The 261,941-nt window shown below is 40.0% G+C and overlaps 1 protein-coding gene across 16 annotated transcripts; it reads right to left on the reverse strand.

Annotated features, from left to right (window-relative positions):
- Positions 1-116,834: 116,834 nt before the first annotated feature.
- On the reverse strand, positions 116,835-243,219 carry Kif21a (kinesin family member 21A). Of its 16 annotated transcripts, XM_052748676.1 has the most exons (38): positions 243,046-243,219; positions 181,972-182,194; positions 181,674-181,856; positions 179,669-179,818; positions 178,623-178,757; positions 178,011-178,178; positions 176,871-176,986; positions 170,761-170,956; positions 170,231-170,420; positions 169,790-169,853; positions 165,724-165,927; positions 161,303-161,341; positions 157,478-157,568; positions 156,648-156,774; positions 156,069-156,257; positions 155,645-155,844; positions 154,786-154,893; positions 152,423-152,491; positions 151,984-152,198; positions 151,685-151,838; positions 151,307-151,501; positions 150,646-150,747; positions 149,754-149,919; positions 149,250-149,270; positions 143,687-143,747; positions 143,021-143,075; positions 140,817-141,031; positions 137,349-137,456; positions 135,885-136,013; positions 133,684-133,722; positions 133,027-133,041; positions 129,266-129,402; positions 128,102-128,282; positions 126,332-126,496; positions 125,086-125,203; positions 123,228-123,398; positions 121,473-121,672; positions 116,835-118,064 (listed from the first exon to the last, which is right to left on the reverse strand). In XM_052748676.1, exons 1-38 carry the CDS (start codon positions 243,087-243,089, stop codon positions 117,971-117,973), a joined length of 5,037 nt encoding a protein of 1,678 aa, XP_052604636.1. In that variant the 5' UTR covers positions 243,090-243,219; the 3' UTR covers positions 116,835-117,970. The 16 variants fall into 16 exon arrangements, with proteins under 16 accessions (XP_052604636.1, XP_052604638.1, XP_052604637.1 ...); XM_052748678.1 differs by lacking the exon at positions 161,303-161,341; XM_052748677.1 differs by lacking the exon at positions 149,250-149,270.
- Positions 243,220-261,941: the final 18,722 nt, after the last annotated feature.

Here is a 261,941-nt window from a genome sequence, read left to right on the forward strand (position 1 = left end):
GAGAGAGAGAGGGAGGGAGGGAGGGAGGGAGGGAGGGAAAGAAACACAGTGTGTAGGCAGGTGAAGAGCCAACGGTCCTGGAAACCAGCTTCCATTCAGCCTCATCATTCAGCAGATCCCTCTGGATCTCAGGATTCTGGCTTGAACACCTTTCATTGTTTTCTCCTTTGAAATGAGCATCCCAAACATATGAAGAAAAGCAGTACCAGGTGATTCTCTGGTCGCCATCTCGCAGTTCCAGCAAGAGCTGGAATTCTGTTCTCTGGGCAGCTGATTTTCTCCCCACCCTCTCACTGTGTCTTGCATCCGAGCCAAACATTCACACAGGTGATAGCAATGTCAGTTAAAGCAGGTGTTGCGTCACTGGCGGAATGCTGTTTGGACACATGTTTGTGAGATGAAACACTTATGGTGAATCTCCACCTCTGAGTCCTGACTAAACTGGCGGGCAGCACTCTACAGATGCTAATCTTGTGGATTTGTAAAGTTAGCCTGGTAGCATGACACCCCCAGAATCCGTGTCAGACAAATCTCTACCTGAAGTATTGAGAAACAGGTTAGGCAGATGGCACAGCACCCCAGAATGCTTTCAGGTGGATTTGTGCTGGGCCTTGCCCTCCCCCATTGTCTGCGAGCTTTCTAGCTAATTATCTGCAACCACTTCAGGCCTCAGACATCCAGCCCAAACCTGGTCTCTGAGTCAAAGGAACATTCAGCCAGCAAAGTGTCACAGGCATCTCTGGCTTCTGGGACCTGAGCATGTCTTAGAGGCCTCAGCTTTTTTGAGGTCAGTGCCATTTTAAATGAACTGATGAGTACAGATTCGCCAACAGAAATGCTGTCTTTATAAACTACGTGTGAATCAAGTTAAATTCTTCTACAAACCTTGAAATCCAAGGCTGTAAAGTGCATGGCTGCATTTTGAAATGTAGCATGTTAAAGAAGCCGAGGAGACAGAAAGGTTAAGTGACTCCGACCATGACACACAGCTAACTAGAGCATCAGGAAGAGGACTGGGAAGCAGTTCTCCCTGTGCTGACCCATTGACCTTGCCACCAACAAACTGCCCATCTTTAAGATCCAATTCCTTCCTTTATATATTAATTGCAAATGGAAACTGATAATGTTTCACAGCATTTATTTGAGGAGAGACTATTAGAAGTAGCTGTCAAAACTGTAAATAGATACAGTCTGGAATTGCTCCTTGACCCATGCCTTTCACCTATTAGAAATGATCCTGCAGACACAAATACATACTCAAAGATTTGTGAACAAAGGTATGTGTGATGGCATTTGTGATATTCAAATCATCCTAAATGTCACTCAAGACAGATTTTGAAAGAATTATGTGGATCCATGCACACGGGGATCTCCAACCCAGAGGCTAAATTAAAAACTGAAGGCACAGAAAAGAATTCTAATATGACTCCATTCATATAGAAGAGGCGGATGCAAACATATATGCACAAATCCATAGGCTATGCCTGAAAGGATGTTAACTTAAAAGGAAACTTAAAAGTGAGCCTTTGAAATAGCTCATCACGTGCTTACTGAGAATGAGGACTGGAGTCCCATCAGCAGAACACACATGTGCAAGAAGAGAACCGACTTCCGCCAGTAGACTTCCAACCTCCATAGGCATGCCATAGCAGCCAGGACTCTTTTGCACATACATGTACACATAAAATAAGAGGACAAATTGCCAGCACACAAGAAGTAACAATGAGCAAACTAGAACATTGCCAAACACTCAGTGCAAACAACTCACATTTTTCTTAAAAAAAAAAAAAAAGAAAAAAAGAAAAAAGAATGAGTCAAATGTATTCTGTATTCACACACAAACTTGAGTTAGCTGGGTCAAAGCCAGGCACACAATAAGAGAAGTCACTGCAGAGTGAATACATTCCAAATGTTTCTAGACAAATTTGACGCTGAAGATTGACCTTGGCAAAGTCTGTGTGGCTAAGAGGCACAAGATGACCAGAGATTGCATTAACATGACATTTTTAGGAGTCTTTGTTCAAATGGTTTCTGATTTTCAAATTCTATGCTTTTAGTATTAGGTGCTTCAATATTACTTTGTAATATTTTGGCAAGACTATGTTAATTTAAATAATTTGGTGTTGGGGAGGGGCTAGTGAGATGACCCAGTGGTAAAACCACCTGCTGAGCAAAAAGGGTTTTTCCTTTCCTGGGACCCATAGAAAAGTAGAAGGAGAGAGACAACTCCACAAATTGTCCCCTGACCTCTTGTGCATGAGGTGGCATGTGCCAAGCCCCAAGACACAATAATAATAAATAAAATTACTTTTTTTCCATTTTGAAACAAAATACTACATTGTAGACACTCCCTAACTCTCTTTTAGTTCTAATTAATAAGTATTTAAAAGGAAAATGGCCAAATTAGCATTTTAATTGTGTATTTGCTCCTTTATAATTCAAGCAATCAAATTAGTTGAGCATGGAGGTTCTGGAGGATACCCAGAACACTAGGATCTGTCTCTGTGTGAAGGGGATGAGCTCCGTAAAGATTGCTATGTAGCTGCAACAGCAAGAAGGGATATTACGGGTTTTGACGGTTCATTGTCATTTTACAATCTTACCCCCATAGAGACCCGTAGCAATTCATAGCATCTTAAAAAAAAAACTGATTAGTATTGTAAGGTGAATACAAACTGGTAAAATACAGTGGGTTAAAACTTTGGACTTGTCTTTATGGTAAGCATAATCAATATGCATGCTTTCTGTGATTAATCTCTAGGACTTCTCTATATTTCATTACCTACTTGTCTGTCAATGAGCATCCTCCTAGTATTGAGAACACACGTTCAGCTGTGACTGCTACGAGTCACTTAAGTCCATATCCACCATCTTAATTTCTGTAGAACTCCAAAGAAAAGAGGAAGCAGAAATTAGTAAAGGAAAGTAGGTTTATGCAATGGGAGGGAGGCACAGACTATTCCCCGACCACCACTACCTCCCACCCCTGCTCTCAGGACCTGTGGCAGTCTTGCAATTTATAGAAAGCCATGAGAGAAAGACCAGAAGACACAACAGATTTAGCTGTGAGATTTCAAGGTTCCCTTTCTGGGGGAAAACACTGGGCTGCAGGTTCCTTCCATCTTTTTGCTCTCTTTTAGCAACTACTCATGTCTGGGACAAACAGGTAGAGCTTTGGTCTTAAGGATCCCCAGTTACTGAATGAGAAAAGCGTCTCCATGGTGATGCAGATGATGGATAGAAGGCTTGCATCCTGTTCTGGGCCTGGCATAGTAATTCGTTCCCAGGCCCATTGCTTTGATAGGTGTGGACTGGAAGCCCATTTAATCTTTTCTTTGGAGGTTGTTTTCAAGCTCCTCCCTACCTGTTAAGTACATTAATTTTATAAGTGAAAAAAAATGGTAGCTTGGTAGCCAAGGACAGGGCACAAGTGTCTGTCTCTAGAATGTGGAGTGTCGCCTCCATCCTGCAGGGCTGCAGACCTTTCTCACCATGGCTCACACTCATTCTTACTGGCAGCTGACTTCTGGAAGCACTCCATATTTGAAAGAATTCATGACATACTCAAAGAATGGATATGCCGATCATGAAATCCACACTTTGGATGAATAAGATAGTAATCATCATTTTCATAATTGTAAAGGCAATATGAAGGCCTAGATTTGACTTTACAATCTCCATCTTAGGGAAGGGCCGCCATCTTAGACCACCTGGTAACTGGGGGCCATACTCAGCTCCAGGAAGAACCTCCGGAATGTGCCGTGACAACTCGAACAGATGCTGTAGAAGCAGCCAATTAAGAAACAGGGCAGTAAAGTTTAACAAGATCAGGATGCTTCTGCAGACATTCTGTCTGCGGTTTATGGACCTTGCAGATATCTAGATAATCTTGTCAGCAGGTTGTGGTTCTGTGCCAAAAGTCTAACCCATAGTTTCAAATGTGGTTGCACTCCAAAAGTCTAGACCAATAGTTTCAAAAGGTTACCTTGCCCCATATCCTTTCACCCAATCCCAAGATGCCAAGGAATGTAATTCCCAGCTTGTGGTTTTTCCCTCTAAAAACTCTCCTGCTCCTGAGCCAGCTGCTGCCACCACGTTTCCTTCTATCTGCTGGGTGGCAGCTCAGGTTCAATCCTGACAATAAAAAGACCCTTGTGTGCTTGCATTGGACACCGGCTCCTTGGTGGTCTCTGGGGGTTTCACAACACGGGCACAAGATAATAAACTGGCCAGGAATAGTCAAGCTCCCAGAGACAGTCCCTTCGGCACAAGACAAGAAGCCTGGAGAGTGAAGTGACTGCAAATTCTGATTTGAAAAATCCTTCAAACTCAGCTTTAAAAAAGGGATAGCAAATGGAGTATAAAGACATGTGATGGAACCAAGGAAGCATAAGTACCATTCCCACACTGTTTCATTTAATCTTTACAAGAGCCCGAAGAGGGAGACATTATCATTCCCATTTATGGAGGAAGGAATTGAAAATCAGAAAGGATAAAGCTGCATAACTTGTCTAATAGCACATAAATATTAGTGCCAGGAATTAGTCAATTTTACCTGCTCAAAGTTTATCAAAGTAGTTAATCTGTGGAGAGAGCTGTAGGTGTTAAAGACAATGATAATAATATAATAATAATAATTATTATTTTATTATTATAAGATAATATGGCAACAGTAGTCGGTTGTCTCAGGAAAGGAAGCTGACACTTAATTCCCTTAATCAGAAAGTTCTGATTATTAGGAGACAGAGTTTCTTCAAGGTAGGAGGGTAAGCATTAAACAGAAAACAAGATGGGGCCTTAAAGGGAAGGAGAGCTTTCCCTTTAAAATCTAGAGAGGAGCTTTATTAAGACAGAGAGGGAGGGAGGGAGGGAGGGAGGGAGATAGCTATCATGCCCCGGGGTGGGGGTGGGGGGGGGGGATAGGGAGGGTAAGGGGAGACCAGAACAATCCCCAGCACAAAGGAAATAGTAGTAGTTTATAAATATCAGAGGGTAGGAAAGACATTCAACATCATGTGATTTAGTTCAACACATCATATGGTGACCACAAGCAAGTTTGATGCAGCCAGGTTGCAGTAAATCTGTGACCCCTGGTTGCTAGTGGCAGTTCAGTGGAACTGGAGTCCCTGATATCTCTGGTGTCCAGCTGTCTCTCCTGCTGCTGCTTCCAACTTCCACCATGCCAAAAAAGGATGTACCACAGCAGGACCCACAGCCGTTGAAGCTGTCATCTATGCTAGCAAATATTCTATTTTTATTTCTTATTTGGCCTTATGAGCATTGAGTATAAAAGTACTAAAAATAGTGAAGGAAATATAAACCTTGAATAAAAGGCCAAATTTCATTGCTTAGTACAAAATTAACTATATTAAACATTAAAAGGAAATACTATACTATCTTTTTATCAAATTTTATCTTCATATCTTGAATTGCTTTCATTATTTCATTCAACCTTTGGTGGTCTTAATTCTGGAATTTATTCATAACCTTTTTGAGTTCCTTGAACATGTTTATAGTTCTTACTTTGATTCATTGTTTTGTGCATTAAGTTATTTTCTCAGGGCGTGTTACAATGGGCATCCTGGTATTTTGTTGGTGGTGGTGGTGTATGTATGTATGTGTGTGTGTGTGTGTGTGTGTGTGTGTGTGTGTGTGTGTGTGCTGTCAAGTTGACAGAAGCTAGAGTTACCTGGGAAGAGGAACTTCAGCTCAGAAAATGCTTCCAGCAGATTGCCTGTAGGCAAGTCCATAGGGCATTTTCTTGATTAGTGAGTGGTGTGGGAGGGCCAGAGCTCTAAAATAGCTTCCATACTTGGACAGGCAGTCCTGCGTTGTACAAAAAGGCAAGCTGAGCAATCTACAAGGAGCAAGCCAATAAGCATCATTTCTTCTTCTCTGGCTTTTACTTCAGTTCCTGCCTTCAGGTTCCTGCCTTGACTCTCCTGTCTCAGGATATGTGAACCAGTCTGACCTAGACGGTCTATCTGTTGAGATTCCCTTGGGTTATTCTAGGCTATGTCAAGGTTACAGATTAAGGTAACTAAGATAGGCACAAATGAATGTTCAAGGAAAACTAAAACAATTCTAAAGCAGTTAAAACAACAGTAGTTTTGAGCTAGGCATAATGGTGCAGACCTGTAATCTCAGCAGTTGTGAGGTTGAGGCAGGAGGATCAAGTTCATAGACAGCCTGGGCTCTGAGACTCTGTCTGAAAAGGGCAACAAATAAATAATAAACTAATTAAATGACACAAGATAAAAGTAAAATACCATATTACTTTCAAGTATTTTATAAACTAAATACAACTAAACAGTTCAGATAAAAATCAAAGTTCATTTAAAAGTGAAGTAAACCTGCTTTTGTAATTTATATGTTTCAAAAAAAATACAGTTGTTAAAGAAACAGTAAAAAGACAGACTACAGCATAGAAGGAGAGTTAGTCAGCCATCCTTCAGACAAGCAGTTCACGTTTAGCATATGTAAAGAAATACAAGCATCAAACATCAGAAAACAGAAAAGCAAATCTGTCCGTCAGCATATAGAACAGCAAGTCAGACAGACAGTTCTCAAAAGAAGAAACACAAATAGCCAATAATTCTTTTTTTTTTAAATCTTCAACATCCTTAGCCATTGGAGAAATGCAAATTAAGATTATTTTTGAGATTCTATCTTACTCTGTCAGAATGGCTCTCATGAAGAAGTTGATATCAACAAATGTTGGTGATGATGTGGGAACTACTGAGGATACAGCTGGGATGAGGACCAGGGAAGCTGGACAGAGGAGACATGGGTAGGGAGTAGAAAAGAATCAACCAAAATTAAGTATGTAATAAAGTGCCATATGGGATCCTGCATTTTGTATGCTGGTTTAAAATTCGAGACAAAAACGCAGCTCTTTCCAGTGCCATAATTATTTTTAACACTTCATATTTAGCTACCTTTCTTATTGAATCTTGCTGAACAATTAACCAGAGATAATTATATTATACTTTCATGTGAGAAAATACCATTTGTCGTAAGTGGAGTCCATCATGGTGGGAAAGTCACAGCAGCAGGGGTGTGAGGCGGCTGGTCATATTGTGTCTTACTTGCTTTTCTATTGATGTGAAGAGACCCCCCATGACCAAGAAAACTTACAAAAGAAAGCATTTAGTTGTGGGGTTCCCTTAAAGTTTTAGAGGGTGAGTCTATGACCACCATGGCCAAGCACAGGAGCAGGCAGCCAGGCTGAGAGCTTACATCCAACCCACAAACAGGAAGCAGCAAGAGAGACAGCTCAGCTCACTTTCTGCTTTTTTATTCAGCCTGGGATCCAAGCCCATGAACAGTACCACTCATTTTTAGGGTGACTCTTCCCACCTCAACTCACCCAATCCAAATAATCTCTTGCAGACATGCCAAGAATTTGTTTCCATGGTGATTCAAAATCTTTTCAAATTGACAATCAATATGAACCATCATACTTGCTAAGAGCGGAAACACTTAGCAGATATTAAATATTGAAATAGTAAGTACAATCAATGAAGTTCCTTCCTGATATGCCTCTAAGAACAGGGGAGGGGGGAATGAGTTAATGAAAGAACGGCCATCTGACTCTGAACTGGTTATAAAACAATCTTAATCTTCTTGTTAGTGGAACAGAATGATTAACCAGAGGTCTTCCTCCATCTATGCTCAGTCAGTCCCCAGTGACTTCTGAAACCCACACCTAGACGGATGCAGCATTGGTACTGAATGGTGTTCATGGGTGATCATTGAGACTGCAGCTCAGCCCTCCTCACCCACCGCAGGCAGGTCTTTCTCTCCCTGCACTTCTGTGTGTGACAGACAGTCCAGCTCCCAGAACCTCAGTTCAGAATGACACTGCTAACACCATCAATGTCAAGTCCAGGCAGAGAGAATCACTTCCTCTGGTCATTCTTTGTTAGATTCACTGTTTTGTTTTGTTTTTAAATAGGAAAGTATCTGTTGCATTATTTGACCTAAAATGTTCTTCCCAAAGACTTCACTTGCAAAGAATCCTTTAAGATTTAGGAGCTGTCTGAATTTAGCCAGCAAGATGATCTGGTGGTCAAATTGAGGCAAAAGAAGGTCCTTGAGCCCAGAGTTAAGCCCAGGGTTAGGTGCACATTGCAAGCAACCAGAGTGACTTGGGCGATGAGGCCGGGACTCTAGAGTCAGGACACCTCATACTCTCCCGTTTCTCAGCCATTCATTTCATGCTAACCTCCGCTTCCCGTCACAGACTAATTGGGTTACACTTGGATTTACATTATTTACTTTTTTCATTTGATTTTTATGGTTCAGGGCTCTGACTCACCCTGAACTCTTTTTATTTAACTTCAGATTTTAATCTATGGTCATACCATTTCCCAAGATGGGCTCCACTAAAATCCATAAGAGCTCAAGCCATGAGCAAATTTGGAATACCAGAAAACAGCATGTAAGTTAGCTCAATCAAGTTCTATTTCTGAACCTATGAAGTAAGCTGATTTCTTCAAAGCAGAGAAATTTCAAGGTCCGGAGCAATACAAACAAAATGCAATGCAATGCTATTTTTGTTCTTTTCTTTTGAGTTCGAGTACACTTGTTTTTGGGCTGCCTCATTCTAGATGGTTGTGAGCCAGCTCTTCAGCCCAGATCCTGCCCTCCGCTTCTGCAAGTGTCTCTACCAGTCATCATCTGCTGCTGCTGCTGCTGCTGTCCTTAAAGAGAGCGGTCTTCTAAATCTCTACTCCAAAGCATCATCATTAAATACAACTTTACAGTGAGAAATGTGACTGTAAAGTAGATTCTGACAGATTCCAAGCCCCAGGGGTGAATATAAAGCGTGCATACAGCGTAATGTCTCACAGATCCCCAGTGGAGTGTGAGGTAAAAGCCACCTCATCACACCTTGTGAGGCCCAGACTCAGTGTGTGCCATCATTTTACACATTCTGGGCATTTGCCCAAACTATTCAGTATTTCACAGTCAAGAATTTCATCCAAATAGTAGCAGATAAATACGTTTAAATTTTTAAGTGATATTTGTCTCGTTATATCTGTTTATTCTGTCTAGAAAAAAAACTAGTACTGGAGTCTCTAGAATCTTTTAAAATTATTTATTTGTTTGTTTGTTTGTTTATGTCAGTGTCTTGCATGCAGATATGTCTGTGCACCATGTGCATGCAGTACCTGTAGAGGCCAAAAGAAAGCATCAGACCCCTAGAACTGGTGTTACAGATGGTTGTGAGCCATCATGTGGTTGCTGGAAATTGAACTGAAGTCCTCTGGAAGAGCAGTCAGAGTGCTTAGCTGCTGTGCCATCTCTCCAGGCCCTCTAGAATCTTGATTAAAAGAATGTGAATATTTATCATTGTTATCTCATATGATTTAAGCATATCATGTATAATTGATTTGATTTTCTACCTGTTAGGATAAGTACCTTGATTTTAGATGCAATATGGTGTCATCATGAAACCTTTAAAGACAGTTTATTATTTGTAGTTTATGTCATTCCACTGAAAACTGGGTGCTATCTCATGCTTTACAAAAGCTATTCCAGAAAAGGAAAAGCTTTTTAAAAAGATTTGTGAATGATAAGCAAAAACACAAGAGTTTTACCTTAGTCCAGATGATCTGCAATGGATCCCTTATCTACACGAACTGTGTTTCCAGCCACTGGTTGGGGCTGCATCCTGATTTAGAAACAAGAACACGGAGTGTAATCTCTTCCTCAACAGGAGATCTGTGACTGCAATTTAGAAGTGACAGCGGTTAGGAAGCTAAGAGCCACCGTATTTGTGACCTTTGATTCACCATGAAAAGCTGAGCTCTCAGGGTATAGCAAATAAAAATAGAATGTCACCTGTAGGGCAACATGCACAGATAAACCCACAGGCTGGGTGGGAAAGGTTTGCTAGAAGTGCTTATTATGAGTTCTAGGAATGATATTGTGTGTATCCTAGAGCTAGTCTGAAAAATCACAAAGGGAGCTTGAAAACTGCGGAAGGACCCCAGACAGGTCTGTCAGTCTTAAACTTTTCTTAGACACGCCCTTTCTCACCTGCAATTATTCCTGTAGCAACCCTTAGCTGATCAATAGCTGGGACTGGTTCATTTGAGACTTTTCAGCTAAAATATCCAGGTTAGGTAGGACAATTGAGATTCTCTTTCCCCAAGAACAATCAATGGGTGGTTAAAAGAAACTGGATTAGACTAAAGGCTTCAACTCTTTCCTCTGATATAATCTGTCATGTTTTAATCTCAGAAACTGCCTCTTCCACTGTTTCCTACTGTGCTTCAATTTCTCCTTGAGAGTTGTAGACCAAAAATCTTTTTATGTGGTGCACAAGGGTGATGGTGAAACCAAATTCCCCGCTAATGATGGCTAGACCCTGCCTAAAAAGGATAATGGAAATCTCTCCTTATTTTGTCCATTGGTCAGAAGGGAGGCTCCATCTCAGGCTCAAGTTATTCTGGGTCAGCAGCTGGTTGGTAGCCTTGAATGTCATCATTTTTACACACATTAATTGTTGCACTCTAAAAGACACAAATAGAGTAATTATGTTTGGGATATAGAGACCAAAAGCACAAGCTAGAATAAAAAAGTTGAGTCCTGGGCTATTATTACCCTTGTGGATGGATCCCAAAAGGGAGCCTTGCTATGACCACTGATAGATGTTAGAGTTTGGAGCTGAATATACCCTAATCATCTCCTTTAATTATATAAAACTTGTTTAACTTTTGAATGAATTATTTATCCCCAAATGGTATATTTCGTTAAACATTACACAAACTCCTCCTTGAACTGCCAAGATACCTAAGGCCCCATGGCACTGTGGGACAGTGTTTGTAAGAGTCAAGGCTTTCAAGCTGTGGCTTGACAGCAACCACAGTGGCCTGACATGTCCACTGTGATGCTGAGGATAGGTTTCTCGTTGAATTTTCTATGTTAAAAACTTCTATAGTTAAGAAACTCCTCAGTACAGCAAACTCACTCCTGATTGTTATGGTGCCTCAGTTTGTAGATGTAACCGTCTTATTAAATAAGAAACACAGAGCCAAATTCAGAGTTAAAAGCCCAAGAGGTCAGAGCGGTAGTTAAGAGCTAGAAAACCCTTTCTTACCCTTCGCTGCCGCTGCTGTCGTACCTCTCCACAAGAGAGCTACTTCCTGTGTGTTTGTCCTTTTTATTGACTTTTTGTTCTGCCTTCTCATTGGTTGTAAATCCAACCACATGACCTCCTCGTTACTGCCTGTCTATACAGACCTCCAGGTCTTCTATGGTTGGTATTGAGATTAAAGGCGTGTGTCTCCATGCTGGTGGTATCCTTGAACACACAGAGATCTGCCTGTCATGTGATTGGGATTAAGGGCGTGTGCTACCACTGCCAGACCTCTGCTGTGGCTTGCTATTAGCTCTGACCCCCAGGCAACTTTATTTATTAACATAAAAATAAAATCACATTTCAGTACAAATAAAATATCACCATATCAGTTTTTAGGCCACTAAACTCAAGAATATTTGGTAGCACTGAGGTTATGTCTCTCCTTTTTCAGTAAGGAGGTCTTGAGAAAAGACACCAACTTGGTATTGTACCAAGAAGCTTGGATATTCCCTTTAATAGACTTCAGTAGCCAACGAAGGTGGACACAATCATACATTAAACTCATCAGCTCTGGACAGAACAGAATATATCCTTGTTGCACATAAGAAGTATTCAGAGTCCTATAAGCTCACAGTAGTGGTTGGCCCTTGGAAACAAACTGCAGTGGATTTAATGCATTAGAGGTTTCCTCACACGAAGCACCAAAATGTGTCAGTTCAAACACATGAACAACAGATTCAGTCACCAATAATGTGTTGGTATCTCACCAAGGACAGAAATCAAGGCACATCACCTTGGTGTCATTTAACCAAGAGCCATCCCAGATTGCAGGTCTGTACTTCCCTCTCCCCGTGTCTTGCATCATCCTCTGTCTGTCTGCTGTATCCCTCTGAATCTGTACCTGCCTGAATGCTGGCCTACGAATCTGACTGTCCCTGGCTCTGTGTGTGTATGTGTGTGCCTGTCCCTCACAGAGAGTTTTTAACTCTCTTTTATTAAACCGTGCAGAAAGCATCACATGGGGAAGGAACGAGGTATCTTGCAGAAATCTTTGATGGAGTTTTACAAGGGATTAAGTCACTAACTCCAACCAACCCCCACTGACCCAGATATCAAACAAACAAACACTATTACACAACATCCAAATGCCGCTTCGAGGATTTATGATGGTTATTCATTTTATAAGGCTGATTTCAGCCTATTTGCTACTTTCATCAAATTACTGTCATAGCACACATGCAAATACACACAAATTACTTTTGGGTCAGGGGCATGGAAGAGAGCATAACTTAATATTATAGTTATACATTAGCTTAGGTTGTAAAAGTTGATTACTTGAGAAATCCAAGGCAAGTAGCGTTGGTTGTTACACTGTTCTCTTTAAGGCAGATTAAACCAACAGGCTGAGTACACAGTAGGATAGCAGTCTTAAGTCTTAAGTGACCTCAAGGTATATTATTAATTCTGGCAGTGAGATCCAGCAGAAGTTCCAGGCTCTTAGAATGTAAGAGATATTTTCATAATAATGCACTGCTACACCAAATGTATTTATAAGATGTAGCTATGGAAAAGTTCTCAGGTGAGCTAGCAGGGCTACATGCTCCCTTAGGACCCAAAAGAGAGTTACAGGTCCCTAGGAAATTATTACCTATATACACAGGTAGAGAAGAAGTGCTAATGTGGGGGGTCTTATAGCATGTGGCCAGTTGACAAAGGTGAAAATATTTAATTATGAGAAATGATCTGGATTGCCTTTGCTATGACTGTATGTTAAAAAGAAGATGTTTTTCCGATGGCACAGTGGCTGCACCAGAATCTACTGCTGTTACTAGGCTGCTTACCAGGCAGTGGCTTGGTGGAATTTTTACATTCCACCATATCTATCTCCTGCTGCTGCCACCAATTGCAGTTTTTAACTAAATTTCTATTGTTCTATTTACCAATAAGACTTGGGAGTCAGAGACTGGGGTGAAAACCTACTAGCTCAGAGAGGTCAACTAGCTGACCTTCTCTCTTTGCTGGCATCTCAGATAGAGAGCATCCTTCCTCTCTGCCAAACCCAAAGTGACTGGCACACTCAAAGTCCCTCCTATACATCTCCCTATCCATCTTTCAGACTCCCTCTGAATCTCTATGACTACTTTCTGTCAACTAGTTGCTGGCTCTGCCTCCTGACCCAAGGTTGATATTACTTAATTAACACAGACACAAACTAGGGGTTCACAGTGTGATCAAATATCCTGCAACAGGAAGGCATTATTTTGCAGAGGTATGCAAAAGGTTCTTTCCTAGTTGAATTGGTTACTAAGGCAGATTCGAAATGGTTACTAAGAAAACAGTTAAACATCCTGTAATTCCAAGAATTATATAATAGGATTTTAGTCTGAGTTTCTATCACCCTCTGATTCCCAGTGTGGTTCTTCCTCTCCATTTGAACTGTACACTGAAATCACATGGGGAGACATTTAGCATCGCTGTGAATAGACCAGTTCCATCAAAATGAGAAAAACAGAAACTCAACTTTTTCTCAAGGAAATGTATATGATCCACTGGCTCAAAGATATGTTCCAAGGGTGAAGCCTTCCAGTTTGAATATTTAAGTCTGGGGCTGCCTCCCACCACATTGTTTCATTATAAAGGGTATACTTAAAACCTTTGTATAAGACCTCAGTGTGGGCTGTTCCCTCCATACTGATTGAGTGGCCTCTAAGGGATAGTTGCTTCTGATGTAGTTATTGCAGGTTAGGACAAACCCAGCAATCAGAGAAGGTGATGTCAGTCACCTTGTTTAAAATAGAAAGCACAAGATCTCTTAGTACTGTATAAGGGAGAAGAAAAAAAATAAAAACAGAAGAAATGGTTTTACCTTGTTGAAGGCATGTGTGTACTTCTGTACTGGATTAGGAAAGGATTCCTAGAGAGAATCCAGAGTCAGAGTAGGGATGCTTCCGAACATGAGTCCATAGTCATCAGAGTATCATTTAACTCTGTAACAGGTTGAGGGCTTCTATCAGCTCACAGGCAGGCATAGGCATTTGCCTCTGGATCAAAGTTAGATCTGGCTTGAGGTTCCTAGTTATGGTCTAAACATAAGAACCTAATTGATTATTCTCAGCAGCCATAGGATACTTAGAACCACCTAGTAAAGTCACTTCCATCAAAGATACAGCAATTTTACGGCCAACTTTCCCAGTCTTAAGGAGGATTCAGTCCCCAGAATCCACAACCCTTGTGGCCCCATCCTTTGGGATGGACATAACCTTCTTCCCAAATCCCAGGGCTTGTGGACTTGCCCTAGGTTTGTTATGTCCTTATGTGCAGAAGGATCTTCTACTTGTCCACAGAGTCCAAGACCAGAAACTGTGAAGCAAAGCCTTCCATGCAGTAGTTTTGCATGCCTGAGCTTGGCGTTAGAGCTGCTCTAATTCTCCTGAGGGCAATGGGTAATAGTTTTAGTCATATTTCAGAGGTTTCCTGGCAAAGTTTTGGTAGGATCTGCTTAATAGTTTGGCTATTTCTTTCAGCTTTGCCTGATGACTATGGCCTCCAAACAGTATAGATGATATCTTATTCAAAAGTTTCTCAGTGCAGACTTGGTCACCTGTGAAGTAAAGGAAATTCAATTATTGCTCTGTAGTAAGTGAAGGAGGCCAGACTTTCGGATAATTTCCTTTAGGACAGCTTTTGCCACTTCAGTGACCTTTGAAGTCTTAGGAGGGAAAGCTTCTATCCAGCTGGTGTAGGTGTCTATAAACTCTAACAACTATTTCAAACTGGCCCAAGGAGGCATCTGAGTAAATTCTATTTGCTAAGCCTCAACCATATAAATGTCTCTCCTCAGATTAGCTCAAGAGTAGAGGAGGAGGAGGGCCAGAGTTGTTATGTATGCAAAGAGTGAGGCATGACATGCCTTCTTTATGATAGTTAGTCCCTGCCTTAGTTAGGGTTTCTATGGCTGTGATGAAACACCATGACCAAAAGCAACATGGAGAGGAAAGGGTTTGTTTCATATCACACTTGCAGGTAACAGTCCATCATTGAGGGAAGTCAGAGCAGGAACTCAAGCAGGGCAGGATCCAGTTGCCAAGCCATGGAGGAATGCTGCTTAACTGTTTTGCCCCTTCCCTGTGACTTACTCAGCTTGTTTTCTTATATATCCCCCGGGCCAGGTACCTACACATTGTTGGTACCACCTACAATGGGCTGGGCCCCCCCATATCAATCACTGATTAAGAAGACGTCCTTCCCTGCATGCAATCTGATGGGGGCATTTTCTCAATTCATGTTCTCTCTTCCCAAATGACTCTAACCTATATTGATTGACATAATACACTAATCAGCACAGTTATGGGGCTCTAAATAGTTGTCTTAGCATTTCTAGGGGGTATCTCTCCCCAGGTGGGAAGAGTTGTTATGCATTTTCTTAATTATTTTCCTCTGTAGTGCCTGGGATATTAGTATTTTAATCCCCAAGTAGATCCACAGTCCTCTTCAGTTGCCATAATGTTCTAAAGCTCATTTTTCCTCTTTGGACATACACTTTGGTAATTTATCTTTGAATGGAATAGTGCTAATTCTAGGGAGATCGATAAAGCTGCATTTTTTTTGGGGGGGACGGGGGGGACCTCACTGCCAGCCTATTTCTTTGGATGCCATCACAATGTCCTAACTGATACTCTTTGCAATGGATAACTACCACTTGTTTAGGGAGTTGGATGATTCATTGCAGATCTAGAATCTCTTATTTATGTTTTATGGGCAACTTGTTGGTTGTTAATATGATATTTTCTAGATGGCAGTATAGCATGTAAGATCATGCAGGCATACTTCAAATCAGTGCAAATGCTAGTCCTTTTTCCTTGCTCTCAAATATGTACCCTTGTCAGGGCCCTGAGTTTAGCATTGTGGGCCAGAGTAGGAGGGGATAACGGGGAAGACTCTGTTACTGACATTGGCTGACCACTGCATGTGTCTTACCTTGTGTCCCCCACTTGGAAAATAACTGCTCCTGTCAGCAAATCGCATCTCTGCTAAACTGTCCAGAGGCTGGTCACTTGAGTCAGCACAGCTGGCGCGGGTGGAGAAGACTGTCTCAGTATGCAAATGTGCCAGATTGGAAGAACTCTCCCTGGCCAGAAGTAAGGCAAGATTTAGAGTGTCATGAGATTTGGTAACTATTTCTGGATCATCTAGGAGGACTGCCTGATATTTTATTAATCTGCTTCTGGTTAACTGAACATGCCTCTTAATTCTATATTGGTCTTTGCTTGGTGAGGTATGAGGACTTCTAGTTGTTCTTTGAAAAATAGACTAGATACCCAGACTCTGAGTCCCTTTTACTGGGATGGTCAATTGGAACAATATTTTAATAAAAAAAGTGGGGTCCCACAGAAACTCTAGCACTGGTCAGTCCCAGTCTCCAAAAGCCCTTCTTGTTATTTATGGATAAAAAACAAATCTTGCTCTTGGGGCATTGTCTCAATTATTAAATTGATCAGATTAAGAAATATCAAATTGAGAAATATCTATATATTTGGGGAGTTGGATAATTCCTAATAGGTCTGGAATTCTTTTTATGCTTTATGAGCAAGTTTTGGGTTGTTAATAGTCTCCATGTTTTTCCAGATGGTAGTATAGGCACATAAGATATAGAAGGAAAGACAATGAAAATTAAAATTTTAGTATGTTTGAAAAGTCAATCTTCATAATAGCATAGTTCTAGAGGAATAAAAGTTGAAATTGAGAGGTTCTTTCTACCCCTACTATCTCTGTAAACTGTAAGGAAGGAGTTACAGAAAAAAAGATAAGGACTGAATAAATGTTCTTAGTATCTATAAGCAAATTACTTTTCTTGGCCAAACAAATTACATGTCTAGGGCACCCAAGGTTCTTGGTCAGAGATCAAAATGTCAGGAAGTGGGACACAACTATTCCCTGGGCATGCCCAGCCCTGTAAGGTTGCCAGAGTGTTGAGTTTTGGTTGAGTTTTGTTGAGCTTTGAGAGTGGAAACAATCCACCCTTTAACACTAGGCCCTTGGGCCGTTACACATGGGATGTGGCAGGGGGCGAATTAAAATCAGGTCTGACCTGGAACTTTTGATCTCTGAGACCTAATATAGGATTCCTGTGGTAGATAGTTCTGACTAATGGCATCTTCAAGGGCAAGCACCATCTTTCGGACTCCTTTCTCTACTCTCCTTTTTTCCTAGTGTCTTCCTTCAGATTTGAATTGCTGACCACTGAGAAGGTAGCATTCAGTACCTGAGCCTAAGAGGTCTGAGGTCCCATATGTCCATTTTGGAACTTTCTAAGGATGTCAGGTAAGGGAGGCAGAACTGCTGCACATTTCAGATAAGCTAGAGCATGTGCTATACTGCTCCCTCAGTGACTAGGCATCCTGCAAAAATAGCCAAGAGGGGGGCCTTGAGGCCAGCAATGACCAGCAGATTCCAGAACCTATCAGAAAGCACCAACTTTGCAACGAGCGCTAAGGCAGACCTTTCTTCAGGATGGGGTAGAGGATATATAAGGCTTACCCTTTCCTAAAAATAAATGAGAGCTTGCTTGCAACCTCCCAGAGTCTGTGTCCTTGCCTCCACATCTCCTCCCCACTTCCCCCAGGGTCTAGAGACCTCACCAGCAACAGTCAGGGACTGACTGGCTATTAAGATGCTTGTCTTAAAAGTCTTGTTCTCTGGGAGATAAAAGATTCAGGTTTGTGAATTTCCTGAAAGACTCTAGTTTCACCCTGGACATGGTGGCCAAGAAAGTTAAGCTGCTTATTATCCTATTGAAAAATAAGACAGGATTTTCTTCCCTTCCTTGAGTGGTCACTCTGATTTTGTCATTGTAAAGAGGTTTCTTTAGGAAGTTTTTCATTCCTACACTAAAGCTTTCCAGCATGATTCTAAAGGTATATGTCTCTGCTGGACTATTGGAATTCCAATCAGTGGGTTCTTGATCTGGGGTAACCTGTACACTAGGCAGGTGGACTTTAGGATTTCTGCTAAGTAATTCATTTTGCATGCTCTTTAGCTTCCTCCAAGATCTTCTTGTTCTTACCAGGAGTATGGTAAATAGATTAAATACAGGTCTTTCTATGTAAACTGATAAGCTAAGGCCAAGGTCTGGGAGTTATTGATACATCTGCATGAGGGCTCAAAGAATTGTCTGAGCTGCTTGGATTGTTGGAGGTCTGTGACTAAGAAGAAGCTGGAGAGTTGAATTGTCCCCATGGAGTTAGCATGTCTCCTAAGGGAAGTGCTGTGAGCATAGGGGAGAATGGTTAATAAGAATCTCCATGCCTGGTGTGCCTTGCAAGATTGGGCTCTCTCTCTCTCTCTTTCTTCTCTCTCTCTCTCTCTCTCTCTCTCTCTCTCTCTCTCTCTCTCTCTCTCGTGACTTGGGGGTGAATGTGAAAATGCAGGGGTGGGGTGGAGCTCTATGGAGAGGAAGGGGATACTTTCTGTGGTCTCCATCATCTGATGATTCTAGTCTGAAAAGTAGGTTTGGACACAGCGTCATCTAAGGTATCACACATGTCACTATTTTTTTTTTATTTCTCTTTGTTTAGTCTCCTTTCCTGGTAGACAGTCATGATGTCCTGAACATAAGGCACATTAGACCTTTCCCTTCTTTCCTACACAACAGATCCAGCTGTATTAAGCTTCCATCCTTTGGCCAAATTTCCCCCATCACCCAGTTTGTACTGATACCAGACAGTTGCTGTAGTGAAACATTAGCCTCCTTTTCTTTGGGGTCTCAGGATGTAACTCATCTTGACTCTTGAGGATGCATTGTAGCAGGGAGTCCACAGAAAGAGAAGGCCGATTTCTACGATAATCCTGTCTTAGTTAGGTGTTTATTGCTGCGAAGAAACACCATGACCACAGCAACTCTTATAAATGAAAACATTTAATGGGGATGGCTTGCTTACAGTTTCAGATGCTCAGTCCATTATCATCATGATGGGGAGCATGGCAGTGTGCAGACAGACGTGGTGCTGGAGCTGAGAGTGCTACATCTTGACTCTGAGGCAACAGAAAGTCAACTGACGGTCACACTGAGGGAAGCTTAAGAAAAAGGGACCTCAAAGCTGCCCCCCCCCGCCCGCAGTGACACACTTCCTCCAACAAGGCCACACCTCCTAATCATGCCATTTTCTTTCAAATCACCACAAATCCCAAGGAGGGAAATAGAGGCAAGAACTGGAGCCTCTAGAGGAGAGAAAGTTACCCCTATCTGCCTACTTCGACCTTCAAAGCATCTTTCACAGTCTTCAGGTTTATACCCTAAGCTTCTCTGGGGTTGCATCTCAACACAGTCACAAAGAGATTAGTAACACTGATTGGTGCTTCGGATGTTCTTGGGGTGATTCTTTCACTGGCCAGAGTGTAAGTGGTTGTTGAATCAGACTATGCCCCGCTGAGGGAAAGTTAAATGGGTAGAGGCAGTCAGGGAGAGGCAGGTTGGGCTCCCTAAGACACCTACTCCCTTTCTCGTGGAAAAAAATGGCGGTGAGAAAAAGCCTCACTCGGGGACAAACATTTGGGTAAGACAATAAGGAAATGGAAGGACACAGGGCCTTCCAAAAACACTTAACCCAAAGCCGGTCAATGGACTCTCAACCCTGGGTTTCCCCTCCTCTCATGGCAGGAGCTGTCAACCGCCTCAGTAAGGCCTCCCCCACTTTCAGTCTCTGAATTTAGGTCTGTTGCTTTCCCAAACAGCCATTTCTTTATCTGTGTCAGGGAAGGAGCATGGCTAGCACCCGCAGCATGGTTTCGGTACTCTAAAGTTACTTGCTATTTCAGGATGCACGCTCTCCCAAGAGACTCCGTTCTGCAGGCAGCCTCAGTCCATTTCGAGGCAGAAAGATGACAGAAGCCTGTGGGTGGACCCAGAAACTGCACTGTCTGTCAGGCACCACCTGTGCATCACAGATGTATGAGTGACTTATCCCTGGGAATAGAAAGGGAGCCACTCCATAGGTTTCTTTGGGAGAAATGAAAATACGAAGCACATGGGTCTATTACCATTATATCAGGAAAACTAGGACTAAGAACATATCAGGTACACCAGATTGAAGAAAAGGTATAAGTTCCTCCCCTGGACCCCATAAAGGGACAGACATCTAACACTGCTATGGCATCATATCAATCCATCATCTGATACCTGGTGTGTGCACTAGGACTTGAGGACCTCCAGGCTCAGCTCAGTCCCCTGCTATTGACATAACCTACTTGAATACCTGTTCATCACTTATTCCCCTGTCTGGCCCTGGACCTCACCTGCCAATTCCCTGCTGCTGCCTTGCTTCCTGCCCCCAGAGTATTTGGCCTCACTGCTGAATTTTGCACCAGTTCTCTTTCTGATTAAATCCCAAGACACTGAATTCACATCTGTTTTATTTCCCTCACATCATAGGCATACAATCTCTATCCTAAGAAGCTTTTAAAAGTCAACAAAAGTGAAGAGAAGAAACCAATAAAAATAAACACACACACACACACACACACACACACACACACACACACACACACACACACACGAGTCCTGGAAAGATTGCTCTGCAAATCGAGCCCTTCCCACTCAATCATAAAAACCAGAGTCCAGATCCTTAGAATCACTAAAAGCTGGTCAAGCATCATGGCCTCTGTATTTCTAGTACTTAGGAGATAAAGAGAGACAAAAGGCTGGAATTGGGAAGCTTTGGGTTCAGCAAGAGACTCTGACTCCATAGAGTGCATGTTGGAGGACACTTGATGTCAACTTCAGGCTTCCATTCATGATATATGCACATGCACTCAAGCATTCATGTGCATATACATATATACTACACACATACGTGTATACATTAAATAAATAGTATTTTAAAGAGCAATGCCTAAACTTTGAGATTGTCAGCATTAGACCACAAATAACTTGCTTGTGTGAATAGCATTGGCCCTTTTTGTAGGCAGAATATTCTGTCCTGCCAGCCAGCTCTCAAATAACCACATGGAGACTTCTTATTAATTATGAATGATCTGCCAATTCCTTAGGCTTGTTTCTAACTAGCTCTTAAAAGTTAACTTAATCCATTTCTCTTAATCGATGTGTTGTCCTGAGGCTCATGGCTTGGTACCTCATCTCCTACATGTCCTGCTTCCTCTGCATCTGGCTGGTGGCGCTCCATGTCTCTGCCCTTATTCCCAGCATCCTCTCTGCCCCGAAAATCCTGCCTAACTATTGGCCATTCGGCTTTTTAGTAAACCAATCCAAGTAAGAAATCTTTACAGTGTACAAAAAGATTATTCCACAACACTTTTTGTTTTAAATAATCACTGAATTAAAAGTAAAAGTGCATGAGGTTATTGGATCTAATGTTCAAAGGAAATTTTTTATTTCTTGAGGATTTATTTCCACAGCCACAAGGATAGGATAGATGAACAGCAAAGAATTGAAAACAGTGGAAGTAAATAAAGTACGTAGGAGAATTAATCATGAGTCCTGAGGAGGAGGGGGTGGTGTTTTAGCCTGACTAGAATCCTTCATTACACAGACAAGAGAGATTAGCCTTCTGTCAGGGAGGCAACAAGATAGCATTCCATCTGGCATTTTGTCTTTAACCTTTGAGTTCACAGGAATAGGACCCAGACTTCAAACCCTTATCGCCATTAGAGACTGTCTCTATAGAGAAAAGAAATGTAAACTGAGAGGGACTGGAAAGCACCAACATTCAAAGCCATGAACAGTAAGATCCTGCAGGGAATGGAACCAACATTCAATTTACAAACTTCCTTCTTTCTCCACCTGGGCAGCCTCAACATGGGCTGCCTCAGCATGGGCGAGTCTCCAGAAAGGTGTTCTCTAAGAAAAGGTGAAGAGTTGCTTTAGTGGCCATATTGGAGTCCCATCTGGGTCTCCCATTTGCATGATCCCTGTAGGCACTCAGGAAGGTTAAAGCAAGAAGGAATGGAACCAAGAAGGAACCAGGGCAAGGGAAATGAAAAGAGATCTAAAATACAACTGTAACGGTGAGGAACGTAAATGAAATGTGCTGTCTTTTCTTTCAAATGGAGTCCTGCCTTTAAAGTGTGAAGTCCAGGCTTAAAGGGTTAAGACAATCTGAATCTCTTGTCTCTCGTTTATTCTTTCCCAAAGTGCACTGTCAGCTCTGGGGACTATGGATTCTGGACAAGTTCAGGAATCAACACTTGTCTAAGAGGCACTCAAGGTTACATCTCGTTCTAAAAAAATTTTACCTTGCTAATCAATTGCCCTATATTTATGCCTTTGTTTTTTTTTAATCAGTTTCATAAGAATGCAAGGCTACCCTCTGACCACCCAGAGTGAGACACAGAACTCCCTTTGCACTAGGAATAAACACCCAGTGGGGCTTCTAGTAGGTGTGCCAGTCACCCTTCAGAATCTCTATTAGGGCACAGCACTCTTCTCCACAAGTACATCTGCTTTGCTTAAGTACTTCGGATTGTGTGGTCATTTCCCTGAGACCCCAGGCCCATTTCTAACATAATTAAAACCCTTTAGACATTTTTTTTAAAAAGTCTCTATTACAGTATATCCCCCACCCTGGGCATAACAAAATCATCCTGTCACAGTTTTGGAGTACAGATCTTCTTGGCCCAGCAGCCCTAGCAATTGATCAAGAAAACAGTACAAGTATCTAGGTCTGCGATAATAGTAATGGAGCTATTGACATTTTCCCAGTAGAAGAAGGAAGAGGGGGTTTACAGGGGTCTCCTCAGAGGTTGTAGCCATATTCATCCATGCCCTCCTCTAGCTTCAAGTGCCCTTAGGAGGAACTATTGTTGACACAAGACAAGAATTAACTGAAAGAGGAATAACATTATGCAGCTTCCATGACGAAGTGGGATTTCATAGTAGCTGTTTTGGGGCCACCCATGTTCCTGTAATAACCTCTGAGCCATGCTTTGTAAATAAACCAATAAACTCCATAGGTTGTACTGAGCTGGAATCATTGCTTTAGTTTGCCATTGGTACCTTATTTGGGCTTAATAAATATTGGTTCATATCATCTAAGGGAACAGATAAAACAGGAGTCTTTTCCATAATTCTTGGACCATGAATAGCTGGATATAAAACAGTGTTATAAATCTGTCAGCCTAGGAGAAATGAAGCAAAGCAAAAATGTATCCCTTAGGAAGGCAGAATTACACGTTTAAATCTTTATGGTCTTAGCATGCATGTTGTTTCTTGTCTTTCAATCTTAAGTATGTAGTCATTATAACCTAAATGCTTCCAAATGGACACAAAAGTCAATGTAAATATTTCCTTTCTTTGTGTTATCCTATCTTTCATGTATCAACTAACTAGCAGTTTTCTGACTTCCAAAAGCACTACCACAGAAAGGGTTATGGGTGGTCCCTCTAACGCAAGGTTCTCAAACAGTCGACCAGGACCCCTTGGGGGGGGGTGTTCAAACAACCCTTTCACGGGGGTCACCTAAGGCCATCAGAAAACACAGATATTTACATTACAATTCATAACAGTAGCAAAATGACAGTTATGAAGTAGCAATGAGAATAATTGTATGGTTGAGGTCACCATGACATGAGGAACTGTGTTAAAGGGTCACAGCATTAGGAAGGTTGAGAACCACTGCTCTAAAGGAGGGGTCTTTGAAGTGCTGTCTGTGATGCTGGCACTCTCTGCTTTCTTTTGTGGCTTCTAGGTTTGGAAAAGTCCCAGGTCCACACTGCAGCTTTCCTTGCCCTCAGCGTGTGGTAGCTCATTGGTTTAATGTAACCAATTTCATGCATGGCTGAGCTTCCTCTTCCATAAATTGGATCAAACACTGGAATGCAGATGTAATTCACTCCAATTCCAAGCCACAATTGGAACAGCCATGGTTTAATCAGCTTTTAAATAGAGGTTATGAGTAACATTTAGGTTTTTCTTTAGGTCTATCATTTAAAAAAAAAAAAATGTCTGAATTATATTCCCCTAAGTGACACCCATGAAGCGCTTGCTCAAGCTCATAAACACGTCATTTGGGGAAAGGGTGTTCTTATGTGTACAGTGCCAATGGAGTGTGAAATCACATAATCACAGTTAAAGAGAATCAATAATATCTACAAAGCCTCATATGCTTCTGCTCTTTAATCAAAAATATCAATCGTAGGAGTTTATCACAATACAGTAAGATCGATGTAAAACACTATTTGCCCTTCATGAAAGGACTAATTAAATAAATTGCACAGTAGGAAGTCATTTAAAAAGAGAATTGTGATCAGGTTATGCCCTACTGATGCCATTATGGTGGGGTCATCTATGGGTGCAGGGACAGATTCCTTTTCTCTACCAATATAAAGAATAAAAAGGCAGGAAAACCAAGATTTCAGCACTCAGCCAAATTTTACTAAAAGCAGACATGTAGGTGCACACACACCCACAGCAGAGGGTGGGGGCTGGGGTGGAGTGGATGGGTGGGAAGGAAGGGAGGGAGGGAGGGAGGGAGGGAAGGAGGGAGAGAGAGAGAGAGAGAGAGAGAGAGAGAGAGAGAGAGAGAGAGAGAGAAGCACACAAAGAGACAGACTCCCCAGTGAAGAGGGGATCTGGAATCCAGAATCCATGTTTGTTGAGCAAAGGCAAAACTTTTATGTGTTTAAGGGAAAGATGGATTCTCTTTCTCACTCAGAACTGGCTGGTTTGGGCTGTTGTGATAGTGACTAATCCAAATAAAGAAGGGAAAGTGATTGGTTGCCGGCACAGGAGGCCCCTCCTCGTAGGAGAGATTTGAAAGTCCCACCAAACAGTTTTCTCTGGGAGGAAAAAAAACAAAAAACAAAAAACAAAAAACAGACAGGGAAAACACTAAGTTATCTTGGACAGGGAAAACAATCAATTAGGAAAACAGCTATCTTAAATGTTTAAGTAGATTAATCTACCTGGAACCTCCTTTTCCCATCTAATTCCTAGTCTCTCACTACTCTAAATTACTCTAGAGTTTAGGAAACCATGGTTTTTAGGTTGTACACTGCCCTAAAAGACTCCAATTTTCTTTTATTCATTCATCTGTTTACTTTACATCCCAGACATAGCCTCCCCCCATCCTCCCCTCCCACTCCCTCTCCCATATTCTCCCCTCTTACTCCCAACCCCCTCCTCTAAGAGGAGACAGGAGACTCCATTTTACAAGTAGTTTTGAGCCCATTTTTGGTAGAAGAATGGCTACCCCTGGGTGGACCCCAAAACTGAACCATCTGTCTGGCACAGACTGATAGATGAGTTGTTCCTGTGAATAGAAAGGGGGTCACACTATAGATTTGTTGAGGGGAACTGAAAAGATGGGGGGGCACACAGGCATATTAAAACCACATCAAAGAAACCAGGCCCAAGCACTTACTGGACACACCAGACTAAGAAGATGTAACTCCCTTACCTGGATCCCTTAAAGTGATAGACACCTAACACTGTGGTGGCACAGTCCAAGCCCAGTTAACCATCTAACATCTGATATATATGAGTCAAGGACTGTGGACTTCACAGCTGGCTTGGTCTACTGCTTTTGACAGAGCCTGCTCAACTGCCTGCCTACCCATTTGCCTGTCCCCTCATCAGACTACAGACCTGATCCATTGTTTTCTGCTCCTGACTTAACTTCCTGCCCAGCACTGGTTCAGCCTTTACCCTCACAGATGAATTCTGCAACTTTGCTCTCAAACCTGACTCCAGCAACCACAGCAACAGCTCCTTCCAGGCACTGGTCTAGTTCATTATCTTATTAGTAAGATAATCATTACTTATCATTATCTTATTAGTTAATATTATTATCTCATTAGTAAGGCTCTTTCTCCGTCCACTTCTGAAATCTCTTGAACTCTGCTGCAGCTTCTTTAACCTCTATTCATTCTGTAACTCATTAGATGATAGATAGATAGATGATAGATAGATAGATAGATGATAGGTAGATAGATAGAGAGATGATAGATACATAGATAGATGATAGATACATAGATAGATAGATAGATAGATAGATAGATAGATAGATAGATAGATAGATAGATAGATAGGAATAGATAAGAGAGAGAGAGAGATAGGGATAGATGATAAATAGATAGATAGATAGATAGATAGATAGATAGATAGATAGATAGATAGATATAGATTCTGTGTGCTGTGTGATATGGAAGCTAATGTGAATAATTAAGACTGGAATAAAGAATTTGCATTTGCCTCAGCCAGGCTACTAAGACAGGTGGATTTTGTGATACATTGTTGTCATCCAAACTGCTAAATCTTGCAAACTCATTGTTATCCAATTAATTCTGACATTGTAGAAAGACACAAGCATGTTCATTTATGTTTCAGGCATAGTACACTCAGGACAATAGGGATGAATAATCCCTTTCACATTCTGCAATGTTCTCTCCAAAACTAATAAAAATCATTACACATTCAGGGACAGAGAGAACCCTAGAAGGCTAGTAATGATCTTTTCTGTATCTCTTATGGTTATTACATTGAAATCATTATGTTTATCTAATTAAAAACAATTAATTTCAAGGGAATATTAAAAACCAATTAGCTGTTAATTTAATGCATATTGAAATAATTTTTTTTGTCATATTATTGTGTATGCATATTGTCTTAGTTAGGATTTCTATTGCTGTAAAGAGACACCATGACCACTGCAACTCTTATAAAAGAAATCATTTAATTGGGGCTGGCTTACAGTTTCAAGAGGTTTAGTCTATTATTGTCATGGTAGGAAGCAAGGCAACTTGCAGGTAGACATAGTGCTGGAGTAGAAGAGAGTTTTATATCCAGATTGACAGGCAACAGGAATCAAATGTGAGTCATTAGGCCTGACCTGAGCTTCTGAAAAAGCTCGCCCTCATTGATACATTTCCTCCAACAAGCCACACCTACTCCAGCAAGGCCACACCTCTTAACTGTGCCACTCCCTACGGACCTATGGGGGCCATTTTTTCAAACCAACAATAACATAATGAAAATAGCAAACATTTCAAGAAATTGTAAAGTAAATATTTGTCCACGTCTCTCTAATGGTATTTAATCAAAGGGCAAACCCCAAAGAAATCTGAATCTAGATCCAGTGATCTTATTGTTACTAATATTGGCATCCTAAATTTGCAACAGATGGTAGTATTCAAATAGCTTAAAGACAAATGATTGACTTTAGCAGACTGACTGATAACTGTGTGTTTATAGTTGTCAAGGCAAATGCTGAGAATCAATTACACCAAAAACTATATCAGATGGGAAAAGACTGCATATTGACTCTCTCCTTTTTACAGACAGATTACAGGATTACTAAATTGAATAGAAAGAGCTAATGTGTAAAAAAAAATCTAGTAAATGCACAGTAAGTTAACAAATTAGATTCTGTTCTGATTTAAATGATTGCCCTCCCGCCCAGTTCACACATTTAAACTTAACCCATTGTAAGGTTAAAAGACAGGTTTAGGGAGGAGATGAGGTTGACAAAGCTGAGCCTTTATGATTGGGATTATTGCCTTCTGAAAGACGGTTTAGGGAGCACATCTGTACTTTAATACATGAAGACATATAGAAGGCGTCCTCTCTGAAAACAAGCCAACTAGAAACTACCTGTGGGGATTTTTATCATGGGCTTTTCAGTCTCCGGAATTGTGTGATAACTTTCTATTGTTTATAAATTATTCAGTCTAAGGTACTTTATTACAGCAGCCTGGAAAGACTCTAACAGACACCATGTTGCAACTCCTAATAAAATAATTTATACAGTATTGATTACCGATAGGTAGGAAAACAGTCCTGTAAGAACTGATGGGGAATTTTACAGTGAGAGAACCAACTTGCCGCCCTATGATCACTTCCAGCAATTGATCTTAGCCCCGATGAATCAAACCTCAGACAACACTGAATCTTTGGCTGAAATATGAGTGAAGGTGAATTTTTAATCCCTGTGAAACATGAGGCCATGAAGGAAGCTCTCTCCAGTGCATCAACACTGCATGGCATGCATGGGCATGTGTCATAGATCTACCCAACACTCTTCATGTGTTTAAGATTATTTTTTACATGTATTTATTCTGGTCCTTGGTGTGCTTGTAGAGATTAAGAAACAACCATGGGAGCCAGTTCTTCTCTTACACTATCTGAGTTGTGGAGACTCAACTCCAGTCATCAGGCCTGGGAGCAACTGAACCAAGTCAGCAATGCTTTAAAAGAGTTTTTGAAAATTTATATTATTTGTTTATATTTAGAAATACACTTATAATCTTCATATTATGCCTGTTTTAACTAAAGATATTTTTATCAGAATAATGGATAGCTTATCACAGAAGTAGGCTTATCACAGAAGTTTTCAGATTTCCTGCAATGAGCTTAAATTTTTCATAAATATTTATGTGTTCACAGATGGAACAATTATTTGTGGATATATTAGTTTATTGTTATTCTAGAAATGTGCTTAAGCTTAAGCTTCTCCATTGTATTTGCATATTTTCATTATTTATTTCTATTTGCTTGGTACATTTAAAGGAAGAAACCAATGTGTGAAAAGAAAATTATCCTGTAGTCATTGGCATCTGAAGAAATAACCCAGCTCCTCGGGAAGGGAATTATAGGGCCCTTCCACCATTGTAGGCTGAGTTAAATCACTGGATAGAGTACAAAAGCCTATAGACAAGGCAGATTATTCCTCAAAGGCACTTATGCATTTGAAATTTCAATACTATCTTTGGTAAAGAATATTTGGTAATGCAAGTTATGTGGGGGTTTGGCAATAAAGGGAAAACCACACCTGGTATGAATCCATAGTTTATAGGAATTATAGTTTTTGCAAAAACTAGTACAGTAGATTGAGAATATGGTTCCGCTCTTCAAAGTTAATACTGAAGAAATGCTACAGTTGAGGAAGAAGCTCATATTTCAAACACTTAGAAAATAAGCCAAGAGAAACATTAAAAAAATGCAATAACCTCTGAGGACATTTGAAGCTGATCTTGAGTGGTAAATTTTTAGTTCCTTTTCTCCTCTGGAGAAGTTTCTTACTAACACCTCACTGGAGAAGTTAGCCCAATGGAAAAAATATATCAGGGTTGTACAAATGCCTTAAGATTTCAGAAATTAATAATGCTTTAGAGGGGCGAGCTCCCTCCATGACTTTTCCTCCAAACACCCAGGGCTGATGCTTGATAAACTATGAAAACCCTTTTCTCTTAATGATGCTTCTGTCTAGAATATTATTGGGAAAAAGGATAAATCCTAGGTCTGAGATGATTGTGACTAGAACTCTTCCATCTCGTCAGTACCCTAGTCATGAAATTCTCGGCTTCTCCCTTGTATGCACATCCTAGGCAGAGGACCCCACAGCAGAGTCCTAAGTACTGCTCTCCCTGCTCAAGGTCTGTGAATGGGTTGTGGCCAATGAGATTCACAAAGAAAACATGATGTCAGTCTCTGGCTTATCTCTGAAGAATGACACCTTATAGATAGAGATAGAAAAAACATTAGTATGGAGAGTTTCACTAAGTGAAACGATGCCTAGAGGATTAAGTTTATGTGTATCACATCTTTTTTCCAGAAGCAGCCTTGGTACATCCTGGCTCCTCAGCTCCTTGGTAATCTCCTAGAGAAACTCCTCACAGGTGCTTTAAAAGTACTCTCACATACTTCCAATTAAAAGAAATTCAAAATAATCAATATTTACTGTGGTACATATTTACTAGGTTGGTGACAACGTATTATGCTGATTATTTACAATGACATATTCTTATACATATTTACTGTAGATTTCTATTTTAAGTTTATGTAAACAGAATTCCAAATATGCCATCTCTCACTTTTCACACCTGTACATAAATAACAAACATCCTTCAGTTTCTAGGGTTCATCTTATTTAAATAAAAACACCTGCTGGTGAGAGCATCCTGGATATTACATCTAAATAAGAAAGACATTGAAATGGAAAGTCAGCAGACAGTCTAACTTGGAAAATAACTGAGTCCCAGAATGCTATGGATACAGGGAAAGGCCAGTGATTTTGTGAGGAAAGAATGAGAAAGCAGACTGATGACAGCTTTTCATTTATGTGCATTTAAATAATGCTGTGGTTCAAATGTGAGACACTCTTCATGGGCTTGTGTGTTTGAACACTTGGTACCTAGCTGATAGTGCTGTTTGAGAGGTTGAGAAAGCTTTAGGAGGTGCCTCCCAGGAGGGAGGGAGTTGCTGGGGCAGGTACCATGGGCTGTAGCTCAGCCTTAGATCCAGTTGGAGTTTCTTCTGCTTCCAGTTGACCCCATGAAGTAGCAGGAAGCCTCATCCTCTTGCCACCACAGACAGGAACTAGTCCCTTCACCCTGCCGTCCCACGATGGACCATGTACCCTTTAGACCTTCCTCTTCATAGCTGCTTCTAGTTAGGTATGTGGCCACAGTGACTAGAAATTATCTAATGCAATATAATTGTGTATCTAAAATGCCTGCATAAATGTGCATGTATATATATGTGTGTGTGTGTGTGTGTGTGTGTGTGTGTGTGTGTGTGTGTGTGTGTGTGTTTCTCTTTTATAGACAAAAACCATGTTTATCACATGTATATAATATTATATGTAATATGTATATATTTACCTGGAGTATGACTTCTTCCTGAATAATAGCTTTCTGAACGGTAAGAAGTTATTTAGCAGCAGGTCTTACTGAGCATGTACTAGGCCATATGCTGCTCAGATACAGGGGCTGCAACTATGAACAGGACAGAGACCAGGCATGGTGATAAACATCACCAACAGGGAACCCTCCTAGGTGAGGATGCAGGGTTCCACCCCAGCCCCAAGCTGCAGCTCTTCCCATTAACAACCAGGAGATTTAATCGTCTCAGAGGAGCATGAGATAAGTATATTTCTAAGAGACTCAAATCTGTACTCTTTACTCTGGGCTTTCCTGTTCTCTTGTATTAATGGATTGATCGTGTTGGCATTATTTGTATGCTGGTTAAATCATCCTAAAAAGAATTAGCAAGGTTTAGCAAATGAAGAAAATGGATGGAATGAAAGCAAACCAAGTCATCTTTTGTCAGTTCTAAACAAAGGAAGGGGCTATATTTCTAACATAAATTATACAGCCTACCTCCAATTTCCAATATGTGGGGGAGGGAAGAGGGGAGATAGAAATGGCACAGCTACATCCAAGAACCACTCATGTTTGTTTTCTGCTGATATAAGCAAGAGGTACTGGTGAACAGAAGAGACAAAAGACAAAATATAATCAAAGAACCCACTACAACCTTTGCTCTGTTTGATAAAAACACAAAGAAACAAGCAAACCCCTTTCCCGTGGAATATCCCATCAGTCTCTCATACCCACCAACAAGAGAGCTTCACTAAAGTGCACGGAACCAAGAGCCAATAATCACAGAGCAACCTCACCAGGAAGGGATGCCAATTGCCTTAATCACAACAGGTTCCATGTGAGACTGGGTAAGCAAGGCCCTACTGAACACACTTAACATCACTTTGGTTAATTTTCAGTTTCCGTATTTCAACATATGAATGAATGAGAATTCATGGAAAGAAGCTGCATTGGCAAAGGATGACTGACTGATTAGCACTGCTGTGATGTGGAGAGGTGGAATGTGGCAGGTCCAGAGCCTAATTCCAATTTGTCTTGAGTTATCTTTAGCCCATTCATTGCTCACCTCTGTGTCAGGCCATATAGACAAAAACCTTTTGATGTATTGACTTAGATGGCTAAATCCCACGAACCCAAGCCTGTCATCAAAGGGCATCCAAGGGCTATAGGTGAGGCTCCCCTGCTTTGCCATAACCCTCCTCTCTGATATTTTTCAATGTATTTTGAAATATGTTTTGATCTATGACTTTCTTTATTCTGTTACTACAAAAACTTCATAAAACTGCTTCCAGAGTAGAACATGTAACTTTGGGTACCCTAAATCTATGTTCCTGGGCCATGGACACTCATATCTGGCCCCAGTAAATTCTCTCTTATCCTCCCTAAGGTGAGAGTTAGGTTTTTGCATTGACAAGTATAACCCTGTGCTTCATGGCCCTGTAGGTTTTTCTTGGTCTTTACTTCTGTTTGCCAGACACTAATATACACAGTAACCTTTGCTGAACCTTGTCAGTTATGGTGTCCTTGTCCTCTCATTTTCTGAGTTAAATCATTCCTTGAGCTCATTATGATCATCATCCCAAAGGTAGCTTATGTAACAAAGACTCAACTAACAACACAGCACAAACCAGACAAATGTGTACTTCCCTCTCTAAGGTGACACCCTGAATAGGAATCAGACTGTGCATCTCGTGGGATTATGACACTAGTTTCTGATGGTCAGATGGAATGTCTCCTTGGCTTCCCAGTCATTCACAACATAGTTGTTATGGGTGACTACTAAAATAAATGTATTTTCCAATATTATCTTTAAATTTTCTAGTTTCTCATCTTACATCTCCCCAGATTCTCAAATTGAAGACTTCATTGTTCTACCTTGAGTCTATCAATGGTTCCAGGATTTTCTCACAATCAAAATTGCTAGGTCCAAGTCCTGCTTCCTTGGTCTTGCACGGTCATAATAAGAGAGTGATAAAAAGAATTCTTTAAAATCATAAACAGATTTGAATAGGTGTTTGTAGTATGTCTCTCAATAATTTCTACCTTAAACAAAGGAAATTATAGCCTAACTCCGCTGACACTGGAGCCCAAGCACCTTGTCCATTCTTACTAGTACCACACACTACACATGTTCTCTTAACAGCCTTAAGATACTTGCTTCTACTCTTTATTACTCTAGTCTGGAGTGGGGAAAAATGGAATCTTCAAATACACAAAAATAGAACAGTTATAGTGGATGTGTGAGATGAAAGGCCATTACTTTCCCATTGCAATCACCTTTATACACTTCCAAGCAGTATAGAAAAAATGTGCATGAGAAACTTTATAAAAATCAGGCTGTGAAACATTATATAACAACCGATATATACAAACTGATATGTGGTTTTCTCTGAATGCATATTTTTGATATATTAATTAACCTCAATGTCTGGTTCCTGATAAGACAAGAAGGAATGCTTTATATTGAGAAAATTGCTTCGGCTTTAGGTGTCTTATACAACCTTTGGTTAGAAATCTTAGAATCAATAAAATTGTCAGTCTACATGAGCCTTAATCAAAAGCAGAAAGGACCTGATAAAAGCTTTTCTCTTTCAAAGGCCTTTGTTCAGAAGTTCTAAAGGCAAATACCTTTCGAAGGTGGACTCATTACTCCAGAAGAAAATTCCAGGAAAAAAAAAAAATCCAAACTGTTTCCTAGCCTGATTTAAGTCCTAACAATTGTACAGTGTTTTGCAAAAAGAAACTACCATTAGCAGCTTGATTAATTAAGTACTTAATTAGATTAAGTGAGAAGTTGATGCTCCAGGGAACTTACTCAGTGAACTTTCCAGCTTGCCTCAGCCCTTGTTAGCAAATCACAACTGTGACAATTCACATCTACATGCGGAAGGCAAGTTTGTCACTGCTTAATGGAATGGAAACGTTAAACAATGATTTGAAGAGACCTGCAGTTCAAACAGAAGACTTCATTAGGTGATCCAAGGAATGAGGACACCATAGGATCAGATTCCTGAGGTCAGAATAGCCCTGCCGCTGCGGCTCATGGGTGTTCACGAAAGATGACAGGTGATATAGCAAGGTAGTGTTTTCTCCTTCCCATAACGTCTAACAAATCACACCAGAAAGTCTCTAGTGACTTTGCTTTCTTAAAATACTCTTTACAGATCTCAGAGGCTATTTGTTCCAAACTAAAGCACATTGCTAAATTTTGCTATTTATGTATGTGTGAAGAAACGAAGAATGTACAAAAGGTTGTCAGAAAAAAACAGTAACCCAAGAGGGCAAGCTTCTGTGTCCCTTGTTCAAATGAGGTTGTCTATGCATGAATCCTATTTTTATTCTTCCATGTGAATTTCAATAATCCTATGAGAAGTCTGACCACATTTAATATAGAGGTCAATTTGGAAAGACAGGACATTTTATAAATATTCAGTAATTTCATTTAAATGATGGAATGTCACTCTATTTATCCAGATCATCTTCTACTTCCTGGATTTGAACTTTAGTCCACTCAGCCATAGTTGTGTATTCTTCATTATTAGTGCCTGAATATATTATGACTATTTCTATTATAATAGCAAAATTAAATTTTATGTCTTGTCTTTATGTTTTTATTACTTCTACTTATTTATCTACCTATTTCTTTATTATTTTGTGAGGAGGCATGTACCCACCATAGTGTACATGTGGATGTCAGAAGATGACTGCGGGAATTTGTTCTCTCTTTCCACCATGTGAGACCCAAGGATAGAATTCAGATAGTCAGGTTTGGTGGCAAGTGTCTTTACCCACCCAGCCATCTCACTGACCGACTTTTAAAACACATCTTTAAAATGTTTTAAGGGAACTGCAGTCTCTTAAAGAACATTTCAACTAGTGCATTGCAGCTACAAAACATGCTCGTTCTAAAAATATCAAACACCAAGTTGCCCATTAGAGTAACCCTTTTCTTCTAGCATGTCTGGAGACAGAGTAAGACATTTCTTCTGACACACAGCAGAGGTGTAGAAAATATCATCTGCAGGTAAATGGGAAGAATTGTTTTAATTCCCGATCACATTTTAAACATCTGTCTCCCTTTTGGTTATTATTTTAATTAATAACTGTAGCTAGAGTTTTCCTGACTGGCCCACAGTCAGGATAAATCTCTGCCACCCGCCAGTCCCACAACCGCTCAGACCCGACCAAGTAAACACAGAAACTTATATTGGTTTCAAACTGTATGGCCGTGGCAGGCTTCAAAACCTGAGATTAAGAGTCTCATGCTCTACTGACTGAGCTAGCCGGGCAGGAAGTATAGGTGGGACTAACAGAGAGGAGAATTGAGAGAACAGGAAGCTGGGTGAGGGAGACACTGCCAGCCGCCATCAGGACAAGGAAGATGTAAAGTACTGGTAAGCCACAAGCCACATGGCAAGGTATAGATTAATAGAAATGGATTAATTTAAGCTGTAAGAACAGTTAGCAAGAAGCCTGCCACGGCCATACAGTTTGAAACCAATATAAGTCTCTGTGTTTACTTGGTTGGGTCTGAGTGACTGTGGGACTGGCGGGTGTCAGAGATTTGTCCTGACTGTGGGCCAGTCAGGAAAACTCAAGCTACAAATAACCTTTTAGGTGTATATATTTTAAAATATATGAGGATTAAATTATAAAATAGTTAAAATGATTATTAGCTGAATAGTAACTTGGTGGCCTCTCCATGCCCTGAACATTCCCCTCACACCCTCTGAACTTGGCTTCCAACCCATTGTGTACATTTACCAGAAGCAGAGACTTTCTCCAAGCTTAAATATAAAGAAGTATAAAGATTGCAACTTCTTAATTTGTGGATGTTTGTTACTAGAAATGAAATAGACCATATTATTAGCTTTCATTTATGAATAAATGTCAAACTCTTTTCACAGCACTGGAGGTTTATAAATCACCAAATGAGAAGCACAGGCAATTAAATTCACATCACCAGGCTGCCTATTTGAGACTCAGAGCCTCCTGAAGATCATGCCTCTGCTTGGACCCAGGTGGAAATAGATGTTTCCAGGGTGTTAATTTTATAAAGCTCTGTATTTTATATTCATGTCACCAATTTCTCTATCTAGCAAAATTTAGACTTAAAGTACAATATACCTGATGCATTCTTCGATTTATACTGCTAGGTTTGTAAGACTAATAAGATATTTATCACTCCATTATGTTCACCATGGTAATTCTCCAAAAAGTCAAGAATGTAAATGGAGGCAATGAGTTCTATGTACATGTTCTTCAGTCAGTCTTGAATACCGATGCGGACACTGATAAGTACCAGGATTAGAGTTAGTAAGTAGAAAGTTAGTGGCCAGCAGAAGTAAAGTCTGTGACATGGTTCACAGATCTCTAAGATCCTTCAAGATAGGAACCATTACACCTGTTAACACTTAGCTACACTCTACTTGTAGGTTGTCCATCCTCTTCCAACTGCTCTTCAGGATTATCAGCCTTGAGGGAACATTTCTTCTTTCACAAATAGTCTACAAGATATTTGAAAAACCCCAGAAGGAGGTATCTATAGGGAAAGAGCAAAACACTGTCTCATTCTTTCTGCCTCTCCTCCCCTCTCCTCTCTTTTCTCTCCTTCTTATAAAGGAGGAAAGCAATACTCATCAATCCTACTCCCTAGCTCTGACTCTTGGAATCTACCTGAAATCAGAGAACACTTAATGTTAAGAATTTAGGACTGTCTGTTGTTTCCTCCTCATTAGGACAAAAATACAAGAAAAAGAATTTTTGATAACAAAAACAGCCCCTGTTTACCTTAAGACATGTGAAGATAAAATCAGAGGGTCTTTTATTATTTTGTTCTCTTGTTAAAGAAAAAAATTCTTTTTTGAAAAGATGGCTGACACTAATTTTTCTGTAATTACAAAATACTGCTGTTGAGTCTGACTTTCCCAGTTTTCATTTATTTCTTCTTGAGAAGATGAAAACTACATGCTGATTTTGAGATAGCTTTTAATTCATACTGGAATTCTTCTGTGACCCTTGCAGTGTAGAGGAAATTTTTCTTTCTTTTCTCTTTTCTTTTTAGAAGAAAATCTGGTGTGTGTGTGTGTGTGTGTGTGTGTGTGTGTGTGTGTGTGTGTGTGTGTGTGTGTGTGTTTAAGCCATTGTTGTCAAATAGAACTCTGAGATGGAAAGCTGTATTGAAAGTAAAATAGGGAAAAAATTTAAAATAAAGCAAATTAAAGAAAATGCAAACAAAACATGGAACATGAACACAGTCAATGTAATTTCAAAAAGTACTTCACTCAAGCCTTAAGATAAAAACTTGCCCATCCAGACAGGACAGTGTGCTTTGGGCCAAAGGATAAAGGAAGCAACTGTTATTGCTTTGAACATTCATTAAACTTTTAAAATGTTGCACCCGTACATGTCATCTCAGAAATTAAACAAGGACTTATTTCAGCTACATATAAGATCCACTGAGGGCAAAAAATATAAATGAACTTATCTCCCACAATATGTGTCCCCTTGTGTATGTTCAGTAGCCCATCAAAATTCATGATGGGCCGACAGGCTCTCTTCCTATAAAAGTTTCAGGCCCAAGTAGCTACACTGTTTTGTGGCACATGGTGGTTGGACATTGCCTCAGTCTGTTTTCTGTTGCTAATAACAGGGTATCTCAAACTAGGTAAGTTATGAGGAAAAAGGATCATCTGTTGGCTGTCTTGTTGCCTTAGTCACAGTAGGTACAGAGAATGACATGGCACAGGACAGAGTCTGCAGGAGAATGTGTCCCTGTAGCAGAAATCTTAGATGGTCTTATTTATAAAACCAAACCTGAGGCCAGGAATTGGGGTGAAATGCTGGATGGTCAGAGAGACAGAACAAACCACAGCTAACCTCACCTGGCCAACTTCTCAGCTGGTCTTGTTTCCTCAGACTGGAAGCCTCTGTGTCCTCATATCCGAATGGTTCTCAGCTGAACTGTGCTGCTAGAAGCCTGAAAGCTTAACCAGCCAAAATGCTTCCAGTTTCTGGTCCTCATGCCTTATATACCTTTCTGCTTTCTACCATCACTCCCTGGGATTAAAGGCTTGCTTTCTGGGATTAAAGGCTTGAGTCACCATGCTTGGCTGTATCCTTGAACATATGGATTTCTGCCTCTGGAATGCTAGGATTAAAGACGTGAGTGCCAACATTTTCTAGCCTAAGTATTTAGTGGCTTTTCTGTTCTCTGACCCCAGATAAGTTTATTAGGGTACAATATTTTGGGGAACACAATACCACCACATGTCCGTGCCTTTCTCCTTCCTCTAATGAAGCCACCAGTGCTCACTCACTGGTCTCACCCCAATGGCTTTAGTCCCAATGCCTTCCCAAGATCACAGTTTTAAAGCTCATAGCTGAGTTTCTACTTTCTTAACACCTCTCAGGGAGCATTAAGCTCCCATATGGGGGGCAGTAGACATGGAGGAAACTATGTTCAAACCACAACAAACATTCAAAATAGGTCTGAAGACTGGATATTGAGTGGCCCAGACTTACATCCTAGAAATAAAAGTTAATAAGAGACATAAACAAGAACAAAATGTTCCAAAAGAATGAAATAAAATGCTAATTGGGGGAGGGGTGTCTGAAAACACTAAGGAAGAGATGGGAGTGTGTTTACAGGATTTTCTTCTAAGGATATAAAATGAACAATACCAGCACTAATAAAAGTTGCAATGTCAGGATAACACAGTATAGTCAATGCTTAGGAACAGCAGTGTCATGTGATTCCTAGTTGTGACAGTTCAAGATGACCATAAACCAACCCTTCTCGATGCAATGTCCTCAGTGATTGTCCCTGTCTTATCTTCTAGAAAGATCTACACCACTACTCCTTTCCTGGTCTGTATGTGCCCACCTTCTGGATACTAGCTTAACTCCACACAACTCTACACAGGCCATTCTTGTCTTGGTCAATGTTATGGACACATCTTAGTTATTCCACTTTCTCTCTTCATGTAACTCTGTTCCGACTAAGTACCTTACACTTATCTTTAGTTCATCTCTAGCCTCTCCCCTCCTCTACTTTTGCTCTTCCTCCTTGTATCAGACTCATCATGCCTTGGGCTGTTTTTTCAGGTCCTAGTTTCCTTCAGTACTCATTGTCTCTAATATCTACTCTTTCTAAAACCATTCAAATCAGGTTCTTCCCCCTTTTATTTCCCATAGACCATCAGTGTTTCCAGTTTTCCCCAGTAAGGACTGACTTGATGACTTGTAAAATGCTACAATCTGCATCTTAATTCAGCCCTTTAGTGCCAATCTCACTTCCCCAGGACAATGCATCTGATTCTACATCATATATTCTCCTGAAATCATCTATAGAAATTATTTTCATATTTTGTATTGTTGTTCTACAACCTCTGGAATCCAGGAATGACTGCTATGTTTGCTCTATGTGTGCAGAATTCCTGGAGCGTGTTAATATTAACTGTTTGTTGAATAAATGAATCAGGATGTTGATGTGGGCATCATCTTCAAAGCTCCAGTTACAGTGGATTGCTCTGAGGACTCCAAAGCTTGTCTTTAATTCTGATCTCTGCAGACTGAAAGAGGTATATTCCTCTGCTTAGGAGATAACTTCCTGTCAGATTGTTCAAATGCAGCAGAAAGAAACTTACTTTATACCTGCCATGTGCCCTATCCACTAGACTGTGAGGACTTCCACATGGTACCTCATGGCCTGAAAAATGAGAATCTGTCACAGTCCAGGAAACCAGACATCCTGGATCACAATGCTGGCATGTGACTAGCCACGGGCACACATACCGTATGTGTCCCACTCAAATACAGTCATGACAAAAATTAGGGCCTGGACCTATACATTGGGAGAGGACAGACATACACAAGTCAGTAGCATTCAGCATCTCCTGTTGTCAGGAGGGCATGGTTAAGAATGCAGTCATCTAAGCCAGAAACCTACTGCTTTACCTGAAATCATTCGTCCTGTGTTCATTGTGTTTAACAAGGTCCTGAGTCTGGGCAATTGCATCTCTTCATTACTTCTTACTATTCCTTTGTCTTCTTTCCTTTTAGCTTCCCCCATTTACCCTCCTCTTGACTACTTCTATGGATTCTTACTCTACTCTTCCGAAGCCTTCATGCTTGGCACCTTCTTCTATCCTGGGCACCACTGACAGTGAGTTTTCCAAACCATGATTCATATGCTATTTAGCCTCCTGTTCCCTAATGGAAAAAGCTCGCCTCAGGAGGCTTGCCATGAACTCACCACTGTCCTTCTGTTTCCAGCCGGGACCCTCTCTCACTTCTCATGCTGTACACCAAGTACAACAAATTATTTCACAGTTTCCCAAGCATTTGCTGCTCTCCTCTGTCTTTACTCTGCGCTCTATTTTCTGCTTTGTCAGTATTGGAGGTCCTTGTCCCCCTACAAAGTCCTACATGAAGTACCCCGACTTTCCCAAGCAGGGTCAGAATGTACCATCTTTTGAGAAGGCACCTCGGGCTTGCTGCGTGTGAGATAGTCAGTCCTGCATAGTAAACGCCTGCTTGCAGGCCTGGGTTTCTTTTTCTCTGTCCTCCAATGCCTGAAGCCTAGATTCACAGCACTGAGCCAGCCACAGGCCTGGCACAGGTTTACTTACAGACTGGATTAAATGGGTTCAGTTTGTGGAATTGATTTTGGAAATGTTTTCCTCTGACATTTTTTATTCTTGGCAACTTGTATTTCTGCTACACTGAAAATTGAAAATAACATTCAGAGCAGTTACCACCATTTTTCATTTATTTGCTGATTTCAAGTTCTTTGTTTAATAATCTCACAGAGATGCCGAAAATCCAATTAAAGTCTAAATTAACTTTTTTTCTAAAGTTCAGCTCAATGTGTTTTCAAATGATCATTCTAGCATGGAAAAGAAGGTATCTAGTGATTGTGGGAAGATGCCCAGGAAAACCTGCAAATGCTGACACTCTCAAACCTGTAAATGCTGACACTCTCAGAGGAAAACGATGCTTATCTGCACAAATATTATCCCCCATGCAACATGCCAGACATGTAACACAATACACTCATACTACTTTGAACTTAATATGTGACATTAAAGGGCTTATTAAAAATAATGAGCTTGGGAGTGCTGTGGTTGTATTTTCAGTCAAGAAATATATGTGTCATTAACATTTATTTAGTCACACTTTTTCAAAAGTATGAAAAATAAAACTGTGAAAATCATCAGAGTTAAAGAAGGACCTCAGGAGAGCTGACAGATGCCTGCACTAACAGAAACGCTAATGCAACCGAGGGAGTACGGATGAGCAGAAGGAATGCAGGAACACAAACATGAGACCAAGCTGGACGTGAAATCAGACAGAGTTAAGGCATTGGACCAAATGATTAACCCATATGGAAGCCTGTAATCTAGGATGTGTTAGAACTGAGAATGCCTAGTGAACTACCACACAGCCCCAGGCCACAGTCACGTTTCCTCAAATGTGCTTCCATGTTAGAAGGAAACTTTAATGCCCGATAATAGCCTTTCCACATCTGGATTTAGAAATGCTGGTGATTGGTAAGGATGGACTTTGATTCAGAATTTTATATCAACAAGGAGGAGTCTGTTATTAACAAGAGCAGCAGAAGAAGGAGAAAAAGGCACTCAGCTATGAAACCTCAGTGCTTTAATGGGGGGGGGCACCTAGCTGGGGAGGGGGAAGGGAAGAAAATGCAGAAGGAGAGGGAGGGAGAAGGAACAATAATACTAAGGATGCTTGAAAAAGCCTCTATCTATATCTATATAGAGATGATAGATAGATAGATAGATAGATAGATAGATAGATGATAGATATAGATATGTATAATGTGATAGATAGATAGATAGATAGATAGATAGATAGATAGATATTATGTGATACATATACCACATAAATGAAATTATGCTACTTGGGTTGACAATGTCCCGCCCCCAAGAATCATAGACTGTTTAACAGAAACCCCAGTACCAGTCACAAGAAATCTCTTTTCACGTTGTTGGTCAGGTTCTCCAAGAGACTCCCCAAACAACATAAGCTATTGTTGTCCTTGGTTACCTCCCAGAGGTTGAAGGTTAGTCCCTATTGCTGTAGACATCAAGTTCTTCATACATAGGACTCGAAAGGTTTCACAGTACTGGAAGAGGCCATAAACTCCAAGGGAAAGAATCAATCAATAGTCCTAGCTAGCTGTGATGACTATGAACTACAATAACCAGCATGGCAAGATGCCCTGAATGTGCAAGAGTGGTGCTCATATTTTGGCAGTAATCAACAGCTATCTAATTGAACTCTATATCTGTTCAACAGGTGGGAAACCATTCCCAGTACTAAGACCCTTAAGACCAAATACTCAGGGCCAGTGAGGTCATGGATCTTATAGGAGGACCCACCACTGCCACATCACTGGACCACCATAATCCTAACTGCATTATAAATACTTATCCTTATACCCACAGATAAGTGTCGTTCTCACGTCTCATCAAAGAAACCTCTGCTGCAGAGAGAGACCACTAACAGGTGTATCTACAATACAACTCCTGAACTTAAGGCTCAGGGAACATCACAGAAGAGGTGGGGCATAGACTATAAAAGCCAGAGACCAGTAAATCTGCTAGGGGACTGTGTCGAGAAATGGCAGAGAAGTTCCAGCTACAACAGTATGTTCAACAGTATGGCTGCCTAAATAAGGCATGAACAATGACAGTACCCATAGACATGCTAACCTGGAAGGGGGCAATATCATGAGGTCCCACCCCTAGACAAAGAAGTACAGGCAACTAATGACTGTTAAAAGGGAGAGCATTAGGATTTCCCAGGGATCAGCCCCCTAATTAGTAATCTAATACAAAATGGTCAGTTCTAAAGTCGTATACATACAAGCAACACTAAATGGACTCAGCAGGCTATATTTATACATCCATGCATATGTATATAGTAACAATAACAACAAAAGAAAAGGGGCCCATGAATTTTCGAGGGAGTGGGGGAGAGGTGGAAGTAGTTGGAGGGAGCAGACATGGAAGGGGTTGGAGGAAGAGAAATGGAAGGGGGAAATGGTGTTAATTATATTTTAATTAAAAATCAAAAATAATCAGGTGAGTCTTTCCTCACCTACCACAGTTCAGTTAAGGCACACATACATCGGAGGCCTGAAATACAATGGGCAAAGAATGTGTGTTAAAGACTGAGTAAACAAAGAGAAAGAATCAGAGCTGCTGCACAAGGGAAAAATGACTCAGACATTTGAGTCCCTCAATAGAAGGCCATGTTTTTACTTCTTTTGCGGGGTCTGACCTAAAAAATGATTTTCTTTTCCATTTAACACACACACACACACACACTTGAGGGGGGCAGGACAGGTAGACAGACAGACAGACAGATACCATGACATGAATGTGCAGCTCAAAGGACAACTTGTGGGGTCTGGGAATAAAACTCAGGCTATCAGGATTGGAAGCAAGTACCTTTACCTACTGAGCCGTTACACTGGCCATGAGTTCCACACATTTTGACAATTGTGTTATGCTATCTGTACTTTTAATTTAAAAGCCTTTGAAGTGCACATTCGATGATTCACCACTGTCTCACACTGTGCTTGGTACCTTATCAACTCTGTATTTTCAAAGTTGTAAATATTCAACAAGACAATATATGTAGCATTTAAGTACTGTTTACTAAATGCTGATAACTTATCTTATAATTACTGTAGTTGTTATGCTGATAAGTTAGCTTATTATTACTGTTACCTATTTTCTACAGGCTGAACAACCCACTCTACTGGTCATCCTACTAATAAATATTCAGCATCCATGAAGAACTAGGAGAGAACATTACTGCCCTCTGGTGGAAATACTGCATGGTTCCAAGAACATCTCCAAAAGAATGAATTTTACAAGTCACAAGGCAATTCCCTTTAAGTTTGGAAAATACATTTCATTTGCTGACTGTGTAATTGGTCATAGCATGACTTCATTTTAATGACCTCTGTATTTCCTCAATTCCTGTCGACCTCCATCATTTCCTGTCATAACTATGAGCAGTAACAACCACCTACAATTGCTTAAGGTGATTCAATGTGTTCTGCACTGTGTTTGACAAGTAAGTTTCCAGTCTACTTTTCTCATCTAGAGAACAGGGAGGGGGACTCCTTAAAAAAGAATGAGTTGCATACCCAATTTCTTCTGCTCTAACTCCCCAAACAGAGTGCATGTTCTCTGGGACACGAGAACAGGCAAATATTAGACCTACTATTGATTTTTCTCTTCCATACTGGGTAACCACATTAAAATGAGGGCTAGGTGCAAATCATCCATGTGTCTACTTTGTCTGAGAAGGTGCCTGGACATAGATCTTCTCTGTGCTGATTCTTTCTGTCTATTCTATTTTCTTTCATGAGGAGAACACTAAGCAGCCATCCTTTGCAAAAGAAACAATATATAAAAATGGTCAGATCTCCTCTTAGCTTGAGATTGAACAAACTTGGGCATCAAATCTAACTTTAGCCTCCAATTCCTCTGAGTCTCAACTTCTTTATTTGCAGAATGAGAGCAACTATGCACTAAAACGCTGTAAGTGTTCAATGGGACAATACATGTAGCGTTTAACCACAGTGCCCAGTGCTTATCAAATGCTGACCAAGTTAGCTTATTATGACTGTTGTCCTTTCTGATCGAATGAAAAAAGAGAAGGAAACCATTCCAAAATTACTAACACTATTGGTACAAGAAGCATTAACCTATTTGCTCTCCTATTCCAGTCTCCTAAACAGACCCCTTGCCAACCAGCTCTCCTCCTTTCCCTTCTGAAAATGGCTGCTGTTGCTAAGTGACAAGTCCCTGCTCTCTCACTTCATGTCTCAGCTCAAGCAGGCTCCTCAGAAGACTGAGCTACCTTCATTCTGTGCCCCTCCCCTTCTTGGTGAACCCTGGCTTCAAGCAGCAGAAACATCCACAGTGTGTCTCTCCTGCTGTAAACTGTTTAAGAGTCAATGTTGTGTCTACCTGTTGTAGTATGTGATTGAACAGATATAATTTCCTATGCAGGGAGAATATTTCCCTAAACCTTGATAGGTAATAGAAATCCCTAAAACCAAGAATTGAAGAAAACTTGGGTTTTGTTAGTGTTGTTGATTGGTTGGTTGTTTTTTTCTGAGTTACAAAGTTGCCTCATTCCACAAAAGAAGGATCTATAAATGACATGATCCTGTCCAAAAATCACAGTGCAGTGTCATCAACATGGGCCAGGGATGATGCAATCAGAGGTCAAGGCAGTTGGGAATTTCATGGCCAGAAATTCTGACCATTTGCCCATAATGTTAAGGGAAGAAGTTTCACTTCAACTAACTCATCACGAGTTTGCTCAGTTCATCCTATACCACAAAGTGTTTCTACAACAATGTATCAGGTTTGTGACAAAGGCAACACTTTAAAAATAACTATTACAATGAAATTAAAATAATGACGTATCTGAAGTGTATTATAATAGTATGTACCACTGATGCTTGAATATATTTTTATTTATTCTTTGAGGATTGCATGCATGTGTACAATATATCTCGATCACATCTATCTCCCATCTTCTCCCTCCGACTCCTCTTAAAACCCTTCCCACAACCCACTCCAAATTCCTGTCATTTTTTATTGTAATAACCCACTGAGTCCAATTAGTGCTGCCTGTCTGTACATGGTTTTAGGGCCATAAACCCAAGCATGAATAACCTACCAGTGGCCATACCTCTGAAGAAAACAACTCTCTCTACTCCAACAACTTCCAACTTCCAGCAGCTTCTCAGCTAGGGATAAGGCTTCTTAATTGTCTCACCCATCCCTTATAGATTGTTGACTAGATTGATTTTTGTGCAAGTCGTGTGCAAGTAACCACAGCTGCTGTGAGTTCATGTGTGAACTGCCTTGTCACATCCAAGATGACACTGTTTCCAGCAGTCTTTCCCAACTTCTGGCTCTTACAGTATTTCTTCTGTTCTTGCATAATGTGCCTTGAGCCATGGAGGTAGAGAGTGTGATATGTATGATATAGATGTCCCACTTATAACTGAGCACTCCATAGTCAATTATTCTCTATACTTTTGCCAATTATGAGTCTCTGTTTTAACCACTATCCATTCCAAAAAGAAGTTCTTTTGATGAGGGTTGAGAGTGATAGTGATGTGTGGTTATAGAGACAAGAATTTAGAAGGAAGTTTGATGCTATGTCCATTTAGCAAAATAATAGTAGTAGGTTTTCGAAGAGGGCATATTGCCTTCTCCGTATGTGTTATTGGTCAGGTTCCAACCCAGGAATGGGGACTTAAATCCAATCAGGAAGTAGTTGATTACTCCATAACATTCATGTTATTTTTATACTAATTGGCATATCTAGCCAGGCCAGCTGTTATTACAGCTTGCAAAATTCACAACTGGCTAAGACTGTTGATGACTTTCCTCTTCCAACAGCCTGCACAGAATCTTCTGGCACTGTGAAAATAAACCAGTAGGGAGAAGACTTCCAGGTACTAGCCTGGTTTCTCCATGTTCTGTGACCCAAGTGTATAGTGACTTAAGCAATAGAGTCTTGGTGTGTATGTACCCGGAAGCAGTGACAATAGTCTCTATTGTTCTGAGGAAGACTAGCAACAGGGTGAAAAGACAGTCTACAGAATAGGGACATTTTCTTCCAGCTACACATCTGACGGAGCATTTGGTTCTGGAATCTATAAGAAACTAAACAACACTAAACACTGAGAAAACAAATAACCCCAAATTTTGAAAATGGGCTTTGGAACTGAACAGAGAGTTCTCAAATGAAGAAATAAAAATCACTAAACTATCTTTAGAAGTGTTCAACATCTGGAACTCTCAGGGACATGAAAATTGAAATTATTTTGAGATTTCATCTTACCCTAGTCAGAACACTAAGGACAAGAAAACAAATAGCAATAAATGTCAATAAGGGTTTGGGGAAAGGGGAACACTTATTTACTGTTGGTGGGAGTACAAACTGGTACAGTGCCCATGGAAATCAGTGTGATGGTCCCTCAAGTGATGGAACTAGATCTACCATATGACCTAGCTATATATCTACTACAGAAACACTTTTTCATTTATGTTCATTGCTGCTCAATTTACAACAGGTAGAAAACAATCTAGATGTTCATAAACTGAAGAATGGACAATGAAAATGTGCTTTTAAAATATGGTTAAGAATTGGAGCTGGGAGTGGTGGTGCATGCCTTTAATCTCATATATATAAAATGGGGGGGCCCAAAACAGCTTGACCACAGAGCTGCCATGACAGGCTTAGAGGCCCAGACACAGCTTCTGGCAAACCCCACCCAGTGAGGCCTGAATCTAAGGAGAAATACCTGAGGCCCTGACATAGCTTCTGGCAGGTAACACCTGGACCCAGGAAGAGCCATGAGCTGACCCTACCCAGTGGGGCCTGCATCTAAGGGGAAATACCTGACATTCCAAACATTCCCTGTACCCCTAGACAAATGTCAGCCAATCAGAGTCCTGAACCCTGGAAATCCCCTCACCCCAACTTATGCTATGATAAAAACCCCACTCTGCCTGGGCTCTAGGCTCTCTGCTCTCACCGCTGTCAGACATACAGAGAGACCAAGCCCCAGAGCTTGAAGATAATAAAAGCTCTTTGCTTTTACATACAGGATTCGGTCTCATGGTGGTCTTTTGGGGATCCCCTTGATCTGGGCATAACATAAAGTATAATTTAGATGAAAAACTCTAGAGCCCACAGAACAAAGTAGGGGATAAAATTTTAACAGAGAAGAAAGTAAACATAACAATCAAAACTGTTTGGGTATCCTCCCTCCCCTTAGAAAAATGGCTTCCTTCATTCCTGTTTTTCAGTTTAATTATCTTGGAAATGAATGTTTTTGCCCCAAATGTCTTTAATAGGCGTTAAAGTCTTTTTAAAGGACATAAATACCCAGCCTAGAATAAAATACTTATGACTTGAAAAGCTACAAAAGAAGTGCTCCCGTTTATCATATTTTTGTACGTGTTCAGCATTCTCATCTTGAAAATGGGATTGCTACTACTTTATTCATACACAGTGTTAAAGAGCTAACAATGCCCTCACTCTGATCAGGAGCTTTGCAGCTGGACTTGACTGTGTCTGATTTGAAATGTCAGTTTGACTTCTAAGGTACAGCCTCCCTGAGTCCAAATTGTCAGGCAGTCTACAAATTACCAGCAACCCACATTCCAGCATCCCTCCACCTCCAGCTGCCTTCTAACTGTGCTGAGTCACTCTTCCCAAATAACAGAAGCGTACCTTTCTCAGACAAATAAATGAAGACCTGGGTGGTTCTTATTTTGTTTTGTTTTTGTCTTAAGGCTCTGAATCTCAGTTCAAAACTATTCTTAAGGAAGCTTTCACTTAGAATCACCACTTTTAAAAGACGATATTCACAACTCAGATTCGGCAGAAATACAAACTTCCCACATTCCTCAGCTCCAACCTAGTTGCCACATTTTATGAACAAAAATGTAGAATGTGAAGTTTAAATTGAATTTCAAGTAAATGGGCTCATTTATTTTAGTATGTTCATGTATGCATGTATGGAACACACTTAATCTAAAACAAACAAAAGCCTTTCTTATTTACCTCACATTGGGATAAAACAGAGAATCCCATGTGTTTTTGTTTTTGTTTATGTTTTTGTTTTTGTTTTTTTTTTCTGGCAACGCTACTAGCAATGCTCGCCTTGACCTCCTCCAAGCCTTACATAAAATCACTCAGCAGTACCTCACATAATGATTCCTTGTCTTTTCCCGCCAGTGATAAAACAAACAGTCTGAGTAATGTCTACAGATATAATTACAGTCTCTTCGTAGGCTTCCACAGCAGGATTCATTCATGGAGAGGTGAAATCCACACACCTCATTAATAAACTCCACTAAATAAAACAACTTTTGTGTGCTGGGAATGGTGGTTGCTTTTAACTCCAAGATTTGGTAGGTGGGGACAGAATGATGGTAGCAAACCCAAAGCTACTTTGGTCTATACAGAGTTCCAGGATAGCCAGGTCTACTAGTGGCGAGTCCCCGTCAAAAAAAAATGAAAGAGACAGACAGACAGAAAAAGACAGAACATTTTGCAGTGTTCAAATCAAAAGAGTGTCCTGTCACATTTCATAATAAATGTAATAAAGCAAATCCAATTTATTTTCTTATTTTAGAGCAGACTTTAAACATAGTTGTCACTGGAGGTGCAAACACAGTCATCTGCCATGTTGCCCAGGGCTGATAGAAGTCATTTATCTGTGACAGTGAAATGGGCATTTCCTCTGGCTTTGCTGAACCACCACATAAATGAATTCTCAATTCTCAATTTTAAAAAATGGCCAAAAGTGACATGATTTGTTTACTGGGAGATTTTGGTTTTAGAAGAGAACATTAATATAAATTTGTATGTATCTCAGAGTGGGAAATAATTCCCAAAGGACTCATATTTCATAGATAAGTGTCAAGTATGCTCTCTGAAGCACTATTAATCAAATTAAGCAGCTAAGTATATATGCTGTGCTTTGGTATATTGAATTTTGGACCATTTTACAAGCCAAAGCTTTACGCTTGTAGAATATAAATGAGCACCAAGGCTAACACAAAGCATCAAGGCCATTGTAGTTCAGTTTAAAGCAATGTTGTTGCTTTAAAGGGACACTTACAACATATCACTTTTCATTCTTGCTGCCTGGTCAGTGGAATACACCAAAAATATGAACGAACTCAGTGAGGTGCCTAGCCAGTAATCTAGGCTGTCATCATGCGGTGTTATGAGTGTCGTAATCAAAAACTTCAGCACAGACACCAAATTATTACTCATGAATTAGTTTAAGTGACTCACGGGCGAGTCTGTGGCCCTAATCAGAAGTCATGCTGCAGGCCTCATCAACAGCATTCAGTCAGAAACAGGGATCCCCCAGGGTTGGCTAGCGCTTCTCTGTCTGCCAGCATCAGCTCAGGTCAGTATGAAGCCCTGGAAGTCAGCACAGGAGATGCTAGTCAAGCCTCTGCTGGAAACAGTTGTGCTGTGAGATAGTAGCTGTTCAAAACAAAGTTCTCAGTGACAAAAATCAAAATAAATGGATTCAACCAAATAGAGGATACCTATAAAAATTCTCAGTAAAGCATGAGATTTTATTAAGACCTTCATTTAATTGTTTTAACATGTATTTAGTGTGTGTGTGTGTGTGTGTGTGTGTGTGTGTGTGTGTGTGTGTGTGTGTGACAACTCAGGTTGCCAGGTTTGATGGCAAGCTCTTTTACTCCCTGAACCTCTCAACCTGGCCCAAACTTCACATTTTAGGAAGACTGTTAGATTGATCTACTATATGATCTACTAAGTGGTCTAACCATTTAGTCAAAAATTCTGGTTGTCTGTCACTAATTAAAAATCTGACTTCTTTCTCTAGAATACTGTCCCATTTGCATTGAGTAAATATTTTATGCCAGGTCTTGTTAGAATACAGTGAAAATCCGGGAGGTGGTGGCGCACGTCTTTAATCCCAGCACTCAGGAGGGAGGCTGAGACAGGCAGATCTCTGAGTTCAAGGCCAGCCTGGTCTACAAAGCGAGTTCCAGGACAGTCAGGTTGTTACACAGGGAAACCCTGTCTTGAAAAAACAAAACAACAACAAAACAAAAAAAAAGAATTCAGTGAAAACCTGAGAGCTCCAGATTCACTGTGTTTACAGAAGGAAGGAATGGTGTATGTTATTTTAAGTGTGCCTGGTAGAGATTGCTTATGGAGGTTTGTGGGGCTGACAGCAACTGTCCCTCTGTACCCTGGCAGGAAGGTGGGAAGTGACTGCTTTCTGGTTAGCAGCTGAAGAAGAATTTAGGTCACAATACAGCAATAGGCACATTGCACACAGGGTCTGGCCACTAGTTTTTTATTTTTTTCCTGAAACACAAAAATATCCTACTTCTAAATATTAACCTGTTTCTCCAAGAAAATCTGGCTATCTGTCCTTGGACTATAACCAAAATGCTGCCTCATCTTTGGTGAACTTTCCCAATGACTTGCAATAAATATAGCTGCACAAACAAGATTACATTTTAAAGTCAGTGTGGGCTCAATGTGCTCCAAGGCAATAGTGAGTAAGGCAACAGAATGGGACTGTGAAAGGTCTCCGTGAAAGATCCATCACGTCTTGGGGTCTACAGCCTTCTGTTCCATGTTCCATAGAGCTTGGGGCTCTTGTTTCATCTAGTCAGTTTGTAAACCCTTTTCATCATTAAGACTGTCCATATTGTATAATATATATTTCTTTATTTGAAAAAAAGAGAGGGAAGAACAGAAGAGAAGGCCTTCATTTGATGGTACAGTAAAGCCCTGTTTGGTACTGTGGTTTGGAAATGGCCTGAGTGTGTCCCTGGAGGTTCTTGTGTGGAAACATAACCCCAATTGTGATGCTGAGGTTGTACAAAACCCTACCTGGGGGCCACATATGGGCACTATGAAAAGTGATCAAGATTAGATATGGAGGCCAGGGGGTGATGGCGCATGCCTTTAATCCCAGCACTTGAGAAACAGAGCCAGGTGGATCTCTGTGAGTTCATTCAAGGCCAGCCTGGTCTACAGAGGGAGATCCAGGACAGGCACCAAAACCACACAGAGAACCCCTGTCGCTGGGGGAAAAAAGATTAGACATGGAGCCTTTAAAACACTTTGAGGATTAAAAAAAATTATAAAGCTAATTAAAATCTTGTCTTATTTGAATCTGGGCAATCAGTAATAAAATTTCTGGAAATTATGTTTTCTTTGGGAAAAGTTACCAATTCTGAACAGTCTTTAATTATCAACAAGAGTTTTCATCATAAATTATACAATCTCTTGCTTCTAAGAAGCATTCACGTCAGCTTTAGAAGAAAACTTAAGTCAAGACCAAGTTAGAGAATTTCTCCTTGCTACCCAAGAGGGTCTCATAAAAGACCTTCTGTTATTTGAAGAAATGAGATTAAAATAAGCATGTTCTTTATCAGTATTCCTAGTGCCCAGACAGATTCTCAGTCTAACATCAGGAACATGTTTCAGACTGTCTTGGCCATGATAAGTTTTTCTGTTTTGAAAAGAAGCTTGCTCATTTACTTTAGAATGTACAATATATCAAGAATATGCTTTTCAGAAAGAAATGGGTATGTGTATATGCACACATTCTCACATATAATCCACTACAGATGTATGACATTCCTTATAAATAAAAGTTATGACAGAGGTACAGGAAGAGATTTCTAGGACCTTCAGAACTCTGAGGATATGGTAACCTACTCAGGGCCTTTGGGTACCTTACAGTGTCCATTGAGGAAAGTCTCACAGGCTCTGCCTGTTCATGGCAGCCAACCCTGAGAATAGCAAGTTCTTTGTTCAATGGCCTCTGCTCATTCCCTGCCTCCCCCTAGTCACACACACAGGCAAATGCAGCATTAGGTTCCATTAGGGTCCTGGAAGTGGCTCACCAGAGTTTATCGTGCATTAGTGTTACAGACTGCTTTACTTTGCTCAATGTTTTATTTGCCATCTACCACAATATCCACTACCCAGTGAGAGATTATTCAAAAAATGATTGAATCAATGAGGGAATACATGATAGCTGTGTCAGGATCGTTTTACCTTTATCTCTTAGTCCTGTTTATGTTATAATATTCATTAAGGGTTTTGTATTCTTTAGAGGGTTATTGGTATTTTTAAATTGTATTATTTTTATAAAAATAGTACCCATATATTATTAAAGATTTCAAACAATAAATAAGTAAATAAATAGAGAGAGAGACAGACAGATAAGGTTGTTTAACATAACTTAAAATTTCATTTCAGGAGAACCAGCATTTTCCTGCTGGGGGATGTCTTTCTGTATGCTGTGAATATATGTCGCTCCCATAGGTTAATAAATAAGCTGCTTTGGCCTATGGCAAGACAACTTAGAGACAGGTGGGAAATCCAAGGAGAGAGAAAGGAAGGAGAAAGGCAGAGTCTGGAGAGACACCAGCACCGCCGGGAGAAGCAAAATGTGAAAGTACTGGTAAGCCACAGCCACATGGCAACTTATAGATAAATAGAAATGGGTTAAGTTATAAGAGCTAGCTAGCAGGAAGCCTGCCATAGGCCATACAGTTTGTAAATAATATAATCCTCTGTGTGTTTACTTGGGTCCGAGTGGCTGCAGGACTGTGGGTGATAGAGATTTTTCTGGACTGCAGGGGCCAGAGCAGGACCAGAGAAACTTCTGGCAAACATTTCCTTAGGAAAAAAACTTATTTTATAAAATTTCACATACATATATATTTATACATGTGTTCAGAGTACACACTGAGTGAATATTTTTCTAAAATTTTCTCTAAAAAATGTATAAATGTATGAGATATTAATACATGCTTTTATCTGGACATCATCTCATGAAAATATAAGTGTGTACATATAGAGATGTTATTTTATATCAAAATGATTCTTCTAATTTAAATTTGGCACCTACTTTTTCAAGTGATGTACTTTGAACATTTCTATGTCAGTAAACTTGACTTACACATCATTACTTTTTATAGCATCCTCTTTCTCTGAGGACTTATTTGCCAAACTTAGTTGAAAAGCCTGTTGTTGATTTTCACCTCTCTAACAAATAGATAAAGAGTGCTCCAGTAAATATATGAGCAACACAAATTGGACTTGGTGTATTTTTTTTCTTTTTAAGGGGAGGACACAAGGGTGGGAAGTGGACCTGAGAGAAATGAGAAGTGAGTATGATGAGGTGCATTTTATAAGATTCCCAAATAATCAATAAAAATATTATATTGGAAAAATAACATGCATCTTATGTCTTTTTATTGTTATTAAGATCAAATGAACTAACTCAGTTTTTAAAATCTCCTAGTGCTTAGAATTGGCATGAAAAGATTGTAGGCTTGCTATTTTTTAAAAGGAATTATCAGCATTGTAACAATCTTGCAGATTGGTTTCTATGTTGTAACGTTAATTTTTTACAGATTTGAAATCTAAGGTCTGATTTAAGGTATGATTGCATCACGATCAAGAAAATTAAACTACGAGAAGTTCAACATATAAAAGTTATATGACCATGTGTCTGACATTCATCTGCGAGTTTTCCTACAGTAAATCACTTAGGATTTTAACAGAGGTAAGATTCTATTTTCAGATGGGAAAACTGAGGCAAAAAGAAATTTAAGTGGCAAAATGCCACTTAAATCCAGACAGTCTGACTCTAGACTACATGGTTACCTTCCTATTTATTACTAGTTTCCTGTGGGGATAGGAAACTGGTAAAGCCATTAGGAATGAAGTTCAACTGTGTCAATTAACAACTGGGCTCCAGGTAGTGGCCTCTGGGTGTTGGTCACTCTCTCTGCCATCTTCCCATTGCCCCATTCATATGCAGTCCTGCAGGCTGTGACTCCTCACTGATACTGGCCTCAAGGTATCTCTCCTTATCTTGGTGACTACCTCTGTCCCACAGCTTTCTAAAATACCTTTATTGAACTCCTCAATATCAAACTTAATAATATCATCTCCTTCTTGTTTATTTTCTTATCTTATACAATTCTGTCGTGACTTATTAAATTTGAACTATTATATATATATATATATATATAATAGGAAACTGATTTTAAGAATATAAAGCACAAATTTGTTAGAATTATTTAAATTCTTTTGTATGGTCCCTCTGGGACTAGTAAAGATAATTTGCAACACGAAGCATTCTTTTTTTGAGTTGCTACACGTCCAAATCAGTGTAAATCATGTGAATCATGCTATTTCTACACTATGGACACTAATATTTCATATAAAGGAACAAAACAGACTCTTGCTTCTAAAATGTTGTTTTGGTAAATGAAAAGAAAAGATATTTCTAAGGACATTTGGGAGAACTGACTTAAAGCAACTGGTCATAAACAATTCTCAGGTTCAGTAGCAGAGAATCTATCTATTCAATAAAGTTTTCACTGGCCTTTCTTGAATATGCTTACTCTTGGAGGGAGGTTATAAGAAGGATTTTCTTTTCCAGGAAATTTTAAATTTTAACTCACTAACATCTGAGTAGGACCATGTGACTAAACTTTAGCCAATGAAAAATTCAGAGATAATGTTTGTACTTCTGGGCTGAACCTGAAGGCTTTCCATGTGGCTTCTCTTTCTGATCGCTGAGTTTTAGGAGCAGGATAACTGTAAAAGTATTTCAAAACGCTATGGATGTCTGGATGGCTGTGGAGACAGGAGCCTGTCTCTCTCCCATGGCTACCACTTATGCCTCACATGTGCACAAGAGAAACTTGCATGTTACTAATCCACTCACACCTCTAACTTGATCTGTTCTCTCAGTCACACTACCCCTTTAGAGTAAAGCAGTGCTTGCCTAAGAATGAGCTACTCCTGTACCAAGACCTCAACCTAGCTGCAAGGACAGCCATCCTCAGACCAAATTCTGCCACATTCATAAAACAAAATTCCTTATAGTAAGTAGCAACAGAAACAAAATCTCTTTAGTAAACTCAATAGCATCCTGGATTCTTTATCCTTTACATATTTAGACTATCACTTTGATTGAAAAAATTTCCTCACAACATTCCAGAAAAGATTCTTTTATCTCCTGAAGTGGAGGTTATAAGGAGGATGGTGTCTGGGGTTGATCCAGTTGACACCAAAATCAACAGCAAATTTCCTACCCTGTGTAGACCAATTAGTTCAGTTTGAGAGAGAAACAAATGACTTTTATGAATATTATATACTGGCAGATTGCCATGTGCTACTTAAGTTCATGAGAAGCTAGCTATGGAGTGGGATTTGACCCTCCTACTTCAGACTCAAGTTCATCCCAAAGTAACTTACACCTGTCCTGAGTCAGTGTGGGAGCTCACAAAAATTCCATTTGTGATTTGACTCAAGGTCAGAGAGTCAGAGTTTATGTTGCTCTCCAAGGCTGCATAATAGGGTGCAAAGGCATGGTTACCAGGTGTCTTATACTTCAGGGCCTAATCACAAGGTGCTTTGTTGTGGGCCTTGGTTACCAGGTGTTTTGAAAGGTCTACATTGTGCTTTGATCTTGAAAGGGGGAGGTCTTTTGCCTCTCCCCTTGCTAGTGTATAAAAAGCCCATTAGAAATAAACTCAAGGCAGCTGCTGGATACTGAGCCAGGGCCCTCCAGAAGCTATTCTGTGTCTCTATCTTTTTTTCTTTGACTATTTCTATATTTCCTATCTAGCATTTCTCAATTCCTCACTCCCCCCATGAAGGGACCCTTCAATAGGTCAGGGCTGGACCCTGACAAGTCAGGCTGTCCCCCAACTCTGTGACAAGGAAAAAGAGGACAACAAAATGACCCAAGAATAAGGCATTATGCCCTTAAGGACAGCCTGTGGATAAACTATTTCCAGTAAAAACTATTATTGCTTATCTCATGATATAAAGATGTCTATAGAAACAGCAACTAATGGACTGTAATGTAACTATACTACATTACATAGGATGTAATGTAATGAAGAGAGTAGAGGGAACTTTTTTGTCTAAAAGTTTTTTAGCCAGTAACTCCAATGTACTAGTTCTAACAGGGCTCCCTTACTTGATTTCCAGGGGAGGTGGCAAACACAGATTGGAGGATATTTTGCTACGTGTCAGCTTCTCCCTATCTGCTACTCACACTTATTCAAAACCCAAAGCATAACTAGAGTAGATCGTTCTCTGAACCACACAAACTAAAACAAAGGGAAAAAATAAAATGTGCGTCAGCAGCAGCTGGAGCATCAGAGCTCAAAAAACTTGCGGGTCAGAGAGGAAAACAACGTAAAAAGGACACACGGATTTAAAAAACAAAAACAAAAAACCCTAGGATGGTTAATAATTATCACAAATATTAAAAGGGGGACACTTTTAAAGAGGATGCCTAATATAATATAATATAAAAAGAACAAAATCCCCTTCATAATCTTTATGAGATTGAGGAGTCGGGGTTCTTTTCACCTGGTCCCACTGGGAATCCTTGATAGATTTCAGGACAGGATTTAAGGAAGAGAAAGTGAGGCTTCTAGCTCTGGGGCTGCATGACCCCCTCTGTTCCTGCTGAAATAAGAGAAAGACCTGTCTTCTGTCACCGACAACTCCAACACAGGGTGAGCATGTGATGATTATGGCCTCTGTTACGTGCCTCCTTTCCTGCCCTTTCTTGCTTGCGGGAGTATCCCCTCATGTCGAGGTCCTTTCGATGGTGTGTCAAGGCGATGACACCCTGGAGGCTGAAGGGTGGGAAAGACATGCAAGTCCAAGCAGAAAGGTTTGATAATTAAAGAAAAGTTACAGAAAAAAACTCGGCAATTAAAAATACATGTGTGGGCAATCTTAATTTACTACAGCGCAACATGTGTGTAATTTGAACTCACTAAGGAAACAGAAAAAGAACAGTAGGGAGGTAAGAGGTTTTTTTGTTTTAAGGGATATAAGAAAATAAGGGTATAAAAGTATTTGTTTGTAAAGATTAGATGCTTGTATATTTTTCCAAAATGAAAAAAGGAACCAAAAACACCCAAAACAAGCCATAAGATATCAGTAAGGGACAATAATTTGCTCCTTGCCCTCCAAGGTGAACTATGTCCCAGGGGACTGTAGGAGGTCAAGATTTTTTTTTGTCCCTAGTGAGTTACCCGTTCTCTTATTCAGGAAGGACATGAAGACTCCACCTAGTGGATTCTAACTGGTGTCCAGTCTACAAAGAAGAGGATCAACACAGAGGACACAATTTCTCCATGCTTCCAAGCAAAGTCATTGTCAAGCAAGGCCTTGAACTTGTCCTCACACTAATGGACACCTGGTAAAAGAATGTCAGAGCACCCACAGGCTCCTCCCAAGCCCAAGTGACCCCTGAGAACCAAATCCTTAACTGGTTTTGACAATAACAAAGAAAACTACTAATTTTGGCTATGTGCATGGTGTTAAATTCTCAACAGAAAAGTATAACCAAGGATTAAAATTACTGATATATTTTTAACAGTCCAAGAAGTGAACTCCTCTTACATTAGGCCTAACTATATGAGGCCTAACCATATGAGATGTTATTTAGTTAACTATTTGTTACTAATGATTTCTTCTTGATAAGTAAAATGCTACACAGATATAGGACACCAAAAGTTCAATTCAATTTAACAGTATAGTACCTATGTGTATTATACAAAACAGACCCACTTTAAATGCTGAGGTCATGTCTAAGGATGTTTTTACCAACTATGGAAAATACTCTTTCTGTGTAAGATTACTTCTCACAGCCTTAATGTGTCCTTCTGTACCCTAAACATCAATGTTCCATGATTAAAGGAGGCTGCCAGATACCTTGCTGTCCAACTTATGGGTTTGGAAAAGATTATTCAGAATACCAGAGTAGTGTCTAAGGACAAACTTATAAGACAAGACACAAAGGGACTGTATTTCTCTCTTGGATTTTCCCTTTTGTTTTTTTGCTTTTTTTTTTTGGTTTTTGTCTTTCAAGACAGGGTTTCTCCATGTAGGTTTTGGTGCCTGTCCTGGATCTCCCTCTGTAGACCAAGCTGGCCTCGAACTCACAGAGATCCTCCTGGCTCTGCCTCCTGAGTGCTGGAATTAAAGGCGTGTGCCACCACTGCCTGGCTCTCTCTTAGATTTTCAATCAGATGTTAATGTCTATTGATGCCCTCAGCAAAACTAGAATCCAGATTTCACTCCGGTTTGACTCCTAGTATCAACCCCTTCAAGTACATTTTGTCAGTACATTGGCATGATCATCTGTTGCTAGGAGGACACTACCAATGAGACAGTTGGGAACAGCTAACTTCATAGTTATGTTTCAATCAGTCAAACAAAACGTAGGTCAATCTAGATGTAGAGAAGACCATTTCTCTGATCATATCCTCTACAGGGCTCTGGCGCATGGTCCAGCCAGCCGCACAATTTCATTTCACCTTATGAATAAGACATATTAGTCATGATGTCAAGGAATACTCTTAATCTTTTCCACAAGATTTTAATAGAAGAAACACAGTGGCTGACTTCTGAACTTGAGTTGGCCAATGAAGAACTCCCGGAGTTTTTAAACTATTCCAATGGTCTTCTTCATGATGTACACCTATGGTGGACAGTAGTGGCAAGTGGCAAAGCTTTCTACCTCATTAAAAAACATGACAAAACATGTGAGGACTCTTTGGGTGGTTTTTTGTGGAGGTGGTGGTTTGTTTGTTTTTGCCTGTTCTCTTCCTCTAGTCAGGGCAAAAATTGCCTTACTGTATTATTGGGGGTTTATTTATACAATCATACACTGAATGATCCATAACGACTGTTTTCAAGTCTCAGAGATGGACATAATAGTAGCTTCTCAGTCCATGCATCTGGAAGCCTCAAAAGAAGAGAGATGACATCACCACAGTTGGATCTGAAGGACTGGAACCCTCTCAAGAGTCACTAGCCCAAGTTCACACTCAAGGGCTGAGGAACCTGGAATCCAATGTCTGTGCACAACGGCATCAGCAAGGAAAAATAGAAGGCATTGAGTCAAGAAGAGTCTGGCCTGTGTCCATGAGCTATTTCCTCATGCCTTTGCACTTACTTTTCCTTGCTTCTGGGTGTACACACTACTGGGCAGTGATGCACACATTCTGAGTGGGCTTTCCCTATTGGCTTGCTGACCTATGTGTCAATCATCTGTGGAAACAGCCTCACAGACGTACCCTGAGGTATGTCATCTTCTAGGTTTCCCTTAATTCAGTCAAGTTGACAACAGAGATCAACTACCCCAGGAAGAATGTAGGAGACTATAAAACATAATTCCCTAAAATATGCCTTCTTGATAGCTTTGGTTCTAAACGGAAACATAGGAAAGGAGACCAGCACTTACCAGTGTAGCAAAGACAAGTGACTAGGAAGTTCATGACAGAAGCACACATGTGCAGCATGGTTATCCCTCTTTAATGACAGCATGGTGCCAGTGCCCTATCCTCTAGCATTTCTGCATCGTTGGTAGTGTGGAAAGGCCACTTTTTCTTCAATCCTTGCATTTCAGACACAGGTCACAGGGAGCCAGGAGCACAGCCTCAGGCTTGCATATTTACCCTTTCTTCTCAAATATTTTTAGTCTTCTCTCTCTCCATTAATGTTGTATGCAAGGGCTGGGACAAATAGGTCAATTCTCCTGTAGGCCTGCAGCCTCCCTAAGGCTATGCTTTGGGGAAATGTACCATTATTTTTAGTCTTCTTACTCTTTTAGTACTATTTGAAGTTTCTACCATACAAAAACCAATTCCAATTTGGAGTTGTGAGAAGAAAGACCCTGACAATGGATCTGGCCCCGTGTCCCCTGTGTCCTCTGTGTCCCTATGTCCCTGTGTCCCCTACTCTGACCAGAATGTATGGAATTTTCTGCCATGTGTCCCTTTCTGAGACTACTGTTCCTCCCAGATGCATTTTTTTTTTTTACACTACTGCAGAGAAAATTTTTGGAACCTCAAAGGGAGAGGAAATAAACGAAGGCCCTTTAGGTGCAACACCAGGTCAGGTGAGCATGCTTGCTCGTATTCCAGGCTCCGACTGTTTCACAGCTCTGCAAATTGAAGAAAACGGAGCCATACAATTACAAATACATTGTGTAACACTGGATTCTCAATCTAGAGAATTGATTATTCCTGACAGTCCGTTTTATTGCCCTTTGGGATGTCTTAAGTTCCTCTCAGTATTTCTGACTACTACAGCTTCGGGTTTATCCCTTGGACCAGTCAAAACATCTGTTTACACAAGTTAGTAAGTTAAAGGAGTTAATGTTATTCAGGCTTTTGGTACGCATTTGTTACATGTCTGTATGAGAATTGTGATTTTTGTTTTGAAACAGTATTTTAGTATTGCCACCCATCTTTTATCATATAAATCAGCAGATTCAGTGTTTGAGTCCCTTTTCTTCAACCCCCAGACTCAGTGAATCACCAAAGTTGGGGTGCATACACAGCACTTTGAAATCTGCTCAGGACCTTAATGTTAATTCTAGCTCCCATCCTCTCTATGTAGTTACATCTATTACATCTAGTTACTTTAAACTTTCTTTTAAATCTAAATTTCATATCAAAACATTGTACTGAAATGTATGCCTAGCTTATGAACTAAATCCAAACTCACAGCTACTGGAATGGTCTGATGTTGCAAATCAGCTTTGCCTCCTGCTCCATTGAAAATGCTTCACTGTTTCCTGTCTCCCTTCCTTTTCCTGTTGCTATGATTGAACATTTTAACAAAACCAAGTTCAGCAGAAAGGATGAGTCTAGCTACAGTTCAAGTACAGTCCATCATGGTGTCGAAGTCAGTGTGACAGGAGCTTAAAGCAGCTGCCCACAGTCAGGAAGCCGAAAGTGTGTGTGTGTGTGTGTGTGTGTGTGTGTGTGTGTGTGTGTGTGTGTGTGTGTGTGTGTGTGTATACGTTGATTTAGTGATTGCCGAGCATCACCAGCTGTACCCCCACCCTTACTCTTTCTGCTCCTGTCTATCACACCACGGGTTTAGTCTGAGGAGGCAAAGGTTTCTCTCTATACTTCCTCTTTCCTGCCTTGTCTGTGCCTGTCTGTGGGATACAAACTGAGATCAAGGATATTCTCACAAACCCTCACTTTCCAGAGCTTGGCTATTTCAAGCATAGTTGTTGATGTGTGCCCTGTGGTTATACTAAGAACTTTTGGACATCTGACAACATACAATTTTCACTCTCAGCTTTCTGCCTCAGCATCGCTGTGTTAGAAATCCCTTCTTCCAGGGTAGTAATGGAATTCAATTATTAGAACAAGTTGGGGTGCTATTCCTCAGCTTTTAAGCCACGGGTAAACTATAGATCTTTTGAAATGCATATTACTACCAAGCCTCATGTGCAAGCAGCAGGCTTCTCCTGTCTCACAGGGCTGTTTGAGGATCTAACTGCCCCAAACCAGCAATGCTAGCTGCCAGCATACAGTCTATTTTAATTTACAGGGTTATACTCTATCTGCATTTTTAATACTTTAAAATTTATTTCTTATTATCTTTGATAACTTCATATAAATATATTTGATCACTTTCTTCCCCCTCCCACAAATCCAGATTCTCCCCCTTCTTGCTATCCACCCAACTTCATGTTCTTTCTCTCTTTTTAAAAAAAAAAAAACCCATCACAATAACAAGCCGTGGAGTCCAGTTTGTATTGGCTAAGTATTCCTGAGCATGGGGGCTGCTCTGGAGCATGGTTGATATGCCCCACTACACTTCACTGGGGAAAACTGTTTTTTCCTCCCTCAGTGGCTATCAGTTGTGAACAGCTTCTTGCTTAGGAGGAGGCCACTGGGCCCAGTTCACCTTCTCCAAGCATTTTGTTTGGCTTGAGCTTGTGCATGTCGTCACAGCCTGTGAGTTTACATGTGCAGGTGCCCTGTTGTATATGGAAAACACTTTCCTTCAAATAATCCACCACCATTGGCTCTTAAAAATCTTTCCGGATTTTTAACTCCTTACAGATCCTAATCATCTGATGTTCTTCTGACTCTATGGCTCAGGCTCATGCTTCTGCCTGGAATGCTCCTCCTGCTTTTCACTCAACTTCAAGAGTCAGCCCAAGATTCACCACTGCTGAGAAGTCAATTATAGCTGCTTAGTTGGTTTAGTAAGGGGGGGGGGGGGGGTGTCCTAGTGGTCTCTATTGCTGTGATAAATGCCATGACCAAAGCAATCTGGGGGTAAAACAGTTTGTTCCAGCTTAAAGCTTTAGTCCATCATAAAAGAAAGTCAGGGAAGGAAACTGGAGGCAGGAACTGAAACGGAGGCCATGGAGGAGTGCTGCTTATTGGCTTCTTCCCCATGGTTCACTCAACTGTTAGTTTGGTTTTTATAAACAAACCAAGATCACCTGCCCAGAGATGGCTCTACCCACAATAGGCTGAGCCTTGCCACATTATTAATTAAGAAAATTCTACACAGGCTTGCCTACAGGTCAATTTGATGAAGGCATTTTCTCAATTGAAGTTCCCTCTTTCCAGTGAGGGATAACTCTAACTTGTGCCAACTTGGCAAAACAAAATCATCCCAAAAATAATGTCCTATCAAGGGGGTTACGTGATTATGTATTTGTCTGCTCTGACAGATAATGAGGTTCTTAATAAAATAATGAGTCTTCTATGCTTTGTCTCACAAGAGTGTAGAATGTTTACCTGGATGGTCTTTTAGTAAATGCTTATTAAATTACCACCTTAGTTACTTACAGACGTGTTTCACAGAGCAAAGATTGAGTTCTATGGAATGCTTATTTGAATCTCAGTAAAGAATGAAAACAGATTGTTCAAATTAATCACTTAGCAAAGAGCTGTCATACATAATACTTATTTTATTCACAAAGATATTGTAGGACTTGGCTAAGTAATTTGATGAAAAGGATTATCAGAGCATTTTCTTGAATTATTAACCCATTAAACCTATCATTAAGGAAATTGTGTTAATTTATATTATTTCTCACATTGTTCTCATATCGAGGACAAGTTGCTACATAATAGCTTTGATTGCGCAATTGACTTTCTACCTTCTGGTAATTGCTGACTTTTTCTTTGGTAATACTATCTCCTCCCAACCTCACCACCATATCCTAGTAGGGTTGGCTAAGAACGTCATTCGTCACCACCTTCAAATAGGTTGGGTCCATGTCTCAGCCAAGAGAAATCCTTTAGTCTCATGACTTAACCTGATTAGTCACCAGGTCTCCAAGGGTCTTTGGCATCAACTGAGATGGGTCTACCCTTCTGGATCATGATGTTAGACACAGGGGAAATCCAAGAACATGAAGCCTGCATACAGAAGAATGCAGCGATGAGAGCCTTGTTTCTGTCCTCCCTTTTAGCTACTGAGGTCCAGGTAATTGTCCTAGTTCCTTACTTTCAATGAGCAAGTTTAGTATGCTTTAAAAAAAAAAAGTAAAAGACTCTCGTGGTGGTTTGAATGAGAATGACCCCCATGGATTCATGTTTTTAAATGCTTGATTCCCAGTAAGTGGAGCTGTTTTGGGAAGGATTAGAAGGTGTGGCCTTGTTGGAAGAGGTGTGTCACTAGGGGTTGGCTTGGAGATTTCAAAAGCCCATGCCAGGCCCAGTCCCTGCCCCCTCTATCTACAACTGATGGATCAGGTGTGAAGGCTCATCTACTTCTCCAGCACCATTCCTACCTTCCTACTGACACACTCCCTGCCATAATTATCATGGACTCACCCTCTGATACTATAAACAAGAGCCCAATTAAATGCTTTATTTTTTTAAATTGCCTTGGCCATGGTGTCTCCTCACATCAATAGAACAGTAACTATGACATACCCTCCCCCCCCCATTTTTTTTTTTTTTGTTTTTTGTTTTTTGTTTTTCAAGATAGGGTTTCTTTGTGTTGTTTTGGTGCCTGTCCTGGAGCTCACTCTGTAGACCAGGCTAGCCTCGAACTCCCAGAGATACTTCTGGCTCTGCCTCCCGAGTGCTGGGATTAAAGGCATGCACCACCACTGCCCAGCAAGACAATTCCTTTTTGTTACAGCAGGTCCATGTTGCACTTCTATCATAGGCAATCTCTCTCTGGAGGCTTTCCAGAGGATGCAGCCACAGTAAGCAACAGGCATGAGTCTTCCCCATAACAGACAGTCACTAAGTTTCACAGGCTGGGAAATATTGACCAAGATTAAAATAGGTACAGTGATTCCAAAGTCAATAGATTCATTCCTAACCAATAAAAACACTTCACTCACAACCAGATGTACAGTTGAGGATGAAGATTTGTATTGCAAAGTCTTCATTTAACTACAGTGTTGTCTTAGGGTTTCTATTGCTGTGACGAAACACCATAACCATAAAGCAAGTTGGGAAGGAAAGGGTTTATTTAGCTTACACTTACACATTGCTGTTCATCACCAAAGGAAGTCAGGACAGTAACTCAAACAGCACAGGATCTTGGAGGCAGGAGCTGATACAGAGGCCATAGAGGAGTGCTGCTTACTGGCTTGCTCCCCCTGGCTTGCTCAGCCTGCTTTCTTATAGAACCCAGGAACACCAGCCCAGGGATGGCACTACCCGTCATGAGTTGGTCTCTCCCCCATTAATCATTAAATGAGGAAATGCCTTACAGCTGGATCTCATGAAGGCATTTCCTCACCTGAGGCTCCTTCCTCTCTGATGACTCTAGCTTGTGTCAAGTTGTCACACAAAACTAGCCAAATACAGTGCATAACAAATGATTCTTTCTAATGGTGAGATTCTGTGGAATATTCAGAATAGAATTTGGCTAACTCAAAAAATGCTTTCAGAAATACATACTAAACAGCAAGTAGATTACTACATAGTAACAGAAAATGTATTGTTCCAAAATTTATAAAATGAGTTGTCAAAATGGCAAAAAGTTAACATCTTGGGTCAAAATAAACTCATTTTTATTTACATAGTTGTTTTTCCATTATCAGGATAATATTCTGACAAGATATACAAATGTGTTTTTCATGAGTTTAATGATATATAAATGAGATAAGAAAGAGAACTATATCCCTCCATCAAGTAAAAATTTAAAACTACAGATAAAATAGAAAAGTATCTCCATCAAAAATAAAGAAACCCATTTCTGTCTAGACATCAACACTAATTCTCGGCATAAATGGATGCACCTCACTAAAACTAATCAACACTTTACACAGGGTAGAGTCAGAGGCACAAGTTTAAAGCCTAAGCCTAAAGGAGCTACACATCTTTGACACTCATTGTTAGCCAATTCATGTCAAGAACATTACCAATAAACTGCTGTATCTCATTTTTCCATTATAATATGGGAAGGAGCTTTAAGATATGGAAGTGTGTTTAAAGGTTAAATGCCAGACAACCAGGCTACAATTTGATCTATACTCTCAAAACTATTATAATATGCAAATCATCTCAGTAAACCGGGTGACAATTCTGAGTGCTTTCCATTGTACTCCATTCAGTTTTCATTACAAAGAGCAGATACTTTTTCTTTTTTCTTTTTTTTAGCTGTTTGACCCAGTTCGTGACATATGCTAGGCAAGAGCTTTACCGCTAAGCTACATCCCCAGTCAGAAGCAGGTATCTTACAATGTTGAAGATATTTTTAACAAACAAAAGCATAAATCATGCAATGACAAAAGTAAGTAGTATATGACGTTAATTAGGAGAGTCAGTAAGTGGAGTGGTACTATTTCTTCAGCCACCAATGTTAACTGAAGAGCAGTTCAAAGCAGAGCAAGCCACCGTGCTTGTGACTATGGCGTTGTTAGCAGACATGCCTAGAGTCTAACTCTTCCAACATGAGCACCACAATAAACTACCATGCTCAGAGCCACCCATGGAGAACACATGATTCTACAAATGCAGGACCTCCCAAAATCTACTCAGCCCTTTAGGAGTCAGGTGAGAGCAAGTTGAACACAAAGAGAGTTTAAGGGGGTAAATGATGGTCTGGGCTGGTGGTGGTAAGTCTGACTAAACTTTAAAACATCAACAACAGGGGAGCTTTAGGAACTGCTGGTGGTCAGGTTGCCCCTACCTCTAGCTGAGTGGGCCATGCACGGTAGGGTACCTTGCTCATAATTATGGGGTAAAAGAAGCCAGAAACAATTTAGCATGCCTGTCTTAGTGGGTGCTATTATTTATAGGATTGGTGATGAGACTTCTGTGCCTCTAAAGAAATGATGCTGACACACACTGAGTTGGGAACCGCTGGTCTGAACCAGCTTTTCATTTCCGCCAAAGCTAATTACATGCTTTTGAGCCTCATGTTGAGAATGTTATTGTTTTCAATATCTTCCTGCTGAACAGAAATCTTCCTTCTCCATCAATAGCCTTAGAAATGTGTCTGTTTGACAGTCTGATGATCTTCCTTCCCCCCTGGGATGCAAAGACACTTGTTTTTGCTCCTATGGTTATTTACCTTGCTCTACAATCTCCAACATTTGAAAAATCTAGTTGAAATGGACATTATTGTATGCAGCAAGATGATTTTAAATAGCTAATAATGAACCCTGGGAATGAAATGACAATTTTCCTACTCCTTACAAATTGTTCAAGCTTCATTTGGGGCATAAGCACGGAGCCTGGGAACTGACTTACAACGCCCTGAGAATTTGATGATGTCAAGAGTCCATGGGAAAGAGAGCCTGAAGAGTGTTAACATGACCTAGAGAACCTGGGTCAGAAGGCGGGGTGTTGCCAACAGTTTCAGGATGGGCCTGAGTAACAGGAAAAAGCAGCTTAGTTCTGAGAAGTGTGGATAACTGTAAGGAACCATGATTGGACAAAAGAGTGTGAGATGATTAAACAGAAAACAAAGCCAGCATTACCTGTCTGTGCAAACTCATGACCCCCTCAGCTGTATAATTACCTCCTCCTGCTATGGAGCAGACCCTTTTGGAATGAGGTTCTTTTTTTTTCCTGAGACAGGGTTTTCTCTGTGTAGCCCTGCCTCTCTTAGAACTCACTCTGTAGACCAGGCTGGCCTTGAACTCAGAGATTTGTCTGCCTCTGCCACCCAAGCGCTGGGATTAAAGGCATGCGCCACCACCACCCAGCTTGGAATGGGGTTCTTATGGCTTCCTATCAGACAACATATTCCAGCAAATTTCCTTATGGCCATCTCTCATACAGGAAAGAGAGAAAATGTAATGGCTATACTTTATCACTAATGTTGTAGAAGGAGATGCTCGTCTCATTCCTTGATTATTTCCTAGACACTAGCTCTCAGGGCTTGAGTGATATCTTCACCATTCAGCAGCGCCTCCACATCACCTTCCTGACCATGTACTAAAAGTCTTTTGTAAATGAAAGATATATATATATATATATATATATATATATATATATATATATATATATATATATATATATAAAGCACTGTTGACTTTTTTACTCTACTGCAGAGCAGAAAGTGTTGCAACCTCAGTTTTAGGGAATTGCAGAGAATTGTGCCATCATCAGAACTTAAAAGATGCGGCAGCTAGAGCATAGCATGTCCTCTGTCAACTACTACATTTAGTGCAAATGACCATAAGCGAAGTGAAGTGGTGACTCCATTTGCTAGTGTGGTCTCCCTGACTACTACAAACTCATACATTGTCTGGCAAATGAAGTTCCTTTGTTAACCTACAGAACTTGTGAGTGTGAACAGTCATTTAAACATATGCCCAAGAGTGCTACAGCTGCGTGACATGGTGCCTGTATTTTAGCGTTTTGAGAAACTTCCACATTGATTTCCATTGCAGCTACAATGGTTTCTGCTCGCACCAAGAGGGACTAAGGGCTCTGATTCTCTCATACCCTTGCCAGCCCTTGTCACTTGTTTTCTGGATGGCGGCCATTTGAACGAGATGAAATGGACCTCCAAGCAGCTTTAGTTTATTTCAGTTTTACATTCCCTGATGGCCAAGGTTGTTTAAGACATGTATTAGCCATCTGTATCTCTTCAGAAACTGCTGTTCCATTTTATAGCCCACTAAACTGAGTTGTTTGTTTCATTGATGTTTAGTTTTTGAGTTCTCATGTATTTTAGGCATTGATTTGCTGCGAGAAGTGTATCTAGCAAAGATTTCCCCCATTCAGTAGGCTGCCTCTTCAATAAAATAAGTTTCTTTTGACGTACAGCAGCTTTTTAACCCCATAAGGTCCCATTTTGCAATTGTTGGTTTTATTTCCTGAGTGACCAGAGCCCTAACTAGAATGTAGTCATTACCTACATCCACATCTTCAAGTACACTCCACACTTTTTGTCCGTCATTTTCAGGAGTCTGGGTATTATATTGGAGTGTTCCATTCATGCAGGGTTGATTTTTGTACAGCGTGAGAAATGAAGATTCAGTCTCATTTTATATATATTGTTATCCATAGCAACATATGGCTTCTTCTTTTCCTATTTGCGGCCTTTTATTCCCTTCTCCTGTCTTATTGCTCTAGCTAAGATTTCTAGCACTGTATTGAATAGGAGTGGAAAGAGTGAACACCTGTCTTGTTCCTGCAGTGAGCGGGAGGGCATGTTGCTAGCAATATGGTTGTCGTGTATACCCTTTATTGTGTTGATATGTATTCCATCCATCCCGGAACTAGCCTGTCTTTTATTATGAAGGAAAGCTAGATTTTTGTCAAAGGCTGTCTCTGCATCTAATGAGATGATCGTGTAATTTCTTTTGAGTCTGTTCATGTGGTGAATACCATTTCTTGGTTTGTGTATAATAAGCCATCCCTGTTGTTTGGAATGAAGCCAACTTGATCATGGTAAATGATATTTTCAATGTGATCGTGAAATTTATTTACAAGTATTTTACTGAGACTATTTTGTCTATATTCATCAGAGAAATATGTCTATTTTTTTTTTTTTACTGAGTCCTTATCTGGTTTTGGAATCAGTATAATACAGACTTTATAAAAAGAGTCAGGAGCAGTCAATTCTTCTCTATTTGATGGAATAATTAGAGTGGACTTGGTGTTGGATCTTCTTTGAAGGTCTAGAAGAATTCTACAGTGAATCATTCTGTCCCTAGGGATTTTTAGTTGGATGTTTAATATTGTTATTATCGCTTCAATCTCAATTGGAGTTCTACAACTTAAACTATCCCATCCTTGATTTAATTTCTCAGATCATAAGTATCTAAAAATTAATTCATTCCACTTAGATCTTCCAATTAATTGGTATGTAGGCTTTTAAGATTGGTCATTAAAATTTTCTGAGTTCCATAGATTTCTCCTTTGTCTCCATTGTTATCTCTAATTTTACTAATGTGTGTCTTCTCTTTCTTTTAGTTAATTTAGCTACGAATTCTTCATTCTCACATAGCTTTTCCATAAATCAATTCTTCATTAATTCCTTCTATTAACTATTTTTCACTTCTATTTCATTCATTTCTGCTGTGAGCATCATTGTTTCTCTTGTCTACCATTTTTGCATTTAGTTTGTTCTTGTTTTTTCAAGAGCTTAAGGTGCGTCATGAAGTTGAGTTTTCTCTTACTTTTTAATGTAGAGACTTAGGGCTATATATTTATCCTTTTAGCATTGCCTTCTTTGTACCCCATAGTTTTTGATACACTGTGCTTTCATTTTTCATTCAATTCTAGGAATTTTTAAATTTCCTTCTTGAATTCTTCAATGTTACAGTCATAATTCAATAATATGTTTCTTGATTGCCATGACTTGTATATTTTCTGTAGTTTTTCTGTGCTGTTGATATCTAGCTATATTCTGTTGTAGTCATATACAATAAAAGAAGTTACTTCATTTTCTTCCATTTACTAAGGCCTGCTTTATGTCCTAATATGCTATCTATTTTTATAGTAAGTGTTAATAACGTCTGAGAAGAACAGGTATTATGTAGTGTCTGTATGGAGTGTTCTGTAAATATTTGTTAAATCTGTATAATCTATGATTCCATGTAAATTCCAAGTCTTTCTGTTTGTTTTTTGTCCAGATGATCTGCCTATTAGTGAGAGTGGAGTACTGAACTCACCAACTATTACTGTGCTGGAGTCAGTCTGGGAGTTTATGTCTAGAAGTATTGTTTTTGAAATTAAGAGCGACAGGATTTAAAGAGCTTATGTTTGGAGTTGCAACAACCTATTGATAGATTGTTCTCTTTATGTATATAAAATGGCATTTTCTCATTTGATTACTTTTTTCATTTTTGTCAGATATTAAAATAATGACATCTTCTTGTTCCTTGTTCCATGTTCATGGGATATTTTGTCTATCATTTTACCCGAAGGTAGCACCTATCTCTGATGAGTTATGTTTGTTGGAGGCACTAAAAACTGGGTCTTTTTTTTCTAATCTAATCTGCTATTTAGTGTTTTTTGATTTGGGAATTAAGAGCATTAATATCTAGAGAATAACAATATGAAGAGTGCACACTAATTCCTACCATGTTTTTGTTTGGTGTTTTTCCAGTCCTCATGGACTTATTACTGATTCATTGTCCTAGTTTAATTTCCATTGCTATGTTAAAACACCATGACCAAAAACAGTTTGGGGGAGAAAAAAGTTCATTTGACTTATACTTCTACATCACAATGAATCACAGAGGGAAGTCAGGACAGGAACCCAAGGCAACGTCTGAAGGCAGAAACTGAAGCAGAGACCATGAAAAATGCAGCTTACTGGCTTGCTCCCATGGCTGGATCAGCCTGCTTTCTTATACAACACAAGACCATTTGCCCAGGCAGGGCACTCACTGCCCACAGTGGTAGGTTGGGCATTCCAATACCCATAGATCAAGAAAGTGCCCCACAGACAGACCCATGGGAAAATATGATGAAGACAATTCCCAGTTGAGATTAACTTTTCCCAGGTGACTCTAACTTGTATTAAGTTGACAGAGATGAATCAGCACAGCCGTTTTTACTTTCTCTTGTACTCTCTTGGATGTTTTTATCATTCTCTTCAATTTGAAGAGTTCCTCATAGTACCTTCTATAATGTTGGTTTAGGGGTCATAAACTCCTTTAGCCTGCGTTTATCATAGTACCTCCTTCAAGTGTGACATATTGTTGCTAGGTAAAAACAGTGTAAGTTGGCAACTGTGGTCTGTCAGAACTTGTAAAACATTTTTCTTAGCTCTTCCAGGTTTTAGAGTTTCTATTGAGAAGTCAACTGTTATTTCCTTGGGCCTGCCTTAACATGCCACTTGGTCCTCTCTGGAAGCTTTTTCACTATGTATTCCTTGTCTGGCCTTGCACTTATATAGAAAAGATTGACCTCAAACACACAGATATCTGCCTGACTCTGCCTCCTGAGTCTTGGGGTTAAAATGTGTGCCACCATACCCTGCCCTCAATATGTTCTGTGTTTTTAGTGATCTCACTATTATATGGCATGGGAAATTTCTTCTGTGGTCTTGTCTACTTGGTGTCCCATGGTTATCTTATACCTAGGTGGTCATCTCTTTGAGTACTTTTGTGAACTTTTCTTCTATGACTTTATTGAAAATATTCTTTATGTCTTGATCATGAGTAATTCTCCTCCTTGTCCCTTCCTCTTTCTTTCATTCTTCTATGGCTGTGATTCATGGATTTGGTCTTTTTATAACCTGAAAGCTCACACATTCTGTTCATGTTTTTATAACTATTATTGATATTGGCTGAGAACAATAATCCCAGCACAAATGATAACATTTTCTGTGGATTGTGTGTGTGTGTGTGTGTGTGTGTGTGTGTGTGTGTGTGTGTGTGTATGTATGTATAATTCCTTTTAATATAGATTTTCTCTGTTCTATGACTATAAAACCTTCATCAAACTGTTAATGCATGGGAACATGGAATTTGGGTCACCTAAATCTATATTCCCAGGCCATGATCACTCATATTTGGCTCCAGAATAAATCATCTCTTATCTGCTTTGAGATGAGAGCTGTGTTTTTGTCTTGACATATGTGATTATGATTTGTAGGAAGGGTAACTCTGAGACCTAGCAAACAAATGGTTGTCCCTCAGATTGATCTGGTCAGTGCTTTGGATTGCACAAATCACTCCAACAAACAGGAAAATGTCTGATCACTATCAGAAAGCAAAACCCAGTTAAGAATTCCCTTAGAAGACATAGAAACAAGCTCCCATCCCTAACCCAGAAGCTATCTCTAATTGATAACCATTCATAAAGAAAAAGTTGGGTGTTTTTTTCCTAACTCCCAGTGGAGTTTCACTGGGTATACAAACCACACTTAAGGGCAGGCCCCATGGCTGGCAGTAAATGGCCAACACAAAACAAACTCAATTACATTTTTGGAGGGGGTTTTTTGTTGTTGTTGTTGTTTGGGTTTTGTTTGTATCATAATGCTTTGCTTGGGCATTTTTCTCTCTACAGGTCTTTGGCTCATATGTTATAGTTTGAGATTTTGTGTCTTTATAGGATTTCTCTGTATGCAAATATGTGTGCGAATGTTTGTGTCTCTTTTTCTGCTGTCTCTGGTAACTTCACATTCTTTTGCTCATCCATGTCAGAACTTTTAAACGTACATGTTTCATTTTCTCCCTTTGATCTTTCTTTGCTTAAATGTATCTAGGTTCTGTAAGAAATGTTTGCTGTGTTTGTGGAAAGTTAAAATGTTTCATGGACCTATGACAGTGTGGGGAATGTAAAAAGCCAGCCTTAGCCTGATGGCACTGTGTTATTGCCTACTCTATTCCCGTGGATTAGTAACACTTCCTGCAGAGTGCTCAGAACCTGTGTAATAATTTAAACATAACTCCCCTGTGGTGGCTAAAAAAGAACTTAATATGGTACTAGGCATCCCTTAAGGGCTGCTGACCTTCACCCTGGAATGCCTGTGAGATCCTAGCGGCCTGCAAGTAAGATAAGAATAGCTTAATGGTGTTCCTGCTGTAGGGTGTTTAACCACTTACTTTCTGCTTTTGTAAACTTGCTCATCCCTATGGGACTGGGATGAAGTGGTCTCTTTCTTACTATACAATGGGAGAGAGAGACAACTGAAGATAGTAAAACCATTTTCTTGCCCAGCTGTGAATTCCATAGATAATTGTAATGTATACCTTTGATATCCACCTTTATAAATCCTCCCGTTAGCCCACTTCAGTACGGCATGCTGCTTGACTCTAAGGCTGCTGTCCTGCTAGCCATAAGAACACATTCATTTAATCTAAATTTGAATTGAGTCTAAGTCTTTTTGTGAATTCAAATGTGACAAAAAACAGATTATACTGTTATGAACTATATGTCCTTCACTAGTCTGCCTACTGACTCAGTTTATCCAGTCTGTTATTCAACACACTGTATGGACTTATATGGACAATATTCCCTGGAAGCCAGAATCTATCCCAGGGACCCACACCTGACTACTGCTTGAGATAACGAGGCACTAACTATCTGTGCCCTCAACCCTGTCTGAGTTGAAGAAGCCAATTATTTAAATCTGCTGCACCATTTCCTTAGGCCCTAGATCCTTCTCAGCTTTCCTGCTTCATAAATCATCCCTCTATTTCTTTTTATATAAAAATAAAGAGCCTGGGAATGTTAGAACATGGCTGTATGTTCAGGCCAGATCCTACAGCTTGAATCAGACCATGCCTTCCTACAGATCTCTCTGGAGCAGAGCGTTCAAAATCAGCCTGCACTAGCACTCAACAGCTCTCAATTTTTAATTCCTGGCTCTTCTGTGTTCTTTGTCTCGTAAACTATGCTGAACTAAGTCACATAAATGTAAAACTTCCCACCACCCCTGACAGGTCATACAAAGTCAGACTTTTTCACTATACAGTCATCAGAATAGAAAGAAATGGGAACCCTGCAAACATTAAATGCTGGTAGATGTAACAGGAACTCTCACTTATTGCTAGATGGTAATCAGGATAGTACAATTACTTTTGGAAAGAGTTTGGCAGATTCTTATTAAATTATACATATTCTTACCATACTATTAAATGATCAATTACTTAGTATTTAGCCAAGTTGCTTGAAAGAAATATGTCGTGCAAAAATCAGTACATTAATATTTATGGGGATCTATTCATTACTGACAAAACTTAAAAGCAAACAAAATGTCCTTAATAGATAAGCACTGTTACATTCCAACAGTGAATCCTAAATGCCATGAAAAACAGATTTCAAGGCATTTCACTAAATGAAAACAGACAATCTAAAAAGTCTCTCCTGTATGAATCCAACTATACAGTGTTCTGGAAAAGACAAAACACTGGAGACTATAAAAGGATAAATGGTTGCCATGGGTTACAGAAGAAGGAAGGATAAACAGAACCATAAAGACTTGTAGGGTTGTGAAAGTGCTCTACATGATGCAACAAGAGTGGACCCAGCATTGTTCAAATCCATAATGTGCAACATCAGAGATTAATTCTAATCTAAACCTCTGGTATTTGATTAAAAAGGAGAAATAGATGATTGGAGAAGCCACATGTGGGTACTCTGTGGGAAATCTGTGTCCTCTATCAGTCCTGTGGTAAACCTAAAACTTCTCTAAAATGTAACGAGTATTTGTAAAAGCAGTTGTAAGGAATAGATTATCTACATACATATGTATCTTATGTATATAGGTACAATATGTGTGTATCATACACATATATGCATGGATACATATATCTCTTACTGGTGCTCAACAATCTTGGTTGAATAAGTAGTCAACTTGAACATGTGTTAGAATCTTCTGTCTACTGGATAAGTTCCTATGTCTGGCATTAGCAAACAGCCATGGGAGGCAAAGAAAGAGGCTTGAAGCAGTGTGTAAGGACATGGCTGAGGCAAAGTTTTGTCAAAAAGGTTCCATTGTATGGTCTCTGAAGCCTTGGTTCCTATGACCTGTGGAGGGGAGTGACAGAGCACCTCTGTCTGCCTGTGAGGTAGAGATGAGACGGCACAGCTAAAGACGGTGCACGGCACCCACACACTGAGTACAAATTCACTCATCTGCCCATTTATCCTCCATTGTTTTCACTATCCCTTTCCACACGAAAACTTGTTTCTAACTGCTTCGTTCTCCCTTAGTATTATTCTATCCCTTAACAAACATCTAAACTCTGTATTTCTATGAAAATCATTTTCACACTGAATCTATGACAAACAAATGCCTTCTTGTAAGCAATGATATGAGTCTAAGATTTCAGAGTTTTCATGATCGTTCACAGACAAATCTAAAGTATCTAACATGTGCGTCTCTCTGAATCGCCCATGAAATTATTCTTGCCAGTGTTAGTCACTACAGAATCAGCACACCCATCCTTTTGTCTGTAAGGACGCTGCCACTGGGTAGCACTCATGAAACACTGGCTGAAAGCTTCAAGGACAACCAAGGACACTCGACTGTGCTCCCTACATGCAGCTAGACATGTAGAGCCTCTCTCTCTTCTCTAGACTCAAGTGTGACCCCAAAGCTGTCAACCATCTTCTCATCCTATGAAATGCGGCAAGTTCCAGAAGTGACCTCCCATGCACACGTCGATCTTTCTTCCTTCAACTGTATGCGCTAGCCCGTGATCATTTCAATAACTCTCCTGTTTCTGCTAAAACTAGTTTGAGTTGGATTTACATGGTCATTAGTGAGAAGCGGGTACAGAACTGTCATGACCAGCAAATTTCAGTTAGCAAACTGATTCTTGGTGCCAGTTACCCTGAAATCAGTAACTCTTTTTTGTATTCATCATGTTGAAAGGTAAAATAAGATTGCATTCAGAATCAACATCAAGTAGAAAAATCAGACCATGCTTTGTTTGGCCAGACACATGAATAGCATTGTTTGAAATGCTTTCTCCATAGAGCTCATTTGAAATGTATCACATATTTCATGAACTAAAAATAACTCCAATTGATGTCATCCTTATATATTTTTCACTTCTTTGGTTGTTATTGTTTTCTTTCTACTCATATTTCTTTAGATGTGTGAAGAAAACAGCTGCAATTTTCTAAAAGAGTAACAAAATATTGGTGCGCTTTTATTTTCATAGACAAACTTCTGCTTTCTTCTGAAGAGAATTGATTCTGACTAGGATGTTGTCTTAGCCTGCTTTCTGCTGCTATAACTGAATACCTGAGACCAAGTAATTTATAAAACATAAAGGTTTATTTGGTCTGTGATTTTGAAGGCTAACAAATCAAGAGTAAGTAGAGGGTAAGCCCCTCCTTCTCTGTGGGACTTCTGCAGAATCCCTAGGTGGCATATGGCTTCATCACAGGACCACACAGACAGTTTCCTAGCTCAGGTCTCTCCTTTTAACCTTAGTGACCTCCTAGGGGCCCCACTACACAACTCCCAAGTTTGGAGCCTCTTAACACATCCCACAGGGATTAACTTTCAATATATGGTTGGGGTGGGCAGTGGCATTCATGCCATGGCAGATTTCTTTTTGCTGAAGTGCAGGGTAAATAGGAGTATGGAAAAGAATAAAGTAAAGAATGCATGTAGAACTAGATAGAAAGAGGCAGAAAAGGGAGGGCAGGAGGCAGTGAGTAAAGGTGCAATTGAAGGACTTGGACCATACTTTGTGTTATAGAATAAGTATGGGCGGAAAGTGTAGGCAGGATTAATTTCTCCTTGGAGACTTTACAGTCAGCATGTGTTCTCTCTGCTCACCAGAGTGATATGTCATAAACTGTGTGCCTTGAATGTCCTGGGTTCTAAGTCACTGGAAGTCCTTGAAGATTGGGGCTTTTTGCATCACATTTACATCTTTGGTTCAAGAAACTCAACCTTGGAAATAGCCCAAATTTCAGTACATTTTATTACAATTATGTAAACAGTGGGAAGCTCTTGAAATTTGACAGATAATGCTATTTCTGCAACTGTTTCACACTGCTTAGAACTTAGCTTTAACTCACCGCGTTGTCACAAGCACATGCTGTTGTCATAGCAACTTGAGAGAAGGTCATGATGAATGAGAAACTGAGTTGGTGACAACCCAAGACATAATTTAATAATGACCTTGGGGACACCTGCTGTGAAGACAATGACAAAAATCAAGAGACTTGGCTTATTTCTGGATATTCCACTGGTGGGTTTTCGGTCCTTAATATTTTCAGGCTAAAATGCAGTATGTATGAGCAGAGATTTTTTTTCTTCTATTCTATAATTACCTACAACTTTATCTTGAAAAATTCCTCCAAGGCTAGTGTGTAAAGAATAAGAATCACATACTTTTATTTTCATTATTTCTTTAGTATTCCAAATGTGGAGACAGTACATAATGTTATTTTCATATTTATACCAATAATCCAAAGACAAGTCCATAATTTCTATTCATGATGAAAAAACAGCACCAAAACATACTTTCACATGTAGCATATGTGTTGTAAGTCTTCCGGGTCAAAACTACCACTACCTTCATGAATTTACCTGTGTGCCTACTTGAGGGAGTCCATGGAGATCAAGCCTGCCACTATTAACATTCCCTCCTAGAAGAAAGGGGAAGAGAGGGTCATTTGACCCTCACCTAAGGGTTCAGGCATTCTTAGCCATTGATATAAATGTCTTCTTTAGCTGCCCAAGAGCCTTGGATCTAGGCGAGGGGCTGGAGTCCATATGTAGGCTGAGAAGACTAGAGGAAAGAGACTCATCTATGAGACATTAAGGAAGCCAACTTCCATGTTGGGTGAGGACTTTCCAGTGTAGGTGCTTTGGGGTTACCTACACTTCTTTCAACATTTATGGCAGATATTTGTTTTTATAAAGTCACTTTTGGACCAGTTTCCTGTTTTCAGCTAATTACTTATATAACATACATTAAAAAGAAAAACATGTTACTCTTGGGTTAGGGACATAGAAGATCACATAATTTAAAATTACAGCTATGTATTAGCTTGGGTTATAAATGCTTAGTAGATGGAAAAACCAACACAAGTAATAGTGCTTCTTGCATTGGTCTCTTAAAGGCAAGTTAACAGACAGACAGAGTACCCAGTAGGATATCTGTCTTAAGTCTTCAATGACTTCAGGCTGTATCATTAACTTAGCTATGAGGTCCTAGGGTGAACTATGATAGAATATATATTGCCTTGTCTTTGCAACCTTAGGAGGGAGCAATGATATTCAAATCTCCTCCAGGGAAGAAATTTTAGCAACAACGTGGATTTTAAACACAAAATAAGCACAGAATAATTTTTCCATGCTTCTTTGTTTTTTTTTTCTGGTTTCTTAATGTAGAGATCTAAACAGGACTATCATTCTAAGCTTGAAAACTAAAGCATTTCTTTTGTTTGATGTTTCTTTTGGAACATCATATCTTAAGATCATTTAAACAGGTTAAAGTTCTCCAGCCACACTTGTGGGGGTTTGTGGTTTGTTTTGTGCTTTTGTTTGTAATGTTGAACCACTTTCTTCGTTTCCAAATGACTTCTTGCAGTGACCCATACCAGTAAGAAAAACTTGCTTTACTCTAAGGGCCTAATTAAATCAGTTGCAAGTTACTCAAATGCTTCAGGATTTCTGCATATCTTAAGTCAAGGAGCAGCCTTCCAGTTTGCTACCAGTCCCAAGAAGAGCTACTCTGAGAGAAGTAGTTTTGCCTACAAGGAAGCACATATCAGTCATATGTTTAATCTTAGCCTGTCACTCCTTAAACCCTTACATAATTCATATACATCTGCTGTACCAGTTTCTTCACAGATGATGTAGATGTAATATCTATTTTACAGGCCTATAAAATGGACAGGGATTATGATGGAAACCTTCTTTTCTGTCTTCAAAACAAGGAATTTTGGCAAACAAGAAAGGTATATTTCATGATAGCTATCGAAAAGTTGAATTATCAATCATTAATCACAATTCATTAATAAATAATATTTATCTGATATTTTATTAATATATTAATTATTATTCATTTATGATCCATTGCATTATGGAATTGACTGGATCCTTTACTGATTTTCTAATCAGGGAACAGTAAGTGCACAGGGCTGTGTCCCAGGCAAGCAACACATTTGTCCCCAGGGTCCACAGATGCAGAGTCACACCACACCAACATCTGGAGTTACTCTTCCTTCTAAGAATGTCCTGAATCTCGAATCAAGACAAAATAATAGTTTTTTAAAATATAAACTCAACTCAAACAGAAAGGGATCATGGTTCTGCTTACATGCACATCATCCTAACTGTGAAAATGGCTAGTACAAGTGGGAAATGTTAAATCTGACCAGTCTATAAAGTACAAGAGTCTTAATGTGCTATCAGAATATGAACACTATGAATGTCTTAATGATTTTAATGGAAAACACTGAAGTTATAGCTTGTAGGAAAAAGCAGTTGGAAGAAGAGAGAGAAAAAAAAAACAGAAACACCATAGCCAAAAATGATTTATTTGGTTCACACATTCCAGTCACAGTCCACCACGAAGGGAAATCAGGGCAGGACCTCAAGAAGCAGCACTGTCAGGAAGCACAGAGAAGCCTTGTTCTCTGGAGTGCTCCCATAGGCTTGCTCAGCTCCCTTTCATATACAGCCCAGACCCATCTTCTTAGGAATAGCACCACTCACAGTGGGCTGGCTCTTCCAGATCAATTAGCAGTCAAGACAGTGCCCCCATAGATATGGCCACAGACTAATCTGATGGAGGGGATTTCTCCAAGGAGATTCCTGCATTCCAGATGTGTCTTGTTAGCATCTAGGAATAGCCATGACATACTAGTAATTACAAACATTTTTTCAAAATCTCTTTTCAGGATATTGACGGTGAAGTTGGGAATGGAACTTAAGGAGCAATGGTCAGGAAAGAGTCATTTATTACTGCGAGAATCATTCAACTTGTATAATTTACATGTCTTTATTTTTTAAAAAAATTCAGATCATAGTGTTGAAATAACAGATGCTTTCATATTTAGAAAACTATTGATAAAGGTGTTACCAGGGGCTTAGGTCCATAAGTCTACCTCCTTAGATTCCCCATATTTTAAAATAAATTAAGAAATAAAAATTGGTAAGGGAAAATGAATTCATTTATAGTTTTCAGGCAGGCAAGTATAGAGATACTTAGCAACATGGGGAACCCCATGAACTGATTTTAGGTACATGAACAGGACAGAGATAGCCTCAGAATGAACTACTAGGGAAAAGAAGCAATGCATCGCCTTAACTATGAATGCCTGGGCACTGCATATGATTAAAATCAGATTCCTTAGAAGGAAGCCCGAGTCAGTGTTGTCTGGCAATGAGTCTGACCTATACTTTTGCTTAGATTCAGGATAACAAGAGCCCTCCTACTTTGCTATCTGCATGCATATAAAATTCAGAATAAAAGCCCCACCACCACCACTTTGTTCTTTGCGTGTGTCTGGTCAATAGAAAGAGATTAGGATCTCCTGGTCCTGGCAGACCAAATTGGAGAGAGGAAAAGAGTCAAATTTCCTTGCCAATGTGCCTGACGTCATCTTGTATGTTATAGAAAGCTGTGAGACAATGTTAGAACAGATGCAAATCTAGCTGAGCTAATTGGACTGGACAGGTCTATTTCTGGGGAGGGGTCCTGAGCCCCACTTGCCTGCATTCTCTATTACAGGGAGTTTTTCATTAAAATCTGAGTCAAGGAATGTTGGATCATAAAAGTCCCTATTTTTTATGTATTTTAATTTTATTTATTATTGTGTCTGTTTATTATGCACATGTCCTGGCCTTTGTCTCTGGTCCATTTCTTTGATAGGTATAGAGTAGAAGCATTTTGGATCTTTTCTGTATGGGTCAAATTTATCTCTGAGTCCTATATAAAGTGGAAAGGGGGATCATCTGATAGCTGTTATATATAAAATGAAAAAACAATAGCTCCAGCTGGTCCTAAAGAAGGTGACACAACATATGTCCCTGTAATGAAAGGTCCTCAAGGCACGGCTGGGTCTTAAAATGGGCGGGAGAGCACTAGACAGAGTCAGTACGAAATACGGAATTCTAAATATGATGGGATTTATTACTTTGCATTTTGCGCAGCAGAGTTTACCCAAATATCTGTTTACCTCTGAAAGAGGAAAAGAACAGTTAAGAAGTAGAAAGGAATAAAGGTAAATAATACCACTCACAATTTTGTTGTTGTGGGCTGCACTGTGACCCATTTCCCCACTCCAAACTTTGTATGTCGAAGTGTTAACACACAGTACATAAACCTATGGGCTGTAATGCTATTTAGACATAGCTCTAAAGGTAATTGGGTTTTAAAAAGTCTCTAGGTTAGGCTCCAATCCACTTAACCGGTGTCCTGATAAAGACGAGAAAGCTTTGACATAGACCCACGGGAAGAGGAGGCAAAATGAAGACACAGGGAGAGGAAAATGGCCATCTGAAAGCCAAGGAGAAAGGCCACAGAACCAACACTCGTAGCCCCCCCCCCCCCCCCGCCCCGGTCTTTGACTTTGCAGCCCAAGAAACTGTGAGAAAATCATTTTCTGTTACTTACACCTGCAGAAACAAACGCACTCACAAGTGCCTTCGTTCCTTGTGGAGAATGGATACTCCTGACTCCTGTGCAGAAATTAATACCCGGATCTTCTGGAAAGCCATTTTCATACTTTTTTTAAGCTTATTTTGAAAGTAATGTTATTCTTAACCTTAAGTTATGAAAAGAATTAGAATTATACCTCTCTGTTGCAAAAAAATACACAAATCCAGAGAAACTATTCTGATTTAAGAATTCCACCCAGCAACACAATTTAGATACAATTAGCAACTTCATGGAGAGCAGAGCTGTGGAGTGTTGGTATCTGCAAAGAGGCTTTTCAATGCCACAAAAGAATTAGGAAGGAAAGTCTTACTTTATTAATTTACTTAATATTATTAAGTAAAAACTTGAAATAATTATGAGAGAAACAGCATTCTCTATTTTATGTGAGTAGCACAAAGCATTACTTTCTTTCCATGTTGTGAATCTTTCTAGTACATAAAATCATTCATTTCCTAGCCCCCAAAATACAACTGAAAGGTCTCTATGCAGCATTTTTGTTTTGTTTTGTTTTGTTTTTCAAGACAGAGTTTATCTGTGTAGCTTTGGAGCCTGTCCTGGAACTTCTTCTGTAGACCAGCTGGCCTCGAACTCACAGAGATCTGCTTGCCTCTGCCTCCTGAGTACTGGGATTAAAGGCATGTGCCACCACTACTCAGCCCATTTTTTATTTCACTTTATTTTACTATTCAGGATATTGCTTAGTGAACATTTATAATAATCTCACCTTAGGCAAACCACAGCCCAATAAATGAAACACAGAAAAATGGACACTATTTAAAAATGTATTGATAGGTAATAACAGTTCCCATGACTCTGAAGATATTCTCTATTTCTTGCAAAACACAAAAAAAGTAAAGATTTCTCCAAGCATATAGTTATAGTTAAATTGTTCTACACAAAAGTCGTGTTTGCATAACCATAAGCTGTAATTTTAATGCTCCCAAATCTAATCTATCTTAATTACTGTAATTTACTAATAAGGTACAATATTCATATGTGAGGTCATCCCTACAAAAATGGAACACTGATATACCTACTAGAGAAAGCTCTCTCTTTCTTCATCCAACCCCTGGAGTCTTCTTAGGAAGTCCAAACTTCCTTCTTTTTTCCCAGGTCTCCCAGGCAACAGCCAGAGCTTGAAAGCTAAACAAGGCTAGCAATGTGTCCATAGTCATGTGAAACTAGAGACAGTACGCCAAGAACGATGGTGTCTCATCTTTACCCCTGTTCTCAGAACAACAGTGACCAGGCAGAATAAGTCTGCTTTAGAGAGCCAGGGTGGCCTGCCACGTGGTGGTCCATCTGGGTCAGAATGCTTCTTGAAACTGTGATGAAACCTGCCAGTCTACAAACCTCTTCTGAAGTGGCAGGCATTCCAGGGTCAAATATGAGTAGACAGCCTAGGAGCCATGAACCATGTGAGCGGAATGAAATTGAGAGACTGAAAGAGAGAGAAAAATAGGACTGGAAGGGCATGATGATGATGAATGATGAGGTAAAGCAGGGCCAAAGTAGAAAATCCCATCCTTCTATCCCTGGAAAAGAAAGAAAAAGATACCATGCCCATAAAATGAGAACAAGGCTGAATGAATGATAAGGAAATGCAGGAACAGCGATGGTTTCTAAAAATGTGATAAATAACACATGTATTTCAATACAAATCTAAAAGTACGTAATCAAGATAATCAGTAAAAAGTAAGAGAAGAAAGCAAATAAGATTTAAAAAAATTATACCAAGAGAAGGAACATCTAAATCTTACTTCCAGAATAAAAATACAAGAGTGAAAAAAAATCACCAGAACAAAATATAAGAGAAATTTTCCAGGGCTAAAAGACACAAGTCCTTGTTTAGTGCTAAGGTCAGGCTTTGCCCTGCTCTAAGTTAATTCATAGTGTGTAAGTCCATTTTTCAGATCTTGACTTGTCCTGAGAGATGCCATTTGACAAACAGCTTCTGACTCCATTCTGAGACTGAAACAGAGCCACCTGTCCAGCACCCCCATGCAGCACAGAGTCATAAGTGATGCTTTCCTGGGAGTAGAGCAGTGTCCTACTCTAAACTTATTGCAGTGAATTGAGACTCTAGAGAGCATTAAGATCATACAAGAGAAATCAAAAAACCTAGAATTCCCTCACCTGCACACCGTCCAAGAGGTGGATAACAGCACTGACATGTCTTCTGACTGCATAGTTGTGATCTATTTCTAGCCTTTTGAGGAAGTTCCACACTGATTTCTAGAGTGACTGCAGTACTTTGCACCCCCATAGCAATGAATAAATACCCCCCTTTCCCTGAATCCACACCAGCATTTCCCTATCATTTGGTTTTTTTCTTATCTTAGCCATTCTGACTGAAGTAAGATGAAATCTCAAAACAGTTCTGATTTGCATGTACCTAATGGGTAAGGATGTTGAACATTTAAAAAATATTTTAAGCCATTTGTATTTTATCTTTTGAGAACACTCTTTTGAATTGCTTGCCCCAATTTTTATTTTGGTTGACTGTTTTAGTTTGTTAAATTCTTTGAATATTCTAGACACTAACCCTCTGTCAGATGGATACCTGGGAAATATTTTTTCCTGCTCTCTAGGCTGCCTCTTCACTCAGATGATGGTATCCTTTGCTGTACAGAAGTTTTTAACTTTTATGAGGCCCTGTAACTGGAGTTTTCCTGTGTACCACCTGGCCCATGGTCAGGAGAAATCTCTCTCATCCACCAGTCCTGCAGCCGCTTAGACCCAAATAAAGACACAGAGGCTTATTTTAATTAAAACTGTATGGCCTAATGGCTCAGGCTTCTTGCTAGCTAGGTGTTATACCTTAAATTAACCCATTTCTATAAATCTATACCTTGCCACATGGCTCGTGGGTTACCGGTAATTTACATCTTGCTTCTCATGGCAGCAGCGTCTCTTCTGTGTCTAGCTGGCAACTCCTGACTCGGCCTTCCTGTTCCCAGAATTCTCCTCTCTTTGTCCCGCCTATACTTCCTGCCTGGCTACTGGCCAATCAGCACTTTATTTATTAGCCAATCAGAACAACATATGTGCAGCATACAGAGCGATATCCACAGCAGGTCCCGTTTGCCAAGTTTTGGTCTTGAAGTCTGTACTATCAGGTTCCTGTTCCAAACTTCCTTTTGTGAGCTTATAAGGTGAAGTATATCCCCTGCTTTCTCCCCTATCAGATTCTGGGTACCAGGTCTTTGTGTTGAGACCCTTGGTTCAACTATAAGATTACATATAACAAAAGAAAAATCAGACATTTTAGCTAGATTTCAAGGACAGATCACTGATTGTGGTTCACTTTCTGTAACTGCCCCCTCAAGGAAACAAAGTGAAATGGCTCCAGTATTTTGTCTGTGTTAAACATGGGGGTGAGACAGCAAGGGAGATAGAAAGGCGCAGGGTCAAACTGTCCTTCATGCAAGAGATTGATTAATGTCATAGCAAAGTGCAGTGAGTCTCCGAAGATGAAACTGCAGTCCCACCAGGCAAAGTCAGGTTTCTACTCTGACAGATTCCCAAGGGGAAGTAAGGTCCTGCATCATGAGGAAGCAGTGATGAAGGCAAATCCTAATGTAGCTGAAGTTTTCCTGGTTTTCCTGCAGTCCCACAGCCACTCAGACCCAATGAACACACAGAGACCTAATATTAATTAAAACTGCTTGGCCATTAGTTCAGTCTAATTACTGACTAGCTCTTACACTTAAACTCGGCCCATTTCTGTTAATCTATATGTCCCCACATTTTCCGTGGCTTTTCCTGTGTGCCATTACATGTTGTTCCCTGGACAGCAGGCTAGCATCTCTCCCTGCCTTCTTCCTGTCTCTCTCTCTTTGAATATCCCCCCTGCCTCTAAGCTGTCTTACCATAGGCCAATGGCTTTATTTATCAACCAATCAGAGAAACACATATTCACAGCGTACAGAAAGACATTCCCCCATCATCCTAATTAGTCTTAATCAATAAAAACCTGGAGTCAGATGTAAGGGTGGAAGCTGAAAGATCAGAGAAACAGAGCAGCCAGCCACTAGAGAATTCTTGCCTCTATGAGATTTCCAACCAAATGGGTGATCCTGTCCCAGACTGAATGGGCAGTAAGATCATGTCTCCACCCACCTTATAGTCCTGTCTCTACCTCTTTAGTGCTGGGATTAAAGATGTGAGCCTCCCATGTGTTGGAATCATAGTCTTGAGCCTCCCATGTGCTGGGATCAAATTCTTGCACCAACACTGCCCAGCTCTGTTTCTTTTTTAGACTGGATCAATCTTGTGTAGCCCAGGGTGGCCTTGAACTCCTGATCTTCCTGCTTCCTTCTCCCAAGTGCTGGGATTAAAGGTGTGTGCCACCACTGCCTGACCTCTATGGTTAACTAGTGGCTAGCTCTTCCCTCTGATCTCCAGGAAAGCTTTATTTATCAGAATACAAACAAAATATCATACAACACAGCCCTAGTTCATATGTAATCTATTCTACTGGACAAAGATGAGGAAAGAGGGCTCATATGTCTTAAGCTCTATAATGGGTTAGCTGTTCTTTCTTTAAGGTATTGTGGCCTGCTAAATGTGTGACACAGAAGAAGCAAGCTTTGGTTTTTGCCTGCTTGACCTCACTCTTGCTGGCAAGTTCATCAACCCTGCAGCTGAAGTATTCCTGGCCTGATATTGGAACCTACTTCTTTGGGATTCCAACATATACTGAAGATCAGCTGAGACATCCTATTATCAGATTCCTAAACTTTCCATAGTCATTTTTTGACTAGGTGACCATGGCATGTAAGCCACTCTAATAAAACACACATGCACATATATGTGTGTGTATATATGTGTGTGTGTGCATGTATGTGATATGTATATGCATATGTATATGGTGTATATGTATATGATGTTCATTCTACCACTTCTGTTCCTTTAGAGAATCCTGACTAATACGAGTACTGTCATGGAGAAAGAAATGTCTTCTTTTCACTTGCTAAATGCAGCTTTCTTAACAATTTCTTTTGTTCACAAAACCTTCATGGTAAACCTACCTAGATGGGCACAGAAATAGAAAATGGTGGCAACATGACTTGGAAATCTCCTATTCCTCTCTTACTTCCACGGAGAAAGCAAGTCAACCTCATTCCAGCTATTCCCTGCCAAGAGGTTCTGCGTACTCACCATGTAATAATAAAGCAGGCTTTCTGGGCCACAGGAAAGGGAACACGAGTAAGGATAATTACTGCAGAATGCCGTGTATAATTACAGGACTCCTGTACTTCAACCAGAATAGAACTCCTAATTATCTCCAATGTCTAACTTCATAAAATCATGAAGAGTTTACAAAGAAATTACACAGAGTGGTAAAACCTTAGACTATTGGAATAATTTTTTAAAAAAGATGATGATACAAAGAATTTTTGTAATGGATCCAACAGCCTGCAGGATCTTCAAATTCTCCAGTTCTCCCGATGCTTTTTGGACCTTGGCTCTCCTCCTGTCTGCACCACTCCGCCTGACTTCACGGCGCTATCATTGTGCATTAACTTATTTGATGACTACAAGTAAAATTCTAATCAGTCTTTAAACAGACACTTAGAAGGTTCTTTTGCTCAATATCACTGACTCCTCACTTTGGTCCTTAGGTTGTGTTTGCTTCCTCTACCTTGCCTCCTTTGCTTACAACTACAGACAAGCGTGCTCGTCACTCAGTGTCTAACATTCCTTCTTCTAATTCAAGCATGAAGAAACAGAGATAAGTCCCTGTCCTCAACCAGCAGTCACCTTGAATTCCAGGAACTGCAACACCTCAGAGGAGGCATGGCCCATCCCCAATGAAGGGAATTATCCATGAGCATGACATGCCTTGCCTGAGCTGATGTAATCATTTCATAGGAAAACAGATTCATCTCCATCAGGCAAAGACACCAATGAACAGATGAATAGTTTAATCTTCATATGACCGTAGTTGATATGATGGTCAATTATGGGACAATAAAGGTTAGAAGCATCTTAATCAGGATTGCTTGATTATGAAAATTTCTTAACCTCCCTCTGTTGTAAAATTTTATTTAGTATAACGTATGTGTTTATGTATGGTGTGTGTTTGTATGTACATACCACAGTGCACATATGGCAAGCAGAGGACAAGTTTAAGGAGTTGGTTCCCTCCTTCCACCATAGGTTCAGAGGATCAAACTCAGGCCATCATGCTTACATATCAAGAGCTTTTACCCACTGAGCCATCTTCCGGCCCTTGCCTTCAATATTAACCCAAACTAAGATAACTGTTCCAATGATGGACTTCAGAGATGTTGTGCAGGGAGTCCCTGGATCCCTTCTTCTGTTTCTCATCACAGTGAGGCCACTATGAATAAGGCCATTTATATATTCCATCATTATTCATATCTATTATTGCCATATTGGGGACAAATGGTTGGCCCTAACATGTTGGGGTGATGAAGCCAAGATTTTTGCCCTAAAAGCTCCTGTTGCAATCTTATCTCTTCCTTTCAAAGAATCCTTAATGTAGTGCTATGTTAAAATTCTATCTTTTTGTTGCTATTGTTCCATATATTTTCTCCCTGTCTACACTGTACTTTGTTAGTCAAGGCAAAAGGAAGACCATACATCTTTACTCATTTAAAAAACTGTGTTTATGAAAAATGCAAACTTTCTTAAACTCCCAAATCCTTTTCTATCTAATAAGAATACCACTTGTATAATTGCTTGTTGGGTTTTGTTTACTGCTACAGAGCCAAAGGTGATCAGAAATGGAAGCTAGTACACAAGGAAGGAAGCCCCCGAAGTGATTGCAGTACTGTTGAGCCAGTTTGAACACGACATAACAAAAGATTATTCAACTGCAGCTGACCACCCTTCTGCCTGACAGAGTCAATGGTAGAGAATTCAGAAAGAAGCTGTTCCAGTTCGCTGCTTTTATATTCTGGAGGTTAAAAAAATGCACCTTGCATGTCCTCATTTTACTGTTATTTTATTTTATATTTTAAATCTGCTCCTAAGTTTTGACTCCTCTTTATGTTTGTAAGTTTTGTTTAGACATTTTTCTTTACATTGCAGCATGTTTTTATCTCCTCCTCTGGTCTCTCTCTCTCTCTTCCTAGCTGCCTTCTCTACCTTCTGTATGTTTCTTCTTTATTTAACCCAATTTCTTCCTTACTTTCTCCTGTCTCTGCTGCATTACTTCCTTTGTTCAAATATTATCCGTGCTATTACCCTAAATGACTGTTAAGTATGTATAGTATACTCTATATTGGTTTTGGTGTTTTCCTTTCTATGCCTATTGATGGTAAAACAGTTGGCTTTAAATTGCTTAAAGTGTATTTCTGTATCTGATGTGGTTTGGTAGTATGCTGTTATAATGATTTATTTCCTCCTCTCTGGGTGAAACTGGGGCTTGATCCTTCACCTATGGGCTTTTCACTAAGAACATGCCCAAATAAAGCTGAAAAATATTCCCATCCCACAAAATGCAAAAATTGTAGGACAGAAACCCAAGAAACAGAAAAATGACAAGATTCTTTCAAAAGATCATAGCTCTCCAGTTACCAAATCTAAACATATTGATATAAATGAAATGCTGGACAAAGAACTCAAAAGTTTGCTTGCAAAAAAAATGAGCAATGGATTCAAAAGGACACAGATAAGCATATGAATGAAGTCAGGAAAATAATTCAAAACCTTGAGAAGAAAGGCAGCAACATGGATGAAAAATTCAGCATGGAAATGGAGATTTTCAAAAAATCAGGTAGAAATGTTGGAAATGAAAAACTCAATGGGAAAAAATTCAAAAGCATCACCAATAGACTAGAGAATCAAAGGAAAATTATTATCATGGATAAAAGATAAAGTCAAGGAAAAACTATGTTAAGATTAATAAATAAGTAAGTATATCACACTGCCCTGATTTTCTTTCTATTGCTGTGATAAACGCCATGGCAAAAAGCAATTTGGGTAAGATAGAGTTTATTTCACCTTACAGTTATAGTTCATCACAAAGGGAAATCAGGCAGGAACCTGGAGGCAGGAACTAAAACAGAGACTGGGAAGAAGTGTTGCTTACTGGCTCCCTCACCATAACTTGCTCAGCCTGCTTTCTTATACAACCCAGGACCACCTGCCCAGACGTGACACCACCCACAGTGGGCTGGGTCCTCCTGTATCAATCATTAATCAAGAAAGTGTCCCAGAGATTTGCCTACAGGCTAATCGTACGAAGGCATTTTCCCAACCAAGGTTCCCTCATTCCAGATGATTCTAACTTGAGTCAAGTTGACAAAAACTAGCAAGCATGCACACCACCCAAGACCTCTACTGACATAATCATGAGACAAAACTTAAGAATCCATGGAATAGAATAAAACTCTGAGATAAAAAAAACTAAAGACAAGGAGTAGTGGGAAGGTGGCTCTGTTGATAAGAGTGCTTGCTCTGCATGAGGACTTGAGTTCAAATTCCAAGTATGAAATAAAAACCCAGGCATGGTGGTGCCTGCTTACAGTCCAAGGGTGGAAACAGGCAGACCCTGAGAGTTTACTGTCTGGCCAGCCTAGCTAAAAACAGTCAGCCTCTGATTCAATGAGAGACCCTTTCTCTCCCAATGTCTCATAGCCTCTGCATGTGCACACAAAGATGCACACACTCACATGCAAACACTTCACAAATATACCACACACACACACACACACACACACACACACACACACACACACACACACACACACACCAAAAACTAGAAAACCAATTAGGGTCATGGAAAATCTACTCAATGAAACTGTAGCAGAATCTTCTCTAAATCTAAAGGAATAAATGAATATCCAAGTACAATAGACATTTAGAATCCCAAATAGACCTTGAATGAACCTTGAAGAACCGCTATATAACATGTAGTCACAATGCCAAAAATTATATATATAATATGAAATACAATTACTATTTATTATATGTTATATTATATATTATATGAAAAACTTCATAAGAAAGGTGTGAATTCAGCAAAACATCAAAAATAACATCAGACCTTTCAACAGAAACCCTAAAAGCCAGGAGAGACTAGAAGATACCTCAAGCCATAAAAGTAAACAACCGCCAACTAAGGTTTCTATATCCACCAAAGCTAACTCTTAAAAATGAACAAAGACAATTCGAGACAGCCACAAAATAAAGCGATCCATGGCCACAGACCCCACATTTCAGAAAGTACTTAAAGGAACCCTAAATACAAAAGGAACAGAAGCACTCTCTTATGCTAGCACAGGAAAGAATTAATACCATAAGATGAATAAATGAACAAGTAACAACTACTTAAGGACAAATCACATTCACTGGGTAAGCCAGAAAACTCCATACATGAGTAGGGGAGAAAGAAAATCGCAAACAAGAATGCAATCAATCAGAAAAACCACCAAGAAGATAACAGGAATCTTAAAAAACTATCTCAGTAATAATTCATTAAACAATCTTTACTATCCAATTAAAATACACCAGCTAGCCAGGTGGTGGTGGTGGCGGTGGCGGCGGCGCACGCCTTTAATCCCAGCACTTGGGAGGCAGAGGCAGGCGGATCTCTGTGAGTTCAAAGCCAGCCTGGTCAACAGACTGAGATCCAGGACAGGCACCAAAACTACACAAAGAAACCCTGTCTCAAAAAAAAAAAAACAAAACAAAAATAAAAATAAATAAAATAAAATCAGTCAGTGTTAAAATACACCAGCTAACCTATTGGATTAAAAACAAGATCTGACTGTATGTGGTCTCAAAGAAACACCTCACTAGCAAAAACAGCCTGAAAGTGGAAAGATGGAAGTCAATACACCAAGTAAATGGAAGCTATGAACACAGCAGTTACTTTTCTATGAAATAAAACACACTTGTGGTAACAACTAGAAGAGAAAAAATACCACTGCACATTAAGAAAGAGGACAGTCCATCAAAAGACAAGCAATTACAAAGATACATACACTGAACATTGGAGCTTTCTATTTCTTAAGACAAATACTAATGGAAATAGAAGGGCATGTGGGTCCTGAGAAGATAATACTGGGTGATTTCAATGACCTACTCTCAACGTTAGATTAGTCACTCAAACTAAAAACAGTCAACAAAGAAATTTCAGAACAAACAGATCAAATACATTTAACAGAATCTACAGAATTACATCAAACAACTGTGGAATGTACACAAAAACTTCTCAAAAATAAATTACATTTTAGGACATAAAAGCAAACCTTAAGAACTAAAAAAAGAATAGAAATAATTTCTGATATCTTATCAGCTCATAGGGGAAGAATAAGTAGAAAAAACAAGAGAAACTATAGAAATTATGCAAATACATAGATGATTTTAAAATTTTTAGAATAAAATGAAAATCTAAAAACCATTTTTTTTCTCAGAATGTTTGCAAGACAAGGAAATTTAAAGAGAAAAGTGTATGGTTCTAAGCGATTCCATGAAAAAAAAGTATCAGTGAGATTCTGACTAATTAATTTAGTGATGTAATCAAGATCTTAGACAAACAAGAAACCAAACACAAAGTCAGCACCAAGAAATAAAAAATAAAAGGCAGAAGTGAATGAAATGTGAACTGGAAGAACGATGCATGGTATCAATGAAACAAGACTTGGCTCTTTGAACACACAAACAAGATAACAAACCCTCAGCCAATCTAAGCATGCTAAACACAGTCAGTCAGACCCGGGGGGACGAGGAGTCCATGTCATCTCTCATATGAAGAATGTATGCATGTATATACACACAAAAATGTGGGATGGCTATGAATATGTAGGTGGATAATTGTGTAGATGACAAAGGCAGAAGAAGGGGACCCTCAGAGGGCTGGGAGGGACCAGGAAGATCTAACTGAGCACAGCACAGCTGCATGTGTGTCAGTGGAAAGGTCAACGAGAAACCCCACAAATTTGTATGTGTACATATGAACTTAATATCCTTATAAAAAGCGTGATGACTGAGCTGGTAGAATAAAGGGGGCTAAGAGTAACTGAATTGTGTATTAGAAACTCAAGACCTAGAGAGGGAGGGCACACGGCCCACAAGATGTCAAAACTGCAGAGTCCTGCTTTACCTGAAGCCTAACTTGATCTCTGATCTAGTGAATTTTTTTGCAGCCAGCAATATTTTAAAGGTTCCCTATGTAATTTACATATAAAACATGAATGGGGAAATGTCATAGTAATTTTAAGATGCAGGTGTAGTTGGTAGTTTTTTGCTTTTTTTTTACTCTTTACTCTTTTGCTCTTTTGGGGACCCGCCACCCAGCTCCCAAATAAATCACACGGAATCTTCTTCTTACTTATAAATACTCAGCCTTAGCTTGGCTAATTTCTAGCCAGCTTTTCTTAAATTATCCCATCTACCTTTTACCTCTGGGCTTCTATCTTTAGCCTATACACCTTTCTTTACTTCTTACTCTGTGGCTTGCTGTGTAGCTGGGTGGCTGGCCCCTTGAGTACTCCTCTTGCTCCTAGATCTCTTCTTCCCAGATTTCTCCTCCTGTTTATTCTCTCTGTCTGCCAGCCCCACCTATCATTTCTCCTGCTTTGCTATTGGCAGTTCAGCTCCTTATTTGACCAATCAAGTGTTTTAGACAGGCACAGTAACACAGCTTTGCAGAGTTAAACAAATGTAACATGTCTTTGTATCATTAAGCAAATGTTCCACAGCATCAACAAATGTAACACATCTTCAAATAATATTCTACAACATCCTGGTAGCTGTAAGGATTGGAGTGAAAGCATGTAAAGGGAGGTTCAGTTGTTTTGTCAATATGATGTTAAGGAAGAAAGGAATTTGTAGCATTTTTTAAATTTTTTATGCATGTATGGGTGTATGCATGTTCAGGTATGTTCATGCTCCTGTGTGTCTGTGGGTGCATACAGTACATAACCTCCCTCAGATGCAAAGCAATCCTCAGCTCCTTTGAGACAGGGTCTCTCATTAGCCTGCTGTTCACCCATGAGGCTAAATAGCAGCCAGTGATCCCCAGGCAACTTATCCATCTTTTTTATCAGTTGGACTGAATTTTCTTGCACAGCTTACACTATTTGGGGGAAGCAAAGTCTCAGAAGCACCCAGCCGACTTTCAATAACAAACCATTCAACTCAAATAGCCCTTGGCAAAGAGATGTAGCAAAGGAACACTCAAGCAAAGCTAAGGTCCCTTCACAAGGAGGAAAGTGTCTATGCTGTGCACACTATACTTTCTCTTGTGAAAGTAGAGTTTCAGCTGGACATGATGGTGCACACCTGTGATCCCAGCATTCCAATGGCAGAGAGTACAAACAGCAAGAGTACCAGGCTAGCTCACAGAATGTCTAGTACCAGGCTAGCCCACAGAATGTCTAGTACCAGGTTAGTTACTGTGTTTGAGTCATGTCATTCTCTTTTAAGCCCAACTATAAATCAATTAATAATTGTCTCTGGAAAGAGAGCTAAGACTCAGAAATATTCGATAACTTAATTAAGATTGTTAATAATCCAGAATCAAGGATTCTTCTTCCTACTAAACCCCTGACTCTGTGCATAATATAATGAATGATGGCTAGACTTTCGGTGACATCTTGATTGGGGGGGTAACAGATGCCAGCAAGGAATCAATCCACAACTGTACAATGAACAAATCAAAGAATAAAATGAAGGTCACCAGGACCATAAATAATTAAGTGACTTAAGGTAAATATCCTCTAAGCTATGTGCTTTAGTTTCTTAGGCAAGCTCATGCTGGTGAAGAAATTTGCTGAATAATTCATTTATTCGGAGTGGTACTCAGAGTGTTTGAATGTGGGAAGAAGCATTCATACCAGCTGTAGTCCTCAAACATGAATGCCAGCACTTTTCTGTAGCAGGAATCTTGAAAAGTTCTTATTAATAAAATCAAACCTGAGGCCAGTTATTGGGGTGAATGCTGGAAGATCAGAAAGGCAGAACAAGCCACAGCTACCTCACCTTGCCAGTTCCTCAGCTGATCCTGTTTCCTCAGACTGGATGCCTCTGAGTCCTCATCCAGAATGAATCTCAGCTGAACTGCTGCTCCAAAGCCTGAAAGCTTAACCAGCTAAATGCTCCTAGTTTCTAGCCCTCATGCCTTATATACCTTCCTGCTTTCTACCATTACTCCCTGGGATTAAAGGCTCGCTTTCTGGGATTAAAGGCGTTAGTCACCATGCTTGGCTGTATCCTTGAACACATGGATTTCTGCCTCTGGAATGCTAGGATTAAAGGCGTGTGTTACCACTGCCTATCCTCATGTTTAATATTGTAGCTGTTCTGTCTCTGACCCCAGGTAAGTTTATTAGGGTGCACAATATTTTGGGGAAGACAATACCACCACACTTTCCATAAGAGATCTGTATGTTTTCACATAATGGGTTAGATAGAGCAAGTCCCTGGTGATGGGTCAGTAAATAGTTTTCAGTTAGAAATAGTAAGAGTCCACTTCCTCTACATGCAAGAGAGTATGCTTTTTTTTAAATTACTGGTTCTCATTTACATATCTCATTGGTAGTAATTTAATTATCTTATTAAAAGTTATTCTTTAGGTCTGGATTGTTTAGTCTTTCTACTTTATTACCTTTAGACTTGGGAGTTGGCTGATATGCTGTTATAGCTCAATGGCTACTGAAGATACCAAGAAAACATTCTAGTATCATGAAACTAAATTTGAAAAGACTAATATCATTAATTTAGACATCATGAGTTTATTGTAGATGAGACACATGGAAGTTATTTATATAATGAACTATTTCAAAATGTCAGGGGAATGGGCAGTTCCATATAACACTTTGTCAACAGTGATATCATGTTGTCCTAGGCTGTCATCCTTTCTAAATAAATATCCCTCTCCACTCAGAGCTGCTTTAGTGCTTCATATTCATAGAAACGCTATCTCCAATTTTCACTGTAAGTGCTGAAATCTCTGTCTTGTACTTCAGAGAATGCTCCCACACCCGCTGCTGTTACTTAAAATAGTTTTCTGTGAGACTCCTCTGGAAACACATACCTTGTTTGTAACAATCTCAGAGTGACTTCTTTTAAGTCATCTTTGGCAAAAGATCAGAAGAAACTTTCCAAACTCCTGAATGCCCTGCTCAAACTCTACTCTCAAGCTGTCCTGATCAAGCTCATGAGCTTTTACCAGCTTTGGCTTGATATTGTGAGGCTGAGTCACAACAATGGTCTGCAGCTGTTAGTTTTATTCTGTCTAGGGAAGTTCTATTACAGGTGAAAGATTTTCCATTTACAGCTCAGACACAAGATACATTTATTCAATCAACGTAAGGCAATTTCCACTGAGGAATTGAGGGTGTCACTCAGACACCCGGGCTGATACTGTCTTAAGTAGGCATGCATCACTCAGGAACCTAAGTTAATACTATTTTTAGTATGTGTGCATTACTCAGGAACCCAGGCTGATACTGTCTTCAGTATGTGTGCATCACTCAGGAACCAAGGCTGATACTGTCTTTAGCATGTGTGCATCATTTAGGAACCCAGACTGATGCTTTAGGGGATCTCTGCAAGTGTCAAGGAAGACAGCAAAATGATCCATTACAGGGTGAGGATGAAAACTGAGTTCAGATCGACTTCATTATCCTGGATCAAACTTTGGGGAATCTGATGCCAGGTGGTTTAATGTCAGCATATTTAAACATAATAGACTTTGGGGAAAACGTTTCCAGGCAACAATCATTCACATTCCAGGTTTCCAGACAACAGTCATTGCAGATACACAGTAAAGCTTACAGCGTGACTACTTAGAAACTCCTTTACAAAGTACACATGGCCGTGAAGGTGGGTTCTATAGCTTAAGGGTCTAGAATCTAGTGTGATCTCTAACTGAGATAGCATAGAGGTCAGTAGGCTATAAAGTACTTGTGATATATTCTCTAAGGATGGGATCTATTAACTTGGAGCTAAAGATAAAGGTCTAGGGAGGGAGAGTCTGGGATAATCACTCTGGGATATTTGAGTGAGGTCTTCCTCTACAGATAACAAAAGGTCACCAGGTCGTTAACAATTATCCACTCCCAACTTTATGGATGGAATGCAGGTATTTTTTATTTCCTCTATTGAGGAGACACCAGTGCGAGATTAACATTCCTGATTTTCCTAGCCATTTGTGGGTGTAGGACCTTTGTGCCCCCCACAGATACTGTCTTCCATTATATGTGTGTATCACGCAGGAACCCAGGCTGATACTGACTTCAAGTATGCGGCTCCCGAAATTCCCCAGGGGACTAGCACAAACAAAAGTCTGGCAAGACCTTTTATAATGGACAGTGGTGGGTTGGGCTTGTAAGTAGCACATACCACTTCCTCCAATACTTGACTGGATGAGCCCAGTCACGTGAGATACCTCTCTCCAGGACCAGGAAAAGAAACATCAACTCTTCCATGGCTTCTGTGGTCAAAATTGCTAAGATATAGAAATGTTTCACCTATCAGACTTTCTGCTGCTGATCTTAGCTTCTGATATGTTAACAAATCTCACAATGTTTTCAATGACACACACATATATTTTTTCATTACTCAAACTGATTTGTTTCATGCTATCTGTTTCAGAGAGGTGCACAAGGTCTAAATAGATCTATCTTAATGAATAGCAGAATGACCCAACTTGACAAAACAAATTGTTGAGCCCTATTCACTGGGCTTCTAACTCAGTTCAAAATGATGCAAATGCTACTGGTCCAAAGACTACACTTTCCAGGAACACTTACGAAAAATGGATGCTTCTAATGGAATTTCCCCAGGTCTGCTGCCATCATCTGCCTGCCTGTCACCCCCTGCCACCATGACTTTATCCTAAATTCCAGCCTTCCTGGGCCCCCACAACATCCCAATTTCAGTGTTGAGGAAGCTAGGGCCCCTCCCTCATCATCAACAGAAGGCTAAAAGGGCCTATATCTTTGTGACCTAACAACAACTAGCGTCTTAGGGTTTCTATTGCTGTGAACAGACATCATGACCACAGTAACTCTTGTAAAGGAAAATATTTAATTGGGGTGGCTTACAGGTTCAGAGGTTTAGTCCGTTATCATCATGGTGGGACATGACGGTGTGCAGGCAGACATGGTACTGGAGCTGAATCCAGGCAGGCAACAGGAAGTGACTGAGACATTGGGAGATGTCTTGAACATATCTGAGACCTCAAAGCCCACCTCCACGGTGATACTTCCTCCAACAAGACCACACCTACTCGCCAGGCGGTGGTGGCACACGCCTTTAATCCCAGCACTCGGGAGGCAGAGCCAGGCGGATCTCTGTGAGTTCGAGGCCAGCCTGGGCTACCAAGTGAGTTCCAGGAAAAGGCGCAAAGCTACCCAGAGAAACCCTGTCTCGAAAAACCAAAAAAAACCAAAAAAAACAAAGACTACACCTACTCCAAAGAGGCCACACCTCCTAATAGTGCCACTCCCTTTGGGGGCCATTTTCTTTCAAACCACCAGAATTGGTTTGTAAATATTTTCTCCCATTCCGTAGACTCTCTCATAGCTCCGTTGATCTTTCCTTTGGTTATAAGGAGACTTTTGAATCTAATATAATGTCATTTGTCAGGTTTTGGTTCTGTTGCTGCACTTTGGGGGTCAAATATTGTTCAATCCTTGCCTACATTAGTGTTCTGATTGGTTCTCCTTTGCTGTCTTTTCACAGTTTCATTGTTTGAGGTCAATCCACTAAGATATTTGATTTTTTAACCCCCCCCCCCCTTTTCTTGAAAAGTTTCTCAAGGATTTGTTCCAGCCAAATGAGAGAATAATGCCAAGAGTGAGAGCAAAGGAGTCAATAGAAGGCCATGGGAGGAAAGTGTTGGGATTCTCAGAGACTTTGCGTACACTCAGTCTGTTTTGGAAAAGATTTGCAGATAATGAGAGAGGACTCCAAAGAAAAGGAGACTTTCAGAGAATACAACAAGAGACTGGACACGAGAGGCAATGAACATGCAACAACAGCAGAGTCAAAGAGAAAAGAGCATCTAGAAACACCAAGAAGAGCAAAAACTGAGTAAAAGATGGCCCAAAAGCCAAGGTTCAAATGTAAAGCAATATGGGTTGTAGTATTATTTTCTATAATTGGGATTATATCAGTGATAATTAACTTTATGGGTCAACTTCATTAGGCCATGAGTTCCCACTTAATCCAAAAGATACAATTCAATTTACAATAATTTATGAATTTTTGCCTTTACAGTAGTTGAATTTTGATCTATTCCTGTGATAGCCATAGTCATTTTGCTGTTCTCCTATGGTATGGGGCAGTGGGGGACAACTGCTGTCACATGATCACCAAGGGTAAACAAATTCAGTTCCATTTACTGCTTAGCTATATAGACTTTATATACGAAATTCATTTTGTCTTATATATTTTCTACTTATACTGAGTCTATTGAGACTTATTTATTCTTGATGTTTCTGTTAGTGATTTTTGGGTACCAATAACATCTAGATAAGATGAGCAAATTCAATTGCCCCTGCAAATGTGGGTGGCCATCCATACAGTTAAGGGCCTGAAAAGAACAAGACTCATCCTTCCATGAATAAGACACAAGTCATTTTGATGGACTCCCCATGGGACATTGGTCTTTTCCTGCCTTGGAGGCAAGCTGAAATATTAATTCTTCTTGGGTCTCAAAACTGTTAAATTTCATGCTGCTCTCCAATATGCTGAATTAACGTTGCTGGGAATTGTCAGCGTTTGTGAGTCAATTCTTTATAATGTATATGTGTAAATATGTGTGTACAGATATGTATGAATGGTCACATGTATGCACATATGCATAGATACATACTCTGATAGTTCTGTTTCTTTTCGACACCCTAGCTAACACAAACACAGACAGAAGAAATCAAACATTCTCTAGTCACAGATTCAATTTTATTTATATTGTTAAATGGTATTATTTTTATTATTTTCTAGAATTGAACTCAATATATCCCCAAATATGTAAGAATTGGGCATGACTTCTGAAGTAGTGAATTATTTTTCATGACTAATTGAGTTCAAGTGGATTATTGAGCAGCACAAACCTAAGGGAAGACATGCTGATATTTTCACCTCACGCAGTGGACTGGACACCTGCCTGCCAGAAAAGCAAACAAGAAATAGAAGGAAGGTCACCACTTAAAGTGAATAAGTTATGGAGGAAAAGTAAAAGAAATATAACGTCAGACATGGGCAGTCACACATTGGAATAAAATTTGTGGTCACTGAAGCCCAAGCATCATCATTCACAACACAGACCAGTGAATTGCTCTGTTTTATGCTTGATCTAAAGTGATCATTATCAGTGAACAAGTGTGAAAAAATAGAGACAATCATATTTTCTGGTTTGACATGGAACCCATCAAAGGATGAAAGCAAATTATATGATTTGTTGTCTAAAACACATTAGATTATCCAGATAGACGTGACTGGATGTTTACTACTATCCACCTTGCAAGTAATGGAATGAGAAATTAAAGTTTCAAACAGTTGACAGGAGAAAAGAAAGAGAAAATGGACAGAGACGATAAAGAACAAACCTTTGAACTTCAGCTACAGTTGCTTTTGTAAAGTTATATGTTGGTGCTAATTTTTAATCACTTTATGAATTCTAAATAACTTGGCTACTGTGTTTTATAATAAGCCTCTTTTTTGTACTTTTAGGAAATTTTACCTGGTTTTGTAGGTTCCTGAGTACTTTTTAAAATTTTATGCACAGTGTATGAACATTCCTGCTGCTCCTTCTCAGCAGAAGTTGGTACCATCATTGTTTTTAAATTCTAGTGAACCAGTGTTTTTATATTCTATACTATATTCTAATATATTCTATATTCTGGTATCTCATTGTGTTCCTTTTTAATTTTCACTTTAATGGATATTATAAATACTTTCATATATATTAAAAAAAAAACCCAACAGCAAATGGGTTTAAAGCCACCCAGCATGCCCTGAGGCAGAGGGCAGGCAGGCGGGAGCTGCAGTGTCTGAGTGCTGATTTCTTGAGGGATCCCCTGCTGGCTTCTCGTGATTGTGAGAACTATCAGTCAGAAACAGAAAATGGTACTGATGAAAATAATCCATCCTTCAACTTCTGCACATCTGGGGGGTAACAATGCCGGTTCTTTTTAAGGAAAGAACAAAATCCACCGACTCCCTGGGAACCTGCCTGCCTTTTCTCCCACCCTACGGGGTTCGTTTTACGAGACAGCATGAAGCTCCAGTGTCGGAGTCTAGTTTCTACCTTTTATTTAGTTTCTGTCTTTGGGGAAAACACAAGCGTGCTGATTATTTGTCAGAGACTGAGTTTCTACCTGTGTCACTTCTATGCCTCAGAAAGCAGGGCATTGTTTTGTTTTGTTTCTCAATCCTTTCTTTTGAGAAATGTGGTGGGTTTGTTGTCTAGAACTATCAATAAGCAGTCAGCACAACACAAACACACAGATATGTTGTATGAGACACATACAACCCAGAGAAGATAGAAGTCAGTTAACCCTTCAAAAAAGTATACATCTATAAGATCAGATACTTTCTAAGAAGAAAAAAACAAAACAAAACAAAATAGTAATTGATAAGGCATTTCTGCAGTTTGGGGTTGGAATTTGAGGTAAGGCAGCCAGAAACGGTGCATCAGTTTAAAGTACTAAAAAAGCATTTGGCTGTGGGTCTCTGCATCTGCTTCGGTCAATCACTGGATGGTCATCTGAGATGGCAGTTAGGGTAGTCATCCATCTGAGTACAGGGGAAAGCTAAGTCAGGCACCCTCTCCACCATTGTAGGAGTTTTAGCTGGGGACATCCTTGGGGGTTCCTGGGGGATTTCCCAAGCACTTGGCCAAGCTCCTGGAGTTCAATTGAAGAGAGGGAGGAGGGACTATAGGAGCAAAGGGAGTCAAGACTTTGATGGGAAAAACCACAGAAACAGCTGGCCCAAGCTTCTAGCGGGAGCTTACAGACTCTGGACTGACAGCTGGGGAGCCTGCGAGGGACCGAACTAGGCCCTCTGAATGTGGGTGACAGTTGCATGGCTTGATCTGTTTGTGAGGCCCCTGGCAATGGGACCAGGACTTATCCTGGGTATATGGACTAGCTTTTTAGAGCCCATTCCCTATGGTGGGATGCTTTACTCAGCCTTGATGCAGTGGGGAGAGGCTTAGTCCTGCCCCGGCTTGGAGGCCTTACCCTCTATGAGGAGTGAATGGGGGGTGGGGATGGGGGTGGAGGTAAGGGGGAACTGAAGAAGGGGAGGGAGGGGGAATGGTGGTTGGTATGTAAAATGAAAAAAAATGTTAAAGAAAAAAATTACAGGAATGAAGCACGTGGATTTCTATAGGAAGATTGCTGTGGGTAGAGAGAGGTCAGTAAGTTTGAAAGCTCTGAGGTAGCGTAGGGCAGGCCAGAGTAGAATCTATTGTGACTACAATCAGAGGAGAGTAAGAAAGAAAAATTGAGTAAGAAGAAGTGATTGAGTAAGGCTCACGAAGGCCCATGTGACCACTAGGAGGAACTCAGCTTTACTACAAAGTGGAAACCCATCAGGAGGGTTAACAGGCAAGTGAAATGATGGTGCCGTTTTTAATTTCATTATTTAAGTTAGCATACGAAGTGAATGCTTTTCTTATATCATTTTCACACTTACTCGATTCTTTGTTTTCATCTTATCTTTATTTTTTTCTTCCTTCTCCTTCTCCAATAAGATCTCTGCTTCACTTCTGTTAGATTATTAAAGAAGCAGCTGTAGATAGAAGACAGAAAGAAAGAGGTTTGGTCTAACCTTAAGCTGGACCGTGTTTATCCACAAGGGAGCATCTTGTCACCCACATGTGAGGATGGCCAAAATGCCAACAGAGGAAGGTTGGATGAGGCCCCTTATAGGGCCAGAAATGACTTCCATAGTCTGCAAGGGAAGCTGGGAAGTATAGTCTTTCAGCAAGAAACTATTACCTTCTCATGGCCTGGGTTTTACTTTCATGTCCTTCACACATAAAAATGATGATGTGTAAATCATAGCTCTCACCTCAAAAGGGATACAAAATAGTTTAGTGTGTAACCAAATATGAGTGACCATGGCCCTCACAAGGACAGATTTAAATGACCCCAAGTGCTACATTGCAATGCAGTAATGGTTTCATAAAATTTTTATAAAAATAGAAAAATAAATTCACAAAACATACTGTTCATCTACTCTGGTGGAAACATCATGCAGATGGGCTTCAGCAGTATGGGAAAACCTCTGCTGTAAGAGTCAGATGTTATCCTGATAACATTCTCAGCTTTGGGGTTAGTGGAAACCAGGGAATCTGTTTATACATTCTAAAAGGGCTTGCCTAACATGATGTCATACACAGAGGTGGGAAATAAACGGCTATTTACACGGTTAAAGATGCCTTACGATATTTGTGCCTAGCTATGTAGCATTTCAAAATCTACATACTCACTGAAGCTCTATTCAGTCAGCTTTCACAGAATGTTTAATGTCAGTCTGATTTCCTTCTGGGAACTTTAGTATATATATGCAGACATATAGATAGACGGGCACACACACACACACACACACACACACACACACACACATTAAAATTTAGGATTAGAATCTATATACATTGTGTTTATCTTCCTGAGGCTGGCTTGATGGTGTCCACTTTCTTCCACTTATTTTCTGGCAAATGTCATATTTTATTTTTCTTTACAGCTGAATGAAATTTCACTGTGCATATGTTGATGGACATCCAGGGTTATTCTGTTTCTTAGCTATTAAACAGTACAGCAATAAATATGACATGCAGGTGTCTCTGTAGTAGTGTCAGCAAGGAACAAAGGATGCTTTTTGCAGGTTTTGTAGAGATAAAACATGTTTAAAACAGAGGCAAGGGGAAACTCAAAGACAATGAGATCAGAATTCGAGAAAAACAGTAGGGCAGATAAGCTGGAGATCCTGGAAGCTAACAGGAGGAGGGAGATGGATAAGAGGAAGAAAAAAGGGCTTACATTCAATATCAGAGGACAAGAAAGTAGGCAGCTAAGCAGTAGAAGTCTGTGAGTAGCTGCATGGGGGCAACTTCAGAGAGAGAGAAAGAATGCTGAGTGTTATGTAAACAGGCTTAGAATTTTGGCAAATATCAATAAAAGAAAGAAAGGGGGCAAAGAAACTATAATTCCCATGGGCAGGCTAAGTAGCAAGGGTCTGTAAGCAACTGTGTTAAGGGAGGTCTTCTGGGCTGTGTACAAATAGCACAGTTCTCATTGAAGAGACAGCTGTTCCTCACATCTTCCTAACATGTCTGTGATGATATTTTGTTTGTGCTCTAACAAATAAAGCTTGTCTGGAGATCAGAGTGCGGAGCTAAGCCACTAGTTAGCCATAGAGGCCAGGTAGTGGTGATACACATCTTTGATCCTAGTACTTGGGAGTCACACACCTTTAATCCCAGCACTTGGGAGAAGGAAACAAGAAGTGATAAGTTGGTGGAGACAGGAGCTTGGCCTTTTTCGGGCTGAGGAATTGGCAAGGTAAGAGGTAGCTGTGGATTGCTCCTTTTTCTCTCTGATCATTCAGCATTTACCCCGATATCTGGCTCCAGGTTTTTATTATTAAGTTCAGTTAGGATTCACACTACACATGACTTCAGATATTTCATGCTTCTTGGCATTTCTAGAATAATTTTATTCTCCAGGTGATTGACAGGTCCATTATTTAGTGCTGGTCTGTGACCCCTTAGGATTCTATCCCATAGATGATGAGGAATGATGCTTGTGAACTCAAAAGAAAGATATTGCAACCATTTATTAGAAGGTAATATAACCTCCCACTAGACCAGAAGTGGGAGGGGTTCCAAGAAAAGATACTGTCTTCTTGGCAAGGATTATCTGTTTTAAAATGTGTCTTAGTCAATGTTCTATTGCTGTGAAGCAACACCATGACCATGACAACCTTTATAAAGAAAAGCATTTCATTGGGGCTGGTTTACAGTTCAGAGGTTTAGTTGATGGTCATCATGGTGGGAAGCATGGCAGCATGCAGGCAGACATGGTGCTGGAGAGGTGGCTAAGAGTTCTACAACTGGATCAGCAGGCAGCAGGAAGATAGAGAGCCACCGAGCCTGGCTTGAACATTTTCAACCCCAAAGCTCACCCCCAGTGACACACTTCCTCCAATGAGGCCACACCTACTCCAACAAGTCCATACCTCCTAATCCCTGCCCAGTAGCACCATTCCCTAATGACCAAGCATTCAAAAAATGAGCCTATGGAGACCACTCTTATTTAAACTACCACAAAATGGTTACAGAAGTGAGAGTAGGGTAAGAGGCAATGGGTGATTTGTCTTCTCCCAGGACAAAAGATGGCTGATTTCTTCCCAGTGTTAGGGCTCTGTCAGAAAAGTATATAGTTATATAGTTACTTAAAGGTCATCAAGCAGAGAGAAACCCCTTTCATCACATGGTCAGAAGACTCAAAAGGTAATAAACCACAAATCAGGACAACCAGGAAAAGGAATCCTATGGTTGTGACCTAGTTTGGCCAGGTGTTCCCAGACAGTAGAGCAGGAAAGTCAAGAAAGAAGAAAGGTGACATGGGACAGGAAAATAAATATCAGCCCTAATAGTGTGTCATTCTAATGGCACTCAAGTGCCATCAGTAGTTAGTTTCTTCTCTTGAAGAGACACACTAGGTTTTCTTGTTGTTCACAAGGAGGATGCTTTTCTAGAGTCGTGAGTCCTTGGAGAGCACAAGACAAAGAGGCTACCAGAAATTATCCCAAAAGGTTATGTGGTTTAGTTTTCAATTTCTTTAGATTTAAGAAGTCATTGGTGAGAAAAGGCTCTCTACAGCATCTCACAGGGCCCAAGACCAGAGGCCTCAGGGGGATTTCTAATTTGGACAAGGGACAAATGGAATAAAGAAGTCCCAGGGAAACTAGACTCTTGAATCAGCTTCCAGGGATGTTCCCTAAAGAACTCATAATTAGTTCACTCTACCTCTCAAAGAACTGAGAACTCCAGGTACAACGGAGATTAAATTGTATTCTCAGGGCAGGTAGCACCTCTTTTGTTGCTGAGTCTACAAAGGTCAAGTCCATTAGCAATATGAATACTCCATCACAGTCCAAATCTTGGGGTGATTCCATTCACTCAGAGGCCTTTTCTATCTTGTATGGAAAGACCTCCAATCAATCGGTGAAGGGCTCCACCCATAGTGAGAGTAATTGGCTGTCCTTCTTTGGTGACACATGGGTGAAATCGACTGGTCATTCTTCCCCAGAGTAGGAGCCGGTCTTTTGTGTTTCCAGGTGAGCAAGCAAGGAAATCATTCCTCATTTTCCCTCACTGTCTGGTCCCCAAATTGTCTTTTTGTAAGCTATTGAGTTCTAGCTTTGACCTAATGAAATGCTTTATAGAGGGTGTGAAAACTCTTTTCACCGATCTGTGGCAAATAAGAGTGATTTTCCAGAATCCTCTTAAACCTCCTGATAGTTAGATGATAATCTATTCTGTGCTTCTATTATTTCCTCACACGAGCACTGGGGTCACCCCCAGTAGAGGAACCATGGTCATAACTTGATTAGCTGCTTCTTTGATGGCACTGTCATCCTTTCTGTGTACTTCAGACACCTCATATGTTCCTTTTCGATGTCCTCTACAATGAACAACCGCTACTTTCCCGGGTTGAAGGATGGGTGAAAATAGCTATTCTGTTTCTTGGTGACATGGAATAGGGGAGTTGGCAGCAGGAAGAAGGTGTGGGCATGGAGAACTGAAAAGACATATTTAGAAGAAGCATGTATGGTGACCCTGTTGCTCTCCTCTGAATCCTGGGGCTCCGGTTAGGGCTATCAGTTCAGTCAACTGAGTTCTGGTCCCTGGAGGAAGGACTTTGCTTTCAGGGAGTGAGGAAGGATCACTATAGCATACGTGACCTGATGGACACCCAAGCTAAGTAAAAGAGCTCTCACCTATCAATGGAAGCTGATCAGGGTTTTGCTGAGGGAGTTTAAGAATTCCCTCTTGACCTAAATTTGTAGAATTATTTGTTCATAGTCATGTTTGGGTCTTTTGTTATCTTCATCTTCCTCCGGGAGGAAGAAGGTGTGGTTGAGGGAGAACCAGATTTTTCTTTCAACAGCTGGACCTACTAAGAGTAACTCCCGGTACTTTAGAAGTCTTTGTCAGTTAAGTAGATACCTATTTTTAATTCTACGATTCCGGCCATATTATGTGGGGGCCAAATCATTTCAGGCTTACTTTAGTCACTTTGGGAATTTATAATGTGGCTGTGGCTATAGCTCTGAGCATGCTGGCCACCCATTCACTACAAGGTCTAGTTCTCAGACTATGGTAGCCTATGTGTTGTCATGTGGGCCCCTGGGCATTCTCAAAGCCATATTTTTTTCTTCCTTTTATTTAAGAAATTTTTTTATTCACTTTACATGCCAACCACAGATCCCATCTCATCCCTCCTCCCCCAGCCTCCCCACCCAACCCCCCTATCCCCTTCTCCAAAAAGGTAAGGGCTCCCATGGGGAGTCAGCAAAGCCTGGTACATTCAGTTGAGGCAGGACCAAGCCCCTCCCCACTTCATCAAGACTGAGCAAGGCATCCCACCATAGGTAATGGGCTCCAGAAAAAAAGCCAGATCATGTACCAGGGATAGATCCTGGTCCCCCTGGCAGGGGTTCCTCAAAAAAGACCAAGCTACATAACTGTCTCCCATATGCAGAGGAGCTAGTCCAGTCCAATGCAGGTTCCACAGCTGTCAATCTAAAGTTCATGAGTTCATACGAGTTTGGTTCAGTTGTCTCTGTATATTTCCCCATCATGATCTTGACCCCCCTTGTCAAAGCCATATTTTTTTCATTCAGTTGTGGACAGACTTAGTCTTTACAAGTTGGAAGACTTAAGTTGGGTCTGTTCTGTGAGGAGTAATTGTTTAAGGTCTTAGAAGACCCGGATTCTCTGGCCTCCAGGTCAGAGTTTGTGTTTTTACCCCATAGGTATCTTTTAGGGACTGATATGGGGTGCAGGAAATTTCCACATATCCTGGAATGCAGAGTTTTTAGAATCCTGCTATTCCTAAAAATTCTCTAAGTTGTTTAAGCATTTTTATAGAAAGAAAAAAAAAAGAATAAGGTACACCCAGGTCTCATTTGAGCTCCCTCTTTCTCTCGGACATGGTAAATCCTAAATGTTTGCCTGATGGTTGGCCCAACTATCTGAGCCTTGTTCTTAGATACATCACAGCTCTTACCAGCTAAAAGACTGAGGCATGCCTTACATAGTTCCTTCCTGAGAATTGTGTATAGGGGCACAAAGGAGAAAGTTGTCCAAATAGTTTAGGACATAGGCTTGGGAGTTCGAAGTGACACAATCAAAATCCCACAGAATTCGTGGCAGAGCATTGGTAAAGGACAGGGGACAGGGAGCTACAGTCCTGATCTCAACTGCTCTGACACCATATCCCCCGACTTCTTCCAGTTTTACTAAGGGCCATCCCAACCAGATTCCCACAGCAGAAATGTAAGTCCATTCTACTTGCAGCCAAGTCTCTCCTGACAAGCTAAGGTAAAGTTAATGACAAGAACTCATTAACTCTGAGTTCCTCATAAGTTTTTCTCTGGAAAGCTTACCTCTGTGGTTTCATTGGACAGGTACCTCCTGTCAAAGCAAAATCTTTCTACCTCTGGAGGCAGCTGAACAGAAACATCAAGAATTATGAATTGCCAAGTCAACCCACTGCTCAAATTAGCCAAGCACAAGAGCTGAATTCCAAGTGAGCACTCTGCCACAAAGTTGCTATTTAACCATCCTCTCTTCTGTGGGAACTTGGTTCCAAGTATGCCCTAATGTCTGTGAGCAGTCATGATACATGAATGTTCCCCAGGCACACCCACTGAAGTCCAAAAACAGGACAATGAATTTTCTAATTTCAGTCACCATCATTACAGGGGACATCATTGCCCTCTACTGGGATCGCTGAAAAGTGTTCCTGAGAATGTTTAATATTCAAATCTCCATGCAGCTTATCAAGAAATAATAATAATAAAAAAAAACAGCTTCCTAGAATCCACAAACTAAAAAACTCAGGGTGTCCCAATGATCATGCTATTTCCCGACATGGTTTTTTTCCCTCCCTAATCTCTCATTCCAGAGAGCAAATTGCTTCAGGTCCCTGACAACTTTGCCTCAAGCAGCTCCAGGACAATGACACACAAAGACAGAAAAGTCCTTGGTTAAAGAGCATCGGCAAACCCATTACACAAGGCAAAAGTTAGCTTGTGTAAGCGAAAGCCATTGCACAGTTGAATTTTATGGAGAGCTTTAATTTATGTGTCTAAAATTTGTGTGACTAAAAAATCTAAAATTGGGGCAAAGTTGGCAAATGTGTAAAATGCGTTTTTAATTCCTCCTTGTTTTCGTTTGTTGTTTTATTTTTGTCACTGCCCAGGTCTTTCTCTTGTTGAAAGAGTCGAGTTCCCCTGCCCCCGCCCCCAATTCCACCTGTCAGCAGAAAGCACAAGAAAGCAGCTGGAGAAGGCTGCCACAGAGCAGTCAACACTGGTGACTTATTTTCTGAGCCCATGGATAACAACCCTCGGTGCTCAACAGAATCGTCTGGAAAGTTGTAGTTTTATCATTAGTGTTACATGCTCTTGTGGTTTAATGCAGATGCTTACTAAGTCAGGATTTCAGAGAACAGGAATTCAAATTGTTTTTATGTAGATGTAACCAACCTTCTTATTAAATAAGAAACACAGAACCAATGCAAAGAAGAAAACCAAGAGGTCAGAGCTAAGAGCTAAAACCTTACCCTTCCTCCTGCGGTGGTCCTACCTCTCCGAACCAGAGCTACCCCTGTGTTAAAGTCTTTATATAGAGTTCCTGTCCTGCCTTCTCATTGGTTGTAAACCCAACCACATGACCGCCTCCTCACGGCCTGTCTGTATAGGCCTCCAGGTTTTCCATGATTGGTATTAAGATTAAAGGCATGTGTATCCAATAATGGCTGTATCCCTGAACACACAGAGACTTACCCAGCTCTGCCTACCAAGTGCTGGAATTACAAGCGTACGCCACCACTGTCCTGCTTTCCTATGGCTTGCTAATAGCTCTGACCCCCGAGCAACTTTATTTATTAACATACAAATAACATTTTAATACAAATAAAATATCACCATATTTTTATGAATGAGTAAAATGTCTAAGTACACTGTACATTTTTGGAGAACATTTTCTTACATAACTGACCACGAAAATTCTCTTTCTCTCAATTGCCACTGCTTTTTTATTTTTAAGATTAAAGTTATGCAGTTATCTCAGGTTATAAAAGGTGGTTTTTACATGAAATATCTAAGGTAAGTGCGTGCATAGATGAAATGTGATCACTCTGCTTCCTGGCTCCCAGCCACTCAGCTTCATGAGTTCCTGCTGAAATGACTGAGGTAACACCATCCTGTTCTGACTCCATTATGTGTTTGCATAGACAGTTCTCAGCCCTCTACCTGCTTCTCCCAATGGTCACATCTGCCTTCACAACACATTTGAGGTTTCCATGCTCTTGACTATGTATTATTCAAAATAATTGGCAGTTTATGTCTAAAATAACTACTATACTCTTCGAGGAATACATGTTTCAAGGTCACTCTGATCCTCATCTAACTTTAATGGAAATTATGGTCTTTGTGATTTTTGCCTTTAAAAACTCTATATCTCTGAACTTGGGCCCCAACAGACTTTTCAGAGGCACAAGACTGCTCTTGGTCTGGTCATCAATGAAAAGGACGTAAAACTCAATTGGCTTAGTCATCATGATTGTCAATAACTGTCCTGTGTGGATTATTACACTCACTGCTGCCACGCCTTTCTCATCATGGTGGCATGCCTCTGGGGTGTAATCCAAAATATCTCCTTTTCTTCTCTAAGTTACTTTTTGTAATTAAGTTCTATCAAAGCAACAGAAAAATAACTAATCCAACCACAGAAGACCAGAAGCCAAAGGATGTTGGCCTGGAGTAGTAGTGGAGATGGAGAAAGGATAAGACAGTACAAGATCACACACAGCACTAATCAGTGGTCTTCAACCTGTGAGTTTCGACTCCTTTAGGAGTCTACGGACCGTTTCACAGGGATTGCCTAATACCATTGGAAAACACAGATTTTTACATTATCATTCATAACAATAGCAAAATTAGTTATAAAGTAGCAATGAAAGTAATTTTATGGTTGGGGGTCACCACCGCATGAGGAACTGTTTGAAAAGGTCTCAATGTTAGGAAGGTTGAGAGTCACTGCATTAGGTTATGGTGTCAAGGATGGCTTCCAGACTTTTCCCTCTTCCTCCCTCCTCTCAGGACACTACCACCATCAAATTAATCCGTGGCAGAGCCACAGGATCCTCTACCACCCATGTACCCCCACATCCAAAAGACCCCTTAGAATCCTTTCTCTCTCCAATCATGAACTTTCTCTCCATTTGCAAGCTTGGCACCTACTTTATGCCCAGGAAACACTCCAGCTGGACCATTCCAACAGCCTCTAATGAGTTTGGCTACATAAAAGATCAATTCCCTTCCCTCCGTTAGCAACAGAATAATGTGCCACATAGCAGAAGCTTTCTCGGCTTCCTCAGGGGATGCGAAGTCCAAGCCACCACCCAGTCCACAACTCATTACACTTTTTGGAATTCCCATTCTCCTTCTCTTTCCTCTGCACTTTTATTTCTCATGGCTGCCTCTCTATACTAGAATTCAAGCATCACCCCCCAGAGAGGGAGAAAACAATCTTTACCCTTCCATTTATCTGAAATAAAGTTAAGTGAAACTAACTATTCCACAAATCCCTGCAAACTGCCTCTCAGTAAATTGTTCCTTTAAGCCTCCATCAACTGATGACATTGAGGTAATTACAGTGCCTTAAAGGACTAGAGTGGAAACCCCAGGTTCAGCACACTTAAGCAAGTGTGCTGTCTCCCACAGTGGGCGATCACATGCAGGTGTGGTGTCACGATCTTCTCAAGCTGCTATCACAGTCACTACTTGAAAGCCGCATTCCTCTCACTAGCCTCCAGGGACAGTGGGAGCTGCAGACAGGTGCAGCTAACTTCTCACAGTCATAGCGTGGTTAATACTCAGATAGAGTAGAAATGAGGCCCAACCAACAACCATCGTGAGGAAAAGCCTGCATTTCAGCGGGTTTAAACTGCTCTGCCGACTGGATCTCAGCGCTGTGCAGAACAGAATCCCCCCAGAGCTGTGATTCTGAAGGCAAAGGCTCTTCCCAGCAGCACCTGTATTGTCTGGGAAGTACAGTAGCTAGATAAACAGATTCTTGGAAATAAGTCTGGAAGGAAGCCAGGAAATCTGAGCTTTAACAGGCCCTCCAGGTGACTGATTAATGCAGTTGAAATGAGAAGCACTGGTTTCAGCTAATTCTTACCAGTCCCAAGCTTTCCCAGTGCCACCTGGGCTGTGAAGAGTAGAATGGATTCCTGAAATGGAGATTGTGAATCATGTGGTACATGCTTGTGTCTCAGGGGCTGCCTCTCCTTTCTCTGAATGGGACTGGACTTTGATTTTTGTATTGTAATAAGAAACTCTCAAGAACAATAAATGACAAGGCAGTTTGCACATGTCTGTAAGTCCCCAACAAACACAAATGAAAATTTCAAAATTTTATCTAGATTGTTTTTTTTTTACCTGAAGGTGGGAATCTAGTTTTTGCTCACACAGAAATGGGCACAGCAGGCCATTTCTCACCTTTCCTCTATAGGGATGCTTAGACCATGTTCAGTAATTAGTGTTCCTGCCTCAAAAGATATTTTCCTTAAGTCAGAGATGTTGGTTTCCTGGGGAAATCTATGTATAACTTTGCTTGATTTAGTATAAAAACAAATAAGCTCAAATGATTCAATGACACAGCCCTATAATTCCTGTACCTGGAAGGCAGAGGCAGGAGAATCATGTTTTTGAGGCAACCTGATCCGAATAGTGGGGCCCTGTCTCAAAACAAACAGCAAATCCCCACCAACTAAAACCGAAACAAAATCCTCAACCTCAACCTTTCCCTGATTTATTTGAGGAAATATCACAATCAAATACAACAAATAAGCAAAGAACTTCACAAAAAATTTTAAAGTAAGAGATTAAGGTATAATTGCCCTCAGACCACCAGTCACCAGGGCAAGGTACAGTCATCTGGATTTAAAAGCATCTCCATCCTGGAAGACTCAGACACCTGGTGACCTTTCTCTGCAGGGTGGTTCTTTTATAGGAAGGTGAACTAGATGAGGCCACTTTACCTCAAGAAAATGTCTAAAGTAAAAGTTACTGTCATGGAATATTCCTTTACACTGTGCGAAGATATGTCACTGTGACTGGTTCAGTAAAAAGCTAAATGGCCAATAGCTAGGCAGGAGGTATAGCAGGGACTTCTGGACAAAGAGAGCTCTGGGAAGAAGAAAGTTGGAGTCTGCAGCCAGATGGAGAGAAAGCAAGGATGGGCAGAACAGAGTAAAGGGAACCAAGCCACATAAAAGAATGTAGATTAAAAGAAATGGGTTAATTTAAGTAATAAGAGCTACTGGGTCAAGCCTGAGCTATAAGCTGTTTTTATAATTAATAATAAGTCTATGTAATTTTTTTAATGAGCTGACAGCCCAAAGAAAAATCTGTCTACAAGTCACAGGAGAAAATCATCTCAAGTTGTTATATCTCTGTTGCTGGTGCTACTTCCAGGGACTGGAAACTCAGTTTCCAGGAATCTTCATTACTTGTCTTAGATGCAAGAACATCAACCTGCTTGGCCAGTTAAATCAGAAAAAGAACTTACTGATTGTTATTAGGCAAAGTGAAGTGTTCCTAAGTCTCCAGACAATGGGATTTGGTCACTGTCTAGCCAGTGTGAATGTCCAAAAGTATACCTCATAGTCATAGCTTTTGTCCACTAGATAGATACCCACAGACTGCACACAGACAGCAACAACTCTGTTTTGTTTAACACCTCCATGGGAAATGGTCTTAGCACTCACTACCCCCATCAAATAGATTCATGTAGTGCCAACACTTTTATCACTAAATTACAATGCAAAGTCTGTTTTCTGTATCTGTATGGAGTCATTTCTAAGACACATTCCAATCCAGGCACAAGAGGAGGGGCCATTTGTAGTTGGCAAAGAATTAGAAGTGCTGGCTGGAGAGATGGCTCAGTGGTTAAAATCACTAGCTGTTCTTCCAGAGGTCCTGAGTTCAGTTCTGAACAACCACATGGTGGCTCACAACCATCTGTAATGGGATCTGGTGCCCTCTTCTGTATTGCAGGCATACATGCAAATGGAGTACTTGTACATAGATATAGATAGATAGATAGATAGATAGATAGATAGATAGATAGATAGATAGATAGATAAAGATAGATAGATAGATAAAGATTTTAAAAAAGAATTAGAAGTACAATTCATAAGGAGAAATATCATCAGTAGAAAGTTGCTCAATAGTGCCAAGTAGTCCACATGGATGGCAAGAGTCTTAGGATCCTGTACACACAACTTTCTTGCCTTCTTTTGTTTCCTCCAATCAGGTATAGCAGTGGGGAGCAAGCACAGCAGTTACTATCAATTCATCCCTGTGGCCCCACTACCTGAGTGTGCATGGCAGCAGCAGAGACGGCCACTGCCAATGATTTGGACCCTGAAGACAGCATGAGGAAATCTCAATTAAACAAAGTTCAAATCAGAATTTTTTTATAGTCACATAATAAAGGGTTATTGTTCCTAGACAAACTATTGAAAGTATTGTTAGAAGACGTGGGGCCTAAAGTTTGAATTTTTAATTAAAAACACAGGAAGTCAAAATTTTTCAAGATACTGATCATTTTAAAGGGAGAAACTCAGCATTTTGGGCTGTCCTTGCTAGCTAGAGCCTACTTTAACCTCCAGTTCCAAAGACCAAAGACTAGCGAAGCACCATTGTGCGAGATGCAGAAAGCAACCCCCTTGAGCACCTTTTACTTTCATGGCTGAAAACTTGCCATTGTACTCTTACTTAAGAACAAGCCACATTCGCTGTAACGTCTGGAGTAAGTGGTGTCTTCCAGTGTTGTACAGTGGTGGACAGTCCTGAAGATGGACCCTCTGCAAAATCTAGTTGTACTATGCACAAAACACTTTCTAGAGGGTTTTACACATACATTAACAACACAGGCTCATGCCATTTATATAGGGCTACTATGGAAAAGGATCTTAAAGTTCAGACTCAAAGAGGTCAAATGTTCTTCTCTCAACTCTTAGCAGGAAATGGAAAACTATAGCGGTAGGCCAAATTGGGTACCTCTCTCATCCACTTTAAATCTAAAATCAGTCACTGAACTCATAACTTTGCCGACGAAAGGATGTCTCTGTTACATTTCCATAGTCACACACAGCTTTGCTCAAATCCTTGCTCCCTAATTGCCCCCTCCCTCCCTCTTCTCACTCTTTTCCTCCCACTCTCTATTATTCCTTCTTCTGCTTCCAAATAGACTTTGATAAACGTCCCTGCTGTTGTATGAAAGAAAACATCTAATACTTGTCTGCATGATGACCTCCATTCACATCTATTGCCCAGCAATGATGTGATTTCATTCTCCTTCATGTGTATATGCTGTTTATTGCTCCATCTGTTGAAAGGCACGAATCCTGTCTTAGCAACTGAGATGATTGCTGCAATTTCCTTCAGGTATATATCCAGGAGTGGTATCGCTGGATTATATGGTTGTTTTACATTTCTGCTTTGGGTTTTATTGTGGTGGATTATTGGGTTTTGTGGGGAAAAGGTTTTTTGATTTTCGTTGGTGTTTTTGTTGCTGATCCTTGCACATGCCAGTTCATTCTACCACCGAGCTATCTCTCCAGCCCTTAGCTTTGGAAAGGTCTGGCTGGTGACTGAAGCTAGCTTTGGACCAATTTCACTCAGGCTGGGCTGAGACTCTTGAAGCCCTACCTCTGCCTCCCAGTGTTGGGATTACAGGCCTGGACCACCACACCCAGCTAATTTTAGTTTTTGAGGAGTTTTCATACTATTTCCCGTAGTGGCTGGACAAATTTAACTTCTACCAGCACTTTTTTTGGGGTAAGTTTTACAATAGCCTTCTCATGGGTGTGAGATGGCATCTCACTAGAGTTTTGATTTGTATTCTGTTGATGATTTGCTGTGGGATGGTCTGTATGTCAAATGTGTTGCTGATTGGTCAATGAATAAATCACTGATTGGCAGTGGCCAGACAGGAAGTATAGGCGGGACTAACAGAGAGGAAAATTGAGAAAACAGGAAGCTGGGAGAGAGAGACACTGCCAGCCGCCATGATGAGAAACAGCATGTGAAGGTGCCGGTAAGCCACAAGCCATGTGGCAAGGTATAGATTAAAGGAAATGGATTAATTTAAGCTGTAAGAACAGTTAGCAAGAAGCCTGCCACGGCCATACAGTTTGTAACCAATACAAGTCTCTGTGTTTATTTGTTTGGGTCTGAGTGGCTGTGGGACTGGCAGGTGAGAGAGATTTGTCCTGACTGTGGGCCAGGCAGGAAAACTCTACCTACAATGATTAACGTGTTTTTGTGTGGTTCTCAGGTAAGAACCATCTTCACATTTTTAAGAAGCTGTAAAAACAAGAACAGTAGAGGCTGGAACTAGGACTCAGTGATTAAGAGCACTGGATGCTATTTCAGAGGACCAGGAAGATACATTCCTTAATTAAAAAAAAAAGTTTTTCCTATAAACACCATACACGTGCACAAAGGAGGATAGAACAATAGATGTATAGCTCAACCTAAAACAAACAGGTAATATCTGGGACCTAATAAAAAATATAGCACAGAGCTTGGACCCTGGAAGCCTCTCCTGCAGCTTCCTTCTGTCTGCTCTGCCGTCTTGTGGAGATGCTGGGAGGCCTGGTTGCCGCCTTCACATTTATCACAATGATTTTTTTGTATTATTATCTATGTTCAAATCCCTCAGATTACATCAATTGATTTAATATTTTTAACTAGTGCTTCCATGGTCCATCAACCTGAGGGTACAGCTGGGGCTTTTCAAAGCTGTTTCATGCCTCCAGAGCAAAGGAACAGTTAGATAACAGTCTTTGCTCACACCACACGCAGACAAGAAAGTTTTGCCAACACTGGAATTTTCTCACAATTAGAAAAAGATTAATAGAATAAAAACAATTCATAGCATCATGTTTATTTAGGCACTAGCTAACCTTTCATTTACAAACAAATATTTTCAGGGCAAAAAAAAAAAATAACACAAGACGATAATTTCAAAAGTTATACCATTGCACAAAATTAAACTTGCAGAATTTACAAATTAATATTCTGAGCAGACAGATAAATTATACATCCTTTAACAAAACCCAATCAAACAGCATTTAGAAATTCATACAGTCATAATGCAAGATAGTCTCTCTTTACAATCTACCTATTTACATTGTTTCCCACCACAAATGATAAAAGTCTACCAATGTGTGCAAACACAGTATATTTAAAATATATTCAGCAGCATATAAAAATCAGAGGAAAGAGAAAGGAGCTATTACTATTAAATAAAAAGAAATTAAAAGATAATAATAGAAACAATTCCATAGGAAAATAGATCAAAATATCTTTCTGTTAGGAAATCAACAGCTCGCTGTCACGGAATCCATGCCCAGCACTAAAAAACGCAACAGTTCTGCGGCTTTTCAGTCCTGAGCACAGAATGGAGAACAACTGAAAGCTTTGGTCAATACAGGTAAACATGAGCATTTTAGCACAAACTGTTATCTTTCTTAGCAGACTAAGGCCAATTATGAGAAATCGATAACAGTTTCCGAATTTTATTATCCCATTACATTGAAAGAGCTTGAAATTTGGAACCCCTTACAGACTGACAAAACTCCTGAAGAGCAGACTACAGCCTGGTTAACAGTCCCAATGTATGTTTAACTGTGTAAGTTATATGAACACATCTGAGTGAGTTACCAGGGAGGAGTGTTTTACTCTGGGTATGCTTCTGACTGTTGCAAGAGCAGACATCTTAGAACTCAAATAATTTGAAAGTCTCTTTTATAGCTAGGCACAAAAATCCAGCCACAGTAAAAGTACGATTCAAGCAATACATCAATTGTAAGAAGCATATGTGTTGGTAGATATTAATATTACACATATAAGACAGTACAGTTTTATTAGAATACACTTTATCTAGCACATGGGTTCAGATATATTTCCAGTTGATTCCATTAATAATAAGTGCAGGACAACATCTTCAATAAAGAACACAGAGCATCATCACAGTGTCAGTTTATGCTTATCTCCACTCTTGTTTAATTACTGGAGATATCTTCCCCCAGATCTCCTGTGTCAGAGATTTGACCATCTTGCAAATTTTGGGCCTTCCAGATTCTCACAGTCCGATCACTACAAAACAATAAATTAAAAATGGACATATGAACAAGGGCAGAAATGTCCAAAAAATAGCTCTCAGAATGACTTAGGGAAACAATTTTCGTCAAAGGTCTTTAAATCAGACAAGTAAAACATGTACAATGTTGCATAAGAAAAACAAACACAAATTCATAGACTATTTCCTGCCTGGAACTTTTCTAGATCACACAGCACAGAAAGGAAAAAATTGCATATAGAACCATATAGAGGGACCAAGTTGAACAGATACAAAGCAAGATCTGAAGTCTGCAGAGTTGGGAATTTGCCCAACCCAGAACAAAGGAGCCTGGTCTATTCAGGGAAGGATTTTGTAAATCTCCATAGGAGTCAAGTCTTGTGTTTCATCGGGACAATTGAGCACTGGTTGGACTGGGGCTCCAGAATCTGCTTAGATTAATAAGAGACCAGTGGCACTGGGTGAAATTATTTTTGGCTTCATTAAGACAGTCAGTGCTAACTTGGCTGAAGCTGAAATATCACCTGTGATTAATAATCTGCTATTTTATATCATTTACTTATTGATTTATTTATATTATAATTTTTAAATATTATTTTAAATAAATATTTTCAAATTTGAATGTATTTTACTTAAAATATAAAATAAACATATTTTGGTTGTTTATATTATATATTATTATAAGTTACAAGATTAATTAAAATTATAAGAGCTCCATTGAGGTGCAATCTTGTGAGACTCATTGAAACAATGGAAAAGTATTCCCACGGGGTCAACACAGAAAAGAAGCGGTCCAAAGGGGCCAAGACTGCACTTCAAGCCTGTAGCTGAACAGTGGCAGGCCACTGGTGCAGATGCACCCTCAGTTGCAGTGGAGAACCCAGGGTATTGAAGATGACAGGGCCGTAAGACTTGTGCCAAGGAGAGTGGCAGATTTGGAATGGGGCTTGCCTGAGCCCACGAGACCAGCTTGTGTGCAATGGATGGCAGAGCTGGAGAAGAGAGCCTTCTCAAGAACTTTAGAACCAGAGGACCACACAATGAGCAAGTCCAAGATATCAGACATTGAGCTACAGAGCTGGATTTCAGTTTTGTTTTAATCTCATTTATTTCTATGTCCAGGTTTTCCCCTTTTGGAATAAGAAAGTATAACATTTGTTTTTTATTTTATAGGAGTCCACAATTAAGAGACTAGATTTTTAAAGACTTTGGAACTTATAAAAGTTGGATTGTGTTCTATATTATGATATTAGCATCCTATATTGGAGACAAAGAATTGAAAAATTATGAGATTATGGCTTAAAATGGTGTATGTCAGCCGGGCGGTGGTGGCGCACGCCTTTAATCCCAGCACTCGGGAGGCAGAGCCAGGCGGATCTCTGTGAGTTCGAGGCCAGCCTGGGCTACCAAGTGAGTTCCAGGAGAGGCGCAAAGCTACACAGAGAAACCCTGTCTCAAAAAACCAAAAAAAAAAAAAAATGGTGTATGTCAAGTGGACAAGGGGAGAGTGTTCTAGTTAGCTTTCCTTGTCTACTTGACACAGCCTAGAGTAATGTGAGAAGAGAGCCTCAACTGAAGAACTGCCTAGACCATACTAACTTGTGTGCCTGTCTGTGGGGGAATTGTCTCAATTATTAATTGATGTAGGAGGGTCCAGCCTACCATCAACAGCGCCATTCCCAGGGCTGTATAAGAAAGCTAGCTAAGCAAGCATGAGCCAGCGAACAAGCCAGTAAGCAGCATTCCTCCAGAGTTTCTGCTTCAATCTCCGGCTTGACTTTCCTTGATGATGGACAGGAAGCTGTAACAGCCTGCTCTAAGTTGCTGTTGGTCAATGTTATCACAGCAACAGAAGGAAGCCCAAAACTCCTTTAGAAAAATGCTTTAGGGATAGCAGGCACTATAAAATGTTTGCTAGGTAAACTATAAATAGTGCTAAGTTTAAAATAGACCTCTGTGGCTAGGGTTGTAGCTCAGTAATAGAGTAATTGCCAAGTAAGTGCAAGACCCAAGTTTCCATCACACACACAAAAGAGTATTTAACGTTTTAGATTTTATTGACTATTTTCCTACGATGAAAAAAAATGTAGTAATTTTATTGGCATCTAATATTCCTTGAGTAAGAAGAAAAGTTTAATTCCCAAAAAAAATGAGATCATCTCATGAAAAGTAAGCATACTCACACATCAATGCCTGGGACCCAGTGGTATATAACACTTAGTCTTATCTTAAACACATTCTTTTCAGTGAGTTATTAAAGGTGTAACAAGTTTATGGGCAAATAAGGAGAAGTGGGGACTTTCCAGCAAATAGTGTGTCTTAGAGAAAGCATCACCGAAGCATCTATGATACCCAAGGTGGGCCATCACTCATCCAGAGAAGAGCCTGCATGGCCTGTGTAAGGTCCTAGTCATCTGAGCTGTAGCCATCACTCAGTCAGGGAAGAGCTTATCTGGCATTCATGGGGTCCTAGAGTCAACCATCAGCATAGAAACAATAAAGAAAAAGAATTCAGCAAAATAAAGCAAATACAGTTTGCTGTGTTTTCCATTCTGACTAGGAGGAGCTGGTGATGATTGCCGTAGACCTTGTATTACTGCAATGGTCCCATCCTTCTTCCTTGTTCAAGTGTCTTAAACGTCAACCCCATGAGGCCTCCCTCCATGGCTGCTCCGCTTCATTACCCCACCCCTGCTCTGCTGTCACCATTGCAGTGTCCCCCCTTCCTTATTTCCTGCTGCTTCCAGTTAGACTAGAAGGTAGAGTTTGTGTCTGCTTGGCATTCTGCTCTCTTCTTAAGAGCGGGCGCGCAGAAGATCCATTATGAGTAATCAAATAAACAAGAAATGAATTAGTCAATCCAACGATTCCAAGGAGGGAGGAAACAGATGTTACTAACACATTCTTATGTATTAAATGAGGAAGGAAGTGCAAAGATTGTTAAAAATAATTTGTTCTAAATATAAATAATAGCAAATTAGCTGCTTTTCTGAAAACAAAAAATTCAAAATTAGTCATTAATGAATTTTTTTTAAGTCACCAAGAAAAGATCTGACAGCAGACTCCCTCATATGCAGGATACTAAGACAGAAGTAACCTAACATTTTGAAGCTAGCCTAAACTCAAGGCTGAAAGTGTATACCCGAAATTATAATTTAGGAGCCAGGTGTGATGGCACACCACTACAATCCCATCTCTTGGGTAGCTAAGACAGAAGGATTCTAAGCCAGACTGGGCTAAACAGCAAGATCATATTAAAAATAAATCAATGAAAGTAAATCAGTCATTTTGAACCAGTTGCTAGGACGACTGTAATGAGAGAGGGATCCCCACTGTTCCATGTTTGGAAAACTTATGAACTACAGTATTTGTTAAGTCTGAATACAAGCATCCCACCCAGAACAAAACCACAGGAGGAAACTTACTCGGCTGCAGTGAAAATGTGGGTGGAATTAACACATATGGCATTGATGGGACTGTCGTGGCCTCTCATCTCTCCCACTGGCACAAAAGTATCCACGTTCCAGAGTTTCAGAATGCCTCCTCTGCAGCCGCTGAGCAAAACCGGGTGGCCTGGCACCAGGCCCAGGGCACAGACCCAGTCCTTGTGTGCATTTGGGACTTGCTGGGAGAGAAGAGAGAACGCAGCATTGAAGAGAAACCTCACAAAACCAGTGGCCACATCAAAATTGGTTACAGGTCTTTTAGTGGTCAACTCAAGAGTCAGGAATGCAGAACGTTCTCAAAGTTACAAAAGTCCATTTCTACAGTCAGTGATTTGAGCAATAAGTCTACAATTTGCTTCCCAATTTCCAACCCTGTTTTCAGTATTAAAGACATAGCATTAGCAATCTATAGCCTCTAAAAGACTCAGAAAACACACAAAAGTTTTCTCCTTTTTCCTTACCAAAAATACACATAATAAAACAAGTTGGAAAACTACAAACTGCATGTGTATGGATTAGAAGAACTACCTCATGAAATCAGTTTTACACTCTGCTAGAGAATATGGAGGCCTAAGGAAAATGGGAGTTTATCTATTTCATAATAAACACAAAAATCTATTAGATGATACCATATGATGAGATTTTATGTATAAGCATTTACATTCACAATATAAACAATTACAACCACGAGTCTATGTCTATGAGAGAGTCTGAGGTGTTTTCTACTACTGTTCATGCTACTTGGGCCCTTTGCCTCTAGTTGCAGACTGAAAGCAGGGAAGGGGTAGCAGCTATAATCCCTCCAAAATCATACATGCAGCAACAGACACAAAGAATTGCAAACGATTTTCTCTGTTAACTGCTTCCTTCCTGTCAGAGCTAGCAGTGAAAGACACCACTCATCTCACTGATACACTGCAGCCCCACTATCATTCTGTAGGAAATGGAAACACTGCCTACTGGACTGAAGAAAATGCTCCCAGGACTGAGAAGTCTCTTGACTCCAGATAATCTTCATGCAGCTCGGGGGCTTATGTACATTTAAAAATGGTGAACACCTGCCTCAAGGTGGTTGTATCTAATAAAGAGATCTACACAAAAATTCTACATCTTTCAGTTTTCCATCTTTTCTTACCTAGCATGTATTAGTTGAATGTTTACCTTTTTCCAATTTACAACTCTTGATGGAAGTAACTTTATTGGGGATAAAGTACATAAAATATATTTGATATTGAAAGTGTAAAATTTCATGTGAATCTACACAACCTCCATTCTCAAACTGTGAGTGTCAACCCCATTGGGGATCGAATGACCTTTCTCAGGGGTCACCTAAGACCATCATAAAACACAAATATTTACATTATAATTCATTACAGTACCAAAATTACAGTTATGAAGTAGCAACATAAATAATTTTATGGTGGGCGTCACTACAACAAGAGTTTTATACTAAAGGGTTGTAGGATTAGGAAGGTTGAAAACCACTAATATAGAAGACCACTGAGTTTTTTAGACTGAGTCTAGTTAAATTTGGTTTGTGATGTTTACATTTATTTGCAAGTTGTTTTTATAATAAAGACTATAACATTATTTTAAAATTTAAAAAAAATCTTTAAGAGAAACCCCTGATTAAACAATGAGAATCCATATAGACATCCCCCAAGTTATTGATTGGCCTGACTCCTGTGTGGTGTTGAACTAGCCACTTCACACAATGAGGAGTTTCTGAATTACCTGAAGAAGCCCTTTCTGAGCCAAGTCCCATTTCTTGATTCCATTGTCTCTGGACCCACTGAAGAGATTATCCCCTTGAATGGTCAGTGCTTCTATCCCGTCATAATGAGGAGGCTCAAAGTTGTGGGTGGGACTTACAGTTCCAAGAGCCCCTTCAGTCACATCAAACATCTACAAGAGAGAATCAGAAAGGCAGCAGTTATTCCATTCAACTTTTAAATATGTGCGTCCACGTGCTCATTCAGAGGGACACAAATGTGTGTATCAATGATTTCTTAACTGCACTGACTTTATAGGGATGACACCGAGGAATACTCTGAGCCCTAGTTCACACTGACTTTGTTTGCATGTCACATCTACAAACTTCAAGAAAAGCAACTGGAATTTTTTCCCATGTATGAATAAAGAAATGTGACAGTCAATACTAAAGATATTATGTATCAATGCATTTGAAATAGAACTAAGCAATATCATGTTGTTCAGTTAAAGTTAGGTAGGCTTTCAATTCCAGATTCCTTCTCTACCTTCCCATAGCTACCCTCCAAACCTTTTTACTTTTCTCAGTTGCTTGGCTAAAAAAGTCAATTTTGAATGATTTTGATTTTGAATAATATAAAAATGGGGATAAAGTTCAGTTGGTAGAGTTCTTGCCTAGTATGCATGAAACCCAGTGTCAATTTCTAGAACTGAATAAAATTGATATGATGACTAATCTTGGTTGCCAACTGGACACATCTGGGAAGAAGGAACATGAGCTGAAGGACAGCCTCCATCAGACTGGCCTGTAGGCATGTCTGTGGAGCATTTCCTTGATTTACAATTGATGTGGAAGAACCAAGTCTGAGTGGTACCATCCCTAGGTGGGTGAGCCTGGGCTGTATAAGAAAGCTAAACACGAGCATTGGAGAAAGTCCATAAACAGCATCCTCTGTGGCTCCTACTTCAGCCCTACCTCCAGGGTCCTGCTTGAGTTCCAGCCTTGTATCCCCTTGATGTTGAACTCTAACCTGTAGTCTAGATAAACACTTTCTTCCCCAAGTAGGTTTTGGTCAGTGTTTTACCATAGCAACAGAGAAGTCAACAAAGACACTGGTGTGTGATGCTACGTGTCTATAATCCCTACCCTTGGGAGCTAGAGGGAGGAAGATTACATGTTCAAGGTCATTTTTGAACACAGAGAGAGTTCAAGGCCAGCCTGAACTATACAAACCCTTTCTCAAAACAAATGAAAACAGTAACTGTAAATAAAGATTACAAAACCAGAAAAGCGAAGGGTAGAAAGGCGGGGTAGAAAACTGGCTACGAGAAAGTGACCTTGCAAAGTGTTGAGAATAAGTGACTGCTGAATGCTCTCAGCCCTAAGCAGTACATCGAGGTCATGCCTCCAATGCTCAAGTAACATCACTGAAGCGGCGGGCAGAAAGGAAGAGCCAGAGGATGGGGAGCATTATGAAACACTGTCTTCCATACATGACATGGCCAGTGCGCTCATGACTTCACAGCAGCCATGGGTACCTGCAAAAGACCTGCTGAAGAGTGGGGCCTGTCAACACTCCATCATGGATGGAGGAGGTACTCATGAGAACGCTCCCCTCCCCAAGAAGAAAATGACAGCTAATACTTTCAGGAGGATGGGGAGTGAGTTTCGAAAATGGCATAGCCATTGAAGATCATGACAAGTTACCCATGATCCAGTAAATAATCCCCACCTATTCTCATGCAAAACAAAAACAAAAGCAACTTAATTAACCTCAATGGTCACAAGGAGAAAAAAAAGAGAAGTGGCACAGGGCTTAGATTAGAGAACACTTTGAACCTATCACTCAAGAAAATGCAATTGCAACTCTCTAATACACACTTTGATGTAGTGGTCCTTTGAGCCAGTGATGATTAGATCTTGTCCATTGGAGATCTGGTCTACAGTAAGACACATAACAGGGCCCAGGTGTCCAGTTAGCTTTCCTGTAGATTGAAACCTTCAAAGAGAAATAAAATGACTGTTGAAAGCATTTCCTAGCATAATAGAAGACTCATATAACCTATATTTGTTCATAATATTGTTCATTAATTTTCTTTTAGATTTCAGTCCTGCCTCTTGAAACTCAGGGCAGAGTAAAGAGAAATGACCAAACCAACATCCTTTGATGGAAGCTGAGAAATGTTTAGATCTCATTCCCAAGCTTAATATAATGTATGAAGAAAGCAAAAAAGAGAGAGAGAGAGAGAAATTATGAAAGGATAATCTTAATCCCTCCGAGGAAACTTTAGTCTATTAAATACATGCATTCATGAAAGACATGACTAATCCTTTTAGACTCAATTTGTGTTTGAATAAAATATTGATCGGTGCTTATAACATCAATAAAGCTATTGAGGAAGTGGGGTTATTTTATTCTATACACACATACTGTACATAACACATGTACATACATCAATGCACATAGTACATACACACATATACCAATGCATCCACATCTATGTGTAGCTATGTATATTAGAAAATAGGTTGAGCCATTTCATTAGTCATTATAAAGACTGAACATGACTAGAACTGATATCTGACAGGTGTAAGAATAAACAATGCTACCAAGGCCTCATGGTGCATAGCTGTTATCCCAACCTTCACTTGAGTTCAAGGAGTTTGAGGCCACCCTAGGCTAAATAGCAAGACTTTTTTTTTTTAATGCATGTGGTCAGTTGTCAGAGGGTAACAATGAACTTACGTGACAGTCCTATCTCAAATCAAGCTACTGGAATACAACAATGCCTTTAACTTCTAGGAAGTTAATATTCCAGTTTCTTAAAAACTATTTCTCAGTCACTTTCTTAATATAAACCTATATTTAATCCTGCTATTAAAAAAGAACAGATTTGTATTAACAAAGTCATTAAAAGAACTATTGTTTAAATCTTATCAAATCATTCTTTTTCACCTCATTGATAGGCAGATTGCATTGCTATACAAAAAATAAAATATAATTTGAAATCTTTTTTTAAATGTGAGCTAGAGGGCACGTGGAAATTAGATTTCACAAGCATTAATCTTATTAGTATTTAAAGTTGTATTTGATATATGCATGACATACATTTTCTAAAAGTTCTACCTTTTAAGGTCCCACATCCTGACAGCGTTTCCAGAGGCCGCATAGAGGAAGGTGCCAGTCGGGTTTAGTGCAATCTGATTGATCTGGTTCTCTCCAGAGGGAATAGCTACTGTCCGGCTGGTGCTTGCAGAACAAGCTTCTCCAAGAGTAACTTGACCCGAAGATCTAGTAAGTAAGTAATAACAAAGTAAAATAAGTAATAACGAAGCAAATTAAGTTGTGTTTTCGGCCACGAGCTTGGCTCACAGCTTCCTAAATTCTTACGAGTCTGGCTATAGATGACAGCAGGAGCTCTGTGGGCTCATGGCCATGCTCATGGCCGCAATCACAGTACCCAATCACAGAACCCGGCACAGCACCCAGTAGGTAGTCACACCTTGAATAAGTACTGGCCAACTGAGAGAATATGCGAATAAATAAACCAGAGTAATATCATTTAAATTCTCAATGTCTTAATGTGTCTCTTTTTTGTTGTTGTTTGTTTTTTCGAGACAAGGTTTCTCTGTGTAACAGCCCCAAATGCCCTGGAACTCACTCTGTAGACCAAGTTGGCCTCAAACTCACAGAGATCCACCTGCCTCTGCCATGCGTGTGTCTCTTATGCCAGGAACCCCTCAGGCTCTGAGTTGGAGATAACTAAAACATCCTTTATAAATGATTCTATATCCAAGATCTCAACACATGACGGCAAGGCCCCAAAGGCAGCTCAGTCTATTGCCGGAGTCTTCTGATGGCCTGGCTCACCAGTATCCATTTATATATCAGAATTGGCTTCAGGGGATTAAGGACATTTGGGGGGGGGGGGGGGGCTTTTAATGCTCTCAGCTTTCGTTTAATGGACTTTCTACTTTGTTTTGAAAAATTAGCTATGGTTTACTTATATTTCCTCTAATAAATTTACATGATGAGATGTTTTTAATTTTAAAATATTTTCCTTGCTACAATCTAAAATACTGAGTTAAAAACCAATCTTTTCCAATTTGATGTTAGCGAGTAAACTAAACTGAGAGCTTTCCATCTGGAGATAGGGCATTCTTTCTCTACAGAACTCCCCTGCAGGGGTTTCTATCCAGTGCAGGAAACAGTAACTGCAGTAAGAAACTGTCTCTCAACAGTTAATCTCTACTCTTAATTAGAAACCAAGTCAGTGGTCCCTTTTCTCGAGCATACAATTACTGAGTTCACCTCAATTTTGAAAAAAAAAGGGGGGGGTTGTTAATTTTATGACCAAAATAATAATTGTTGTGTAATTTTAACACATTTATAACAACACACATTGAGAAAAGACTCGTGCCCGGACTGTCCAACACAAACTTGTAGTTATAAACTCTGTGCTAGCTGGAAGTACTATCCATCCTAAAACACACTTGGTTATTTCAAGGTTAGTTACAGATTGTAAATCCTTCCTTACTACCAACAATGGTCAGTTTCGTCATTTTCCCAGGACTAATACTTATTTAAATCACTTAATTGTATAAGGCAGTAAATAGTGTGCTCAAGCATTGCCTTAGCATTTGGAAAAGGGAAAATACAAAATCCACACTTAGTAACAGGTTGATCCAGTCTATCTTTTCCTTTTCACGGTCCATTCTTTGTTGTGTTCAACTTTTTCCTCCTTATTTTATCAGTAGCTTTATGGTGAACACTTAAGCATCTTCTGAGAAGTAGGTGTTTTTTTTAAAAAAAACTAAAGTATGTAAACAGTCCTATATTTCCTTATGTTTTGTAAAAATACAAAACAACTCTTTGTGCTGTTTTCAAGGTACTTACGCTAGTGTTCGAATGCACTTTGCTGATTCTCTGATATCCCACACCTTAATATAAGATGTTGACACTGTGAAGACCAGACTGGTATAATTGCAGTATTTTACAGATACAACGTTGTTAGGGTGAACCCCCAGTGACATAATTTCCTGTCCAGTCACGAGGTTCCAAACTTTACAAGTACGATCTAAAACAAACAGATAAAAGTAGAAGAGATGCTGTTAATATGAACTACTTTAGGTCCACCATGGACCTAACACCAAAGGACGATGGCGTTCTCCAACTATCATGCACTAGGCATCATAGTACATCCTTCAACATCTGGGGTTATTTCACAGGCAAGAGAGGTAAAGCGGATCTAACATAAGTGAGGCATGTCTGGTATCTGCCTCATTGTTTTAGTTTCTTATAATATAGCAAAGGGGCTAATAGTGCAGGATTGGAGGTTTCTAAATCTAGTTTGAACTACTAGCTAAATTAACACAGGAAAAACATTTTAAGATCTTGAGTTTCTTCATCTTTAACGTGAAGCTGCAACATGTACCTCCTGGGAGCTATTGCATTAGTATATATTGGTATCATGCCTCACAATCTCTGATATGTTAATAAGAAATGAAGGTTGTTACTATCTTTTTGCCATGTTGTATATTTTAATGGTCTTTCATAAATTTGCATACTGTCCATTTCAAAAGCTGGAACATGGTATGCAGTAAGGACCAATCACTGAAGGGAGGTGCATTCTTTCACCACTGCATTCACAAATACAAACAGTGGATTTACTGCCTTACCCACTAAGCAATGGTTTTATAGCTTATGTAATTTAGGTACTAAACCAGCATATCAGACTCACTTGATTTAAGAAGTCTTATAATGATCCTGTTTAAAAGTTAACTATTTTAAAATATATACATATGCACATCAGATGATGACCAGTATCTTTTACTTTTTAACTTTATTTTTAATTATGTGCATGTGTGTCTGTTTATGTGCAGGTATGTGCACATGAGTGTAGGTGCAGGTGAAGGCCATAAGAGGGTGCCAGATCCCCTGAAACCGGGGTGACAGGCAGTTGTGGGCTGCATAACACGGGTGCTGGGAACCACTAAAATCCCACAGAAGGACACTACACAGTCTTAACCACCGAGCTGTCTCTCCAGCTGTGACTAGCACCTTTTGATCCAGTGAAGAGGAGATCATCGGTAGAATCCACACAGAGCACAGCTTTCGTGTGCCCTTCAGCTATGTGAACACACTGAAGTGAAGATGTTCTGAGTCCTTTGGAGGCAGGAAATGGGTTGATTATGCCCCTAAGGTGGGGGGAAAAAGATTGACTTCAGCATCTCTGTTATGAAAGTAGGCTTACTTTTTTTCTCCCATTTTTTTTTTAAAAAAAACCCTTATAAGTTATTATTAATAATATCCAGACTGTTCCCCTGATTCCATAAAGTGTGAAGCCACAGTGGCGGAGTACATGAACTAATTAGGTGTCCACGAGTAACTAGCTCTGCAAGAAGTAAAAGTGATGATATCCCTGGACTTTCTTATTAACCATTTCATCCCTCTGACAAGTCTTCCTTGTTATGGCCATAAAGGAGAAAAAATGATTGACTGAAAGGCATGGCTTTATAGTGGGCAGAATGGAATTCTATGCCTAGAGAGAACATGCTGGAGAAAGTTTAACACATAACATCCAAGCTACACAGAAAGCAGTTCTCAAAGAAAAATGGAAAAAAAAATATAGATGTTGGATGGGTAGACATTTAAGGGAAGATGATCTTCAAGCACCAGCAACTTAAAGGGGTAAAAAACGAAACCTTTGATAATCTCAAAGATTTTAAAGTGAAAGATGTAAGTGGCAGTCAAGCTCTTTGGGAGCTGCTTACAGATACTACTTCTGGGGTGTCTGCTCTCTGCAGTGGCCATCCATGCACTAGAGACCTAAAAGGCTATCAAAATACTGTCTGGCCCTAACTTTAAACGGTTTTAAGATGGGTATGAATTCAAATGACTGTCAGGAAACATGAAGATGAGAATAAACCAAGACAGAACACACTAGTCACTCAAATGTATTGTTAATTTTTCTTCTTGCTATGAGCTACAACATTAAATGTTTCGGCTTTTAAATCACTAGCATTATTATTCATAATTCTCTGGAGGAAATTCCATCGAAGGGAAAAAAAAAAACCATTGTCAGTGCTCTTAGAAATGACAAAGATTGCCAGGTGGTGGTGGTGCATGCCTTTAATCCCAGCACTCAGGAGGCAGAGCCAGGTGGATCTCTGTGAGTTCGAGGCCAGCCTGGTCTACAAAGTAAGATCTAGGACAGGCACCAAAACTACACAGAGAAACCCTGTCTCGAAAAACCAAAAAAAAAAAAAAAAAAAAAAAAAAAAAAATGAAATGACAAACATTAATAAAGGGGACAAAACCACCTCAGCCACTAACTTCCTGTTGAGTCTCACATGAAAAAACATTGGGTAAACCATTATAAACACTTTGAAAAGCAAATGTCAATCAGTAAGACATAACAGGGTCCTGCCAATCTCCTGGGGATTCACCTGTAGGGTTATTAGACAGTGAACAAGGGCATTGACTCCAATAAAGTCTGAATACTAAGTCAGTCAGAGAATGCCCTTGAGAAAAGGTGAGGTAAATATGAAACTGAAGTGCTATAGTACCTCCACTGGGGGCAAAGAGTCAATCTAGATCTTTCACATTTAATCAATCTTTCCCTGACCCTGAAAACAGAAATGGCTTGCTAATGAAATTGATAAGTTTAATAGCTGGATAACGTGCTGTATCGCCTGGGAAACAAAAATCACCCCAACATGAAATCATTTATATGTAGCACTAACATAACCATTGGGTAAAATTTAAACCCAGCACTAAAGTCAAAGATAGAAGAGAACTATACAAGAGAAAAACAGAACTGACTTCCAGAGAGAGGGCTGTACCTGCTGAGCACAAGACCAAAGCTTAACAATGTGTGGTCCCTCTACGAAAATTGCCAACGGTGTACTCACAGAGGTCAACATTTTAGCAGGATGTGCCAGGCCATCTACATTCAGCTCAGGCCACATCAGGAATGGGCTTTAGCTCTAGGTGCTGTGTTTTAAGAACACCGAATGTTGGCATCGTTGCAAATTAAGGAAAAAATAAAATAGAACTGTCAAGATGATAAAAGTACATACTCTGGAGAAAGGATATAATCATGAAATTGAAAGGCTAAGTATTTAGAGGGGTGTCATATACACAAAAAAGGTACTAAATCAATTCTCATGTAGCTGAAGAGGGCTGGCAAAAAATGGATAGAAGTGTAAATGAAGTAAACAGACTTATTTTAAAAACATTATATTTAAGGTCTTGTTATACTGTAGTTCTTTTGTCGTTGTTTTAATTTGGAATGAAAGAAATTCTATGTCACTAAAAGTGATCCTTGAAATTATCTCTGGATATAAAGAGATTATATATATGTGTGTGAGTGTGTGTGAGTGTGTGTGTGTGTGTGTGTGTGTGTGTGTGTGTGTGTGTATGTGTGTGTGTATGTATATATATGTGTGTACATACATATATATATATATATATTCATTCCAATTTATCTGCCTGTGAAGTGTGCAAAATTTCAGATTGACATTAATGCCAATAGCTTGTTTGTAATCTAAGAATTTATATTTTTGGTTGTGAGCCTAGCCTCTACTGGCTGAGTCATCTCTCCCACCCTGTAATATAAGATTTTAAACAAACTAAAACTGGAAGGGGAGAGACACTGCTCTCAAAAGTCTGAGTCTGACATTTTGAAACCCTTTCGATGCAAGACGCATAGCTATGAAATAATACTATTAAGTCTATAAACCTCCTATCAGCTATTTAAGAGGTATTATTCTCCTGGTGAAGGCTACTATAACTGTATAAACAGATAAGAAATGATTAATTAAAAACCAGGTTAGCAGCAGAAGAGTTGTTTGTGGCTCTGACACAAACCTCCTCAGAACCCAAGTGTTCAGCAAAATCACTTAAAACCCTATACCTCCGGATTTCCTTCCCATGGGGCCCTGCTGTGTCTCCTGATACAACATCCAGCATCAAGCTAACTTCCCGGAAAGCAGGAAGCTCCTGTTATTCTTACACAGTCTTTGTTGCTGCACATATATGTGTGGAATTCCTATGTGTATGTATGTTCCCACATGTGGGGGCAGGTGTAAGTGCTCACCATGGATGAGCCTAGGCTGCTTTTTCCTAATGTCAGGTGTCTTCCTAGGCCGTGTTCTGCCTTGTATGTTGAGGCAGGTCTCTCACCAAAATCTCAGCTAGTCTAACAGGCCACCTTGCCTCAAGTGTTCTTTGTTACTGCTTCCTCAGTGCTGCCCAGGCTCAGTGCTGCCCAGGCACAGTCCTCCCTAACTGCCCAGGCACAGTGCTCCCCACCTGCCCAGGCACAGTCCTCCGCACCTGCCCAGGCATTACACAGGATCCAAACACTACTCTCTATGCATCAACATGAAGCACTCTACCCTCTGAGACATCTCCCCAGACTATTCTATTGTATTTTAATACCACTGGTTATTCAGTGTTCTGAAGAAAATTAATCTCAATATTAAAAATTAAAAACATTAAGTATTCACTAGGTAATTAAAGTGTTCTAAAGCATTCAGCATCCCAGAGTTGTTAATATTTTATATAATTACCCCACCACTAAAGATGACCAAGAAATATGGGTACCAAAAGCATACACATAAGGTATCACTACTGTATTCTAATTAATCTGTTCACATTCTGAAATATAAAGATGACCTTTAAGTTACATTAAATTATGCAAATTTGTACAATAAAGCTGATCTGAGTGGAGGAAAAAACAACACTTATTTTGTCCCATGCAAACCAGTAAAGTCATAATACTGCGAGATTAATCTCTTCTCCCTTCCCCTGCCTACCTTCTGGAGGATCTGCTGGTGTTCAGAAAAATGGCCATAAAAAAGGAAAATGGAGAAGAGACAAATAGATAAGTGTGGAAAGAGGGAAAGGAGAGAAAGAAAAAAAATTAAGCCCTTCCCCAAATCTGTAACAAGAAAAAAAAAATGTAACACTATTATTTTTAAAACTTCATTTATCAGTTTAAAAAAAATAAACAAATTCCTTTACTTTCTACTTTTTATTCTAATTTCATCATGGTAGCATCCTTTTTATATTCTAGTATGCTATTATGAAATAAACTTTTTACTTCAAAATGTTAAACCAACATAAAAAGGTATCTATGTAACTCCTAGACTCCGAGGCAGAGCAGAAATGCTTAACCCCGAGGTCAAGGCCTCCTAACATGGGCATTGGTGAAACATGACTGTCTTTTGTAGACAAAAATAAGATTACAGGCAGCAACAAAGTTTTCTAAGTTTTCATCAAAAGTGTTTGCTACTACTTTACAAAATATACTCACAAGATATGTTAAATTAATGTTTCAAAATTTTAGTTCACTTACACGGCTTACAACAAGTTACGCATGCAATTAAAAAACGAGGTTTGCTTAGGATTTCGAGGAGGCATTTAGGAGGTCAGTGGAAGGAAGGAACGTAGGAGAGAGAGGAAGAGAGTACCTGTGCACCTCCGACAAAGAGGAGTCACTTTCATCAGACCTACAGCCAAAGAGTTGGAGGCGTGAGGAGAAGAACAGATATCAAAACAGGTAAAGACATCAGACTGAAAATCGACAGTGTGGATCACAGAATCTTGTAAACACTCCCTTTGTACTCCAGGCTTTTCTGTTTGCAAGTTTTGACAAAAAAATTAGACTCTTAGTTTTCTACTAAGTTTAGGGGGTAAAATCTGTGTACCTATTACTGACCCATAGACTCTACCTTCACCTCTAAAACTCAGGCCCTGGCAAGGAAAATTATCAAGTACCTGAGCTGCATAACTACCAGGCTTAATTTTATGCTATCTGGAAAAAAATCCCCTTTCTAGTAACTATGCATGAATTCATCTTGATAGTTACTATTGCAGATAGGTTCTAATGTGGAAGTTTGACAAATGCATTCTATATTTGCATGGAAAGTAAATCAATCAAATGTTTAAAACCCCATAGTTTTAACTCATTTCAAAAGCAGAGAGTTCTTTCGATGAAGTGTCCCTCAGAAATAACTAGTTAGGCAAGACACAATCAGCCCTGTCTTCTATTCCCTCTGTCTGCGGTGAGTTTGGCTGTTAGGAACTTAGATGGTGTAGTCTTCCAGGGGAGAATGGGGAAGGTAATGGTGGCATGAAATGTGAGAAGAACCGAACTGTGAGGTCTCCATATCACAGATGAAATATGACAGTTTTAAAACAGGTCCCCAAAGAAAGGAAAAAAAAAAGGAGAGGAAGGTTTTCGAAGTACAAATACAGTTGACTCAACAGACTACTTATGAGGATCATAACAGTAAAATTAGTGCAGTACACAAAATATATTAGTAAACTATATAGTGTAGTTTATATTAGTAAGATATATAGTAAACTCTGATGAGATTATCAAGATGGTTAAGACTGACAGGTCCTTAACCTGTAGCTCAGACTGTTCAGAAACTCACTCTGTAGCCCAGTCTGGCCTTGAACACTTAGTGGTCCCTCCTCTATTTCAGTGTCTTAAGTGCTGGGTTATACTTGTGAGCCACCACACCCACTTTGTGACAGATACGTTTATAACTCCTGTGAGTGCAAAGTAAGCAAAGCTTAGCAACTATTCACATACTAGTGAAAATGGACTTCTGCGATATGAGTGCCCTACCTTCCTCAGGTGACGGAATACCTTAATAACATGAAGGACTGTTTTGTTTAACAGCACATTTACCTTTCTATATCAATTTAAAGAGCATGTCATCTACTGAATATATCAAAAACAAAGAATATATAAATAGCTGATGTAGGAATTAAGCAGATTAAAAATGATTTCCAAATGATGAGTGTAATTGTATTTATAGAGCCATTTAACACAATCTAAGTGTACTAGACAGATCTTTTAAATGGCATCCTATAAATTTCAGACATGGTACATGCGGGGAGAGAACAGCATAGGAACCTGACATCTGTGGCTGCGAGGAGGGATGCCAAGTGCATGCACTCACAAAGGTCTCATTCAAACTCTAAGCAGACAAGCCAGGGCTTATAACTACATTAGGACAGCCATATTAGTATTGAATTTTTAGAAGAAAGATCCTGGCTCAACATAGGGATACTTTTTCACTTCTAAGTTAGTAAAAAATTCTGTTTTCCACATCCTAGCCTCTCCCCTCAACTCCCTTCCAGTCACACATCCTCGACCCATAAGGGTGGTATTTTATTCCAGCGACACAATTGTTGAAATGTGTGGTAGAGTTACCTAGAACCACCAAAGGACAGGAGCACATGGTCTTTGTTAAGTTGTCGTATCTACCAACAGTAAAACATTCGCCACATGTCAACATAGTCTGTCATGGTGAGAGGCTTTTGTGAGTTGATGGAAGCTGAGAAAATCCAGAGATGTTTTAACATCAAATGCTCAACGATTTTTTTTTTTTAATTCTAATTTACTTGTACCAGAGTAGGCAAGATAGGAACTGGAGGCAGAGCCGTGGGCACCTACGGCAGGGAGCAGTGTTCAGCAGGAAAATAATCTCTTAAGTTTGGCTACATGATTCCTTTCTGTTTAAAAATACAAAAAATACGGCAAGAGTTTACTCTTCAGACTCCACCTCCCAGACAGCGAGGGCGAAAGGTCCGCACAGACTGTCGTGGGAGGTGCGGAGTCCTGGGTGAGAGGCCCAGGCTCTCTTCCACGACTTACTTATCCTGCTGAACTGACGTGTTCCCCTGAGAAACAGTAAGACGATTAAACACGTTCAGTTCGTTACGGGGCCGGCTTGGTGGGGAGGAGGGAGGTGAGAGGCTAGCCTCGGAAGCACCAGAATCCGAGCTACGAGAAAAAAGAACATTAAACAGGTGGCTTTAGTTGGTTACGCTTTGTTAGGAAGGTTCTAGAAACATGCTGTTTAAAAAGCTTTTTATTAGAGGACACCTTCTTTTCTTCCTGTCTCTCTCTCTCTTTTTTTCTTTTTTTTTTTTTTTTTTTTAGATCATGCTTTCTGAACAATTTAGAAAATGATTTTACTGGATTTTGTCACATTGGCCACATGACGGCACTGTAGAAAAAGAGTCTGCCTAGTGAGATCCAAAATCCACATCTACATGGCAAACCCAACTTAATTACAAATCTAGATAGAATTGAGAGCGATTGCTCACTTTACAGGTGAGGAAGCAAAGGACTCAGGAGCAATTTGCCTTATCAGTTGACTTTGAAATGATTTTCTCTAGTCTGCCATTTCTCAATGGCTCCTGAGACACTGGATTCAACATTAAAAAGGCAGATTACTTCTTTAAAAGTATAAAAAGCAAGGATGAATAGAAGGATAGCGAGTGTGTCAATTAAGTCAGCTCCACTGATGGCCAACGTAAGAAAATGTGTAAGTTACTTCTTTGCATAAAGGAAGAGAGTGTGTGTGGTATACGACTGTCAGCTACGGGACAGAAAACACGTGAACGTGTCTTTATGTTAAAGACTACACTAATGTTTACTGATATTAAAATACAGATGGGCACAGTTGTTCCCTGCCACAGGCCCACCTGCCCCATATGGCATTCTGTGGAAATGAGGAAGTAGGGTGGCGGCGGAAGCTGGGGTACTTTTACATAATGATTTACTTATTAGCTTCTGCACGTTGTGGCGGTGCAGTTCATAAGCGCCTGTGTAAGAGGATCAGCACTCTACACTGTTACTTAAACCCTCGTAAATCATTCAAGAAAGGATTGAGGACGATATCAACAATCCAAATGTGAGAAGCAAGAAAATGACCCACGTGCCACACCGTATGATTAATGCCAAGTCTGGGGCCACTCAAGGGGGGACAGTCAAATCCGTTTCTGAGGACAGGCAAAATTAGTTTTGAGTTTTCACAGAAGACCATTTGAAATATAAGCTTGATGACTTTTGGTCCAAAGGCATAGTAACTCTTTCAGGCATATAAGAAAATAATTTGGAAAATGTCAGTGACATGAACAGGGAGACAAGTGCTCAAGTATATGAAACGTGTGTGTGAGACCATGAAGCCAGAAGACCATGTAGCCAAGCCAGTAGCTCACTTAATTGTCTGAGAAACCAATCAGAAGCAAATAGCACTGTGCGACTGCCCGTCAGTGTCGGCTGCAGGGGACCTTGAAGGCACTGAGTAGATAAAGAGCGTTCAGAACTTACTGTTTCTGCTCCTTGGCCTTTGGCTTGTCTGCTTTCTCATAGGCCTTCCTCCTTGTTACAGGGGAAGGCTCTGGCATTTTTTTTTCTGATAGAGAAGACTGTCTGGAACTAAAATAGGAAAGCGCTTTCATTACTTTTATTATTTATTTATTTATTTATTTATTTATTATCAGTCTTATTTTTAATATTTTTTAAATTTAAAAGCTTTGACAGCCACTCTAATCTAAAAGTTCCAAATTTATTTTGGGGAAAAAAATAAAAAGTACATGACTTATTTTTAGTTGATAGAAGCCTAATAATCACAAATTTTTAAGTTACAATTTTATTGATTTTATGCAAGTCTATTATCTTTTAATGTAAACATAAATAATACTGCCAAATAAACAAAACAAATATTTTGAGTATCCAAATTTCATTGGAAATTGTTTGATCTGAGGGAAAATTATCTCTGAATATGAGAAGTAATACAATTTAATAAGTAAACATTGAAACGTGGTTATAAAGTAGCAATGTAAGTAATAACACAAAACCAATAATGACAATTATTTTCACTGAACTAGATTTAGACATCAATTTTAGTCAGTTCGTATATTTTAGTAATAAAATATTCTTGTTATTAACTTTGAATAGTAAAAGCTAGGTGTGGTAGCTCAAGTCATTAATCCCAACACTAAGAGACCGAGGGAACAGGATGTTTTAGTAAAACCTGAAGTCCACATCTACAAGGCAAGCCAATTTTACAGTCATGTAACTTAAAGTTTAAAGCAAACCACTCACGTTACAGGTAAAGCAGCAGACCTTACCATCTTGAGAACAATTTTAAATTATTTATTTTCTCCAGTTTCCTACTTCTCAATTATTCTTGAGATGCGGGGTTCAATAGAAACAGGAAGTTATATTTCTGAGTCCTGGGCTACACAGTGATTTTTCAAGCCAGCTTCGGGTACAGTGAATAAGACCCCATGTCAGAAATATTTTTAAATCAAAAAAAAAAAAAAAAATGAAGTAGCTGATGAATAATTAAAACTTAAACACTATAAGTCTTGGGAATGCAATGATGAATATTATTCTCAGCAAATGACACTGATTAAAAAATATGGAAGGGGTTTGCATAGCTGATATTCAAAAGTGAAAACTAAATATTATTGACTTTCATGTGCCTAAAGAAATCATATTTTAGCAGTTCTGCGCTGTATACATGATAAGGAAATGAAAGTGTCGCAATAGTAGCTACAGGAACTCCAGTACAAAGCACAAACCTTAAATCTGTAAGAACCAGGGCCTGATAGGGTGATATAGGTACGGAATCTTAGCACTTGGGAGGTGGAGGCATTAGCCTTAACTACCCAGTGAGTTTGATGCCAGCCTAGGCTCCATGAGACTGCCTCAAACAAGAAAAGGAAAAGAATGTGTAAGGCATTATCAATGCAGCCCTCTAAGTTCATGAAAACTTAGGGGCAAATCGTATGAAGAGGCAAAGTCTAAAAGACCCTTTCTATAGTATGTCATAAAGGATACATTTAAAAATAGATAGATTACCTGAATGTGGATTCCAGGCCACAGATTTAGTCTTGAAGTTCCTAAAGTGCCTGCCATAAAGCAGACTAAATGCTGAACACATGCAAGTCCCTAACAGTCCCTTCTCTGCGTCACAGCCTTGATTGAAAGCCTCTCTTCTGCCTTCATCCTATCACAGCACTGAAGCCATGGCTACACTGGTTAGCAGCATCCAATATTAATTACATAAGCTCCTTAAGCACATGCAAGAAAATTCTGTCATTAAAATTAATTTTGCAACTAAAGGTAGATGGGACTGATAAATAGAAAATAATGGAAATGCCTTCATGAAATGAAGACTGTTATGGAAAACAGATAGAGGTAGCAAGTTTATTACTCGGGTATTATCTGTAGAGTCGTATATTGCGTGCTGTTTTAGGGGCAATAATTCTCATATAGATGTATTCATATCAGAAACCATTTGCTAGATTATACGTGAGAGTTAGTTTGCAAAAGCATCATTAAAAATCCTTACAAGTGAGGGGCTGGAGAAATGGTTCAATGGGTAAAAGCACTTGCTGCTCTTTTAAAGGACCCAGGTTCAATTCCCAGCACCCACTGGTGGTTGACAGCTGTCTGTAACTCCAGTTCCAGAGTATCAGACACTATCTTCTGACCTTCACAGGCATGAGGCACACACATGCAAAACACTCATACCCATAAATAATAAATAAAAATCTAAAAGAAAATGTAATGTTTAAAAGAAAGATAAAGTCCTAATTTTAATGTAACTATCAAACCACACACCCCTGCACACACACCCCTAGCAAAAATGGGGAAAGTATTCAGTATACTATCCAGTGCAAGGAAGTCTCTCTTTGTTCTCAAATTGAAAAATGAAAACTGCTTTTCAGCACTTGTTTTAATAGAAGAGCTTTGCTGTTACAGCTGGTTTTCAAGAGAGATTTCCTTCAAATCCTCGTTGACAATAAAAAATGCTTTGTACTGACATTCGCCCCAGACACACAATGACTTCAAGGGAATGGGTTAGAGAAGGTGGGATTGGTTGTGCACATCTTTAATCTCAGCACTTGGGAGCCAGAGGGCAGCCTGGTCTACATAGCAAATTTCATGCCATCCAGGGCTACATAGTGAAACCCTGTCTCAAAACATCTAAACTAAAATAGGAAATCCTGAAGTGCACAAAGTTTATAATTAGTTTTAGTTTTTTTCCTTAAAGGAGTCAGCAATGATTTATTATCTTACCGGGTTATTAGAACTAGACCCTAGATAATCTGGAGTAAATTTGAGTCTTAAAAGCTTCTGTTGACATATAATTATTTTATTTGTATAACTTTAACCTAATGTTTCTAAATACACTGTGCCTATAACTATTACTCAGAAAATGAGCCCTTAGAATGATCCTAAAATTTAGAGATTAAAGTTAAAAAAAGGACATTGAATCATAAATTATTTTGATTTTCCAGATCACTAGGGGTTAGGCTGAAGAGCTTCCTTACTGGGGAAGCATTTACTGTGCAAACATGACCGAGTTTGGATGCCTAGAACATACATATAAAACAGGTGAGCATGGCAGCCCTTCTATAATCCCAGTCCAGTACAGGAAGAGAAAAGGAATTCCAGGAGCAAGCTAGCTGGCCTAGAGAGTGATCTCTGGGTTCAGTGAAGAACCAGGCCTCAATATGTATGTTCAGAGTGATTGAGCATGACACCTAACATCAACTTTAGAGCCCCCTCCCATACAGAAGAACACACACACACACACACACACACCAATTATACATACACAAATAAAAATTAGGGCCAGCAATACCTAGCAGAAATTGCTTTGAAGACAAGAGACTGATTATCTATTTTTTTGAACAGAAATAAGAGATTAGAAACATGCATATTAATAAACAAAACAAAAAGCCAAAAGAAAGGGAGTTAGTATAGCTGGGTCAGACTTACATGCTGCCTATCTTAGAAGGTAAGCCAGATGGGGGAAGAAGCTCTTTGTCCCTAGCGGAAGTACCACTTGTCTCTGTGTGCATTCCAATCTCTTGCCCTTCTGCAACAGGTGTAAGAGAGCCCGGCAAGGAGGCGTCTCCTGCACTAGTGTCTGAGGCTAGTTCACTGCTATCTGCGTACAGCAACTCCATCTGAGTGGTGGTTCTCCTTCGGGCCTAGTTAGAGAACGGAAAGAGAAGCAATCAGGAGTGAACTTTTTTTGTACAGAACTTGATTTGGGAACAGAGATTTTTTTTCTTTCTTTAATGAGTCTGAAATAGATAAAAACATTTAGCACACCTTTTCTTTGCAGGCATGACAAAGGCAACATGTGTGATAATGACGAGGCAGCGTTACAGCCAGGTAAGACCTTTCAAGGCCACAATAATGGCCAGCATTTGGATTGCACATATGTGCCAGGGACAGTTCTAAATGTCGGTGACGTCCACAGTGGAGAGGTAGCTTATTCACAAGTGAGGATGTGAAAACACAGGGATGCTACACGTCTCTCTGTGGTAACGCAAATAGAAGTGGCCTAGTCAGCCAAAGGCAAGTCAAAGGCCACTAACGTCACTGTGCTGTCCAGCCACAGGTGACCAGCTCCCTCAACATGTAACTGCTTTTAAAGAGAGAGAGAAAAGCTAAGGAACTGAAGGAAGGACGTTGGAAGGAATTAAGCCAAAGGAAAACCCATTGCAGTAAAGTTCAATCAGACTCTAATGTTGCTCATCTTCAAATGCTTTGCTAATACAAGTTCTTCATTTTTATTTTTAGTGTTTCTTTTCTTCTGATACCCTAAATTATGAGTTTACTCTGCTCCCTGGAAAATACACTCTCTCGTTTTCAACTCTTCATTCTATGTCGTTAACACAGTACTGTTGTGGCCCTTATTAAAATCACAAAATGACTTCGTTATTCAAAGAATGGAAAGGAGATGAGACCTTCGTCGCATCTTTACAGTTCAAGAGTAGCAAGCAGAAGAAAAGCTTTGGTTATTTTGAAATGTGAAAGCCCTACGGACATTTTTTACCCTCTCAATTCTTCCCATGGCAAAGGTGGTCGGGTAGAGCGCTCTTTGCCCTTGCAAATTCATGACCACAGAGGGTGGTTTCAGATCATTCTGTGGCCATCACTCCCCAAGTCTTCTGGGCTTCTCAACTAGGTTTCACTGAGTAGGCTTTCACAGACCGAGAAGATGAAACCCTACGAGATTCTCTCTGCTTTCCCTGGACCCAAACCACAAGAAAAATGATCTGAGTTTTGGTAGCTTGTTTGATCACCGAGTACAAGATACAAACTATATACCGAAAAGCTAGTACTCCGCAAGCACACAAGAATCTAGAACTGGGGGCTGGAGAGATGGCTCAGAGGTTAAGAGCACTGGCTGCTCTTCCAGAGGTCCTGAGTTCAATTCCCAGCAACCACATGGTGGCTCACAACCATCTGTAATGAGATCTGGTGCCCTCTTCTGGCTTGCAGGCATACATGCATTCAACAGAACATTGTATAAATAATAAATAAAAATCTTTTAAAAAAAAAAAAAAAAAAAAAGAATCTAGAACTGTATTTTCATTAGCCTCACAAGCACTTTTAAAAATAAAGAAATTCTACACTAAAAATCCATATTTAAGACTTTTCATAGGGGGGATAAAATGGAGGATCTGATAGCCTTGGGCCCATAGTCCTTCAAAAAAAAAAAAAGAAAAAAGACCAACACTTAATGGTGTTTATTGCTTAGATAGGGCACAGCTCCTAACTTCCTCTCCCTAAATTTTTATTTTAAATAATCTCAGAATACTTAACAAGTAAGAAACGCTTAAAAAAAAAAATGCTAGAATTTCACCAGTCCTGTCAAATTCAATGACTGATCCTGCACACAGTTGTAGAGTCTACTACTTAACGAACCAATTGTTTAAGACTTGGCTTGCGCTCTACATTTTATCAAGTAGAAATAACCTAAACACTTAGTCAAGCTGAAGTTTCAACTGAGAAGTATTTCTTCAATTATGGCTTATAGAGAATATAAAATAAATTCCTTACAAACGAGAAAATTTGCGGAAAACCGTTCCCCCTGCCACTCTACTAACAGCCAAGTTTGAAGCCTATCAACAGTTTACTTTAAATGGAGAAATGTTTGCCCAGCATTTTCCGGTAATTTTCCTCACCTTGTTCTTCGGTTTCACTTCGCCACAAAGTTTCATCAGGTCTGAAGACAGTGTGCTGCATATAAACAAGGATCAATTATGAGATTAAATTCAAAATCACTATACGGCATTATGTGTCCTTTATGTTCACAACTATGAAAAAAATCGCATCTATGGAAAACACAGAAAGGTAACATTTAAAATTCAGATGGATTTATTAAAAATTAATCCATTTTTCTTCCTTAAATACTGTATTTTAAAATTTATGACAGGCATGACTTTGGCTGTCATATTAATGCTCCTAGAGCTATTACCAACAATAAAATTCAAAATTATTTCTATTTTAAGATAATTGCTTAATGCAATAAGAGTCATGTTTTAACAATCTTATATGATGGGCTGGAGAGACGACTCAGTGGTTAAGAACACTTTCTGTTCTTACAAAAAGCCTGAGTTTGGTTCCCAGCACCACAGTGAGTGGCTCACAGCCACCTGTAGCTCCAGCTTCAGGGGATCCAGTACCCTTTTCTGACCTCTGTAGACTCCTACACTCATGTGCACAAATCTCCACAGACATACACAAACACCCATAATTAAAATGGAAAAATAAAATCTTAAAAAAAAAAGTTATAGAAAAAGAAAAAGAAAACATTATAAGTCAAGTGTGATGGCCTCTGCAGCGCTTACCTCCCCTCTGACCCCGGGCTGTGTAAAGGTGCATCCTCATCACTACTGTCCTCTTCATTTTCTACAAAAAAAGTGAAAAATGCAAGTGTTGTACAGATCACATGGGGACCTAATCCCTAGGCTAAACATATGCACATCAGCTCAGCATCTCAACATCAGCATTTTGGTTTGGATTGTTGAATCAAAACAGATTGTAGGAAAATACTTCTAAGAAGCACCTTTAGTTGCATGTGCTAGGGTGTGGAGAAATATGTTCAATACAGGAAAATCATGAGTTTGAATGGTGAAACATGGAAAAACAGTATTCAGAAAATGGGAATTAGATTATATATTTATCTGAGTACACACGTTTACATTAACACTTTTTATATATCGGTCCTATTCAAACACACAAGCTCGCTGATTAAAAACGGGTCATAACAAATGCCGCACGAGCTCCCTTCGGTTCACTTGGCCAATCACTAGCACTCTGAGCATATAAACATTCTAATACTGTATCAGTTATGCGAGCTTAGTATAATACTTTCCCCCCCTTTAAAGTTTCAAGTAGAAAGAATATTTGTGAAGATATGCAGATGGCACACAATAGCATGCATCTCATTCACAGGTACACGGAAGACAAAGACAGCAGTAGGTGTGCATGCAACAGTTCTGTCAACTACTCTGAGTGAAAACTGCCACATCAGGAAAACCGTAGCAGGCTAAAAAACAAGGAAACCGAACATAAAACTAGGAAATCAGTGGCTAAAACAGCTACAAAACATAAACTACTTAACTGCCAGCAAGCCTCTAACACATGCAGCCTTTTAAACTCATATTTTACAATAAAGTCATTCACAAAACTAAGTAATATTATGATATAATTTAAATATATCTGTGTGTGGTTCACACATTTACATTATGTAAGCACACTATGGACCCTAATCAACTAATTCCTTCCTCTCTTCTAGTGTTCCTTTTCCTCACCATTGAGTACACACCTTGGTGATAGTTTAGTAATGGTTGGAAATATTCTCTAAAATGGAACCATGTCTAGGAATCACAGAGAGGGGAAAGAAATGGTGGTCTTGAAGGCAATGTGCATCTCAAAGCCTTTCCTCTAAAAGAGTCTTCTGTGTGAGGACTTAATCCTCAAACAGAATATTGAGTTGCTAAGATAACTGAAGTAGTTAATAATATAAAATGGAGTTATAAAAAAAGTGACAAGGGATGGGGGTTTGAATGGGAAATGTTCCTTACAGGCTCGGGTATTTGAACACTTGGTCCCCGGTGGTAGAGCTGGATGGTGAGGTAGTATAGCCGTGTGGGCAGAAGAATGTCACTGGGGGGTGGGCTTTGTGAGTTGACAGCCTTGTCCCGCCCCGTTTCCAGTTTGTTCTCTCCCTGTGTGGTGTTTGCAGTTTAATGTGATTTACTGCCATTTTTCTTACAGATGGTGGTGAAAACAAATAGAACTTGAGACATTAAGCAGAAGTTCAAACTTTAAAAAAATACCTAACTCCTACTTCTGAACATATGCCTTCCAGAGAGATAATGTATACTTCATATAAACAACCTGGTCAGAGCAAGAGGCCCCCACCCCAGTCGGTCACCAACTTAGCTATGTCCTCAAACCTGAAACTGATGGGAAGCACTAGGTCTGGGCAGCACACAGTTCTGAACTCTACAAGACCATCGGATGTGTTTCTCACCAAGCAGCACTCAGAGTCAGGCAGACACAGAACCCCTAGTTGTCCTGCTTGTCCATAGCAGGGTAGAGTTTTTACAATCTAACAACACTGGAAGTTAACCAAATGTTTGTGCTTTTTATTAAGTTTTTAAATAAAAGGTATATCTTTGTATTAAAAAGTAGTATATGAAATAGAACTAATACAGAAACCCTGTGAATTCTTCCTTTAGAAACACCGGCTTGCAAACCTATATACACCTTAGGTAACTTCCAAAAAACCAACTCTCAAAGTATCCCTGGTCAACAACAAACTAATAAAGGATGCTCACGAGGTGTATGTAGACTTGCAAACATGTAACTGATGCTGACTGTGTTTTCTATTTGGGGGCCTAGACTCTGGTACACATTAGGCACATATACTTACCACTCTTGGCCCCAATAATAACCTTGGGTGGTGATGACTGCCTAACAGATTTCCCTGGCTCAAACTGCTGTGTTTTGTTCCTAGGGCCTGCACTCTGTGTGATCTCTTGTGGATGGGAACAAGCAAAGGGAGCTTGGAGTCCTACAAGCTCATCTGTGCCTTCTCCCTTATACTACAGCTGCATATTCTCATCACTCTTTTCTCAAGAAATCTTAACCACAAATACAAGTATACGCTGAGTTCCATGGGGTTCCTAGAAAATCTATAGTAGAGATAGAGGTATAGTACAATAACGGGGCCTTGGGGGCCCCCAATAAAAGTAGGAATAAGTGTAAAAAATAAAAATGTTCCTCAAAGGCTCTAAGATCATAAGTGTGGTAAGGGGTGGTGGCCCTGGCTTAGCCGCTAACGTTAAATTTCATCATTATAAACCATGTACTTGTTCCTCCAGAGTACTGACCTGCTGGTACATAATCCAGCTGTCCCTCCCCACTCCTAAGCTTGTGTGACCCCTCATCCTCTTTTTTACATATCAGTTCAAATCCCATCCGCTCCAGGCAGTCTTCATCAAGACCTGGCATTCTTTTGGGTAGGGTAGTTCTACTCTGTACCCCAGTGTCCTTTGTATTTACTTCAGTCTCTGTCCTCACTGAACTGTTATAAATGTGTCATGGTATGTCACCCTCAGCAGAGCATACGGCTTATGAGCAAATGATTGGGGTTGCAATCACCTATCAATCCTGTGGTGATACATTGTGTACCCTAATAAAGCTTGCCTGAGGATCAGAGGACAGAGCCAGCCACTAAATTAGACACAGAGCCAGGTAGCGGAGGCACACACCCTTAATCCTATGGCTCACTCGGGAGGCCGAGATTCATCTGGATCTCTGTGAGTTCAAGGCAACACTGGAAACAGAGCCAGGCGTGGTGGCACACACCTTTAATCCCAGTACTGGGAAGCACACACAGCTTTGATCCTAGGAAATGACTGCAGGGTGAAGAAAGGTATATAAGGCGTGAAGAAACAGGAACTAAAGCAGTTCAGCTGGGACCCTTTCAGGTAAAGATTCAGAGGATCTCAGTCAGAGGATTCATGGAGTTGACGAGGTAAGAGGTGGTTGCTGTGGCTTGCTCTGCTTCTCTGATCCTCAGGCAAGCTTTATTGGGGTACACAATATATCACCACATTTCCAGTTCTCAGCCTCAATGTTTAAGATGAAGCTAGAAAGCTGAGTAAAGTTCATATAGGTAGATTCCCTATGACTGTCTAGCTTGCCAGTGGAATGTCCATTACTGTTGTCCTTACCTGGTTAACCTCCAGTTCCTCTGACTTAGACGATAGCCCTAATCTCTAGGGAAATTTTCTGCCGTAAGTGACGGGCTCTATCAACCGACAACATTTGCACTCTCTGCTTCTGTAAGCAGAAAACTGAAAAAAACTAAACTGTTCCTCAAATTAGCAGGATGACATCTTTCTACACAAAATGCCATTAAATAATTTCTCTTCTAAGTTATGGAGCATATGTTCAGTTGAGACACCACAAGAACAGGAAGAAGAGATGGACAAGGGCAACGAGGAAGTAGACAGGGGAAAATGGAGAAAAGGAAGTGAAAGGGGCAGAGCAGAGGACCAGGGGAAAAGGCAGGACCAGGAAAAAGGTAAAACAAGGAGGAAAAAGAGGAGAAGGAAGTGGAGAAAGGGACAGGAAAGGAAGGAGCAAGGATGAGGAAGGGAAAGATGGACAGAAGGAAGGAAGGAGAAAACAAGTCCATTGGACAACGTGTGGATGGCAGAAATGGTACTGAGGAGTGGAACACAGTGCCTTCTAGTCGACCCTAATTGTTACTAATTACTCTTTTATTTATCCTTGTCATGGCTTGACAAGTATCTTCAAATAATGGTGTTTCTATTTATATGTTATATTATATATAACACAATCGATCTCAAGGAAATACTATTTCACAAGAATACATGATACCGGAGCTGTAGAGATGGCTTAGACATTAAGAGCACTGGCTGCTCTTCCAGAGATCCTGAGTTCAATTCCCAGCACCCACATGGTGGTTCACCATCTACAATGAGATGTGGTGCCCTCTTCCTGGCAGAACACTATATACATAACAAATAAATAAACATTAAAAAATACATGGTATAAAAATCAAATAGTCCGCCGGGCGGTGGTGGCGCACGCCTTTAATCCCAGCACTCGGGAGGCAGAGCCAGGCGGATCTCTGTGAGTTCGAGGCCAGCCTGGGCTACCAAGTGAGTTCCAGGAAAGGCGCAAAGCTACACAGAGAAACCCTGTCTCGAAAAAACAAAACAAAAAACAAAAAAAAAAAAACAAAAAACAAAAATCAAATAGTCCTGTATTTTATTTGTATAAGAGCTTATCATCTTAAACAGTGAGGGGTCATAGATTATGTTTAGTCTAGGGACACAGATAACTACATTTAATCTTTGAGTTATTTTCCTCTCCTTTACCAATAAGCACTCAGAAAATCTTGAAGAGTTGTATAATTGGAAAAAAAGAAAGTTGTGATCGCATTTGTAAATAACTTTAATTAAATAAAAATTGCTCTGAATTCAGCATTCTAACCAATCACTAGTAATAAAATCCCTCTAGTCTCCTGATTCTACACATATCATTAAGAGAACGTGAAGATATGACCAATGAGTAGTTCACATGGAAGTCAGGAGCAAGAAAAGGGTTAAAATTTCTATGTGCAACCTAGAGAGATGGCTCAGAGGTTAAGAGCACTGGCTGTTCTTCCAGAGGTCCTGAGTTGAATTCCCAGCAACCACAAGATGGCTCACAACCATCTGTAATGAGATCTGGTGCCCTCTTCTGGCATGCAGATGTACATGCAGGTAGAACACTGTACAACTAATAAGTAAATAAATCTTAAAAAAAAAAACCTATGTGCAATGATCTCTATAGTATCTTCTACATTGAAAATATGATGCTTATGATTATAACTACAATATCAGTGTGTCCAAATAAAGTCCTTGTATTTTATTTAATTTATAAATATATATATATAGCCCTAATAGCCATAATTTTATTTTTAGAGGGAATAGATGATGAGACTGTCTACAAAAGAAAGTTATTTATGAGGTTAAAACAATGGATGAAAGTTAATAGATACATTTAAAAATTAAAAAGGAACATATACTCCATGTTTTCCTGTAAGAAAGAGGAAGAATTCAGAAAACGTATAGAATCCCACCACTGAGCTCAAATGACTATTAGCTCAAGCACACCTCTTTAAACATCTAGGAATTTCAAAATCAAGAACGTTTAACACAAAAGATTTAGTATTTTTGTTTTTATCATGAATATGTTTCAGAGAAGGTCATGCAAAAACAGTGGCTACCGATAGAACGTTTTCAGATATGTGCCACAATTAGTGCACGGGACGATTAGTGACTCATGCAGCTGTTTGAGACACAGAAAGCTAAACATACTCACCTTGCGGGGCGCTATCTAGATCTGGATAAACAACAGCGGAAGGAAACAAAAAGCAATACTCCAATCAAAACAAATCCAAAGTTAAAACTCTCACATAGCACAAGATTATGTCCCGATGTTTCGATATCCAGAATAGATGCCATAACAAACACGGATGCATTTTAGCACAGTTAGGTATGCAGCGTAAAGGTAATGGAACTTGGTTAATCTTTTAAGTAATTGAAATCACCCATTCAGAAACTTTCCTAGTCTCCTGTATCCATAAAAACCAATGGTTTAGTAAAGTGAAATAACCTTAGGTGGGTCATTGTTTCTTGGAATGACAATTAAGTACTTTCCCCCAAATTTACATACACATGCAAATTAAAGTAAGAATGTTTATTGAAAGCCTCAAGTAAGTATAGCATCTATTCAAACAAGCTGTAGAGGAAGGAGATACAGATACAATGTCCAAAGAGCCAAGCCATCATGCAAGTCATCTAAGTATAACTTAATCCAAATTACCTTGCAAAGCAGGGCCTAGTAAAGCATCCAGCTCAGGGTTTAACTCGGCTTTCTCCTTTAACATGTGGAATAAGAGCTGGTTTTGTGTGGCACTGGTGATTTCGGTTTGTTTGAGTCGACCTTCCAGGACTTTAATTTGGGCCTCTTTCTGCGCAGCCTGAAGACCCTGCAACAATAACCGGAAACGCCGACTGTCTTACATCACAGGAAACAAAGCCCACCACACTAAAATGCTTAGGGCGCTGACTTTGACATCGGACAGGCCTTAACGCAAGCAAACCAGCTCCTCTACTTACTCTGTTTAGAGGTCTTAGAACAGTTTCCCTGTCCAAAATATCACCCTCCAGATTCTCAGTTCCTGCGTGTGAAGTGCTGTGGTGCAAGACCTACTTTGTTGGCACATGGTACATAAGAAGTGTGAGAGCACAGTGTAAGGGTCTAACACAGGTCCAGTGCGGGGAGCAAGAGACTTAGCTGTCACCACTGTCAGCAACTGGGAATAAGTGTCCTACTGATGACAAATTAGGTTGGTAGTCAAAAGAGTAGGGGAGTACAACTTATTTTTTTTCCCCTCTGATTTTCTCTTGAGTTGTACAGAGTTAGCAGCAAGCCAGCTGTGATACAAAATCTGCTTCCCCTGACAGTCTTTCACTAAAGCAAAATGGGCTTTATTTCTTCTTTGTTTATTTGTTCTAATAAACAAGTTTAACAGAGCCAGTAAAACTGGTACAAATACTTATATAAACATTTTATTGTAGCTCTAAAGAAAAAATATTTTATTTTTTCACTTAAGAATTTTATTTCCTTTTACCAAGAGGAGGGTTACTAGAGAGAGAGATTCAAAACTGAATTGGTCACAACTTAGGCTTTCAAGGATAGAATAGAACCTGACCTTATTGATGCCCATTGACAGGAAGTGATCCAGCAGGTACCGAGCTTCAGTAAGTGTGCAGGCATTAATGACAGCAGTGACATCCAATGTCTCACCTTCTTCCTACATCAAACCAGTGGGGAACGACCGTTACTTTGATCTAGACATATTTCAATAGAAGGCAACAGGCTATTGTATTGACTTGACAGCGTGGATAAGTCAACGAAGCTACTCAGGAAAATATCACATGCTTTCCACACTAAGAAACACGTGTTTCAGTCAAAAGTAGACACATCCGAGCAGCTAAAAATTCAAGGCAAGACATAATAACATAATAAAGAATATCACAAGGTCAGTAGAGGAAAACAGGAGAGTAGATTATTCTATGCATAAAACCTAAGAATCAGATTAAACCAATAAACAGAAAATACCTTCACATAAAAATTCAAAGCGCTCTTAAAGATACATAATACAAAAGTTCTTTTCCCTAAGCTATTAAATATCTAAGATCCCGAGCATCCAAACAACTCACACTTCTAGCATCCGGGAGGTAAAGGCAGGAGGATCAGAAAGTCATCTCTATCTACACACACCACGTCTGAGGACAGCCAGGGTGAGAGACTTGCTCTCACAAACAAACGAATACAAGGAAAAAACAACAACTGTCGTTTACAGGACACACCTTGGCTTCCTCCATCTGCATGATGTTAGCCTGACAGTCAGCAATGCTATCGTTGATGTAATCTATATTCGCGGTTAGGGACTCCATCTCTTCACTGATGTTAACCGCATTTTTATCTCCGTCTCCACTCTCTTTGACTATCTTCTCTCTCCTCTTTGAAAGTTTCTCTCGCCTTTTTGTGAGTTCTTCCCGTTGCTATGGGGGAAAAAAAAATCAAAGAAACACATATTGGATTTAAATTTTAAGAAAACTCACACACACGGTGCAGTCAAGACAAAATGACACTATAGAAGCATTCAACGTTTCCAAGGAACAAAGATAAAAATAGTAAGACTAAGAGCCAGTAAGGAGGGCAGTTCTAGCTTCTATTTGCCATACCCTGAGGAGTCTGTTCATGTCGGCCTCCATGTTGGAAATGGTCATTTTCTGCATGATGATGTCAGTTACCCGGCGTTCAAGCAGCTGCCATTTCATGCGGGCTGTCTTGGAAGTGAACACCCTACCAGTCAATCCTTTCCTCTGATATTTTTTCCTGCAATCATTTACAAAGACAAATATAATTACTTATGCCTTTACTTGAGTGTGCACAACCAATACAGAGACCTATTGTGCTTATACAGCGTTCCGTGTGAACACGCACAAAGGACCGTATCAGGGCGATTAGGAATCAGCAGGACCTGGTTCCGTTTGTTGTGGGTGTTGGTAACGCCTGGACCCTTGCCACAGGAATTCTCATTTTCTGCTGGGCGCCTGCCCTTGATGCCTCTGCTTCCCCTGCAGCTGCACTGGAACCCACGTCCTGGACAGAGCTGTCAGATGAGCTCAGCTTCCGAGTGACTTTCCCGGCTACTTTATCAGACATGGGTCTTACTTGCCGACGGAGAGCTGTAACCTGAAAGAGCATCAGAGGTTGGTCTAAGTGCTGTCTGTAGAAATGCGCACTACAGAGATGGAGGAGAGTGGTAGACGATTTGTCTATCACATGCAAAGCTCTAGGTTTAACCGCGCCCCCCCCCCCCCACTCCCGCCAGCATCACAAAGTGAGAAGAAAAGGAATACATTATTTTTTCCAAAAGTCAAAATGCTCCCTCCAAATGGTAAACTTGCTCACTGTACCTCTTCAGTTTTGCGTCGCAGAACTACTTCTTGATTTCTTTTCTGGGCTTCTAAAAGTCTAAGTTGATGCTGTAAGAGAAGATTTGGTATGTTGAGATGGACAACTGAAGCCCAGTATGCCCTACGCCTAGGCTAACACACTTCCTCTTACTTCCAGAAAATATGAGTTCTTCACACAACCTGGGTTAATAATCTCATATCCAACATACAGATACTGCTATGTGATGATTTTGTGTTCCCCAAAATATTGTGCACCCTAATAAACTTATCTGGGGTCGGAGAACAGAACAGCCACAATATTAAACCTAGATAGAGGCTAGGCAGTGGTAACACAAGCCTTTAATCCTATCACTTGGGAGGCAGAGATCCATCCGGATCTCTCAGTTTAAAGCCACACTGGAACAGTCAGGCATGATGACTCACACCTTTAATCCCAGGAAGTGAGCCATTAATCCCAGGAAGTGATGGCAGGAAGCAGAAAGGTATATAAGGCATGAAAACCAGGAACTAAACCTGATTAAGCTTTTAGGCTTTTGAGCAACAGTTCAGCTGAGATTCATTCTGGATGAGGACTCAGAAGCTTCCAGTCTGAGGAAACAGGATCAGCTGAGGAACTCTCAAGGTGAGGAAGCTGTGGCTTGTTCTGCTTCTCTGATCTTCCAGCATTCACCCCGATACCTGGCTCCAGGTTTGTTCTTATTAAGACCATTTAAGATTCACGCTACATTGCTACTTTACTACAGCAAACAATACTGAAACCGCCGTCTCTGGGCTGGTGAGATGACGACTCTACTCACATCTCTTCTGTGTGAGTGCAGAGCACTCTTCTGTAACAGAGAGACTCTACTCACGTCTCTTCTGTGTGAGTACAGAGCATTCTTCTATAACAGAGAGACTCTACTCACATCTCTTCTGTGTGAGTGCAGAGCACTCTTCTGTAACAGAGAGACTCTACTCACATCTCTTCTGTGTGAGTGCAGAGCACTCTTCTGTAACAGAGAGACTCTACTCACATCTCTTCTGTGTGAGTGCAGAGCACTCTTCTGTAACAGAGAGACTCTACTCACATCTCTTCTGTGTGAGTACAGAGCACTCTTCTGTAACAGAGAGACTCTACTCACATCTCTTCTGTGTGAGTGCAGAGCACTCTTCTGTAACAGAGAGACTCTACTCACATCTCTTCTGTGTGAGTGCAGAGCACTCTTCTGTAACAGAGAGACTCTACTCACATCTCTTCTGTGTGAGTACAGAGCACTCTTCTGTAACAGAGAGACTCTACTCACATCTCTTCTGTGTGAGTACAGAGCACTCTTCTGTAACAGAGAGACTCTACTCACATCTCTTCTGTGTGAGTGCAGAGCACTCTTCTGTAACAGAGAGACTCTACTCACATCTCTTCTGTGTGAGTACAGAGCACTCTTCTGTAACAGAGAGACTCTACTCACATCTCTTCTGTGTGAGTGCAGAGCACTCTTCTGTAACAGAGAGACTCTACTCACATCTCTTCTGTGTGAGTGCAGAGCACTCTTCTGTAACAGAGAGACTCTACTCACGTCTCTTCTGTGTGAGTACAGAGCACTCTTCTGTAACAGAGAGACTCTACTCACGTCTCTTCTGTGTGAGTGCAGAGCACTCTTCTGTAACAGAGAGACTCTACTCACGTCTCTTCTGTGTGAGTGCAGAGCACTCTTCTGTAACAGAGAGACTCTACTCACATCTCTTCTGTGTGAGTGCAGAGCACTCTTCTGTAACAGAGAGACTCTACTCACATCTCTTCTGTGTGAGTGCAGAGCACTCTTCTGTAACAGAGAGACTCTACTCACATCTCTTCTGTGTGAGTGCAGAGCACTCTTCTGTAACAGAGAGACTCTACTCACATCTCTTCTGTGTGAGTGCAGAGCACTCTTCTGTAACAGAGAGACTCTACTCACATCTCTTCTGTGTGAGTGCAGAGCACTCTTCTGTAACAGAGAGACTCTACTCACATCTCTTCTGTGTGAGTGCAGAGCACTCTTCTGTAACAGAGAGACTCTACTCACATCTCTTCTGTGTGAGTGCAGAGCACTCTTCTGTAACAGAGAGACTCTACTCACATCTCTTCTGTGTGAGTACAGAGCATTCTTCTATAACAGAGAGACTCTACTCACATCTCTTCTGTGTGAGTACAGAGCATTCTTCTATAACAGAGAGACTCTACTCACATCTCTTCTGTGTGAGTACAGAGCATTCTTCTATAACAGAGAGACTCTACTCACATCTCTTCTGTGTGAGTACAGAGCACTCTTCTGTAACAGAGAGACTCTACTCACATCTCTTCTGTGTGAGTGCAGAGCATTCTTCTATAACAGAGAGACTCTACTCACATCTCTTTTGCGCTGATCCTTTTTAAGCTGAGCAATTTCCCTGTTTCTTCTGGATTCTGTCAGCCTGGCTTTCTCTTGTTCTTCTTTCATTTGCTTCATTAGACGAACCTAAAGTTAGGTATATATACATTATTGAACTTACTCCATCAGCAGATACAGTTTTTAAGTTACACAGACGGGAGTTCTTTCATTCTAAGTATTTCCCGTGGAAGCATGTGGCATCCACAGTGTATCTTAGTCAACTGGTGTTTTCAGATGATTATATCCCCAACATATTTTTGTCAAATTCATTAGTGCTCCATGTATGTAGTTTTGATACTTATTATCAGTAGCTGAGTGAGCCTGAACAAGTTACATAACCTCTGTAAGGCTTTGACTTTCTCATCTATGATGTCCTTGTGTACTGTGAAAAACTCAATGGATCGATCCTGGAAGGTGCTTATAACAGAACCTGGTACAGGGACAGAACCTAACAAATGTGGCTATTGTTATGACAGAAACGGCGCAACATAATTTACTACTTCTTAAGCCGTGTCCGTGTGGTTATTTTAAGGGAATTGCCTTGATTTTGGTGCAAGAGTAAAGATAATCCCAACTCAAAAGCTGATCCAAGCATTGCCAGTCCCCTTGGCTTTGTACTGCTCCACGCGTGGGGATAACACATCTCAAGCTCCCGATGCTACCTCTTGGTGGATGAGAATATGATCAGAGAGACGTACACAGGAAGCTGAGAATCTGTTTATATCTTAAACGGGGAGTAGCTGCCTTTTTTACTGACTCAAAGAAGAGCCACAATACTAGTTCTGCTCCAGGTTATAAAGGCCGTGGCCACCCAAGCTGACCAGGAGCAGTACAGTACCTTCGTTTTCTTCATCTCCATGACGTCCTGCTGCAGTTTCTTTAGCTGTTTTTCGTACTGAGACTGGTTTTTGAGCAGCCTGGCATGCTCCTTCTGGGCCGTCTGCAGTCTCTGCAATTCTTTGTTCATGGCGTGGAGCTTCTTCTCATATTCACACTTCACTTTCTTTGCCTTTTCTTCTGAGTATGACTCCACTGAGCCTGGGTGCAAAAGTGGGGGGAATGCATGGTTTCTGTCAGACACGGATCTTTGCTTCGTAGACTTGGAACCAACACCCAGTTCCCAGGACACCATAATGCCTGAGCTCTTCCCTCCTGCAGGTTTTGGCTCACTTGTTTTAGTATCTGCTCAAGTCATCCAGTGGTTCCTACGCTGTCTGATTTACGTGCCTTGACTACGGATTGAGACTCCGCAGAAGACCCACCTAAGTTCTGCAGCACCTGGTCTCTTTCCAGCTGTGTGTCCCGGATCTTATGCTGCAGCATCATCAGCTTCTCCTCATACTGCCTTTTCAGCGTCTGCAGACGTTTCTGGCTGTTCTCCAGCTCATCAATCAGCTTCTGCTTAATGGCAATTTCACACGTGATATTTGCTAAGTCGGCTTGATAGTTAGCTATTCACAGGAGATAAAAATACTGAAAGTAAGCCAAAAGATAATCATCATACCAAGCCAAGAACGTAAAGCTGTTATCTACATTCATGTAGTCACTCAGCAGCCTTGTGGGAAATTTCCTGGCTACACTGCACTCTAAAAAGACAGACTGTTCACAGTGGCCAATGGCAGGTACTGTATACACTAAAGAAATGTGGAAATCACACAGGGACTAGATCTAGCACAGAAAGGAACATCTCTTTGGCCTAGAGCATGCATGAGTCTAGAGTAGTCTTACAGGTCATAAAAATTGCTTTCATTTGCGATAAAATAGGAAACGTTAACTTTCCCACCAAAGCCTGAACAGCTTCCCAATATGAGTCTTCTGCCTTCATGCTAAGGGGCAGGTACCTTTCTCATCTGATTCAGAGTCAGATTCATCAGAGCTTTCTCCTCCTTCAATGTCATCCTCTTCTTCATCTTCCTCTTCCTCCTCTTCCTCCTCGTCCTCATGATCACTCACTTCTTGATTCTCTTCCTGCAGTGTGATTTGTGACTGTTAATAGCACAGTATAGGCAAGCAAACTGATCACCTCAGTAAGAGAGGTGCAGGAGTATGGACCCCAGAAGCACAAAACTGTCATCGTGTATGTAAATGCATGCTCACGTGTGATGTGTGCATGTGCATGTGTGATGTGTGCAGATGGATGCCAGAGCAGGCTGTCCAGTGTCCTCCTCTATCATTTTCCACAATATTCCCTTCAGTGGGGCCTGTCATTGAATCTGAACTCACTGCTTTGGTTAGGCTGGCTGGCAGGTGAACTCCCAGAATCTGTCTGTCCTGACTCGCCAACTCAGGTTACAGGCCATGCTCAGCTTTCACATGGATGCCAGGGATCTGAGAAAGTCCTCACACTTACACATGAGTCTTTTACCCACTCAGCTACCTCCCCAGACACTGAATTATTTTGCTTTTCTTTAGTTTAAAATCATTATAAGAGTTTAAGGCTATTATGCAATAACTTTGTCTTGAAGAATTCTTCATCTCTCATGGTATACCATCTGCATACACAAACACAATTTTCACAATGCACTAGATGGAGATTTGCCAGTAATTAACAGCTGGCCATTCTGAAAAAAAAGTCCTCAAGGAAACAGGAAACCATAGCTATGATAACAACTTCCATTTAGTTTGTATACATTAATGACTACAATCTATACGTTTGTTTTCCCATACTTACCACTTCTAAACCATTGTTTTCTTTCTCTGAAACGCCCTTCTCTTCCTTCTTCTCCTGGTCAGTGTCTGCATTATCCTCCTTCCCAGACACACTTTAAAAAATAAAAAAGAGAAAAGGAATATGAGATAAGTACAAGGGAAAGTCTTCACTTTTTTTTCTTAGATTTTTTTTTAAACCATCAACAAATTATAAAAACAAAATGCAAGGGTTAATCATCTAACTAAGCAAGGCTGCTCTGTCTGAAGATTAGAGAAAACAGATCTCACCACGTGACCAAGAATGTAAAAATTGGCAGCACTGAAGGAAGTTTCTCTTCTAGAAAGATCTGATGAGACAGCAAAGTGGCCCCACAGTAACAGCCAATTAATTACAATGCACCACAACTTCAATTTAAAAGAAATCAAAAGAGAAAGTTTTGGCTTCCCATCTAAATTCATGAAAACTTCTCTCATATAAACAGAAATCTATAAAATGATGCTTATTAGTATCCTAATAAATTTAAGATTAATTTTAAAGGTTCAAAATTACTCTGTCACAGTTGAGCCTGCCTCTATGGCTGCATCCATCAGTGCTGGCAACTTTTCTTAGGCCGTCTGCTTAGCACAGCGTGATTTCTCGTTATATGAGCACAGAGCGAACTCCAAAATTATCTGAAGTTCAGGCTGCCCTCTGACTGACTCAGAAATGCCAGCGTCTACTACAAGTTTCACCATGAAAACTGAAGCCTTCCTCCTCAGTTTACCTGATGCCTACAGGCATAACCACACAATGGTTATGGCTGAACTCATTTAGTCTGGTAGTCCTAAGCGAAGGTAGAAGACTACAGTGAGGGAATTTTTGGCACACCCCAATCGCTCTGATCTTTCTTGGGTTTACCAAGCATAATAAACTATGCACAGAAGTTACACTTGGGCTCACTAGACTCATATATAAACAGTGTTAATATAGCAAATCTTAAATAATCCATACAGTTTGGGTTATAGTGGAATTTTAAAATCATTAAGATTAAAAAGAGTCAAATACAGCAATATTTCCAAACAAACTTCCTCCAGAAAGCACTTTATGATAGCCACTATTTCCACTAGATATTCCACTAATAAAGAACTTCCTGATTGGTACTTGGGCTTATTTCTAGTTTATAAGTGAATAATTTGACCTCACTTGGGCCCTGTTATCATTACTTAACTCTAACATTTAATTCCAGGTCCCTATTCTTGTACATATTTTTATAATTAGAACAATAATATAAATATTTTTTCTCCTAAGCACTTTCCAATTTTTAATTTGTTTATTTATGTGATTATTTATTTGATCTGCCATTCCCACTGAACTAAAAGTCTCTTGAGAGTAAGACTCATATGTATATGGCTTATCATTCATTTACCCACGGCCTGCATGGGATAAATTACACTAGTGTTTATTAAATAAGTCAATCCCTATGAGCTACATGAACACCTGTGTTTGAGTAGTCCTCGGTGTCTCACATACCAGTCAAGTTAGAATGGAAAATAAGGTTTGCAATATTATAAAGATGCATGGAACATAGCAATGCCTTTGGAGTGAGAAGTAAAAGCCACCAAGAATAGCAATACAGTGGTCATAACTGGAGTCAAATAAAGTGCAACAGACTTTCATGAATGTCATTAATTCATTGTACTAGAGGAAAATAAAGTGAGAGAAAACTAGGAACCATATGGAGTGAACAACTATGACAAATCCAATCATATTCAAAGGCCAGCAACACATACTCAAACACTACTGTGCTAGAGGCTGGGACCCAAGCTGTAAGACACACAGAGGATGTGTGGAAAGAGGATTATTGTATTTGTCATCAGGTTTCCTCCTCTTCCCTGATGCTGCCTTACGTACTGCTACTGGAGTATAACCTCCACTCCTGCTGGTTGTTACACTACAGCATCATCTGAAATTCCTTTTCTCGGGTTTATAGCCCCACAACTTTATTACGAATACTTGACTACCACACCTTCCTGCTCCTTCAAGTAGTTAATATCTGGCCTAACAAATGTTATCGCTGACTTATATCTCCAATCATAAATTCTCCTTGCACTCTGATACAGAAAAATCAGCATCATAGTTATATATGCTATGCTTCTAAAAAATACTTGTAAAGTTTAAGCTTTACAGGTGATATTAATAAATATTGTATCTCAAGCACTCTCATTGTCTTTGATACATGTTAACAAATTGATAACCCCAAATAGCTATCTAAGGGTAGTAATTAAATTTATACTTTACACAAAACCAAAATCTTGGGAACTGGAACGAACATAAGAAATTAATCTCTTCATCTGGCAAATAAAATGAATAAATAAACTGTGGCCTTGTGAGGTTTTCCACACAAGGGACTAAGAACAGATGTCCTGAGTCCTAGCATGAAACACCCACATCCGGGTGAGCTTGTTAATGCAGAATGCCAGGCTTCATCTACATGCTACTGCATCAGATACATTCAGATACAGTTATGCTTGTGAATTGATGATTGAGATATAGTCCTAGAACACTAAGCTGCCCTGCATCTGCTGTCCTATATCATCACATGACAGTCAGAGCAGCCTCTGTTTACCAAGTCTGTATGTATATACTTCAAGGACGGAGTAATTTAATGTGGTAACATGTTTCCACATATAACGTTAAAGATTCATTGTATTGTGAGCTTTCCCAATAGGAGAAATTTTGCATGTATAATTTTTTAGTTCAGCTGATAAACATGCTGTCCTAAACTAATGATGTTTAATTGAGTTCCAGTGTGAGCGATAGGCAATTAGAATTACATTCTGGTCACAGAATACTTTTTAAGTTATAAACTTCTAGAATATAAGCTCAGAAACTTTAGACTCAGTATAGGACATGGAATACCACTAAGGTGAATATATTATAAACTAATTTATGATTTAATAGATCTAAGGTAAACTAGTTGTTTACATGTTGTGTACAGGTTGTCAAGCTCAACTTTAAGTAAGAGATGATCTATGACTCTAAGGCAGAGCTTCGCGGATAACTGCATTTCGTCTGAAACTACCTCGTCAACTGGGCTATATGATTTGGTGGCTTGTTTTAGAAAACTCGAGGAAGACAGGCTCTAATACCAAGCAAACATTTACTTATCTAAATAAATACTCATATTCAGGTAAGGCTCCACAAAATGGAGGTCAGCTACTAACTTCTAGGTTGCAACAGGAAGAAAGGGAACTGTCCACATTTTAATATTCGCTTGAAATACATGTGGAAAGTTAAAACAACATTTTTCTAGTTTAAATTTCAGGATTCCTTGTCAATCTGACCTGTAGGACAGCCGCAGTTCCTTTTGCCCTTCTACCATTTTAGTGTTTCCTACAAAGATTCCAGCAAATAAGAAAGAGAGGCGTCTGCCCACGAGTTAGCATTTGCTACGACAAAATGTCAATCACTGCCCGGTTACTAACTCCCACTCTGCTCACAAGCCTCCCCTAGATACAGAAATGCTGATTGATATTTGTTTATAAATCTGATGGTGAAGGTTTGTCTAATTTTACTGAAAAGGGTAAAGTAATCATCATACTTCCGGCAATTTATTTGAAAGTTAATGAAATTGGTTGCATTTTAATTCAAGTAACCACAGAGTTCATTATTCTTAAATACTTTTACTTTTTCTCTGCTATTTTTTTTTTTTTTTATAAAATATCATGACTTTAAGGAGGACCACAGCTGATCTAGCCTGAAGCAGTCTACAATTCTAGGCACATTTTCTTGCAAATGGAAATAACGTATTTAAATGACATTTGAATTTAGAAAACAAAACAAAAAAAACCTGGGAAATATTCCAACCTTCTCTCTTCTCGATTGCTTTCCTCAAGTTTCTGTAGCCTTCAAATCACGAGGCACAGTATGGGAAGGCCAAGCCAATGAGGGCAAGCCAGACAGCGAGAGCAGAGTGGTAAGAAGGTAAAATGGCACATGAGCTTGAAGATGTTGAAACAAACCGCAAAGATATCATTAAAAGACAACACGCAGTAAAAAGGCAATACATGTTCTATGATGACGACGAACTAGAAAATCAAGAGTATGACATCTAAGAAGAAAATACAGGTCATCGGTGGGAACCGTTTTACAGTCAAGTGCAGTCTCAGTTTACCTGAGATGGGAAGTCCTGACTGGATGTCATGGCTATTGATAGCCAAAAATAGATCAATTTTTAAAATTTTTCCCCATAAGGAAAGGCTACTTTCAACAACATCCTCTTCCTTTTCAATCTTTCAAAAGATTTTTTTATGGTATCCTCGAAAGACCTTCGCTGAGTAATGCCTTTATACCATAAATGATAATACTAATACGACATACAAGGTACTACTTTAAGAACTAGACTTCATTTGTGCTACGATACATATAATCAATACTAAATCTAAATTTAAAAAACGCATGTCAGAAGTATATGAGATGGTATTACAGACAAATGAATGTGGCTGTTATACGATCAGTGAAAAAAATACAATCTTGTTAATGGATAAAATTTTAACAAGGTTGGGATCAAAAATTTGCTACTAAAAGGGCATATCACTAAGGCAAAGGTGGAAATAAAATGGGAATTTTAGTACTTTCCATTAGTAACAGCGTTCTTTAATCAGAATATTAAAAAACTATAAATTGATAGATATAGGTTTCAAAATATAACTTAAAGAATATCCAATATACAAAATTAGGGACCTTTACTCAATGGAACGTACTATATGTGAATATTTGTCACCTGGACAATATAGATGGGCTAGGCTCTGATTAGGCAAATTGCAAACTGCACCCAGCACACTGTCTAGAACCCCACAAAATCCTCTTGGAATCATTAATATTTACAATCATGAAGAGAATTATCTCTTTTAAACTTATGATGTATGGTTTCGCGTAATTTTTATTTCTTGGGCAGTGGTTGTCTCTTACAACCAATTTACACACTGCTTTTCTAATATGAGACAAGCAATCTGAGAAACAATTCTGCAGAGAGATATTCACCGGGGATCAGACAGTGGCGCACAGTGACTAGAAAAGGGGAGAGTCTACACAGAAAGACCCATGTTTCCAGAGTCTCAAACCAACACCACTACGTCCAAGTGCAGTACAGTGTGGAAGACGACAGTGTTGTACCATAGTTCATTTAAAGCTGGATATCCAAAGGCACCAGACTAAATGTGTGAGTGGTCAATTTTCTTTATCTCAATACACAAAACAGTGCACATACACCACCACCCACCCACCCCCAGTGCAATCTAGGCTCGCACTGATGATAACGAACTACAGTGCTTAACGTATATGGCTTCCTGGTTAAGGTTCCAAATTTTCTATTATCATTATTACTATTATTATTAATGTTATTATTGCTGAAACCCTTCGGATTGTGTTTGCTTTGCTTCAGGCCTTTGCCTAAGATGGGAGCTTATTTATATTTTTAAAACAAGAATTTATATTGCATAGATCTAAAAGTTACTTAGACCTAAATGTGATTAGTGAAGTGCTTTTTGTTTAGGTTTCCTTTTTTAATGTGACATCTGTGTGTGTGTGAGCATGTGTGTGTTCATATGTGCATACATGTGTTTGTGTGTGTGTGGTGTAGCTGTGTGAGTGAGGTGTGTATGTGTGTGTATGCATGCATGTGAGTGTGTGCGCATGTGTGTGCACACGTGTATAGCTGTGTGAGTGGGGTGTATGTGTGTGCATGTGTGTGTGTGTGTGTGTGTGTGTGTGTGTGTGTGTGTGTGTGTGTGTAGCTGTGTGAACGGGATATGTGTATGTGTATGTGTGTGCATGTGTGTGCAGGCGTGTAGCTGTGTGAGCAGGGTGTGCCTGAGGAAGTCAGAGGCTATTTTTTCCGGAGGTAGTTTCCTCCCTCCACTGAGGGTTCCAGGGACTGCACTCAGGTCTTCAGGCTTGTCAGAAAGCGTTTGGGGTTTGTTTGTTTCTCTCTCTCTCTCTCTCTCTCTCTCTCTCTCTCTCTCTCTCTCTCTCTCTCTTTTATTTTTTTAGGTTTTTCAAGACAGGGTTTCTCTGTGTAGCTTTGCGCCTTTCCTGGAACTCACTTTTGTAGCCCAGGCTGGCCTCGAACTCACAGAGATCCGCCTGCCTCTGCCTCCTGAGTGCTGGGATTAAAGGCGTGCGCCACCACCGCCCGGCTGTTTTTTTTCTTGTGTGTTTCTCACTGAGCCAGCCCCAGCCCAGGTTTTCAGTTTTTTAATATAGAACACTTGTCTACAGAACAAGACAAATATCATTAAATTCTATGAATTGCCTATGCAGTTATGTGAGGTCACAAACTGGCTCTGGAGACCTTTCTATGTGACTAGTACATAAAATAAACTCTTTAGGCACAAAAATCATGTGTGGGTTTGACAAAGGGACACTGTATGTGAAATATGTTCCAAAAAGCACTTTCCAAGCACTCTGTGAGTGTTGGTTTTAGGAATGCTAATTGGTTTTCTCATGCCAACCTTTCACTTACCTAGCTGCTTGATTTTGCTCACCAATATTTTACCTCTGCCTACAGCTCCACGTATTAGGAAGTAACTTCTCTCTTCACTGGGCATCCTTACGTTTAGTCTAGCAGTTTGGGAAGTCATTATTATTAGCATGTACTATTGTCTTCACCTCACTGCCTGAGTCCTTCACGGAAAAGCAACCTTAAATCACCTCTGCTTTGTCTCTTTTCTGTTTCCCTTACACTGGACAAGGCTTCTGGATTAAAGAAACCAGCACAAATATAAACAAAGTATTTTCCATTAGTCCTGTCAGCCCAGTGCTTATTAGAATGCATTTTCACAACAATAAACTGAACCAGCGCTATTAAGTACCTATAGCCACTATAAAAAAATATCAAAATGACTTTATTAGGATCCCTTTTTAATCTTTTATTACTCATATTCAATAAGTAATTAAAGCAATATCTAAATTAAATTTAAAAGGAAAGCATAGACTCAGCCCATGGTCTTGAAAACTGCATTCCTACTTACACTTACTCATGAACACAAACTACCTCGGCCCTTAAAAACAAGTCACACTATCTACAGAAGTGAATTTCGCAAGTCAATGATAAACCATGGGAAAGCATCTCATGTTCATTCCAGCACAACGTGAACATTAACTCCCACAATCATGTGGTCCTTACTGGAGTGCAGCTGTACACCAAGAGAGACCTAGTCACGATCTATACCCTACTGTTGCTGCCATCATCCATGAAAAGCACCTACGAAAACATCACGCGCTCAAGAATCCATTGCCTCCTAGCCACATGTGCAACTTCCTGCTTTGTCTTTTCTACCATGAAGATACAAGGCAGGGTTAACCTAACAGATTGAAGTTTCTAATAACGTTCAACAACTGACTGTTCAAGGAAAAAACAAATGCCTTGTTTTCTAAACACTTTTCTAAGTAAACTGAAGGAAACAGCCTGTAAAAAGGCAATGATGTTCCTGAGCCTCCCTATAACAAGACTACGGAAGAGAAGATTGCTTGGCCTCCCTTTGAATATCTAGCCAAAAATGTTTAAATTGAGTTCCAGTGGCATGCTCAATATATTCATGGTAAATAATTGGACTGTACAATAGAATCAATAGGTAAATACGTAAGTAATTTGAGGACTTAACCACTCACACATTACAAATGGTCAAATTTTCAATTTTTCCCTTTTCTTTTCCCACTGACTTGGGCAAACGGGAGATATCACGGCACGGGAAGCCTACTGCAGTGGTAGAAAGCTAAATACTTCCCCGAGAGATTCAAAATACCTGAAATACCATGGAGAACATTCATATAATCAAATTAGAAACCCTGAAGGAAATATTTAGAGACCGAATGACATTCGGATAGATTTGTCAGCCTTTAGTTAAACTAATCAGTTAACAGAATTAGAACGCCTATGAGACTACGCAATTCTATTAGGAAATGAAAAAAGTGGACAACACACTGTTACAATGGGACACAGAAGCTTCACAGAAAAGCAGGATGGATGGAATGCAAAAGCAGTGACTTTAAACAACAGTCTAATAATTTCTAATAGTAAACAAGCCTTGTCATAGTCTAAGTACAATTCGTTACTACATGCTTATCGCTAAACTTAACTTTCTTATATATAAGTAGAGATAAACCATAACTGTAATCGTAAGCTAATGTAAACAATTTTTATGTATTCATAGACTCATGAGACTGTGCACACATACAGCATTACAAATTAAATGTCCTGGAAAAAATATTTGATTTTATAATACTACCTTTTTTTCTTCTTCTTCTCTTTCCTTTTTAGCTTCTCCAAATCTTTCTTGGCTAGATCTATAATTTCAATAGTTTCTTTGTCCGAAGACAGTATGGTGGGAGAGAAAGCTGATGACCCACTGAAATACGGTGATCTTGCTGTGGCTCTGGTCAAGGTTTTTCGAAGGTTCTCATTCACTGCTTCACTTTCTAATAGTTTTGCCCTAATGAATAAAAATATCTTTAAGTAGGAACAATTTTTATTACAGTAAAACATTTTTAAAAACTCTTATGCTGGCATCTCCAGGTATATCCTGCAGCCTTGAGCTCCAGGACACAGCTGTGTAACCATTACCGCCGTGCACACATATGAAACATATTCCCCTTAGCTAATATGTTATGCTTTTCTATATTTTCAATGCAGCACAAAGCCTGGACAGTACCAAAATGAAAGCCGAAAGTATATGAAAGTATAATAAACCACCTACCAATAATATGAATTTCAGACTATTATGGAACAAACAGCAGCTGGTTCGTTGTTTTATTTCCAAGGCTTGCATTTAGTAGGGCCTGAAACCTGGCGGGCTCATTTCCATTAACTCCAGCCACATGAACAAAGGCCAGTTTTTTTATAGGCTAGAGAGAGAATGTGTCTTTATCCCTCTCTTTCCACTCCCTGTCCCCCAACACATAAACACACGTGCTGTTGCTCGAGTTTTACTGACTAAATGGCAGTGTGACAGGAGAGAAGGTATTGGCCATCTCAGGGAAAGAGCAGAGTCATGGCATAGAGTTCATCTGACACTGGATCTGGGCCATCCATCACTAAAAGCCCCTACTGTTCCCTGTGTAAAACAAGGATTAAAACAGGTTATTTTCTCTAGGGTTCCTAGGAGAATCAATTATGTAAATTTAAATTTAAAACTTGCCACACTGCAACTATAATTAAGCACAATAAAAATTCTTATGAAAATTAGAAATAATATCATTACCCAACAGTAGTAAAATAAATTAATTATAAACACAGGTAGTACTATAGAATCCTGAAAACAATGTTCATGATGCACTGTCATATTGCAAAGAACAGATAAGATGACAGACACATTGTTATGAATGAATATATGAATATGAATACCACTGAAAATAACTGAAGAGATTAAGCAAAATGCTAACTTCAGTTCTCAGCTCTGGAAAGAGTAGAAATTTAGTGATTTCAGTGTTCTCTTTTCTATATTGTCATCCTCCTACAAAAGTTTTAATATCACCAAATTCAAGGATTAAATGATGATTGCTTCAGTCTATTAAAAGGTCACTCTTATGATTTAATAATCTGAATAATAAGATTTAAAATAAATATCCAAGTTGTGATAAAATTCAGATAAATTTCACTTAGTTTAAGGGATTGGGAATAAATCTTCACAAGAGTAAATTCTGACAGAAATATGGATTAAAGGAGATTAGTAGATAAAAAATAGAACTTGAAAAAATGGGCTACGTGACACACTGGACCTGTACAGCTCCTTTTGGCTTCAAAACATTCAGACTCTATTGTTTTACTCAAGTCCATAATAACTTTGTGAGGCTTAAGTATCTCTTCTTATAGACTAGCACATTAAAACTCAGAGATGTCGGGCTGGAGAGACGGCTCAGAGGTTAAGAGCACTGGCTGCTCTTCCAAAGGTCCTGAGTTCAATTCCCAGCAACCACATGGTGGCTCACAAGCATCTGTAATGAGATCTGGTGCCCTCTTCTGGCATGCAGGCGTACATGCAGACAGAACATTGTATACACAATAAATAAATCTTTAAAAAAAAAACACAAAAAACTCAGAGATGTCAAAAGAGTCAGGTAATGTACAGTGTCAGATAATGTAATGTGGAGGTGTCAGGGAATACGCAGGTGTCAGGTGATGTAGAGATATCAAGTAATGTAGAGATGTCAGGGAATGTACAGGTGTCAGTGGATGCAATATAGAGGTGCCAGGTAATGCACAGTGTCAGATGTAATGTAATGTACAGGTGTCAGGGAATGTAATATACAGGTGTCAGGGAATGTACAGGTGTTAGAGGATGTAATGTACAGGTGTCAGGGAATGTACAGGTTTCAAGGAATATAGAGGTGTCAGGTAATGTAATGTAGAGATAGCAGGTAATGTAGTGGGGTCAGGTAATATACAGGTATCAGGGAACATAATGTAGTGGTGTCAGGGAATATACAGGTGTCAGGAAATATAAAGGTGTCAGGTAGCACCTTATTAATAAAGAGGAGATTAAACATCAATCCAGGTAATCCAATTTGAATTCAGAGTTCACTTATGGCTACCTAATATGTCAATTATTGTCACATGGTACATTATAAACCTGGGACTCTAGGAGACTACTCCTCAAAGCTGGGACACATCTAATTAAAGAGCCACCAAAGTGATATCAAAGTCAGGACTATAAAACAAAGTATTAACCCATTCAAGGAAGGGATTTGACAACTGACTGCCCTTGGCCCCCGAGTCATCATGAAGCACTGGTAAATGCTTCAAGGAAAAGACTCAACACTGTGAACATGAAGGTACTGGGTGCTGCGTTTAGTCACGAGGAGTGGAAATCATACTGGTGATCTCCTAGGAAATAACGATGCTGTCATACCATTGGGCCGATGGTGAAATCAAGGTTTACATGCGGCTTTAGAATAACAGGGTGGAGGAGGGGAAACAGAGCACAAGAACCAGAACACAATCAGCAGGAATCGTGGCCAGAAGCCGGGGAGTGAAGGAGAGGAAGAGCAGCTGCCTCCAGATGGAAGAGGACCTTCTGAGACTGAGAGAGCAGCTGTTTCTCAGGGCATGGCAAAAAATTGCGGGGAGGGTTCCTGCAAAGTGAGGAGAGATTGGTCTGATAAATTCTAGACAGCTCAGGGACAGCTCTCCTAGTCAGGGTAGAAACTGACAGTTTAGGCTGAATCCTGTGCAGAACCAGGACACAAACCCAAAAGGCCTCTGTCAAACAGTAAGGCATGAAATTTCACACACACACACACACACACACACACACGAAAGTCACAATCATGTAAATAACTTTATTGCCATTTTAACATTAGACTATCTTATTTATCTTCGATTTTTGAAACATTTAAGAGACCTAGAGAACTTTGTGGAGGCAGGAAGTGGAGAGAGCACTTGTCACTGAGAATGACTAGAATAGCCCAGGGATGAAAGGGGACAAAATACACAAATTCAAGACAGGGAAATGTGAGAGTAGTTATAAAGTGGGACCTCCTCCCACTTGGTTATTATCTGCAGACATTTCCCCACGGAGCTGACTAAGGTTTTACTCCATGAGAAAATAACTAAGCATCAGGGCAAATTCTGAAAACTAAAATTCTTCCAGAAGTGCTTAATGTCCCTGTCCTGTTTCACACCCCTATTCCCCCAAATCTTTTCTCCATAGACTTCTCCACATCCATACACCATGGATGGGCTTTTTTATTTTATTAAATTCTGACATTTCTATTTACTGCACATGTCTAGTTACAATGTTCTACTAAAGACTGTGGCTTCCATAAATGTCAAGCCTGCCTCCAATCCATGACATCCATGCTCAAATGTGAGCATCTGCAGCATGTCTAAAAAAATGTAAAGGGAATGTACCAGAGAAAGCAGGGACTCGGTGAGTTACATAATAGCTAAAGAGATAAAAGGGAATAAGAACAGAAAATACAGAAAGTTAAAGATTATTCATAGACTTTGATGTATTTCCAAGAGACAGGGAAAGAGCCACAGGTCTGAAAGTCAATAAGGATAGCTTCACCAACATCAGGTATGCCTGTCCTATATTTGGGTTTGGTGATGTCCAATGAAGTCTGAGCAGCAACAGTAAGAGGATGATATGGAAAAGTAGCATGGGAAGGAAGAAGGGGAAAAACTGGCTTGGAATATGACATGATGAGAAAGCCAAGTATCTAGTTCTCTATAGTCAACACAACCGCAGGACTGAAACAGCAACATGAACAGTTCCAGAACAATCATCCCAGCAGACAGAAATATTACAAACACTGCACAAATTGACATGCATTACATGTTCTAGAAAACTATACCTGAGATCTTCAATTTCTTTGATGTAACTATGAATCATATTACTAATCTCTTCATTCCCTTCACCTGCAAGATAAAATATGAAATGAAAATTTTATTTTAAAATGAAGACTTCAGTCTTGGGAGTACAGCACAATGGACTAGTACTTGCCTGACATGCATAAGGCCCCAGGTTTGAAACTTAGTACCAAAATAAAACACAATTCCTACAACAAATTCCCTGCCCTGAATGACATAAACAGATCATAAAATAAAACGTTGCACAGGGCACATTTTTTTTATATAGGAATATCTTATTTTTTTAATTAGGTATTTAACTTGAAATTATAGGTTGTATATAAAAATGTAACATTTCAACTTCACCTATTTTGAGTAAATAATCAACACAAAGAATGATGCCTTCCAGAAGTTAATCTCTCATCCACCCCACCCTAGATACATACCTGCTCTGGCAAGAACTTGATTGGCCTGATTGCTGACAAGCTGTGTGATTCTGGCCCTCAGTGCATCCACAGTCTCTTGCATGGCTTTTATTCTTACACGCAAGTTGTTATTTTCAGTCTGCAGCATAGCATTCTCGTGAAACATGTCATTGATGCTCTCCACGCCCTCCTCGTCAATTATTCTTTTGCCCTTGAGGAGAAATATTCCCTTGTTGGTTAAGGCCTTAAGTACACAAGCATTTTCATTAAAGACACCCCAAGATCACACAGTTCTATAACCAACAGCCTTTTTATCTTCCCAGCCCCAAGGCAAAAAAATCAATTTCCTCCAACTACAGTCTTTCAGGGTGCATTAGTCAGTTGAATTACAGATTGGGTAAGAAGTCTTTTGAAGAATTCTAGAAAATCCAACTTCCCAAAGACTACTCCAAAGACAAATCTATTCAACCCTGCCAAAAAGACATGATTGCATTTGTATGACACCAGCCTTCAGTGTGTCAGAGAACGACCAGTCACTCCTGTTGGCTTACTGTTTTGTACTCCATGAGCTCCATCTGAAGTCGTGTGATCTCACTTCGGAGTGCATTGATCTGCTGACTCGCTCTGTCTTGATTGACCATCACCTTGTTCTTGATATTTCTCGCTCGGTTGGCATATTTCAGAGTGTTTAGTGTCTCCATAAAATCTCTGTCTGAAGGGCTGACACATGCTATCATGATTGTTTGGCTGAAAAGTTACAAATAGTAATTGGTTGTAAAAATAAAAGCAAATACTGAAATACTTATTTTAAAAGTCCTGCCATTTAGAGACCCGCAGCCAAACAGTAAGTGGAGAGAATGCCCAAATGGGAGATCTTCATTGGTTCGCTCCCCTCAGAGATGGGGAACCTTGCAGAAGAGGGGGAGGAAGAATTGTAGGAGCAGAGAGGTGGAGGACACCGAAGAACACGGCCCACAACATCAACTAAGCAGGGCTCATAGGGCCTCACAGAGACTGAAGCAACAATCATAGAGACCACATGGGTCTACTCTAGGTACCCTGCATATACATTATGGTTATGTAGGTTGGTATTCTTGTAGGACTCTTAACAGAGGGAGTAGATGTCTTTGACTCTTCTGTATGCCCTTGGGACCCTTTTCCTCCTACTGAGTTGCCTCACTCAGCTTTGATATGAGGGCTTGTGCCTAGTCTTATTGTATCTTGTTACACCATGTTTAGTGGATATCCCTGGGAAGCCTGTTCTTTTCTGAAGGAAACAGGAGCAGTGGATCTGGGGGAAGAGGGGAGGTAGGGCTGGGAGAAGTGGAGGGAGGGAAAACTGTGATGGTGATACACACAAAAGAAAGAAAGAAGGAAAGAAAGAAAGAAAGAAAGAAAGAAAGAAAGAAAGAAAGAAAGAAAGAAAGAAAGAAAGGAAGGAAGGAAGGAAGGAAGGAAAGAAGGAAGGAAAGAAGGAAGGAAGGAAGACAGGTCCTGCCCTTCAAATAGCATCTTCCCTTGAAGAAAAGACTGATGCTACTAACTTAAAAATAAAGTCAAGTTTAAAAGTCCCCATGCTTTAAGACCACCTTAACAAAAGGATTTTGTTTACTTAGGTAACACAGGGGAGAAAGGATATATGTTATGTTTTCTGATGTATAATCCCTTGAGAATGTATGAGTACATACATTTGTCTCTCACTTCTATGTAAATTTTTGAGGCAATGTATACAATAATTCTAAAACTATTTTAACTACAAATATTGAAAACAAAAATAATGCCATTGAGTTACTTTAGCATTTTAAAAAATTCTTCCAGGGTTGAAGAGATGTCTCAACAACTATGAATACTGGCTGCTCTTGCAGAGGATCTGGATTCGATTCCCAGAACCCAGAGCACACAATCCTCTGTAATTCCAGTCCTACAGGATCGAACACAGTCTTCTGGCCTCCAGGGGTGCTGCATGCATGTGGTATGCAGGCATACATGCAGGCACTCACACATACATATAGAAACTAAATTTAAAATGTTTTAAATTGCTTAAAAACGTCTTCCTTTTCACTGATGTTTTGATTTGATTCAGCTTTGAATTATCTACAAAATGTAATCATATTCAAACAACAGAAGCATACAGTAGAAAGCCTCATTTGTGGTTGAATAATCTAGGTTTTGGGGTTCCTGACCAGATTACACTGGAAAATACTGCTTACAGTCATGATAAACTGACTCATCAAAATTGAATAGTTAAATGCATATGTGCCCCAGCTATTATGTCTGTCAGTAAATCACATGAAGGCTCTCCCAGACACTTGCAATCCAATTTAACATGATGTAAGAACAGCAGAATACCGGTATTCTTTCTCTACCTCCTGGTCAGCCACAGGCTCCCACTGCCATAACGTTCTCCCTCATCACAAGGAGCAAACACAGACTGACATCTTTGGAACTGTGCAAGTTTCTCTCTTCTGCAGATGCCTCACAGCTCACCGTATCCTCATCAGATGCAACTATTTATAGAGACACATGCTGGAAACCTGAGGCGGCACGATATGAGTGTATTGATTTGTGTCTTAATGTCGCTGTTTCTGAGCACTGATCCCATTGCCATCTATCATTGCTTAAACTGAAATGACTCAGTCTGTAAAGTGCCGGCCGCACAAGCACGCGGAACAAAATCTGGATCCCCAGCAGTCACTTACGTGAGCCTGCAATCTCAGACCTTGGGAGACAGAAAGAGAGGATCCGAGGGCTGGCTGCCCAGCCCATCTAGCTAATCAGTAAGCTCCAAATTCAGCGAGAGAACCTATCTCAAAAACTAAGGTGGCAAGCCACTGAGAAAAACACCCACATCAACCTCTGGCTTCTACATGGACACACTCAGGCTCACGAACATGTGAACATATTTAACATACTCAACCTGCATTTACAGACCCAATTTACCTACCCTGGTAGAAAATTAACGACAATGAATCCTAATCAGTAGTCTCCTTAACTGCTTCCTTCCTCTAGTAATCTCAACAAGTTCGTAGTGGCCCCTTTTAGAGGTATACTACCAGTTGCTGAGGAAGCTGATGCAGATTATAAATTCAAAATACCCTATGCCACACAGTGAGACCTTGTCTCAAAAGTGTAATAAATTAATAGGTCTTATTCTGTATCTCTTCTCCTTCTACCATTTTTTTTTTCCCTCCTAGGGGTCTCACTGTATGTCCCTGGATGACCTGGAACTCAGCTATGTAGCTGGCTTTGAACTCACAGAGACCTACCTGCTCCTGCCTCCAGAGTGCTTGGATTAAACTTTAAGGCAGTAGTTCTCAACCTGTGGGTCATGACCCCTTTGGGAGTCAAACAACGTTTTCACAGGGGTCACTGAAGACCATCAGAAAACACAGATATTTACATTACAACTCGCAACAGCAACAAAATTATGGCTATAAAGTAGCCGTGACAATAATTTTATGGTTGGAGGTCACCACAACATGAGGAACTGTGTTAAAGGGTCGCAGCATTAGGAAGGTTGAGAACCACTGCATTAAAGGGATGTGCTACTCTCCAGGGCTCTTCTACCAACTCTTACTTATTCCAGCCTCTCTTTGCTCTTACTGTTTTTCAGCACTCTATCATCTAACCCTCCATGTAGCTGTACTTTATCTCTGCCTCCTGCACCATTTGCACATTTCCTTTTAATTTAGCACATGACTGTTGTTGTTATTATTATTACACTAAAGTTTTACATACTCCAGACCCTAAAGGCCTGAAGGAGAGGGCCCACCAAGTTTTATTCATCGATGTATACATCCAAATATGTAATACAGTATTTGGTTGTTTTTTAGTCATTTATAATTCTGTTGTATTATTTAAATATATACATAAATAAATATGTTGTACTAGTAATGTTCTGGAGAGGTCATTAAGTTGAGATAATTCGTATGGCTCTAGCTATGTCCTGATAATGAAGATACAGGAATCAACTAACAGTAAGAACTTCACAGAATGCCGACTAGACGACAGGACAGTGTGAAGCGTGGCCTCCAGCCCAGGACCATTCTGCCAAGTACTATTACAATCCATGGTGAGAACAGGGGCTGAAAGCGAGCACGTTGAACCCTTTGTGGTATCTGAACTTCCTGTAACCAATGAACTCATCTCACTGACAACAGTATAGACCAGTCCAGACTCACACGGGGAGTCACAGGTGGGGCAAACCAAGGACACTCATGGCCAGTATGAGTCAACTACAAACTGGAAGGTGGGTGGCTTGTCTTTCACCAACATTTTGAAAAGCACTGAGATCTGGGGCTTCTTAAGAACTACGAAAGTCAGGAATGAGAGGAGCTGGCTATAATCCACAGAGGAAGGAAAACATCACATATTAAACAAAACTAAAAAGGGTATGTCTCAAGAGTTAGTTTACTAAATACTCCAAGAAAACATCAAAACATTTACCTTTTACAATTCTATTTTCAAGAAAATATCATTTACTTAGAAGAAACTGTTGCTAATATGGTAATCTATTTCTTCCAGGTGTACAGTATAGCATAACATAACAATATACTTTAGAAATGTAATTGTTTTTATTCATGTCTTATATTCTCCATCATTTCCCAGAATTTTTGGTATGAGTATTTTAAGTTATGTTATTCAGTATCATAATTAAACATTATAAATATATAAAAGCTGGTTGAAAACTGTAACTCTAAATTATGTATATAAATATGTGAAACTTAAACTTTATCTAAGTTTTAAATTTGATTTCACTACAAAGGGGGGGTAGTTATTTCACATCCCAAGATTTAAACAAAGTACAATGCTTTTGAACTAGGCGCTCAATCGTGAAAGTTTAGACAGAAATTGAGGCACAGTAAGGTTGGAATCAGAAAGGGTCATCTCTTCTAAGGGTTAGCTGTCATCAGGAAACAGGTGAGGAACCACTACCTGAACCTCAGTAGGCAGGCAAAGCCCCAAAGTAAGAACAGCTCAGCATGCTTGCAGAACAGGCAACCTTTCAAGGAGCCAAATTATACAAAGCACGTAAATGTGTAAGGGGCAGACATGCTTCTGTTCTGCTTTGTTTCATAGTTAAAGAAATACAGGGCTGGGTGTGGCATCACACACCTTTAATCCCAGCTCTCTAGAGGCAAGGGTGAGTGGATCTCTGTGAGTTCAAGGCCAGCCTAGTCTACAGAGTGAGATCAAGGACAGCCAGGGCTATACAGATATATCTTGGAGAGAGAGAGAGAGAGAGAGAGAGAGAGAGAGAGAGAGAGAGAGAGAAGAAAAGAATAAAGAAAGCAAGTAAGAAAGTACAATTAAAAAATGTTCATTTGGCTGAAAAAAATTCTTCCTTCATTATGAAATCTAGATTGATTCAGAAATTCAGACAGAAAATAGTAAAAACAAGTTAAGAAATATGCAACTACGGAAGCCATATTGTATCCATACAAAGGATATACTTAAAAAGAAATAGGACCATGCCAATATTACATAAAAGGAAGAAATATTTTAAAACACTGCTGAATTTAACAACATTCTATTTCTAAGCCAAACTGATTTTAAACCTGAATTCAAAAATCATTCAAAATTCCTTCAAAAATAGCTGTTCAAAGAGATTTAATTCCCAGATCGTTCATTGTACAGCATCTATCTTTCAGTTAACATGATCTTTAGACCATTAGAACCATGATAAAGGAAATTTGCTGAGCATGCTTGTGATTATGCTATGGATTGAATTTAAATGCCAAAAAAAAAAAAGTTTCCGTTTATACAGTCAGTGGAGTAGAAAGAGGGGATTGCACAGCAGAAGGAAATGTATGCTTAGCTATGAAGCCCTTCAGTGCAAAGGTTCAGAGGGGAAGGCCACAGAACTCAGCAGTCAGTCAGCAAACACCCTCGTTCACTCAATGACATTTTTTGAAAACTTTTCCCACATACAAAACAAGTTCTGATTTTAGACTTTGTAGAAACTGTCAATATTATTTAAGCTACTTTGTACTGACTTAGAATGTTTTATTTTTCAACAAAATTCTTTTTTTTTTTTTTTTTTTTTTTTGCCGAATGCCGTTTATTGAAGGAGGGAGGAGGTCTTAAATACAGGCTTGCAGCACAATAGGAGAACCCGGGAGGGCAGATCAACAAAATTCTTTTACACGTCTTCCATATGCTAAGCAGAAGCTACACTGTTGCCGAAAGAGCATGTGTTACAGATTTCCTTAAAAAGATATGTGAGGGCTGGAGAGATGGCTCAGAGGTTAAGAGCACCAACTGCTCTTCCAGAGGTCCTGAGTTCAATTCCCAGCAACCACATGGCGGCTCACAACCATCTGTAATGAGATCTGGCGCCCTCTTCTGTATACATAATAAATAAATAAATAAATAAATAAATAAATAAAAGATATGTGAGTTTGAAAAAAGTATTTAACACCCCTGTACTTCAACTCATTATCAATAAGACAGAAATACTAGCAGTACCCCGAAGAATATAAGTACTGCTTAAAATAATTATTTATACATTTTTAGATACCTAATAAAATTACCAGTTTTTCATCCTTTTAATTTGCCTTAAAATAAAAGCAGCTCATATATATATATATATATATAAAATCTTACAGGTATACCTAAAAATAATGAAGAATCAGAGCTCAGAATAATCATGCTTGGATACCTGTTACCCCCAAGGGAATCCTGCAGGAGTCTTGTCAGCTTGGAATCTCTGTAGGGGACATGGGTGGCCCTCTTGCTCTTGTCACCCAAGGCACTGATGACATTCCCAAGAGCCAACTAACAGAGAAAAGGAGAGAGGAAAGCCATATGTTTATTAATTAGAGCACTTTTAAATAATACGGAGAGCCTATAGGAAATAAAATGGAAACAAGGCAAAATTAAGAACCTGTGTTTGTTCCCAGGGCAGCCAGGGCTGCACAGAGAAACCCTGTCTCCAAAAACAAAATCAACAAAGAACAACAACAACAAAAGACCCTATATTTGGATTTAATTCACATTTGTATTTTTTAAATACACGGAAGCTTAGTTATGTATGTGTTACGTAACCTCATCACAGGGGTTTAGCAGTGCTACTACTTACAAGGGAACAAATTTCCAGTTTTATGGTGAGGACAAGAAGGAAAGTTTTGGTATGCTAAAGCTTGTTCTGAAATATTTTCCTTGCACATAAGGAAGCCTTATGCTAACGCAAACATAAGTGTTTTCCTATCAAATTACCACTAGGTGGCATAGTATTAAAGTTAATTCCTAATATGAGCTATTTAAAAGAAAACTATCATTGCTAAAAAGTTTTTTTGAATTGGATTCAATAAAATGACTGTCACAAAATGTCAGCAGAGGCTACCTTTAAGTCTTGTCCAATGAAATACCTAATTTTAAGTGCTTGTTTTGAATGTAGGTTTTCAAATGTGGAAAGAAGTTTAAAAATATTTTCCCCACCAATAACCTTTTGGACATACTATCAAAGTTGAGCAAGCCAAATTAACATAGTAAGAGAGCCTGCCATGTGGGGGTGTGGGGGGGGAGTATACAATGTGGTTAGAGGCTCCATGAATTACCATTTCCTTCATTCTTCAACTTGAGTGATGAAGGGCTTCCATGAGATATATCATGACTTACAGCAGAGAAAAGAAAGCTGGGCCTGACAACGTCTGCTGTAACTCCAGAATGTCAGGAGAATCACTGTGAGGTGAGCCTCGACTCCACGCTGAGCACCAGTCGCAAAGACATAAACAAACCAAACCAAGCAGAGAAAGGACAGCGGAAGGGCCACACGTCTCCGCATGAAGTTTAGCCTTACCAGCCCACAGTTGATGGAAATGCCCTCTCTCGCCCTCTCGCCGGTAGCCCCAGTTCTTTTCAATCTTTCTGATCCGGCCAGATCAACAAAATGAAACTTGGCAGTCAGGGTTTCAAATTCATTCATCTGCGACGATTCAGAAATCATCTTGTTATCAGTTGCATTCTCCTGTGATTATGAAAGAGAATTGAAAAGGCCTTATTAATGGACATCCAACACCCTGTGACCTTGCCCACCTCTCACTCCCTTATACAGCTAGAGAACAGTCACTTGGCCACACAAACACAAATGACAACACCAGAAAGAGGATTGGTAGGCAGAACCCAGCTGCCCTAACTCAGGCTCTCGTGACAAAGGGAAATGTAGAAACAGTCCTCACAGCAAAGGGTCCCGAGGACAACATCTCCACTTGGTCGCAACAAACAGACATTCAGTCAATCTGTCTGTTTCCCAGAATCTTACACAACTGACCAGCTTCGGTTAAATAAATGAGAAAAGGAAATTAAGAGAAGGAAAAAAATTAAAGTAAGTTTAGATCCAACACCTCTCCTGAGATCTGTGTAATTTAAAGACAAAGGCTAAAAGTTTAGGAAACAAGGAAATTGAACTCACAGTATCTGTTTGGGGACACACTCTGGTTTGACACACATGAATGGTAAAAATGGCATGTGAACGAGAGCTCTGGACGTTCATCTGGGTACTAGCCGTGGTGCGGGAGAGAGCACCCAGCTTCAAACACTGCATCATCTGCAAAGGTGAAGAAAGGCTTGACTTCACAACGTTTAAACAGGCACCACCCCGTCTGCTGTCTGAGCTGAAACCCACGGCCGTAAGGGCGGTCAATAAAGACTTCCCATCCTATCGTTTTGTTACAGGCACATTTGAGCTGAACTTCTCAGTATAATGGTGCATTCTCTTTTTAACTAGGAGCAAACACTAAGTCCCATTGTCTGCCATGGGCTGACCTTTGCAGCTTCCATTCCAAACTGTTACAGTACAATGCTTTGGTACAAACTCCACAATAATCTGAATTAGTTAGGCTCTTCTATATCTTGTTTAATTTTTACTTTTCTTTTTTTTTAGATTTTCTTTTTTCTTAAACGTTTCCCTCTAGAAGCCAAAATACAATCCTAAATGTCACAAGCAAACAGGACAAATGGATTGTTGTCTCATACTTCAGCACTAACTATTTAGCCTTCTTTACTTGTGAAACAATACTATACATACACTGCATTGGGGTCTTTTGATGATGTGGTAAATATTATGCTAAGGAATTAGCATAAGCACCACATTAAATCTGTTTTTTTGCATTAATTTATTTTAGTGTGTGCGTATTCGCCATGGTATGTGTGTAGGATTGGAAAACATTTAAGAGTTTGGGAGCTGGTTTTCCTTCCACTATTTGAGTTCTGAGGGTGGAAGACTGGACACCAGGTAACTTTACTTATACAACCATCTTGCTAGGCCTCTCACATTTTTATAATAATGCTCTTTTTGGGGAAAAAAGAAAAAGCAAAAAAAAACAAAGAAAGTAGACAAGATTTTTAACTCTGTTGTACTTAAAGAAAGTCATTTTGTGTGTTGACCTTAAGTGTACTATCAGTAAGGATGGTTCTCAAAGCCACCTACACTATCTATATTTTTAAGGACACAGTCACCTCTGGTTCTGTATTCACAGTGCGCGTTGTGACTCCCACAGTATAAATTCCTCCAGTTGAATCTTCGTGAATTCTTATATTTGATTTTTTATTTTTTGCATCAATATCCCGAGTGGTATCAAACAAGTCAAGGACCTCTTCATTATAGAGCTATGAAAAAGACACATCAAAAGGTGAATTTTGTAGAAGTGGTTCTGTGAACCTCAGCATGCTTCACATAGTACCTTCCATATTAAATGCTTGACAGTCCTCAAAAATGACACCTATTTCTTCAAAATAAAACACAGCTGTGAATTACTGTATTATCATAAATTATGAATATGAAGTAAATGTCAGATTCAGCTATAAAAATAATAAGTGACTTAATCATAACAAGCAGGCTGGGCACAAGCTAAGTTGACCTACGACCACTTTTCAAGATACAAACAAAAAAAATAAGCAAGCCTAGACCAGTATGTACCAGACGCAGGCAAAGGCGAAGGCTAGGGCAGAGATACTTTCTATTTGGGGGGAGGAGGTCAGGGGGCAGGGTCTCACTGGGTAGTCCTGACTGGTCTGGAACCTTCTATGTAGATCAGATTGTCCTTGGGGGTTGGGGTGTCTCACTGGGTAGCCCTGGCTGGCCTAGGACTCACTAAGTAGACCAGGCTGTCCTTGAACTCACAGAAGTCTTGCTTCAGCCTTTCAGATGCTGGGATTAAAGAAATGTGCCAGCACACTCACCCGGAGGTCAGAGATTTTAAGAATTTTAACATTTTTACAATTGCAGCTTAAAACTGTATTTCTTTTGCCTTATAACTCTCCCTTTCAGTGTCTTCACTTACTGTTTTCTTTTTCGTTAGTGTACAAACAGTAGGTTGTATTGTGACATTCCACATATGCATACGATCTACCTCAGGCATATATTCACTGGCTTTTCCCCTCTTTAGCACCTTCCCCTCTTCCTCACGTCTATTTCAATGTCTTCCCTTCCTTTCTATTTCTTAAACAAATATAAAAGAAAGTCTGAGATTTATCTCTGTGAGTCTGGCTCATTCCACTTAACATGATGATTTCCAGTTCCATTTTCTCACAAATTACATAATTTCATTCTTATAGCTGAATAATACTCCACTGTGGATATATGAGTGTGCATATGTGTCTACATCACATTTTCTTCATGCATATATCTGTTAATAGGCATCCAGGCTGATTCCGTAACTTGGTAACTGTCAATATGCTGGTTGATTCCAGCTGGCAAACAGGCTGATAATTCTATCTTTAGTTGCTTAATTCTATTTTATTTTTTACTATATGTATTTATTTATGTGCATGTGTGGGGACATGCATGCCAACGTACACATGTGGAAAGTTGGTTCCTTCCCTCCACAGGTGGTTCCCAGGGATGCAACTCAAGTCATTAAGCCTAGCATCAGGCACCCTTACACATCAAGACATCCATCTTCACTATCTTTAGTTTTTAAAGGATCTTTTTTAGCATATGTTAAAAGCACAATTCAGAATTATGAGGCTGCAGTCCACCTAACTAGAACATTTCTCAAAAGCCTACATTTTCTTCCACTGACATCACTCTCGACAAGACTAGGCCTAACCTGATTACCTTTGGACACTCAGAGACACCGTCGGCCTCTGGAGCTGTTTCTCAACTTGTCCTCTCCCTTTTGATAATAATTTCTAAATTCCCAGCACTTTATAAGCCCATCCAAATTACCCACAATAGTTTTTTTTATGGTTACTTTATCACTTGGTAAGGAAAGATTCTGAAATAGACAATATTAACTGTGCTTTTAACCTGTAGACTGTGTAAAGCACTTATAATATAAATGTCAACATTATTACACCCAAGAGTAAGATACGTTTATTATCTGTTAACTAATGCAAATTTACTCAAACAACATTGATTGAGTGCTATATGAAAACACTCTACTAAAGGCCAGCAATATAAAATTGTACAGATCTGGTGTTATGGATGAAATTCAAAGAGAACTGATAATGAATCTACTACCTCTAAGAATTGGGCATTCACTTTAAATTCAGGAGGAGGAACCCCATTTTTAATCGCTGTGGTTTTTTTTTCTTCGATACTCTTGAAAAGGTGTTTAACTGCACGAGAAATGATTCCCTGCTCTTCCTCCATGATGTTGACATCAAATCCTGTTCCCATTGTGTACGTCTTCCCTGCTCCGGTCTGAACAAAAGAACAAGAGGCGAGGGGGATGACTGTTCATATTAACAAGGCCATAAGACATAAAAATGGAAATGTGACTGAATTACAATTCCCACGAAAATAATAAGTTATTTACTTGTCCATATGCAAAAACTGTAGCATTGTATCCTTCAAAACAGCCTTCAATTAGTTTTTCAATGCACTGAGTGTAGATCTGCTCCTGCTGAGAGTCAATGTCAAACACGTAATCAAAGGTAAATGCCTTGTCCTTCCCTAGGAAGACCTGAGGCTCTCCTGGTGTGACTGATGTACAAATATGGCATCCTTCAATCTTTTCTTTGGCAAGCTGTGGTCTTATTCTGTGAAGAACAATCAGAGAAGAAATAATAGGCAAAAGCAATTCTCAAAAAAATAATGACTTAAATTCTTGGCCAACACATTTAAGTAAATCAACCTATACTGAATCAACTTCAGTATATAAAATGGCTTGCCTAACAACCCCAATGGTTTACTTAACAATCCCCAAAATAATGAGCAAGAGTATAAAGTTCCTCTTAAAATCAAATCCTTATTGGGTAGATGCTTTTCATTAACTATAAGAAATAGACAATCAAATCAACGCAACTACTCAGTTGTTACTTTACTCTTTATTTCCAACGATCACCATAAAAATGAAATATTACAGAAACATTTAACCTTGATGCTCTGATGCCCTTGACTCATCCTTTCCAACTCTTCGCCAGAGGTTTCTGAACACATTTAACCATGATTGATGGTATCTTATCATGTTTATTTCTACTATACATACATATATATGCATATGATTAGCTATATATATACATATATAGCTAATGATACGTATGCATATACAACTTTACTGTTTGGTCATTATGCTAAGACAGATCAGAATCAAGAGTTATAAAAAATAAATTAAACATAGATACAAGTACAAGTTCCAATATTTTCTTTCCAAAACAAAAACCAGTGAAATTATATGAGTTATTCTCCTTCACCTAAAAGATCACAGCATGTACCCATTCCACCTCCTCTGAAGTCTAGTAATTCTCTGTTCTGTATTCTGTTTGCAGTTTCAAGACGTGTTCTCAAAGAAGGATGGTAATATGTTCATAACAGAATAAACTAGGCTTTAGGTACATTCTATTTACTCTATAGACATAACATCCTGGGCATATGTACCAGTGCTTACTAGGTACAGATTCCTGCTTGCCATGGAAGCAGTTTAACAAAGAAAAGATAACCACACATGAGAAATAGGAAATGATAAAGACAGAGAAAGTAACAGATTTTGAAGGGATTAGTGCCACCTCCCTATTTTATGAGGTCAAACTCAACCCTAGTGATGAAGAACAAGTTCATCTGTTTACTAAAGATAAACTCAACCATTAAGTCCAGATGTGACTTTTAGCTCCTTCTCTTTAAAATGGAAAACAAAAATAGGAAAAATAATTACACATTAGACTTACTTATGCAGTGATGTTTCTTTCCTTATGGTATTGTTCGCCTTTGCTAGGGTCCCCAACAAGGTTTGCTTTAATGGGCTATAATAGTCACCAAGTAGCTGGTTAGGAACCAGGGAAGGAGCAATGAAGTGCTCATTAAGAAGCTTGGGCTCCAGATCTCTCACTGTAGAGCACCAGTATCCTCGCTTGTGGAGGGAGATGGCAATTCCCATACTTCCTTCTAGATCTAACACTGTTTAGCTGCAGGATACTTTACTGTGAGATGACAAAGAGGGTCTGGGAGATGGCTCTGCTGTAAGAACACTTGCTGCTCTTGCAGGGCACTGGAGCTTTGTTCCCAGAACCCTAAGTAGGCAGCTCCTAACTGCATATAACTATACCTACAGGGGATCCAACTTCCTCTTCTGCCTCTGCAAACCTGTGTGCATACACAGAGAGAGACAGAGACAGAGACAGAGACAGACAGACAGACACACACACACACACACACACACATACACACACACACCATTGAGACATATGCATATACATAGAAAAATAAAACAAATCTTTTTTTAAAAAGAAAAGGCAAAGAGATAGTATAACAAAAAGTTCATTACAAGAAGCTATGATTAGAAACCATAAAAATAGCCCATGGTCCTAACTTTATTTATGCATGTATTTATATAGGTCTATATGGAACATGAAATTGAGGATCCTGAGGTGGAAGAAGATCTTAAGATCTATAATAAGAAAGCAGAAAGTGAGACTCACTGGGTGAAGAAAAAAGACAGCTTCAGGAGGAAGTGGGGAGAGGAACCAATGAGAATTAAAAAGTCTAAAAGCACACAGGATAAAGATGAAGATGCCATGACAAAGGCTGTTATGCTAATCTAAAAAAAACATTTCAACAAATAATACATTTGTACAAACAGCCCATGGACTAGCACTTTCAGCTGTCTTGTTCCATGTGTTTAACAAGCAGTGTATCTCAAAATGAATATTCTCTTGTTTCCAAACACCTCCCATCCTACCCTACTTTACTCAGTTATACAGAGGAAACCATATCAAACTCCAGCTGTCTTTGGAGAATAGCTCTTGATTGTTGTCAAAACAGAAACAGAACAGTCTGAGGTACCTCAAGGGAATATCAGTTCCACCCTCTTCTCTATCCCATCCATCTAATCTACCTCCGGAGCTACTAATTATTCCTGAAATAGCTCCTCAGTCCACCATGCTCTTTCTCATCAGTGACACCGCCCTAATTAAGGCCCTCACTATCTCTTACTGAGAAGATTCCACGAGTCTCCTCCTCTCAAAGCCTCCACCCAGTCCTGCCCCCAGAAGCCTGTTCTGCACAACAAGCAGCTGATGGGGTCCCCAACCTCCACCCCGTCATTCTCTGCTCTGGCATGCTAGTCCTTGCATTTGAAGAGGGCTTCCACTGGTGAGGAACGTGGTAATAAGGGTTCTCACCCTTTCAGGAACAAGCTGAACTCCATGTTTCTGTGCCTCTGCTCTCTGCCAGCTTTAGGACCACTCTGAGAACATAACAAATTCCCTGTGGTAGAGCCCAGCCTTATAAACGAAATACACAGCACTGTGCTCTTCTTTGAAATCAGGTACTAGATTTTAAGTAAATTATTATAAACATCAGCTGACTTACTGGATTGTTTACTTTCTATTTTGTTTCAACATAACGAAGAAACATTGGGTGTCATTTGAATTTGCAGATCTGCCAGCCAATTTTAGAATGCCATTGTCACCCTGTCTTTACATTGACCTCCTAACCTACACTCATCTGATTACTACCCTTGCTAAAAGAAGGGAGGATCTGTTTGAAATACAGATGATGCCCAGTTCTATTCATTCGCATGGGTGGAGGACATGCTGAACCCTCCTTCTACCAGACCCAAGCAGAGGCAACTTCTGAGATGGTCCCCCACAACGCAGAGAAGTAGGAACTATCTTCAAAGGTTCCCTGTGTAATTTTCTTTTAATCCTTCTTCAAAATTAGTCTTTGAAGCTGGCCAAATCCCTAAGCACACCCGAGTGAAAATTTTTCCCTTTAAGTTCAAGGCCAAGCTAATTCATTGCCTTTAATGAGAAGAGCTTAACATTTATGTAGCTACAAACTACAATACTATCTGAGATTATACAAGAAAAAAAAATCCAATGTCAGTCCTCACAAAAGAAAATAAACAAAAAAGAATCTGAGATTTTCCTCTACATACTTTCAAACTTTATTTCTTAGTAGTTTTATATAAAATATCACATCATTAAATATACACATCTGACCCCACAACTATGAATTCTACATTTTTTACTATAAACGTTTTGGTTAAAATATTTAAAAAAATCCTTGCAAGTTTTTAAAATGTGTAATAATATAATGTGAAATATTTTAAGTGGCTTCTTAAAGAAAAATCTGTGTAGAATAAAATGACATAACTATTTAGGATAAAATATTCTAATATTGGACATAAATTATATTGTAAAACTATATATAACATATAAATAATTATAGATTACTTATCTATAATTATTCTATCTGTACATCTAAACTATTATAAATATATAATTATACATATAATTATGCTACATATATAATTATCAAGTACTAAAAACTATAATCTGTTGTAACTAGGTTGAAGACTACAAGGTTTTGAATTTTACGGTGAAGAAACATGAACAAATACAGTCCTCATCTCACATCCGAACCTTCTCTTTAGCACGTAGCAGCATCTGCTACTCTGCCATGAAACTGAAAGTGTTGACAGAATGCAGGTCATCTTATCTCACCACTCTTGGAAAACTGTCTCTAGGCCAAATGTGGCGACATGGGCCTTTAATCCCAGCACTTAGGAGGCAAAGGCTTGTGGATCTCTGTGAGTTCCAGTCCAGCCTGGTTTCCATAGCAAGTTCCTGACCACCCAGGGATGCACTGCAAGAACCTGCCTCAAAAAAAAAAAAAAAAAAAAAAAGAGAGAAAAAAAAAAGACAAGACGTAATTTGATGTGTAACCTCATATTTTTCAAACCTCTACTGCAGCTAGCAGTTGAGACATCCATGTTTTCTAAATTCCAATGACAAAATCTGTTGTGCAAACTATCTAAAAAGGTTAGTCTTTGCCAGAAAAATGTCAACATTCTGCCTGGGATCTAAGACTTTCCTAATCTGGATTCTTTTTGCTTTTCTACGTTCAAACCAAGTCACCTTGGGCTACTTTCACCCTTCTGTCTTGACCAGGTCTCAACCTATGTCCTTCCCCATATAATGTATGTGGTTTGCCATCTACCTGGAATGTCGATCCCCTATTTATCTGCAAACTGCATGATGTTTTAGTTTCGCAAACTTTGGAGCCTTTCCCTTTCCTCAAGATGAATGATTTAACCCTCCCAGAAACCTGTTCACGATTTTAGTATAGTAGATATCAAATTAAATTACTGTTTCTCCACTCGTGAGTCTCTGTAGATAAAGGATATATCTTATAAATACATAAAAAGGAGTAATTGTACAAATATTTCCTAGTGGACTCTGCTAAGCTCCATCTGCTAAAAGGAGTCTGGTTCAATACTGCGTACTACTCTTGCTCAGTTGTCAGAAACGCATTCTTGGACAGTACTCAATGACATTCTGTCTCTAGTTTTCTAAGCTATAGGATAAAGAGCCTAGTTTAGTAAGTCTAAAATTCATTACAGGTTCATGTCATATTCTAATTGATCAAGATAGCAAAGCAAAGGTTTTCTATGTAGGCCCTTTAAAGGTGACTATACACCACCTTTTCCCTGCTGAGACTGAATCCAGTAAGTGTGTCAAAATTGTGCCTTGCTTTGTGCCTTCACAATAACCAAGCTATTTGCATCACTTAATATATTAAATAAACTAAGAGACCTAGTTTCAAATTATATATATATATATATATATATATATATATATATATATATATATATACACACACACACACACACACACACACATACTTTAGGATGAAGGCTCATATTTTCATATTTGCTATCTTTTCAGCTAAAATTTTGGGAAGGAAATCCAGCAGATTCAAGTCTGCAGTTTAATGCTGCCATGTGATATCAACAACGTATGGAGGAACCTCAGTGTCACCTCACAGAAGGCTAGCTCCTGACTGCTCTTTCATGGGTCATCTCTCAAGTCTTCTTTTCAGCACGCAACCTTAAAAGGGAGCATCCTCCATCAGACAAAGGATACTTTGCTCCTGATTCCTGTATAAGCACAGAATCCCCACGCTTTCTACTTGCAGAGAGGCAAGCTTGAGAGCGTGCACAGCATCCACATATTGAGTGCATCTGCATGCACCCAGTGGATCAGAGGGAATGAGAAACCAGCTTAAAACATGTCGATCTCAGTTCTGATGATATGGTAAGTAATGAAAGTACTTAGCCTCTGACTTGAGTATTGTATCTTCTGCCACTACTGACGAAATGGCAAAAAGCTAGCTTGCCACCTTGTGAACAGAATCAAATATCAAACTCTTCCTAGGTCTTCACCCACACTAGCACTGGCTTTTGGCAAGTTATTCTCTCGGCCTCAATTAACTTACCCGTAGGGCAATTCTGAGGAGAAATCCACATTGCAGCATCTTGAACAAATGAGACACCATGTGGTAATGAAAGCCCATGTAGGTATAAAGTACTGATACTACTACTAGTAGGCCACTTGAAAATTCCCTAATTCAGTCAGCATCACATCTCAAATGAATCCGGGTCTTCCATGAAGAATGTATGGTTTAGTTTTTGGTTCCTTTAACTTTTTGTTTGTTTGTTTGTTTTTAAGCACAATTTAAAAGTCCCAAGTCTTTGAGGAATTTAAATGTGAAACTGCTCCACTGGATATATATATATATACAATGCAGCACTGAACATTATCTGTATCTCTATGCATATAGACACACAACTGTATTTATATGCATCACATACATAGTGCTAAACAAAGATGATGAAGTTGAATACCTTATACCTTCGTTTGCAAAGAAATGCCACAATTCCAAATTTACTTTTTTGTAGTAATGATTAGTCAAATTCTATTCACCCTGTTATCCATGTCAGGATTAGGTACAAGAAGAACAAATACAACAAGTGTGTGTCTAAGTGAGTGTATGCCACGAGTGTGGCTGCCTGCAAAGGCCAGAAGAGGGCGTCAGATCCCCTGGGGCTGGAGTTATAGGAGGCTGTAAGCCACCTCACATGGGTTCTGGGAGCCAACTTGAGTGCTCTACAAGAGTAACAAGTTTTCTTAAGTCTCATCTCCAGCCCCATTAGGAATTTTTGATTTTTCTTTTATTCACTAGCAACCTCAGACATGTCTATAATGAACTCGGTCATTTTCACACACATCCCCATTCCCTTCTCTCACTTCTTCCCTCTTTCACCAAAACCCTTATTCCCTACTACTCCCCCTATTTTCAAGCAGGGTCTGTGTGTGTGGGGGGGGCGGGGAGAATATGTGTGTGCATGTTGCTGGAAACAGAATCCAGAGCCTCTTACATGCCAGGTAAGAACACTATGCAATTGAGCTACATCTTCAGCTCACAAAATGGGAGTTTTCTACTATCATTATTATTATCATTTTTATCTCCCACTATAGCCAATAAGAGAACTTCATTCAGAAAGGGAGAGAACTCCCCAAGTAACTAGTTTGGTTTAAAGGGGAATTGTAATTATTATGTTACAATAGGCCCTTATACCAAATTATGTGAATTAAATGTCAGTGACTTGTAGGTACTGGAAAAATGTCTACTAAGAAAAAAGAAATAATACCATGTCACTGGAATTTATTGCATGCCATTGCATATACAGGAACCCATTGCATATTTCCTTTCGAAACTAGGCAAGTAGCACATATACACAAGTACATGGATGCAGACAATCAAACCTGTATTTTCAAAGGGATGAAATTTTCATCGTGCTTTTCAGATTTTCTCTTACACTATTACCTTTCAAACTCCTCTGTTCTCCATTTTATTAAAAACATCACAAGCTTTCCTTTTGCTAATTGACTGGTCACGATATACAAAAAATACCTTCTTTTCGCAGTTGGCCACTATTGATTCCTTACCATGCTAGAGAGGGCCCTGTTGTCCCTAGTCCAGTTTCATGGATACTGTGAACTTCCTGTGGGTTGCATGTCTTGGTAAACTGTTTCACTTTGTTTTGTTGCTTGAGTTATTCTGATCTCATCCCTGTGCTACAAAGGTAGCTTCAGTTCACTCAATAACCTGACCTGATTCCCACTCTGTGAGGCTCTTTTACTCACACCTATCCCTAACCAGCTCTTCTGGTACCCCTTACCACCACGGTTCTTCCTCCCACACTGCCACCACCGGATCCTCAGCACTGATCACGTGTCCTTCTTATCTCTGCTGTTGTGCTGAATGATCGGCATCACTGGCGACTACTTACTGGGTTTCCATCTGATGCTTAATGTGAATTATTTTTATTCATTTTTCATTTTCTACAAGTTAGGACAGCTATCGTATTGTTACAATACCAAGCCACTGCAGTGGTTCACCCCTATAATCGGCACTCAGGAGGTAGAAGCAGAAGAATCCAGAGCTCAAGACCAGTCTAGCTACATGGCAGCAAGTTGAAGGCCAGCCTGGGGCAGACAAAACTATCTCATATAACATAGAATAGTAAACGGTTAAAATTATGCATGGAATTTCAAAAATCCTCTTGTAAAGTTATAAATGAAACTATATATGCTTTTGGGAGATGAGCGAATATCGTATTATACTGCCTCATAATATTATCTTATTAGATCACTTCTTTATAAGAAAAACTGATATGATTCTATAAGAGTAACAGACCAAAAGCGAAAGAATACATGAAGCTTCATAGACAGGAAAAGGCAACCACGGAAGAGTCTTCCCAAAACTTCCAGAAAGAATGCAACCTTGCCAACCCGCTTTAGGATTTTGAGCTCTAGGAAAAGAATCCGTGTTCTTTAAAGTCACTGTCCTTGTGACAGTTTGTACTACTTGCAAGGGAAACTAATACTTGACCTTCAGCTTCCTAAGAGCGGGTAGCGAGTACCTAAAAATGTAAGAGGCATAGTTACAAGCTCTGCTGTTCAAACTGGGTCACTTTCTACTAGTAATCATACGTTAGGACTGCCCCAGGTACACTGTGATGGACACTCAGTCTACTCTCGGGGCACTAATAACAGGTAATTCAATGAGATTGTGGCGATGCATATCTCAGTCAAAAAGAGGGAGAAGCTTATTAATAATCAGCACATCAGAAATAGGTTGCAGCCATGGAAGGAGTGCTGACGGTAGCTACTGACAACAGATAAGAGTAGCACCAGTTCTCAAGCCTGGCCCCATGAAGGAAGAATTTGCCTGGTAAGTTCAGTGTGTTTACTCTGTTTTCGTTGTACATTCATGCAGACTCCCAGGTCTCGCCCAAACATGTTAAATCATAATTTCCCAAGGTGGGACCAGGTTCTACATTGTCAATTAGCTCTCCATGTGACTCCAACACACTGCTGGGCCAGCACCAAGCTTCTGAGGCAGTGAAGAACAGTAATGTTTGCAAGTAGACCCTGACCTCACCAGGTAGGGTGTTCTGCCGCACCCAAAAAACAATGCCACTTCTTCCACCACATTTTTCCTATTAAATACAATCTTAGTGGGGCTGAAGAGGAGACTCAGCACTTGAGAGCACATACTACTCTTGAAGAGGACCTGGGTTCAGTTCTAAGTACCCACATGGCGGCTAACAACCAGCAGTTAACTTCAGTTTTAAGGGCTCTGACATTCTCTTCTGACCTCTGTGAGTACTGCACCCATGTGGTACACAAACTTCCATGCAAGCAAGACATCGGTACACACAAAATAAAAATAAATAAATCCTTAAAAAAAATACAACCTTAGTACTGTGGTCCAATATGTCTCAATCAACAATATGTCTCCCAAGGAATGACACCCAAGGTTGTCATCTGGCTTCCATACACACATGTACCTTATACCCAGAAATGAACACACACACACACACACACACACACACACACACACACACGCGCGCGTGCACACACACACACACACACACACATGCACACGCATATGCACACATGCATGTATCTAGTGAAGTGATTCTAAAAACAATCAGAGGCAACTTGATTAGTACTAAAACCATAAACCATATTTAAGCACTCTTCTTAATTTTTCACATCACTGTGTATTTAATTATTTTAAAGATATGTTACTAGAGAAATTCCTAAGAGGTACAGTATACACTAGACACAACTTTTAATCTACTTTTGTACTGTACTGGATTCACTATGAAAAAACCCTGGTACCTTGAGCCACCATCCTTGTTAAGTGTAGTAAGGTGGGCCTGACCTGGGGAAGAGAAATAAGACACAAGAAACAAGTCCATTGTTGTTAAATAATAATAATTTTCAAAAATCTCCTCCACAGTTAGAATACCATACGTCTAAAGACACACACAGAGACCATGTAGTAGCGTGGGGGAATGAAACGACTTTCAGCAAAAATCATCTTTGCAGCAACAAAGCACTTGCTTTGTTTTTCAGACTGCTCGCCATGTGGAGCATCAGACGAATCTCATTCATTCATGGAACTTGACATGAACTCATGAGGCCTGGGAAAGGACAACCACAAATGGCGGTTCCTGTGAATCCGGCCTGTTACCTCTAAAACGCCCACTGTAATCAGACGTCAATGCAAAAAGAGACGGAGCAAAGTGGCTTTCCCTCTCAGACTTGTTAGCTCGTGAATGTTCCAAGGAGACATTAGAGAACAAAGTATCTTTGATAAATGCACTGGGTCTTCTTCTGAATTGAAGGGCTGAGGAAATAGATAATGCCGTCCATTAGCTCCGGCACTAAAGGTCAGACCTGAGTCTCAGACACTAAGTAAAACCTCCATTAGAGGTTTTCTTTGGTTTTTTTTTTTGACACTGAGAGCTATCTAAAGTCATTAGCTTCCCCTTAGGGAAAGTGACTATAAGGATTCTTGCCTTATCAACAAAATGGTGGTCTAAACTAGATTTGAGGTCAACTAGAAGAACCAATCATTTCCAAAAAACAGGAAAAAAAAATCCTCCCAGAATCAATTCCATTAAACAAATAATGTATTAATCCTTTATATAATACTGTGCTAAGTAATATAGGAGAAATAAAGAATGAAATAAAGTTCCTACCACCTGGAACTTTGTTATGTCATATAGGAAATAAGGTAAAACCAAAAACATCTGTAATTCAACGTGGCACATGTCTATAGATAGTATGAAAGCTTATGAAAATACACATTATGATGTTGAGGACCTGAGTGAAACAGACATCTCTATCTCTAATTATCTGTGGATAATACTAATGCCATACTTTTCAGAACCTTAGATGGAAGATCATCGTCCCAAATCAAGAGAGGGAAGAAAAACGCTTGTGTGAGGCAGAGTGAGGCAAGCAGGGCAAAGAGCTCTTTGATGGACGCAATTTGAAGAAACAGAAACAAAATGAATCAACCAAGAAAGGTGAACTTTTTTTTTCACCTAAGAAAACTTCTGATTATAATTACAAAATCTATTGTTTATGCAGAGCTGTTGGGCTGGTGTGAGATGACTCTGTGGGTTAAAAGCCAATACAGTTATACACACTTTCAGTGTGGCCATTAAAATCTAACTAGCCCACCTCTAAGTTCATCTGCAATCAATCAATCAAACAAGCAAGTGGTTCACAGACTGAATTCGGACAAGGAAATGAAACAGAACTTGAAATTTGTAGATCCAACTCGAGGGTGTATGTCTCCAGTCCACCAGCCTTGGCCAAGCAACCCCAATAATGGTAGTCATATCTGGTATCCTCCAGAGGTAGGATGTGGAACGTGAATTTTTTTTTTTTTTGCCTTGCAAGTAATCAAGACTTATAACATTCTTTTTTATAGCTATGTAATGAATTACTATAAACTTTACATTTAGGAAAACACAGGGGTTTTTGAAAGATGGTCCAGTTGGTAAAGAGTTTGCCATGCAAGCATAGAATCTGTGTTAGGTCCCCACGACTCACATAAAGAAGCTAGGCACAGCAATGCACACCTATAAACCCCAGCACGGGGGAGGCGGAGACAGGAGGGTCACTGGAGCGCGCTGTCCAGCCAGTCTAGCTGAACTGGTGAGTACCAGGTTCTGTGAAAGATCCTGTCCCCCAAAATAAGGCAGTAAGTGATACTCAGGCCACAACACGCACATGTTCACATGTATGCATACCTCCACACAAGTACACACACACCAACATATACATACACACAAGCCAAACACACATGTCCAACCTTAGCTTCTATGGGTCAAAAGTCACAGCACTGCTAGAATTTCTGCTGAGTCTCTCCAGGCTGGAATGTGGGCATTAGGCTCAGCGGTGTTCTTAACTGGAGTTCAGCTCATTCAAATGGTTGAAGAATTCAGCGGCTTACTGTGTGGAAGTGAGAGCCTGGCTTTCTTGCTGGCACATAGCCAGTTCTCACCTCTTAAATGCCACCCTAACACGCAGCCTGGTGGACCTCCCACAATGGGGCACTTACTGCAGGGGAAGCTCCTGTTCCAATATGCCAAGCTCTCATCTATATATATAGCAAGGAACAACATCTCACCACTTCTGCCTATTCTACTAATTAGCAGCAAGCCATAGTTAACTCTCTAACTCAAGCCAAGGGGATTACACAGAGAAAGGAACAGGGGGCAAAGGTCACTGGATAATTGCATTGCCTCGGGCGCTATGCACCATACTCAAAATTTTTCTTTGGGGCTGGGGCCGAGAGAAACCTGATTTGACTTGAAGAATGGGAAATCGAATATACCAATGGGAAAGTAACCCTTGAACAAATAGGGAAGAGGACAGGCAGTCTTTGGAATTGCTGCCACAGTAGATATCTTTTAGCTCCTCATTAGTGCTAATGAATGTGAATCAAATATGTAGTGTGAGTGTTGTATAAGAACTACCCACTCTTCACAACCATTCCCTTCAGACTGAGCACTGCATCAATGTCAAAGAGGAAAAAAAAAATTCTGCAATTCATCCAGGAAGGTCAACTTTACATTGGATAAAATGAATAAAAACTTTAAATATTACTAAGACACAGAGCCAGAACATATATACGAAATGGAGAATACAAAATGTACACTAATTTGTTAAAAAAGACTTGAAGACTCAGAAATTTCCAGGTGAGCTATACATTATACATTTTATGTCATTGTAGTTAGAGGGATCTTGATGTAAAAGCTGAGACTCAATGCTATTTTGGGACTCTGTACTTTATCCCTCATTAAGTATTAATGAGAGGAAAAACTCACAGGTAAAGTGATAAATTTTTAAACACATGGTTTCAAATGCAATGCGCATGTGCTTGTTCACCATCGTCTCTAGAAGGTAAATTGCAAATGAAATTGTGATAAAGACATCTAGGTTTCTAGATCATGCAAGCAGGTGCTAAAACTTAGACTATCATCGTAGTTTACAACTCTCCTACCCAACCACTAATCTTCACTGTGATAAAGACTTCCTGTTTGTTTATTTGGGGCTTGGTTTGCTCTCATTCTTTGAAATGCAAATGAGTACCTTACATTTTGTGGCATAAATTGCTAATCATACTCCAAAATCCAATCTCTCATTTTTCATTAATTTATCTTACTTTATTTTATTTGCTATGGATAGCATGTTTACCCAATTGCCCTGCACATCTTAATTAAGCCTCCTTGCAGCTAGAGGGTCAAGTCCAGTGAATGGCAGCAGTATGTCCTTATGTACAAAGGATGAGACATCTTTTTCCAGAAAGCAGAGTGTGGTGATAAACCACCTTGAATCATGTGACTCTAGCAACACCTAAGGAAGAGTGTAACAACAGAACCGGATCCTGGGTCCCCAACACAATGGACTTGTCAGCTCTAGACTGTTTACAAATTACCTATAATGCAGAAGAGCAGCAAACTTCTATTTTAATTGAGCCCTTGCCCCACCTACGCCCTAACTAACATGGAACTCTGGCAGCTGGAAGTAGTTGCCACCCTAACATTACTGACTTAGAAGTTGAATAGCAGGCAGTAAGTGAGCTGCCAGATGACAAGCCACTGAGCTTTACAGCAGCAGGACAAAACATTCCTTAACCATCACCATGACCGTCGTGTCAGCCATGTCCACGCCAAGCACGGCTTTCTCCTCAATGGGACTAGGAGATAAGCCAGACAGGAGTCAACACAGCCTGAGAACTTGGATTCAGGTTCTCTGGAAGAACATGTTCCCAAATGAAAACAGTGACATAAGACTTTAATAGTTACAGAACAAAGTACGTCACATGAAGGCATTTACCAAATACACTGTTAGCGGGCCACAATGCCAATTACAGCAAAGTGGGAAAAGTCTACTATAGGCCTCAGATGCTACTGATGACAGTCCTCAACTTTTGGGTTGCTGGAAGCTAGTAATCAGCCAAGACTAATTCTAAAGCTTCTACCTGATAGTGAAAACCATGTTTGGTCAGACACAGGGGTAGACTATGGGTAGTTATTATGGGAAATAAAAACAGCCGGAGATAATCTGGATCTGGATCTACAACACTGTAACTCTCCACAATCATGAACTTCTGACTGGGTATTTAGCCTTGTAGAGTCTTTACACAGTTATGACTTGATCCTCTCTCTAAGAATGTCGCTTTATACTTTGTCTTAGGATTTCCATTGCTGTAATGAAACACCATGACCAAAGCAACTTGGGGAGGAAAGGGTTTATTTGGCTTACACTTCCACATCACTGTTCATCATCAAAGAAAATCAGGGCAGGAACTCAAAAAGGGCAGGAATCTGGAGGCAGGAGCTGAGGCAGAGGCCATGGAGGGGTGCTGCTTATTGGCTTGCTCTCTATGGCTTGCTCAGCCTGTTTTCTTATAGAACCCAGGACCACCAGCACAGGGATGTCACCACCCACAATTGGCTGAGTCCTCTAACATCAACCACTAATTAAGAAAATACTCTACAGGCTTGTATACAACTGATCTCACGTGGCCTTTTCTTTTTAAGATTGCCTCTTCTCAGATGACTTTAGGTGTCAAGTTGACATAAAACTATCCAACACACACTTGAAGAATGAACTAAGGCCTCTTAGCTTAAAGGGAAATTGTTAAGAGTAATTGATTAGGAACTAAAATACTGCTATATTTCATCTTGGTTTCTTTTTGATGTTTCAAAACTCCTCCAAGACAAGTCAATTCTAAGTCTCCACTTGCTCCACAGAGAGTACAGCTCTGAAGAGAAATACAACACCTGCAGCTTGAAGTTTGCTGAATGTCAAGTAAGAAAAAGCTTCGTAAATCTCCACAGGCTCCACAAGAGAGCTCAGCTCTGCAGAGGTACATATGCAACCAGAAGTTGGCTGAATGTCTAGTAAGGAAAAGCTTTATTGGTTTAAATGGCAGCTCTTCTATTGTGGTGGTATTTTACTCGTACTGAAATGTGATTTTAATTGTATGTTAATAAATAAAGTTGTCTGGGGGTCAGAGCTATTAGAGTCATAGCAAGTGCGTGGCGGCGGTGGCGCACGCCTTTAAGGACCTGGAGGGCGGTACATTCAGGCAGTGACGAGGCAGTCACATGTTTGGGTTTACAACCAATGAGAAGGCAGAACAGGAAGACTTTAAAGACAGACACACAGGAAGTAGATCCCTTTTCGGAGAGCTCTCTTGGCTGGAGAGGATCCCTGAATCAGGAAGGGTGAGGCTCTTAGCTCTGACCTCTTGGCTTTCTTCTCTGAATTGGCTCTGTGTTTCTTATTTAATAAGACCGTTGGTTACATCTACATTCTATTTTCCACATTAGCATGGTTAAGACAGGAGGGTCAGAAAGTACAGCTTAACGTGACACAACCCTGGAATGCCAGCATTTCCCAGCCAGATGAGGGAGCCAGCCCATCGAGCTCTATTCCTAATAAAGTTAGACATTTGCAGAACACATAAGCCAACAATTAAAATTCAGAATTTCTACTGTGGGTTTGACTGTGGTAACTCAGAGATAAGCCCTTCAAAGAGGCAGAGAGCCCCAAGGACTTTGAAGAGGATCTAGTACTTAAACACACAGAGACATAACAGCTGGACTACAAAGCCTCAAACTACTCCATACAAAGACCAAACCTTAGCCTCCCTTATGCAGGAAGTTTGAAAGATAAATTATCCTCCAAGAAAACAGCAGTTTTCAGTACCCACTTTAGATCAGACCATGAAAAAATAATATACATTAAGAAATTTCCCTCAAGATGAAGCCGAAACCATGGAGAACTAAAGAAGAAAAAAAAAAAAAGCCAGACTTATATAGCCGAGTGGTGATGGCACATGCCTTTGATCCCAGCATTCAGGAGGCAGAGGCTAGCAGATCTCTGAGTTCAAAGCCAGCCTAGTCTACAGAGTGAATCCAGGACAGCCAGAGCTACACAGAGAAACTCCGTTTCAAAAAACAAAAACAGACAAACAAAAAAAAAGACCTTATATAGAATAAAATTCATTCAATATTTACTTAAAATTGACTCACTAAAAATATATGTACATATTAGTATCTCCTGAAAGTCAGAGAACAAAAAAAAACAGTAATTAACACGGAGGATTAAGAGACATTTAGTCTAATAGATACAACTATTCTAATTATTCTAATTCTGATCTGGGCATGCCAGATTGCTAGCCTATGGATCATCCTCTGCGAACGTGTATTCCCAGCCATTGCTTATCTGTTATCCTAATTCTTCACATTTCTAATTCATAAGCAGCTTAAATAAATTCAGTTCACATTTACTTTGTCTATATAGTTTGAAATGTGACAAGTGGTTTCCACCTTCCCCTCCTCAATCTGCTGGGCTATTACACAACTCTGGATTTAATGTTTTAACACCTTCCCCTTCTCCCCGCTACATCGCACTCACCTTATCTTTGTTTGATATATTTGCCATTCTCCCACCCACACAAACAAGCTAACTAATTTGTGTTTTATGAGACTGTAAATGGATCTCCAATTCATCTTTGCATCTCCTCTCCCATACACTGAACCCTCTATATCTAATACCTTTCTTCCCGCCCAGCATGTTCTTAGGATAGAGAAAAGCTAATGGAAGCTACTCAAAGTGGGAGAAAAACCCACATGAGCACTATCTCAGGTGTGCAGTCCACTCCCTGCACAATCTTTACAAAGTATGAATACTCAGAACATCCTACACTATTCTCATGTACCTAAATGATGAAAATAAGAGCCTTTGAAATAACTTTTATTTCGTCTACTTGAGGTATACAACAAAGTTAGGAGATAGAGTTACATAGTGTAACTGTTACTATGTGAAATAATAGAGGGCCATTCTATTATTATTCTATCTATGGAAAACTCAACTCTACAATGAAAGGCAAGCAAATTTTCTTTTCTTAAAGGTAGTTCTTGGGGCCTGGGAAGTTAGCTCAATAGCTAAAGGCATTTTCTGCTTTTGCAGAGGACCCAGATTTCACTCCAGAACCCACATGGAGGTTCACAACTGTCTGTAAGTCCAATCCAGGGACCCAATGATGTCTTCTGAACTCTGTGTGCAAGACATAAATATAGTACACATACACATGCAGGCAAACACTCATACACATAACTAAAAACACATGAATCTTTTAAAAAATAATTTAAAAGGTAGTTCTTGGAGAGACTAGAATTCACTCAAAATAAAAAAAAAAATAAGACAAAGAAAACTCAGGATCTAAATCTGGCTGCAACATACAACTATAGTATGAATTTCATGTGTTAAACCAAATCATCATTTGTGATTCATGTTGTATCATTTAAAAATTGAGCCGGGCGGTGGTGGCGCACGCCTTTAATCCCAGCACTCGGGAGGCAGAGCCAGGTGGATCTCTGTGAGTTCGAGGTCAGCCTGGGCTACCAAGTGAGTTCCAGGAAAGGCACAAAGCTACACAGAGAAACCCTGTCTCAAAAAAAAAAAAAAAAAAAAAATTAACAAAAAATTATGTGTGTAAAGTAAGATGGGTTTCAGCATTTAAACCATAAAGCTTACTCACTAAAAACTGAGGACTTGAAATGGTGAACTATGCTTTTAATCTCAGGATTCAGGAGGCAGAAGGAGGCAGATATCTGTGAGTTCAAGGCCAGCCTGGTCTACAGAGCAAGTTTCAGGCAAGCCAGAGCTTTAAAGATTTGTTCTTATTTGTATATGTGTGTGTAATCACATGTGTACAAGTGCCAGAAGAGGCCAGAAAAGTGTGTCTGATTCCCTGGAGCTGGAGTTACAGGCAACTGTGAGCCATCCAGTGTGGGTGCTGGAAACCAAAGTTTGATCCTCTGCAAGTGCAGCAAGCACTCCTAACAGCCGAGCCCTAGTCTGGCTGCTTTAAAGAAATGAAGAACTGAACTTGTCAGCACCAAATGAGATGATTAAAGGTACTGATGGGTAGCAGGACACTAGTCTTTCATTAAGTATCTACTATACATGCAAATGTTTTTACGTATACTGTTTTCATGCTGTACAGCAATTTGAAGTGGCTATTATTTTTTACTATTTTAAAGGTGAGATAAGTAATAAACTACTGAAAGCCAGAATTCAAGTTGACAGATGGCTCTTCTCCCAAACCTGTAACATTCCCTAGGTTCACTGCTTGCCTGGCTGCAGCCCTCACATGGTAGTAATAGTATGATTGGGTAATCATCATTGTAATAATAGAGTATAATTATCTACTAGATTCAAGACAGAAGGAGCCATGGCTAGGATCTCAGGATAATACATGCTGACCTCATCTCTGAAGATGGATCTGGAGGAGGAGCGTCTGTATTATCTGGACCCGTTTGCTTCCTGAGATTGAATGGAGCACTGACAGCCAACTTCAGGGACAAATCTCAAACCTTATGGACCCTCAAGTTTAAATGGTAAACAGCGAAAGTGTGTCTACTGAAAGATTCATTCAAAAGTCATTAAAATTTTCTTTCAGTTCCTAGATTTGGACAGCTGGAACTCATCTGGCCAGTACAGAAAGACTTAAACCATTGAGTTCACAAAGGGTTACAGTTTAATTGGGAAACACACCTCTATGTACACACATTAAATAACAGTGATGGAGGGATTTCACAAAGACTACAAACTGGAATAATTTCAAAATCACAGAGACAGATAAATATGGAAATAATCACAAAAAATCAGGGAATAAGATACATAGTAATAAATAAGCGGGACCTGAAGTTTTTTTTTTTTTTTTTAAGGTAAATGGAGATATTTGATATTTTTAGTGAAGGAAGAACACAGATAGTTCAAGCTAGATGTGAGGAGACAGGCATGGAAAAATAGAGAATGATGAGACATACATATATCAGATTTCACATTTCCCATCACAGCACGCATCCATCACCATTTCTTGCCATTCCCACCACTGATACAACTGTTGGCCAGTGTCCTCTGATGGCAGTCATGTGGATGATGCCTTTTGCTGTGCATATAAAGGAGATTACGTTTGGGTTGCTTAGCATTTCCTCCCAGGCTCGCTCATGAGACCGGCAGCATTACAAGCAGTTGGCTAATCCTTGGTTTCTTTGTTGCATCGTGTAATTCAGCACACAACTTCTGTCAATCATCGGTGCTTGCCAGGAAGTAAATGGCGAGTGGAAAGGCCAAACTGACCACAGGAGGAGCTCTCTTCAGCAGGGGACAAAAGAAGCAGTTGGCGCTTTTGTTGGCTGAGAGCATTTATGGCACTATGCTCTCATATGCCCGGGCTGAGAGGATTTAGAACAGTCATCCCATTGCTCTCTGTGGTCAAAGAGTAGATAAGGCTGAGCTGGTGGGGAAATATATTCTATAAGAACAATATTAGATACTTACATTTAAAAAAAAAATGAACATTGTCACCTGAAAACCTTAGAGAAATAAATGGCATCATAAAGAATCGGCTGTTGGCTAAACTCAGTCTTGATCCTCCCTGGAGCTCTCAGCCCCTCCTACATTGCCTCTTTAACCATGTGATCTGTCTCGGCCTCATCTACAGGGAGCCTAGAGCTCTGCACAAGCCCTGTGGCAGCTTGGCTACACGTCCTGCTCACCTAGATGCTCAGAGGTCCTTGCACCTCCTACCACTTCTAGACCCAAATGCAGACCTGCTCCATGGGTGGCAAGAGCTGACTCCCACAGCAATGCACAGATGCCCAAGTAGCAGGACCCATGAGAGCTGGGTGCAAATGTGAAAATAAGGGGATAAGAAAAAAAGATAAATGATTCCCTTTCCTTCCTCGAACAGACTGCTTTTAAATGAGTCTTTCCATGTGGTTCGTTTGGAGTCAACTGTGAGCCGAGTTTACACATAAATAAATGCTGCCTGCCTTGTATTTGTCCTCTCTTCTCTGCTCTGCTTCATTTTTCTCCCTCAGTCTTGCTGCACCAAGACTGCATACCCGGAAGAGCATTCGTTCCTGGCTCTGTTGTCTAGGAAACCAAAACTACGCTAAGCACTATTAAGCTAAGTGAGAAAATTTTCTGATAGTTTCTCCAAAGGACTGATGGGAAGGACTGAAACTTTATTGATCACTCTGCCCACAGTGGAGTGGGGATAAAGGGAATTACAAAGTAAGGTCGGGCAAGGTTGAGCATCTAAGTCCGTGTCACGTGCCTGCCACTGCAGGGAGCTCTAGAGTGACCCCACACACCGTCATCTCAGTCTCACACTGAACCATCCAACGTTGTTATGAAGAACATGGAAAAAGAAGAAGAGTGGATGAGGTTTTCCAGCCACACAATGCTGAGCCTAGAATAGCAACAGAAACACAAGAACTTGGGTTCCGTGGAACGGCAGACCAGATAAGTGCCAGCTCCAGACCCTGAGTATCTGACAACAATCAACCAATGGGCAGAAACCATTCCTGCTCCTCATTGTGGAATGCTTGGTTTCAGCTCTTTTCACTGCACCATTCAGATGCTAATCACTGCTTAGGGGCAGCCAAGCAGGGCTTTTTCTCAGCCTTTTTTTTTTTTTTTTTTTTTTTTAATGAGTCTGGTACAGTCTGTGATGCAAATGCCACGTTAATGTGTCAAATGTTGTAGTCTTTGTCTACTTATCTTTTTCACTAGTTTAAATTTCATTTTCTTTAACCACATCTTAAAGGAAAGTATATGTGTTTCTCTCCAGACAATGTCCCTCGCTACTCTGGGCAAATCTCTTTACAAATAATTAGACGTAAATAAAACATTAACAGGTGCTTTTTGATTTACTTAAACATAAAACTCTGTCTTGTAATTTTGCTATTTTCAGCTATTAATATGTTTCCCAAACAGTATTCCTTAGCCTAAATAGTATCCAAGGTCAACAAAAACTACAAAGATTCCACAGACCTTGTTTATAAGAATCTGTATAATAGATATGATATATTATGTGCTGTTTTACATTTACGAAGCCATTCATACTTAAGAACTTGAACTACAGAGAAGCCTCAGCAAGTAAAGGTACCTGCCACCAAGTCTGATGACCTAAATTCAATGGTGGAACTCACATGGTAGAAACAATGAATGAATGCCTGCAAGCTGTCCTCTGACCTTGACCATGAAGGTGTGCAATGGGATACACGTGCATACACAAGCATGCACATGCAAAATAAATTATGTGCATATATATAAATTTGTGTATTTAATTTTTGTTTAGGTATGGTAACATGCATTTAATATCAGCACTCAGGAGGCAGATGTGACAATATGTATAGTTCTGATAATTCATAAGAAATCAGGAGCCAAAATATCTAAAGTGTTAAACAGCCATATCTCTCTCTGAGTTCAATGCCAGCCATAGCTACAGAGCTACATAGTAGGACTCTTTCTTTTAAAACATAATAATAATTCATTTAAACTACAGTGACTGCTGAGAGAGAATCAGTCTTCTCCAGAAACGAGCCCCCAAAAGATCATCTAATCCCAAGAGGTCATCCCTAAACATACACACATATGCACAACATTAAATGAGTTCAGCAGTTTGTGTTACGTGTGTGTGTGTGTGTGTGTGTGTGTGTGTGTGTGTGTTATACATATGGTTCTTTTTATTATACATGTACTTACTTTAGTTTGCCTTTTGTAAGATGACAAAACACATCAAGTTTCTCCTCAAAAAAACAGAAAGAAATTGCTGATGGGAAATAATATACATTCCCAGTCTGTAAAACAGAAATGATCAGTACCAAAACTAACTCATGTAGGCTCTAGTGCTCCGGTCATGGGAAGGCTTGTAAAGAGCCCAGAGGCACAGACACAGGCTTTTGTCTTTATTGTATGCACTGCAGACACAATTCCCTGTCTTCCAGACTTATTTTCTATATGTATGCAAGTGTTCATGTGTACAGAGTATGCATGGAGGATGGAGGACTAGCCCAGCTATTGGTCCTCAGTCACTGTCTGACTTATTTTGTACTTATTGTCCTTTTCAAAATTCAGATATTTTGATGGTAGTCTTTCCTCTCTTCCAACTCATCCCAGATCCTTTTCATCATGTTCTTTCTCTCTCTCTCTCTCTCTCTAAAAAAAAGTCAAAACAAAACCCCAAAGGAGCACATTGAAAACAAAAAAAACAAACAACAGCAACAAAAAAAAAAGGAGTCCATTCTGAGTTGGCCACCTACTCGTGAGCATGGGGCCGAGCCTGAAGTGTGGTTGTTATACAGTGTCACTCCAATGGAAAACACTGATTTTCTCTCTCCTCTCCCAATTACAAATAGCTTTTTGGTTAGGGGTATAACTTTGTGCCCACTTCACCTTCTCCATGCTGAAATGCTGTCTCATGAGAACTTGTGCAGGTCTTGTATATGCTGTCACAGGCTTTGTGAGTTCTTACCTGGAACCACCCTGTTATATCAGGAAGACGGTGTTTCCTTGGAGTCATCCACCTCTGGCTCTTACAATCTTTCCATCTCCTCTTTCACATAGATCCCTGAACCTTGAGCAAAGGTTTTTGATAAAGAGATTCTATTTACGGCTGAGTACTCAAAAGTCTCTCACTCACTGTCTGCACATTGTCCACTTGTGGGTATATCTGTTCATTGCTATCTACTACAAGAAAAAGCTTCTCTAATGTATGCTGAGAATGATCTATGGGTATAGCAGTATGTCATAAGGGGACATTTTATTGTTATGTTTATTTAGCAGAGTAATACTGATAGCTTTGCCCCATGTTTTTGAACATTTTTCAGTGTCAATCATGGGTTCCAGCTCATGGAGTAGGTTTTAAATTCAGTCAGAGGGTGACTAGTTATGACCATAATATCTGTGCCATTATTGCACAATTATATCTTACTAGCAGGTCACTATTGTAGATCTTAGGGTGTGTGGTTGGATGATATTGATAATTATTTTTCTCCTCCAGTAATATGAATAGTATCTTCCAGCACTGTGAATGCTAGTCAGTAGCAATGAAGCTTCTAGTTGGGTATCAGCTGTTTCTTTGTGTTCAATAACATTCAGCAATAGGGCCTTACCATCAGGTTGCAGATGGTAGCCAATAATATTAGCAATTGCCTGTAGTGTTTGAGGGAACCCCTTTGGCCGTCAACTCAAGACGGAACCCTTTCCTGGTACTGGGGATTTTACTTGGTAACATACGATGACTAGTTGGGGCATTGTTGATGCTAGGCCTCAAAGAAACCTGGGACCAACCTCACTCAGTGCCTGTGGCTCCTCGCAGCACTTTTTGCTCCACCCCCTACTCTAAATCTCTATAGCCCACTGGGCTTCACTTCCCTTCCGCCAGATTCTGTGACCCATATAACTCAACCATTTTGGCTACACACCTTGGTTCTTCTCTTGGTTCCCACGTGCTCCCTTGGTTCTCTTAGTGCCCCTCTCTCCTCTCTCTTCTCTTCCTCTCTCATTCTACCCCCTCCCCCAACACACACACAGCCTGGTTCAGTCTGGACCCTTCCAGATGCCTCTGTCTGTTTTCTCCCTCCTATCTAGAATAATACCTTCTCCTCAACCATACCTAGAAGCAGTCATGTCATTCATCTGGTGTGGAAACCCAGGTATGGCATACATGGTTTCCTTTCTAAGCTGCTGATTCGACTCTCCTAAGGTATGTACAGATCATTTGATTCTGCTGGCTTCTGCCACCCACCAAATTTGACTCCAAAGCCAAGAGTCTGCCTCTTCAACTACTTCTTCCCTCCATCTGCTCTAAACATTTATCTCTCCTCACCTACCCCATGAATGTCCTCCTGGGTTTCAGCACCAGACGAATAAAAATGAGGACATGACCACTCCTAGGTATGGTTGAGATTTTATTGTAGATATGAAGTAGAGTACAACCAGAGACATCCAGAATAGTCTACACTGAACTGGGCCACGGGGGAGGGGGGGGGCGCGGAGGGAGTGAGAGAGGAAGAGAAAGAGAAAGAGGAGGGTAAGAGAGGTAAGAGAGGGGACCAGGAGCCAAAAAACTAAGAGAGTGAGTGGGAACCAAAAGGGTGCATAGTCCAAATGGCTGAGTTATATAGGGATCAGAGGCTGAGGAAAGGAAGCCCAGCCCCCGGGCTGGAGAGGTTTAGTGTAGGAGGTGGGGTGAAAAATGCTAGGAAGAACCACAGGTACCGAGTGATATTTGTCCCAGGTTTCTTTGGGACCTGACAGTTACCCCGACTACATGGTAGCTAGATATGTATAAATTTTAGGAAGTTTCTACAGGAGTAGGTTTCCATACAGCTTTTCAAAATGCCTCTAGTGTTAGTTGTCCCTCCCCATAGCCCCTCATCTACTCTGTCCTCCCTTCCCCTTCCCGATTTAATCCTCCTATTCCAGTTTCTTCTATATCCTGCTGTAGCACTATATTCCATTTCCTTTGCGTGAATGATGATGTCCTTCGCTGCACAGAAATTTTTTTAGTTTCATGATGTCCCATTTATTAATTGTTGGTCTTAGTGACTGTGCGATGAATGTCCTGTTCAGAAAATCCTTTCCTGTGCCAATGAATTCAAGTCTATTCCCTACTTCTCCTCTATCAGAAAAAGGGTATCTGGTCTTCCGTTGAGGTCTTCAATCAACTGCAGTTGAGTTTTGATCAGGGAAATAAGTATGATTTTGGTACCAATTGTTAAAAGTGGTTTCTTTTCTGTAGTGTGTCCCTTTGGCTTCTGTCAAAAGTCAGGTGTCCATAGGTGTATGAAGTTGTGTCTGGCACCTCAGTTCTATTCCACTGATCAACATGTCTGTTTTTATGCCAACACCATGCTGTTTTTATTACTATATATTGGAACAGAATCTGTAATTGATCTGTGATGGTGATACCTCCAGTTGTTCATCAGTATTCAGGACTTCTTCCACTTTTTGCTTTTCCTTATGAAGTTTAAAATTGCTTTTTCAGTTTCAGTGAAGAATTGTGTTGGAGTTTTGATGGGGATTGCAATGAATCTGTAGATTGTTTCTGGTAGGGTGGCCCTTTTCACATTATTATTCCTAACAATCCACAACCATAGAAGATCTTTCCATTTTCTGACATTTTCTTCAGTGCCTTAAAGTTTTTAGTACACAAGTCTTCTTTGATTTGCTAGGAGTTGTTCCTAGAATGTTTTGAGGGTGTCGTTAAAGTTACTGTTTCCCTGATTTCTCTCAGTATGTTTGTCATTCATAAATACAAAGACTACTGATAGTTTTTGTGTTGATTTTATTATCCTGCTACTTTGTTGAAAAGTTTATCTACCATAGCAGTTTCCTGGTGGAGTCCTTTATATATAAAATCTTATCATCTGCAAATAAAGATACTTTGACTTCTTCCCTTCCGATCTGTGTCCCCTTAATCTCCTTCAATTGTCTTAATTGCTCTATCTAAGGCTTCAAGTACAATATTTCATAGGTACTGAGAAAGCAGACATCCTTGATTTGCTCCTGTTTTTAATTGAAATGTTTGAAATTTCTCCCCATTTGAATGATGTTGACGGTGTGATTACTGTAAACTGCCTTCATTATGTTGAGGTATGACCCTTGTATCACTAGCCTCTCCATTTGGATTTTTTCAAAGTCCTTTTCTATTATCTAATGAATAATCCTATGGTTTTTGGTTTTAACATGTTTATGTGGTAGATTAAATTTATTGATTTACATATCTTAAACCATCTTTGCATCTTTGTGTAACAGCCCTGGCTGTCCTGGAACTTGATCTGTAGACCAGGCAGGCCTTGAACTCACAGAGATCCACCTGCCTCTGTCTCCCGAGTGCTGAGATTAAAGGTATGTGTCACCACTGCCTGCTGGTTTTATCCTTATAGTTTGCTCAGTCTGCTTTCTTATACATCCCAGGAATACGTGCCCAGGGTTGGCACCAGACACAGTGGTGTAGGTCCTCCCACATAATTGTGTAAATGCACTACAAACTTGCCTATAGGCAAATCTTATGAAGGCATTTCTCAACTGAAGACTCTAGCTACTGTCAAATTGACATAAAATCAGCCAGTACAGTTACTAATGAGACCTCTTCAGGCTTTGGTGTAGATATGTAGTGAGTTGTTTAGCTTTCATGAGTTAATAGTATACTTTCTGCCATTTCTACTGTTGTCAATATCCAGCTTTAATCCATGGTGGTCAGATATAATGCAAGGAGTTATTTCCATTTTCCTACATCTGTTGAGATTTGTTTTGTGTCTTAATATGTGGTCAATTTTAAGAAAGTTCCATGGACTGCCGAGAGCAAAGTATATTTTTTAGTGTTTGGGTGGAATGTTCTGTAGATGTCTGTTATTCTATCTGATCTATGATATTACTCAACTCCAGTGTTTCTCTACTTAGATTTTCTCTGGATGATCTGTCTCTTGGCAAGAGTTGGGTGTTGAAGTCATCCACTATCCCTGTGCTAGGGTCAATATGTGATTTTTTAGACGTAGTAAGTAAAGTAGTTTGTGAGACATGGGCAGAATTCATAAGCTATGACAAATAAAAGAGAAGTAGCTATTGAGCATGGAATATATCCCTAGCCAGAGAAAGGGGGGTAAAAAAAAAGGACCAAAAGAAGCCCAGATTCATGAAACCCTAAATACGCAACTACAACTAATATTCATGAAAACATAAACATAATAAGGCACCCAAGGCACTAAACATCCACAACGCATTCAGTAGACATGAGACAGATCCGTCAGTCTACATATATGAGGGCTTTACCTGGTATCAAGCGTGTTCATTCCCTGCTCATGCAACAGAGCCTGAAGCATCTCAGAGGGGCTAGTTTCAGCTGAGGCCAGCTGTACTCACCCCTGTGCTGCCCAAATACACCAAGTGTATGTCAGCTCTGGACATCTCCCATATGCGAAGGCCCCTCACTCACCTCAGATCTACTCCTCTCTGTTGACATGGCAGTGAGAGAAACAAATGAACCCCGTGTCCAATGATTAGGGAGTACAGCCATTCAGTCACTTGGGTCCTACTCCACATACGTTCCATCTACCCCATCTCTCCCTTCTCAGGGTGCATTGTAAATTCATTAGACTACCAAATCAAGAAAGAAAGAAGAGCCATAGAAAATCCGGATACAGCCATGCCATCACAGGCACAGGCTTTGCACAGAGAGTCAGTATTGCATCGTGCTGATGGGGACAGGCTCTGGTGTCAGCTTAAAGGAACGGGATTTGAATCCTGGTTATGCTCCTTCACGGTCGAATGAACAAAGGCAAGAAACCAGTTCCCTTGCGCCATTACTTCCATGTCACAAAAAAACAAGAGCATCTGCTCTCCGTGATTCTCAAGAGGGCTAGCTGCCTGTTCAGGCTCCCGATGAAATAGGTGTGGATGTGGGGGTACAAGGTCAGGAGCAGCCTAAGGCAACATAAAAAGCAGAACAGTGAGTGGTGCTGAAGCCTTCAACTACAAAGGCAGCTAGGATTAGCCTTAGTTTGATATTGGATCTAAAAAAAAAAAAAAAGCAGTATCATAAGGGGCTCCAGAACTACTAGTGGTCAAAAACTGATGTGATGTAATACTAACCAATTTCTGGGCAATAGTGGAGAAAACAAGATATAAAAAGAGACTAAGAGATAGATAAGCCTATCCAGGGCATCACTATTGCAAAAAGGGAAAACTAGAAAATTTTCTAGGCTAGGGAAAGAAGGCAGGTCCTGTGAGGAATCCAGTGAGGGTACCCTTAATAACAAACAAGGAAAGTGAAAATGATGGACAATTTACCCCAAGCTACTGCCGACCAGGATTTCAGCTGTGGTGCAGAATTCCACTTGAAAACAGCAAAACCGTTAGCAATAGAAAGTCAAACTTCCCACTAGGACAAAATTAGTATGAGATGTTTGATGTAAAACAAAGCAAAAGAATTCACGCCATTTTTTTTCTATCCATCACGTGTTAAATCATAATTGACTCTCTAAAAAGACAGACTTCACATTTGAGAGGTAGAAAGCATGAATTCAGTAGACATGGGAGGTAAAGGAATTCAAATATAGTCTGTATGAATCTACCACAAATAATTTACTGCAAATATTAGGCAACTCAAAGAAAAAAAGAAAGGAGGGAATTAACATCATTGTCATCATTTATGTACTTAGTACATTTACTACTGTGTCTCTTTGTGTACAGCATGGCACAGATGGGGTCTGCTCAAAGGGAATGAGAACAATGTAGACATGGAGTTGCCATTTTTCAAAATGTGCTCTTCCTGTGAAAACCCTGTATCAGTGCTCTGAAGATCTTGTCCAAGGCTCACACATCTCCTTGCTCAAGCTGGATGCTCCCCAGGCTTGAGCACCCAGATCTTTTAAGGGCAGAAAGGGAGGTCTTCAGCTAATGTTATTTTCATGCAAATTCTAGTGATATGCTAGAGTATCAAGCACTATTATTAGATACAAAATTAGAGAAAAGATAGTTTAGGATGAAGCTCTGCTTGCTACCTTATTCCTACATGAAGACTGGAGAGAAATACATCAAGATGTGGAGTTCTGAGAATCCATCAGAACCCAGGGTCAAAAAGATCTAAAGTGTTAAACAGCCTTATATCCAATTAAAAAAAAATCTTCTCTTGCCTAAATTTCATAGGAAAATTTTCTGAAACAATTGATTTTTTTTTACAGAAATATATTAATGGTAATTACGAAACAAAGATAAGTAACAAGAATTTATTCTCAGTTTGCATTTCATAGAATGTCAACATGTTGCTTTAAAAATGCAAGAAAAAATGAAGTACTATAAAAGGAATTCATAAATGCTGTGGAAACTTTAAATAATTGATTTAACAATCAAGAAAGGACGGAAAAGCACAGTAAGGTGGAGACCGACGCATTTGCACAGAATAATTGCTGCAGGAGGAAGTTTGCAGGATCCTCATCAGAGCTAAGCTTAGAGAAGGACACCAAACGAGAATTTGCTCCCAGGTCAAAAGCAACAAGACGAATAAGAGCAATGGAGTAATAACCAAACAAAGCTCCAAGGAAAGTCTTTATCCAACTGTCGTTTAGGAAGGAAACTTATGGAAAACATGTTTTAGTGTGGAAAATGCTTTAGACAAACGTCTCAGAATGTTAGCAGTTAAAGAGTGGTCACAATAGAATGTTATCATCAAAAGAGTAAAGGCCAACTTCCCAGGATTACACAGACACTTGGGCAAACTCAATCCAGGGCCAGAAGCAAGTGGAGAGTGCACGGGAGGAACGCGTGGCTAAGCACCAAAAGCTGCATTAAACCAGCGCCCAGAATATTAACCAGGCATAGCTTCATGTGTGTGTGAAGTATTTCCTCCTCTTAAACCCTTCCCAAGTATTTTTCAAGAAAAAGGCATTTTAATAGACACATACCTTCAAGAAATAACATCGCAGGATTGTCGATTACATGTAATATTAAAAGAAGAACTAAGTAAATACATAGAAACCAGTTCATCTAAAACTTCATCAGAGCCACTGATACAATAAACTTTCTCAAACTGGTTTATGAATTGCAATTGTACGTGGAAATAAAGAGACTATCAAAACACTGATCCACTATGAGTAACTGACAAAGAAAGAATCCAGTTCTAGAAGAGTAATGTGCCTTTACAGGGAATTTGATACACTTTAGGAAGAGATACTAAGAAATTTGCATTATATATTAATGGATCTCTACCAAACACAGAACAAAATATAAGAAACAATGTTGTACTATTAAACCGCCTCAGAAATGAAGCAATTTCTCTCTAGAAACAATGGAAATAAGAAACTAACACAAAAACCAGTATAGTCGTGTGGTTAGGTTTAGAACTGTCCTTTATAAGCTCTCTGAAGAGTTCTAAGATGTTTCGAAAATCACGCTGCTTCAAATTTAATTCTCCCCTGATGTGTTACTTTTCTTTCTATTGTTGTGATAAACACCAGGACCAAAAGCAATTTAGGAGGAATGGGACTACTTCACCTTCCACCGTGAAGGGGAGGCACTGCAGGAACTCAAGGAGGAACCTAGAGGCAAGAAGACCATGCTTCCTGGGTTGCTCTCTCTGGCTCACTCACCTTGTTCTTTTATATAGCCCAGGACCACCTGCCCAGAGGTAACACCACCCACAGTGGGCTGGGTCCTTCCACATCAATCCTTAATTAAGAAAATGACTCCAGGTGGAGTGGCAGTGGTGGCGCACGCCTTTAATCCCAGCGCTCGGGAGGCAGAGACCGGATGATCTCTGTGAGTTCGAGGCCAGCCTGGTCTACAGAGTGAGTTCCAGGACAGCTAGAGCTACATGAGAAACATGGTCTCCAAAAAAAGAAGAGGAGGAGGAACGGGGGGAGGGGAAGAAGGGGAAGGAAGGAAGGAAGGGAGGAAGGAAGGAAGGAAGGAAGGAAGGAAGGAAGGAAGGAAGGAAGGAAGGAAGGAAGGTAGTAAGGAAGATGACTCAAACAGATTAGCCCATAGGCCAGTCTGTGGAGTACTTGCTCAATGTTTCCTCTTCCAAATGACCCTAGCTTGAGTCAAGTTGATAAAACTAACCAGCACACCTGGTAATATTTTATTTACTGGAGAGAGAAGTCTCCATAAGACTTGAAAATTGTAAAACAATTCTATAAAGCACTGATATAGATGTACATCTCAACATGATCATATGATCATTGTGCTCCTTCATAACTGACTACTTTGCCTTCACTTGTAAAAATACAGTGCCACATGTACTCATGATCCAAGAATGTGTGTCATCCCCATTTAGAAATTGAGATTCCAATAATGAGCCCACTTTGGTGCAAGAATATGGATTTTTCAAATTCTCCTTCTTGACACAAAACCTGTGAGTCCTTCATTTACCCATTCATTTATTCATTCATTAAAGATTTGCTGAAATACCTGGCCATTCTCTACAAAAGACCAAACTAGGCAATGAGAAACAAAGATGCAAAATACACAGCCCTTGACCTTATGGAAACTCAGTCTAAAGTTTTTAAGATGAGCAAGTTTATCATCTAAATATATGTTGAAATCATCCCTATCTCAAAAATAAAAAATAAAAATTGCAAAAATCTGAGCCACCTAGTGACTTTTCTAATTAGAATTTTCTACTATGTCTAATGAGACTGTAATATATGAAATACATACAAATATATGTCCATACAATTGCATATGTACATTCTTGACACTTCCAGTTTAGATAACTTACATTATGGTAACACAGAAAGAGCACTGGCTCGGGTGTTAAAACATACGTTCTAAGCCGGGCGGTGGTGGCGCACGCCTTTAATCCCAGCACTCGGGAGGCAGAGCCAGGCGGATCTCTGTGAGTTCGAGGCCAGCCTGGGCTACCAAGTGAGTTCCAGGAGAGGCGCAAAGATACACAGAGAAACCCTGTCTCGAAAAAACAAAAACAAAAACAAAAACATACGTTCTAGTCCAGCTCAGCTAGGTGGCTTAGGAGAGATTATTCAATTTCCATTAGTCTAATTTCTAGTATGGAAAATGAAGATGATAATACCTGTTTCCTACCCTACAGGCTTGCTGTGAAAATAAAACGGCAGTGTATTCTGGCACCTATTAAACTATAGATGTCTTAACAACACTGCAATGGTACTATGAGCTAAAACAAGAGAACTCATAGAAAACTAAAATATTTAAGGAAATTTTTAAATAAAACAATCACCCTAACAGCAAGGTCTTGCTCCTTTTAAGATTGGTATGGAACATGCAGTGAAAACCGACTTGATGTTGAGTTATTGATATTAATGAATTCATTTTAAAGATATGCCTCCTGGCCGAAGTTTCTCAAAGAATCAGGCATGTCAATCACATGGGAGAGAGCTTGTTACACATACCGACTCCTGCTTATGAGTTCTAAATGAGCAGACTGAGAATCCATGTTTTATCAAGCACCCAAAGATTGATATACACTAAAATATAAGCTCCATTGACAGATGGTGAAAGGCCACCTTATTCTTTTGACCTTGTTAACAAATAAAACCAAAATAAAATTTAGATTAGAAAGAAAACCCACACAAAATAAGTATTATATTTTCTAGCTCCCTCAAAGCACGTTGCTGTTGTTGTTGTTTGTGTTTTGTTTTGTTTTGTTTTGTTTTTCCAGACAGGATTTCCCTATGTAACCCTGACTGTCCTGGAACTAGCTCTGTAGACCAGGCTGGCCTCAAATTCACAGAGAATGCCTGCCTTTACCTCCCAAGTGCTGGGAATAGAGGTATGCACCACCACTGCCCAGCTTGCCTTTTAAGTATTTTTTTGTTTTTTTGTTTTTTGGTTTTTTCGAGACAGGGTTTCTCTGTGTAGTTTTGGCGCCTTTCCTGGATCTCGCTCTGTAGACCAGGCTGGCCTTGAACTCACAGAGATCCACCTGGCTCTGCCTCCCAAGTGCTGGGATTAAAGGCGTGCGCCACCACCGCCCGGCGCCTTTTAAGTATTTTTAATTTAAAATGTATAAGTTCTTTTAGGTAATGGGTCTGTTCCCGTAAGTATTGGGAAAAATAATCTGAGTTATTACCTTTTCATAACTAAAAAACATATCAAAAAGCAGCTAAGAAATAAGCCAGAAGCTTTTGGCCATAGAGGTAAAACTTCTCCTTTCCCTTAGGACAATACTCTTTAGTATAAACGCTTGTATTCTTATGATGTAATACACGACCATTGTCACAGTCACGGTCCTACTGCTGTGAAGAGACACTATGACCACGGCAACTCTTACAAAGGAAAGCATTTAATTGGGGCTGGTTTACAGGTTCAGAGGTTTAGTCCATTTTCATTGTGGTGGGAAGCATGGTGGCACACAGGCAGCATGGTGCTGAGAAGGAGCTGAGAGTTCTACATATTGATTGGCAGGCAGCAAGAAGAGAGAGTGACACTGGGCCTGACTTGAGCATTTGAAACCTCAAAGCCCACCCCCAATGACCCACTTTCTCCAACAGGGCCACACCTACTCCAACAAGGCCACACCTCCCAATAGTGCCACTCCTTATGAGCCTTTGGGGGCCATTTTCATTCAAACCACCACAACCACCATTCAAGATAAAGGTAGCACTGTAAAAAGAGGTCAATAGCCGGGCGGTGGTGGCGCACGCCTTTAATCCTAGCACTCGGGAGGCAGAGCCAGGCGGATCTCTGTGAGTTCGAGGCCAGCCTGGTCTCCAAAGCGAGCTCCAGGAAAGGCGCAAAGCTACACAGAGAAACCCTGTCTCGAAAAACCAAAAAAAAAGAAAAAAAAAAAAAGAGGTCAATAGATCTGAAGGTGTGCCACACATAACTTTAAAATAAATAAGACTATTACTATGTTCCTAAATTGAATGTTATATAAATATCAAGAAAATTATATAATCTTGAGTTCTTTTTCTTGGCAAATTGACATGATATCAATGATACTTGCACACCATTTTAGCAATATCTACATTATTCCAAGTATGATGCATGCCTTACTATTTCAAATGCACAATGATAAACAAATCCTGCCTACTAAAAGAAAATTTTCCTAAAACTTTTTTCTTTTTTTTTTTTTTTTTTTGGTTTTTCGAGACAGGGTTTCTCTGTGTAGCTTTGCGCCTTTCCTGGAACTCGCTTTGGAGACCAGGCTGGCCTCGAACTCACAGAGATCCGCCTGGCTCTGCCTCCCGAGTGCTAGGATTAAAGGCGTGCGCCACCACCGCCCGGCTAAAACTTTTTTCTAAATTAAAAAAAAAAAAAAGAAGGTAGCTATTAAAATACATCATACAGAATCTGAAACTATTTAAATGGCAATGTTAAACGTGACAATTTTATTTTTTAACTTTCCTTAAATGGCTATCTTTCAAAGAGATTGAGTGGAAAAATACAAGATTATTTTTAAATCTTTACAAAATAAACATTTTTAAGAACATATACTTTTAAAAAAAAGTTCATGTAAAACAAATCAATGATGTTAGCTACAATGTAACCATCTAGTAAAATTATGGTTGTGTTAAATGGTGACAGCCAAGGAAAGCACTATTGGAAAGTTTCATACAGTTCTTTAACTATTCCTGCTTAGGGATCAAAAGGCCATGCACACTTTTCCTTGCAGCTGCTTTATAAAGTGTATACACACTTTCCACAACTGACTGCTAAAAGAGTTCCACATCATCGTCACATGTTTCCAACTAACAGACAGCTCTGTGTTTGAAACAGAAGACTGACTGTTCACCTTGGTGACCAAAAACATGGAGCTGACCATCCTTAACTCAGTCATGAGGGAAAAAAAAAAAAATCTGCAATAAGAAAACTACAAATTCACTCAGTGACAGACAAAATAGTAACTGGACAGTTACAAACTGTCATTATATGTATGACTAACATTTTATTTTGTATAAAGAATCCCAGCCTTCTTGGACACCCATCCTGTTCGAGTCAAAGCTGAGAACACCCAAAAACCCTTCTGTGGACTCTAACAGCAACTTGAAGTTGGAGAACACACTGTGTTTAAAAAAGGAAAAAGTTATTACTCCACCTCCAAAAAATACTAGGATACTTCCAAGTGTCAGCACTTTTTTAAGGTCTTAAGGTATTTCGAGTTCATTATAGTGTGACTGTACCTCATTTAGAGTGACTAGTCTTCTCTTAGAGGCATTTGATTCCAAAGCCACAGAAAGTAGAATCAACTGGTAAGCAACTCAAGCACCACACTGAGAAGGGAGATACTAAGTGAGTTTCTGTACATGCTTCTCTACCCAATCAATGTTCTGTCACTCCTTTCTCTGAATAGACACAGCCTGTAACACAGGTGGTCCGTGGACATGTGCCATTTGCTTCCTTGTGTAGTCTTTTAGGCCTCTATCTCTTAACTTGGCAGTCAGACTTGGCAAATGACTGTTTCCTTATTTCTTGACTTCATTTTACTAATTGATGTTTTGCTGTTGTTTTTTCTCAAAAAAAAATCTTAATTTTTTTTTAACTCTTTCCTCTCTTGCCTCACAACTTTCACTTCTTTAATGGTTGATCTTTCACAAATTCCTATTTTCCTCATAGAAAACCCTAGTATTTAACTGTATTCAATAACGTTAACAAATCGTGGTTATTTGAATAAGACTGCCCCCCTAGGCTCATATATTTGAATGCTTGGTTCCCAGTTGAAGGAACTATCAACTGAGAAGGATTAGGAGGTGTGACCTTGACGGAGGAGGTGTCATAAGAAGTGGGCTTCATGGTTTTAGAAGCCCACATCAGGCCCGGTATCACTTTCCCTTCTCCTTGCCTGCTTCCTCTGGATCAGGATGTGCACTCTTGACTACTGCTCTAACACTCCCCACTATGATGGCCATGGAGTAACTCTCTGAAACTGCAGGCAATCTCCTAATTATTAAATACTTTTTTTATAAGTTGCCTTGATCAAAGTGTTTTGTCACAAAAATACCAACCCTCAGACACAAATATCCCTCTACTCAATTCCCTCACAAGCAAAAGGCCTGTGATCTACCATATGACTTACAGCGATTTTTCATTCTCATGGACCATGCCTTATTCTGAAATTCTATAGAATCTCCCACTATTATCATATCTGGAGAAAATTAATTTCCTTCAGGAATAAAGCAAGAGGCAAAAACTTACCAGAGATACAAAAGATTTCATCAATAATATTACCCACATTGATCTGACTGGCATGCACAGAACACTAAACACGGCCACTGTGGAACACATACTCTTTTCAAGTATGTATGCAACAGGCTGTTCTGATGATGCAGTTTTGGAAGAGTGTGGAACCGTCTGGACATGGCACCTAGCTGTCAAAGGAGCAGACTTGAGGGTTCTGAGTCAGCTCTGCATTGAGTCTGAACTCTGATTCTTGTTAACGCTCCACACCATGAGGCAAAATAAATCCTTTTCCTCTTCAGTTGCTTCTGTGTGGCAATCCGCCAGAGTAAAAAGCACTGTCTTCATTTGGGTCGCTATGGCTGTGATGAAACACCATGACCAAAGCAACTTGGGGAGGAAAGGACTTATTTCAATTCACAGCTCCTTATTGCTGATCATCATCAAAGGAAGTTGGGGCAGGAACTCAAACAAGGCAGGAACCTGGAGGCAGGAGCTGAAGCAGAGGCCATGAAGGGGTGCTGCTTACTGGCTTGCTCTCCATGACTTGCTCAGCCTGCTCTCTTATAGAACCCACAACACCAGCTCAGGGGTATCTCCACCCACAATGGGCTGGGCCCTCCCCTCCCACATCCATCACTAATTGAGAAAATACTCTACAGGCCTGCAATAGCCTGATCTTACTGAAGCATTTTCTCAGCTGAGGCTCCCTCCCCTCCAGTGACTCTAGCTTGTGTCAAGTTGACATATGTCTCTGACTTCTTTGTTCGCTTTTGGGACCCTTATCCTCATACTGGGTTGCCTAATCTAGCCGTCAGGTTGATATGCCATGTTCGATTGATATCCATAGGAGGCCTGAATAGAAACGGAGGAGGAGTGAGAGAGGGACACAGAGGAAAGATGGGGGGCAGGGAGAAGAGGAAGGAGAGGAAACAGAGGTTGGGTTGTAAAAGTAAATAAATAATATATCATATAAAATTATATATAAAACTAGCTAGCACAAGTGCAGCATCAAATACGTAGCTCACATGATGGCCACTTAGAGGGCTGGAACCATCCTACATCTGCCACAGTATAACTGAAGTGGAAATCAGCCAGAAAAATAATGATGAAACAATATCTTTCTACATATTAGAAAAACTAAGAAACTGTAGCGCTCTCTCCCTCCCCAGAAGAGAGGGTGCCCTAAAAGGTCAGCACCCTCATGCAGACCGGTCTCTGCCTTTGATACCACCTTCTTCCCTGGAAAGCCTTTCCTTTCACCTTGCCCAATTCGTCCTGTCTCCAAGGCCAACCTTAAACAGACCTTTGTCATGAAGCAGTCCCTGACTGCTTCTGTCTGTACTCAGGTCACCATTATCCAACTTCCAGCTCAAATGCGGTCAACACCTCTATCAGCTCCCAATCACCTCTTGTGGTGAAGAATTATTTAAAGTCTGATGTGTCTGGACACTAGTTCTTAAACAGAAATATGAAGCTCTTGGTGATGTAATTTGTATCTTGTAGCCTCAACTATTCATTGACTGACCAGCAATGAGGGGTTTAGTAGGCAGCAAAGTCTCTGGTCCAATCCCAGGCCTACTAAATTACATGTGTACCTTTTTGTATTTTGCAACAGTGCATATTGTTACAAGTTGGCCTCAGGCTTCAGATCATCCTGAGCCAGTCTACTACCAAGGCCAGGATTACAGGCATCTACCACTATTCCCCTGATTAAAGTATGCACTGTAACAAAAGCCATGGGTGAATAAAAAAAAATGTACTAATGCCTTATAGTGCTTTTTTCAAATTCATCATAAGATACTTTAAAGAGCAGCAGTTTAATAATTATCATTCAGGTTTATGTAAAAATAAGCTGGGGTTTGTTGTTGTTTTGCTTTGATTTGATTTTCTGAGACAGGATCTCACTATGGAGCTTTGGCTGTCTTAGAATTTACTATGTAGACCAGGTTGGCCTCAATCTCAGACATCTGCCTGTTTCTGCTTCTGCCTCTTGAATGTTAGGGTTAAAGGGATACACCTCCACACCCAAAATGGTTTCATTTTTAACAACCAAAGAATGCATGAAGAATTTAAGGCCAGAAAAAAAATTTTTTCAGAAATACAATGTTTAATGGTGTATTGGTAAGCATAGCTAAAATCCAAGCACATGACAACACAGTATGCCCAATAGAAATCAGACTTTATGTCTTTACTGCCTACTCTAGACATCTGCCAACAGATGGTGATGCTTAACCAGTCACTAAGAATAATGGTACACCATAGGAAATAGAAATTGGATGGTGGTTTAAGCCTCTTCCACCAGTAGGTGAATGTTGACATTACAGATGTATCTATTATAACTAGTGCATCTGGTATAATTAGATGAGTGATTTTTATAAATATTTACTTCTAACCTGCCTCAGTTTCACCTTATGCCTCAAGATATGATGCTTTTGCTTTAAAATGTTATCCTAAAACTACTTCTAGGCTTACAAGTTTATATAGTTTATTGGAATATTGAAAACATGCATACTTATGGATAAGGAAAAAATAACCTTTTGTTTAAAACAAGCAAATGTGAGTCACTTTTCTATTAGGACTTGTGATATGGTTGAAATTTGAAGCTGAAAGTACCATTCACTGTGCTCCCTTTTCAAGACCACGCTACAATTTCTCTTTTATTCTTCAATTCAAATATAAATCTGAATTGCCTATCTCAATTTCATCTTTTAAAAGAAGGAAACAATACTTTAGAAGGCACGTATAGAATATCTAGAATTGGGGAGGTAGCTCATCGGTAGAGCAGTTACATGAGCTTACAAGGCCCTGGATTCAGTAGGGAAGGAAAGAGAGACAAAACACACTAAAATTTTATTTGACATGGTACTGTTTAAAAGAAGTTGTTTCTAGGTTAAATAGGTAAATCAATAGCTTGGATTGCTGCCCAGTTTCTTCCTTTTACTTTGGAAACAACTGGCCAATTCTTTCCTCTTGTTACTACCTATTCTTCACTACTCCATTGAAACAAAGCAACAACACCTAATCCCTGGTCTCTGCCATGGAAGAATACTTTCAAAAGAGGTCTCTTAGGGACAAGCAGAAGGTGTCTCCAGATGTCCCTATCACACTGCATTTCTTTGTTCTGTGAAAACTAAAATCAGTTCTGACAAGATACTAAATACTACAAGGAATCACTAACACAATTTTTTTCAAAACTGACTATGACATAGGAAGTAAAAACTCATACACACATCAGGGGTTACATGTATTCAAGCAGCCTTCTGTTTATCCATTAAATGTGGACTATGGGTTGTACATTATTCTACACAATTTTACTTTGAAGATGCAATATTTAATGTGGTCCTGATAAATAAAATAAACAAAGTAACACAAAACAAAAATATTAAATCTGCTTAAAGCCAATAAAAGTTTCCCACCAATACTCCAAAATGGTCTGAATCGTCCTCTGTCTTGACTTCACAAAGGATTCAAATTAAAATGGGGGAGTTTTCTGAACTTGTTTGCTGGATCAAACTCAGGACCTCACAAAGGCTAAGTATGTGCTCTACTACAGAGCTATATTCCCAGCATCTATTCAAAACAACACACACACACACACACACACACACACACACACACACACACACACACACACACACACAAAACTGAAAGGACAGTGGTACAGGGTGGATGACAAACTGACCAAAGTTTTAATAAGATATTCATCAATTTATACCCTTCAAAACTTGTCATTGCCTTTGGTAACTTCTGATGGCTCAGCCTCCATAAACAGCATAGAAACTAGGGCTTGTATTCTCTTTCCTTTGTATAACAAGAGAAACCTTCAAATCCCTTCACTGAGTGACTTAGACATGTTATTCTTCCTGTTGCAAGGGGTAGTGACAAAGTTTGTTTCAACTAAAAGTATTTCATTGTCTCTTGCACTACAGTTCATTCAATGACAACAGTGTAGCTGTCATGGCTCTGAATCCATTAACTACTTTTATATAACTGTTGCTGTTACCTTATCAAAAAGTCTACTTGATATTTAGTTGACATTTGTGTGATCCAAACACAGTCAGAAAAATCATTCTTTTGAAAACTGATTTTAAAAGCTTTTAGATAGTTATTAAAGAATTTTATATGGGCATGATAAACATCTGATTTAGTTGTAAATGTGATACCTAAAAGACCAGATAGTTCCACAGGGTTAGACAATTAGTATGTCACCAAAGCACCCATAGGAAGAATTCTCCTCAGGCAAGCAAGTCAGAATCAGTAGACTCAGTAGTAAGCAAAGAGCGTCCTGAATACGAAGTGAAAGTTTCAATAGATGTACAGTTAGCCTCAGACAGATGCTGTCAGCAGCTGTCAGACACTCCACAATGGTCTGTTCTGATTGATAGCAAAATTTTAGTCAACCCAACAAATATTAAAGGTCTCTCCTGAATTGATCACTGTCCTGAACACTGTGGAGCTAGTTATTAATTGACAAAAGTTGCTTACTTTTATATATGGAGGAGCCTGTGCTAAGCATTCCATGAATACAGTGATGTTTTGTTGTTGATGTTAGTCTAAAACAAAGGTCAATGATGAACGGAGCAGTAAACACAGGCAGTAACTAAGGCACAGTGGATGACAAAACAGTACAAATCACTGGAACAGCGAGACGAGGCAGGGCCAAAAGTTCAGTTCCTGGAATCAAGCTATTGAAGGGCCAAGAATAAAGGTTTACTTCATTCAGCAAAATAAGTTTATGCCTGCAGTAAGTACAAAAAAATGAAACAGAAAGACCGTACCATTCTTCTGAGGCTCTCAAGAGAGGGGTGGCCCTGTGTTTAAGAACAGGATCTGGCTAGATGTGGGAGTCATTAGAAATATGTTAGTGTTTAGCTGGCCTAATTTCAAAACATGGGCAATCTCAGGGGCGGGGAAAGGAGGCAAAGAGATCGGTAGAGATGTGTTCAAAGGGATGGTGGAGATTAAAAAAACAATCTGATGGCAATGAAATGGGGAAGCAAAGAAGCCCCTGGTACAGTGGGACAAACGGAAGGACATGTGGCTAAGTCAGAGGGCCTGACTCAAGTCCCTGACTTCTAATTCTTGATATTATCGAGGTGAGTCTAACTCATGTTTTTTATTTTATTTTTTTTTTTTTTTTTTTTTGGTTTTTTGGGACAAGGTTTCTCTGTGTGGCCCTAGCTGTCCTGGAACTTGCTTTGTAGACCAGGCTAGCCTCAAACTCAGAGAGATCTGCCTGCCTCTGCCTCCTGAGTGCTGGGATTAAGGAGATGGGCCACCACCACCCAGCTCTCATCATCTTAAAATAAGAATAACATAAGCTGATTAGAAGACTCAGAAAAGAAGTTATGAGTATTTGTTCTCTAACCCACAAGGAACCATGAGCTATTCAAAAATTTATGTTTCTGTCCCTGGTTAGCAGACTGTAACAGCAAGTCAATCACTACATAATAAAGATCAAGACTAGAGTAAAGGCAGTATGAACTGCTAGACAGGAAGAGGAGAAAAATAGAATACACAAGACTTTGCTACAACAAAGGCAACAGTATTTGGCATCTACTGGGTACATGAGAGAAAATTCTTTTAAAAACATAAGAATTAGAGGCTATAATGTATAGGGAGAGAGAAAGAAAAAATACTATCAATACTATCCCATTAAATTGTGGCAAAGGACTTGAAAATATCCCATACAACATTATGTGGTTGCTGTAGGATAATTCTCTTGTACACTGTAAAGATTTGTCACTCGAACTGGTTTAATAAAACACTGATTAGCCAATAGCCAGGCAGGAAGTATAGGCAAGGTGACCGACTAGGAGAATTCTGGGAAGAGGAAGGGCAGTGTCAGGGGTGGCTAGCAGACACAGATGAATCAAGATGAGAATGCCATATTGAGAAAAGGTACCAAGCCATGTGGCTAGACATAGATAAGAATTATGGGTTAATTCAAGTGTAAGAGCTAGTTAGTAATAATCCTGAGCTACTGGCAAAGCATTTATAAGTAATATTAAGCCTCTGAGTCAATTATTTAAGAAGCGGCTGCCGGGTATTTGGGAACAGACAGGCAGGAGAGAAACTTCTGCCTACACCTGGTATCTACATCACATGTCAGGAAAGAAAACTCTCTTGAGTGAATACAGTTTTGCCACACTATATTTTTTGTTTGTTTGTTTTTTGATTTCAAGACAGGGTTTCTCTGTGTAGCTTTGGAGCCTGTCTTGAAACTCGCTCTGTAGACCAGGCTAGCCTCAAACTCACAGAGATCCTCCTGCCTCTGCCTCCCGAGTACTGGGATTAAAGGCGTGCACCACCACCACCCAGCTTGCCATACTATATTTTTAAATATCAAAAATATTAGCAATTATTTAAGTTTTACTAAGCATTCCTCTGTTTCTATTATATAATGAAACATGGGTGAAAATGTACGAGCTCATGGTTACTTTTTATTCAAATGGAGAACAGTTATGAGAGTCCTCTTTGTATTATTACTTTTCAATGTAGTGAACAAGGAAATTATGCTTTTTTTATCCTGTGACTTGTTAAGTTCTTAAAAAAAAAAAAAAAAAAAAAAAGCTACAACCAACCAACAGAATTGTTGAATTCTGGATCTAGAACTCCAAGACACCCCAGAGTGGAAGGCTTGCACTTTAGAATGTTCAAACATGACCAGTCCACCTCACTATGATACTTCATTATTCAGGCATTGATAGGGCTGAGTAAGGATGGTAGCAGAGGGAATGACATAGATACTGAAGACGGTAACACTACACCTTAATGTGTGGGAATAATGTAAGTACCGAAGGCGGCAACACTACCCCTTACACCCTGCATATTAAATGACAAGCTCTACCAGCTCAATTAGATGAGAGGGTTAACTTGACCCTCTTCTGAACAATGTCTATTGGGTCATTTAAATGAGCAAATGCTAGCTACAGGCAGAAAAGCATGCAGAAAACTAATGTGAACCTGGACACTGATAATTAGTGTGGAGCTGCCCACTGAGCAGTTCCATAAAAATGGCCCACACGTGTGAAGTGGCATGCTGAGTGACTAAAACAGCAGCACCCAGTGTTGTCCAGTATCCTCCGACACAGCCAGCACCTCTTCTCTTATTTGCATAACTGAGATATTAAAACAAAGAGACTCCTACAGTTTTCTACAAGTTGTTGATCTATAACTTCTATGTGTCTATCATCCTAATATATAATAGCTGATTGTGATACCAGCCTGGACATAAAAGGGTGTTCGAGAAATACTGGGAAACTGCAGCACAACTTATAACCCCAAGACATTTGACTCAGAATACTCTTGAATGAGTGGTAAATACAATAGCATCTAAACAGCATCAATGAGAATTATCCATTATCAAGTTAAAGGAAGACATGGCATTGCAACAAATACAAGCTGCTAAATACCCATATCAAATGATGGTGTACATGATTATATTATGGTGACATACTAAGAGTGCCCACAAATCGTCATAACTTCTGCATTAACATAAATAAATCAATTCAGTCCGTGAACATGTTCAAGTCACTTCATTGACTTGTGTTTTGATGAGAAATAAAAGTTTACTGAGCAACTAAACTACTATGTACCAAGAGTTGTGGTAGAATCTTCAGTTAGGAGCTAGGGATTTGGCTCAGTGGTAAGGAGCACTGGCTGCTCTTCCAGAGGACCTGGGTTCAATTTGCAGCACCTACATGGCAACTCCAGCTGAAGGGAATTCAAAGTGCTCTTCTGGCCTCCATGGGCACCAAGCATGTACACACAGTATACAGACATACATGAAGGTAAAACACTCATCAATAATATTAATAATAATAATTTTTAAATATTTCAATAAAGAATCTCCACCTGTGGTAGCTAATCTTGGTTGTAAACTTGGCTACATCTGGAATTAACTAAGACCGGAGCAGCTGGGCACACCTCTGAGTGACGTTTCTTGATTGGATTAGCTGAGGTGGTTAAGATTCACCCTAAATCTGGATCACTTGAGGTCAGAAGATCCATCCTAAACTTAGGCCACTTTTTGGTGGCAGCCCACATCAAAGGAAGCTTTTGCTTTTTGCCTGCTCGCCATCGCTCTCTCACTGTCCAGTTCATCTACCCTGCTGCTGAGGCATTCATTCATTCCTTCACTGGCAGTAGAACCTGCTTTGAAATTCCAATGTAGACTGAAAATCAGCTGCTACATCCAACCTCTAGGCCCGAACAACTACTGGATTATCGACCTTTCCATGAGGAGACACTGACTGTTGGACTAGCCAGACCATAGCCTATAAGCCACTGTAATAAAGCTCCTTTTAATATATATAGACCCATTCTATCAGGTTTGCTCCTCAAGAGAACCCTGACTAATATACCATGGTATTGTAGTTGCTCAATTATTGTCTCAAAGTCTTTGGTTTTATTTTGGCATGTTGGGAGGGGTTATTTGTTTTGTTTGGGTTTCTCAGCTTTTTAAGACAAGAGGCTCTTGCAGAACTCATGATGTAGTTAAGGATAACTTCAAACTTCTGAACCTCTTGCCTCCATCTCTCAAGTGCCAGCCATTACAGAATGGGTCCATAGCACTTCCTTTATCCCATGGTAGGATTGAATCCAAGGCTTCCTGCATACTAAGGCAAACAACCAACTAAGCTACATTTCTAGCCCTTGGGTTTTATTTCCATTGCTTTCTCTTTATAGGAAAATGCCCCATAACCACCTTGCATAAGAATGTGGTATGAGGAATATTAAGTAAAAGAAATGATAGTAAAGAAATGGATGACTAGGAAGGAATAGAAAGATACAGAATAGCATGGTATATTGTTCTGATCTCCTTACCACTTGTATTGGATTGAATACTCCCTAGTGTGATATAGTTCTATCAGTAGGAATGCTTTGGAAATTGATCAATAAATTTTAGAGACAGAAGGAATATTGTTATTCAATTTTTTTGAAAGATGATGTGGAGTTGGAAGATGACATGTGACTTACCTAAAGTAACATGTCTAGATGTTATGGGAAGACATAAAAGTGCTCCTGAGTAAGGCTATTTTTATTCTATGTCATATATGAATAAGTAGCCTAGAGGTCAATTTTCTCATTGCACTCTAGGGTAGTTTCTAATCAGTTTCTCTTTATCTCCCCCAAAGATGTCATATTCAGACAAGCTGGGTGACTTATTATCAAGCGACTCTGGAGGCCAAAGCAGGTGGATCAGAGAAAGTTCAGGCCTTCCTGGATCATAGCAGGAATTCAAGGTCTTAGGCAATTTAATAAGAACCTATCTCAAAGCTTAAATAAACAAACAAGGAGGAAGTAGTTGTCCATCTCCAGCACAACCAAAACAAAAACCAGACACACTTTTTCTTGTTTACGCACCCTAGTTAGTGTACTATCTGATTTATTCACAAGAATCTAAGGTAAAAGCATCCATTTCCTCAGCTGCAACCAACTAAATACCACTGACTCTTGAAAGTTTATCGTCAAAGGAGACACCTTGCCTTTGATCCAAGCTCAGATGTTCAGAAACAACAACCTGACATTTTTATTGCAGTGTCCAACATTTAGGGCAATAATCAACACAAAATAGAGCTATTGATCTCTCTTCCCTCTCAAAAACATCAATTTCCTCTCAAAACTCATTTCCCTCTTAAGAAACCATGTGTCTGCTACTATCTTATGACAAGAGCTGCCCACTGTAAAGGCACACCTAACAGAAGACTGAGGACTGGAGCCGCTAATGACAAGAAAACCCCACCAATGGCCGAAGTTCAGCATACCTTGGGTCCTTGTTTAGATCTTTGTATGATGAAACACATCATGGTTCTACCCAGAAAAAAAAAAAAATCTTCAGGAAACTGGGATTGATGAGGATACATAACAACAACAAAAAAGATATGCAAATAAGAGGGCTTTTAAGTTATATCAAAATAGTATTAGAAAGGAAAATATTCTAGAAATATTCCACAGGGGCCTCTTGTCTATCTCAGTCAAGCCAAAGCTGGCCAAGTATATGTAGATTATGTATGAGTATGTACAGGCATACTTTGATGTATGTGTGTACTTATATCTTTGTGAATATGAATGAACAGTTGATAATAAATTTTTGCAATCAATAAATATAATGAAATTTATAGAAAGGAAATAAAAAACAGGACAGAATTAGTACAGAAATTGAGAAAGCATTAAAAAGGTTAAGCATAGCCAGGCAGTGGTGGCCCACGCCTTTAATCCCAGCACTAGAGAGGCAGAGCCAGGCGGATTTCTGTGAGTTCAAGGCCAGCTTGGTCTACAGAGTGAGTTCTAGGACAGGCACCAAAACTACACAGAGAAACCCTCTCTCGAAAAACAAAAAACAAAACAAAAAGTTTAAGCCATAATGCTAAAGATTAGGAGATGGCCACGACTGGATTTCCTGAGACTTAATCGTTAAGTACTTACACCGGTACTATGGAACATGTGAAGTTCTTCCTTCTGTCTACAAAGGCGGCAATTGTGATCATAATGCCTGCTAGGGCAGACTCCTCCAACAGGTTGCACATAACATATGCACATTCGTTTTTGGCATGTTTTGTGGAATAGCCATTAGGTCTTGTATGGACATGCAGATTCTCCCAACTAAACTGAGCTCATCTTTTTTCCTTCCCTGTTTTTCTCCTTCAGAGATTAAAATCCAGTGCTTCACACATGCTGTGCATGTAGTCATCTATGGAGCTACATCCCCAGCCCTTGGACAGAGTTCTTTCAGGGCAAAATCCATATTCAATTCATCTTGTACCTCCCTAGCAAAGTATGTTGAGTTACTCTTTCTTAGCAGGTCTCAATAACTAATAAGCTGAATTGAACTAAAGTGATACATATTCGTCTGAGTCAAATTTAAATGGGATGGTCAGAGATGAAAACTATTACTGTCCTTACAAATTCAATTATTTTGCCACCAGAATATGTCTAAGTAGTTCCTGCTATACCATGAGCCTTTCCTGCACATTTTTAATAAATGTAAAGTACATAATAAAAGTACTGTTCATTTCACACTTGAGATCTGAGTCGTAAAGAGGTATCACATTGTTTTTCCAATGGGCTACTTTTACAATATCATCACCTCAGAATGAATCAGGGGAACTGACATAAGTAAATTTGAACTCAAAGACTGACACTGACGAAGATTCAGTTATAAAAGAAACTTAATAATTCACAAATAGTCATACTTAATATTCAAAAGTACCAAGATGGTGGCTTTTAGAAGCAGAAATTCTTGTCAGTGCTTGGTTTTTTGGTTTTTTGTTTGCTTGTTTGTTTCTAGGTAAATATAGAACAACTTTGATTAGAATATACAGAAAGCAACTAACAATATTTAAGCAGGGTCTGGAGTATGTATGTGGAGAGCTTAACTGTGATCGTGAATGGTAGTTACCTTTACTTATACTCTTCCTAACATGGGCGCTCATTATTTCAGGAGCTTAGATTTGGATGATTCTTCTGCCTGTCAAAGGTCACGAAATACCTTAGTTATCTGAATCACTGCATCCAGCTTTCTGCTCCATACACTCATCTTTCATCACAGTGTTTCATTTCACAGTGAGTCAGCTTGGATTACTGACACAGCTCAACAGCTGACTTTAGGCTTGATCCCTGTGGTGGTATGAATGAGAATGGTCCCCATAGGCTCATATATTTGAATGCTGGTCCCCAGTTAGTGGAAATTTTTCAGAAGGATTAGGAAGTGTGGCCTTGTTGGAGGAGGTGTGTCACTGGGGATGGATTTGGAGGTTTCAAAAGTCCATGCTAGTCCGGTGTCTCTCTCCCGTAGCCTGCTGCCTGCTGCCTGTGGATCAGGATGTAAAGCACTGAGCTACTGCTCCAGCACCAAGTCTGTCTGCTTCCCAGCATGATGATCATGCACTCATTCTTTAAAACTGTAAGCAAGCCCCCAGTTAAAAGCTTTCCTTTATAAGAGTCTGCCTTGGTCATGGTGTGTTTTCACAGCAATAGAACAGTAACTAAGACAATCCCCAATAACAAGAGGGGAAAAGTAAATTTGTTTTCTGAAAAAGTTATTTTAAAATAAGGAAAAGAAGTTCAGGATCATTTAAGTTTCAGTCTTCATTTGTTGACATATCTTATCACAAGCTTGTTTTCAATGTAAGCAAAACTAGCCATGTAATAAAAAGTTTGGACAGTTTATACTATGTAAACATTGAAGAACCAATTACTGAGTAAGAAAAAAAGAAAGGAAGGAAAGAAGGAAGAAGGAGAGCAAGGGATGGAAGAAGGAAGAGAAGGAAGGAGGAAATCAATCAAAAATAATTGTTCATTTTACATTTAACCATGGTCATTAAAATTATACAATATTATATGTCTCATCACTACAAAGAGGGCAAGCAAAATCAACCATGTATCTTTTTAAGTTAGCAAAGGAACCATGAGACCTCATACCTTCAAAACTTCAAGGTAGGTATGTCACACAGAAATAATTAAATGTTTGCTTAAGGATTAAGTAGAAAATGTGTGTGTGCATGTGATGATCTCTTTGGGGTCCTTAGCAATAAGACAGTTGATATAAGCAGAAATGTACTCAGGTTAACAACATACTGAGGGATACATTTTAAGAGGTTTTACTAGGGATTAGCACGGCAGTCAGCTCACCTTATGAGGTAAGCAGCTGGAAATCACTAGACACTCCCTGCGTCCAAAGAAAAAGAGAACAGTACAATTCGACCAATTGTGCATATCAACTGAGAGCCAAACCTACGAAAACATTTTTTCCAAAATGGCCCCCAAATTTAATCGTCTTGATCTTGACCGCACAACTGGCCTGGTCAGAAAAGGAAAGCCAAGACACCATTCTGCTGTATAAGCACACGTTGTATTCGGCTGGTGTTATCTAGGTCATGATCTGCTGCAAATGCACTGCTATTTTTCCTCATCATTAGAGGCAGACAGAATCACTGGAAAAGGGCAGCCCAAGGCCTCAAATAGTTTCCATTAAGAAGTACATTTTTATGTTAATCTAAGCTTATATTTATTGAGGGTTATCATGTGCTGGGTACTTTATAAATATGTCAGTTAATTCTCATAACAACTTTAATCATCTTCATAGATAAACCCAAGGTGAAAATAGAATTAAATAAACAAGAGCTCACCAAAATATTATCTCTACCTTGAGGTAAACAATAAAGAAGTTATATGGGCCAGGTGGCAGTGGCGCGCACCTTTAATCCCAGCACTCAGGAGGCAGAGCCAGGCGGATCTCTGTGAGTTCAAGGCCAGCCTGGTCTACAGAGTAAGATCCAGGACAGGCACCAAAACTACACAGAGAAACCTTGTCTCAAAAAACCAAAAAGAAGGAGGAGGAAGAGGAGGAGGAGGAGGAGGAGGAGGAGGAGGAGGAGTTATATGGGATACTAGATATTACCTGGAAGAGGAGAAAAAGAGAAGAGTCTTTCTAGAGGAGAGAGGGAGAAGGAAAGAAGAGATAGAAAGGACAGAAGAAAGGGGAACAGGGATGAAACTAAAAAGGAATATAGCATCTCCCAAATATTCCTAAATGCAAAGCACCTACAGCATTTTAATCCTGACTCTCTAAGACAGGGATTAAAGTCTGCTTCATCCGTGAGAAAACTAAGGCTACCGACCATGAAATTCTGAATTCCTATCTTGGTGAATCTCGAGGCTGCTCTTTTCACTAAGCTATGCTGCAAGAGAAAAGAAAAATGAGGGGATGGCGGGTAGGAAGAAACAAAGCTAAGAGGGAAAGCTGATCTCTCAGGAGCAAAAAGTGGAACAGAAATTGTCTGCTACTGAAAAAAAAAACTAAGTAATAGCAGTAGTAATTGCCACTTAAGGCATCCTTGTGAAAAATCAGGTGGGTTATAGCTACCAAATAAATACATATATAAATATAAATATACACATATATACAAATACATATAGAAACATATAATGCACAGACACACATATCTACATGCTCATATCCATATCCATATCCAGACAGACAGACAGACATTCAGACATACACACACATTTACTAAGTGCCAATAATATAAGGGTTTTAATGCATTATCCCTTTAATTCTCACAACAAATGTATTATGAATTATAGCCATTTATTTATTCCACATGGACTTTCAACACTGAGCTACTAGAGCATAATTTTCACTTGACAGGGGAGAAATCGCTGGGGCGTGGATGAACTAGTGTTCAACCACATTACCAGACTGCACTGAGTCACTCTCACTTATCTCCAGCCCCTGCTTCTGAACAGGAGCAGCTGTCATACGTTCAGAATGAGTAAGGCTGACAAGTTCATTGACGGACGGACGGTCCTCAGAACCTTGCCTTACTAGGAGGACACTGAAATCAACCGGACTGACAGATCACAACCACCCACGAGATCTAACAACATCCTGATGCCATTTTTTTAAATAGAATAAATATGATCCAAGTATGGAAAGACACTAAATGCCACAAAACTGGTATCAAAATTTCCCCAAATTTAAAAGTCCAAAAGTCTTTGAATTGTTCTATATTGAAGTCACAGAATACATGTAAGAGATAAAGGAAAAGTTATGATAGGATATGATATGCCATAATAATATAAAATTATGAATTAAAGCAAGCAAATTTTACATTCAAAGACAAGAATTGAATGGGGGGGGCAATAAAGTCTAACTGTATAAGAAATTAGTTTAAAAATAAAACCAAGGACAACTAGAATGTTCTGCCAATGAAAGGGCAAGTTGGCAAATGAAAATTCAAAACACAATACACTACTGTATTGCGTTGCATAAACTGACAAAGATGTTGCAGATGTCGCATTTGGGTTGAGGATGCTTACACAAGCCAAAGAGCCAGGAATGAGATCTGTAATCTGTAATCTCAAGTTCAATGGAAAATTCACAACTTCCAGTTCAGGACAGGATAGACACAAACTAAGTGATCAGTAGGCTGCTGAAACCAAAGCTCTCTGGGCTGAAATGAGATGGGAAGTGAAAGAAATGCCTTAATAAGGTCCTCGTTTTCAAGGAACATGGCCCAGTGACAGCCCTATGTCTGGCTCACCATCAATGGTTAGAATAATATTTGGGGGACAATGTCTATAATACTTTAATATACAGTATGTCTTGATCCGGGTATAGGTGAAAAGTTCAAATTAACCATCAATATATCTTTCTCTGAGCAGCATGCCCACTCTGGGGGAGCAGCACCCCCAACCTTTGACCCCAGGAAAAAGTCACTTGTAAAGTCACTGCCAATGAACGTACATCACCAACAATCACAGGACAGCACAGCTCTTAATTCTATATTCGTATTAAACAATTCTTGTTGATTAAATCACTGCTTAATTGGCTGAATTTAACGCCTATCGTATTAAATTATTGAAAAAAGATGATGATATATATTTAAAATATGCTTCTTTAATATGTTTCTGGAAAACTGTTATACACTGTAAAACGAAAATGTCAGGCTACAAAGGATACATGCTGATTATAACTGAGATTGAAAAACACAGAAACACAATGAAAACAGACTGAAAGAAATACACCAAAATTCTAACTGTAATTGTATTAGACAGTGAACTACAGCTGGTTGTTGTTCCTCATCTTTTCCACAGGACTTCCGGTAATGTGATATTATTTCAATAATGGTGGGAAATTGAATAAAATAATTTCCTTATAAAATTAAAAACTGATTTAGAGATCATCAGACTTGACTTGAGAGAGCAACTGATGCATTTCCTGTTTCTAAGAACCAATCTTCTTTGAAAAGGTCCACAGAGAAGGCCTCCCACAGCTCGATCTGTGTATCTGATTACACCATCAGTGAACACAGGAAAAGTGCATTGATGAGGTCAGGCAGCTCAGAGGCCACAGGCACTTGCTGGTTAAATGTAATCATTGCACAATCCTGGACCTGAGCTTGGTTCCCAGATCCCGCACAAAGTTGGAAAAAAAAACAACTGACCCTACAAAGCGTCCAAACACGTCATTTACACATACACAATAATAATAACAAATACGTAAATCTACTGTACCATTGCTATCTCTGGCCCTGCTAGCTTACCCCCTAAAGTATTCTTGAGTCCACTCTACACTTTAGTGACTTGTTGCCAACATCAATGAGAAAAAGCATGGAAAAATACATTAGTTATAGTTTCAAAACTCATATGTAATCAATCCAAAAAGAACACTCACAATTTGAGTATTTAATTTGGTCCTCATCCTCTCACATTATGTGAAACAAGTAAACACAGCTCAACTCAAAAACTAATTGTTAGTATGGTAGTGACCTAACTCTCTCTCTCTCTCTCTCTCTCTCTCTCTCTCTCTCTCTCTCTCTCTCTCTCTCTCTCAACACGCACATATACACACACACATACACACACACACACACACACACACACACACACACACACACACACACTTGAAAGCCTGTTTGGAAAGAGAAAGGATTAAAATGATAGAGAGAACTCAGGTGCAACAGAGTAGGATGGTGTGTGGTTTACACAGGTAAAACTTGGAGGCTAGGCAGGGAGGGGTTTAGGATACATTATAGATTGTTGTACCGTTCATAGTGATAAAAACACAGTAAGACAATCAAAAAAACAGACACCAATGGGTCACACGCTGAAGAATGACTAAGCCAGTCACTAGAGTTTGTAATATAATCAACTCATACACTCTAGCAAAGTCATCTCTAATATTACTTTTTCAGTCTATGGCAAAACCACTTTCCAGGTGATTTTTTTAAGTATCTGTCTCTTTTTGAGCCTTTCCTGAGTCCACTGAAGTAAGTGAAAAAGCTACCTAGTCAAGACCAAGTTTATCACAGGCAAGAATCCAGACTTAAACAGGTGTCTGACCATCTATCCGGTGCTCATCCTGTTGTGTGAATAGCCTTGATAGCATTTATTTATTATTAATATTTACTATCACAAGAGCTTTTGTAACATGAGTATATAATTGACATTCCATAATTACGTGATGAATAAACAAATTTGGATCCAAAAAGTAAAGATTAGAATGACTACCGTGTGGGACAGAGATGTCATGTGCCACATCAGCACACCGTGATAATGGATATAGATTTCCATTTCCTACAGTCTCCCAATTTTGCTCATTGGAAAAAAAAAAGTCTCTCTGATTTAGAACACTAGCTGACTTTGTAGCTTTGTCAAAAAAAAATGTGAATGTCTACTCTGAAATATTTTTGTATTTCAGACATTATACAATATATGTAAATATATTACATAATTTCTTCACCATATTCAGAGATCTGTGATACTTTTCATGCCCAGTGACAGACACAGCTTTCCAAAGTTGAGAAGGATGTCTAATCCAAGAGCAAAGAACAAACCTTGATCTGCCTTTAGATTTTTTTTGCCACCAAGTGGGCCGAAGTCTTACCTTTCCTTATTCACAGCTGAACATTTTTCTTGTTCTTTCTTCTAACTGAAGCTGAGGATGGAGTTGAACAGTTATCCAGATAGATTATCCCTGAGGCTAAATTGTGTATGACCTCTGGACATTTAGATATCTATGTGCTTCATGTCAATAATAACAATGACCTTCAAATATTCAATTGTAATAATGCTGTCAATATAATACATTACCATCTTCTTTATAAGAAAGAGAGAGAGAGAGAGAGAGAGAGAGAGAGAGAGAGAGGGAGGGAGGGAAGGAGGAAGGAAAGAAGGAAAGAAAGAAAGAAAGAAAGAAAGAAAGAAAGAAAGAAAGAAAGAAAGAAAGAAAGAAAGAAAGAAAGAAAGAAAGAAAGAATTCTATTGAAGAGAAAGGAGGAAGACATAGTATAAAAAAGCAATATGACCTGAAAGGGCAGAGCAGTTAAAAAGCTTTCTACAAAGGGATACAGTTTCGATGACCAGCTTCCCATACAACACAAAATGTGTTCCGTTCTTTCTTTCTCTCTGAAATAAGGTTGGGAAAAGCTCAGATGACTAAAAGCTTCAGGATCATCTGTGTAATGAAGCACCAAGCAAACAGGGCCCTGCAAATCAGACTTCCATCTCTCTGTTTCCTTTCTGAACTCTACAAATGGCCCTCTCCGTTCCCATTCCGTTCCCCAGACATCTTCCCTGAAGTAAGATTATTACTGGAATATGTGATGATTCTTTAGTATACTGGAGGGAGAAAACAGCGAAGAATCAAGATGGGGCTTAGGAAGTTGCTACATGCCCCAGGCCTAGAATTCACAGGGAGGAAAGGGAAATGGGTATGTATGCTTTCAATTAATTTCTAATTACCTATTGCATTTAAATGACCACTATGAAAGCATCAATATTTTATATGTAAATACTGAAACTAGTTTGTATGATTTTTTTTTACAACACAGTCTGATATTTTTCATATTTTAATATGCCAGAATCCTCACATTTTTAGAGCTGGGTTTCTGTCACTCAGGTCTTCCTTCACCTTTGCGAGGTCTTCATTAGAATTACTAGTCAAGTCCTAGGGCTGAGGCATTCAGACAGCAAAACCATCAGGCATCCATAGTGAAGACACTCATCTCACCACCAACTAAAATTTCAATACATGTCCTTAAAGGGTTAAAACTACAGGAACTTCATTTTATCAAATATATGCTATTCTATTTCTAGATGTTTCAAACATCTACCCTTAGATGTTTCAAGAAAAGCATCAAGTTCTAGACTCACAGTGCAAATCAACAGAAGACTGGACCCGCCAGTGTGTGACCTCAAATAATGCCTGGTGTATCTCCGAGCCTCTACTGTCAACTCCCTGAATGAATGGCCCTGAGCAGGTAGCCTCCTGAAAGGGCCTTTCTGCTTTAAAATCCATTTTGGCAATAATTCTAGGAATACCAAAACTATGTCTAACATAAAATTTCAATGATTTTTTTAAAGACAAACGGCAAGTGGATTTTAAATGTACTTCTTAACCATTCAGCAACACTTCATGATAATCATGGAGTATCAAAAATTGCATTCTTTGCTTTGACGGTCATTTGCTTGAAATAAAGCTGCCACCACAGGAAAACTATTTTAATACTCTGAGAAGATTAAAGAGTTAATCCACTGGGAAAACCACATGAAATACAGTTCATAAATGCCCTGTTCAGAAGGACATACTAAAATGCCAGCAAATTTGTTGCTTATGACTAAAATTGTTCTAATGATACATAGTATATATTGCTTCTTAACTAGTATGCATCTTGCTTCCTCATCTGAAGCTTGGATGATGCCAGACCACGAATGATTTTGACACAAAATAATTTCTAAGGCAGAGTAAGCATGATCTGCATGTTGCAGTGTGTCCTAGGGACGAACATCCATAATAATGAGTAAGCACATTATTTGAAGGAAAAATTGATAAGAAGCTGAAAGAGGAGGTGAGGATATTAACCTCCGGGATAATTTCTGTTTTCATGACTTAGCTGAACTGAAAGCTTGGTACCCATTCACTACCCCATAATTACACATTAGAATAGTAACCAATTAGCAGTTCAGAGGGCCGGAGTACAAGTAGCAGTTGATAATTAAATATGAAACCTGAAGTCCCGTGTTATCCTAAAGAATAAACTTGTTCCACCACACCTTTTACACTTATGTGCTGGCTAGCTTTTGTCAACTTTACACAAACCCTAGAGTCACCTGGGAATAATGCACCTCAACTGAGGACACGCCTCCCTCAGACTGGCCTGTGGGCATTTATTCACGATAGACATGGGAGGGCCCAGCACCCTGTGGATGCTGCTACCCCTGCAGAGCTGACCCTGGGTCGTATAAGGAAGCACTGTTCCTCCAGGGTCCTGCCTCTGTTCATGCTGGAGTTCCTGGCCTCACTTTCCTTAAGAATGGACTATGGTCAGGATGGGTAAAGCCAAATAAACCCTTTCCTCCTCAAGTGATTTTTGGTCATTGTGTTTATCACAGCAATAAAAAGCCAAAAAGGACAAGTATTAACCCATATTTGAAAGAAAAGAATGAACTCATGTTTTATAAATGAAAGGGTTTCATTGACTCTGAACGCACATCACCTTTTGTCTTTTAAAGGTCTCTTCTCTCTCGTTTCTATTAATTCCTAAACCAAAAGCACACAAGGTAGAGGCCCACTTTATCCATAGGATGCCTTACAGAGAACATCCTCCTAGCAGACAGACTTTCGGGCTCAATTCTTCCATGAATATCCTTTAGAACCAAAACATGCATGTCTAATAACTGTTCCTGAACAACGGATGAACTTTTCAAATGTTATTTTGAAAAAAATAATAATAAAAGGAACAAAAAAAAACCACTCAACTGCAGCAATTGCCTTTCACTTTTTAGTTTATTCTATTTTGTGTTGGTGTTAACCCATTATGTATCCATGGTTATTCTAAGTTCTGTGAAGAAAAGAACTAGGTGGATCAGGCACATTGGTAGACGGTGCTGAACACACAGGAGGCACTCAGTAAATATTTGTTGACTCAAAGAATAGACAAAGGAGCAAACACCGAATAATCATGTTTCCATGCAACAAGCCTACCCAAAAGTCTCGCACATCTGCATCTTCTAAACATGTGGTTGTTTCGAAATGCGGACTTCAAATGTTATTCTGTGTTTCTACTAGGAAAACCTTTACTGGAGTTAGTAAATAACATGTAACACGTGAAAATAAGTTAGATGATAAGAAATCACGGTTTGAGTTCCAACTTTGTGAACTTTGAAGTCACCTAGTATTTTCCAGATTCATTTTAGTCCCACACAGTAACGAGGATATCTACCCAGGGCTTCTCCTAAAATTTTATTAGCAAAGAAATAAAATATTCATTTTTACCATAACCAAAGTAAAGTAACAAAAGTAATTTAAATAAATAGATTACTGGAAAAGACAAGTCTGAAGGTTTTCAACAGTTCTTTCCTGTCAATCCAGGGGCATCAGCAGTGTCAACAGTTAGTATCATTACCAATAAAAATCCCATTTAACAGATGGCGCACAAAAAGATCTTATGATCTTCATAGCTTCGGACTGCCACCTCAGTGTGAGGGGCACAGAGGAAGAGTATAGGATGACTGTCCACCCCAGTCCATAGGTCAGCTGAGCAATACCACTTCACAAAAGTGATTTAGACCAGGTGTGGTGGCACATGCCTTTAATCCCAGTACTCAAGAAGAGGTTAATGTAGGCGGATCTCTGAGTTCAAGGCTGGCCTGGTCTACAAAGTCAGTTCCAAACCAGCCAGAGCTACATAATTAGATGCTGTCTCAAAGAATGAAAGAATAAACAAACAAACAAACAAAGCAAGCTTCAGTAAGTGGAGAACACAGCAAACTGGAAAAAAAAATTGAGCCAGGCACGGTGGCACACACCTTTAGTCCCAGCTCTCAGAAGGCAGGGGCAGGCAGGCAGATCTCTGAGTTTGAGGCCAGCCTGGTCTACAGGGTAAATTCCAGGACAGTCAGGGATACATAGAGAAACCCAGACTCAGGGGGGAAAAAAAAAAAAAGAAAAAACACAAAGTTGATATTATACTCTAATCCAAACTCACTGTCAAGGATATTAGAGCCCTGCCAAAGCCAAACAAAGAAATTTTAGCTGCCATACAAATTATATGAAAATATAATGGTCCTTTCTGAATCTCCATTGTTAAGCGGTCCTTGGGGAATTCTGCAAGCTAAGGTTTTTGAAAAGGAAAAAGTAACAATTTTCTTGTCAACATTCAGAAAAAGGAAACAGAAAAGTCCACATCACGGCATGTCTCAATGTCTTACATGAAGAATTTAAAATGCTTAACTCATTTTACAGTTTTTAGAGAAGCGAACTAGTCAATTCAATATAAGACAATTAAGATAGTAACAATAGAATGTGTGCTGTATTTCAGTGTTCACTTTTGTAAATGTCACCTACCTAAACATTCAACTTAATTGCTATGAAGTAACATTTTCTGTGTATACATGTCCACATGGGCATGCATGTGTATCTGTGTGCATAGGACCACACACTAAACATAGATGCTCAATATTTGGTATATTCTCTGTCTAAGGGTAACAGTTAGTCTGTGGTTCTTTCTGTTTGTAAGCAGTCATATTTGCTACTTCCTTACATTTAAATTACAAAGTAGCGTCCCCAGTAAACATATAAGCCACATATAAGCTTTTCAGGTTCCTACTACCCACATTTCTAAAGGGAAAAATCTGGATGGATTTCAATTTAATATCTTATTTAATTCAATGACACTTATTCAACATGTAAACAAGATAAAATTATTGAACTAAGTGCTTTCATTTTCTGGACTGAAACCCAGTGCATTAATGCACATATTAACTCTAACACAAAATTTTCATCAGAAACATTTTACCAGTATTTAGATTTCATGAACTTTATAGCTGAAAAAAAATAAATCCATATGACTAAGATATTCAAGCACACATAAAAGCTTCTAGTAACTGGATCAAAGACTAGCTTTTAAATTTAAATTTGGGCCGATATGCTTGGCAGGTAAAGAGGTAATTGCTGTCAAGGCTTTAGAATTGAGATTGATCCTAAGAATCCACATGGTAAACTGGGTGGTGGTGGCACATGCCTTTAATCCCAGCACTCAGGAGGCAAAGCCAGGTAGATCTCTGTGAGTTCGAGGCCAGCCTGGTCTACAGAGCGAGTTCCAGGATAGGCTCCAAAGCTACACAGAGAAACCCTGTCTCGAAAAACCAAAAAAAAAAAAAAAAAGCATCCACATGACAGTAAGGAGAAAAATAAGTCCCACAGATTGTTTTCTGATTGTCACTAAGGTGTGTGTCTGTATATGCATGTACACATACACACACACCACAAATAAACGCAAAACAAAAATGATTTAAACTTAAATTTCAGTTATGCAGCATTAACTTTATTTCAGGTTTTCAACAGCTGCATGGGATTGAACATTGGGACTGTCTTCTGAATCCATATCCTTTCTCAATTAAAAGGAACCTACAGACAACTCAAATGCCAAAATATTCTCAAAAACTGAATAAAAACATTCTCCCTAAATGAGAAACTTTCTGTTTAGCGTCTTTTCCCCCCAAATGGCTTATATGTCTCAAGCACTTCTTTTGCAAAACCTCTAATAGTACAGTAACGACCTTTAATAAGACCGGGCCTCAGAGTCCAGTAACACACAAGCACCTTGACAATGTTTTTGCTGTTATGGAATACAGCCAAGTCTCCCTTGCCTGCCATTCCATTATTCATTAAAGGAGAAAGATGGGCCAAATGCCTCTGTTGATGTTGTGTCTAGACACAACATTTGTGTAGATTTGCTCCTCCTGCTGATGAAGTTTGCCACAAACCGGAGAAGAGATGGGATTGAAGGACACTGGCAAAGTTAAATCCGGGCCCTCTCTTTGTGAACTGTCTTCTCCAGGATGTCAAGAGATGAACAGTCTTGCCAAGGCTGCTCATTTGTCAATGCACTAGCACAGGATAAAGAGGAAGCGATGACCTTTTAAGATGAGTAAAACTTGGCACGGCATGGTCTTGTCTCTCACCTGTGCAGGCTTCAGGGTTAAGAACCCGGGCCATAAATTTAAACTGTCTGGATCGGAACCCTATTTCTATCATTTGCTACCAGTTTAATTGTGGAAGGTTGACTTAATAATCTTCCTGTTCCCCGTCAGTAAGCTGGACAAAAAATAATAGCATTCAAGTCACAGGCTCTCAGGTATGAGATTTTTACCTGAGATAAAGCAGGTGAACACTGTCTTGACTCTGATACATGGTATATGTGCACCATTTATTATTAATTTTAGCTCAGAAATCAGAGCAACAGACATAGGACAGAACGTTCAATATCTTTTTGTTGTAAGTGAATGTGTCTAGGCACTTTAGAAATATCATAATGGTATGTGAATATAAGCTATTTTTAGCCTATATAAAGTAAGTTTAGAGAGTTAGAACAAGGTATTCAATGTGGGGTGGGGGATCCCATTTTCACCAAACTGAATCTTCACAATGTAGGCCAACAAGTTCTGTTAAAGTTTTTTTTTGTTTTTTTTTTTTTTTTTTTTTTTTTTTTTGGTTTTTCGAGACAGGGTTTCTCTGTGTAGCTTTGCGCCTTTCCTGGAACTCACTTGGTAGTCCAGGCTGGCCTCGAACTCACAGAGATCCGCCTGGCTCTGCCTCCCGAGTGCTGGGATTAAAGGCGTGCGCCACCACCGCCCGGCCTGTTAAAGTTTTTATAGCCACCCCTGGTGGCTCATACCTGTTATCCTAACATTTGGAAGGCTGAAGGACAGATAAGCCTTTTCCTCCAAAACCAGACCCACATCATTCACCTGTACTACCACACACAGTAATGTAAGGTATTTATAGGTCATCAGCTCCTTAGGCCTATCCATGACTCCATTCACTTCCATTGGAAGCAAGATCAGATTGAACATAGTCGTCCACAAACTAGCCAATGACATAGAAGATGCACATATAAAAATCTCAAACCTTTATTTTAAGAAAAAAAATGGTTTCTCCCAAACAAATTTTCTGTTTTTATTAACCGTTTGTGGTTTGTTTGTTTGTTTGTGTTCCCATCATTCATAATCAGAGCTCCTAGTAAGCTGGCTCTTAATGGCCTTCCTGCCTTCTCCTTCCATTTCCCTAGCCCTGATGCAATCATTAATCCATATTTTAAGGCCAAAAGAAAGGTAGTAGAATGAATAGGAAAAACAAGCTCATCTAGTAATGGAAAATAGCCCAGGAATAGCCAAAAAGGAGAATAAAATTTTTCAAAGTTTTACAGCTGTTGAGCGTAAAGAATCATAAAGCTGTCACCTCCATTCGGTGGTAATTTCATTATCTGCAAAGCAAAGAAATCAAAATACCTTCCAATTTCATTTTATTCTTTAAGACAAAGATCCAGGGCATCTAAAACTGCCACTTCTGTGCCTAATCAAGATTTGTCAGTAAAATAACCATAGGAATGTGTACATTATGTAACTTTCAGTAATTTTCAACAAAGATCTTGACAGCAGAAGATGTTTACTAGTTGTGGATTTCTTTGAAGACAGGTTATATTTATAATCTTTAAATTGTAAATAAGTTAACAGTATTTCATCAGAGCGGTGGAAGCCATGCACTTGATCTAGGATGAATGCTTCATTAATTTTTCAGTGTGATGATGCTGCAGTTTTCCAAGAGCAACCGTCAGAGTTCCCCCCCCCCTTGCGATGCATCAAAACAGCCGAATTACATCAAATATCCATGCCACCGTCACTCACCACAACACAATAAACGTATCCAGGATTTCAAAACTCAACCCCAGGCGTGTGTGAGGTCACGGTCAACATTCACCGCGCTTAACTAACCTCAGGTGGTTTCTCCCAGTCGCCCACCTAAACCCTCGGTCTAGCCGATGTTGTTTGCCTCCTGCAGACCTCCGCGGGTGAATGTGTCCCCCGCCCCCCAATACCCTCTCCACGACCACACCTGTGAGGCCAGGTGCCCTGCGGGGATCCGAGTGGGCTCGGGCCGCCCGCTGTCAGCCCGACGCTTTGTCTGCGGCTCCAGGCCGGCGCGCCGGGGCGCTGGGGACAGACACCTCGGGCCGACCTGCAGGGCAGCGGCGGCGGCGACTCCCGGGGACGCCGGGCGGTGCTCACCCGACAGCCGAACGGGAGACGACCGTGCAGCCAGCGGCGCCCGGCCCGCAGGGGGGAGTGGGAGGGGGGTGAGGGGCGGCCACCGCCGTTCCCGGAGGAGTCGCGGCGCACGGGCCCGGGCCAGGCAAGCAGCGGGCGAGCCCGCCGGCTCTGCTCGGCTGTCCCTCCCGCCCGCAGCTCACCTGACAGCCACGCGCACCGAGCTCTCATCCGCGGCGCCCAGCATGCCTGCGGCTGCCCGGGTCTCAGCACCGTGCCGAGCGCTCCCGGGCAGGCTGCTGCTGCTGCTGCTGCGGCAGTGGCGGCGGCGGCGGCGGCGGCGGTGGCGGTGGCGGTGGGGAGGACTCAGCGGCGCGCTCCAGCCATGTTGGGCGACTGAATGGAAAGGTGGCGGCGCCCAGGCGCAGGAGAGGGCGGTGACTCAGGACGGCGCCGCCCCTTGCCCCCACTCGCCAGGCTCCGCGCTGCCCTGCGTCAGCCGGCGGCCGGTCCGGTGCGCCCCGCCCCGGCGACACGGCCAGGCGCGGCACCGAGAGGAGGCGAGCGAGCGCCACCCCCACCACTCCTCCCCCGGGAGGCTCCGCTGCGCGCGTCCCCGCAGCCACCTGCCCGGGCTGCAGCACGGACCTTGACCACCACCACCACCACCACCACCTCCCTACCTCCCTACTTCCCTGGCTGGGCGCTGCCCTCTGCCCGGTAGCGTGGGACGTGGAATCACACACACACACACACACACACACACACACACACACACACACACACACACACACACACACACACACACACACACACACACACACACACACACACACACACACACGCCTTCTCAGTGCGTTACTGTTCAGTCATGTGCACACTGGTTAAGCGCACCGGACCCTGGTACAGCCAAGCCTTCCCACAACTGTTTTCCATCCAGGCGTGCTCCGTGGTTAATCCTTGCAAACGGATTTTCTTTCCCTGCTGGCCCTTCCACAGCTCCTCCCGGGATCCCAGGATTCTGTCAACAGTGTTCCATTGTGTGTTCTGCACGTCATCATTGTCCTTCCACATGCCTTTAGATAGCACTGTGGAAACAGTCTTTGTTAGCTTTGCCACAGAGTATCTTTTGTGGACTGCTCCGTACATTTCTATAAATAAACATGTGGGTTCATACAAAATAGTGTAATAGATTAAATGTCACTATCCAAATAAAAGCACTGGGGCAAGCAGATATGAGCTAAAATCACACACCCGATCGCCTTGTTCAAGGAAGGTTAAAGGAGACAGTATATTTTGGGATAGGAATGAGAGTTAACCTTCAACACCCATGGGAAGATGGGCCATGGGGTGCATTCCTTATAGATAGTTCTATGTGCTCTTGTTTTACTGCCCTTAAATTGTTACAGACAAGACACATGAAAGGTAGAGAAGGTTGTAGTGTCTTTCTGTGTGCCAGATTGGTGGCAAAGCTGTCCTCTGGCTTCCCTCTGGAGAACTTGCTTGCCTTAGCCTGGATATTTATCCAACATAATGGATGGAGCCACATTTCATCCCAACTTGACAGGTCCAGGCCTGGATGGATCTGGTTTGGCCACCTTGCTTCTGTGATAAATGCTGTTTGCATAAAGGACCAGAATAGCAAAGCATATTTAGCAACAAAGCAACATATACAACCTTTTTAAAGTCTTCATTTCCAATAGCACCAGTACCTATGCATCTCAAAAAGCTGTCACAAACCATATGCTACAAGAACTGGGCAGGTAGCTTACGTGAGTGGAGGGAGCAAAATCAAGAATATATAAGATAAAACAGAGAAGACAGGCAGGCCCCTTCCTGAGGTGATAGCCGTCCCCTCTCTGCCTGGGCTTGCTCTACTGGAATGCGAACCCTGTGCTGCTAGATTTTTGGTTCAATTGTATGTTTGTTGTTGCCCAAGTGAAAAAGAAAAATAAGATCTTTATGGGAAAACCCCTTAGTTTTAAAGATGAACAACTAATTTTGCCCAATATTCTCATACCATGCAAAACCAACCTCGAAATAGGTCTGGCTAACTTCAGGCCCAGGCCACCAGACTGAAATGTCTAACCAAACATCAGTACCAATAATGGCTGTGGCTTTAGGTTCTTACTGTATATGATTTCAGGAAAAGGCCAAGTAAAACTTCAAGATCCTAAATGCTGGAAGTTCTAAAATTGATGGTCAATTTTCTATAATACTTGTTTGAGATTTCTTTTAAGTAATATTTCCTTGTGGTTCCTGTAATTAATGAGCCTTACATTAAAGAAAATCTCAAAGTCAGAGCTTCTACCATGCAAGAGTTTAAATCCTGTCCCCAACATTTATTTACTAAAGATCTAAGAGAGTGTTTGCTGTGTGCAAACAACACTAGACGCTAGTGATGTGGAGAACTAGGCCATGACCTGAAGGAATTTATTGTTTAGTTCTGGGATTTAGAAGTCTGTAAGTACAACATTAGAAATTATGATAGGCCTATAACAAGTTCTCCAAGGGAAGGACAAATTCTACAGTTATATAAAGACCAGGATGGTCTCCCAGAGTCCACTCTCACCTCCATACTAGCAGGATGACATGAGTCATTCCTGTCATTCCTGGCCTGAAACTTTCCAATGGTTACCTAACACAAACACCGTGAATTCTTCTAGACTTAGGCCCTTCACACTCTGGCTTCATCTTTTTTTGATGGGGGGGAGGGGGTCGAGACAGGGTTTCTCCGTGTAGTTTTGGTGCCTGTCCTGGATCTCACTCTGTAGACCAGGCTGGCCTCGAACTCACAGAGATCCGCCTGCCTCTGCCTCCGGAGTACTGGCACCACCGCCCGGCTCTGGCCTCATCTTTAGCCACTCTCCTCCTTAACCACCGCTTTCTGGTGACACGGGTCTTCTAGTTGTGGGACATACACATTCCTTTGCTTTCTGGGGTCTTTGGAGTAGCTATTCCCTTCACCTGCAATGTTCTTTCCCTCAGCCTTTCCATGGGTTTGTTTTGAACATTTCCATATCAGGCTAAGCTTAGTTTCCCCAGAGAGGCTCTCCTGCCCACTCACTCATAAGTAGCACCACTCAGCAAGGGCCAACTACAGACTTGCACTACTAATGCATAACGAGAACGAGTAAATGATAATTGCATTAGAAATGTGTATAAAATGCTATTAAATGGATAAAAATAGGAGACTTCCCTTCTAAGGTCTCCATTGTTACTCTGTTTAATTTGCAAATGAACATAATTCTCTATATAGTGAAATTTTTAGATTATTTTCATGAATTTTACTATTCATCTTCATATTGCGCAATGTCAGTTCAAAAGTGAATGCAAAAGCATTTAATACATATGAAATAAAAATTACATGATTCCTTTTTATAAAGTCACACATGAATATATAATTCATTCATTCTTAAGTGAACAGTAGGAACATTACACAAAAATAACTCAGAAATTTTAATATCAACTTGGGATAGGGGAAGGTCCACGCCAGAGAACAAACCCAGGGCGTGATACTTGCTCTACAACTGAGCTCTCACACTTGAACTTCTTGGCATATCTCCATTCTACTAACTCTGGCTCATAACGAACCAGCCTGCCTCCATCTTAGGCTTGAAAGCCATCTTATAGTAAAGACAAACTAGATTCATTCCTGTTTATGATTAAATCTGTTTCTCAAGGGTTGAGCTACACCTGTATCCTTAACTACGAATGTTCTGAACCACCTGATATAGGAAATAGCAACCATGTCTTTGTTTCCAATCTTGCAACTCTACCTTTCTTTCAAAAGGTTGTTATGACCACCTTGCAGACATGTCTGTTTCAGGAGGTCATTATGACTGACTTGTTATGCTTATGTTCTGCTCCTGTAACCCCACCTATTTTGCCAGTCAAATCCCCTGTTTGCAAACCCCCTGTCCCTGAGTTATGAAAACATTGTCTTCCTTATGTCCAAGGCTGATCTCTTGAACTCTGCCTTAGGGGGAGGCAGCCCATGTACATGGATAAAAAAGCTTCCTTTAATTAATTTGTCCATGATGATTTGGGTCGGTGGTCTTTCTCCTTGAATCTTTGGAATTCACACTTGTAGACAAGAAATGGGGGGAGGGGGCTGAAGACCAATGGTAAAGAGCTTGTACTGTCTCAGCACCCATACCAGATGGCTCACAACTGCCTGTCAATCCAGTTCCAGGGGACCTGACACCTAACTCTATGAGTACCTGCACTCAAAAGCACCCATACTCATCCCCACCCACCCACATATACACATGTTAAAAATAAAATTTCAAAAACAACAGAAGGACCCATGAAGAAAAGCTATCTTTCCCTTTCCTTTTGTTCAGCATTTTCAGCTCCCTGAGAGTCACAAAGGACAAGGCTGGATCCTTTGGTGGCAGTCTTTGCTGTTGATGTCGTTTGGAATGCCACCCGTGACACCTTCTCTGCTTCCTCAACTGCAGACGTCTTTACCTCCTATTCTCCTTGACTACAAATCTCACCAAACTCTCCCCGGGAGTTCTGTTACATACAGAGTTCTATGCTGAGTGGGAATTATGAATGCTAAGAGTATGAAATGGAGGACGTGCGTGTTCTGCATGTGATCATTCCTATTACTCCGTTTACCCAGTGTCTTATCAGGCTTTATTTAACAAAACACAGGACTAAAGATAAAATTAAGAATTGCAAGACAAATGAGCTTCAAGCCAAGAAGCCCTTCTAAGGATGGGACTCTGTGCGACTGGACAGACCTCTTGCCTAGGGATCTAGCGCTAAACCCAGCATACCCAGTGGTTTTATTTCTAGTTAGCTCTTATCACTAAGGTGACATTTTCCTGGAGTTGGTTTTCGTTATCTTAGTCCCTCCATTTCTAATGTTAGTTTCAAGATAGTAGTGATTATTTTTATTGTACTCATCAGTGTTTCTATGGATAATTCTATTGATTTTCACCTATATGATTGCAATAAGTATCATTTAATGTTAGCTGGATAACTATGTGACTTTGGGCAAAATATACACGCTTTCTAAATCTCAGCTTCTTAAGTATAAATAATGAGTTTCCCCATATAGGAGCTATTTTGGAGGCTGAAAGAGCCGCTCTAACTTCGCTAGCTCCTTATAAAGGCACAAGAGACTACTAGCTAGTTTTATATGAGGGTCTTTTCAACTACAGAACTTTGTAATTTTTAAAGAACACAGTTATTTCTTCCAGGTCTGGAGGTTGAGATGTCCAAACTCAAGGTGCCAACCTTTGGGTAATTCTAAGAGCAGGTCAAGTTAGAGAAGCCGCACCTGTCATCACAGGCCTTCTTCCAGCACACCCTGTGCACCCAGTACAGACAGCCGCAGAGAAGCCACAGCGCGCGCAAGGGAGCAGCAGCCTCACGAGATCTCTTCGCTCTAGGCCATCTACTCTGTTTTTCTGGTTTCCACATTCTAATCACTCATTAAAAGTTATTCGACTCTTCCTTTTTGCTGCAAGCAAAAGGATTTTTTTTTAAAATTTCTGATTATAACTCCATATGCAAACAACTGGTTTTGAAAAAGCATGTCTAGACAACCCTCTGCCCAGAAACACTTTGGGGGAAAAAATCTTTAACAAGCTAATATTTAATGCGACCACAATAGGAACAACAAATCTGCTCTCCCTGAATGGTTCTCTTTATGTCGTTTTTTCCATCAGTAACAATGTATACTGATGTGCATGACTTCGTTTAATTTTCTCAATGACTTTAAAAAGTACATGTAACTATAATATCCACCTTACATATATACAGGAAAAGAAAGTTTTCCAACAACTTTTATTGATAAAAGTCTTAGCTATATTTCAGGTTCACCTGAAAACAAAGCAATATTCAATCTTCGCTTATTCCACTCCTCCCTGGACCACATCCAGGGCTGTTCTTTCTGCCAAATCTGTACTGTGTTTTCCTGTTGTCTTTGTTGTGGTAATGATCATCTTCTAACTCTTCCACGAGGTTAGCCATTTATAAAGGGCAGAGCTTGTTTGTGAATACCCTATGGGGCAGCCAGTACTTACTGTTGAATAAGTAAATCAGTGGTTTCCAGAAGAAGGGCATGCCATGCTTTGATTTCCACACAGAACAAGTTTTCATAGTAAATAAGCAGTTGCCTCCTGGTTATAGTTCTGAGAAGACTGCTTTCCAGACCACAGTGTCTGTACAGGGAGTGTTCGTTCGCACACTCAGGAGGCAGACCAGAGCGCCTGCGGCCTGCAATTCTAGAAACCAGCACATTTTAGAGACCAAAGTCATCTTAGATTCCAATCCACCTCCATTTATTTTACATTTACAGAGAGAACTGAAGTCAGTCCCTGACTCCTCACCTAACGTAGGCTTTGCACAATAAAAGAGTGGTAGACTACGCTAAATGAAAAATTCAGGCAGCCCAACCCCTCGTCCAGGGCTCTTACTTCTCCAATGTTAGTTCAATATGCATTTTTCCCCCTTTTCTTTGGGGTTTAAAAAATCAGAGCCTATGTATGCTGTTTGTTTTATGAGGATTGTATGCTGAAAATTTAAAAAAAAAAAGGTTATCATAATATTCTTGAAGTAGTAATTCATTTTACAGAAAAGCAACTTGTTAACATGTTTTTGTTACCTGTGTTTTGTGTTTTTGAGACAAGGTCTGGGATAGACAGGCCAGCCTGACTTCACAGTGCCTATAAAGACAAAGATCACCTTGAACTCCAAACCCTCCCTACCTCCACTTTCCAATTTTGCTAACTTATTTTTAATGATTCTTAACATTACTGAAAAATAAAAAATTTAACTATATGCCATTTGCACATTTTCTCATTTCTGTCCATTTTTTTAATATTAATAAGATGATTTCTGGTTAGGAAAGATGAAATTTCCTTTTTTCCCCTTCTTTTTATCTATTTATATTGGTAAAAATTTGTAAATCACTTCTGCTAAAGTGCTAAAATTATCCTTTTAAGGGGGGAAAAAGGGCAAGTAACTAAACTTTCTTTAATTGAAAACAAACAAAAATAGATAAAATTTGGATAATTTTTAAATTGAAAATTACACCTAAGATACCACATCTCAGGGAAATTCAAAGAACAAAGACCCCTCTAAGTGCTTCGGACTTTTGTTGAGTTTCCAGCATATGTGTATTGCAGACAGCTTGATTACACCAGAGCACTGGCCCAGTTAATTGCATTCAAATGCAAATTATAGCTATTGAGTCATGCAGGCTCTCAGCCAAGTTCTGGAGAGGCCGGCTGCTTTTTTCCCCCTCTTACTAACTGTGCAGGACCAAACTTGACTGACAGTTGGAGATAGTCATTCATTACAACTTGGTTCTTTGTGAGTGTGGAGGGAGGAGGGTTGTTTGTTTGTTGGGGGTTGGGGCTTGGGGGAAGAGTAATAATATAGAATTGAATTAGTAAAAGATGATTTTTATCTGTTTTCAGTAGAAAACTTCCTTTACCTCTTGTTTATGCATCAATACCATCATTCTTTCCCCCTTGGTTTGGTTTTCCTTCTCGACTTTCTCTTGTCTTATTGTCTCTTGAGAGAACTGGCCTGCTTGGAGTTACAGGGCTGTAGAGAAGCACGGCTTTTGGACGGTACCTATCCCTGACTCACTCATTCTACAAAGCAATGGTTTTTAACAGAGTTACTCTGTTTTGAGTACGAGTGCCAAGGTGGAATGACTCCGCATCCTGTTTGTACAAGCAAACAGCCACCATCTGCCAGCACACCACAGGGTACGAACTGGTCATTTATCTGCACTAATAAATAATTTTATCAGTGAGCGTATCAAATTGCAGCAGGTACCTTGACCCATGGTCTTATCAATCATCATACAGATTTACCCCCCTCATCTGGGACTATAAAAGGAGGAACACTGCGAGACAGAAGTGTCAGGCATCCTGACATCACCCGTCACTCATCCAGGAATACTGCCAGAGGGAAGGACCTCTGCTTCTGTCCCCGGGGTCTCCAGCACATGATACTTTACTCACTTCAAAGGGATACCTGAAACTGCTTGTCACCTGGCCCTTCAGGCGACAGCTTCTTATCTGGCCTCTACTATATCAGTCATCACCCAAGCAACATAGACTGAGTGAATGACTTGTCCCTTAGAGTAGAAAGGAAGCTACCATATAAAGTTATAAAGGTGTACTGAGAGTATAGGGGCATATGAGTGTCTTTAAATCACATCAGGGAACCAGGCTAGGGACTTACCAGGCTGGGGAAGGGGTGTAACTCCTTCACCTGGCCCTCACAAAGACGCAGATATCTAGCACTGCCCTACTAATTGGTCACCTGATACCCAGTGCCAGTCAAGGACCAACAGGCAGAGAACTCCCTGCTGTCCTTGAGGCTTTTGCTCAGCTTGGGCACCTCTCTGCTGACCCAGTATTTTCCAGTGTTATCTGCCTGCCCCACCCTTTCGGACCCGAACCCCAGCTTCTCCTCTGACCTGGTTTTGCCTTTCATATCTCAACTGGTTTCAACTCCACAGTCTCACTTTAAATATGCTGTAAACTCATGTGTGTGGGGTGGGAGAGGAGAGGAGAGAGAGAATTGTGCTGTGTGATACTTTTACTTAGCAATGTCACGTATCAATGATAATTTTTCTGATGGTCTCAATTTTGTATTAACATGTCTTGACAAGTTAAGGCTCTTACTTTCCCTACCTTCCACCTTGGACTCCAATCTCAAGATGTAGGCAAAGGCTAGGAAGACAGATCCCAGGCCCTGTGGTTGAGGCCCCTACTTTCATCTTGAGAGTGTGGTGTTATCTCAAATGTTTGTCTCCCAGAAAGTTTGTATGTTGAATCACACTAATGCCCAATACATTTGAAGATGAGGTGTAGCTGGAGTTTTCCTGCCTGGCCCACAGTCAGGGCAAATCTCTCTTACCTGCTAGTCCCACAGCCGTCCGACCCGACCAAGTAAACACAGAGACTTATATTGGTTTCAAACTGTATGGCCATGGCAGGCTTCTTGCTAACTGTTCTTACAGCTTAATTTAATCCATTTCCATTAATCTATACCTTGCCACATGGCTCGTGGCTTACCGGCATCTTCACATGCTGTTTCTCATCATGGCGGCTGGCAGTGTCTCTCTGACTCAGCCTTCCACTTCCCAGCTTTATTCTCCTCCTTGTCCCGCCTACACTTCCTGCCTAGCCAATGGCCAATCAGTGTTTTATTTATTGACTAATTAGCAACACATTTGCCATACAGAACATCCCACAGCACTTCCCCCCCTTTTTTTTTTTTTCAAAAAGGAAGATTTTAACCTTAACAAAGTAAAATTACATATAATTTGGGAATTTGGGCGTAGCTTCTCTTACTACTTCCTGCTGGAGGGGGGCGCTGTATCTTATGGGGACACAAAGAAAATTTTAGGATCATGGAGTAGTCCGTGAGGCTGTATCGTCTGAGCCAGATGCCTTCAAACCGTTCTGGATGTTGGATCATCTGGGCCATGGTGTCATCAGAGACCTTTCAGGGGGTCTTGGCTGGTCAAGCCTGATGTATCTTAATCTGGAACAAATCCATAGCCTCTGGCTTTCTGTGGAAACAAAAGCAGAGTCTCCTTTCCAAAGCAACATATCCTTATATCCAAATTTTGAAGTCAAGGTACCTTTAAAATATACATTTTGGCATAACTCAACAGTTTTTACAATCAAATGTTTTTCTGCAGTTAAAAATCCCAAAGACAACACAATCCAGATTCTCTGTATAATATTCATCTTCACGTGGCTTATTTTTTATATTAACTTTACTGTCTCTTTAAAGACTTTATTTTTTAAAACTATGTATTTGTTTCTATAACTCTATATATATCACCTTTTTTGTCTCTTTCAAGCCTACGTATCTTTTACACACATTGTAAACTATTACATCTGAATCTGTCTTATTGTGAATCTATTGCCTTAAACTGCAGCAGCTGTGACTGCTGGCTCCGCCCACCTCAGCTTCCCAACATGGCGGTGGTATGGTATGTTTACCGCCAGCTCTGGGAGCTATCGTGGGTCTCTATGCTTTTATCCAAGCAGTGTGTAGCCCAGAAACCTCTGTTTTTGTTTTGTACTAGCGAAGTCTAAATCTACCATGCAGCTTAATGTGCCACTTGCAGAGGCCTCATTCCCGCCATACTGCAGGTCAAGGGCACATGCTAGGAACCCACCAGTAGCTCAAACCGGCAGCTGCTGCTCATTTGGGAGAGACAATTAGGAACTATTTTTAGCTCCGTTTTAGAATCTTTTTTCTCAGTTTTTAGGTGGAAACTCTTGCCACCACGTTGGACGCCATTTGTAGCTGGAGTTTTCCTGCCTGGCCCACAGTCAGGGCAAATCTCTCTCACCTGCTAGTCCCACAGCCATCAGACACGACCAAGTAAACACAGAGACTTATATTGGTTTCAAACTGTATGGCCATGACAGGCTTCTTGCTAACTGTTCTTACAGCTTAATTTAATCCATTTCCATTAATCTATACCTTGCCACATGGCTCGTGGCTTACCGGCATCTTCACATGCTGTTTCTCATCATGGCGGCTGGCAGTGTCTCTCTGACTCAGCCTTCCACTTCCCAGCTTTATTCTCCTCCTTGTCCCGCCTACACTTCCTGCCTAGCCAATGGCCAATCAGTGTTTTATTTATTGACTAATTAGCAACACATTTGCCATACAGAACATCCCACAGCAATGAGGCCTTTGAGAAATGATAGAAATTAAATTCATGATGGTAGGATCCTTATGATGGGACTAATACCTTTGTAAAAAGATACACCAGAAAGCATTTTCATTTTCCTCTCCCCTCCCAATAAAGACAAGGGATATGAAGACACAGCAAGAAGCCAGACACCTGCAAGACAGGAAGAAACCCTCACAGTCATAGCCAAATAGATAACCATGTTGATCTCAGCATTCCCAGCCTCTAGAATGTGAGAAATAGATTGTTACTTTAGCCATAGTATGTTGTGGTATTTGTTAAAATAATCAGAGTGGACCGGAATACATAAAGAGAAGCACTGCAGTTCAGACTGAAGACAGAAAGAGGATGAAATAAAGGAACATTGTCAGTCATCTTGGAGTTGATAGGATGGGGTGATAGGGCTATTGGCCTGCAAATGTATATACACTCTCATTTAAGAAGAGAAAAATGTCTCCAAGCAGATTCAGAGATCAGTAGGGACACTGCCTCAGTCTAAACAGGTCAAATGGAGACTGAAATTGTGGAGATGAGACCTCACCTAGAGCCATGAGGTTTACTTGGCCTTTCTAGGGGACCCAAAGGGGAAAGCATCAACTAAAAGGTGGTAATTCTCAAGCTGGTAAGTCTAACAGAGCACACCTGGCAATTTTGTAGATGTGCTTAGGATCCACCAGTCTTCCCTCATGATTTCTTGCTTGAAAATAGGGGTGCGCATCCTGTTTGTCCCCATCATGGTGTTTTGGAAGCACACAACTTTGCTTCTTTCACAGGTTGTTGGTAACAATGGTATGCAGATGAAATCCCAAGCCTTAGCAAAGATGCGATACTCTCGTTGACTTTCTGCAATGTGCCAAGAGTTCCCACAGCGTTTTGTATATGACTTATTTATTCTTCACAGATATTTTTATTTTTGATCTTTTATTTTTTTTCACACCCACGAAAATCTTCCAGACCTCTCACTGCCCCCCTCCATACCTACTCAACTTTGTGTCCTTTTTTTTTTTTTTTTTTCTCCTGTAACCCATCAAGACCAATCTGTGTCATTAAAATATTCTTGAATGTGTGATCTGCCACTGGGGTGATGCCAACTTTACAAGGGTTATCTCTCACAATTCTGGCAGCTAAAAGTTGCCAGTTGCTCCACAGCCAGGAATAGGATTTCATGCCTGACTTCCCTCCCCATACTAGGATTTGGTCTGGCTTGGGCTTGCACAGGCTTGGTGCATGCCGTGTCTAGCAAACACCATTTACTTGTAGTCCTCCATCACATCATTTTACAACCTTTTCATCACCTCTCCACAAAGATCCCTGACCATGGGAAGGGGGTGAGGGGTGACATATACATGTCCCCTTTGTGACTGGGAATTCTGCAGTCTCTTATTCTCTATACTCTGGTCAGTTATGGCTCTGTCTTAAGCATAATCTCCTGCAAATAGAGGCTGCTCAGATGAGGATCGAGAGATGCATTGATCGACGGGTATAATGATTGTTTGGGTGGAAGATCCACCTCCACCCTAGCACCTTGGCATCCCTATACCCAAATAGTCTGGAATGTTTAGGTGGAAGACCCATCTCAATTCCCTTCCCCCAACTCCTCCCTAAACCCGCCCGTTCAAAGCCCACCAAACACAGCTCCTCCAGCAGAGAGGCTCAAGACCACTCCCACAGGGAATATAAACTGCATCCTAGAAAACAGACACGTGGTTTTCCAGTCTTTCTTCCCTGTCTCCTCTCTGGGGAGCCTGAGAAATGCCCGGTAACGCTTTACCCATTAAACCGGGGCTTTTCTAATTCGGGCTGATTTGGTCTGATTTGGATTGCTGCGTCAGGGGAGAGGCTTATCAGGGTGCGAAAAACTTATCAATGATGTCATTAGGAATCAGATTAAGGCCGGGCGGTGGTGGCGCACGCCTTTAATCCCAGCACTCGGGAGGCAGAGCCAGGCGGATCTCTGTGAGTTCGAGGCCAGCCTGGTCTCCAAAGCGAGTTCCAGGAAAGGCGCAAAGCTACACAGAGAAACCCTGTCTCGAAAAACCAAAAAAAAAAAAAAAAAAAAAAAAAAAAAAAAAAAAAAAAAAGGAATCAGATTAATATTATGTTCATTTAGCAAAGTAATCGTAGTAGAGTCTACCTTGGGGCCTATGGTTTGTCTATCCACAGGTTGTTGGCCACAGGTTGTACCAGATATGGGTTTCATCTTACAGAGTAAGCCTAATCCAATCAGAAAGTGGTTGACTGCTCCAACGACTCACCACAGCACCCATGGGTGAATCTTGTCAGGTCAGTCATTACTATAATTGTAAGGGTTCTTAACAGAGTATGATTGATGATTACAGCCCCCCACCCCCCTCATAGTGTACATAGCACCACCCTCAGTACCATGAAAGCTAGACACGGGGATGAAGCTGCCAGGTCAGTACCAGCTTGATTTCTCTATGACTCAAGAATGTGGTATGTTCAACAAGACAAGAGAGTCTTATTGTCAATTTCTGGATGGTAAGTAAGAGCAGTGCAATAAACTATAATGAGAGCTCTGTGGCCAGCAACTCCAAAAGACGTAACCCATTCCTAGCACTCACTGGACTTTTCAATTTGTTAGCTTTTGGTGTCTACTGGGGGCAGTGTTGCCCTGTTAAGGGATAATTCTAGTGTGTGTGTGTGTGTGTGTGTGTGTGTGTGTGTGTGTGTGTGTGTGTGTGTGTGATTGTTGCCCTGTTAAGGGATAATTCTAGTGTGTGTGTGTTTCTATAGTAGTAAGTTTCTGTACGAATTTTTCAAAAGGTCTTTGTTGTTGGTTGTTTTTGCCTTTTTGGGAGGCTGGCCACCCAGCTCCCAAACAAATCACACATGGAGGCCTATTCTTAATTATAAATGCCGGGTCTTAGCTTGGCTTGTTTCTTGCCATCTTTCCTTAACTAAAATTATCCCATCTACCTTTTGCCTCTGGACTTTTTCCTTTCTCTTACTTCTGTATATCTTACTTTCACTTTTACTCCATGGCTGGCTCTGTGGCTAGCCCCTTGCATCCTCCTCTCCTAGTTCTTACTTGCTCTTCCTTCTTTTTTCCCCCCCATATTTATCCTCCCATTTATTGTCTTCCTGCCAGCCCTGCTTATACTTTCTCTTGCCTTGCTATTGACCATTCAGTTCTTTATTAGACCAATCAAGTGTTTTAGACAGGCAAAATAACACAGTTTCACAGTGTTATAAAAAAAAAAAATGCAACATAAAAAAAATGCAACACATCTTTGCATCATTAAAACAAATGTTCCACAGCATAAGCAAATGTAACACATCTTAAAATAATATTCTACAACAGGTCTTTAGTATTATTTCTTCCTCCCCATACTCCCTCTTCTACAATATCCTCTATTCCCCCATCCCAATTTAACAACTTTTTCCATTATTCCACTGTAACCTATCGTACCAGTCCATTCTATCTCCCTTCTTTTGAAAGTCCTTCCTCATGGCCCCTCATTAATTTCCTGAATTCTACAGGTATTTCAAAAGAAACAAACATATTTGAAAATTCAAAGCTAACATCCACAAATGAGAGGAAACCTGTGACATTTGCCTTTCTGGGTCTGGATTACCTTACACAGAATGATTGTTACTGACTCCATCCATTTACCTGCAAGTTTCATAATTTTGTTTTGCTTTAAATAGCTGAATAAGCTGGGCGATGGTGGTGCACGCCTGTAATCCCAGCACTCAGGAGGCAGAGGCATGTGGATCTCTTTGAGTTGGAGGCCAGCCTGGTCAATAGAGCTAGTCCAGGACAGGCTCCAAAGCTACAGAGAAACCCTGTCTCGAAACCCCCCCCCAAAAAAAAATCAATTAAGAAATAGCTGAATAATATTTCATGGTGAACATGCGCCAGATTTTCATTATCCACTCATCAGTTGGTGGACATCTAGGTTGTTTGTTTCCTGGCTGTTGTCACTAGAGAAGTAATGAGCATGGATAAGCAGGTATCTTTGGAGCAGTATATGGAGTCTTTTGGGTATACACCCAAGAATGGCATAGGTAAACCGTATGGTAGATTGATTTTTATTTGAGCTTCTTGAAGAACTTCCACACTGATTTCCATAGTAGCTGCACTGTTTGCACTCTGGCCAGCAGGAAATAAGTGTTCCCCTTCCCCCACTGCATACCAGCATTTGTCTCAGGGCTTTGTTCTGTTTTTCTGACCTTTCCCATGCTAACTGGGATGAGATGGCATCTCAAAAATACTTTTAGTTTGTATTCCCTTGCTGGCCAAGGGTGTTGAACATTTTTTTAGCCATTTGTACTTCACTTTTTCCACCTGAATTTTTCATTTGAATTCTTGAATTTTTCATTCCTAGTTTTATTTCATATTGATTTTTTCCTCAGAGATTCTATCTCTATTAAATTCTATTCTCATACCTTGAATTGTTCTCATTATTATTAAACTCGACTGTTTCTTTGTGTTTTTGCATTCTTCATTCCAGCGTTTATTCTTATCCACTTTGAGTTTTTTGATCATGATTTTTATCGTTATTCTTTTTTTTTTGTGGTTTTTCGAGACAGGGTTTCTCTGTGTATCTTTGCACCTTTCCTGGATCTCACTCTGTAGACCAGGCTGGCCTTGAACTCACGGAGATCTGCCTGCCTCTTGCCTCCTGAGTGCTGGGATTAAAGGCGTGCACCACCACGACCCGGCTATTGTTATTCTTAAATCTTTATTTTGTAAGTAACTTTTCTTGGAAGACATTGCTATGGAACTACTCATTTTTGGTAGAGACTCGTAACTTTTGGAGTTGCTGGTTTGAGTCCAATATCCCACCCTTGATACAAATTATCCTAAAGTCCTGGGGATGGATAGAGTTGGCAGCACATATTTAGTGTCTGCCTAGACAAGGGTCAAGTGTGTGGAGTGTGTGCATTGGGTTCGAAGCACAAGTGGGGCCTCCCTGTCTGAAGAGGAGTGCAGGGAGGCAGGAGCTGGACACATGGTCCTCAAGAAGGTTTCGAGTTGGGTAGGGTTGTCAATGTGTCTCTATCACCCATTTCTAAAGAGGGGTGGACCTTGGGTCAAGGGCATGTGTGGAGTTGGTGGCCCTCAGGCAGGTCACTAGGGAATCTTCATAATAATCTTAAGGCTAGGTGGTATCCACATCTTACAGTTGAAACAGGGGACTACATGTTTTAGTGACATATAAAAGGCCCCACAGTTGGTGACTCAAGGTAAGTTATTAATAAAATAAGATCATCAAAATATTCAAACAAGCACAGAAACATAAACAGATGGATTTTGGGTACTTTGGAAACTGGAATTATAAGACAATAATACATATTGGAGTCTGACATTTTCTGACCACTAGTTTGAGTACATCAAGTATTTCTTGATGTACTATTTCTTTCAATCCCAGAAAATGCTTGTCTTTATATTAGCCCTCCCTTGTCTAGCAGAGACACATTTAAAGATCCTCATTGGAAACCTACAATGGTACATTGTACCAAACCTTAAACATACTGTTTTATGTCTTTTCCTGTGTTGATACACCTCTGATAAAGGCTGAATTGTAAATTAGGCACAGTAAGAGATGTTAGAGTGTCCTCTCTCTCTTTCTTCCTCTATAAATATGTGTTCTTTATGCACATGTGTGTGCATGTGTGCATGCATGTTTGCGTGTGTATTTTATAGGTTGTTTTTTGGCTCCTCCATGGGGTCCTCCACACAGCTCCCAAATAAATCACACACAGAGGCTTATTCTTAATTATGAATACCTGGCCTTAGCTTGGCTTGTTTCTTGCCAGCTTTCCTTAACTTTAAATTATCCCATCTACTTTTTGTCTCTGGCTTTTCCCATTCTCTTACTTCTGTAAATCTTACTCTTACTTTGTGCCTTGCTGTGTAGCTGGGTGGCTGGCCCCTGAAGTCCTCCTCATTCTCTCTTGTTCTTAGATCTCTCCTCCCAGATTTCTCCTTCTATATATTCTCTCTGCCTGCCAGCCTTACCTATCCTTTCTCTTATCTTGCCATTGGCCATTCATCTCTTTCTTTATTAGACCATCAGGTGTTTTAGACAGGCACAGTAACAAGCTTCACAGAGTTAAACAAATAGAACATAAACAAAGGTAACACACCTTAAAATAATATTCGCCAACATGTGTGACATTTTATTGGATTTCTTTTTACTTTTGGGGGGACAGGATGTTGAGATAGGATTTTATAGATGAATTTCTAAATGGTCTTATTAAATAAAAAACACAGAGCCAAATATAGGGGTGAAAGCCTTAGAGAGATCAGGGAAATAGGGATAACCACCAGCCAGCCTTTCCTCACCAAATCTGCATCTTCCAAATGCAAGCTACTTCCTGTCTACCCACGCCTTTATATGCCTTGCTTTTCTGCCCTCTCATTGGCTCTTAGCCCAGCTACCTCATTTCCTTGTCACTGCCTGTCTGTACAGACTTCCAGGTCTCTATGTTGGTACTGGGATTAAAGGCATGTGTCACCACGCTTGGCTCTGTTCCCTAGTATGGCCTTGAATACACAGAGACCCTGCCTGCTAAGTGATTGGATTAATGGGGTATGCTGCCTGACTTTGTTTACTTAAAATGGCTGGCCTTTTCCCTGTGATCCCCAGGCAAGCTTTATTTATCAAAGCACAAATAAAGTATCACCACATTTCAGCACAAATAAAAAATCACCACAGGGTTTCTCTGTGTAGTCCTGGCTCTCCTGGAACTAGCTCTGTAGACCAGGTTGGCCTCAAACTCACAGAGATCCACCTGCCTCTGTCTTTCAAGTGCTGGAGTGCTGGGATTAAAGGCTTGTGCCACCACCTCTCTACATCTTTTCACTTCTTAAAGATTTTTTTCCAGCCAGACTACATAGAGAAACTTTGTCTTGAAAAAAACAAAAAAAGATTTTTCCCTCCATAATTGTAAGTTTTCAGAAATATTTTCTATAGGACATACTTTAAAAAGCTGTACTCTTGCCAGGCGGTGGTGGCGCACGCCTTTAATCCCAGCACTTGGGAGGCAGAGGCAGGCGGATCTTTGTGAGTTCGAGGCCAGCCTGGTCTAGAGAGCGAGATCCAGGAAAGGCACAAAGCTGCACAGAGAAACCCTGTCTCGAAAAACCAAAAAAAAAAAAAAAAAAAAAAAAAAAAAGCTGTACTCTATTGGGAAATCTAAAAGAAATGGATAATTTTCTCAATAGGTACCACTTACCAAGTTGAAACAAGATCAGATAAGCAAATTAAATAAACCTATAATCCCTACTGAAATAAAAGTCATTAAAAGTTTCCTAACCAATAAAAGCCCCAGGGCCAGATGGATTTAGTGCAAGATTCTACCAGTCTTTAAAAGAAGAGTTAATGCCAATACTCCTCAAATTATCCCACAAAAGAGAAACATAAGGAACATCACCCAATTCATTTTACTAGGCCACAGTTACCCTGATACCCAAACCACATAAAGACCCAACAAAGAAAGAGAATTACAAACCAATTTCCTTTATGAACAGAGATGCTAAACTTCTCAATAAAATACTCACAAACTGAATCCAAGAACATATCAAAAAGATCATTTACCATAATCAAGTAGACTTCATCTCAGAGATGCAGAGATGGTTCAACATACAAAAATCAATAAATGAAATCCACCATATAAACAACTGAAAGACAAAATCCACATGATCCTTTCATTAGATACAGAAAAGGTCTATGACAAAATTAAAAACCCCCTCATAATAAAAGTTCTGGTGAGACTAGGGATACAATGGACATAACGCAACATAATAAATGCAGCTTACAGCAATTCTATAGCCAACATCAAATAGAGAGAAACTCAAAGCAATTCCACTAAAATCAGGAACAAGACAAGGTTTTCCATTCTCTCTGTATCTATTCCACAGAGTACTCAAAGTCTTAGCTAGAGCCAGAAGACAACTGAAGAAAGCTTCCTAATACACATGCATACACACACACACACACACACACACACACACACACACACACACACACATATAGTCACGTGTGTGCGCGCGCGCGCGCGTGTGTGTGTGCGTGTGTGTGTGTGTGTGTGTGTGTGTGTGTGAGAGAGAGAGAGAGAGAGAGAGAGAGAGAGAGAGAGAAGGCATTTTAAATGAAGTCATCAATAATGAGGGAGACAGAGTTCCAGCTGACCATCTCTTGTCACCAAATGAAGCTTCCAGTCTGGAATTGGATTACATCGATTTGAGTTGTTGGTCAAAGGGTTGTTGGTCAAAGGGTTTCCATGGGAACCTCCAAACAACCCTAGCTCTTGCCAAGGCTCTAGGTTGCTCACCACAAACTGGCAGGAAGGCCTCATTGCTGAGTACAACACCTTCAACTCACTAAATATTGAGAAGTCCAGCTGGTTTCTATATAATGCTTTCACCCT

Source organism: Peromyscus californicus, unplaced genomic scaffold (genome assembly GCF_007827085.1).
Source record: "Peromyscus californicus insignis strain IS unplaced genomic scaffold, ASM782708v3 Scaffold_20__1_contigs__length_68692818, whole genome shotgun sequence".
NCBI lineage: Eukaryota > Metazoa > Chordata > Mammalia > Rodentia > Cricetidae > Peromyscus > Peromyscus californicus.

What these genes read in the sequence shown, in the direction of transcription:
- Kif21a (XM_052748676.1), bottom strand. Translation starts at nt 243,089, where the DNA reads ATGCTGGGCGCCGCGGATGAGAGCTCGGTGCGCGTGGCTGTCAG. An exon ending in CCTTCTAAGATAGGCAGCAT is followed by an intron (nt 137,457 to 140,816) that starts GTAAGTCTGACC and finishes TTCCTATTTTAG; the next exon opens with TTCCAGACAGTCTTCTCTAT. An exon ending in CCTCTTCACTGGATCAAAAG is followed by an intron (nt 128,283 to 129,265) that starts GTGCTAGTCACA and finishes TGTTTGTTTTAG; the next exon opens with ATCGTACTTGTAAAGTTTGG.